Raw genomic sequence first — 286589 nt, forward strand, 5'->3', positions numbered from 1 at the left:
AAGCAATTAAATCAGATTTTAAATCCTTGGAGAACTGGGAAACTCAAGTTGTGGGTATTGATTGATTGATTGACTGATTGTACTGGGGATTGAACCCAGGAGTGCTTAACCATCGAGCCACATCCCAACCCTTTTTAAAATATTTTATGAGACAGGGTTTCACTGAGTTTCTTAGGACTTTGCTAAGTTGCTGAGGCTGTGTGCCAACCATGTGCCCAGTGTACTTACATTCTTATTCATTCAGAATATGTGAGACATTATTTTCCATTTGAATGCTGAAATGCCTTCATAAAGAAGTCCATTTTAAAAACCAATTTATTGGGAGCTGGGGTTGTGGCTCAGTGGTAGAGTGCTTGCCTAGCATGTGTGAGGCTCTGGGTTCAATTATAAAAATAAAGGTCTATCAACATCTAAAAACATATTTTAAAAATATAAAAACCAACATTTTAAAAACCAAGCTTGTTTGGAATAGCAATTTATTACGTTTTACAATTCTGGCAATAGATAACTTCTCCAAAGCTGGAAAACTTTCCCAACACTGAAACAGGTCAACTTGGCACAGGCAGTCTACGATCTGAGATAGGTCAGGACTCCACATGGAAGTTTCCAAAACGAGATTTAGAGTAAGTACTGTTGCTTTTATAAAGTTGGCAGTTAAATCTGTAGAAACATTGGTCAGTTCTGGAAAGAAAAAAGCAATTTTTATTTGAGGTGATATTTATATAAACATGATAATCTAGAGTGGAACAAGAAAATTGGGGAGTTGCTGAGTCTCACTTTCTCTACCAGTAAAGTTTTAAATAGAGAAGTAGCTGATAGATTATCTAGATTATCTATTATATAGGTTATAGCTTAAAGGACATGTAACAACAATTTGGAAGGAAAACATCATATATACTTATATATACATACATACATTATACATCCATTTTACATCTATTCAAGCTCCTCTGTTTATGTGATTTGGAAAAATTACCTAACCTGCCAATATCGAATCTCAAAAAGGCGGTAACAGTGGTGCCTAACTCTTGATTGTTGTGATAAAATGCCCGTAGATAGCTTAGTATCATTGTAGCGTATTATAAACACCCAACAGTTATTATTTTTAATAAATGCTTCATGTGTGTGTGTTGATTAAAAAATAACACAGTTGAGTCACCTGAAGATCAAGAAAAATAGAGCAATCTTTCATAATTGTAGATCCGGGTTTCTCAGCCTCACACCAAGGAGGTTTGGCCAGGTAAGTCTGTGTTGTGGGGTTGCCCTGTGCATTGCTAGGATGTCTGCCAACACCTCCACTCATTAGATGCCAGTGGCACCCCTCCCCACCCCAAGTTTCTGCTTCACTGTGGACTCTCAATAGAAGCCTCAAAGAGTGCTTGCCTAGCATGTTCAGAGCCCTGGGTTTGACTCAAATAACTACAGGGAGAAAAAAAAAAAATGATGACGAGCTGGGGCATCAGTTTCAAGCTAAGCACTCCAAGGGCCTGCCTTTCTGGCATTCCCAGGATCTGGGAAGTCCCATATCTTAGGGACTCCAATGATGGGGAGTACCAAGCAATAAAAGGTGGTCTCTAAATCTGAGAGTAGGAGGCTCAGCAATGCATCTTTTCTTAGGCCAGCAAACCAAACTAGGAAAATCAAGGGCTCAGATCTGGGTGTCACTGAGGCAGAGTGAAGGCAACAGTATTGGTGGCAGGTCTAGCCTTCCAGGTCCTATCCCCCTTGAGCCAGTTGTTCATGGTCAGGTGAATGCCTCCAAATGACACAATTAGAGTAGCCAGATAACACCCTTGATTTTGCTTTGTGGTCCACAAAGTCTAAAATACTTATTATCTTGACCTTTAAAGAAAAAAAAGTCTATGGACCCCAGTTTATATAATTACTAATCTGACCACCAATATACAGAAATGTGTTAGAGCACTTGGTGTTTATTCACATAATGTCATCTCTAGCAAAAAAAAAAGTGTTATGTATAAAAATAAACATCTGAAAGTGTTCTGCAAGATGAATATCCATGGAGCCCACACTTTGGCTAGGAACTGCTGCTAGTACCTAAGAGGTCTCTTTTCAGCTTATAAATTTATGAGTGAGACCTTACCAATTAATCTCTATTACTGGCCTGTTGCCATTACTTTACAGTGTAGGCCACAAGAACTGGAAACTATGAACACAACTGAACCCTGCTTAAAAAGCCTTCAAAGTTTTCCCAAATGCTTACAAGATTAATGGTATTCTCTGGAAAGACGCTTTACCATCTAGCCCCATTTTAACTCCTTAAACTTCAACTTTAGACACTCCATATTCCTTTCTTTCTCTCCAACCTCCAAACCTCACTCACCCTGAACTAGTGTCAGGCTATTCTTTGCAGATGTGTTTCCAACAAGCCATAGACTATTATACCTCTGTGCCTTTTTGCTGGCGCTTTTCCCTTCACAAGGAATGCTCTTGCCCATCTTCATCCACCGAACACCTAACTTCAGGATGCAACTCAGACACTTCCCACCCAGACACTTGTATTCTCAAAGCATTCTATCTGTCTCCCTTGATAGATCGTGAGTGCTTAGAGAACAGGGTCTTCGTATGCAGCTCTGAATCCCCAGGGCCTAATATAATGCCTGGAATGTGCTAGAAATTCAATAAATGCCTAGTCAATGAATAAATTACAAGGGCATTGCTTGGTTCTTTCTGTCAAAAAGATAACTCTTCCATTGGTCTGCTAAGGAGCCTACTCCTCCTCTTTCCTTAGCTATAATTCTCTCTACTTTAGTTACTTCTTTGATTCTGAGAACAAAGAGTACAAAGGTTTCTCAAGGCAAGATCTGCATTCTTTTATCCTTGTTTAGGTTTACGTTGTTCCTGTCACTGAATAAGAGTTCAAGTTTCTAAGACTTGGATGAAGAACTACTTCAATCATATAAATTACCTGAAAGACTAGAGTTTATGGACAGGAAAGTAATCCCTTCCAATAACAAAGTCCTTTCCTTCTGGGATTGGGGTTTGTTACTTTTTTGCTCTTTATCTATTTTTTTTTTTTTTTTTTTTTTTTTGCGATGCTGGGGATTGAACCCAGGGCCTCCCACATGCTAAGCAAGCTCTCTACTACTGACTGCTATCTGTTTTGCCGGGTACGGGGTCTTGCCAAGTTGCCCAGGTTGATGGCAAACTTGGGATCCTCCCAACTCAGTCTCCTGAGCAGTTGGGATTGCAAGTGTGTGGTTTAGTTTTAGCTTTTGCTTTTGTGGTGCTGGGGATTGAGCCCAGGGCTTCACGAATATTAGACAAACATTCCACCACTGAGCTGCAGCCCTAGCTGCCCCCGCCTTTTTTTTTCCTTAGAAATAAACATGGGTCTCTGATTGTATTTCATGTTATAATCCAGGTGTTCAAATTATACAAAACCAAAATAGCCAAAATGCTTTGCCCCTAAAGAACACCTGTAGAATATATATGTATTATATGTACTTTCTCTTAAAGGAGAGTTGGAAAAAATTTTAAGGAAATAAGGAGTTTGACTTCCACCTAATATTCAGTTGTTTTCCTTACTGGAATGAAACCAACGAATATGAACTATAAATGAACATCTTTCTGAATGGTATGTTTAGCATGTTGATCAGTTTAGACAACAAGGAGGACACCTACTGCTCTGCTCTATATTCTACAGCAGTTAACTTGCAACATAATTGGAGACAGAGACCAGGAAACTCATGCAGAGCAATGCATACTATTAAGAAGCATTTAACCCAAAGCCAAGGAAAGTCACCAATTCTAACCTTCACAGGACCTTTCCTACCTTTCTAATTGACAAGGGGTTGGGGAAGTAAGTGGAATTTGACTTCAACAACCTTACCATAAATTCACTAAGCAGTGTAGCGCCAAGGATTTGTAGTTTAGTAGAAAGCTATTGTGATAGTACAAATTGCCAAATGTTTTCCAAACTTCAAAATATTTGAAGTTTCACTTGTACAATTAACTCTTACCTTTAAAATGATTGGTGTAAAATACTTTTTACTTAAATAAATGTATTTCAAAAAGCATCCATTCCTGTTGTAAACAGAAAGCCAGTATCACTTAGATGTTTGTGAATATGTTATTAAATTCTAGCTATGTACAGTTTTTGCCCACTGAAGCATTACAGAGGTGTTAAAGGGCACTACACCCCAACTTAATCTCCCTGATAAAAGCAAAAGGACTGAAAAAACGAATAACTTCCCCACCCTAGGTAGGACTTGATGTCATTTAATATATGCTGTACCACCTTAAAACTTCCTGTTCCAGAAACCTTGCAGAACCCAAATCTCCTACCCATCCCAAAAGAATGTAACTGCTACTCTCTCTAAGCCTAAATAAAAGGAACTGATGTCATTATCTGCTTGAGTGGGCAAAACCTTATCCTTATCCACACAGTGCACTAGTGCTGGCTTCAATCCCCAGTACCCAAAGCGGGGAAAACCTAAAAGAACAATAACGACAACAAAAATACTACCAATATTCAAAATGACTAATCCACAAAGGCCAAAGCCACTTCACTTCCACTAACTTTGTTTTTTCAAGCAAGAGACAACCTGGTCCAAAGGCACTTACTTGGCTGAGGCCTCTGCAGTCAGTCAAACGGCGGAGGTCTGGTCCCTACTAAAGAGGATGAACTTTATTTGCTGCCCACAAAGCTAGAGCGCTGTCAGTGGGGGCAGACTGCTGAGACGCGGAGGCTGGATCTGCCATGTCAGTGGGGACAGACTGCTGGGACCCAGTGGCTGGATCTGCCATGTCAGTGGGGACAGACTGCTGGGACTCGGAGGCTAGATCTACGATGTCAGTGGGGACAGACTGCTGGGACTGGGAGGCTGGATCTGCAGCCTCAGAGACAGGTGTCATGGGGTCGGGGATCTGCTGGGGTGGTTTCTGGATGGGTAATGGCAGACTCTCAAAAACCTGAGCCACTATCTTCTTAGACATCTCCAGGAGATCTGAAGACCGATTTGACGGCTCCTGCAATAAAGAGCTTTTGGAGAACTGCTGGGAGTGATAAACCGTCACGAAGTCCCGGATCTCCGGAGAGGGCTGCAGGCCCACATTCTGAAAAGACTGGGTGGACAGAAGTGGCATTTCAGAAACCTGGGGTGTCAGAATCTGGCTTTCAGAATCCTTAACACTGAAAAGCTGAGAATGAGAAAGATTCTCGCTTTGCGAGGTCACAGATACCAGGGAGTGGTCCCGAGAGAGCACAGGCAGGGAGGGGTGGCTCTGGGCGAGCCCGGGGACTGCAAGCTGGCTCGTCACGGGGAGGGTAACTGGAGGCCGGCCTGCAGAGGGCAAGGAAACAAGGACGTCGCTCCTAGCAGCAGGAAAGGCATCGGGCTTCAGAGCAGAGGGCAATGGAGTCACAGGCTGGCTCTTGGAGAGATGGATGGGTAAAGGCGGCCGCCCTTCCCCGGAGTACTGCGGGAACGCGGGCCACTCCAGATGGGTCCTCGACGCAGTTGCCGGGCCTGGGGCGCCAACTGCCTCCGAACGCCCGTCGTCTGCGGGCGTGGGGCCCGCACGCTCCCGGCAGACGTCCCTGGCGTCCACGCTCTTCCGTCCCCCTTCGGGCACGTCGGGGACCGACAAGCTCCAGGGGGTGGTCTGCGGAGTCAGCCGGGGCGAGCGCCCCCGCAGCCCGCGCCGCCGCACCCGCTGCAGCGCGACGGCGAAGGTCGCGAAGGTCTGGGAGAAGCGGAGGCTGACGCTCCGGCGTATGTTCCTCACCACCGAGTCCGAGGGTCTCCGGGGGCCGCTCGGCAGGGCGTCCTCGGGGAGCAGCTCGATGTTGCCGGTGTACCAGGAGACCCACCAGAGGAGACTGAAGAAGATGATGATGGCGCCCAGGTAGAGCAGCATGTCGTAGAAGAACAGGTCGGCGAAGACGCCGGTGAACAGCACCGCCGCGCCCACGGTGTCGAAGAGGACGCCCAGCCAGAAGAAGTGCCTGCAGCGGCCCAGGCCCGACCGCTTCCCGGTCATCATGCTGGTTTTACTTGGAAACTCCATGGGCTCCCACGGTCGCCGCCTCAACGTCCGCAAAAGGCGATCCGGCCGGCCAGCGGCGCCGCCACAGGCCGGCTTTGACCGCTAGGTTCCCATGGCAACGCAAGAGGCGGGGTGAGAGGGGGAAGTGAGGTCGCCCCTCGCCGGTCCTGAGAACGCGGGGCCCGCCTGGAGATGTGCGCCTGCGCAGTACGCCCCGCCGCCCGCTCTCTGCGCCTGCGCGGCGCTCCGGAGTCAGTCAGCGAGGTTGCGTCCAGGGGCCTTGGCCTCGCATACTCGGGCTCAGCGAACGTTGAAGTTACTTATCCAGACCCTCGACCAGCAGTCGGGGAGGGATCCAGCTACATTCCTCTCCCCCAGGTCCTCACCTTCCTGCGCGAGGGTGAGGTCTTGAACGACGGCAAAGGGACAAGGACGCTCTCCCCACCAGCTGGAGCGCAGCTTAGCCCCAGGCGCAGCCATTATCCGAGGAGTGCCTGTTTTTTCTTTGTTGTGGCGGAGAATTGGCTAAATTAGGGTTTATTGATAGGCAGATCTTAATTTCCCTCTTATCTCTCCGCCTCAAAGCGGTGACTGTTGACATACTTGCACCGGGTAGTGGCAGACCGCCAGATGGGTTCTGCTAGGGGCCACTCCAGTTTCTTCACTTTGGTTGCTGAACCGCGTTTGTTTACCTATTTGCCCAGACCCTCAATATTTGGACTAAAAAAGGGGACTGCTTTTAGGTTAAAAGTGGATTTTAAGACGGGCGTGGAGGCGCATGCCTGTAATCCCAGCGGCTGTGGAGGCTGAGACTGGAGGATCACAAGATAGTGAGGCCCACAGTAACTTAGTGAGACCCTGTCTCAATAAAAAAGGTGAGAGGTGCTGGGGACCTGGCTCAGTGGTTAAGTGCCCCTGGGTTCAATCCCCAGTACCAAAAAAAAAAAAAGAAAAAAAAAAAAAGGGAAAAAAGAATACTTTGCCCATACTCAACCAGTTGAACTAAGAAAATAAATGTGTCAAAAATAGAAAAACTGGGGTTGTAGCTCGTGGTAGAGTGCTTGCCTCGAACCTGTGAGGAACTCAGTTCGATTCTCAGCATCGCATATAAATAAATAAAATAAAAATCCATTCACAACTAAAAATTTTTAAAAATAGAAAAACTAGACAGTAGAATGAATCGGACATAACTTTCCTACGTTCATATATGAATACACGACTAGTGTAACTCCTCATCATGTGCAACTTTGAGAATGGGAAGTTATACTTCATTACGTATAATATGTCAAAATACACTACTGTCATGTATATATAAAAAGAACAAATTTTAATAAAAGAAAAGAAAAACCAACCTGGCCCGGCGCTGTGGCGTATGCCTGTAATCCCAGTGGCAAGAGGATTGCAAGTTCGAAGCCAGTCTCAGCAATTTAGCAAGCCCCCTGTGTTAGAAATATCAGGGTGCTGTGCAAGACAGTTTTACTTCTGTAGAAGGGTGTGCTAACCACTTTGTTGTATATTAGGAAACTCAAACTACAGGTGTAACTTTGCCAGAAAAGAGAACGTTAATCTTACATCTGTCTCAAATAAAGGTTAAAAAGGGCTGGGGAGGTAGCTCTGGGGTAAATTGACCCCCCGGGTTCAATCTCTGGTACCAAAAAGAAAATCTGGGCTAGGGTGTGACTTCAGTTGTAGAGCCCTTGCTTGCGTGGGGGAGGCCCTAGTTCCGTCTCCAGAACCGGAAAAAACATTAATAACAAACTGAATGTAACCTTTAAATTAAATAGATTAAGAATGAGTTCATTTTAAACGTAAGAGAATGAAACACATTTAAGACCTGGTGTTCCTGGGAGGGCATGGTGGTGCACACCTGTAATTCTAACGACGCAGGAGACAGAGGCAGGCTGAGTCAATTTAGCAAACACCCTGTCTCAAAATAAAAAATAGGAAGGCTTGGGTGTGGCTCAGTGCTAGAGTGCTTGCCTGACGTGTGCAGGGCCAGGGAGTTAATCTGTTACTGCAAAGAAAAAGAAAAACTGTTGTCACTAGGATAATTATTTTTTATTTTATTTTTCCTACTGGGGATTGAACCCAAGGTTACTCTACCACTGAGCTACATCCCCAGCCCCTCCCCCCACTTTTTTTTTTTTTTTTTTAAACTCTGAAACAGGGTCTCACTAAATTGCCCAGGCTGGCCTCTAATTTAAGATCTTCCTGGCTCATTCCCCTGAGTTGCTGGAATTGCATGCATTAGAAATCACTCTTGGTCATTCAGGTGATTTTTTTGGGGGGGTGGGGTACTGGGGATTTAATCCAGGGGACACTTAACTACTGAACCCATCCCCAGCCCCATTCAGGTAATGAATATCTATAAGCACCAGTTTTGGGTTCCTCGGTTGCTAAAAGTGGAATTTTGGATCAAATCCAAGGCCCTGAACATGCTAGGCAAGTACCCTACCACTAAGCTGCATCCCCAGCTCCTTGGTAGGTTTTTTAACAAGTTAAGCAAGTATTGTTTTATGAACTTGATTTAATTAATAAAATCATTGTGTGTGTGTGTGTGTGTGTGTGTGTGTGTGTGTGTATACACATACGTGGTGCTGGGAAGGGACTCCAATGCTCCAGGCACTTTACCACTGAGCTACAGTTCCTGGTAAGACTACTTCTAACCCTGGTTTATACTCCTGAACTATTTTCAGGTGTACCTGATGCTACACGATAAAAATATGGTTCATCTTCTCACAACATCAGTTTCCTTGATAGTATTGGAAACATTAATATTATAAAACAAATATAGAATAGGATTTTAGAATAGAATCTAAAATCAGAAAGCAGAAATTTTATACTAAATGCCCCAGGATACAATTTTGTTCCCTTTGGGCAACTCAGGAATAGTGGTTATTGTATAAATCTCAGGGCATTTATTTATTTTTAAAATAGGGAGAATCCCACTAAGATGCTGAGGCTGGCCTCAAACCTGGGATCTTCCTGCCTCAGCCTCCTGAGTAGCTGGGACTAGAGGCTTGAACTACCACACCAGGTCAAAACTTATTCTTAAATAGTTCAACCAAGGGGCTGGGGCTGTGGCTCAGTGGTAGATGCTTGCCTAGCACATGTGAGGCACTGGGTTCGATCCTCAGCACCACATAAAAATAAAGAAATAATAAAGGTATTGTGTCCATCTACAACTAAAAATATATATAAAAATAGTTGAGGGCTGGGGATATAACTCGGTAGAGTGCTTGTCTCACATGCACAAGGTCCTGGGTTCAATCCCCAACACCACAAAAAAAAAAAAAAAGTTCAGCCATTAAAAAGTATATATAGATAATTAGAAAAAGCAAATTGGCAAATATTAATAAGGGAAGACTCTCAATGAAGTGCATATAGGTATTCATTGTTCTGTCCTCTGTTCTGGAAGCTGTTTGTCAAAATCAGAAAGAATTGAAGGGGATTTTTTTTTTTTTTTTGAGGGACCAGGGATTGAGCCCAGGGGTGTTTAACCACTAAGCCACACCCTAGCCCTTTTTCATATTTTATTTAGAGACAGAGTCTCACTTAGGGCCTCCCTAAATTGCTGAGGCCGGCTTTGAACTTGCAATCCTCCTGCCTCAGTCTTCCAACCTACCAGGATTAAGGCACACACTCCCGTGCCCAGCTGGGCTTTTTGTTTTTAACCTTTGTACAATGTTCAGACCTGATTAAAACAGAAACAGAAACAAATGTTCAGAAGACATATATAGAAAGAGTTCACTCAAGAAAAACATAAGTTGTTTTAAGGAATGAAGAAAGAAATGTTAAGTTACTAAAAATTTCCTGATCCCCAGTGCTGGCCAGACTGTGTGGAAGCTCAGTTCATGACAGCATTTCTGGGGATAGTGAAAACCGTCATCATCTTCAGAAAAGCAGCTTGAGGTAGGACAAGCTGCATCCATAAAAAATTGCCATCATAGCACCCGTGGTGGTGCGGGCCTTGGTGGCACACACCTGTAATCCCAGCTACTTGGGAGACCAAGACAGGAAGATGATATCAAGTTCAGTCAGGGAAAATTTGTGAGATCCTGTCCTAAGATAAAAAATAAATAAAAGGGCTAGTGACATAGTGGGGGGGAAAAAAAAAAGGTAAGACATGTCATTACATAAACCCAGTTTTTACTAACCTGTGAAATATGGTGAAGATGAGAATAGAGCTTTATGATAATTGATGCTGCATGGGGATAAGTTTGGGAAATGCGTAAGGAAATGTGTAAGGGAATTAATGTCAACTCAGAATCTGGAAAGCTTTAAATAGATAAGGAAATGACATAGCGACAGCTTTGACCGTGTGTGTGTGTGTGTGTGTGTGTGTGTGTGTGTGTGTGTGTGTGTTGTATTGGGGATTGAACTCGAGCATGTTAGGCAATCACTGTACCACTGAGCTACATCTCCAGCCCTTTTTATTATATTCTGAGACAGTGTCTCGCTAAGTTACCCAGGGTGGTCTTGAACTTATGATCCTTCTGCCTCAGCCTCCCTAGTAACTGAGACTACAGTTGTGTGCTACCACACTTAGCTACTATACTTGAATCAACATACAAAATGCGTTTTACTTATATGGATACACAGTGTAAGGTGGAATTGTGAGGATATCAGACAGGAACATGGACAAATTCTTTAATACCATAGTCAATATTGTAGCTATTTTAGTTAACTTTTGCATTGCTGTGACCAAAATATCCAACAATAACAACTTAGAGAAGAAAGTTTATTTGGGATTCATGGATTCAGAACTCTCAGACCATGGACAGCTGACTCCATTACTCTGGGTTCAAATGAGGCAGTACCAGGGGTGAGGGAAGGAAAACTGCTCAGCTCCTGGCAAGGTCAAGAAGCAGAAAGGAGGAGAGGGGTAAAGGGCTACCTTTCCTGGACATGCCCCAAGCGACCTACCTCCTCCAGCCACACCCTACCTGCCTAGAGTTACCACCCCATCATTTAGACTAGCATGGTTATAGATTAGAGCTCTCACAAGCCAATCACTTCACCTCTGAATATTCCTGCATTAACAGGAGCTGGGGGACACCTCATATCCAAACCGTAACACTTGCCTTATCTAATGGAAGTGAATCTAAATCGTAGAAAAAGAATTTAACAAATTCAAGCATTGTCCCATGCATGCTAACTACTTGCTATACCACTGAGCTGGACCCTCAGCCCCATATTAGTCTTTTTAAATGCATTTCTATTCATAAATATTTATATAGTATCTGACTGCTTTGGAAGGCAGATTATGCAGATTATAGACTGAAAGACTTCACAGTTACCTGTGGCTTGGAGAAGGTGACTGACCAGTGCTATTCATCTCAAGGGTTTATTGATACTCTTCCTTTCCAAGGAAGTTCCTATTTTAAATTTTATTCTGTTCTTAAATTTTGATCCCTCCCCATCCAAGATCAAGGAGCGCCCTTGAGAAACACCTGTTTCTGTGTTGATTTCCAGCGAGGCTGAGCCCTGACCTATGTGCAGTTGGCTGATTTGTATGAATGCACCTGACCCAGGGCTCAGTGGTGTCTTCTTCAAAGGTCAGGGGGCTTTCTTGTCCTGAGGTGTGTTCTGAGGCATCAGGTCAACTTCATGCTTCTGGAAAGAGTGAGACAGTGGAGGAAAGTGTGAAGTGTGCCTGACTCTTCTGCACAGAACATGCAAGTCAGAACTGCCCAACAGTAAACGATTTAATTATTCATGAAATTGACCCATGTTGTGTGATTTAAACTAATGGAGCAGATTTTTTTTTTTTTATTTTTGACACAAAACTAACTCACCAATATACTACTAACAGAAAAGTCAGGCCTTGAAAGAATATACTTAATATTCTCCAATAGGTTTAAAATAACGCATAAAGGAATATGCATGTCAAAACATTATGTTTTCTTCTTGTAGTGCTTTACTGCATCCATGTGTGCACGTTCTGAAGCTCCCTGGCTGACATGCATTGAGTGCTTACTGTGCGTGCCAGGCCATGGACTCCACGCTCAACCTGCACTGGTGTTTCATTTACACCTCCCCACAACCTGAGATGGCACAACTACCCCATTTTACAGAGAGGGAATTGAGACTCAGAGACTCAGAGTGGATTACCCGGGGTTGCAGTCATTAAGAGGCAGAGCTAGCTGAGCACAGTGGCACACGCCTGTAATCCCAGGGACTCGGGAGACTGAGGCAGGAGGATTGAAAGTTTGAGGTCAGCCTCAGCCATTTAGCAAGGCCCTAAGCAACTTAGCAAGACCCTGTCTCAAAATAAAAAGAAAAAGGGCTGGGGATGTGGCTCAGTGGTTCAATCTCCAGTATATAGGGAACAGGGTGGGCAGAGCTATAAGTCACACACGTGTCTGATGATAAATCTCATGCTTCTGTTGTGAGTTGAGGTTGCCTCACTGACAACAGAATGGATGCTCTCCCCAGGTAGGCAGTGGGATGTCACTGCAGATAATATGGCTCCCCAAACTTTGAGGGTTCCTAACCCCACGTCCATTCATCCTGGGACAGAGGTAAAGGAGTAGCCACTGCTTTGATACCCGGCAGACACTGTAAGAGGTGGAAGAGCCGGGGAGCCAATGATTCCAGACTGCCCAGCTGAGACCTGCTTCCTTCCACCCATTTCATGGACAAAGCCAGTCACATGGCTACTTCCAGCTTTAGGGACTTGGGGAAAGGAATCTGCAGTGCTCAGTGTACCCCATTTAGGCCACGATGTGGTTTCATCCTCTATGGAGATTGTGAAGGGGAAAGGAGGGCCATGAGGAATTGGTGAGATACTGCAGCAGATTCAGGATGGATTTGCTTTCTTCTCAACCAGGTGGAGTTTGTCCCAGAGGTGCCCAAAACCATCACTGGCAAGGTTAAACGGTAAAGAATTGGGTGCAGTGGTGCATACCTGTAATCCTAGAGACTGGGGAGGCGGAGGCAAGAGGATCACAAATTCAAGACCAGCCTCATCAATTTAGTGATCCCCCAAGCAACTTAGTGAGACCGTCTCAAAAAATTAAAAAAAAAATTTTTTTTTGAAAGGCTGGCGATGTAGCTCAGTAGTAAATTGTCCTGGGTTAAATTCCCAGTACCAATAAATAAATATATAAGAAGAAGGAGAAGGAGGAAATGATGATTATTAAATGGAAAAAAAAACTTAAGAGAAAGGAGTTTATTGGGATGTAATCAGTGACCTTAGGCAAATCCCAGGGTGCCCCAGTTTCCTCAATATGGTGGGGTTTGGAGGGGGTGTGGAGAGGGTTGATTTGGAGGGGTCTGAGGTCCCAGTGTTTTTGGTTGCTGCCCTTCTCGGAAGTCCTCTGTTCTTTTGGAGGGCCCAGGTGAGCTGCAGCAGCCACGGCACCTGGGTGCGTTTGTTCAGTGAGTCAGTCTGTGCTAACGCCTTCCCTCCGCCATCACCCTCATCCCCAGTCCAGCACGTCCCACGGCCAGATGCTCCCTCTTGGCACCGGCATCTGGGGAAGCTCCCAGCTCCATTCCATAGCCAGGACAGGGCCAGGAAGGAGACTGCCTGCGGGGCTACCCATCTGCCCTGGGAGGCTCCCCACAGACCCTGCCGAAGGGGGAGCCCTCAGGGAGTGTCCAGGGTGGTCAGCCCTGACTTGGTGCCCATCCCTGCTGCCACTCCATCCCTTAATACCACCCTTCAGTGAGGCCTCTGCTTTTTAGCCCCCATGAGGGCTGCTGCTGCTTCTGTGTCCCAGCAACTGTCACTCCATTCAGGACATTAGATACATCCATGGCCCCCAATGGAGTCTTGCTTTTTTTTTTTTTTTTTTTTTTTAACTCCTCCTGTGCTTCTTCCCCTTGCATCCTACCACCCTCCCATGGACCTCTGAGCCACCATTCACGCATTTCATGTCATAGAACCCTCCAGATGGCTATATTGTTTTTCTGGATTCTGTACATCAGTGTGCTCACCTTGAGATGGTTCACCTTGCCCTTCTAGACCATGGCCCTCGCTGCCTTCACCGTCGCTGACTCTACCTTCTTAAAGTACATGGGCACTGCGGCCATGCCCTGCCAGCTGTCATCTATGTCCAATAACAGCACCCTGCCTGGGTCTCTGGCAGTTCACATCATTTTTTGGTTGAGTTAGAGGTTGCTGTAAGCTCAGGTGGGCTCGGTGGCGGGACCAAATGTAAGCTTGGCGGGTCTCGGCGGGCACAGTTAGCGGCCAAATAAAATGGGACAGAAAGTGGTCAAAGCAAGCTTTATTGGAATTTGGCTCTTGGGCAAAATTCCCAGATTCCCAGGGTATAGGGACCCAGAGAAAATCGTAAGTGGCCCTGGCTGCCCAGAGTTTTTATAGACTGGGATGGGAGGGGGTCCTGTTGAGTGACAGGTTGGTGTAAAGGGTCAGTGGAAATTTCCATCCACCTTGCTGCGACTTTCTGGTCACCTTTGGTGGGCTGGTCTTTGTTCTGGCTGCTCAGCTTTGCCCCCTACAGTTGCCTAATTTCTGACCTAACAGTTGCCAGCACAGAGATTTGCCTTTCCCCTTAATCTGCATCTTTGAAATAGTTGACAGGAGTTATACTTTGGAATCATGGAAATGTCCCACAACAAACTTCAGGGCTAAGTCATGTCTTGGAAAGATTTCTCAGGACGACTGCCCAAGTCATGTCACAGACTTTCACTGAGAATCAGGTGGTCCCATGGCAGTCAGCTAGCCAGGATGCCCTGCTCATCCTCCTGAGTTGAGTTGGGATGTAGTCAGCCCGGTGCTGAAATAGGTATTCATCAATCAGCTCAGGCGTCGAGTAGGTGCTATTGTATAACAAATGACTTGTTTCCTGGTGAGCAGAAATACAGAGCTTTTGGGGCTGGGGAGATAGCTCAGTCAGTAGAGTGCTTGCCTTGCAAGCACAAGGCCCTGGGTTCGATCCCCAGCACCCCAAAAAAAAAAAAAAAAAAAAAAAGAAATACAGAGCTTTGAGGAAAGGCTTGAAGGGGCAGAGAACTTTCCAGCAACCTATAGTGACTTGTGTCTTGTGTTTCTCCCCCAAAGGGAGGCTTCCTCTCCTCTGATCTTGCTGTGGGTCTGCATTTATAGGAAAACCGGGAGGGGACCTTCCAGCCATAACCTTATGATTCATGCCTGGTGGGGAGATAATACATTAATTTGCAGGGGCTGCTGGGTTCCCTGTATTTCTTTCCCATCTCATGGAGCTGAAAACGAGGGAACATGAGCAGTGGAATCCCAAAGGCAGCTCTGTCAGAGGCAGAGCAGAAACTGAGGTTGGCTATGGAGGAAACAGGGAGCTATAAGTGAGTGCAGACACTGAACACCAGCCTCGCAGGGAAACCCTGACGCATGTTTTCCTTGAAACCTTCGTGAAGTCTTTAGACCCAATTATGGAAGAAATAGGAACAAAAGTTTGGAAGAAAGATATACAGAGAAAATTCACCCAAGATGAGACAACGTTCGTTATATTTACAAATCTGAAGCTACTCCACATTTCTGGGAGAAGCCACAGTTCACAGACATTTCTGGGAATGGTGCAAACAGAGACCATGATTAGGAAAATCGTTTAGTGGAAGAAGAATCACATGCACGAAGATGAGCGTGCTGTTTTTATATTTTTTATGTATGGATAAAGTGCGTGTCAGTTGTCAGGATAAGGGGACCAGGGGAAGATGCTTTAAAATGGGGTCAAGATGGTGCCGGTTTGATGAAAGCAATTCTAAATCATGGCAGGGGGCAGGGCAGGCGGGAGATGAAGAAATGGAGAATCTGCAGAAGCAAGTCGAGTCCACCTCCAGGTTCCAGGTAACCCTGGTTCTGCTGGCCAAGTATAGCATCCTTTAGAGCCTCACCCAGAGCGTCATGATGTCCCTCAGATTTGCTAAACGTATGGTTTTTGATGTGTTTGCCTTTTACAGATCAGATCTCCATTCTTTTTTTTTTTTTTTTTTTTTTGGTACTGTGGATTGAATCCAGGGGCCTCACATCCCCAGCCCTTTTACAATTTTTGTGTAGACACAGGTCTCAGCTAAGTTGCTTAGGGCCTCAATAAATTGCTAAGGCTGACTTTGAACTTGTGATCCTCCTGCCTCAGCCTCCTGAGCCACTGGGATGATGGGCATGCACCTTCACACTGACAGAATTATCCTCATTTATCAGCACAGATGGTCAACTAGTTTTCCACAAGGGCACCAAGAGGACACAATGGGGAATGGAGAGTGTCTTAAATAAATGCCACTGGGAAACTGGATTTCCACAAGTAAGGAAGGAAAGTGAACCCTTGACTTACAGGATCCACAATAACCAAATCGAAAAGGACAAGAGACTTAGCTGTAAGACCTGAAGCATAACACTCCTAGAGAACACGGGAAGAGGAACTCCTTGACCTTGGCCTTGGTGATGAGTTTTTGGTTTTCACACCAGAAGTTCACGCTACAAAAACTAAATATGTAAATGTGGTATTTTTCCTGTGTGATTAATGTGCAAAAAGCCAAATCTCCCCCAGGAGCCCATAGACTTGTCTGTTCCCAGATCAGAAATGTGACGTGGTTCCTGTCAGGGGACTTGGCCTGCCTGAGTTTCTGAGGTCCAGAGGAGACAAAGAGTGAAGGTGGCTCTAGCTCCACGGTCAGCTGTCTGGGCCTCAGAGTGAGGTGGACTCCAGAAGGGAGTTGAGGCGGATGGCGAGCTGCCCTGCCGGGTGCCCACGGGCACCTCCCAGCATCCTGCACTTACCAGTGACCCTCACATCAGCCACATGCCCGTGCTTTCCCTGGCCCCTGCTGTCCCAGCCCTGACAGCAAGTCTCTGCGGGGCCTCCTCCGGGCCTCAGATTTGTTCTGTGTGAGCTAAGAATCATACTAGTTTCTGAGGACATTATGAGGATGAAGAGACTGACAGATGCATGCCTGGCACACGCTGGGAACTCGCCCTTCTCACTCTAAAACGAAAATACTTCCACACTGATCATCAAAAGATGCTCACTAAGCAGAGCGTGGTGGCATACTCCTATAATCCCAACAACTTGGGAGGCTGAGGCAGGAGGATTGCAAGTTTGAGGACAGCCGCAGCAACTTAGCAAGGCCCTAAGCAATTTAGCAAGACTGTCTCAAAATAAAAAATGAAAAGGGGTGTGGGGTAGTGGCTCAGTGGTAGAGCACTTGCCTGGCATGTGTGAGGCACTGGGTTCAATTCTCAGCACTGCATATAAATAAATGAATAAAATAACCAGTTTTTTCAACAACTAGAAAAAAATTTTTAATTTAAAAATAAATAAATAAAAAGGGCTGGGAATGTGACTCAGTAGTTAAGTGCCCCAGGTTCAATCCCCAGTACCCAAAAACAACAAACAAAAAACAGAGCTGGAGTTATGGCTCAGTGGTGGAGCACTTGCTTAGCACGTGTGAGGCACTGGGTTTGATCCTCAGCACCTCACAAAATAAATACATAAAATGAAGGTCTTGGGTCCAGGTACAACTAAAAAAAAAATAAAAATTAAAAATTAAAAAAATGACTTGTGATCCCCATCTCAAAAGACTCTGTTCTATTAAAATTCAGCCTCCACCAGAAAGAGGAGTTACACAGTTGACTTCTCCTATCTAAATCTGGGATGTGAAGGTGAGTTTGTTTTGTTACGTGTACAGACACACACATACACACAGATGCAAGCACACACCAAAATTCATCAGGGTCCACAGAAAGTCCTAGAACACAAAATGTGCCCAGGAAAGCATGAAATCTCACCAAAATAAACCAAACCCATCACTGTGACATGGGAAGAGGGCCCCCAAAGACAGTCAGCGGGCTGTGGGGGTTGTAAAGGTTGAAAGGGTGGCAGACCTGCATTATGGTCTGAACTTTCTCCCTGCCCAGCTCTCCCCCTCCCCCTCCCCCTCCCCCTCCCTCCACTCCTTTATGTATTTCTTCCACTGATTTCCCTGCTGGATCTTGGTGCCGGGACTGTCCACCAGGTGGAGGCCTACACTGTCTTCCACTGCCCCCCACATCTTCCAGCATTCTAGGAATTTCCACGTGCACTGGGCAGGCAGGTTCCTCAACCTAGCATGCTTTCTCTCCATTTTCCCATCATTTTCCATCCACTCTGGTCTGAGAGTTTTCTTTGACTCCAGTGCCATTGCTAACCTGGCTGGGAGAAGGGCAGGACAATGGCGGTCCTCTGCCCCACATCCTCTCCCTCTCAGCTCAGATTCCAGGCAGGCTCTTGCGAAAAGTCCACGTGGTCCTTGACCAGATCCAGAAACCTCTGACTTCCTGCCCTGCTCCCCTCGGGGCTGCCCTCACTCAATGGGATAAAGGACTGGGGGTGGGTGGCAAGTGCTTCTCTCATTTGACCTTTTGGCAGACAATTAGGATGCAATTTCTAGATGAACCCCTAGAAGATTCTTTTGAGATTAAACTTTAGTGACCTTTAATGTGGTCACCTCTAGAAGCCATCCATGTTCCAGCTTTTACCTCTTCACTTTCCCAGTTACCTCTGCTCCGTGGATACATTTCCAAATGATCCACTGGATCCACTGGTTCGAAATCCTGAGCCCAGGCTCTGCTTTAAGGGGTGTCAGGAGGCACCCAGACTGAGACAAAGAGGCCCATAGCCCTGGGCTGCCCTCTGTCACTGCCTTGGTCACATCTTCTGGTCCCCTGGTGTTTTCGTACCTGTCCCTCCAACCCACAGAGAATTTCTGGAGGTGGGAACTGACCTGATCTCCCTCCCAGCACAGCAAGAGGTCAACCTCGGCTGGGGACTAAGTGAATGAGATTGAGGAAGGGAGGTTTTGGGATTACCTTTCTCTTCTTCATGTTAACTAATTTCTTGTCCTGTCCCCTGCTCTGAGCTGTCTGCTCATCTGTCACATGGGCCTCCCACTCTTCTCTCTTCTCCTGGGGCTTCAGTTTCAAAGCACTACCCTGGGCAGGGGGGGCAAGTGCCCGGGCAAGGGGATCTTGTCATTTCCTGATGATTGTAGCACACTGAGGTTTGTCACTCACATCCTCTCTGACCCCAAGTGCTGGGGCATCTGAAACCCAAATTACATATGGGAAAGCCTTTACTGAGCACCTACTGTGCGCCAGGCAGAGCAGGAATGAGGAATGAGACCTGGACTTCGCCTGAGGAGCTCACGCTCCAGTGGGGAAAGTGTTCCTCCAGAGTGTGGCAGCCTGGGGACCCAAGCCCTGGATTTTCATAGAAGGAGGTTGAAAGGTTTGGCACCTTGTAAAAATGAGGTCAAATCTGGATTCCTTTACTTCATGGCTCTTGGTTTCTCTGATCCTTCGTGTTTTCCTGTGAAAGGGGGACTCTAGGGGGCTGAGGTTGTGTTAGGGTCACCCCTCTGTGCTGGTGGTGTTGAAATAGCGGGAGAGTCAGTTTTCCGTAGTGCATGGTGGTTCCTAGAGTTTGGCCATGGAGATAGAAGGTGGTGCCCAGGGTTCCAATGGCAGTTTACTTATGAGGTGAAAGCAACAGAAATTGGTGAGAAATTAAGTAGTGCTAGCATTAGGGTCAAAAAACAACAGATACTGCACACAATAGTCATTTCTTTTCTGTATCGAGCACCTATTGTGTACACCTTTCTTGGCTCATGTGGCCCCTTGAGGAGGCGACATGACCCTTGGACAGATGAGAAACATGAGGCAGGGGGTGTGGGATGATGTGGTTGTGGTCTTACTGCCCTCCCCCATTCTCGTCCTATCTTTTACCAGAAGTCATTGTGTGACCCTGGGCAAACCTTTGGTCACCTGCTCCTCCACTACGGTGGTGGCCGTCGTGGGAACACTGTAGAGTGTCGGTTCTGAGAGGCAATAGCAGCGCGAAGTTTCCTACATCTTAAGATGGGGAGGGGATTCAGTGCTCTCCCTGCCCAGGCCTCGCGCTCCTTTTGGATGCCAGGTGAGCGGCGCGGAGGCGCTCCAGGTAATCACATCCACCGAGCCCCTGCTAGCTCCTTCAGGGCTTGGTACTCCGGGGCCAGACTCGCCCTCTTGGCCCCAGCGACCCGATTGGCCTCCCGAGCCCATGCGGGGGACCAACACACAGAGGTCGGGACGGAGGCTCCGCACAGCCCCAGGTACCCGCCCCTGCCTGGCTCCGCCCAGCCAGCGGGAAGGTGAGGCCGGGGCGGGGCCAAAGGTAGGGGTCCGCTGGGCTCGGAGATTAAGCTGCCCGCCAGACCGTCCCTCACCTGCCACCCTCCCATGGGTCCGCTACCTCCGTGCCCCCCAGTAATGCTGCCGCTCTTGCTGCTGCTTCTGCTGGGACCTGGTCCCGGACCCAGCGGGGGTAAGTGAAGAACCGGGCTCCTCCAGCCCTCCCTAGGGACCTAGGAGTTCGACATCCCCACCCCTCCACAGGGACTCCCCCAGCACGCCTCCCCAGGTCCCCAGGAGCTCCACAACCCCCAGCCCTCCCTTCTGAGGTCCACCCACTCTCCTTCCCAGAGACCCAGTAACCCTGTCCCCTATTTCTTCCAGGGCCCCCTAAATAACACTCCACCCAGGGACTCAGAATTAACCCTGCCCTTCCCTAAGGGTTCAGAGTCCACCCCTCAAATACCCCATGGAACAACCAGAGCCCCCACCCCCCTGTCCTGGTCTCCATTTTTGTGAGCTGACCATCAGTCTGCCTGTTCCTGGAGTGGAGGTTGGGCACCAGGCAGTCCTCCTGGGGTGGAGAGCAGGGGCAGTGGGGCTGGGCAAAAAACATATTGTCCCCTTCTCATCTCTCCCTGGGGTCACCCTGGGAGAGGTCCCCTTGGTGGCTGCCCATTCTTGGAGTGCACAGATGAGCACGCACAGGAAACATGCAGATACCCTAAGGCAGCCACACCGGAGCAGACTCTGCCTCACCTGGGCACTCGGGTGCAAGACTCCACAGACCCAAGACTCCACAGACCCACACTGCAGATTCGGCAAAGATGCTTGGAGGGGAGCACCTGCCTGCACAACCCAGGGACCCCTGAGACAGCCCCAAGGCAACTCACGTGAATCCTGGACACACACCGAGAAATACAGATGCTCGCAGACCTGGGGCCCGTAGGATACCCTGTCAGCCCAAGCACTCCCAAAGGAGGCTGTCCCTGGGCAGACAGAGCAAACAGACCCCAGCCTGACCTGCCCCACCTATGTTGGCACAAAGGGAGGGTTTTCTTTAGTTTCAAACCCACCCCGTGCCTGAGCCCTTCTTAGGTCTGTTCCTAGACCTGAGATGCCAGAGAGTGGTCAGGTGGTGGTGGTGGTGGTGGGAATTCTGCAGACGGCTTCAAAATATGGTGTTGGGACAGGGACGTCTGGGGTGTCTCGGGTGAGTGTGTTCCACAGAGCTTAGTGGATTCAGAGGTCCAGGGACCTCTCCTGGGAGCCTACCAAGTGCCGAGGCATTCAGAGCTGCCCGTCAGAGATCTGCTCTGTAAGACTGCCCAGGTGGGAGGACCACCCTCATAAGCAGACAGCAGCATAGTCTGTCGAGGGTCCCTGGGGCCACCTGGGGGGTGAGGCAGTTGTGGAGGGAGGTGGTCTGTGAGCTTGGTGGGGATGAGCGAGCGCATTTACAGCAGGGTGAGTGTGTGATGCATGTGACTGGAAAGAGCCCAGGATTCCTGGTGCAGCAGAGGGGACCCTGCAGGTGTGGGAGGGCTTGACCCCCACTGGGCCTTGCGGTGCAGTGGGGCCCTTGAGCTTTATCCAGAGCCTGTGGGAGCCATCGAAGGGGTGAGGCAGACGTGTAGGTTGCTGGGAGAGTTAGAACAGGCCAACCAGAGAGGAAGGCAAACTTCTGAACTCTAAACTCAGTTTTGCCTTTTGTTATTTGACTCAGCTCTGCCCCCAACCACACACTAATGTGCTACTTTTTCCCACTGAGAACAATACAACTGCATTTAGATTTGGCTTGGACCCCTCCAAAGAGCCATTGTGGTGAAACATGTCCTAATCAAGAGAGAGGTGCTGTTCACGTGCTAGGCATCCACCTGCACTGCCCTCAGGCCCTGGCGTGCTGGGAGCAGATGCCTAGGACACAGGCCCGGGCACGAGTTTCTGCTCTGCCGTGCTGTCCCTCAGCCTTGTCACTCTGGCCTTCCTGGGCCAGGAGGGAGGAACACAGGTTCATGGGTCAGAAGCCTGGGTCAGAGCCTCAGCTCAGGAGCTATGGGTTGTGTGAGTGTGGGGACACCATTCCCAGGTAGTCTCTTGTTTCTCACTTGTCAACTGCAGGGGTTCTAGCATAGCTGTTGGGTACTGTTATGTGCCAGGGCTGTGCCAGAATTCAGAGAAATGGCCAGGCTCAGTCAGGGGAGCCTCCCAGACTGGGAGGATGCTGCTCCTGGGCAGTAAAAATAAGGAGATGCAAAGGCCCTGAGCCAGAGTCTGGGGGAGAACTGTCTGTGGGACCCAGGGACTGGGAAGCCCCCAGAAAAGCCCTCCCTGGTGACAGGGATGCTGTTTAGCTATCTCTGATGCCCAGGGCCGAGCACAGGCAGCTGAATGAGCATCTGATGCAGGACTTGCAATGGGACTGTGTTTGAAGTTGACAGGGGCAGGGGTGTGTTCCAGAGAGAGGGACCAGCCAGTGCCAAGGCCCTGTGGTGTGATCTCTCTCATGGTGTGGTCTGCGACTCGTTTTCCTTTCATGGCTGCCTGGAGGATGTTGATTGTAACAGTTAAAGCTAGCATGCCTCGGCTCGTTTTATGCTCCAGGTGGAGGTCACCTTAACCTCCATTTCCCAAATCAGGAAACCAAGGCACGCAGAGGTTCCTAGTTTGTCCAAGGTCACACAGGTAGAAAACGGGATTTGAATCCAGACGGGCTGCAACATCCAGGCCCTTCGCAGTCCCTCCGGAGGGCCAGGGAAGTCCTGACCTGAAACCTCTGACCCTTGTTTACCACTCAGCATCTAAGAGGTCACATGTGCACCGGCGTGGGATCCTGGAACTGGCAGGGACTTTGAATTGTGTCGGCACCCGAACCCCCATGGCCTACATGAACTACGGCTGCTACTGTGGCCTGGGTGGCCATGGCCAGCCCCGGGATGCCATTGACTGGTGAGTGCATACTTGGGCCCAGGCTAGAAGTTCCTCCTGCACCCTGAGGCCCTTGAGAAAGTACCCCAAACTGAAGTTGGGGGTTGGTGCAGAAAGATCCCAGTGTGTGGTGCTGCCTCCTGGGTTATGTGGCCAGTGAGGACACATCTTGGTGCCAGCTGCCCCTTACCCTGGTCATGCGCTAACTATGCTGCCTAAAAGATAATATAACAAGAACCAGGAACAGGCTACTAATGCACCAGGAACTGCTCTGAGCAACCCTTCAGCCCTCACATCAAACCCATTTCATGGACAAGGAGACTGAGGCTCTGGAAGGTTAAGTTACCTGTCTGGGCTGCATAGAGTAAGGCGTGGGACCCGGGATTTGAACTCAGGCAGTCTGACCGCATTCACGCTCCCAACCCCTGCCCTCTGCAACCACGTGAGAAGGGGCTGCTCCTGTAAGGCCGAGCTCTTCCTGTGACTTCCTCATTTCTCTTGGCCCGGCTTGGAGACAGTCATGGTGCTTGTCCCCATTTTACAGAGGAAGGCCCTGAGGCACCAAGAGTTGTAACTACTCGCCCATTTCAGAAAGCTAGAAGGCACGCTGGGCGAGCTCAGCACCTCTTCCCTAGTGGAGGTTGTGGTTGTTCTGGAGAGCTCTTGCCTTACCCTTGAGCCACAGATGCACCTGCCACCGGCAGTGATCTCCGCCACTCAGTCTGGCTGGCTCCTGCATGTCCTTTAGAGGCAGTTGGCGCACCACTGTCTCCAGGGAGCCTTCTCTGGAGCCTCATTGGTCCTGCCATCTCCTCTGGGCTCCCAGAGTGCCTCTGTTTACCCTGCTTCCCAACACTGCTTGCCATTCATGTGTCTGGTGGCTTGTCTGTCTCCCTCCCCAGAGACTGTTGAGGGCTCAGACAAGTGGAGAGAATTCCAGTGAATGCACAAGTGGGTAAATGAATGAGTGACAGGTCTGACGGCATTCGTGGGTGTTCCCAAGGCCACTGTTCAACAGTGAATGTTTATGGAGGCACAGAAGGCCTGGAAGAGAGGTCCTGCCCTCACACAGCTCTGCTTATCCCAGAAGGACAGATGTTACGAGGCTTATAATGAGGGTTTCCTGACAAACCTGCCCGGAGGGGAGGGAACCTGGGTTTTATGAGAGGGTGTAACAGGAGACAGTATAGCTTGGGGAGATAGGAGGAGGCCATGCCTTCTCAGGCAGAGGGTGCGACACAGACAGATTCAGGAGGTGACGGGGCTTGGTTTACTGGAGGGACAGGTAGGAAGCTGGAGTGCAGAGGGTCAGTGAGGCCAGCAGGCCAGGACCCTGCTTGGGCATGGCCAGGGATGGAGCCAGTGGGGTTCTTTCCTAGCACTAAGATTCCTGGCATTGGGATAAAGCTTCCACCGGAGGGCACTGGCTCCTTGGGGGTGCTCACTTACCCACAGCCCCAGCAAGGGAGGATGCAAGAGAGTTCCCTGCCGGCACCCACCTGCCAGCCTGCCTGTCTGACACCTGCAGGTGCTGCTATTACCATGATTGCTGCTACACTCGTGCAGAGGAGGCTGGCTGCAGCCCCAAGATGGAGCGCTACTCCTGGCAGTGTGTCAATCAGCACGTCCTGTGTGGTGAGTTCCAGCACGGTACACGTCAACATCCCCAAGTGTCCCCTGGGCTTCCTGGAAGGGTCAGGTGATTCCTGTGCTCTTCTTGCAAGAACATAGTATTGTTCTTAACTCTCCGCAAACCATCCCTTAGGGTCATCTGATATAAGCGACCTTTTACACTGCACACATGAAACGCACACACACATGCACACAGAAACCGACTTACTTAGTGTCTGGATGAAAAGGAAAAAAAAATAGGTATAAACAACCTAAAAGTCCATCAAAAAGTGTGCTCGGTAAATAAACCCATGATGCTTCCACACTGTGGAATACTCTGCAACCAAAGAAAGGATAAGATAGAAATATATGCTGATCTAGGGAGATGTTAAGTGAAAAACAAACTGCAGAATGACTTTGACAGTACAGAATTATTCGTATTAAAAAAAGAAAGAAAAGTCGGGCATGGTGGCGCACACCTGTAGTCCCAGCAGCTGGGGAGGCTGAGGCAGGAGGATCCTGAGTTCAAAGCCAGCCTCAGCAACTTAGTGAGACCTTAAGCAACTCAGTGAGACCCTGTCTCTAAATAAAATACAAAATAGGGCTGGGGATGTGGCTCAGTGGTTGAGTGCCCCTGAGTTCAATTCCTGGACCCCCCCCCAAAAAAAAAAAATTGCAAAATAGTACCATACTACCTTCCATGGCTTGATGTAGGCATGTAGAAAGCTCAAAAAAGATGTGTAAAGATACACTCCAAACTGAGGATGGCTGTGGCTGTCTCTAGGAACAGGTTGAAGGGCATAGTGGTATAAGGCAACTTCATGTTCTTGGTATGCTTCCATGTTTAACAAAAAGATTATCTTCATGAATTACTTGTGCATTAAAAGTTAAGCTGGGGCTGGGGAGATAGCTCAGTTGGAAAAGTGCTTGCCTTACAAGCACAGGGCCCTGGGTTCTGATCCCCAGCACCAAAAAAAAAAAAAAGTTAAGCTGAGTGTGGTGGCACAAGCCTGTAATCCCAGCAAATCTGGAGACTGAAGAAGGAGGATTGGATGTTCAAAGTCAGCCTCAGCAATTTAGTGAGGTCCAAAGCACCTTAGCAAGACGCTGCCTCAAAATAAAAAATGAAAAGGGCTAGGGATGTGACTCAGTGGTAAAGGGCCCCTAGGTTCACTCTCCAATACCAAAAAAAAAATGTTGAAAGGAATCCATGGCCTGAAGTGTTCAAGGTTAAAGTGCAAGATGTCAGTAACTTATTTGAAATGTGTCAGAACAAAACAAAGCTGGGCGTGGTGGCACATGCCTGTAATCCCAGCAATTTTTATAATCCCAGCAGTTTTGGAGGCTGAGGCAGGAGGATTGTAAATTCGAGGCCAGCCTCAGCAACTTAGTGAGACCCTGTCTCAAAATAAAAAATAAAAAAGTCTGGGGATGTGGCTAAGCTTCCCTGGGTTCAATCTCTGATACCAAAAACATTAAAACAACAACAACAACAACAAAATAAGGATGGGTGGGTGAGTAGAGGGGTAGAGGTGCCATGGGAGAAGAGATTTCTAGAAGAGGGTCCTAGAGAGTTCCCAGGGAACTGGAGGAACTCAACTCAGGACCGGCAGGGTCCTTGACATACGTGATGGAAAAGCATTTTGGCACATCAGTAGAAGCACAGAGATTTATTTAGAACAGCAAGGGATAGATGTTCACAGGAAAACGTGGGCCACCTCGTGAGGGAGAGTGTGTTCAGAGTTCTTGGCTCTTCTTTTAAAGGAAGCTTGGGGAGGAGCCGGTACCGGAAGGTAGGTAGGAATGACATCAGTCTGGTGCTCACAGGGCAGTTTATGGTGGTCCTAGTCATTCTCAGGATCTTCAGGCTGACCTTGTCTCCATGATCTATCTGATCAGTAGATCGCACTGTAAAGTCCCCTAAATTATAGGTTTCTTAAAATGTCATCTCTCTCTGAATCTATTTATTGGTGGGCTAATTAACAGTGCACAGATAGATTTATGGGTTTCCCAGAAATCTGGGAGTGACAGGCATGGGAGAGAGACCGGCTGAGTGACAGGCCTGGAAGAGACTGGCCCAGGGAGGGACGGGCCTGCGAAAGCATGCGGAACTTCTGAATTAAAATTGTATTTCCTTGTCTTTCCTTGATGTCTCTTTGCTACCTGTTTCTTATTTCTTCTGTCCTACCCCAGGGGGATGGATGGGTAATGATGAAGCGAAATGTTAAAAGAAAAAATTCCTGTCTGGTTCATTTCCGGTCATGTGAACTTGGCCAAGCCCTGGTCTCCCAGGTCTGTTTCATCAGTCAACTGGGGGTGGAAATCCAGCCTGTCCTGTGGGATGAAGTGACATGACACTGTGCTTCATGCATAGCAGGGGCCGTCGAATAAGTGATCCAACAGAGAGCCTGCCTTGAGAGTGACCCAGCAACACCCCTCCAAGGGCAGCACTGGGTGAGGGCTCACCCTGGTCCCCAACGAGGAAGCTACGCAGTTCTCTTTTAATCGTGTGGAGGGGAGGAGAATGTCTCCGTTCAGCACTGCTTTAGCTTTCACATCTCTCGAATATTTGCTGATCCTTTTTTGTTTGGTTTGGCTTTTCTGGTACCAGGGATTGAGCCCCAGGGGCACTCTACCTCTGAGCTACATCCCCAGCCCTCTTTTACTTTTTGAGATAAGTTCTTACTAAGTTGCCAGGCTGGTCTCAAACTTGTGATCCTCCTACCTCTGCCTCCTAAATTGCTGTTATCACAGTCTTCTTGACTTACTTAATTGACTGATTGATTCTGAGATACGGGGGCTTGAAGCCCGGGACTTGCACATGCTAAGGCAGTGCTGTACCATTGAGCTCAGCCACAGGGCTTTACTCCTCCTTAAACAGAGAAAACAGCTCTGGCTGATAACCTTATCCAAGAAGAGTTCCACATCGAACTCTGGCTTGGAAAAGAATCTTTTGTACCTGTCTATCTATTAATAGTTTATTAATCTGGGGGCTGGAGTTGTGGCTCAGTGATAGAGCACTAGCCTGGCATGTGTGAGGACCTGGGTTCAATACTCAGCACTGCATATAAATAAATAAGATATAAGAGCCATTCACAGCAAAAAATATATTTTAAAAAAATTTATTAATCTTTTTTTTGTGAATGAAAGTTTTGTTTCCACACTGTATTACTTTGTCTTAAACCACAAGCAACATGAGAATAATTATCATAATGCATCCTAACATTGTAGTGTTCATTGTATATGACCAACCACTTCTAAAGTTAAGAGAAAAAGAAAAACTACAATTAAAAATGTTAGGTGTCTCCAAGGCAACCTTCCTTATTATTTATTTTATTTTTTTCTGGTACTAGGGATGGAACCCAGGGTCTCACTAGGCAAGAGCTCTACCACTGAGTCACACCCCAGCCCAACCTTACTGATTTTTAAATAAAGCAATGAAAAAAAATGAGTGAGTCATTTATTTTTTAAGACTCAGTCAGGCATGGTGGTGTAAGCCTGTAAACCCTGAGACTTGGTAGGCTGAGGCAGGAGGATCGCAAGTTCAAGGACAGCCTGCCTCAAAATGAAAGGGTTGTGGGTGAGGTACAGTGCTAGAGTACCCATGGGTTCAGTCTCCAGTACCAAAGAGAGAGAGAGACAGACAGAGACAGAGAGACAGAGAGACTGACTCAATGTGCTTTCCATTTACAGTTTCCTTCCTTTCAAATAAATGTAAAAGCAGAATAAATTTAAAGTTTAGGCAGTGAGACTCAGACTTGTCTGAAGAGTTAGAAATGAAGCAGAAAACTGCTTCTATCACTTTTTTTCCTTTTGAGAATAAACACAATGTAAAATTCATCATTCTAAAGTGTACAACTCAGCGGTAGTTCTTATACCCGCCTAGCATGCATAAGGTCCTGGGTTCAATCCCCAGCACTGCAACGCGAGCGCGCGCACACACACACACACACACACACACACACACACACACACACATAAACTTATACCTAAACCCAGTCCCCAGTCTCCCACTCTCTCATTTCTCCTTATCACCAGCACCTGATGCAGAAAAAGATAGACTGGATTTCTCAAGAGAAATGAATGCAGGAAACTCCCATGAACCTCTGAAATGCAACGCAAGCCAGCCCAAGTCCCTAGCCTGTGCCCTTGGCCTAGTCCTCGGCCCTAGCCCTTGACCCATACTCTTTCCTGCAAAAGATAACAGGGCAATGCACAAGCCCTGGAAAACCTGGTGCAACATTGAGTAACTCCACACTGGCTCCACCTCTAGCCCAGCCCTCAACTGCCCCTCTATAAATATCAACATCCCACGCCCAGGGGCTGCTCTTTCCCTCTGGAGGTGGCTGGCCTTCTCCGTTTAATGTGTGTCTGCCCTCCTAGATAAATCTGGGTCTCTAATGGCCGTGTGCTCACATTCTTTTCTGTCCTGTGTCAGGGGCCCCGTTTGATCTGAGATGAGGCTCTCCTCTTGGGAACCCCTGGGACCTCCAGGGACAACCTGTTGATTTGGTTTCTACCTCTATGCACCCACCTCGTCTAGATCCTTGGTATCTGTGGAATCGTACAGAATGTGGGCTTCATCCCGGCTTCTTTCTCTTTCTGAAAGTTCATCCAGGGCGTAGAGTGTGTTGGTGCTTCATTCCTTTTACGACCAAATTGTATTCCTGTGTATGGCTCTGTCGCCTTTCATTATGCACGGGTTCCGAGGAGGCCCATTTAGATTGTTTCTGCCTTCTGGCTATTGTGTATAGTGCCACTGTACACATCCACGGAAAAGTGTTTATTTGAGTACCTGTTTTCATTTAGTGAAAGATAGACTATGCTGGGTTATATGGTAACTCTATGTTTTATTTATTTTTGAAGTATTTTTAGTTGCCGTTGGACATAATAACTTTATTTTATTTTTTTATGTGGCACTGAGGATCAGACCCTGTGCCTCACACATGCTAGGCAAGTGCTGTACCACTGAGCCACAACCCCAGCCCCAATTCTATGTTTTATAGTTTTGTCTTTGGTATTAGGAATTGAACCTAGGGGCACTTTACCACTGAGCCACATCCCCAGCCCTTTTTATTTTTTATTTTGAGACAGGATGTTACTAAGACACTGAGGGCTTCACTAAGTTGCTCAGGCTGGCTTTGAACTTACGATCCTCCTGTAAGCTTGGGCGGGCTCGGCGGGCTCAGCGGCGGGAGCAAATGTAAACTCGGCGGGTCTCAGCGGGCACAGTTAGCAGCCAAATAAAATGGGACAGAAAAGTGGTTGAAGCAAGCTTTATTGGAATTTGGCTCTCAGGCGAAATTCCCAGATCTCCGGGGTACAGGGACCCGGAGAAAATCGCACGTGGCCCTGGCTGCCTAGGGTTTTTATAGACTAGGATGGGAGGGGGTCCTGTTGAGTGACAGGTGGGTGTGAAGGGTCAGTGGAACTTTCCATCCACCTTGCTGCGAACTTTCTGGTCACCTTTGGTGGGCTGGTCTTTGTTCTAGCTGCTCAGCTTTGCCCCCTACAGTCGCCTAATTTCCGACCTAACACCTCCTGCCTCAGCCTCTTGAGCTGCTGGGATTAGACATGCGTCACTGTGCCCCATTTTCTTGATAATGTCCGGGATACACCAAAGTTTTTAATTTTTGATGAAATCCAATTCAACTACTTTGTCTATTTTGGCTCATTTTTTTGATTTCTTAAGAATCTGTTGCCAAATTCAAGGTCAGGGAAATTTACCTGTTTTCTCCTAACAGTTTTATTTTATTTTATTTTGTATTGGGAATTGAACCCAGGGGTGCTTTACCACTGAGCTATACCCCAGCCCTTTTTATGTTTTACTTTGTAACAGGGTCTTGCTACATTGCTGAGGCTGTTCTCAAACTTGTGATCCTGCCCGAGTTGCTAGGATTACAGGTACGGCCATCACACCCACCCTAGTTTTATAGTTTTAACTCTTAGATTTATGATTTATTTTGAGTTAATTTTTATACATGGAGTGAGTGGAAAGGGTCGAGTCAGTTTGTTGGCATGATGTTATCCAGTTGTCTCAGCATCATTTATTGAGGGGACTCTTCTTCTCTTTTAAATATTCTTGGTACCTGTGTTGAAAATGGCTTGTCCCTAGAAGGATGAAGGTTTGTGCTAACGATGACCTCTCTGAGCCTCTGTTTGCCTACCTGGGAGTTATGTGTCACAGGATTTGTGACATGATAAGCGGACTGAATGGGAGTTATTCTCTCTGTTCCCTTCTCCTCCTCCTGTCTTCTTGCTGTGTGACTATCCACTAAAACCCTACCTTTTGGAGACTGGTCTGCCCTGGAGGCCCAAAGGTGATCGGGATGGTCACTGGAGGGTGATTTTAGAGATGATGAACTCTTAGCTATATCTCCATAGTATGAGTGAGAAGCTGGCATAAGAACGAAGCTGAGGGTCTGGGTTGTGGCTCAGTGGTGGAGCGCTTGCCTAGCATGGGTGAGGCAGTGGGTTTGATCCTCAGCACCACATATGAATAAATGAATAAAATAAAGGTCTACCAACATCTAAAAAATTTTTTTAAAGTTCATATTGTCTCCATATTAATTCAGCTTTGTTCTTTTTTTAAAAAATATTTTTTTAGATGTTGATAGACCTTTTTTGATTCATTTATTCGTATGTGGTGCTGAGGATCAAACCCAGTGCCTCACCCATGCTAGGCAAGCGCTCCACCACTGAGCCACAACCCCAGCCCACAACAATATCAACTTTTAGGACTGAATATGTCCCAGCACCATCTTATGCAACCCTGCCATTTAAAGTTAGGGAAACTGAGGCCTGGGGGGAAGAGGTGACTTGGCCCTAAACAGCTCCTTCCAGCATGAGCAGGGAGGCTGGATGGTGAGATCTGCTGAAGATCTCCTTTTCTCTTCAATTTGCATGGTCTGCTTGCTCCTACCCATGCAAAAAGGATGTTTATGAAATATTTATTGGAGTGTTTGCTGGTGGAGTCTGTACCCATTTACAGAACTGCCCTCCCTGAACCAAAGTATCTATTATGCATTTTTTGGATAAAAATATTCTTATTCTGTTTGGAGATATTCTGAACATAGTTGTTTATTTAATTATAGGCTTGGCTCATTTTCCATTTATGGGCCTGACAAATATATTAAAAAATTTAAAGCCTACAATAATATTTACTAGCAGTTTTTCATTTTTTTTAAAGGTTTTAAGCTTAACCAGCGGTAGTTATTTTCTCTCACATTTTTATTTTTCTTGAACAGTGTGGTTAACTTGGATTCCTGAGGCTATGGAGTAGTGTGGGCCTACATCTTGCCTTTTTTTTTTTTTGGGTATCAGGGATTGAAGCCAGGAGTGCTTAACCACTGAGCCACATCCCCAGCCTGTTTTTTCCTTTGTTTTTGTTTTTCAGACAGGTTGTCCCTAAGTTGCTTAGGGTCTTGCTAAATTGCTGAGACTGGCCTTGAGTTTGCAACCCTCTGCCTCAGTCTTTGAGTCACTAGGATTACAGGCCACAGTATCTGGCTGTGTCTTGCTTTTGAAAGAAACTTTTTTTGCTCAGGGAGAAGGTGGGAGGTACACCCTCCTGGTCCACCCCTTTCCAGCTCTGTCACCCTGAATGAGTTGCAGACTCCCTCTGAGTCTCCTTTTTCTGCTCTGTAAAATGGGAATAACAAAATAGTTGTTAGCTGGGCATGGTGGCTCATGCCTGTAATCCCAGCAGCCTGGGAGGTTGAGGTAGGAGGATAGCTGGGTGGTGCTCGGAGTGTGAGGATAGTGAGGCTGGAGCATAGTGCCCATGGTAAGAGTAGTAGTGATGGCATTGGAGAATGAGGGGGGTACTGAATGTTTTCCTCTTGGTGGGAGAACAGGGAGGGTTTTTAATGTTTTTATTTTGCTGTGCTGATGACTGAACCTAGGATTGCTGTACCCCGGAACTACATCCCTAACCCTTTGAAAAATTTTTACCTTGAGACTGAATCTCACTGGTCTGGAACTTGCAGTCCTCCTGCCTCAGCCATCTGAGTAGCTGGGCTTACAGGTGTGCACCACCATGCCTGGCTGACTTCATTCCTTTAAAACTAGATACGACTTGTGGCAGGGTTTTTCACCCTTGACACTATTGACATTTTGGGCCACATAATTCTCTGTTGACGGGAGCCTTCCTCTACACCGCGGGATGTTCAGCAGCATCTTCGACTTATTGCCAGATGCCCTGCTGGGGCTCAGCTGCCCGTGGCTGAGAATGGCTGGTTCATATCATCAATACACTTTATTTTGACCACATCCCCATCAACCGCTCCACAAGGTTGCAGAGACCATGGGTGTTTGTAAATATTTGTGCTTTTATGTGAGGGTTTTTGTGGGTAGCAAGTAGAGAATTGCTGGGTCCAATGTTATACTTGGGGGTCCTCTAGAGTGTCTGGGGGGCAATCAGAAGAGACAGGTAGAGGGCTAGGTGCATTTACACGGCAAGGGCATTTAAAGAAAATGTAAATTGTGCTTATTTATATTTGGTGAGGGGGAGAAGTAGGCCTGAATTAACCCTGATTTGATTGTTGCATATAAGTATCAAAGTATCACACTGTGTCTCATAAATATGTGCAACTATTCTATATCAATTACAGTTAAAAAAAAAAAAAAAAAAGCTGGGGAGAAGGAGAGTCATCAAAGCTTCCAGAAGCCACTTTCTTTCTTTTTGGTACCAGGAATTGAACCAAGGGGGCTTAACTACTGAGTCACATCCCCAGTCCTTTTTATTTTGAGACAGGGTCTTGTTAAGTTGCCTTGGCTTCCTGAGTTGCCGGGATGATAGGTGTGCACCACCACACCTGACTCCTAGAAACCACTTTCTTTGGGTGCAGCTACTAAATGACAGGTAGGCATTTTGATCTAACAGATACTGTACATTTGTGCTTGTGTGTGACGCTGAGGATGGAACCAGGGCCTTACATATGCCAGGCAAGCGCTCTACCCCTGAATTGCATCCCCAGCTTTGTACGTTAATCCTTGAAATAGCTACTCTTCAAATCCTGTTAATAAGATGATTTTTTTTTTTTCAGTGATGAAAGCATCATATGGCTCAAAGTAGAAATGTTTGAAATGTCAAGGTATAAAAATAGTGGAGATTAAACTCCTGAAGATGCTACCCATAGACAACTCCTCATTCTGGTGTTTTTCCTATTTTCTTATTTGAATATGTAATTAAAAAAATACAGTAGTATGTTTTGCACCCCTTATTTTTCTCTTACCTATGAGCTGTTTCCCATGCCAGTAAAACTCTACTAAATAATCCTTTTATAACATGGACCTTAAAGGTCCGAGTCAATACTCCATCTCCTCTCTGTGGACAGCTGTGTCACCAGATGAAGGATGCAGGAGGCCTGAGTTGGGCAGAGCTGGGTGGGGGTGCTGGTCCCCCCATGCCTTCCTGGGTTTCTCCTCTGCAAGATGGAGTGGTGATGACTGCCTTTAGAGGACCGTCCTGGTTGGGGACCAGAGACTCCTTCCCTGGGTGCCTGGGTAATTGCTCAGTCAATGCTAGCTCCCATCCTGGCTCCTTTTCTCCCGATTCATTTAGATGATATAACTGAGGCAGTTTGCAGGGTGTTATAAGCACAGGCTTTTGGAGTTGGGGATGCCTGAGTTTTACCTCTCCTATTAGTATTTCTTAGAAGCTTAGCAAATGAATTAAAGTGAGATACCCCCCCCCTTTTTTTTTCAGAAAGAAGAAAAAGAAGGTTTATTGCTTTGCTAGCAAAGGAGAAGCACAGGGGACTCCTGTCCCAGGGGTTGTGATTCTGCCCATCAGGAGGAACAAGGGGCTTTTAAAGAGGTGATTCAAAGGTTACATTCCATGTTCTCCATTGGAGATGTAATTCACTTGTTAATTTGGGAGATAGTCCTCCCTTAGATCTTCTGGTACTGTCCTCAAGTGTGGATCACTTCATTCCTTCACTCAGAGATAGATAACCAACTGTCTAGGATGGGGAAGAAAGGCAATCCTTCTCCCCTTGATATTAGGGAGCGGGAGAGATTAGGGAGGAGCAGGGCAAGAGGAAGAGAAAGAAGCATGTCCATTTAAAACAATAAGTTGCAGTGGCAGAGCAGCAAGTGTTATATTCAAAGCATAATGTGGACCACTGTTACAAAACTTTGTATCCTCCTGCCTCAGCTTCCTGAGTCACTAGGATTACAGGCATGTGTTACCAGGAGATTTTCCCTTCTAATCTTATTTTCCAACCAGACAAGAGCAAGTGTTCTTGTGTTACGTGACAGTCTGACTACCAAATCTCTTATGCTTGCTAATTTCTCTCTCTTTTTTAAAACCCACACACTCCAACTTGGGGACTCACAGCCTACACGCAGGCAGGCATCAGCATCTAACTAGACTAATGCTAGAACTTTATCTCCATAGGTGTTTGTTTTTTTTTTTTTGGGGGGGGGGTACTAGAGATTGAACCCAGGCGTGCTTAACCACTAAGCCACATCCCAGCCCTTTTTTTAAAAACGTATTTTCAGATGTTGATGGGCCTTTTATTTATTTATTTATATGTGGTGCTGAGGATCAAACCCAGTGCCTCACACGTGCCATGCAATTGTTCTACCACTGAGCTACAACCCCAGCTCCCCAGCCCTTTTTGAGACAGGGCCTTGCTTAGTTACTGATGTTGGCCTTGAACTTGAGATCCTCCTGCCTCGGCCTCCAGAGTTGCTGGGATTACAGGCATGCACCACTGCACCTGGCCCAGGTTTGATTTTTCTAGCTTTTCATGCGTGTGTCTAAAGGCACACAGCTTCTAAATCTGTGACCGAGCCAGCCACCTTCCACGCTCATACTTCTTTACTGTGCCTTTTGAAGGAAATTGGGAGGATGTAATTATGTCAAAAATTAAGTGTACATAAAGGCAGTGGCTGTCGAAAGCAGGGCATCTTCTAGATTAATAATATATGACTTTTAGACTACAAAGTCTTCCTAAGCCACCAGTTAGAGGGACTTATCTTTAGGTGTCGGCATTTGCATGTCCTCATGAGGTAGGCCCAGGAGGGAGGGGTGATATGGGTCACATGATTGCTACCTACAATAAGCGACTTTTCTTTTCATGCACAGTTGGGGATCAGATCTTGTGTATGGTAGGCAAGTGGTCTCGACCACTGAGCTGCCTCTCCATCACTGTTGTTTTAAATGAGGACATGGGCTCAGAAAGTTTAGGCAAGTCACACAGCTAGGAGTAGGAGAGTCAAGCCACATCTGGATGGCTACCAGGCCCCTACTGTCTCATCTAAGTGGATCCCCAAGTAAACAGCAAAATGTTGACAAGGAAGAGAAGCCAGAATTGTGCGCACGTCAGACTGTCTGAAGTTTCAAGTTCCTTTTCACGGGTGCCGACTTGCCCTGCTTCCTGGAGGAGCCAAGTAGATGGAGAGCACCTGCCGAGAAGTCCTGTGTCCCACACATACACACCTGCCACACATGGCCTGTCCTGCCTCCAGCTTTGCTGGCTTCCCTGGCATTTACCCTTGAGTTTCTGCAGATCCTGGCTCTAACTCCCATCTTCCCACTCCTTCCAGGACCAGCAGAGGATGAATGCCAAAAGCGCCTGTGTAAGTGTGACCAGGAGATCGCTTACTGCCTGGCCAGGACCAAGTACAACTTTAAGTACCTCTTCTACCCCCCGTTTTTATGTGAGCAGGACTCGCCCAAGTGCGACTGACTGGATATGTTCATTTGCAAAAGAAAATAAAGCCCCTTTCACTAGTGAACAACAGAATTCAATTTCTGCAGGAGGCAATGGAGGTCAAGTGATAAAGCTGTGTAAGCCTTGTTTGCTTTCTCTTTCCATCCGGGAACTCTGGACTGAGTACGGAAAGTCCCATTCCTATTTTATAAAACCATGATTGTGTTGAGCTTGGTATCATTTTTTTGTGGTTGGTGTGACCTTTAAGAAAAGGGGGGCTTTGTCTTCTCACTTGCTGCTGATGGCTGGTGGTCAAACGCATGCCAACACCTGCTAGGCGCCTGGCCATGTCGTAGGCTCTGGATCCGCAATAAACAAGATATCCAGGGGACACACCCCCTTGTGAAGTTCAAGTGTAGTAGCTGTTGGCTTAAGGGAGTATTCCCTATCCCACTCCACCTTTAACAGTTAAAATTTATTTCCTGGAACCTGGGTGTGGTAGCACATACTGGTCATCCCAGTCACTGGGGAAGACAAAACCTAGGAGTTTAAGGTAGCCTGGGAAACATAGTGGGATCCCATTTCTAAAAGAAATAAACATTATTTCCTGGACTAGGGATTTAGTCCAGTTATGGTAGAGTGTTTGCCTAACATGCACAAGGCCCTGGGTTTGATCCCCAGTATCACAAACATACACGACAATAAATTTTAAAAAGTTGTTTACTGATTTCTAAGGTAGGACATGCTCGTTTATTTGGGGCAGGGGAAGAAAAAGAAAGGAAAATACAGAGCAACAGAAAAAAGCCCAAAGCACCCCAATTCCCACATTGAGAATAACACTGTTAGTATTTTAGTGTGCTGTTCACTGGTCTTTTCCATAGTTTTAAAATAAGTAGTTGACACTATGATTTTTTTCATAAGGTTTGTGTCACATCATTAAAACAAAACAAAAAGGCTTTTGGAAACCTCCTCCTGAATAGACACTCAATTTTTTTTCTTTGCAGTACTGGGGATGGAACCCAGGGCCTCCGGCGTGCCAGGCGAGAGCTCTACCACTGAGCACACCCCGGTTCTTTTTATTTTTCATTTTGAGACAGGATTTTGCAAAGTTGCCCAGGCATTTCCAATCCTCCTGCCTCAGGCTCTGGGTGGCTGAGATTACAAGTGTGCGCCATCACACCTGACTAGTTGCCATTGTATAGATCACCAACTTTTGGATGTTGAAGTGGTTCCTGTTTCAGTCAACCACTGAGATGGGGATGCCTGAAAACAAATATTCCTCCCAACCTGTTTTAGTTTTTTCTTGGCCTGGATTTGGAGAAATAGCATTTCCAATCACGGGAAATGATGGACACCCCTTTTGGTCCTCCTAAGCTGCCTTGATTGGTAGCAGGGTTCAAGGGAAGTGAGAGGCAGCCCTGATCTCCCCATGTCTGTCTCCTAGCACTAAGAAGCAAGTGCCTAGCCCACCTGTTTGTTCTAGGTCAAGTCTCCTTTGTCCTCCCTCCCAGAGATCTGGGTATTAACTCATCTTAGAAGTGGGATTTGGGCAGTGTGGGAGGCCGAGGGGTTGGGGGTGCTGGTCTGGGACGTGGCAACCTGTGGTCTAGCCTGGCGTCAGCTGCACCCATGCTAACCAGTCCCCAGTTCGTCACTGGGAAAGGAGAATATCAGTAACCCCATAGGGCTCAAGACCCAGGGAGCCCTCAGTGTCTCGGGCATTCAGAATGTAAAAAGTTAGGCAGTCCTATGGCCTGATGAGCAAACAAGGAAGAACATTCTCCCTCTTTCCACAGAAGACACCTTGGCTCAATGTGGATCTGCTGGGAGCCTGAGACTTAAGTAGGAACAGCAGATTATATTGGGCAATGTGAATTTCTGTTTCCTAAACAATCAGTTTTTTCCCATACAGAGGTTTTATCTGTATAAAAATCTTTTATTTTTTATTTCAAGTAGTTTCTCCAAACTTTAAGATGCAAAGTTTGAGTGAAAACTTCACTCATCAGTAGGAAGGGTTCATGAATGGTTCCTGGAGCCACGCACACATACTTTGGATGCAAGCTGATCTCCCCAGGCAGTCTCACACTTCACACCTGCTGTTTTCACACTAAGGAAAACAAAAGGCCGCCCTTCCTCTCACTCCATGTGCACAATTACGGCACTTGGTATAATTATGCCTGCTGCTTACTACCAGGAGAGGACCATAAAGATTATATATTATACAGTGTGAGGTCAATTTATAAAATGTTTCCTTCAACGCATGAATGCAGAGTCTATCCTGGATATTATAAATTCTCAAAAATAAAACAAAACAAAACCTCAAAGCAATGCCTGTAAGCAGCCTGACGCAGTTCAGCCAGGGAACTCTGCTTCATGAGCTGCCGAACAGCCCACTCAAGCCCCTGCTTGGAGAAAGGGATCCAAACTTTTGGTGATTACAACCCCCAAAACAGAAAATAAACAAACTACAATGACAATAAAACAGTGATGAAAAGCCAGCCTTCATTCTAATCCCAAACTGAATCATTTTAGAGGTTTCCTCTGAAACCTAGCAATTACTGAACAAGACAAAATTGTTGATTGAATTCTGTTTTTTTTTTTTTTTTTTTTTTAATATAATATGTAACTATTTATGCCTATGACAAAACCCTACCCCTGTCTTCCTAAATTTGACGTACAGGACCAGCCTGGCTCAAACAAGCCTGGTCTTGGCCCTGGGTACCTGTCATTAACTGAGGCAAGGGAGGGAGATGCCAATGTGGTAGCCTTCTGACGTCACCCACACTGTGTCCTCTGAGGACTCTGAGTCTTGCCAGTCATGGTGGCCTGAGCCACCCAGGTCCCTGTGAGGGGGCAGCTGCATGATGTGGAGGGAGGGGCTGCTGCTGAGTGGGTGAGACAGTCCTCCGTCCACTGGGGTGTCAGTCTGCTGCCTCGGTGTGCCACAGGCAGAGAAGAGAGGACCTGGTTGAAGCCTTTGTCATACAAAGCAGCACCTTGTTTTACCAGGGGTAGAAATAGGAAGTCTCTTCCTCCCTTACCCTCCGAAGCATCAGCTCAGGCGTCAGGGAGACCTGAGGAGCCTCTCAGAGCCTGGGCAGTGCCAGTCACAACACTTGCGTTTCCAGCCGTCGGACTTCCTTGACCACGAGATCGATGTTAATGATTGGGTTGAAATACAAGGCCCAGTAAAACAAACAGTTGCACACAAACTGGGGAATAAGGGGCCAGAACATGGCCACAAAAAGCCCCTGCGTTGACACTTTCCAAAAATGGCTCCACATCCTCTGAGGCAGTGTCCTGAAAAGAGAAGAGAAATGGTTCAGGGCAGGTCAGGCGCCCAAGGACTCAGACCTCGGCTCACTCTCTCCAGGTGCTTGGCCCACGGAGACCTTGTCTTCTGTCCCCAAGGCCTGAGACACACTTTTGCCTGACCAACCCCTTTTCAGCTCCCAGGACACAGCCCATGGGCGCTTCCTCGGGGCACTGTTGCCTGGTCCTGCACCGCAGGGCATGCCTCCAGCCTCAGCTGCTCCAGCGCCCACGCTTCTACCCACTTCTCTCCATACGTACTTTCCTTGCTAGGCTGTAGCTCTTAGTGTAGGCGTCTCTGTTTTTACCAAAAGATATGCGGGGTATTGCAGAGAGCCAGGGGTAGAGCAGGGTCAAGAATATGCATATTTTCTACATGAATAAACGAGTTTACTGAATAAAAGTCCATGAGGGATTCTTGGCAGGTTCCCAGAGCTATTTATTAGGCTGCTTCTGATCGATGAGGGTGAGAATCCTCCAAGTCACGGATGTCACGTTGAAAGGAAGTGGTAGATGTGTGACTTCTATCTGCCCAGCAGGGGTCCCCTTCTGGAAGCAGCTTCCGAGTTTTGCTTTGGGGATATTGCCCTCCCTTTCTTCCTGTTCCGGGTGGGCATGGGGTGCTGAGATTGCCTCAAGCATGCTAAACACACACTCTACCACTGAGCTACACCCCAGCCCTCCTTCCTCTATTCTTTCCATGTGGAATGGGTCAGGGTGGAACCAGCTACCAGCTGTGGGGTAAATACAAGCTTAAGCCTGGACAAGGAAAGCCCTGGGCTGGGGATTTAATTCAGTTGGTAGAGTGCTTGCCTTGTAAGCACAAGGCCCTGGGTTCAACCTCCAGCACTGCAAAAAAAAAAAAAAAAGAAAGGAAGAAAGAAGGGCTTCCATCCCACCAAAGCTGCTAGGCTACTCAGAATGAAGTCTGGAGCAGCAAAAGGCTCCAAGTGAGATGAGCCACTAGAGGCTAAATGACAGGAAAGAAGAGCATCAGAGGAGGGACAGAGGCAGTCTGAGGATAGCATCTGGGACTCCGGGGGCCAGTCCCACTTGCTGCCCTGAATGGGCATTTCCTTTTCAGTAAAGCCAATTTAGGATGGTTTCTGTCACTTGCAACCAAAAATTGGACTCAGAGACTGTCCAGTCTAATGTCCAGCCTAATTCATTTCTTGATCATCCAGAAGCTATTCTTGTCCTAGTTGGTGACAGAGCATGATCAGAATGCATGCTTACAGAATTCCCTAACAGATCTGTGTTCTACCACACTACTCTTTTTCATAAAGGACCCTCTTCTTCTCATTTACTTATTCCTTAATTAGTAAAATCCTTCACATATACACACCCCATTGGAATTAGAGGTATTTCCATTTGGATCTGGAATAGAAATAAAGATTCACATGTTGAAGGCTTGGTTCTCAATGCAGCAATGTTCAGAGGTGGGGCTTTTGGGAAGTGACTGAATCATGAAGGCTCTGATCTCATCAATGGATTAATTGGTTGATGAATTCATAGCTAAATGAACTATTAGAGGTGGTGGAAACTGTGGGAGATGGGACATGGCTACAGGGTGTGAGTCCTTGGTAGCATGCCCTCGGGGGTTACATCTTCCTGGGCCTCTTGTCCATGTCCTCTACTACTCTGCTTCCTGGCTGCCATAAGGTGAGCAGCTTTTCTCTGCCACACCCTTCCCCTATGATGTTTCTCCCTCACCATAGGCCTGAGAGCAACAGAGCCAGTTGACTAAGGACTGAAACAACAAGCTAAAATAAATCTTCCCTCCTTTAAGTTGTTTTTCTCTCTCAGGTATTTTGTCATCGCCACAGAAAGTTGACTAACACCATGATTTGTTATTATGTGGGAATAAGATATTTGTTATTATGTGGGGAAATACTTTAACAACAAATACAAAGAAACCCCGCCTCATAAACACAAGGTGATTTTCCTATTCACTGAGTAAGCAGTATTTCTCAAACCAGAGTCTGAAGTCTCTGAAGAAAGAATTTTTTCCCTTCTCAAGTATGTGAAATACTTTGAAGATCTTTCCCCCACTTCTTCTTTTTTTTTTTTTTTTTGGTGGTGGTGCTGGGTATTGAACCCAGGGCTTTGTGCATGCTAGGCAAGCACTCTACCAACAGAGCTACATCCCCAGTCCTCTTTCCCCCGCTTCTTATTTCTTTCCCAGCCCTTGTTGCTTCTACCCTCTCCTACACAGAAACACACTCACTTAAGCTCACTTCTTGACCAGATCCTCCAAAAAGAAAATAGCTCCAGAACTGAGAGTAGCATGGCGTTGACAATGAGAAACCGTGATGTCCAGTAGTGGACTTCCAGCCAGTCCCAGGCGAATTCAGCAATCAGCTGGTATGGGAGGAAGGAGTATTTGACCAGGAACTCCCTCCACTGTTTCCAAGTGGGTTCTCTCAGATCCTCAAAAAAAGAACACATCCAAACACAAAAATCATGTGGACTGACTTTGACACAAGATTGATCAGTGAGTTTTACATTTGTTAAAACACACACCTATATATGAACCTAACAATCTAAAATAGAAATTTCAGTCATCAACTTCTTTTATAAGAATGAATCTTAAAAAAAAAAAAAAAAAGCTGGATACTTGTTACATAACTGTGGAAGCTCAGAAGTTAAATCTAAATAAACATGTGTTACGAGCCAGGGTTGAAGTGAATTTAAATTATCCAGCATTTTACTTCTGTGTCACTGCATGGACAGCTCAAACCACTTCCTAAATTCAACATCTTAGCTATGGTAGAATGATGACAGAATGGGGAAATTAAAAACATGCATCTACACACCTTAAGAAAGTAACTTATTGGGTTTGTGTGTGTGTGTTTTGCAATACTGGGGATTAAACTCAGAAATCCTTTACCACAGAGCTATAGCCCCAGCCCCTTTTATTTCGAGAGGGTTTGGTTAAGTTGCTGAGGCTGGCCCCGAATTAATGATCCTCATGCCTTAGCCTCCTGAGTTGCTGGAATTACAGGTGTGTGCTACTGTGTCCAGCTAAGTTTTCAATTATAGACGTTTGCAAATAAAAAAGATAGCTTGCTGATCAAGTAGGGGTTGTTATAACTTGTTAAAAGGAAAACATTTTTCAATTTATGTGCTCTAAGTTTGGGAGGTAACAGCTGGAAACTAGGTATTAGAGGAAATACTGTACAAATTAATTAATCAGGTTTTAAACTACATTTAAGGGTTGGTGGGTAGCTCAGTGGTAGAGTGATTACCTAGCATGCCCTGGGCATGATCCCTAGCACTATAAAAAAACACACAAAACAAAACCTAAAAACTACCTTAAAGGTTGAAGTCACTTAGGTAGGTAGTGTAGTGTTTAAAAAGGTTCTTTGGAAATTTTGAAATTGTTTCAATATTGGAAGAGTGTGGATTATATATGACGATTCCTATATCCGTGGAATTCATACAAACAGATCAGAAGGATTTACCCTAAAGGGAGCAAAGCAAAGTACTACTCTCAAATGACATGGGAAATCACCATAGTGAAAGGAGTTCTCCAACAACTCTGAAGGGTCCTCTGGGCAAAACGAGAAACAATCGCCTGTAGTGGGTGGCCATCCTTGAGGAGCGCCCTGTGGCCAGCTGATGTGATGACTCCCACTGGCCCGCTGGGCGATGGCTTTCGGTTCTGAAGCCATCAGAACAGTTAAGGTACATATGAATCCTGCCTTGTGGAAGGATAGGTAACCACCCTTTTGGGGTCCTGTCAAGAGACAAGAAATGGCTTTTTTTTTTAAAGAAATACTTTAAGTCCAGGGGGTTGCCCTCTGGCTATGCAATGTAAAAAACCAAATGGGCTTCTGGGTGTGGGGAAAGTCTTACTTTACTTTCTTTGGCAGGGGGTTCTCCCTGCAAGTCAATGAAGGCTAGTTATTGGTTGCTCTTCTGTGAAAGCCTATAGCCACAGCTGATCCTACTCCAGGCACTCTGCAGACCTACCAGAAGCTTGGTGACGATGTCCTCCCCGGAGCGGTCTTCCTGCAGAGGGCAGATGGTGTGGATGAAGGGCAGGAAGGTGTCTGTGTAGTCAAACAGGTACAGGTACAGCAGACCGAGTCTTGGGGAGCTCTTGAGGGCATATAGCAGGAACAGGGACCTGCCTGGGTTCACAGCCTGCAGAGGACAAGGCAGGCATAGGGCCATTACAACCACAGTGGCCAACACCCCACCTGAGCTCCTTCTGTGGTCCTGTATCCTTTGCCATCAGCCTTTCTGCATGGTGTACACTAACAATGGGTGAATGAATGGCAGGAAGAGGCCAAATAATCCATTTGTTGGGCTATGTGATAGAAAGATCCAATCTCTATTAGGTGGTACTGAGAAGTTTAGAACACCTTTTGGGAAAGCAGTTTGGCAAAATATGTCAGTCTTAAATGTTTAATTTAACCAATTTATAAGTGGGCACCACTTAAAGAAAATAATCTCAACTAAAGAAGACTTCACATGTTTCATGCTGCATTGTGGGTTAATAGTGAAAAGCACTGAAATCTGAGCCTTAAGCGAAGCACATGAGATATTATGCATGGAATTCAAACATTCATTGAAAAGTGAGTATGAGCCAGGCACAGTGGCACATGCCTGTAATCCCAGTGAGCTGGAATTGGCAGGAGTATTGCAAGTTCAAGGCCAGCCTCAGCAATGCAGCAAAACTCTGTCTCAAAATAAAAAATAAAAAAAGTATGAGGTTCTTTAGATAATGCAAACAAAGTTAGGTGAAAAAAGACTAATGGGGGGCAGGGGCTGTGGATGTGTGAAGCACTGGGTTCGATCCTCGGCACCACATAAAAATAAATAAAATAAAGGTATCACGTCCATTTACAATAAAAAATATTAAAAAAAAAAAAAAAAAAGGTATGTAAGCAAAATGATCTTGCTGGTGTTAGCACCAGGAGAGCAGGACAGCAGGGTCTTACTCAGGACTGTAGTCTCTTGCCAAGGAGCACCTGACTTTCAACACACAGTCAACAGATGTTTGTTGCATGAATAAACAAACAAAGGGCTTTTAAAACTAGTCACAGGATAGACTAGGAGAAAAGAGAACAAACTGCAGTGCTAATTGTGTTTAAATTTCAGATGAGATTATGGTGAGTTTCCTTACTTTGCAAATCTTTCAAAACTTTATTACAATGAATAAACACTTATTTTTCCTGATTATAACACTTTAAAAATGATTCAACTTATTTGATTCTTAGTAGCATCAAATAAAATGGACAGTTCACCAAAGAAGATATAAGGATAGCAAGTAAGAGGTGAAAGATGGTAAACGCCATTTGTTCTTAGAAAAATGCATATTTAAAACAACAGTAGAGACAACTGTACACCTATGAGAATGGACAGCAGTGGGAGGGAGGGCTTTCAAAGGGTCAGGAGGAAACTTTTGGGAGTGATGGACACGTTTACCATTTTGAGTATGGTGATGACTTCACAGCTGTGTACATATATCAAAACTCATCAAATCAAATATACTTTAAATATGTATATGTCAACTCTATCTCAATAAAACTGTTTAAACATATTCAGCTTATTTGATGCTATTAATGGCTTCCTACCAAATTTTTAAGTGATGATGATTACATTTAAAAAAAATTGTTTTATAACTTATTTATTTATTTATTTATTTTTATGTGGTGCTAAGGATCAAACCCAGTGCTAGGCACATGCTAGGCAAGTGCTCTTACCACTGAGCTACAACTCTAGTCCTGATGATTACATTTAAAAAAATTCTCTTGTTGGGTGCAATTCATCTGGAATCCCAGTGACCTAGGTTGCTAAGGCAAGAAGATCACCAGCCTGGGCAATTTAGAGAGACCCTGTCTCTGGGTTCTTGTTCTTCCCAGTACTGAGGTGCGGATGGGGTGGAGAGATTCTCATTAGAAATTCATATTGACGTATTTAGGGATGTAATGATATGTTTGGGTATGCTTAGGTTGGATTTGAGTACATTCTTCCCTCTATTTTTATATATATCTGAAATTTTCTACAGTAAAACTTTTTTTTTGTACTTGATTGAATGCAGGAGCACTTAACCACTTAGACACATCCCCAACAGTTATACATACATATACATACACACATACATATACATACATATATATATACACATATATACATATACATGTATGTATATATATACATATATATATATGTATATGTATGTAGTGGTCAATGGGCCTTTATTTTATTGATTTATATGCAGTGCAGTGGGTCACACAAGCTAGGCAAGTGCTCCACCACTGAGCTACAACCCTAGCCCTCCCAGTCTCTTTTTATTTATTTACTTATTTCAGTACTGGGGATTGAACTCAGGGGCACTTGGTCACTGAGCCACATTCCCAGTCCTATTTTGTATTTTATTTAGAGACAAGGTCTCATTGAGTTGCTTAGTGCCTTGCCATTGCTGAGGCTAGCTTTGAATTCACAATCCTCCTGCTTCAGCCCACTGAGTTGCTGGGATTACAGGTATGAGCCACTGTGCCTGGTAACTGAAAGATTTGAAAAAAAAAAAAAAAAAAAAAAAAAACAAAAAAAAAAACAATTTGTCAAATGGCTGATTCTAGGCCTGGGGCAGAAAAGGTACAAGAATAAATGGAACATCCTGACACATGAGAGGAAAGCACTCAGGGATAATGAGGTCATGTCAAAAGGACTCTGTAACAAGTCCTTTTATTTTAACAAATACCTTTTATTTTATTTTATTGTTGTCATCATTTTTGTGGTGCTGGGGATGGAACCCAGGGCCTACTGCCTGGTAGGCAAGCACTCTACCACTGAGCTACATTCCAGCCTGTAAGACATTGTCTTCTGCCTGCTTGCCCATGAAATGTTAATTCCACAGATAAACTATGTATCTCTATGTACTCTCATGTCATCAATGAGACCTTTTTTTAAATATATTTTTTAGTTGTAGATGGACACAATACTTTTATTTGTTTTTATGTGGTGCTGAGAATCGAAACCAGTGTCTCACATGTGCTAGGCAAGTGCTCTACCACTGAGACTCCATCACTGAGACTTTTTCATATCACATGAAGCAGTTTTTGCCCTCCCATGGGGCAACACTGCCCTTGCTGTGGATGCATGCTCTCAGGGAACACAGGTCCTGGGCATAAAGCCTGACTGTGCACAGCCAGACCACGTAAGTGCAAGAGAAAGGGAGATGCTGCAACCTCTGTTTGCAGCCCTGGTCTGAGTGTGAGTGCTGGACCCAAACAATCCAACTCTTGCCTACTTCCCATCAGATAAAAGATCCACCACCCAGTCAGGTGATATGATTCCAGCACTAGAAATGGGAGCAGACTCATGGCATTTAGGACAAGCTACACAAGAGGGCTAGGAGTAGAGGAATCCTTCTGTTAATTGTTGAATGTCTACCTCAGGGAGGGCCTGGGCAGCATAGAAGAGCCAAAGGAGCTGACTGAAGATAAGATCCTCTTTCTTCCACACCAAGACCAAAATCAAGTTCCCATTTGCTCTGGTTAATATTAAGATCACTTGCATGTATTTTAATTAGATGGTCACTGCATGCTCATATTTAGAGGGTCAGAAATGTTCTGTAAGATATTAAAAGTCACAGTGGGACCAATATTGGCTATATAAAGTCTACAGTTTATATTAGCTGAATTAATAGTTAATGATAAAAGAGAATTAGAGTTTTTAAAATTAAAAACAAATGATACAAGACAAACTTTCCACCTTGGGAATTCTATACCTGTTCTTTAAACTTCCCTTCCCATCTGGTCTTATTTTCCAAATGAAGCCACCTTTAATAGTTTGGGGCTGGGGAAATAGCTCAGTGGTAGATGGCTTGCTTGGCATGCATGAAGTCCCGTATTCCATTCTCAGCATCACAAAAAAGAAAAGCAAAGTTTGTATATCCTTCTAGATTTTTCTATTATATGCAAATGTACATGTAGATATACATACAAGTACTTTTTAATGTGCTTATCTTTTAGTTACTGTTACAACTTGAACATCCTCCCCCACCCCTTTTATTTTTGATTTTGTGAATGGAAACTAGGGTTTCATGCATGCTAAACTCTACTCCTGAGCCACACCCCAGTTCTCCTCATTAGCATAGTCACCTCCTCCTTTTCCAATAGAAGCTTATTTAGCTGTGACTCACTCAACCTATTCCTAATTATGGGGACTTGGGCTATTTTGTAGGTGCTGCTATTATTAATATTGCTGCAATGAACAACTTGTATAGGTCATTTTACTGAGGTAGAAACAGGCATGGAGGGTTGTGCAGGTACTTGCTGGTGTTCCTGCAGTCAGTATGTCCTGGGGGAGCTGATGAGCCTCAGCAGATGGCCCCAGAACCTTGCTCCTGATTGCTGTGCTACATGTTGCCTACACTCTAAATGCAGAGGAGTAAAATGTCAGATCCAGACCAGGTGCAGTTTAAATTGTAATGTTAATGATAAAATCCCCCCAGAGAGACTGCACCAATTCTTGACTATCAGAACACCCAAGTGCTTCTTTCTTCATATGAAATGTTCTCAACCTTGATAATGGCATAAATGAAAAAAAGTCCAAGTCTTCTGACTGCTTTAGTTTGCACTCTGTTACCTATGACTGAGTGTTTCCCCTCTAAGTTCATTAGCTATCAGATACTTTTCTCCAGGATGTCTTTTTTAAGGTATTAATTGGTAAATTCCAGATACACTGTACTGTACTTGCTTTACAGTATAGCACTTACTAAATCCCGTCTGTGAAGGAGAACCAGTTGGTACAGTTATGTTGAAGATCAATTTATCAATGTCTAGTAAGGCTGAAGATGTGCATGACTTGTGACCTAATAAATTCTGCTCCTCAGCATATATCATAAAGAAACTCCTGTACATAAGCCTAAGAACTTCCCAAGAACATCAGAGCAGCATTGCTTCTGGTAGTAAAAATGGAAATGCTTGCAGTGTTCATCAACAGGAAATGCACAAATCACCACACATGTATCCAATGGAAGACCGAACAAAAGAGAAAAAAGAAAGAAGTGGACTCACAGGGATGAAAGCTACTTGGAGAAGGGTCTGCTCAAAATTCATACCTCTTGCATTAAGGTTAAAGCATGTAAAATAAGGCTCCTGCTACTTGTGGACACCACCAGAGTAGACAGAAAGAAAAACAGGCTCTGGAAGGATCCACGGCACCCACTGCAAGAGTACAGTTGCTTTTAGATAGGGAGTGGGTGTTTAGGGACTTCAACTATGTCTATGATGTTTTCTTTCTTAAGTTAAGCATTGGGTATACAGTGATCACTATGTTGTACTCTATACTTTTTCAATTGAAAGAATAAAGAGTTCACCTTATATTCCCAGAGATTTTGGGGGGGCTTCACACCTAGTGTTTTGACACGCTCCAGCTCCATGAGGATGGCTCTTCTGTGGCTGCTATTTTCTATGGTATATGGCGCCCTTGAAAATTCTTCCTCTGTCAGAGTTAAAAGCAACCTGTGGAGGGGTGGGGTAGATTTCTTTTGAGATTACATACTGGAAGCAAATTTCCCACACTGAGTTCCCCTTTATCAATGACAACACTTTAAGCTTAAACAGATGTAGTAGCATTAATAACAGCAAATAACTAACTGAATGACTACTACTTGCTAGTTACTATGTAAAAACACTTTCATAAATCATCACTGATCCAATTTGGGGGGAACAAATTCTTTTAAAAAATATATATTTTTTTAGTGTAGATGGACACAATCTCTTTATTTAATTAATTAATTTATTTTCACATGGTGCTGAGGATCAAACCCAGTGCCTCAAGTATGCTAGGCAAGTGCTCTACCACTGAGCCACAACCCCAGTCCCCCAAAAATTCTTTTTTTTGGTACCAGGGATTGAACCCAGGGGCGCTTAACCACTAAGCCACATCCCCAGCCCTTTTTAATATTTTATTTAGAGACAGGGTCTTGCTAAATTGCTTAGGGCCTTGCTAAGTTGCTGAGGCTGGCTTTGAACTTCTGATCCTCCTTCCTCAGCCTGCCAGCCACTGGGATTACAGGTGTGCAACATCGTGCCTAATGGGAAACAAATTCTTAAAAATCAAATTAAAGTGACTCTGAGAAGAGTCAAGTGTTACAAACTCAGGGATGGGAATGACTGAGGTGGGGAGTGGGGTAATAGGGCAACCTGGTAGCCTGGCAGACAACATGCCTGAAACAGACAGTGGCTGCTACCATCAAAGTGTGGTATTCTATGTAATAACCACAGAGGGATGTATATAAATAAATGAATGAACAAACAAACATAAACACAGGTCTATTTAGTACAACTGTATTTTCAGATTAAGTAAGAAATAATATACATTTATATATTGATTTCTATGTAAACATTGAAAAAAACTCTGAGGGTGAGGGTGGAACTCAGTGGTAGAGTACAATGCTCAGCATGTGCAAAGCTCTGGGTCCAATCCCTATCACCCCTCACACTCCAAAAAAATTATGGTTAGATATCTAACAATACATTAACAGCGATTTTCTGTGAAGAATAGGATTACAAGGATATTTTATTTTCAATATCATATAGTCCTAAATTATTTTTAAAAATGTAAGCTATCTTTATAATCATGAAGTAACAAAGAAATTAAAATGTCACTAACATAAAACAGCACAGCCTCTGTGAAAAATAGCTTTCCTTAAAAAGGTAAAAATAGAGTTATCCTATGACTAGCCATTCCACTCAGGGTATGGAAAATATGTGTCTCCACAAAAACTTGCACATGAATGATCATGGCAGCACTATGCATGCTAGCCCTAAACAGAGTCAACCCAAATGTCCATCAACTGAAGAATGATAAAGAAAATTTGGTCAATCCATACAATAAAGCATTTTTCAGCCATAAAAAGGAATAAAGCACTAATACATGCTACATCAAAGGTGATCCTTGAAAACATCATGCAAGGTGGAAAACCAAAGACAAAAGGTCACAAATTATAAGACTTCATTTACATGAAAAGTTTAAAAAAGGAAAATCCATTTTTGGAGAGAGAAAGTTGAATGGTGTTTGCCAGGGGCTTACAGAGGGAGAAATAAGGATTGTCACTAAAGGGTAGGAGCTTTCTTTTTGGGGTCAGGAAAATATTCTAAAACTATACTGTGGTGAGAGTTACACCTATCTGTAAATATATAAAAAACTATCAACTGTATTATATTCACTTCGAATGCATGAATTTTTTAAAGCATTTTATATATGTATATATATATATATATTTTTTTTTAGTTGTCAATGGATATTTATTTATTTATTTATATATATTTATCTATTTATTTATTTATATATAAATAATAAAAAAATTCAAATAAATAAATGAATATATATATTCACCCACAAATGGGTGAATTTTATGATGTGTATTCTATCTCAATGAGGCTACTCACAAAAATGTCCATGGCATGTCAGAAAGTATGCTCCTCACCTTCCATTCACTCTTTCAGACAAAAACCTGTCTCTGTAGAGAGAGGCCCACGGGCCCAGCTGCTCCAGCCAGAGGACAACTTCTTCTGCTGTCCATTTGGCCACAGCCTTGTGGACCAGGAGGTCATGCTCGGATTCCCTGCTGCTCCAGTGATACACGAGTAGGACCACCTAGGGAAAGAGACAGGGATCTTAGCACAAGGAGAGGTCAGCGAGGCCAGTGTCTGAGTGTATGAGTGCAGGGAAGGGCTGGCAGGAGGGCCTGATGAAATGATGCCAACTCTGTACAGGGAAGTGGAACAACGCCATCACCATGGTGAACTGGAGGGCAAGACTGTCCTTGGACTTATGTCTTTGCTCACTGTGGGGCAGTGAGGGAACAGGGATCAGAAAAGAACTGAGTACAGGGTGCCCAGAAGCAGATGCACCCTTGACCCCATCAGCAAACTGACTTGTGACTTTTCTAGAGGAAAAACATCTAGGTCTTTGCCACACAGAACTTAATAATGAATCGGAATGCTCTTACTGCTGCCTCATCCAGCCAGATGGGGTCTCAAATGCCAGTTCTGCCTTTCTGCCCCATCTCCTCAACTGCTGCAGAGGTTATGGGGAGGACTCAACAGCACAGAGCTAACATTTACTGGGCACTATTATGTAGCCTACTTGAGTAAGCAACATTCCTGAAGAAATCATACGGCCCAGCAGGTTTCAATGTACACAGTGAGTCACACACAGTCACGTCATCAATGGTTTACGTGAGATCAACAGAAATGACTGCAGTGGAAATGGGGTGGGGTGAAGCACAGAGGAACACAGAGACAGACTTACTGCCACTCCAGTTAAAGCCGTGAGCACTCCAGAAAAGAACCCCCCTCCTCTTTGCTGATTCATTCGGCCTGTGTTGGGAGTTAAAGGAATCTGATCATTCCCATATTTTTGAAAGGCTGCGAGACTTTGGACTATGTCACTGTTCTGTTGAATGTCTTCAAATCTCATTCTAATAGCATCAGGAAATAACTTTTCAATGGCATCCCTATGGAGAAGAGAGGAAAATCACAAGATAGGTTCTTGATGAAATTAAATATAAAGTTTAGAGGTTAAAATAAAACTAATAGTCAACATTTAATAATGATCAGGTACCTAGGAGAAGGACAAAAATGTCTGCCATAGGTCTGATGATAAAAGTAAAACATCAGAAACAGTTTCTGTATGGCTGGATGTGGCGGCACATGCCTGTAAGCCCAGGGACTGAGGCAGGAGGATCATCAAGTTCAAGGCCAGCCTGGGCAATTCACTGAGACACTGTCTCAAAAAATTAAAAAAAGGAATGAGAATCTAGCTCGGTGGTAAAGCACAACTGTCTTCAATTCCTAGTACCCTCCAAAAACCAAAGACAGACAAACGAAATGAAACAAAACAATACAAAACAAAAAACAGTGTTGGGTAAAGTGGCACACATCTGTAATCCTAGCTACTTGGAGGCTGATACAGGAGTATTATAAGTTCCAGGAAAGCCTTAGGAATTCAGCAAGACCCGGCCTCAAAATAAAAAGGGCTGGGGATGTAGCTCAGTGGTAGAGTGCCCCTGGATTCAGTTCCTAGTACTGCAAGGTGGAACAAAAACAACAACAACAACAAAAGGAACGGGGAGGGGGGAAGAATTTCTATGTCTACTTTTAGGGAAACAGCTAAATGAACTATGGTATGAATACTATGTAGTTTTACAAATGGCTCTATTGGATCTCTTTTTGTTAAGACAAATATGAGACATACATAACACTGAATGAAAACAGTATATTGAACCACCCAGATAGTATACTGAGTATACTGAGAATACTGAGAAAACATTTGTATTTTCTATTAGCACAAATGTGTTTAAAAGTATTTTAAAATAATACGAAAGAAACCACAACAAAGTCATAACTGACGTTACTCTGGGGAAAAGGAAGGAAGGGTCTAAAATGGGGAGGAAAGGCTGAAGGTAGCTTTGGTTTGATCAGTAATCTTCCAATCTTCTTCTGTTTAAAAGAATGCTGGGGATATAGCTCGGTTGAAGGCCCTGGGTTCAATCCCCAGCACCACAAAAAAATTAAAATTAAATTAAAAAAAGAATGCAAACAATGAATGTATATATGTATTACTTATGTTATTAAAGATTAGTTTATAAGGAGAGAAAAATGCAAAGTGCAGTAGGAAGAGAAAGACTGCCACCAGGTTCTACTGGAGGGCTCTTTTCATTTTTAATTACACAAAATCAGAGACCCCTCCTTCCATTTAAGATTAACCTTCAGGTAAGCGAAAGCTGACACAAGCAAAAAAAAAAAAGAGGCTGTGGGGTTAATGTTTCATGAAACATCCTGTCACTCTGTGGCTATCAGAAGGTTGGACACATTGCTGAGGCAACAGAAGAGGGGACGAGGCTTCAAGCCTTGAAGACCTCACAGGACTTTCTCACTGAACCGAAGCAGGAGGGAACCAGCTTCCTGAGAGGACCTGCCATTGGTCATGCATGCGGAACTCTATTAAGGTGGAAATGGGCACAGAGTTTATTTAAAGATTCTGAAAATCAGCATCAGTTATTCACAACTGTCCAGTGTCACCATTTTGTCTATTGTGTTTTCAGTAAAAACAAATCATTAAGTATTATATGACACAGGACTGTAGGCAATGGTGTCATAACCAGAATTTATTTCATTTCTTCATTTAGAATAAATGATACACCAAGCTAGGCAGGGTGGTGCCTGCTTGTAACTCCAGCGATTCTGGAAGGTACAGGCAAGATAGTAAATTCAAGACCAGTCTGGGCAATTTAGTGAGAACTTGTCTCAAAATTAAAAGATTGATAAATAAATAAGTAAAATGGAGGGGAGCTGGGAATGTGGAATAAATGATAAACCAATTACAGTCAAGCTGTGTGGAAGGGAATCTGAATTTTCAGGTCCCGAGCTCCTTGACTCACAGTTCAGCAGATCCAGGATGACCACCATGGACAGCTCCAAGCCTGCAGGCTTTTCAAACACCAAGAAGCCATACTGCACAAGCTGTGCTACCTGAGCAACTCGGTCGTACCTGAGGAGAATGTTGACTTTGGGGAAGCCTTCCCATTTTTCTCTGCATTCTGGACATTCTGTTTTCTTCGAAGACACCCACCATAAAGCCAGGCAGTGCCGGCAGAAGCTGTGCCCACAGTTCAAGGTGGTGGGGTTCACCAGGATGTCATAACAGCAATGGCAAGAAAATTCACTAACGGAAATCTGAGGGCCTGTGCTTTTGAGAGGGTCCTCCTCCTCCAGGCCCACTGTGATGGGATCATTTTTCTGAGGCTCCTCCATCTTTCAGCAAATTCTGGGACCCACAGACATGGAATACTTCAGACTTCGGAGATGGCAGCAAGGCATCATTAAATCTAGGGGAAAAAAAGCAGTAAAAATATGACAAATAGTAGTTGTTGGAGGTTACTGTCACTGTATTAGAACTCTAATTTTTGCTTTTATTTTACTTATTTTTTGCTCATGATAGACAAGTGATCAATCATTGACCTTTACCTCTAGTCCAAAGTTCTAATTTTTGTACTTTTTGTGTTGCTGGGAATTGAACCCAGGGACACTTTACCACTGAGCCACATCCCAGCCCTTTTTATTTTTTAAGACAGGTTCTCACTAAGTTGCTTAGGCCTTGCTAAATTGCTGAGGCTGACTCCTAACTTGCAATTTTTATTACCCAGGCATGATAGCACAATGCCTGCAATCCTAGCAGTTCAGGAAGCTGAGGCAGGAGGATCAAGAGTTCAAAGTCAGTCTTAGCAACTTAGTGAGACACTAAGCAACTTGGTGAGACCCTGTCTCTAGATAAATAAAATACAAAAAAAGGGCTGGGGATGTGGTTCAGTGGTTAGGCACCTCTGGGTTCAATCCTCTATACAAACAAAACAAAACAAAACAAAACAAAACAAAACAAAACACCCTCGCAATTCTCCTGCCTCAGCCTCCAGAGTCACTGGGATTATAGGTGTGCAGCACTGTGCCAAGCTACTGAACTATTTTAAATGAAAATGTGTGCATTTTATAATAACTGCAAATACCTACACACACATACACACACACACAATTGTAGAAAGAATGTTATATGGCTTTAGGTCAAACACTAATGTGAGATTTCAACTCAGAATGAACACAAATACATTTTAAACTCAGTATTAAAAGTGGGATAGAAGTCTCTCATTCAGCACAAAAAAGATAAGTACTTACACTTTTTTTTTTCTTTAAAGCCTTTACTTTGAGACATGATGGAAAGATCTTACAGATACACATGGAAAAAGACATACACAATCATGATTGAGTGAAGACAATCTAATCAGTTAACTTCAATGCCTGTTAGCTAAGGCTGAAGCTGAAGTTCTGGGAGTACAACATGAGGCAGGGCTAAAAGGAAAAGGCAATTAGTATGCCTCTCCTTCTTCCTCACCCTCTCCTTCAACAGAATCCACACCAACCTCCTCATAATCCTTCTCTAGGGCAGTCACATTCTCATGGGTCTCAGAAAACTCTCCTTCCTCCATCCCCTCACCCAGGTACCAGTGAACAAAGGCACGCTTGACATACATCAGGCCAAACTTGTGATCCAGGTGAGTCCGGGCCTCAGCAATGGCTGTGGTGTTATGCCACATGCACATTGCACACTGTACGTTGGCCAGGTCTCCAACAGACACCACAGTGGGAGGCTGGTAATTAATGCTAACCTTGAAGCCAGTAGGGCACCAATCCACTGGATGGTGTGCTTGGTTTTGATGGTGGCAATGGCAGCACTGACATCTTTGGGGACACCATCACCTCAGTACAACAGGCAACAAACCATGTATTTACCATGACAGGGGTTACATTTCACCATCTGGTTGGCTGGCTCAAAGCAAGCACTGGTGATCTCTGCTATAGAAAGCTGTTCATAGTAGGCTTTCTCAACAGAGATGACAGGGGCATGTGTGGTCAGAAGGAAGTGGACACAGGGATAGGCCAGTCTGGAATTCTGTCAGGTCAACATTCAGGGCTCCATCAGATCTGAGGGAAGCAGTGACAGAAGACACAGTCTGGCTAATAAGGCGGTTAAGGTTAGTGTAGGTTGGGTGCTCAATGTCAAGGTTTCTACAACAGATGACACAGATGGCCTCAATGTCTACCATGAAGGCGCAGAGTGCTCCAGCGTAGTATGGGTGGTGAGGATGGAATTGTAGGGCTCCACTACAGCTGTGGAAAGCTGGGGTGATGGGTAAATGGAGAATTCTAGCTTGGACTTCTTGATGCAATTAAGAGAGATGTTCCATCGGCAGGGAGGTGAACCCAGAACCAGTTCCCCCACCAAGGCTGTGGAAAACCAAGAAGACCTGAAGACCTGTGCAGTGGCCAGCCAACTTATGAATTCAGTCCAAGACAAGGTCAATGATCTCCTTGCCAATGGTGTAGTGGCCTCGGGCATAGTTACTGGCAGTATCTTCCTTGCCTGTGATGAGCTGCTGAGGATGGATGGCAGTAGGTTCCAGTGAGAACTTCATCAATGACCGTGTATTTACCATTTATGTGGGTTCTAGGTTGATAAATAACACCCTGGGCACGTGCTTGCCAGCACCCATCTTACTGAAAAAGGTGTCGAAGGAGTCACTGCTTCCCCCAGTGATCTTGTCACTTGGCATATAGCCATCAGACTGGATGTCATGTTCCAGGCAGTAGAGCTCCCAAGCAGGTTTCTCAATCTGGACACAGCCGGGCCTACCTGTATGGAGATGCACTCACATATGGTGGCTATGGGTTAGGAGACAAAGGCCACAGGAGCAGACACCGGGTCCCAGTAGCTGTCCCCAACAAGCTAAGAGTTGAGGTAAGTGATGCACTGATGGTACTTATAAATTTAAGAAATAAATGCTTTAAAGCAAATTAATAAATTTATTCAGTACATGATGACAGCTAAGAGGGGAACAACCTTCGGTACAGACTCATTAAAAACTGTTCTTTTTGGAAGAGAGTTTTAAACATTTTCAACAAGTTCTAGATTATTATTTACACACAGAAATCAGGTAAATTGCTGCCATTTATAATATACTTACCATATGTCAGACAATCATATTGTCTCATTATTTATATTTAGGAACATTTAAAATTTTTCTAAGTGCTTCCCTTTGGGCAGCCTCTTCAAACTGCTAAGGAAGTGGAAGATCTCATAAAGGTTTTCAAAAAATAGATTATTTTGATAAAGTAGTTCCTTTATTATGTTAATACTGATGAAAGAACTACTACACGGAGAGCATTATCACAGGAGATAATAATCAAGAGAGCACTATTCCTTAGGCTGGGTACTGGGTCAGGTCCTTGAGATACACTCAGGAGCAGGTGTGGATTTGTGTCATAGGGATGGTAGAGACTTCTTGGTGAGGGTTGTGCAAGGGCAGGTCCTGCCTAGGGCACTGATCTCTGTCTTCACGGAAAGGAGGGGCACAGCTGAGCTCCAGGGCTGCTGCAGGGTCTCCTGTGCCAGGTTAACGAGAAGTAGGCAGATGGGAGAGAGACCAGCAAAGCTGCAATTCAGGAGGATAAATCTCATTGAGAAAGAAGAGAGGGTCTGGAAACAATGAGAAAAATTAGGGACAAGTTAGAAATGAGGTGTTAGGGCTTTGGGGAGAAGGCAGAAGGTGCCGAAAAAGAAAACACAAGGGCTGGGGATGTAGCCCATGGGTAGAACACCTGTGTCATATGTGCAAGGCCCTGGTGTCAACAAGAAGGAAAAGAAATCAAAAGAAAAAAGAAAGGGATAAGCCTATTCAAGAAATGCTAAGAAAATAATTCATGGGTTTTAGTGACTAGAGAGAAAGAGTGATCAGAATGAGGGAGGAAAAACTACTTCTGATAGAAATTCAGTTAATATTAACAAATGGTTAATGTTAATGGTCAGTGTTGGAAATATAACTTGAATTGCAGAAAAGTTGAAAGTTTGAGGTAATGATATGACCCTGAGTAGAAATGTCTAGTGAGCAGCTCGAGATACAAAACTCCAACTGGAATGAGAATGAGACTAAATCTATGGATGCAGAGAACTGTAATTAATGCCTCATGAAGTACCCTTTTAAAAACCAGAATATACTAGCGGTTCCTCACCTATCAGATATGCAAGTTCATTTTTCATGGAGGGAAACAAATTCCACACTGACATTGGTATACTTTATAAGTTATACTTTGCAAAGTTGAAGTGGCTATTCCACTGTTTTCCAACTCAAATAAGAAACTACACTGACTTTGATTTCTTCTGAGAAGTTCTGCTAGTTTCATTTTACCATAAACACAAAAACTGAAAGTTAACAAAGAGTACACTCTGTCATCAAATTCAGTTGCTCTTTCCTGCTCCTTCTGTATGGGCGTATTGGAGTTATTTCTACCAATGAAAGAAAGCAGTACTTTCAAAAGGAGGAAAGGGCCTCTTAGTGATAAAATCTAGCTTGGACACTAGAGTTACAAGCTGTCGTGTTCTGACTTGGATAAACACACCCTCGTGCCTTGGCAGTGCTTAAGGGCCTCTTTGAGGAGAAGGTCCGTGCTCCTGCGGATGTTTACAGCTGTTCTTGGCAAATGTGAGCAGCGTGGCAGCAGGCTGTAGCCCCTCTTGAGTTCTTTCACAAGAAGCATGTTTTTTTTTTTTTTTTTTTTTAACCAGGGATTGAACTCAGGGACACATTCCCTGTGATAAAAGGTTCCTAACACATACTCTTTCCTGTCTCTTGAAGTAGTTAGAATGACCAGGTGAGTTTTTCACAGTGATGCAGCACTACTGTCAGGGGCACCCATCCTGTGTGTCCTGACAGTCTCCCACCAGTAGCTACCACCCTCCTGGGATAACGTTCAGTCCATAAGCAGGCTTTCTTTTTTGAAGACAGGGTCTCATTATGGTGCCCATATGGCTTGGATTCAAGTGATTTTCCCACCTCAGCCTCCTGGGACTATAGATGTGTGCCACCATGCCTGGCTCCTTATCTTTTTAATTGACTTGGTGCCAACATTTTAAAAATCTGGTTTCACATGTCAGAAGATGTGACAATGCTGGGGTCTTGTTCTGCATGACAGAATCAGTCAGAGTGGAAGAAACTCTGGTCCCTCCACCCAGGCATGCCAGATGTGGAGGCTCCACTCCTCTTCTACCTGTTTACCTTGATTCTGTCACTTGCCTGACAGAAGTTTTTTCCCCTCTCCATAATATGCTGCCTTTAGAGTCGATGGATGATTGTTTCTGGGCTAACTGGCTTTAGGACAGTCAACTTTTAGAGTTGTCAGTTCATAAATTTTCCTGTCTTGATCTGTTATCGGTTTGTAACTTACATTTGAGACAGTGCCTGCCTATGACGTCTTTCAATCTTTTTCTAAATTACCACTTTGATTCTACTTTGGAGTCAGAGGCCAGAAAATCCTGCTCTGTAGATCACATGTGTGAAAGATGGTGAATGAAACCGGGGGCAGGAACCATGTCTAAAAGGCCTTGATCTGCTTTACTCTCAGCCCCAGAGAACAGTCTCTGATGACTTGGGCCCTTCCAAGCTATCTATCAACATGACCTTTTCTATGTTTTCCCTAAGACATACCTGACAAGGTACAATTACCTGAAAATCTGGGAAAGAAAAGGATAGGACACACATAATCTTTCAGTAACGCTATGCAACCAGGAAACTGGGACCAAGTAGGTTATTCCCCCTTGGAAGGAAACTTGTTTTCCTGGTTTGCTCGAATGCTCATCCATGGGTTTATCTAGAGGGCTCTTATCCTGAAGGAGGTAGTGGCACTGATGCTATTTGCTTCTTTAGTCACCCATTTAGGAAAGTCATTACCATTTTGGAAAGTCAATTAGCACAATAATTCTTATCACTTATCAAAGAAGAATGCATCGGTTCTGAGTTTAAATCAAGATTTTTAAAAATACCTAAACTTATGAAGATCTCATTATGTAACAACTGTTAACTCTAGAAATTGTAATCTGCACACCACTTGGTTTGGCAGTTTATTATGGTTCTATTCCTTTATTGGACATACATTTATTGTGAGCATAGTACACGACTAATATTTAGAAGTAATCCTTTTAAGAGCTAACTTAGTGGAGTTCCTGCCTGAACAATAGAACATTTCTTTACAAGGATGTTCAGTGCATAAATAAAAAGATTTTGCACTGGGGATGTGGCTCAATGGCAGAGCACTTGCTTAGCATGCTCAAGGTCCTGGGTTCAATCCCCAGCACCACACACAAAACAGAACAGAAAAAAACATTTTTTTGGCTTCTGTGGGCCTCTAATTACATACTACTTGACCACCAGAGAATAATGACAATTGTTAATATTTATTGAGCCCCCATAATTTGAAAGGCATAATTCTACAGGGTCAGTATTACTACCATTTCCACTTTTCAGAGATAATGGAAGCCCTAACTAGTAAAGGACAAAGTCAGTTTTAAATCATGGTCTGACTTAAATCCTTCACTAGCCAATGAAGTAATTAATAACAGTTACTAGTTCAAGGGACCCATTTACTCCTTTTTCATCCAGGCCCTATCAGAGAAAAACCAACACAGCTGAGAAAAACCAACTGGAGAAAACAAACTAGGATCTGACAACACTGTGGCTGTTAGGGCCAGCATGCTGTTCCATGCAGAAACATTTACAATAGAAACAGGAGGAGGGGGGGTGGGGGAACTACTATTTCTGGCACTCTAGGTCCATTCCTGGGGACACCATAATAAACAGTGATGGAATACTTCAGAGATTATGAAATATTCAAAGAGTGCCCACCCATTACTAATAACTATGAAATACAGATAAAATAAAGGTGTCCAAATGTAAGTAAAGTAAGGATCAGAAATGGCAATAAGAAGGCCAGGTGTGGTGGTGCACACCTGTGATCCCAGCAACTGGGGAAGCTGAGGCAGGAGGATCATAAGTTTGAGGCTAGCCTCAGCAATTTAGTGAGACCCTCTCTCTAAATAAGATACAAAATAGGGCTGGGGATGTGGCGCAGTGGTCGAGTGCCCCTGAGTCCAATCCCTGGGGGGGAAAAAAAAAAGAAAAAAGAAAAAAAGATAATGTTATTATGTGTATTTCCTGCAGACAGCAAAACTGATTCTTCCATTAATACAAGAGATGCATGAAACTGTGTATGTTTCTAACTCCAAAAAGACACTCTTTCTGGACGGGGTCAGAAATCACTAGGGCAAAGGGAGCTAGCTCCTTTGGATATTGACTTGCTGCCTGAACTTTGAAGCCCTGTGATTTATTGCCTCGAGCAGGGTTGGGCAAGATGAGGGCAGACTGAGAAGGGTATCTTGGCTCTCTCTGTGCCTGTCTTCTTGAGTTTGTTATGTGGCATATATTCAAGGACCTCTCCAGTAACAAAACCCCATAGATGGTCAACAACTCTGAAAGGTCTGAAAAACTACTGCAGCTACCAAGTAACACATACCTTAACTCTAGGTTTAAAAATAAATATTCTGGGGTTGGGGTTGTGGCTCAGCAGTAGAGTGCTTGCCTAGTTCATGTGAGGCACTGGGTTTGATCCCTAGCACCACATAAAAATAAATAAAACAAAGGTATTGTGTCCATCTAAACAAAGAAAAAAAATTCTGTTAGAACTCGCATAAACATCCAACCTTTTCACACTCAGCTCGCTGCTATACTTTTTTAAAAAAATCGTTCTTTTTAGGTATACATGACAGTAGAATGTATTTTATCATATTATACATAAATGGAGTATAACTTATTTTCATTAGGATCCCATTCTTGTGGTTTACACAATGTAAAGTTGTATCAGTACTGCTACCTCTTTACGTAGCATCGTTTCAGCCCTGTCTCCTCAACCAGATCCTGGCTCCCTGAGGCCAGGAACAAAACCACAGAATTCTATCATTATACCTGAGAGCAGCTGGCACAAAGCTGGACTCTAGATACTTGTAGCTGAAAATCAAATCAATGAATATCTGGATGTTGGGGGTGCAGCTCAGTGTTAGATTGCTTGCCTAGCATGTGCCAGGTCATGGGTTTGATTTCCAATACTATTGCATATAAAGAAACAAAAGAGAAGGCCTAGCTCATAGTGGTGCCAATAAACATGTATTAAAAAATAATCCACTCCTTATGAAGGTAGCTCTTAAAATCCCATCAGAACCACCTGGGAATTTTGGTGAACTAAAACCAGGATATCTGGGAGCAAGGTAGAAGAATAGTGAGCAAGGCAAAGGAATGCACAGTTGCGTCTTGCTATGTTAGGGGACTGGTTTTGGGATGCCCACGGATACCAAAATCTGTGGATACTCAAGCCTCTTTTACGAAATGGCATGGTATTTGCATATAACCTATGTATATCCTGCTGCATTCCTTAAATCATCTCTACATTACTTGGAAAACCTAATATTATGTAAATGCTATGCAGACAGTTGTTACACTTTTTTTTTTTTTTTTTTTTTGGGTACTGGGGATTGAACCCAAGGGCCACATCCCTAGTCCTTTTTTACATTTTATTTAGAGACAGGGTCTTGCTAAATTGCTAAGACTGCCTTTGACCTCCTGATCCTCCTTCCTCAGCCTCCCACGCTGCTGGGATTATAGGTATATGCCATTGTTCCTGGCTGTTATACTGTATTCTTTAGGGAAAAACAAAAGTATTTACGTGCTCGGTACAGATACAACGATCATAAGCCTAACTACAAGACAGGAACAAGGTAAGAGACAAACAATGCTTCCAAGGAGCTCTGGAAAAAAACTGCAGATCTGTGAAATGGCAAAGGACTACAGCAAGGTCTGCCTGTACATCGCTTCATTCACATGGACTCAGCACAGTGCTTGGCACACGACAAATTCAAAGTTTACTTTTTGGAACTTTCTGGAATTTTACTTTTCTCAAAATTTTTTAATCCATGGTTGGTTGAATTCGTGGAGGTAGAATCCATGGTTAAGAAGGGCTGTCATTTCATTTCACTGTACTGGGGAATGAATACAGGGCCTTGTATATCAGCACTCTACCACTGAGCTACATCGCAGACCCTCTGTGAACTTTTTTATGAGATAGTATCTTTCTAAGTTGTCCAGGTTGGTCTTTAGCTTGCAACCCTCCTGCCTCACCTGCCCAGGCAGTTGGGATTATAGGCATGCTCTACTTTGACCATACATTATTTAAACAAGTCCTTCAGGAGATTAATATGTGCATTAACGTTTGAAAATTAGAGAGCTGTTTCAAAGAACCACTTATATGCTTAATTATATGTTTCCAACAAAGTATGAACAAAATAAAGCTTGAATAACATTTCCAATGCCTCTCCTTGCCAATCTCTCCTCTCTCTACCATCCTCCCAAAGCAAAATTCTCATGAAGCCCTTCCTGTGCACAAAATATTCCCTACTACAACAAAATAAAACTCATAGTTGTAAGCTGGTTATTGAAGAAACTTTATGGTCAGCTAGCTATTAACATAACTTTTGAAATTTTGGTGCTGGAATTTGAAACCAGGGCCTTGAGCATGTGAAGCATGTACTCTAAACCCACAGAGCCAGTCAATATAACTCTTCAACTGAACAGCATAAACCCTGGAGCCAATAAGACGGAGTTAAAAATCCAAGCTCAAAGAACCCACAGAATGGGAGAAAAAAATCTGTGGTTTAATGGTTAAGCACCCCTGAGTTCAATGCCCAGTACCCCCACACAGAAAACACCCCAAAATCAGAAAATGTGGTATATATAGTATAGATACAGTGGAGATTTATTCACTATAAAAAAAAATAAAATGGCAATTACAGGAAAATGGATGGAAGTAGAAACAACCATATTAAGGGAAATAAGTGAAACTCAGGTTAAGTGTCCAACGTTTTCTCTCATATGCAGAAGCTAGAGAGGAAAAAGGAAAACAAAGGTGGGGGCAGATCTATAAAAATCAAAGGGAGTTCAGTAGAAGAAAAGGACCTAGGGATGGAAGGTGCACCAATAAAAGGCGTGGAAAAAAAATCCCAGCTTAACCAATTATTAGCTGTATGACTGCAGGCAAATCACATCACTCTTTCTATCTCAAGCCTCATCTATAAAATTCGGATAGTAATAGTACCTGCATGAAGGGGTTGTTAAAAGGATTAAAATGATCAATATATGCCCAGCACTCAGAATAGTGCCTGGCTTACAGTAAAAGCCATGGAAGTGTTAGTTATTACTATTACTGTGATTATCCTCTACTACTTCCCTGTTGACACATCACACTGTTGTCCCACCTATTGAATCCTGCTGTTTGGGCATTTTTCTATACTTTCATGTTCTTTCCAGGATCTGTAACACATCTCCACACCATGTCTGGGGTCAAAAGTATCCACTGACAAAACCTGAATGATGTCTTTAATGACTAACTCCCCCAACACCCAAATTAATTTTTTCTGTCTCTGAGCACTAGTGAAAATTTGTGTATGTGTGTGTGTCTTTTCCATCTCCTGGACTATAATTTCCTTAGAGGGGTGGTAAAATCTAAACAATATGCTCTTAGGAGTGAGATCGATCTGCATTACAAATCTGGTCACCATTTATTTTCCCTGAGTCTCATCTCCCATTTATCAAGTTCAAGAGAATATCAGTTTTGAAAGGTCGTTGGGAAGATTAGATGCCAAGTTGTATCCATAGGTATTTAAAGGGGCACAACCATCTTGGATAAGTAATTTTCTTCTAATCAATTTTACTAAAACGCCGAGGGAAACAAAACACATCGGTCAGGGCACAAACAGGCTGGCTCTTTACAAAACAGCAGTGACAAGAACAAACAGAATCTCACTGGCACGTGCAGTCTGCACAGGCTCCGGGGTATGCCTGAGGATGAGAGTAAATCTCCTTCGTATTGGCCTTTCCAGGCGTGACGTTAGGGCCACCCCAAAGGACCCACCAATGGGCTTCGGCGGGCAGGACCCAACGGCGACAGTTGAGGGCATGAGAGCTTCTGAGCTCTCACTTTCTCCTTTTCCATCAAAACTGGGGGCTGCTTCTTAACCCGCCAAAGATTAGACATAAGTTAGACACAATCAAACTCATTTGCACCTCCCTTTCTCCCCGATCCCACTTCTTTTTTATTAAAAAAAAAAAAAAACAAAAAACTCCCTTTTGCACAAGTTCAGATTTCTGAGACGTGAGACTGGGGAATCCGAAGCGCCGGGTTCTAGCCCAGCCCCAGTATGACTCTGGGGTTTCATTTTCCCCCTTCGGCATTACGTTACTCAATTTTAGAAGAGGGAAATAACCTCTCCGCCTCGGGGCAGGAAAGTGCCTGGCAACTAGACCGTAAGCTCGGCCTGGCGCCCGTCAGTGGCCCGCTCGAGTCTAGCGGGCGGTCGCAGGCTGTGGCCCGCGCTCCTGGCGGGCCGGCGTGCAGCTGTCCCCCTTCGAGGGGAGTGGAGGCGTCCCCGCCCTCTCGCCCGCGGAACCCCTGGACAGAGAGGCTCTGACCCCGAACCAGAGGGGACGCAGGCGAGGCCCAGCGACCGCTGAGCCCACCACGGAAGGGACGGCAAGTGGGCCAAGCTGGGTCCGCAGTCCGCTGCCCGGAGAGAGGCTGCCGGGGACCCGGCCTGGGTGAGGAAAGGCCCGCGTGCCTCTTCCGACCCACCAAAGCAGTCGCGGTTCAGCCTCCACACCACGCCCTGAGACCCAGCTCCGAGCCGCCCCCCTAGCCATCTCCGCGCTGCGGCAGCTTACCATTCTATTCGTCCCGGCCATCGCCCCCCGCACGGACCCCCGCGGAAGCAGAGGAGGAGCTGGACGCTTCACTTCCGGAAGTAACCGAGGACAGACAGCGGAGAGTGCCCCCGGCCCGCGACCATAGAGGAGAGGCCGCACTCATTTCCCAGCCCCCTCAACCCCGCGACCTCCCCGCTGCCTAGAGCGGCCGCTCCGGGTGAGAACGTGTACGCATGCGTGCTGCTGCCAACCCCGCCCCTTCCTCTTCACTGACCGACCCAGGGCCAGGTCCGCGTTACACCCCGGGTGGGGACGAGGGTGTGTTCTTGTAATTAACTACTCCTCTAGGGTTGCTGTTTCTGTATTGAGAGGAAATAGCCTTGCCCAGAAATTAGAATAATATTACAGGACCGTTATGTACTTTTCCCAGTAATTTTTGCCTTCACATTTTATGCAGAAAAACCACAGAACGTATTTGGCTCTGTTTATTTATTTATTTATTGGTACCGGGGATCCAACCCAGGAGCACTTTACCACTGAGCTACATCCCAGCTCTTTTCATTTTTTAATTTTGCTGCAGATTCTAAGTTGCTGAGGCTGACCTCTTAATTTTTGATCCTCCTATCTCAGCCTCCTGAGTCGCCCGGATTATGCACAAGGCGTGTGCCACCACACCCAGCAGTTTTGAGAATATTTGGAATTAAAATGACCTGGGTTGGGGATGTAGCCCAGTGGTAGAGTACTTACCTAATATGTGTGAGGCCCTGGGTTTGATCCCCAGTACCGCCAAAAATAATATAAAATTCAACCTTACCATCATGTCGGTTTCCCCTTTCCTCACCCCCCACCCAACGTTTGGGTGTGTTGAGAACTCATGCTGATTGTCTGTTTTAAATCACTCAGATTGTTTCTTTGCTAATTTGAGATGACCCCTCCCCCATCAAATTGGTAAAGACTTAAAAGATCAGTAATGTTATGTACTAGTGCAGGGAATGTGTGAACTCAGTTTCTGGAGGATTATCTGGCACTAGGTATGCAGCAAACAATTTATACAGTACTTCACTATTCACATCCCTATCACCAATGATCCTCAATACAATTTCCCCCGGGGAAATTGAGGTTTAGAAAGGTTGAATGCCTTCCAGGCCTAATAAATAACGCCGTGATAACCTTTGGAAGCAGGTCTAACCAATTTAATAGTAGCCTGGGAGAATTCATTCACTCAAACCACATTTATTGGATAGCATGGCTAGGCTTTGAGGGATCAACAGCAACCTCAAACCAACAAACATTAGGGTAAGCTCCCTTCTCTGGCGCTCGCCATAGTATTCCCCATGGATACAAAGGTCTCTGCTTTTCTCTGATCACCTACGTAAACCACGGTTTCCCGTCCTCGTTATTCTCTATTGCAGTGCCCTGCTTTTTTTCATAGCGATTATTTTAGCTTTTCCAAATGGCAAGTTTGATTTCTGCCTGACTTTCTCCCTCCTACTGCAAGTTTAATGGGGCAGGGACCATACTTTCCTGTTCATCACCGTATTCCCCAGGCCCTTCAGAGTGGCATATAATAGGAACCCAGTAAATATTTGTTGATCAACTGGAATCTAGGATTCGACTCTTGCAAAGCGAATGCCTGCTTGGAGGAGGCCACGCCCCGGGGCTTCGACAGCCACGCCCCCACTCTCTCCCGGAGGACCTCAGCCTTGGCCCCGCCCCCGTCGTGACGCAGACGCTGACGCCCGCGCAGCAGGCGCGCGCTGTTTCCGGAAGTGGCCGCCACGGTGTGTTCTGTTGCTGCTGCGGCTGCCTCGGCTACCGCCGCCGTCTCTGCGGAACTCTGCGAGTAGAACGGCTGAGCCGCGGCCCGGGCGGGGCCAGGGTTCCGGCCACTCTACAGAATGGAGATAATCAGGAGCAGTGCGTGTCCGCTGTGCACTCCCCGCGTGCCCACGCTCACCCTCACCCACCTGCTAGGCCCTGACCGCGGCCAGCCCGTGCGGCGGGGCCCGGGGCTGAGTCAGCCCCTCTGGGCTCTGCCTCGCTTAAGCCTGTGCTCTCTTTGGGGCCTTATGCCTCTGCGGAATGTGCACCTCCTGGCGCCCTTGCCTTGCTCTGTCCCGGCCACCTTCTGGGGCCTTGTCTTTCTCTGCCTCGTGCACCCTTCGAGTCTTTTTTCCCTCAGGCCCAACAACCCCTCGGGGAGTTGACCCCGCGTGGCCCATGCACGCGTGGGGCACTAGATCTTCTCCTGCCCTAGCACACCTCTGGGACTTGTCCCCATCTAGCTCGCGGCCTCAGGCATTCCTGGGCCCTCCTTCCTTTTCCGCTTAGGGGTCTGTGGGCAGGAAGCCAGGCCACCGGGTTCTGATGAGCCTTTTCTCGGTTTCTCCGCAGACTTTAAGAGTAATCTTCAAACAGTGTACCAGGCCATAGAGGAGGCGGACTTCTTTGCCATCGATGGGGAGTTTTCAGGTATCCCTTTCTTGAAAGCTTGGGGCTCAGGGTCCTTCAGCCTTTCCCACCAGCCCCGGGCTCCCTAAATTCTCTTGCCTGCTAGCTAGCTCTGCTCCTGGCTCTTGGTAGCCTTGGGCGGGTTGCAGAAGTCTCAGTGTTGCATCTTAAATGTTTCAGAAGCATTGAACAGTTGCAGGGGTTTTGTAATGGTAGGCAGTGAGGGTTGCTGGCTGGACAGAGATTATGGTTTTGGTGCTGCTTAAAACGCTTTGGTGCGTACATAGTAGAAAGCTTGAAGATTAGGGTCAGGTTTTTTGTATGTGTCCGTGGTAAAATATATAGAAAATAAAATTTACAGTTTTAAATATTTTTAAGTGTTGTACAGTTAAGTGACATCGAGTATGTTCTCATTTCCCTGCAGCCATCACCATCCATCTCTAGAGTGTTTTCATCTTCTCAAACTGACACTGTACACGTTGAACTCTCCTTTTCTCACTTCCTCTGACATTTGAAAACCACCATTTATTTCTATAAATTTGACTAGTTTATACACATAATGTAAGTGGAATCATACATTTGCCTTTTAGTGAATGTCTGGGGTCAGACTTTGTAGACAAAAGGATATTCCTTTATGCCTTAGTGGAAGTGTACATAGCCTATGTATAAATGTGTGTTTGTGTAACACTTCACCAACACTTTTTATGGTTGTAGTGTTGTTTTATTTTGGGGTTGGCAAATAAACATTTTTAAGTTGTTTATGTCAGTCTGAAGAGTTTTCTCCTTTTGGTATGAATACCCACTTTTGCTGCTTGGTTTACATGTTTAAAATCCTATAACTGTTTCTAAAGGAATCCATGAGGAGCTAACTGATCCTTGGCTTTAAGTATACATTTTCTAGTTGGAGTCAGTATACTTAGAAGCTAAAAGTTTTCTCCAGAAATAACTTCATCTTGACCCTGAAAATGCCTTTGTTGTATAGATGTTACTTGGAACTCTGTTGACCAAGACTGGTACTCTGTAGTCTGCTAGCCCTGAATGCTTAAGGTTTGTTGATGTCTGATATTCATTAATCCTTTACAAAGCAGCAAAACTTATTTGAACATAGAGGGTTTTTTTTTTAATGATTACTAGATTTTAAAACCCATTTTAGAACTGCCTATTCTCAAATTGAAACTTTACATCTCTCTCTCTTTTTTTTTTTTTTTTTTTTTTTTGTGATACTGGGTATTGAATGCAGGACCTCCTGCATACTAGGCAAGGACTGCACCACTGAGCTGTATTCCCAGTCTGAAATGTGCATGTTTCTTAAGTTTATTGTTACAGAATTTGGCTTGGGGGACAGTCAAATAAATGCTTTCTTTCTTTCTTTTGGTGCTGGGAATGAAACCTAGGGCCTTGTGCATGTTAAGCAAGAGGTCTTGTCACTGAGCTACACCCCTATCTCCAAATTAATGCTAATTTTGAAAAAGTAAGGTAGAGAGCACTTCCAATTAATCTTAGTTCATAAGAATATGAAATTACAGGGCTGGGACTGTAGCTCAGTGGCAGAGCACTTGCCTAGCATTTGTGAGGCACTGGGCTCGATCCTTAGCACTGCATAAAATAAAGAGATAAAATAAAGGCATACTGTTCATCCACAACTACAAAAGAAATGAATATGAAATTAGAGGAGGCATTGACAGGTCACCTTTTTTTTTTTTTTTTTCTGGGTACTGGGAATCTAAATTGGGTGCTTTATCACTGAGCTATATCCTTAGTTCTCATTTGTTTATTTATTTATTTATTTTTAAATATTTTTTTAGTTGTAGGTTGGCACCTTTATTTTTATTTATTTATTGTTATGTGGTGCTGAGGATTGTACCCAGTGCCTCACATGTGCTAGGTGAGCTCTGTACCTCTGAGCCGTAACCCCAGCCCCTCATTTTTTATTTTGAAATAGGTTCTCAATAAGTTGCTGAGGGTCTTGCTAGGTTACTGAGGCTGGCCTCAAACTTGTGATCCTCCTGCCTCAGCCTCTTGAGTCACTGGGATTACAAGTATGCACCACTGCGCCTGACTTGACTTGACATTTTTTACACTAGCATTTATTAAAATAAAAATTTATTTCTTAAAATCTAGGTATCAGCGATGGACCTTCAGTCACCGCATTAACAAATGGTTTTGATACTCCAGAGGAGAGGTATCAGAAGCTTAAAAAGGCAAGTGGGTTTGCTGGAGAATCTATTTTCTTTGTGAACCGTCTGTCTGTTGAATTATAAAGCAGTATAATCATTAAACTTGCATATTAAAGTTTTCCAGATGTAGCACTTTTTCTCAGCTCCAGCTGCAAAATGATATTTTAATGTTTAAAGCAACAGCAAAAATAATTGTTTGCTGGAAAATATGTTGGGGAAGGGTTAGTATTTGCTAATTTGATTAATAGGAACTATGATGTGGTTATTCTAATACTCTGGAAATAGATCTAATGATACTCTGGATGATGGATGATAAGTGCTTAATTGGGGAAAAATTAAGAAGTGTATATAAACTAACAATGCTTCTGATACATAATTTGTATAATCTGTTCTAATTGGAAGTATTTTGCCAAAGTCAAGTTGTTTGATTCAGAAAGCCACATGATTGAGAGTACTGTTGCTTGCGTTGAATATGCAGCACTATTGTGACTGATGTTTTATTTCCCTTTTCCAGCATTCCATGGATTTTTTGCTGTTTCAGTTTGGCCTTTGCACTTTTAAGTATGACTACACAGACTCAAAGTAGGTTGTTTAAACAAGTGGTGAGAATTCTTTTGTTGTGGCATAGGGTCACCCCCTAAGCCTCATTTTGTCTTATTTTCCCAGGTATGTGACGAAGTCATTTAACTTCTATGTTTTCCCGAAACCCTTCAATAGATCCTCACCGGATGTAAAATTTGTTTGTCAGGTTAGTAGCTTATAAATTTTTCCTTTCATGAGTTGCTTATGTGGCATTGTGGAAAAGTGGAATCAAAATTCTCTTTAAAATTTGATTCTACTGCTAACTTTGGTCTTTGGCAAAATATTTCACCTATCCGACCTTCGGTTTTAGGTTTGTAAATTAATGACACTGTTATCTCCCCATTTACTTCAGAATGAATTAAGGAATAAGATGCATAGACAAGCAGATGGAAATCAGAGGGTGAACTTTGTTATTAATAAAGCTGAATTTGAGATCATAGTCTTGTACTTTGACTACATTGGGGATCTTTACGGTTTTCCCCTTGAATTGAAACTGCATTTCAGGTCTTACGTACTTCTTCCTATCTCACTCTTTGAACCTTCTTTTTCTGGAAGATCAGTGTGTGTAGCCTATCTAAAACCAGAGAGCCCAGAAGAGTCTAAGCTGCTTGTCCTCAGGTTCTCTTCCCAAGCTCACCAGTTAGGAAAGAGAAGGTGGAAAAAGACTCCTGATTCCTCTTGAGAAGGAGAAGATTTATTTTATGGGTGAAAGTAAGGATGTAGGGAGGCACCACCTTGGAGTATTCCCTTGAGAATCGTGGTGGCTGACCTGGAAGACGCTTTGTAAATAACAGTTTCCTGCGTCTGCCTTCTTGATTGTCTGTTATGGATAAGAAGAATGTGAATAAGTGAAATGAGTATATGGATATGTAGTTGAAGTACAACTCTTTTTCCTTGTAATCTTGCTTCTTTTTTTTTTTTTTTAAATTCTTTTCAGATGTTGATAGACCTTTATTTTATTCATTTATTTATATTTGGTGCTGAGAATATAACCCAGTGCCTCACAGATGTTAGGCAAGTGCTCTACCTCTGAGCCATGACCCCAGTCCACTCGCTGCTTTTTTTTTTTTTTTTTTTTTTTTTTTTTGCGGTACTGGGGATTGAACTCAGGGCCTTGTGCTTGTGAGGCAAGTACTCTACCAACCGAGCTATCTCCCCAGCCCTCCACTCGCTTCTTGACTTCTCTGCCAATAGCAACATTAATTCATTTGAGTCTTGATCTTTTCCTTCACTAGCATGGAGTGGTAATGCTTTTGGAAAGGTCTGGAGGGTAGGCTTCTGAGCATATTCTTCCTGAAATAAACTAATGAAATCAAGAGTTGATCATATGCAAAAGAGAAAAAAAAAGTTAAAGTAACTTAGACCTTGTAGCCAGTTTTCTAAAATGGTCAAGTAAATCATAGTTGGTATTTCTTTTCCCCTGCAATCAGTCAACAGCTATTTATTGATCTCCTTGGTATAGAATACTTGATTAAACAGTGTAGATTTTTACTGAGAGAAAATATGTTTAGTTTGGAAATGTGTGTGGATATAGTTTTCTATCATTACCAGGAGCAGAGAATTACTTAAAATACAGTGAGTCCCATGACTTTGGCCAGGGTCTAATCAAACAAAAGTGGAGGGTGGTGGTGAGATACCTTAGGACTGGTGCTTTATACTAACAGCAGCACAATTGCACTTATTCTGTGAAATGTACTGGACACAGGACAGCAGAGCTCTCCCCACTGCACAAACCACGGTGCAGCAATATCTGGAGTGCTTAACAGTTCTAGTTGCCAGATACTCCTTAAGATAGTATTCTCGAAGATAGTCCAGAGACTATATTGAAAATGGACAAAGGAGAAGGGCTGGGATTCTCTAGTCTGCAAAAGCAGAGGAACAGCCTCAGGAAAGGTTTAGACCTTGTGATGTCTCCAGTTGTCCTGCAGTAGCTATACCTGCATCTTGAATCTTGCATAAATTTGTGAATTCTTTTGGTAAGATAAACACGCCTTTGGATTTTCTTTGTCCATAAAGTGTCCCCCGCCCACATTTTAACAAATTGGTGCATTATAGCTGTACAAAAGTGGTTTTTCTTTTGTATAAAATTCCGTGACTGCAGTAGAGTTGGACGTTATAGGAAGTTAGGCTCTGGATTTGGTGAGTAGGTGAGGATCATGTCAGATCATTCGAAGAGCTCTTCTCATCCTTACAGCATAGAGGATTTGAGGGTAAAACAGCTTGTTGTGTTCTTTGAAAAGCAGTGATCTGTACACACACGGTGGCATGAAGAAGGTAGGAGGAGGATCAGCAGCTGCACACCAGGGGAAAACGTGTGGGTACAGTGGCAGGTGGAATGGCACGGCACTGATATGGCTTCTGTCTCCTCTCCTCCATTTTCTTCTCTTCCTCTTTTTCCAACTGAACATCCATAGTTGAATTTGTACAAGATAATACATGAATGGTTGTGTAAAATTGCAATATAACACCTATATAGAGAGAGTAAATTAGTGTCTTTTCGTACATCCTTTTCCCTACATCACGTCTTTCTCATTTTACTCCTTGTTTTCTAGCTTTTATGCACACGTGTACATATACCCACGTGTCTACACACATACCTAATTTAAGTAGAATCCTAATATTTGTGTTTTATATAACTTGCATTTCCTTGGTGGGAATTTAGAGCCTTTCCAGTGTTTATAAACGATACCACAGTCAGCCTATGTGTATAGCACATTTTTTTGTATATGTAAGAATTTTTCTATAGAATAGATTTCCTAAAAGAAGAGTTGTGAAGTTGTAGGACATTTTCATTTAAAATTTGGATAGATACCTCAAGTTGTCCACCAAAATAACTACACTCATCTCTTAAATCTTGAAAAAGGTGCATTTAAGGTAAATCAGGGTTGAGGATATAGCTCAGTTGGTAGAGTGCTTGCCTCGCATGCACAAGGCCCTGGGTTCAATCCCCAGCACCACAAAAAAAAAAAAAAAAAAAAAAAAAGATAAATCAAAGGTAGGGGATAGCAAATCACAATAGGTTTTTTTAAAAAAATTGTGGGAAAATAGACATAACAAAATTTACCATTCTAACCATATTCTCTTTTTTTTGTTGTTTTTTTTCAAATTTATGTAAGGGATGGGATTAATAAAATATGAGTTCATTATAAAACATTAATGCATTCAGGGATAATAGTTCCCCTTAAGAGGCATTTTGGCCTTTCAGCAGACCATGGAGTACCACTGTGGATGGTATCCTGATGGCTTCTCCCTCATGCACCCTTCCCACTGTGAGTGGCAGCCACTTGAAGTTGCATTGGTAGAATTCAGTGGTTCACAAACCTACCTGCACACTAGAATCACCTGGGAACTTTTTTTTTTTTGGTATGAGGGATTGAGGTCCATTCTAACTTTTCTTGGGGGTGTTTAATCTCTGAGTCACATCCCCAGCCATTTTTTTGTTTTTTTGCTTTTTATTTTGCGACAGGGTCTTGCTAAGTTGCTTAGGGCCTTGCCACATTGCCGAGGCTGGCCTTGAACTTGTGATCCTCCTGCCTCAGCTTCCTGAGTCTCTGGGATTATAGGTGTATGCTACTATATCTGCCATACCTGGCAACTTTAAATCCACTCCCCTGTCCCCGACCCCAACAAACCAAACTGTTCTCTCCAGGTATTACTATACCTACTGAATCAGGATCTTTGGAGTGAGTGGTGATTCTAGTGGCAGGGTAGAGAATCATCTGACCATTCTTTTTTTTTTTTTAATTCGTTTTTATTGTAAACAAATGGGATACATCTTGTTTCTCTGTACATGAAGTAGAGACATACCATTTGTGTAATCATACATTTACCTAGGGTAATAGTTTTTGATTCATTTCTGTTATTTTTTTCCCTCCCTCCACCCCTCCCACCCCTCTTATCCCTCTATAGAGTCCCTCCTTCCTCCATTCCTGCCCCCTTCCCACCCCCTATATGTGTCATCATCTGCTTATCAGGGAGATCATTCATCCATTGGTTTTTTGAGATTGGCTTATCTCACTTAGCATGATATTCTCCAACTGCATCCATTTGCCTGCAAATGCCATAATTTTATTATTCTTTATGGCTGAGTAATATTCCATGGTGTGTGTATATATATATACACAAATATAAAAAAATAAAAATAAAAAAATAAAGCAAGAGTAATTTTAAGCCTAAACTTGACCTGATCAATTTGATTTTTTTTTTTTTTTTTTTGAAAGGTGATTTTGGTGTGCTACTGTAGAGAATGGATCTAAATGGGGAGAGGTGAGGGCCAGAAACTGATTAACACTTGAACGCAGTATGTTTAGGGATGAAACTTTGTAGCACTGGGCAGTTATAGGAAATTCTAGATATATATATAGATATATAGATATATATATATATCTCACAGTTTCTTTATCCATTCATCAATTAAGGGGCATCTAGGTTGGTTCCACAATCTGACTATTGTGAATTGAGCAGCTATGAACATTGTTGTGGCTGTATCTCTGTAGTATGCTGATTTTAAGTCCTTTGGGTATAGGCAGAGGAGTGGGATAGCTGGGTCAAATGGTGGGTCCATTCCAAGTTTTCTAAGGAATCTCCACACTGCTTTCCAGAGTGGCTGTACAAATTTGCAGCCCCACTAGCAATGTATGAGTGTACCTTTTTCCCCACATCCTCTCCAACACCTATTGTTGCTTGTATTCTTGATAATTGCCATTCTAATTGGGGTGAGATGGAATTTTAGGGTAGTTTTGATTTGCATTTCTCTTATTACTAAAGATGTTGAACATTTTTTCATAAGTTTGTTGATTGCTTGTAGATCTTATTCTGTGAAGCATCTGTTCATATTCTTAGCCCATTTGTTGATTGGGTTATTTGTATTCTTGTTGTACAGTTTTTTGAGTTCTTTATATATTCTGGAAATTAGTGCTCTATCTGAAGTATGAGCGGCAAAGATTTTCTCCCACTCTGTAGGCTCTCTCTTCCCATTGCTGATAGTTTCCTTTGCTGAGAGAAAGCTTTTTAGTTTGAATCTATCCCAGTTATTGATTCTTGCTTTTATTTCTTGTGCTATGGGAGTCCTGTTAAGGAAGTCTGATCCTAAGCCAACAAATTGAAGATTTGGACCTACTTTTTCTTCTGTAAGATGCAGGGTTTCTGGTCTGATTTCAAGGTCCTTGACCCATTGTGAGTTGATTTTTGTGCATGGTGAGAGATATGGGTTTAGTTTCATTCTGTTGCATATGGATTTCCAGTTTTCCCAGCACCATTTGTTAAAGAGGCTATCTTTTCTCCATTGCATATTTTTGGCCCCTTTGTCTAGTATGAGAAAATTGTATTTATTTGAGTTTGTGTCCGTGTCCTCTATTCTGTACCATTGATCTACCTGTCTATTTTGGTGCCATTACCGTGCCGTTTTTGTTACTATTGCTTTCCATCTGACCATTCTTGAGAGGATTCTCACCTACCTTCCACAATGCTTGGCTCAAAGATGAACCTAGCCTGAGGCCTGAGCCAGTCAACATATTGGTGGAATGACAGGGGGGCCATGTTGGTAACAAAAAAGGAAAGAAGCAAAAACACAGAAGTGTGCAATGCACTGTGTGTTGAAATAGTAAGATGTTTCAAAAGCCAGAAACAGGTATGTTAGGGAAGGTGGCAGATGATGAAACTGGAAGATAGGCTTAAGAGTTTATAACTAAGAATTCTAACTGGCACAGCATATGACTTATCTTTTAGGGGAAAAATAAAGCAAGAGTAATTTTAAGCCTAAACTTGACCTGATCAATTTGATTTTTTTTTTTTTTTTTTTTGAAAGGTGATTTTGGTGTGCTACTGTAGAGAATGGATCTAAATGGGGAGAGGTGAGGGCCAGAAACTGATTAACACTTGAACGCAGTATGTTTAGGGATGAAACTTTGTAGCACTGGGCAGTTATAGGAAATTCTAGAAACTTAAAGGACTGCCATGTCAATTAGACAAATGTGGTCTTCTTAGTTTAGTCTTTTCGTAGTAGCTGGTAACATTGATTTCAGAGGTCTCAATCTATAACTCTGGGCCCAGGATGAGACAGAACGTCATGGTGGAAGGGCATGGCAGAGGAAAGCAACTTAGAACATGACAGTCAGGATGTCCATTCTAACTTTTTTCAAGTATCTAGTTCATTGGTCTTAAGTACCATCCACATTGTTGTGCAACCCCAAGTGTGAGGTTTTTTTTTTTTTTTTTTGGTATTGGGGATTGAAATCAGCATTTTATCGCTGGGCTCCATCCCTAGCTCTTGTTATTTTGGTTTTTATTTTGACACAGGATCCTGTTAAGTTGCTCAGGGTTTTGCCAAGTTGCCCAGGATAGCCTCAAACTTGAGATCCTCCTGCTTCAGACTTCCTAGTTGCTGGGATTACAGGCATGGGCCTCTGTGCCTGGTTTCAAAATGTGTTGTTTTGATTGGAAAAGAAATAGCTTCAAAAAAGGAATAGATGAATCCTCAACTCTGAATTTAGTGAAATAAAGGAAAGCAGGACTTTTGGAGTCTAGTACCATCAGGACAGAAATGCCTCTCCATAGTCATCCTTTGGTACCTTTGTCAGAGATGGAATTTTTAGGTGGGCAGAATTATGAGAACACTTAGGCATGGCAAACAGAAAGGAGGTTAGTGGGCCAAGCCATGTCTTGGTTCACTCAGGGGAAAAAGTAAGTGGGGGTGTGGAGAATGTCGCTGTTGTATGCTTAGCAGATGACATGATGGAAAATGATCACCTGTGTGCCCAGGTGTGTGTGTGTGTGCGTGTGTGTGTCTGTGATAAGATTATCCTTTTATATCCTGCCATGTTTTTAAAAGGATTTGTGTTGGCTAATAAAGGTACATGTGGTATTTGTGTTTTATCATAAGATTTCTTTTTAAAAGTAAATGAAAAATTGAAAGAAAAAATGGGTTACTAGGATATAATTAGAATGTAGAATTTGTGCCAAGAGAGACCGGTTTATCTCTGTGCTTCCTAATGGCTATGAAGAGAAGGAAACTCACACTTCAGTTCTTTTGTCCATAGAATCAAAACAGTTTAGGACTTGGCGAAGTAAAGCTTTTCCCAGAACATCTACCCCTGAATTTTCATAAATAAATGATTAATGTTGAAAACCTTGGCACATCTCTAAAGTGATGTGCTCAGTGGGTTGTTTGGTACAATGTCCTTCAGTCCATCGAGACTGTGGGTATAATATCCACGTCTGGTTCAGTAAAGGTAATTCTACAAGGGAGCAGATTAAAACGATTCAGGTTTGCAGCCTGCTGATGTTCTGACTTAACAGGAGAATAAAATTTGAGTAGCTACAATGTTGTTTTCCTCTTTTCAGTCAGTTTGAGTAAGAACTTAATGATTTTGCCAAACTTGTGTACCATCTGTAGTATTATTAATATTTTTATGTAAATTTACTCACATTGTTCAGCTCCATTCTAGATTTAAAATATGTTTTCTTGTTAAGGGATTTTGCCAGGAGCTTTTCTGTCTTTGATCTTGAACATTAAGACATCCAGTTAAGATTTCAGGTTTTCAATATCTGATTTGGGGTGGGTGTTGTTATCTTATAACATGCACATTTGAGCTTCCTTAAACTTCTTTCTAGGGTGAGGTTGTATAAATGCATTTTATTTCTATTTATAGTCTCCCAGTCAGTACAGTAATCAAGAGGTCAGGAGCTTTCTGCCCATTGGGAGAATATCTGTTCACTCAGTATATTTTTTTAAAAAATCTGTAAAAAAAAAAAAAAGAGTGTTTGTTTTATAAACTATAAAGAAGAACCCCAGTATGTGAAGTAAATGAACGGATCACTTGGCTGCCATGGATGAGAAATCCGTTGTCATCTGACCTTTAACTTGCTGCTTCCTTGCCTTTGCTGACCTGCCTGAGCTATTTCCCTGCTTTTGTTTGCATACCTGCTTCTAACATCACCAATGTGTGTTCTTATGTTTCAGAGCTCCAGCATTGACTTTCTGGCAAGTCAAGGATTTGATTTTAATAAAGTTTTTCGCAATGGTAAGATTGTGACTTACCTTTTTTTATTTTTATTTTTGTAGTTATAGATGGACAGCATGCCTTTATTTTATTTGTTTATTTTTATGTGGTGCTGAGGATTGAATCCAGTGCCTCATATGTGGGAGGCAAGTGCTCTGCCACTGAGCTATAGCCCCAACCCAGTGACTTATCTTTAGAGTTTATAAATGTCCTCAGAAAGTAAATCTGGATTTGGTTGAGAATTACCATTTTGTGCTTTCTGTGTGAGACAAAAATCTCAAGAGTTCCAGTTCACCATTTATAGCCTTAAATTATTTTTCAACTCTACTGTTATGATTTTATTTTTTAAACTTAGTTAAAGGTGAACTGAGCAGGAGAGTAGATGCTATGTCATGGAGTGGTAGTGAGGTCTCTCAAGATTTGATTTTATTGAGGGTCATTTATTCTACCACCATGTGACTTGGTGGCCTAAGTGACCACTTTTTGGGAACGTTTCCTCATTTCCTTCCAGTGTGACAAGTGGTATAGTACTTGAAAAAGCAGCTCTACTGCCGGCCATAGTGTGCCCTTCTGAAATTGCAGTGACTTGGGAGGCTGAGGCAGGAGGATGGAAAGTTTGAGGCCAGCCTCAGCCATTTAATGAGACCCTGTCCAAAAATAAAAATTAAAAAGGTAGAATTTGACTCTGTCGATTCCTCTCTCTTGCCCCTAGCACTGTCCTCCTGGCCTCAGTACTCTTTATATTCTTCTGGTTTTTCTCCTGCTCACTCTTGGCTCCTCAGTGTCCCTATTAGCTCCTTCTTGTCTCACCAGCTTCTGAGTAATACTTGTAGTTGGTCTTGTATGTTCCATGGCCTCATGATTTCATTTTTAAAATTGATACATTTTATGCACCTAGGTATGTGTGGTGGTAGGGATCCAATCCAGAGCCCGGCACATGCTAGGCTAGAGCTCTCCCACTGAGCCACACCCCCAACTTTCTAGTCTTTTTAATTTTTCCACTACTGGGAATTGAACCCAGGGCTCTCTACCGCTGAGCTACATCCCCAGCCCTTTTTATTTTATTTTGTTTTGAGACAGGGTCTTGCTAAATTGCCCAGGCTGGCCTTGAACTTGGGATCCTTCCGCCTCAGCCTCCTGAGTCACTGGGATTAAGGGACGAGCTACAGCACCCGGTGGGTTCTCTCCACTCTTAAAATCCAGAACCACCTCTCTTGGTTTTGTCTTGTAATACTTTCACAATTTTTAATATTGGTGGTTACTTATTTTGTAGCATGTCCATCTATTTGAACTTGTCTGACGTTTTCTTAAACCTGTCTAAATGCATTAATTCATTTTTGGTAGGAATACTACATTACATGTGTCCTCAGCACACTGTTATCAGGAGGCACCTGATGTCACTTCGTTCCATTCTTGGTGATGTTAATTTGGGTCACTTTTCTTGCCAGTTAGTTTTACCATCCATCAGTGATTCTTGCTTCAGACGATTATTTTTGACAGGTGGTGTTTTTCTAATTCCATCATCCTTTCTACAGAATTTGTTAGTGTCTCATATCCTTTTTTCTTCCTCTGCATACTGGGGATTGAATCCAGGCCTAGCATATGCTAGGCAAGTGCTCTACCAATAAGCTACACCCTAGCCCTTTTTTTTTTTTTTTTTTTTAATTTTGAGACAGAGTCTTGCTGGCCTTGAACTTGTGATCCTCCTGCCTCGTCTCTAAGTAGCTGGGATTATAGGTGTGGGGTACTGCACCTGGCAGTACTACCTATATCCTGATGGTAATTAAGTTTATGTCACAACATCTTTCTCTTGAGCTATAGGCTTTTATATCTGCAACTCTTAATTTATATACCCTTAGATGATTTTGTGTGTCCAGAAGGTAGTTTTTGATTTCTGTCTCTTGGGCTCTAAAACCCATGTTTTCCCTGCTTCTTTCCAGTTGCTTAACCAGATAGCTAGGTGACAGTCTCAGTTTTACCTTTCAGTTTATCCTTTACCTGTGAGCACATCAGCAAGTTCTTTTTTTTACCATCTTGAAAAATTGCTGTCTCCATCTTCATGCTGTCTCCATGGTCTAAGCCAGGTCACAGATGATGGCCTGCCACTGGCTGCCTGTTTTGTAAATAACATTTTATTGGAACAGTGTGCTCTCAGGTGTACATGTTGTGTTGGCTGCTTCTGTGCCTCAATGGCAGGATTGAGGATTGCAACAGAGACACCCCGCTGAGGCTTACAGCCTGAAACATGTCATGTCTGTCCCTTTAAGGTGAAATTTGCTGATCTCAGATCTGAGCTGTCATCTCTTGCCTGGACAGTTGCTCCTAACTGGTTTCCCTGTTTCCACACTCAGAGTAGTTCACGTGCTCTTTTAAACATGAAGCAGACAGTATCTTTGTCTTGCTTAAACTTGCCGATGGTGTCTCTTTGTTCTTAGAATAAAAATTTCTTATCAGGGTCTATAAGACCTACATAATTTTGCTCCATCCCATCTTCAACCTGATGTCATACTCTTCCCCTTTTGCTCACTATGTCCTGGCCATACCCACTTTCTTGGTGTTTCTAGAAAAGTCCACACCATTTGCATCCTCTGGACATTTAGGCTCATTTCCTCTGCCTGAAATACTCTTCCCCTGGCTCTTTGCATATCTGCCTCATTCTCATCCTTTGGGTTTTCCCTCACAGTGACGTTTTTTGATAATCTGGTCAGAAGTAGTTCCTTTTACTACAGAGCAGGGTGTATCTGCTTGTTCACTGTTAGTTTCTCAGTGTTACAATGCTTGACACAGCATAAGTGCCAAATTAATATTTGTTAAAAGAAGAATGAATAAATGAAAGAATGAACATTTCAAAATCACTTGCCTTCTCTGTTTTCTGAGATATAGTTAAATATGATATGTTTTTCCTGAGTAGTGTAAACTCTGTTAAAAAAACTTATGTGAAATAATTACCTGTGCTAATCCATTCTTTTAAAAATTATGTTTAGGAATTCCATATTTAAATCAGGAAGAAGAAAGACAGTTGAGAGAGCAGTTTGATGAAAAACGCTCTCAAGCCAATGGTGCTGGAGCTTTGGCATATGCATCTCCTAATGCCTCAAAATGTCCTGTGACGATTCCCGAGGATCAAAAGAAGTTTATTGACCAAGTGGTGTAAGTTCCTGAACCATGTGTGCACTAGGGCCGTCTGTGTTACACTTGTGTCAGAGTACACATGCAGGTGTGAGGTTGTGCATGGTAGGATCTAATTGTGGCACATCTGAATTTGCGCAACAATAGCAGATTGCTAGTAGAGTCCTGTGTATCATGCTTACGCTATCTCCTTGTCATTCGGCAAGAGTCCTCAGCAGGTGGGCAGACCTGCACAGACCAAGGCCTGACAGGCCTTCCCTGAAGGCAGAGGAGTGGATCAGGCCCTCTGGGCTGTAGCACGTATGTTTTTCCTGTGACAGTGAGATTTCTGACAAACAGTTGTGCCACTGGATGAGAGTCTGGTCTTGCTTAGTTTAGATATCAGTATAACTGCTTTACTAGAGAAGTCAAAGTTTAAATCACTGGTGTTGACAAAATGTTGAGAAGTCGTCACTAATTCATCAATGAAAATACACCTGCCCAAAGAATATGCCAAAATAAAGCATTTTCTTTAGTCTTTGAACTAACAAGTCATTACATAATTTGATACTCTGTTCTGCATGTTCAAATGTAAGAACTATATGCACAAGAAATATATGTTCTTATGTTTAGATTGCGTTTGAGTATGATTATTCTATTGGTCAGTGAGTTCATTTCAAGGTACTGATAATCATGGTCTTATTCTAATTCCTCAGAGAGAAAATAGAAGATTTATTACAAAGTGAAGAAAACAAGAACTTGGATTTAGAACCATGTACTGGGTTAGTTGTCCTGCACAGTTTCACATGTTCTTTTTATGGAAAAGTAGATGATTTCTGACATTTGGTGCATTTGATCTTCTTAAAACATCTTTATAAATAGTCTTCCTGTAATAGGTATGTTCCTAAGATTTAACAAATTTTAGCATTTACATAGCAGGGACAGTTGTATGTGGGGACACTGAATGAATGCTTTGTCCTGACCCAGGAGGGGAGAAAACCATTGTGCAGTTTGACTTGAACTATGCCCCCAGGTGGCCTGATTGCTTTGGCCTGGAGGAGGGCTGAGCACTTGAAGGCTGCAGCAGAGAATTCCCTCTCAGACTGCTTCTTTCTTTTTAACTTTCCTCTGCAGTGGGAAATGTGAGCATTTCAAGGACTATAGCTTGAACTTTTTTTCCTTTTACTTCAAGACAAACTTTACCAGTGTTTTAATGTAGCTGTCTGCTTTAAACTCTCTTCATGCAGCTGCAGGAGGTACTATTTTGACTAGATGAGCACTTTTACCTCTTTACCAAAAGCAGTATAATAATATTAAAAAAAATGTCAGTTAAGACAAGTGAGGAGGAATGCTCCCGCCTCAAAGCTCCCGCCTGTGTTTGTTTATTGCCTGTCTGTTCTGGTGAAGACTCTTCAAAATTAGGTCTTTCCCAACCAGTGCCTGATCAGTTAGGCTTTACTTTTAGTGGACCCCAACCAATACTGTTTCTTTTCTTTTTATAGGTTTCAAAGAAAACTAATTTATCAGACTTTGAGCTGGAAGTAAGTGTTTGTATTGAATGTGAGAGCTTTGTAAAGGACCCAGAATTTAAAAGCTAAATATAATCCTGTTACTCTTATTTCCACTTTGAAATTCTACAGTTCTGATAATTTGACCATACTGAGTTCCCCCTTCTTTCTGAAGTGAATATCCACTTAATTAAGCTTCTGTGTTATCACTTTGGATGCTTTAAGACCTTTTTTCTTTTTGGCTTCATCCATTAAGCTTTGGACATCTATAATATATTTCTGTAGTGCTTTGTTTTGTTTCTTGAAGGTGTGTGATATGAATTTGGTTTTAAACCTGTTTTTCTGAGGATGTTTCCCTTGGTTTCATTTGATTCCCTAACTCTAAAACTGAGCATTGGCATTAGACAGATCGACATTTGCATTTGATTTTGGAGTCCTTGATCTTCTGTTAGACTCTGCCAGTGACATTATACTGGGAATACATTTTGAACAAAATGGGAGATTTCCCGCCACGTTATCGTTGCATCTTACTTGTTTTGTGTTCTATATCCTTCTCCTTGGCTGATGCAAACTGCCATGCCAAACCATGGCAGAACTGGCCATCCCAAACCTTCCTTTTGCTGCTGTGCAATCTTCACATTTTCATTTAGGAAATAGGCATTATTGTATTTGGAAGCAAGATTTGACTGTGTGATAATTGACTGTATTGGGATGTAAGACATTTAGAAATGCATGTCCCTCCAAATCAATTTGAAATCCATACTTTCCTGTGCCAGCATTTAAGAGCAGGGACAGGGAAATATTAAGTAGCTGAGATGTTATGGAATAGGTTTATTATAAAGTCTTCATTGTAATGATAATTATTCCATATTAATAAAACTTGTTTTACTTACTATATAGCTATATAGTGGCTTTTAAAATACTTTGGATTTCAACTGTCATTGATTCATCTACTGATATCCTGTTTTCCTTTTTTTTTTTTGTTGTTCTTTAGGTACCCCAAAGGCATTCATGTTGAGACTTTAGAAACTGAAAAGGTAACCCCAAGAGTTATTCAGGGCTAATATGAGACATACCTAGTCATTCTTCGATGTGTTGAGAGTCAGGGTTTATGCTTGGGTTCTGCCCATTTCTGAGCTGGTGACTTGGGCAAGTTTTTGTACTTGTCTGAGCCTCATTTTCCTCATTTGCACATTTGGCTGAGCATGATAGTGATGATCTTTGGTAACTTCTAATGGTAGCAGAATTCTGACTTTTGGGTCAAGTTACTTCCAGAAAGTTGTATATCTGTTTTGTCTTTTAGAAGGAGCGATACATAGTTATCAGCAAAGTAGATGAAGAAGAGCGGAAAAGAAGAGAGCAGCAAAAACATGCTAAAGAACAGGTAATTCCTTGGGTGGGAAACAGCATCATAGATATTGACTTTTTTTTTTGTGTGAATAGTAAAATTTAGTGAATAGTTTTCTACTGCAGAAGAATTGGATTGGTAGAAACACCTGGACTAGAAAATAAGTCAAATTTAAACATGAGACATGGTTGACAAAGTGAGTCTGATATGGTGGCTGGCCCGTCTCCACTTAGGTGGAGCAGTCTTGTGGGTGTAGTTCAGTGAAAAGCACTTGTCTAGCATGCGTGGGGCCCAGGCTTTGATCTGTGGCACGGTGGTGTGGTTGGGGAAGAAAGGAAGCATTCTTGATTTTCAGGTTGTACGTTATTGAGCTTCATGGCCCACTAACTAATGTTGTCATGTTACTAGTTTTCCCAGTTGAGAACAGTTTTCACAGTTGAGAACCTGTGATCTGCCCAATTAGGATAATGTGGTCTTATTTGCCTTGTGCATTCATCACTCTAGTTGCTTTGTGAAGAATGGATTTGAGTGAGGAAGACTGGAGGCAAGGAGGCCAGTTAAGTTGTGGAGAAACCTAGCTAAGAGATGTTGGTGACCAAGAACAAGAGAGTTAGTATTAGTGTAGATGGGCTTTGGAGATACTTGGAAGGTATTATCGGTGGATTTTATGATTGAATGTGGCTGGTGAAAGAAGAAGATAGAAGGAAGATGCTCTAGCCAAAAATCTGAGCAACTGGATGGATTGTAGTCCGTTCATTTAGATGGAGTGGGCTAGAGTGGTGTTGGTGGGGGTTATAGGTAGAAGAGGCCAGAAATGATTTTGGGTGTGGTGGATATCAAGTGCATACATGTTTGAGACATGTTACGATATCAGTAAAGAGAGAGAGATCCACTTTCACAATTATACCTGTAAGACACATGAAGTTTAACAGAAGGTGCCAGCTGTCTGTGTCCTTGTCCTCCATACCAAAAAGAACAACCCCAAAATGAAAGAGGCCAGGTGACTGGTGTGGGTTGTGGGACACTCCATTGCTGACGAACTGGTTCTAGACTGTAGCTCAGTGCTTTGGTTTTCTGCAGCTCTGTCCTGAGGAGCTGGGCAGAAAGCCCCATACCTGCTGGGTGGCAAGGAACAAGTCCCAGCTTCTTAGGAGGCTGAGGCAGAAAGATTGTGAATTCTAGGCCAGCCTGGGCAACATAGTGAGGCCCCATTGAAACAAATCAACAAACAAAAAGAAAATCTTGCCAGACGTGATGGTGCACGCCTGAAATCCCAGGGGCTTAGGAGGCTGAGGCAGGAGGATCGCAAGTTCATGGCCAACCTCAGCAATTTAGCGAGGCCCTGAGCAACGTAGCAAGATCCTGTCTTAGAATAAAAAAATAAAGGTTTGGGGTTGTAGCAAGGAAGGGTGCTTGCCTTGGATGTGTGAGGCACTGGGTTCGATCCTCAACACCACATAAAATAAAGGTATTGTGTCCTTTATTTATTTATTTATTACAACTAAAAATATTTAAAAGAAAAGAAAAAAGGGTTAAGAATGTGGCTCAAGCACTGTACTACTGAGCTACATCCCCAGCCCCTGTTGTTAAGATATTTTTAAAATTATTTATTCATTATTATTTGGTTCTAGGGATTGAACCTAGGGCCTTGCACATGCTAGGCAAGTTCTATGTCCCTAACCCCCAATTTTTAATTTTTAATCATGGTAAAATATATACAACACAGAATTTCCTGTCTTAACTGTTTTCAAATGTACAACTAGCTCAGTGGAGTTAAGTACATCCACATTATTGTGCAACATCACCACCAGCCATCTTCAGGTATATTTTCACAATGCAAAACTGAAACCCTGTACCTATTAGACAATTCTCCACGCCCTTCCTCCCCCTGCCTCAGCAAACCACCACCCTACTTTCTGTTTCTGTGAATTTGATCTTTCTAAGTACCTCATGTAATGCAGTCTTGTAGTATTTGTCCATTTGTGACATGCTTATTTCTCTTAGTCTAATGGCCTCGCAGCTTTATGCATGTTACAGTATGGTCTAAATTTTCTTCCTTTTTAAGACTGAGATTCTGTTTTATAGATATGCCACATTTTCTGTATCTGTTCATTTGGATACTTGGGTTGCTTTGGCCTTTGTAATTGATGCTGCTTTGAATATGGGTGTGCAAATATTTGTGTTTTTTTTTTAAAGAACTTTTCCCATAGCAGTAGTGCTATTTTATGTTCCCACCAATAGTACACAGGGTTCCATTTTCTCTACATCCTTGGAAACACTTGTTAACCTAAGTCATTTTAAGGTGGTGAGCAGTTTTGTGAGGTTGAAACCAGTGAGTGGAGTACGGGGAGCATCTGGGAGTTAAACTGGAACTGAGCGGGGAACTGGAGTTGTGGCTCAGTGGTGGAGCGTTTGCCTGGCATATGTGAACCCTGGGTTCGAATCTCAGCACCACATACAAATAAATAAATAAAGTGAAAAAGATCCATTGACAACTAAAGAGTATTTAAAAGAAAATGGAACTGAGTGGAGAGGTCGCTTAATAGGTTAGCTGTGATGAGACAGAAGGGCAATTGTTAAGGACTGGTGTCAAGGTAGGAGCGACAGTGAGCTTCTGTAAACACTGCAGGGAAGAAGATTGGAGAGAAGAAAGTGAGGGTGGGGACAGGTCTCAAGGTTGCACTCCAAAAGTTTTGTTAAAAATGACATTTATCAAGGGAAAAAATCAGGAATTCTGAATCAGTTTACTGGACAGGTTTCCTCAGAAAGTAATGTATTATTGAATTTAGCCAGCAGGTGGCTCACTTTTTAAAGTCCCCCCCCCCCCCCCCCCCCCAAGACACTTGATTGCCTTGGAGATTTCAACAAATTATGTGAAGTAATGAGTAGACTCTAGGCATTCTAACTAGTGAATAATTTGCCACTTGCTTTTTCTGACTTCTAAAACAGAAGAAAGATATATACATAGATCTTTTAGATGTAGTTATTTGGAATAATGACACTAAAGATATTTAACTTGATACGGTTTCTTTTTTTTTTTTTGACTAGAGTTTTAAGCTCATTCAAATAAGAAATATAGTTCACATCAATATATATGTATTTTTTTTAATTAGGAGGAATTGAATGATGCTGTGGGATTTTCAAGAGTCATTCATGCCATTGCTAATTCGGTAAGCAAACCAGACTTTTTTTCCTTCTGGCTAGACTACTGAACATAATATTTGTGGGGAAGTGCCTAATTACCACTTCAAATTAGTCATTTGGTCATTTAGAATGTTTACCTGGCATGGAGAAAGAAGTTAGATTGACAAAAGGATGGACTGTTACATGATGTGCTTGATGAGATTATAACTGCTGATTCACATCCAAACCATTTTTCAGAAGGTCTTCCTTGTAAGGATGCATAGGATCATACTGTGATGATGTTTTATGACTGCTTGAAACTGTGGTTTTTTAATTCTCAAAACCATAAGAAGTAGTATAAGAAAGCAAGGAATAAAGGAAGAAACATTCAGATGTTTGATTGAAGATGTTTAATTCCTGAAGTGGAAGAATTTAGAGGATAAAAATAATTATGTCTGTGCCAAGGTCTCTTGCTTAACTATAATTGATTCTTACATTTGATAGCCTTAACAATATTTGATAAATTTAAAAAAAGCATTGACTGTTGGAGTAAATGTGCTAGAGGAGTCTATGGGAGATATTTTTCCTTATTTCCTTTTTGAAAAGAAATATTGATAGTTTGCACAGGTAAATGAGGTTATTGTGCTGGTTGTTCTAGTCAGCCTGCTTGCTTGGATGCTAAATTGTCTGGAATCTAAGACTTCTTTTCCTTGAGCAGTTGGCTTTTGGAGAAAGAATCACCTCGTCCCTTGGATGCTGAGCTTTGCCTCAGGAATGCTCCAAGGTCACTGAAACCCTCTCAGTTCCACAGCTATCTCACTGTCAGAGGTGTAGGCCTGTAAACACAGGGCCATTGGGGGTGGGAGGGAACCACACCCCTGGTCTTATTTGGGGATAAACACAAATAATAGGACCTTGTAAAAGAACCAGGTTGACCCACTAGGGACTCTCTTGCTAAAGTCCGTGAGCTAAGGAAAGAAGTGAGTAAGTGAGCCTGCAGAGAAGCAGAGGTGTGGATGTCTTCTGCAGTGAGAGGTCGTAGGTGTCCAGAGAAGCAGCAGTGAGGTTCCGATCACATTTGCTCTCTTCGTACACATTTGGCCAGCTTACTTCAGATTTGTGGTTGGTTTGACTGTGGCTGGCTCTAAGGTACAGAGCTTGGGACATCAGTTGCTTTTGAGCTCTTATATAGTTCTCATGATATTTGGTTAACTTTTCCAAAATTGAATCATTTGTTCACCTTGTCCACATTCAAATACCTTAATTTGCTCTGTTTGCTCTTCTCAGACATCTTTCTTCTATGGAATAATTCATAATATATTACTGATGGTTGGTAGCATCAAAGTATGCAATGAGAAGAAGCCCTATTTACTGGTGATCCAGTGTTTAATGTTTATAAGCTATACACCTTAAAAATATTAACATAATTGTTTTATAAACCCAATAAACAGCAAACATTTATATCACCAAATTATTTTCTAGTCACTATTAGTAAATCTGTTTTCTATAGTTTTCAAAAAGTTCTAATTTTGCAATATAAGTTGCAAAGATTGTGTAGAAATTCTGTATCCCTTGCACAGTTTTCCCTAGTGCTAACATCTGTCATTTGTTGTGCAGTGTCTGAACCAGGAAAATAACATTAGTACAATGACATGAGCCAAACTAAAGCCCTTATTTGAGTGTCCTCAGTTTGTTCACTAAGTCCTTTTTCTCTTCAGGATTCTGTGTAGGATCCTGCATTGTGTTTACTTGTAATTTCTCCTTAGTTTTCTGCAGACTTTGGTAGCCTTTTCTGCCTTTCATAACCATGATGCTTTTGATGAGTATTGACCATTTTGATCCAGTGTCCCTCATTTGGGATTTGTTTTTTTTTTTTTTTTTTGATTGGATTGAGGGTATTTGGTTTCGACAAGAACAGCACAGAAACAGAGTTCATGATGTTGACCTTGGTCACCAGGTTAAGGTAGTGTCTACTGGATTTTTTTTTTTTCTGTGAAGTTACTGTTTTTCCTCTGAGGTTAATACTTTGGGGGAGATACTTTGGGACTATGAAAATTCTCAAATCTTTACCCACTCTTGTTAGCTTTTGTCAGTGGGTCTTAACCTGCAGCAGTTACTGCTGTGGAGGTTTAAGGCCAGTTTATATTTCCCTCTTTCTTTGTACATTTGTTTTTAGAATTATTCTACAAGGAAAAACTGTTCATTCCATGTTATTTAATCATTTTTATGTGTATGATTATGGACTCGGATATATATTTTATTCAACAGAATGTAACCTGATTTTTTTGTTGTTTATTTTGTTGCTCACATTGTTCTGCCTTTGGCCATGGGATCCTCTTCAGCTTGGCTCCTGTGTCCATTGAACACACCCCCTCCTTTTGAGCACTTACTTTCTTTTGGTGTCCCAGTAGGTTCCAGGCTCATCTTGTTTTTTTCCCCCCTGGCTCAGCTCAGGAATCCATGACTTCTCCCAGGAGCTATGGTTCCTTCGACCAGAGAGTAGTCTTTTGCAAGCATGATCTGGACCTAGGTTACTGCTGGCTGATGAGTAGTTCTAGGCCCTGTCTCTGGACAGAGCTAACAACATGTCTGCATATCCATGCATAGCTGTTTCTTTGTGTATTACAGATGTGTGTGTGTGTGTGTGTGTGTGTGTACGCTTGACTTTCCATATCTGTGGATTCTACATCTGCAGATTCAACCAACTACAGACTAAAAATATTCGAGAAACAAATTGTGTCCTTATTAAACATAAACAGACTTCTTTTTGTCATTATTCCCTAAACAGTATAATACAACAACTATTTACATGACATTCACATTGTTCAAGGTATTTTAAGTAATTTAGAGATGATTTAAGAACGTGGGACCATGTGCATAGGTTATATGCAAGTAATGTGCCATTTTATGTAAGGGACTTAAGCATTTTGGTGTCGATGGGAGTTCCTGGACCTTATCTGCAATGCTCACTGTATATTTCGTGTGTGTACACAGTTATGTTTTGGTCAGTGATGGACTGCATATACTAGGATGGCCCTCTAAGATTATAATGGAGCTGAAAAATTCATGTCACTTAGTATTTTCACTGTACCTTTTCTGTGTGTAGATGCACAAATACCACAGTGTTAAAATCGTCTATAGTATTCAGTACAGTATGTGCCATATAGGCTTATAGCCTGGAATAGGAGCAATAGGCTAGACCACATAGCCTAAGTGTGTAGTAGGCTGTACCATCTGGGTTTGTGTAAATATCATCTGTGATTTCACCCAGTGGTGAAGTTGCCTAATGATGCATTTTTCAGGACATATCCCTGTTACCTTGTGCATGAGTGTGACTGTGTGTACATATGTGCACAACCACACATATACACCCACAAATGTGGATCTACCTACCCATTCCTTTATACTGATACCTGCGATTCCAGTCTAGTACCACAGGGCTCATTTTTAGCCTACTCTCTTTTCATACTTGAAACTTCTTTTGCTAACAGTGAGAAATCTAGTCCTTACTTGGTTATGTATATTTGTGTCAACCTGGGACACAAATAAAGTAGTACCAGACTGCTAACTCATACCTGTGAGAAGTATAGTATTGACCAGATGGCATCATTCACGTGCAGTTCTTCCTGTCTTTGCCTCAGTGTCTGGTCGAGATGCTGTTTTCCATGTTCTTCTCTTCCCAACCTCCTCATTGATCAGTGTTTATGTTGCATGTGGGAGTTCCTGCATACCACTTCTATCCTTGTATCAATACTGGGTATTTTAGCATTGTATAGGGACTCCAGATGTGCCCAGATAATGAGCCATAGCTTGACTTGTTAGAGTTGGAAGATTTTGTGTAAGGTGATTTACTTCAAAGAATTATGTGTAGCCCTGTGAATTCAGCAGTGTTATACAGAAGGCCCATTGGGACTTACTAAGGAGCTCCACTGTAGTGCAGTTTTGTTTAAAATGATGTCACCAGGCTAACAAAATCTAAGTGGACATTCCATTTTGGTGGTTCATTTTTTACCAAAATGGAGTAATTTTATTTTACATATATTTCAGTTAATTGAAAAAGGAATGAAATGTTATTGAAATGTACTTCAGAATATGCTCTGTGAATTTTGATGTAGATGATGTAGGAAATGAAAATTTATTGTGTTTAGTATAATTAGAAATTATCTATTTTAACCTTTTACATTGTTATGAACTTATCTTTTAAAATAATTGGGTTTCTTTAAGGAGTATAATTTTAAAATATATGTATAGACACAAGCATATACATGTGTTTTTGGAATTTTGTTCACAAATTATTTGATATTCAAGAGACTCAAGGTTTTCCTATTTTACCTTTAAAAAGGGTAAAAGAGCTTCGGTTAAAATTTTACCATTTCCTGCTGGTGTTGCACCTTATGTCTGTAGTCCCAGCTACTTGGGCAACTGAGGCAGGATTATTCTCACTTTAGCCCAGGAGTTCAGGGCCAGCCTGGGCAACATAGAACCTGGTGTTTTTTTTTTTTTTTTAAAGCCTTTTTAAAAATGACTTCTGATTCTTAAGGGTGACAAGGTTAATAAAAATCAGAGAAAAAGATCAATGAAATCAAAATCATTTGAAATTTTTATTTGCATCCTGGATTTAATACTCTACAATTGCGGAGAAATGAAACTGGTTTATATTTATGTATTTGTATATAATCATACCTTTTTTAAAATATGGAAAATGTAAGTTTAGTAAAAAATACTCATGGAATCTGAAGCATACATTTTATTCTCAAACCCTAGTTAATTTTGAACCTAGAAGTCTGTTTTCCTAACCTTGATTTTCCTTAGGGAAAACTTGTTATTGGACACAATATGCTCTTGGATGTCATGCACACAGTTCATCAGTTCTACAGCCCTCTGCCTGCGGTAAGTGACTCATCTGCCTGTCCTCCCCAGGCACCATGCAGTGTTCTTTGCTTACTGTCCTTTTCTCACATGCAGCATGTTCCCAGAGAGACAGTCTTATGCACTTAGCTGTGTATTTTTGATGAGATGTACATATTGGCTGTTTTAAGGGATCTCCAGTCATCTGCCATTGTCAGAGCAAGGTTCAGTATTTGTTTTGTTCTTCATCCTTGTAGTTTGTTCATTTAGCACTGGGCAGGGGTCCTGGGCCACAGGCATGTGTTGCTAGTTTGGTAGCAGGGCCACTGAAGGTAAGTGAATCAATGGAACTGGATCAGCTTATACAAAATTATGTTTTCTCCATATTTTAAAATTTGTGCCTTGTAGTTGTATGTAATGTTTGGATTTGTTGTTACATTTTGTACATGCACACAATGTAACATAATTTAGCCAATATCATTCCCAAGTATTTCCTCTTTCCCTGTCCTCCTCCTATCCCCTGATCCCTTTATTCTACTTTACTGATCTTCCTTTGGTTTTCATGACATACCCCCAACTTTTCTTTTCCTTTGCTCTCTAGCTTTCACATATGTGAAAAAATGAATGACTTTTGACTTTCTGAGTTTATTTTGCTTAACACAGTGGTCTCAAATTCCATCCATTTTCCTGCAAATGACATAATACCATTCTTTATGACTGATTAAAGCTCCGTTGTGTATATATACCCCATTTTCTTTCTCTATTCATCCATTGATGGATACCTAGCCTGGTCACATAGTTTGGCTATTGTGAATTGTACTGCTATAATGTGCCAACTTTAATTCTTTAATAAATACTGAAGACTGGTATAGCTAGGTCATGTTTGTTCTCTTCCTAGTCTTTTGAAGAACCACCATACTGATTTCCATCATGGTTGTACTGATTTACAATCCCACCAACAGTGTTAAAGTGTTCCTTTTTCTCCACATTCTCTCAAGTGCTTATTATTGTGGGTGTTCTTGATATGGCTGCAGTTCTAACTAGAGTGAGATGAAATGTAGTTTGATTTTCATTTCCCTTAATTGCTAACAATGTTGAACACTTTTTCATGTTAGTTATCCATTTGTATTTCTTCTTTTGAAAAGTGCCTGTGGGCTGGGGATATAGCTCAGTTGGTAGAGTACTTGCCTTGTAAGCACAAGGTCCTGAGTTCAATCCCCAGCATGGCAAAAAAAAAAAAAAAAAAAAAAAAAAAAGGGCCTGTTTAGTTCACTTGTACATTTACTAATTGGGTTATTTGTGTTTTGAGTTCTTTATATTTTCTGGATATCAATCCTCTGTCAGAAGAGTAGCTAGCGAGCAAAAACTTTCTCCCATTCTGTAGGTTCTCTCTTCACATTTTAATTGTTTGCTTTACTGTATAGAAGTTTTTAATTTGATATCATCCTAATTATTAATCTTTGGCATTATTTCTTGAACTTTAGGGGTCTTATTGACAAAGTTGTCTGAGCCTACATGTTGGAGTATTGACCCTACATTTTATTCTAGGTGTTGCCTAGTTTCTGGTCCAATTACTAGGTCTTTGATTCATTTCGAGTTGATTTTTGTGCCGGGTGAGAGATAAGGATTAAGTCTCATTCTACTACATATGAATGACCAGTTTTCCCAGAACCATTTGTTTAAAAGACTGTCTTTTCTCTAGGTATGTTTTTGGCACCTTTGTCAAAGATCAGATGACTATATAAGTGTAGGTTTTTCTCTCTGTCTTTTATTCTGTTCCATCGGCCTGTGTGTCTGTTTTTGCCAGTACCGTGCAGTTTTTGTTACCATAGCTCTGTAGTATAATTTGAAGTCAGGTATTGTGATGCCTCCAGCATGACTTTTTTGGCTTAAAATTGCTTTGGCTATTTTGGGTCTTTTATTCTTCCAAATGAATTTTAGGACTTTTTTTTTTTTTTCTTTTTCTTTTTCTAGTTTTGTGATGACTGTCATTGGTATTTTGATGGGGATTGCACTGAATCTGTATATTGCTTTTAGTATCTTGTCCATTGTTAGAGTTTGGATGTGAGGTATCCCCCAAAAACTCACATGTGAGACAAGACAAGAAGGTTCAGAGGATAAATGATTGGGTAATTAAAGTCTTAACCTAATCCGTGAATTAATCCCATTTGGGATTAACTGGTAACTGAAGTTGTAGGGTGTGGCTGGAGAAGGTGGGAATTAGGGTATATATTTGTATCTGGCAAGTGGAGTCTCTCTCTGCTTTCTGATCATGATGTGAGCTGCTTCCCTCCGCCACTCTGTCCTGCCATGGTGTTTGACTTCACTTTGAGCCTGAGGAATGGAGCCAGCCTTCTATGGACTAAGACCTCTGAAACCGTGAGCTCTCAAATAAACTTTTCCTCTTCTACAGTTGTTCTAATTGGGCCATTTAGTCACAGCAGTGAAAAAAGCTGACTAAAACATCCATTTTAGTAGTATTAATTCTGCCTATCCATGAACATGGGAAGTGTTTCATCATCTTGTGTCTTCAGTTTTTCTTAAGTGTTCTATAATTTTCATTATGGAGGTCTTTCATTTCCTTGTTTAGATTTATTCATAGGTATTTATTTATTTATTTGAGGATTTTGTGAATGGGTCCCCCCCACCCCGATTTCTCTGGCTAGAATTTTTAGTCTGTATTGAATAAGAGTGGTATAGTGAACATCCTTGTCTTTTTCCAGATTTTAAAGAAAACACTTTCAGTTTTAGGCTTGTTAGACTTGCTGGGCTTTGCGCTTGTTGAATATAGCCTTTATGATTTTGAGGTAGGTTCCTTTTCTCCCTAGCTCTTCAGTTTTGTTTTTTTTTTTTGTTGTTGTTGTTTTTTTAATTATAAATGGGTGCTGGATTTTGTTGAAAGCTTTCTCTGCATCTGTTGAGATGACTGTGTGATTTTTGTCCTTGATTTTGTTCATGTGGTGAATTAAATCTATTGATTTGCATGTGAACCATCCTTGCAACCCTGGGATAAAACCAACTTGGTCATGATGTACAGTCATCTTAATGTGTTGTTGAATATGATTTGCTAATATTTTACTTAGGATTTTTGCCTGAATATCAGGGATATTGGTCTATTTTTGCCTGAATATCAGGGATATTGGTCTGTAACTTTCTTTCTTTGATGTATCCTAATCTGGTTTTGGTCTGAGAGTGATACTGGGTTCATAGAATGTATTTGGAAGTATTCCATCCCTTTCTATTCCCTGGAAAAATTTGAGGAGCTTTGGCATTAGTTCTTCTTTAGAGGTCTGTTAGAATTCAGCTGAGAATTCATCTAGTCTTGAATTTTTCTTTGTTGTAAGACTTTTTATTACTGTTTCATTGCTAATATTGATCTGTTTAGGCTTCCTCCGTTTTCTTGATTCAGTTTTGGCAGTTTGTATGTGTCTAAAAATGTATGCATTTCTTTTAGATTTTCCAAATTACTGAGTATAAAATTTCAAAGTTGTCCCTAATGATCCTCTGGATTTTTGTGATGTCTGTGGTGATTTCTCTTTTTCTCCTCTGATTTTATTAATTTGGATCTTCTCCTTTTCTTTTGGTTATTTTGGCTTAATGCTTATCAATCTTGTTTGTCTTTTCAAAAAACTAACTCTTCATTTTGTTTATCCTTTTTTTTTTAAATTCATTTTCAATCTTATTCATTTTAGTTCTGATCTTAATTATTTCTTCCTTCTACCAGTTTTGCAATTGGTTTATCCTTGTTTTTGAAGGGCCTTGAGATGCATCATTAGGTGGTTTATTTGGGATCTTTCTGATTTTCTTATGTAGGCACTCATGGCTTTAAACTTTCCTCTTAGAACTGCCTTCATAGTGTCCTAGAGGTTCCGTATGTTGTATCATTATTCTCATTGGCATCTAAGAAGTTTTCAATTTTCCCCCTGATTTCTTTTGTCATCCAGTCATCATTCAAAAGTGTATTGTTCAGTCTCCATGTGTTTATGTGATTTCTATAGAGTTTAGGGGAAGTTTTATTGCTAATTTCATTCCATTATGACCAGATAAAATGGAAGGAATTATATCAGTTTTTTGATGCCAAGAGTTGTTTTGTGGACTCTAATATGGTCTGTTTTGGAGACTGTTCCCTGAGCTTCTTAGAAGAAAGTATATTCCTCTTTTTTTTGGTACTTGGCATTGAATCCAGAGGTGCTCAACCTCTGCGCCATATCCCTAGTCCTTTTTATATTATATTTAGGCAGGGTCTCGCCAAGTTGGTGAGGCTGACTTTGAACTTGGGATCCTGAGCAACTGGAATTATAGGTGTGCATCACCATGCCTGGCAGAATGCATATTCTGATTTTGTTGGATGAAATATTCTGTAGATGTCTGTTAAGTCCATTTGATATATAATATTTTCTAGGCCCTAAGAGTTTTTGCTGAGTTTGTGTCTAGATGACCTATCTATTGGTGAGATGTGTTGAAATCACACAGTATTATTGTATGGGGTCTATCAGAGTTTTTAATTCAAATAGTATCTGTTTTATATAATTAGATGCATCAGTGATTGGGACATAAATATTTACTATTGTTATATCTTCTTGTTGAATTGTTTCCTTTACTGGTATAAAGTGACCTTTGTCTCTTCTGATTAATTTTGGCTTGAAGTCTGTTTTGTTGGATGTGAAAGGAGCTTTTGCTTTTTTTTGGGTTCCTTTCACATGGAATGTCAGTTTCCATCCTTTCACCTTTGGTCTGTGGCTGTCTTTGCCTGTTAGGTGAGTCTCTTTGCCAGCCTACATTGTTTAATTGTAGAGTTGAGAGCATTTACATTCCATGTTATTATAGAGAGATGTTTATTAATTCCTTCCAGTTTGATTTATTTGTAATGTTTATAATTTCTTGTTTGCTTAGCTATTCTTCAAATGAGATGTGAGCTTGGATTGGTTTTTGGTTTCTTCTGTGTGAAGTATTTAAGTATTTTCTGTAGTGCAGACTTAGTAGTCATGAATTCTGCTAGTTTCTATTTATCTTGGAAGGGTTTTATCTCTGCTGCAATTCTGAAGTATAGATTTGCTGAATATAGCAGTCTTTGTTGACAGTTATTTTCTTTCAGGACTTGGAACACATCATTCCAAGCCCTCCTGGATTTTAGAGTCCATGCTGAGAAGTTGGAAGTAATTCTGATTGACTTGCCTCTAAATGTGACCTGATGATTTTCTTTTCTTTTCTTTTTTTTTTTTTTTTTTTTTAGCGGTGCTGGGGATTGAACCCAGGGCCTTGTGCTTGCAAGGCAAGCACTCTACCAACTGAGCTATCTCCCCAGCCCTGATGATTTTCTCTTGAGGCTTTTAAAATTCTATCCTTGGTCTTTGTGTTAGGCATTTTAAATATAATATATCAAGGAGAAGCGCTTTTTTGATCATGTCTATTTGAAGTTCTGAATGCATCCTGTATCTGGATGTTTATCTCATTTGCAACATTTGTAAATTTTTCTGTTATTTCCCTGAAGATATTCTCCATGACATTAGCCTGTCTTTCACAACCCTTCTTGATTCCAGTAATTCTTTTTTTTTTTTTTTAAATTGACTATTGACTATTTTTATTTTGGTTTATTTATTCCTCTGTGGTGCTGAGGATCAAACCCAGTGCGTCACACATGCTAGGCAAGCGCTCTGCCACTGAGCTGCAGCCCCTCCAATGATTCGTAGACTTGTGTCTTAACCTTGTTCCAGAGTTCTTGTATATTCTGATCATGAATGCTTACTTTATTTTAATACTCTCTGAATGTTCAAGGCTGACCACTTTGTCTTCCAGCTCTGAGATTTAGTCTTCAACATGGTCTATTCTATAGACTTTCCTCCGAACATTTTATTTGATTTATTGTATCTTCCATTTCTAAGATTTCTTTTGTTTTTTCTTCAATATCTCTATATACTTATTGAATTTCTCATTCATTTCCTGTACTGACTTCCTTAATTTATTCAGTTGTTTTTCTGTATTCTCTTGGAATCCATTGATCATTATTATAATCATTCTTTTAAATTCTTTATCTGGTATTTCATCCACTTTAATATTTTTTGCAGTCAGTTGCTGTTGAATTATGAACTTCAGGAGTCTTCGTGTGACCTTGCTTTTTCATATTTCTTGTAGTCCTGTGCTGGATTTTGGTATGGTGCTCTCTTGCACTCATGAGTAGGCCTTTTCCAGGCATACTCTTCTCGCCAGTGTGTCCTCCAGTGGTCTAGGAGGAGGCCTCCTTGTATGTGTGATATCTACAGCTTTTGTGTTAATTCTTTCTGATTTTGCTGTAGGCATGAATGGCCATCAGTGGGACCTGAGGGCCATTCCCCAGCCTTTCCTGGATAGAATCTGGTCGTTAGTTGGGGGTTTTTGTCTCTTTTGTTCTTTTTATTGAAGTGTCACTGAGGCTTGAGTGTGGTTAATTTGTGTGTGGAGCCAGTGTACTGTTTCTTGGCTGGGTTTAGTTCAGCAGCCAAGTCTCTTTCCTGTGAACTTGTAGTGCCCTAGTAGGTTCCCAGCACCTCACAGGAAAGGGGGAAACAAATAATAGCAACAGCTAAGGCAGACGATACACAGCAGTACCATGAGCCCTGGCGCCTACTGTGACAGCTGCAGTGCTAATTACCACAAAAACAGGAGTGGTGGGGCCAGCACTTGCCAACAGCAAAAGCAGTAAATAACTATGAACTGTTAAAGTAAACAGCAGGTGTCAACTGTGGCATCCACTGCAACAACATGAACGGTGGGGCAGAAGTTACGTAAACCAAATAGTTCTGAAAAATGGAAGAAATAGAGTTCATTAAGAGAAAAGAAAACGTGATAGGATAAAAGAAAGTTTAGGAAGTTCAAAATGTAAACAATGCAGAAGAGGTGTAGCAAGTGACAGCTATGAGGGGAGGAGGAGAGACAGTGGAAAAATAAAGGGAGAGAAAGAACAAGAAAATTTGTTAGCAGAAGAAAGGAGAGAGAAACGAGTAAAAACAAAGCAAAACCAAAATAAACAAAACCCCTAACTCTCAAAAGATAAGGAAATAACTTTCATAAAAATATGCTATCATGAGAAAAAAAGAAAGTTGTCTATGTCTGTGTCCACAAACCAATCTGCACAGCAAGAGTGCACGCACACACGGAAGAAAGACTTGTAATGAAACTTGAAAGAACTGAAGAACTGTCTCCACTGAGGTGGTCAAAATTGTTGATGAGGATGGATGGTCACTGCCTGTGCATGACTGTCCTTTTTGTTTCTTCCTGGGCTGTGTACAGAGTAGAGAGTGACTGGAGAGAGGACTGGGTTGTCCGCCTCTTCCTCTTTTTGTGTTGCTCACTGGGCTGCCAGTTGGAGTGACTTGAAACTGATGCTGTTGAAATAGCCCTCAGCTTCCCTTCCAGCCCGTAGGAGGAAGCGTGGAATGGGAAGTACCGTCAGTCGCAGTGTTTGTCTGGACAGACCACCTTGATGGACCAGGATAGGACTGCTGCAGAGTCCGGAGAGGGGAGTTCTGGGAGACCAGGGCTTAAGTCTGATCAGCCTTAGGGACTCTGTTGGGTGACATCTGCCCTGCAGAGATTTGGTCAGCACACTCCTTGGGCCAGCAGATGCCATTCTCTCTGGGAGTCTGGATCTCAGGAGCCCCCTAGGAACTCTACTCACGTGGTGGGAGAACCAACCCTCCGCAGGTCTTGCTGCCAGCCTTGTCCCTGAGTGTGTTCACACCTGCATGTTCAGTTTCCCCACCCTTTGCAGCTGGTCCCACGAGTCACATGACTTACAGGGAAAGCAAGTCGCACTCCCTCCTGTATCTCTGGTTGAATCTCCCTGGGTAAAATCTTCTCTGTCTGTTTCAGTCACTTTCTGAAAAAGTACACCTGGGTACGCCCTAGGCCACAGGGTAGGTGCTTGCCAGGACAGTATGCAGTGTTTGCTGGTCTCCTGGGCTTCTGGCAGCAGCAAGCTGCAGTGTGGCCTCCTCAGGCCTCCATTCTTTCTTGTTCTTTGTTCAGTACACCCAAATTTCTGAGACCTTAAGAGACTCTGACTGTCCAGTGTTGAATTTCAACGTACTCCCTCTTTCCCCACCTTGCTGAGAAGTAGGAGTCCTGGTGTTCGTTCGAATCCTAAACCACAGCACAACTGGAAATGCAGCCTTCCTTTAACTCAGCACCTCTAATCTCTGATTCTGTGAAATTCTTGACTGCCTCCTGCTAAATTGCTTCCCTCTGGTCCTCTGCCACCCTCACTTTGAGCCCAGGTAAGCACACAGGCAGGAGCATCTTTGGATCCCCTGTGGGCTCTTGTACTCCTGCTCCCTGGCTGCACGTGGCGTCCTCCTTGCCCCCACCAATCTGTCCTCCACGCTTCTTTATTTTCTCTCCATGTTCCCCGTTCTTTAGTGATATTGTCCACTTTTTGTTGTTGACCTTTTTAGATATACATAACGGTAGAGTTTATTTTGACATAGTATACATGCATGGTGTATAACTTATTCTAAGTAGGGCCCCATTCTTGTGTTTGTGTATGATGTGGAGTTTCACTGTGGTGTATTCATATGTGTATATTGGAAAGTTCTCTCCAATTTATTCCACTCTTTCCTATTCCTATCCCCTCTCCCTTGTCTTTATTCCTCTTTGTCTAATCCACTGAACTTCTTTTCTTCCTTCCCCTGCTTATTTTGTGTTAGCATCTGCATATCAAAGAGAACATTCAACCTTTTGTTTTGGGGAATTGGCTTATTTCATTTAGCATGATAGTGTCCAGATGCATCTGTTTACTGACAAAAGTCATAAAATCATTCTTTTTTTATGGCTGAGTAATATTCCATTATTTATATATACCACATATGCTTTATTCACTCATCTGTTGAAGGGCATCTAGGTTGGTTCCACAGCTTAGCTATTGTGAATTGAACTGCTATAAACATTAATGTGGCTGTGTCACTGTAGTATGCTGATTTTAAGTCCTTTGGGTATATACCAAAGAGTGGTATAACCAGGTCAAATGGTGGTTCTATTCCAAGTTTTCTAAGGAATCTCCATAGCTTTACAGAGTAGTTGCACCAATTTACAGTCCCAAATATTGCCCTTTTTTTAACTCAGCTGCAGACACCAACACTTATCTCTAGCTGTGCTCTCAGATCTGGGCATGCATTTCATGCTGTGCTGTAGGTCTCTCTCCCTGGCTTCCTTTCAGAAGGGTTGTTTAGGAGTCATATGTTACATGAGATATTTAACTATCACGACCTTTCTTTCCTTATACTGTCTCTGAACCATTTTTCTCTTGATTCCATTACTATAGATGATTCTGAGTATCCAGTCCTGGTTTTGGTACCAGTTTTGACTCTTCCTCTGTCCCCAGATCTGTTCCATTACAAAATCTTGATGATCCATCTCCGTGCTATTTCTCATGTCTGAGGTCTTTTCATTTTTGCTGCACATAACCTTATTTCTTAGCTGCAGTTCAGCAAACTTCTGACTGAATTTCTTTACTCCTTCAATATTCAACCCATCCTTGAAATCAGAGGTTGACAACCTTTTTTCTGTAAAGGGCCAGATAATGGAATATTTTGGGGTTTCCAGCCTGTACAGTCATTCTGACAACTCTCTGTCATTTTGTAGCTCCCAACCTGTCTTGAGTGTATAAACAAATGAGTGTGGCTGTGTTGCAATAAAATTTTATTTAAAAAAATCAGTGGTGGACCAGATTTGACCTGCAGACTGTGGTTTGCCAGCCCTGCTTTAAAATGCCACCTTGGGATAAGTGTTTTTTAGTTCTGCATTGAAAAACCCTGGGGTGTCCGGTCTCATTTACTATCTGTTTCTTATGTCACCTTGCCCCCACCATGAGCCCCAGCCCCCCATCAGCATCTTGCTCACTCTTCAGAACAGTGCAAACCAGCCTGCTGGGTGTGGGGGCCTGTTTCTCCCCTTGTCATTGTTCTGAGCTTTAAGGTTGCCACCACTGTTCATGACGACCGTATCACCCTCTGGGGTGCAGAAGCTCCGTGGTTGTGGCTCTCCAGTGTGATGGGAATGGATTTGCACTTTACCTTTAAAGAGCCCAAGTTTGTTTTAGATCAGCCACTTCTTACCACCACATAGAGCAAAGTAGCAGCTCCTCTCCTGACTTGTTGGCCTTTAAAGCAATGAAGCTATCAGTACGGCAAGAGGGAAGTGTATTTAATACTGTGCCAAGTGTTTTGAATACCAAACAGAGCTTGTCACATAGGAGGCATTAAATATTGATTTAACAAAAGAGTGTATTTTGACTGTGCCAGTGTTGTGAATCTTCTGATGTGTGACTCTGCCTGCATCACTGACCCTGCTTAACAATTCCAAACACTCTCGCGTTCTGTTTTTCTAGATAGTTGACTCTGGCCAGGCGTATCAGACCATCTCTGATCCAGCCCAACTTTGCTGGGTAGTCTAAGCACTCGTTACTCTCCTTACTCCCAGCCGAACTGGCTCAGATCTTCTTTAAGAAGTGCTTTGAGTCTTTCCATACCTGTGGTCCTGGTAGGATTTCTGCCGACTTGAATTTTCCCTAGGTTTCCTCGGGGTTTGTAGTCCACAATTTCACCTTCTCTTCCCGGGGCCCAGCTTCTGCCTCCTGCGTGAACTCTCCCCTGCCTGCTGCCTTCATGCCCACAAAGTGATAGTGTCCTTCTCAGCTCTTCCATAGAACTTGGCACCTCTCTGGTACACAAATTCTGTGTTGTACAGTGTAACCCACTTCTTCTTGGCGATTATCTCCTGGACAAGGAGTAACCTTGTCATTGTCTAAGTGCCTGGCAGAGCACTTTGTACGTGAGAGTTAACAGTGTTAACTTGAACCTAGTTCTAGTAGAATGCAGGTGATTTGATGTGCCGTAGGAGGTGGGATAGGATAAGCTGTTCTGTCCTTTTCTTTATTACTAAGGAAGTCTTGATAATTTACTTATTTATGTTCTGGCATTGTCAAAGGGAGAAAATGTTTCTCCATTTACCCTTGGAAGAAGTGATGACAATAAATGAGAAAACCTATTTGAAATGGTAGGACTCTTACAGGGACTAACACCAAAGTTTGCATTTAAAATATACTAAAGAATTCATATTTTGGAGCTTTTAGGTGGAGAGTTTCTTCTTAGGAGACTTCTTGGTACTTTAGTGTGATCTTTTAGCAGGTGTCAGTCTTGAACTCTGCTGTATGTTATTCCTGGAGGTAGCCATCCTTTTACTTTTCTCTTGCTTGTAAAATTGCAGTAGTACTGAGAGATAACAGGCAGTGACAGACATTATGGACATTTTGTTTGCCTTAGCATTGAAACCACTTGTTCATGTATTGTTCGTTAATTTAACAATAGCCATTGAAAAGCTGGTAAATATTTCAGGCTAGCTAAATACAGTCTGTACTTACAGGCTTGAAAAGCTAATTGGAAATGGCAGTTTCCTGTGAAGCATGAATAACTTTGAAGAGAGGTGTTGTTTACAAAGGGTCAGTCAGCAGTGTGACTACCCAGTCTAGCATGGCAATTATGTATGTAAATGAGTTAATTCAAAATGAGAGCACTCTCAGGTCTGCTTCAGACTTCTGGTCAAAATAAACTTGGGAAATGAATTTTCTGATTTAGGCACTTGCTATTAGTGACACTTTGGCAGTTTCTGAGTACTTAAAAAAGGAATCATTTAGGGGCTGGGGAGATAGCTCAGTTGGTAGAGTGCTCGCCTTGCAAGCACAAGGCCCTGGGTTCAATTCCCAGCTCCGCAAAAAAAAAAAAAAAAGGAATCATTTATATTGAAAAATCTTTATTTTAATTGTCATTTTAACTCACATTCAAAGATTGTCTCGGTAGAGGTGCAAGCTGGTTTATATATATCCATTTTCTATATAAACCACTTAATGAAAATGACACTGCTCGTCTGCTGTCATGATGGATCTGTGTGATGGAGTGCAGCCGGTTGGCTGTTTCTGGACCTTCCCCAGAGGTTTAAGGCCTCTCGGATCTGCAGCTTCCTGCGTGGAGGAGAACCCTCCGCTACCTTTTCTTCTAGTCATCCAGTCCTTATATTTGACTGTTAGGGATATGCCAAGGTTAGTCACCAGATCATGTTTCCCTGATCAATGAGGAAATTGGAAGACTTTTAAGATGTGATTATTACCTAGAGATGGGTTTTCCAGTTTAGCTTAAAGCCTGGGCAAGGTGTGATGGTTTGTTCCAGGGGACAGCTATGCACCTGAGCTGCTTAAGTCTAGTTTTAATACCCTGGGTATACTTGGAAAAATGTAACAAGGCATTCTCTGTATTTTTTAGGACTTAAATGAGTTTAAGGAGCTGACAACATGTGTTTTCCCCAGGTAGGCTTTCTTTAAAGCTTGTCTTTTATTGAAATAGTCATTGTTGGGGGGAATCGTGAACTGAAATCAAATTCCATGCGTGTATGAGTTTGTTATACTGCCATGTGTAACTATAAAACTTAAACAAAAAATAGTCATATTGATATTGTGATAAAAAATGAATTAGTCATTGTTATATATATAATGCAAACATACATTCTAATTTATGAAAACCAGTGGTTCAGTTCATATAAGCTGGGAAATGATTTAGTATCTGACTTTGAGGGAGTTGACTGTTTTCAATTTATGATTGGTTTTGTTATCCTGTTAAATCAGAATCTGAGCTGAGTGTGAAGGCAGACTGTGGCTCCTTTTTTTGTCACCCCACACCTTGCCCTCTGAAGGGCTGGTGGGGCTTTCCTGAAGTGGCTGTGGTCCCTCGTGTCCCTGGGATGTACCTTGGCCGTTGAAGTGCTCCATTGGTAATCTGCTCTGTTTAATGGGAACTGGCAAGAGATTTTTTTCTCCACTTTTAAGTCAGTGCCTTTGCCTGTTGGTGTTCTCCACAGTTGATAATTGCATCCTGGTTCTGATATGTCACATGTCTGATAGATGACACGCCTGCCTATCGAGCAAGGGTCTGTGTCTTAGGACCTGTTTGAAGAGGGACTATTTCTGTCTTAGTATCTAGTGTTGACATTTATGTGAAAAGAGATAGAAAAATACAACTTTCATATTGGCCATAGTCTCTCTTTTTCTCTGTTTAGTACTTTTGACTTTTGAAACAGAATAGTAAGAAATAATAATAGCATGAAATTACTGAATGCAGAGTTGGGCTCCCTAAGAATTTATTTTATACCCACCTGGTTGGTAGCAGTAGATGGTAACAATTTAGGAAGGTTAGACCTACACCTATATTTGAATCATGTGGGAACATAGAGGGTGTTCGAATTGCCCTTGAGGTTGATGTAGACCAAATGCAGGGTTCAAGCAAACCTGGAACTGGTTCTGTTAGTGTGTTGGAGCAGGGACTGTCCTGCAGCTGTGAGATGAAGTCCCTGGTGATAGGACTTGACACCAGGTTAATATAGCCGTGATGTCACTGCTAGCTTTAAAAAGGCCACCCTGCTTGGTTCCTCTGTCTACCTATAAGTGTATTATGTGTTAAGTATATTTTAAGTATTTCAAGTATTAAGTATATGTTGAGCATGTACTTAATAATTTCATACATTAAATATGAAATTAGTTTATGAAATTATTTTAAATATTTGAGTAAATATGTTTTGAACATTGATGTACATTGTGATTAACTTATTAAAAATTCTTTTGTTTTTAGACTCTTGGATACTAAATTGATGGCCAGCACACAGCCCTTTAAGGTAGTATTTAAATTTGAACTACCACTGATGAGCTGTACTCTGAAATTTTTTGAATTGCTACTATTAGCTTTGGAATTCTGGTCTATCTAAATGTCATTCCAAATATGTAAAAGAGGCTAGGGTTGTGGCTCAGTGGTAGCACACTCGCCTAGCATGCGTGAGACCCTGGGTTCGATCCTCAGCACCACATAAAAATAAAGTAAAATAAGGTATTGTGTCCGCCAACAACTAAAAAAAAAAAAAATATATATATGTACATATATATATACACAAACAAATATATATATTTACATAAACAAATATATATATAAACATATATATATATATATACATAAACAAATATATATATATATATAAACAAATACATAAAAGAAAAAAATGTAGAAGGAATAAAGAGAGAAAGGGGAAAAAAAAATGGAAAAAGAACCCAAATAGGTCAAAATGTGAACAGAGGTTGACTTTGACTAGTGGGATTGTGGGTTTTTTTCTTCTTTCTTCAAATAGAATTTTTAATATTGAATTGTATAATTTACTTTTGAGTGTGTTGCACATGTGCATAGTTTGTCTTTTCTTCATTTCCTTTTTCTTATTTTGCATATTTGGGACAAATTTTCTAATCAAAGAAATTTAGCTCATGGTATGATCATTTGCTACTTTTTGAAGAACTATTTTATATAATTGATATGAACACCAGAGCAACACAGCTTTTGGAAAGAAGGTCTGTAGGTGTTTAATGCATCTGTAAAACCTTCTTTCATTTGGTTATACTTTTTTTCCTGGTACTGGGGATTGAACCTGGGCCCTCGCACGTGCTAGGTGAATGCTCTACCTCTGAGCCACATTCTCAGCCCTTCTTATTTCATTTTGAGGCAGAGTCTCACCAGGTCCCCACGCTGGCCTCTAACTTGAGATCCCCTAGTTGCTGGGATTACAGACGTGCACCACCGAACCCTACTGTTTATACTTTTCACGGAATGAAATTAAACTTGCTTCTCTTTTGCATTAAATGAAAGATGACTTGCTCTCTAAAGAACACCAGGGGGCAGCACCAGATGCCTTTTGTATGTGTGCCCCAACAGTGGATCTCTTTATTGTATGTTGCCCAGTGCTGGAGCGCTGTGATTCTCTGCTTCCTCATTTGCAGGATATCATTAACAACACATCCCTTGCAGAACTGGAAAAACGGGTAAAAGAGACACCTTTCAACCCTCCTAAAGTTGGTAAGAATATCAAACATACCTGAAAACCCTCCAACTCTTTGTGGTAGCATGACGTGTACTGTAGAATAGAAGAAAGGTGAATGGCACTAGAACTAACTGTGCTGCACATGTAGATTTTGGCCAAGTTAGCTGTGTGCCCTGTGTTGAATCACTGTTTTCTGAATAAGAATGGTCTTTAATTTTACATGTGTCTTATGTTAATAGAGTTGGGTAGGCGTTCATTGAGAAGTTTGGCAATTAAAGCTTCAAGGCTTTTATTTCCTAGTGCTTGGAATTCTCCCAAAACTTGATGTGACCTTTTATATGGTGCATTGTTTAAGCAGAGGCAAAGAGTTGGTGGTTAGTTGCCAGGACTAGAATGAAAATATATTTTTTTGTCTAAGAAAGAAAAGCCCAAGAACTGAGTTTACTGATGAGATTAAAAGAGAGCTCCTGTGTCCTTTTGAGCCAAGTTAGGAAGTGGAAATAGCATTGAGGGAAATCAGAAGTCAGGGGGAATGTTCCTTGTGAGATGGAGGTGTTCAGCTATGTCCAGCCACTACCAAGGTATTTGGTGATTCTTCTGGGTGCTACTTACTTGGTCCTTTTAGCCTAATTATGCTGCAAACACTGCAATTCGCATTCCATTAGCTGTAGCCGGAGAACTTCTCAAGACATTGATAATAGGACTAATGCTTCAAAAATGATAATGGCAGGTAGTAAAGCAGCCAAAATTTGCTTCCCCTTCTGGGTGATCGTCCAAGAAAGAAATTAAGAACAGGGTGGAGTAGAGGGAAGAAAACCCAGACCTTATCTGCAATAATGTAATGGAAGTAATTGATTTGGGAAATAATGTATTTCAGCTCATGGTAGTGTTGAGGATATTAGGTGGCTACCATGTTAAAAGCCTTTTTTAACTTTAAGCCTCATATTTAATACTTATGGAGGTTAAAGAACTCTTGCTTAAACAGCATCATGTTGACATAAAGACAGTTGCATTCTTTTCATTTTCCATTCATATTTTTGATTCTGCCTCTTCGACTCTGATTTCCAGAATGATTCTAGGAAATAATTATTTACGAGTGATAGTCTTATCCTGTTATTTCCTCATAAATCTGGTATTGGGTAGAGAATTTAGTCTAACGCAGGCTTCTCTTCTCAAACTTTATCCTCGCAGCTTCTGTGTCTATCAGTGTGACAAAAGAATCACGTTATAAAATGATCTCTGCTGTGAAGTGGCCAGTGATCTAAGGGCCGTGTTACAGCAAGTTCCTATCTATTTTTGGAGTTGGTCGTGCTGTCATCTTTAGATCTTCAAGCTTGGAAACATACGAGAGGACATTATTGACTTGAGTTGCCAATTCTGAACTGGGTCTTACGTTTTTTGGGGAGAGGGCTAGCTGGGGTGCTTAAAGAGAGTGTTCACTGAGCATTTACCACGCGTGCGCCAAGCTCTGGGTGAGAACTTCCTTCCCATCGTGTTGAGGAGGTTTGGTTGTCATCTCCAGTTTACAACACTGGAGCTCAGGGGTGATGGACTTGCCTAGGGTCACACAGCAAGTGGTGGAGCAGAGATTCAGACTGAGACAATGTTACTCCTGAGTCCTGCTGTTAATCTTTGTTGTGTCCTGCTGTTATGATCTTGTGGAGGGAAGAAATTCCTTTTCCTGACCTTAGAAAGTAATCAATAGAGGAATATTTGTCATTGGGTGCGTTATACACAGTTGTGAGCAGCTCCCACCTTTGGAAATGTGCCTGAGGCATTTCTGTAGTCTGGACCAAGGCCTCATTTTCAGTCCCTCAGTTTTCTGTGTGTGTGTTAAGGTCTAATGTGGAGAGAATTAAGACAGTTTTTTTTCCTGTTTGTTGAGAGCGTTTTGCAGCACATGCTAATGCAGTATGGATTTGGTTGGGCTTTATGTTTAAACTAGTCTTCAGATGTTTCGTGATGACCTGGGGAAAACTATTTTTTCCCTTTTTCTCTTCAGAAAGTGCAGAAGGTTTTCCAAGTTACGACACAGCTTCTGAACAGCTCCACGAGGCAGGCTATGATGCTTACATCACAGGACTGTGCTTCATCTCCATGGCGAATTACCTAGGTACTCGCCGTATGTGTCTCTGTCAAACACGGGGATCTCAAGTGGATCAGCTCAGGCTCCTGTGACAAACTACCACAAACCGGGGGTTTAAGCAACACACCTTTGTTTCTTATGATTCTAGAGTCTGGGAAGCCCAAGATCCAGTGTTAGTGAGAGCCCACTTCCTGGTTTGCAGAGGGCTGTCTGCTCAGACCTTCCCACAGTAGAGAGAGGAGGAAGCTCTTGTGTCTCTTCTTATAAAGTAACCAGTTCCCTTAATTACTTCTAAATACCATATTGCTGTGGATAAAGCTTCCACATGTGAATTTGGGGAAAACAAACATTCAGTTGGTAACACTACCATTTCTAGAGGATCCACTCACCCAGTTAGAAATGGGAGGGTCTGAGGTAGGAGTTGGAGGAGGTGGCAGGGGAGAGTAGGCAGGGGGAACTGCTGGCAGGTACCTGTTGTCAGGTGCCTGACCAGTGGGAGTACCTTTTACCCTTGCGGAACCATACTGTTGATTTAAATGTGTGTTTTTTTCTGGGTTTTCAGTTTGTCCACATGACTGTGTATAATGCCCTGCTTCTTTTCTTCCTTAGGTTCTTTTCTCAGTCCTCCAAAAATCCATGTGTCCGCCAGATCAAAACTCATTGAACCTTTTTTTAACAAGTAAGTAATCAGAGGGACTCAATCCCTTAGTTCTCTCACGATGTGTGAGCCTAGCATCTTGGGATGACTGGAAACAGTAGTATATTTTAAGTCAATTATTTCTCATCTCAAGTAACTCATATGTTTTTGAAAAATAGAAATTGACCTTTTGGAAGACAATTAGATAAATATAGAGGCTAAAACAGAAAGAGAAAAGAAAGAAAACATTGGAAACCTTGCCAAAGGTAGTATGTCTCTTTCAAGTAAAAGAACTCATGGTTTTGGCATTTAAATTTTCAATAAGGGAGATGTGCATTTAGTTGGACCTAACCCCTAGCAAACTTTGCATGTGAAATATTATTTATGCTTGCATGGTTATCTGCTCATATAATATTCTTTCTAAGATGATGTTAGTTAGGCAAATGACTTGAGTGATCATCTGTGACATTTTGATTGCCACTGCATCCTGATTTCTCATCTGAGTAGGCCCAGTGAGTAAAGGTTTGCTCATACATCTTCATTGTTATAAGAAGTTAGTGTGATTTAGGGAGCAGTCTTGTGTTTGGAGCATTTTGAAGAATCTCAAGATTGTTATTTGAAGGTGTACTTTGTGCTTGTTTGGCAAAGCTAAGACTGAAGTTATGGGTGTGCTTCTCAGGCAGGCTGCAGTGTGGCTCTGTGTCAGACCCCTGAACCTTTGTCTTTGCCTCAGCAATCTTGCAGTGCTGGTGTTAGATTCTGTGTGAGCTGGGCAGAGAAGGCAGCCCACTCCCTCAACACCACTGGAAGAAATAGCTGTTTCCATTTTGGGTTGGTTATATCCTTTCCTTGAAGGAGATGGGAGGGGAGAAGTCAGGGAGGAGCCACAGACACCTGTTGTCAGGTGCCTGGTGTATATTGGAAGTTAATTGGTTGTGCTAACCCTTGCTCTCTTTTCTCAGCTCTTAACTATTATTTTGGGGGCAGTATTTGTCTTTGTAAACTTCTGGAAGTGTAGCTTATGCCATAGACCATGGAAGCCACAGGTGACATTAAATGGTTCAGGTCATGGCCATTTCTTATGTGTTTATGAACATGATATTAAATTTATTGTTCTACAGCGTTTTTCAAATGGCAGATGTTGACTCGTAAATATTTGAAACAACAAGGGTGCTTCTCCATTAAATTCAAATCCTTATAAAATCAGGTGATAGATACAAACTGGGTGAGATGCAGGCTAACATCTGATTTATCAGTTATGTGACCATCTTACACAGCAAATCAAAGTAAATGTTGATTAAAAGGCTTAGTTATGACTTTATATATGTTTATTGATCAATCTGATATTGCTAATACTGTGCAGGGCTATTTTTCAAAAGAATTGGACAGTAAATTCATTTTGTCATTTCACTTTTCAGATACTTTTGTCTTTTTTTGGGTGTTTTGAGATGAACCAGGGCTTCTTATGTACAAAGCTAGCACTCTACCACTGAGTTACACCCTCAGCCCTATATAGAAAACTTTATTTTAAAGTGGAGCATCTGTCCATTCAGATTTTTTTTTTTTTAAATCTAGATATATATCCAAAATTGTTGAATAGAGGATAGGATTCAGGAGTTGTCCTGTGATTTTGCACTAAAAGTTCCTGCCAAACTTAATTTTTTTTAAAGTTTATTTTTCTTTATAAAAAAATAATATTTTCTTTATCTTTGAAGGGAAAAAAATTCCAATAGGATTTGAAATGTAAAATAATTTTACTATTCTGTCTTGGAATAACTTGGTAAAATATAGTTATCTATTCTTAATACACTTAGAAAGTGGAGAAAGCTGTTGCTTCTTTCGACATCTTTATTTGCTTGGTGTTGACGTCATTTTTACTTATTTGCAGGTATGATTTATGATGTTGAACTTGGATTTTTTACCTTTTTTCAAGAGTCCCTCTATATAAAAACATTCAGCATTTGCCCCCAACATTATCTCAGGCTGGTAATTTCAGGGGAAAAAAATGCAATTTTTTTTTTCAGAAGATTAATGTGTTTTGGCACTAGGCTTTTCTAAATGTAAAATTAGAAAAAAAAAAATTACCAAAATATGCATAATCCTAACATAAATTTAGATGACTGTCAAATGTCTGTGCATGTATTTTGTTTTGTTCTCATCGGATTTATGTTTTAAAAGTAAACCATGAGGGGAAATAAACTCTATTTCTGTGGGGTTTTTTTGTTTTTTTTTTGTTTTTTTCAGGGGGTGGGATATGCTGGGGATTAAACCCAGGGCCTTGCACATGCTAAGCATGTGCTCTGCCATTAAGCTACACTCCCAGCCCATAATGATGTTTTGTTTTGTTTTTTTGAGATGAAGTCACTGTGTTGCTCAGGCTGGCCTCAAACAAGAGATCCTCCTGCTTCAGCCTCCCAAGTAGCTGGGACTACAGAAATGTTCCACTCTGCCTACCTCTACATTATTTAAAATTAGCATTTAGTGGCATCAGTTAAGCCTTTTAGGGAAGCTTTATTGAGTCAGATATTGAGAAAATCCCAAGACAGCTGTATGCAGTATGCAAAGATCAAATGTAACATAAAGTGTTGTTTTGTGGTGCTGGAAATGGAACCCAAGGCTTTATGTGCTATTGGCAAGTCCCGACCCAATATAAGGTGTTTTCTAAGCCACACTTGCTGGAAGAATGTCCCACAAGGATTTTGCATGGTGCCATTGTGTCCTTTTGTGGCCTAATTACCTCCCACGTGCCTCCTTGCTTTGTTGGCATCAGGATGAGAGTTGTAGGAGAGCTGCACCCTGGCAAGCAGGACCCGCCCACTGCTAATGACCATCCTTGTCGAGTGCCCTCTGAGTTTATATTGCAGTCTCTCTGATTGGGAAATAAGTTGCCTTCTTTTATAACCTTGGTCGGTTTCAATCGATGCATGGAAAACCAACTTTAGAGAAGAGCCTTTGGTCAAATCCTTTTAGGCTGAAAAGTTAAAAATATTCTCTGCTTTTCTTTTTGTTGTACCACAAAAAGCACAAAGTCCAACTTTTGCCTTATGTTTTATTAATAGTCATCTGTCTCTACAAGACACCTTGAACTCCCTTGTAGATAACCTTTTATGAAGGTTTTTGGGAAGACTGCTTTCCATTTACCTCAGTTCTTAGTAAGAGAAAGGAAATGAGCACATCTTTTTATTTTGGCTGTTTGCTGGGAGTGAGGGAATTTTAAAGGGAAAGGTGCATGCCTGCAGTTTCCTGTAGAGGTTCTGCCGGTTCTAGATGCAGGGTTCCATGTGGGGCGCAGGCCTCTCTGGGATGACACTGCTTTCTGTTCTTTGCTGCTGTGGAGGAGACATAACAAGCAGTGGCATTCTCTTAAATTGTTTCTTCCTGTGTAAGGAAGATAAAACTATTCACCTTCCATGGAGGCTGCAGGATTGCATGAGATATGAAAGGACCGGGTAGTTGTAGAACTCACAGATGTCTGGTGTGCTTTCTTTTCTGAAAAGATGGGAGGTGAGGTGGGCAGGGAGGACTGGGAAGATTTGGTCAAAGGATACAGAATTTAGTAAGAGTAAGTTTAAGAGATCTGTTGCACATCAGTGTGACTGCAGTTAGTAGCAGTGTATTGTCCACTTGAAAACTGTGAAAGAGTAGATTTTAAGTGTTCTCACCACAAGAAAAATGTATGTAAAATAATGTGTGTGTAATTAGCTTGCGCTGACTTTTCCACAGTGTAAGCATATTTCAGAACATCATGTTGTACATCATAAACATATGCCATTTTTATGTGTTAGTTAAAAAATAATGACAAATAGAAGAGGCTCTAACATGGTGGGGATTGAATAAAAGTAGATGTGCTCTGGGCTGGAGTGTAGCACATGGTAGGCCACCTGCCTAGCATGTGTGAGGCCTGGGCTTGATTCTCAGCACTGAAAAAGAAGTGTATGTGATATGGGCATTGTTATGTTCTTAGTTTAATGATATAGAAGAGGTTGTAACCATGTAGTCATAAACTTGGAGCACAGCAGCAACAAATACAGAGTGCCTACTCTTGCTTATTCCTGCTCTTAAATGTTTGCTTATGAAATGCAGATGAAGTTTGGGTCGGATTGATACATAATGACAGCAAGAGTGCTTTGATTTGGAGCATTCAGAAAAGTTCCCTTATTCCAGTGACTCTAATGCATGCATAGGCTTGTGGGAGGTTGTAGAGGTGCGTACAGGGGGAGGGGAGAGAGCACCGGTGGTGCCTGAAGTAAAGCCTGCTGCTGTTTTCTCTCCCTCTGTGCAGAACTGTCAAAGCTGGCAGCAAATTGGGTTTTTGTTTTGTTTTGTTGGTACTGAGGAGCACTTAACCACTGATCCATATCCCCAGCCATTTTTATATTTTATTTTGGGACAGAGTCTTATTGAGTTGCTCAAGACCTCTCTAAGTTGCTGAGGCTGGCTTTGAACTCTTGATCCTCCTGCCTCAACCTCCCAAGTTATTGGGATTATGGGCGTGTGCCACCACCCCTGGCAGAAGAAAGCATATTCTGATTTTGTTGGATGAAATTCTCTGTAGATGTCTGTTAAGTCCATGGTGAACTTCAGGATGATAGTGTGAGTCTAGTTTTTCCCTGTATTATGGGCGGTGTGGAAAACCAGGTGGGTGGTATGTACTTAGTGGAGTGTCCTCAGAGGGCAGTCCCTCCACGTGGACAGGAGCAAGTGATGCCAGTATACAGTGCCAACGAAGTGCTTTTCATAAAGAACGGCAACTTAGAAGTTCTCTAAAATAGTTCATAATTATCTTCGTAGCTTGTTTTTTTTGTTGTTGCTTATATTTTTGGTGCTGGCGTTGAACCCAGGGCCTCGCTCATGCTAAGCATGCACCTCCAGCTCCCTAATTTATGTTAATTTAAAAGGTTTTGTTGCAGAGTTGGGCTGTGAACTAGAGGGAAACACCTGCCCTGTGTGCCAGGTGCACTCACAGGGGTCGAGGCTGCCGGCGAGGCCGCAGGAGTTGGTAGGCTGCAGAGTGAAGCAGGAGACCTCCATCGTCTGTGCCGTTCCCATCCCGTCCCAGGAGCCCCTGGTGCTGCCAGAACCCCGGCCAGGGCAGGCAGGACAGGCAGATTAATAGCAGTGGTAATCACAGGGTCCTTCTTCCTACTGGTGAATGTTTTTATATAGAGGCCACCTTTCAGCTCACTGTAGGCACATTAGTGGTGAAGTTGGCATTCTTAGGCATCCTAACCTTGCATTGGTCCTGACTGGGAGAAGTTGGGCATGGTGTTTTCAAGACTGTTTAGCATTTAATTTGTAATGTTCAAGCATCAGCGATGTGCTCTAAGAAATTTAGTAGCTTAGCCATTGATCACCTTCCACTATGCAGAATCTGTCACCTGTAGGTAATTTCTGTAGGTAATTTCTGACACAGTCCTCACAGGCAGGTGATGCTGTCTGGCATTTCAAAGCAGAGGCACCTTCCTAGTGCTCCAGGAGTGGCAGAGTCAGGGGTAACCAGGTCCATCCTCGCTGAGACTGTTCTTCTGCCACAGCACACAGGCTCTGGAAGAAGCATTGCTGCCGTTGATTGTGTATTTTCTTACAAGACAGTGTTAGTCTCTTTGGAAGATTCCTTTTCTGTCTTTGGTCTGGGTGGCTATTCTGAAAGATGTTGAATTTGACCATCTGGTTGTGTGGGGCTAGACTCCTCTGTCTGATATTTAACAGCCTGTGGTTTACAGGCCCTGTAGATGTTACCTTTATATAATGCTTCATTTAACATTTTTATTTGATGTAATTTGATATGGTTCATTTGATGGAGACTGTTCCAATGAGCTGCTGGTTTTCTTTTCTTTTTTTTTTTCCCCTACCCTCGTTCCTAGTGTTGGTTCTGTTTAAGAAAGGATGCAAGCTGGCTTCAGGACAAATGTTGGGTAACGCTCTATTTGTCAAAACAGCAAGTGACTGGATTGAAAATTGTATCCCCCCACCTGAGTGAAATTAAAATAAGTGATGCCACAGTGACTCTCTTCTGGCCAGTGGTTATCCTTACTCTACACAGCAGTTCCAGTGAGCAAAATAAATGAGCTTATTTTGTGAGAGATGTTTGCATGCTTCCTACCCTGAAGATAAAATTAGTTTTTTATAGCACATAAATATGTATAATGATGAGTCCTTGCATAGGAGGTTCTTATGAAGTGCTTTTACTGCTGTGCCCTGGAGGAAACACCAAGACCATTTGCAAGTACAGTAGAGCCAGTAGCCGGGAAGGGTTTCAGTTCTCTATAGGAAGGCTTGGGACTTGGGGTGAGCTGCATATTAATTCATTGCTCAAATTGTGTTGGGATTAGATTGCATTACTGTTTCTATATCCCAGCCTTCAGTGGTATAAGAGGTTGCAGTTTTACTTGGATACCTCTTTTTTTTTTTTTTTCCCCCCCAGATAAAACAGGAGTGTAGTCTTTTTATTGGAGGCGGGGACCAGGGATTAAACTCAGGGGAACTCTGCCACTGAGCCATATCCCCAGTCCTATTTTGTATTTTATTTAGAGACAGGGTCTCTCTGAGTTGCTTAGCGCCTTGTTTTTGCTGAGGCTGGCTTTGAACTGACTTTGATCCTCCTGTCTGTCTCTGAGCCACTGGGAACACAGGTGTGTGCCACTATACCCAGCAAGAGTGTAGTCTGGATAGAAGTAGAAAGTGGCACTCAAAATTGAACCCAAGGCCTCATGCATTCTAGGTAAGCGTTTTACCACTGAGCTATATTGCCAATTCTTTACAATTTCTTTCTTTCTTTCTTTCTTTCTTTCTTTTCTTTCTTTTCTTTCTTTCTTTCTCTTTCAGTTTGGAAAGAGGGTCTTGCCAAGTTGCATAGACTGGGCTCAAATTTGTGATCTTCCTGCTTCAGACTCCGACACATAGCTGGGATCACAAGTGTCTGTCACTATACCTGATGACAACAGCAAATTTTTACTTGGGGAGTGAAATACTGTTTTTAGGAGGAAGAATAAAGAGATTGGGAACTTAAGGGTTTTACTTTTGGTATGGAGAAAGACCAGAGTAAACACTGTGCTTTATTAAGACATGTCATGACTTTAGAAGTGTTTCTGGATCATTCAGGCCTGTGATCATGTGTGCACATCTGGTGTTACATTAAATAAGACTGTGTGTCCAAATACCCCTGGGCACCCCTGAGCAGCACTGATTCCCTGGTTTTCCTGATGGTGGCCCTGGCGTGTGGGCAGATGTGACTGGGAATCCCAGAGCCCAGGTAGCATCTCTTTTGCACAGCACAGACAACAGGGTTGTCCTTGGATCCGTGACCACATGGCTCAGTGCACTGCCTGTTTTTCCCATTGCCTTGGTTTCACTGTCCCCAAAGCCCTTCCCCGGACAGCAGCCTTCTTTCTTCTGTCTGGGCTCATGTACCATCACGTGAAGCTGTACTTCAGTGAGCCCTTAGAGTATTACAAAAGAATGTTTCTGAGATCTTCACTCGTATCCTGAGCTCTTGCTTCACTTGTGCACCCTAGGAGTGTGGGAGGCTATCCTTGTCCCGGCCCCTCCTGCTGGACTCAGGGCTCGCCATTTACCTGAAGACTTCAGAAAACATTTTGGGTTAAAAGACAGAGGCATGAGGGTTCCCAGCAGAGAGAAGGGAGGGCGCACTTGCCTAGGGCTAGGGTGGGAACTGGGATCTGTGTCCTACTCACCCTACCCCCTGGCCTGGTGGCCAAGGGCAGGCCACTGAACATGGAAAAACCTGCCCCTGCATTCCTCCTGTAAAGGGACCCCTGCTTTCCTGCCTGTCCTCCAGACTACAGAGGGTCACATGAGGCTGAACAGGCAGTGGTAAATAGTGTCATTTTTAGTCATGAAGTTGGTACTTAAAAAAAAATTATTTTCTAAATTTAAACACAAAAAGTTGACTCGATTCCTCAGCAATAAAGGGAAAAAAATGCTGTTATTTTAGTGTATTTCCTACTATTTTCTGTGTCTATTTCATTTGCTAATTGATACCAGTGTTCCTCATTTGCCTTATTTTTCATTTATTTCAAAATGGTCTTTTGCTGTTTTGCCTGGGCTGGTCTCAGATGCATGATCTCAAGTGATCCTCCTGCCTCAGCCTCCTGAGTAACTGGGACTCTAACTGTGGGCCACCAAGCCTGGCTAGTGTTCCTCATTTACCGATTAATACTATACTAGTTATGTAAATTTGTAACTTAAAAATATATAATGAGGAGTTCAGAGGACAATACAACTAGTGGTCAGTGTCATGTGGACAGCCATCTCCGCCCTGTCAGGTGGATCTGCCATGGTTTCTTCACACCCGTCCCTTGCCAGTGGGCCTCTTCTTAGTTTGCCCCTCCACACATGGCATTCTCTCCAGGGCATGGCAGGACCAGTTTTTGTTTTTGAAGAGGTAGGGCCTTGCTGTGTTCCCCTGACTGGCTTTGAACTCCTGGGCTCAAGCAGATCCTTCTGCCTCAACCTCCCAAGTAGCTGGGACCACGTATGGGTGGTCGCCACTGCACCAACTTGTGAACTGCTTTTTAATGTGACCATCAGCTCACCTCTTTCATTCATTTTCTTCCTCTGCCTTCAGTTGCTGTACTGGAAAACCTGCTGCTATAAGAGGAAATTAAATATTTTCCTTCATTTCTGAATAAAACCAGTGATTTAGTCTGTAGATTGGTAATGCAGCATTTTGAAGAACTACAGTGCTCTTCAGCTTCCAGAGATTTAATTCTCCATGCAGAGTGTTTGTGAGTAACCTTCAGGACATGCATTTTTGATTATCACATTTGCAATTTTGTTTTTTTGAGCACGGCTGCTAAAATGGGTTAATACTGGCATTATTTTGCAATTTTTTTTGGTATTCACTGAACAACTAGGGAATGGTTCAAATAAGCCATAGTCCAAGGCAAGGTCTTGTGTCATCAGAGAATAACCTTTGATCTGAGTATGTTCCTTAGAGCAGCCTAGTGTGTTGTACGGTTGCCAGTGTGTTGAAGCTTGTTGGTAAGGTTGGAGAATTATAATAAAGGTCCCAAGTGTTTGATTCTTTGTATTATGTGTTTGGGTTTGCCAGTCTTCAGTGCTGCATTGGTGGCTAAATCTTAATTTGTAGCCAATTCACAGGAAAAGGTTCTAATTTTGCTAATGGGATGTCAAGAGTCATTTGAGTTATCTTTTTTTTTTTTGATTCTTCAAAATGAGAATGACAGCTGTCAGCAATAATTTTCCCTAGATTATCTCTTGCAGAGAATCTAATTGCTTGTCACAGTGTGACCTCCTGGTTTCAGGGAGTGGTAAAGCTTTGTGTTATTGCTTCCTGGATTTTGAGGTTGTCCTTGTTATTTGTTTTAATAGTTTTGTGCTTTTCTAAGTCAAAATCATTTAATATAAATAAACCATTAAGACAAATTATTTTGAAGAAGTCAGTATAAGTTATTAAGCAACTGACTGGGGAATCATCTCCAATGGTAATTAACAGCAGTGTTGAACACAGATTTCCTGTTAAATAGTGGTTCTCAGCCCAGAGTTTGAGTCAGTAACTCAAATTTGAGTCAGATGACAAATTTGAGTCAGATCATGGTGAATACCTATTATCTCAGTGATTTGGGAGGCTGAGGCAGGAAGAGCACTAGTTTGAGGCCAACCTGGACAACGCAGCAAGACCACGTCAAAAAATAAAAACGGCTGGGACTGTAACTCAGTGGTAGAGTGCCTGCCTAGCATGCTCAAGGTCAGGGTTTACTCACAGTACTGCAGAGGAAACCTGACAAATACCACAGCATTTGCTTTGTGGCATCTAGATTGTGAACTTTGTTGCACAGTTTCTTAGGACAGAATTCTGGTATAAAATTGGCCTCTGTATGGGAATTTTAATTTTAGTCTTCAGTAGAGTCAAATAACCTTTAGAGGTCAGGTAGGAAAATGGTATTTCATCAGAAAGCTTTCAAGAATGTAGCAGTACTCCCTCACAGTCGTGATTGAGTGTCATGACTATATTATAGCCATCTCGAATCTTCAGGAAAATAGAAATAGTGTTTCATGCACACGTTGATTTGAGGATCTTTTTGATGCCTGCAGATGAATGGCCTTCTGGGAGAGTGTTCTTAGTACAGTTCCCGGTGAAGGAGCACCCTGCTGTGTGCTGTCAGCCTTTCTGCTTGCCCAGTGCATCTCCGCTTTCGTTAAGATGAAACTGTCAAGTTCCCAAACCATATTTGATAAAATACAAGTATCAAATCATTCCAGAGAGTCAGCGCAGGCTCTCTGACAGCCAGTTTGGATGAGGGATGCGTGCATTGGAATGCTTTGATTTTCCTTCCAAAGGGCAGCAGGGGCACCACAGCAAAGGCTTGCTTACAGCATGGCAGGAGGAGGCAGGAGGGTTTGGGAAGGTTTACTTTGGTTCAATTCCGCAGACGCTTAGCTACAGTTTTAGAGTCAGTTTCACAATCGCATGGCTCTTTGCAGAGCTGCAGTGTGCCAAGTCACACTCAGAGTTGGTTTCAGTGTTCTTCCTGGGGTTGGGGCTGTGCATTTCTCCCTGAAGCCCAGACGGGAAGGTGGAGGCTTGGGGAAGACTGAGAAGTGCTATTAATAATTTATTGGAAAGGGTTTCTGTCTAAAAAGTATTGAGAAAACAAACACCATAGGGTAGGATTAACCAAACTTTTTGAAAAGGTATTTTGGATATGTTACCGGAGAGTGAATTTTTATTTAAATTAGAGATACCACTTAAAATTTGTATGAACTATTATAGGACAAATAGCCTACGTGTATATTGCTTGACAAAAGACATTTCTCAGAAAAAAATTTTAAACACTTACATGGTGAGAGAAATTAGAGAAACCCCCTTTTCTTTTTAAGGTTAATCCATATTTGTATTTGTAGGACAGTAGGTTTTTTAAACTCATTATTGAGCTCCCATGAACTTTATAAGTAAAACAAAAAAGCCAGGCGTGGCAACGCATACCTGTGATCCCAGTGACTTGGGAGGCTAAGGCAAGAGGATCTCAATTCGAGGCCAGCCTCAGTAATTTAGCAAAATAATAAATATTTTAGTAAAAATCAGGACAGGGGATGTAGCTCAGTGGTAAAGAACCCCTGCTTGCAATTGCTAGTACCAAAAAAAAAGAAAAAAAAATTGCATACTATCCTACCCTAAAACACAAGACTAATTCAAATGGCATTTTCAGTAGGCTTTTTCTAAGAATATCTGTAGCAACTTCCCCCTGGTCTCTCTGTTCTGATAGCCTTAATTTTCTTTTTTATGTTTAAAAAACCAGTAGTAGCAATAAGGTTGGCCACTGGTGCACTCCTGTAATCCCCACTATTCAGGAGGCTGGGGCAGGAGGGTTGCAGGGTCAAGGCCAGCCTGGTCAAGGTAGCAAGACCCTGTCTCAAAAAATAAAAAGAGCTGGTGAGGTAGCCCAGTCATAGATTGCCACTGAGTTCAATCCCAGTACTGTAAAGAAAAAAGAAAGAAAAAAGTAGTAAATGAAATTTTGTGCGTGCGTGTGGTTTTCTTTTTCTTTCTTCCTTTTAGTTTTGTGCTTTTTTAAAACTTAAAATTATACCCTGAGTTATTCGTGTGTTGAGGTTTTCATAGGGTTTTTTTTTTTTTTTCTTGATAGTTTTTTGATGGTTTATTATGGTGAAATCTTGAACTGTAACTTATTGACCTTGCATACTATTGAAGTTGATTTTGATTACTGGTGCATTGAATAGTGTAAGAATGACTATCTTGTTGGTTAAACATTTATTTTTCCCTTAAAACTTAGGGTGAATTTTTTAAATTATTTTTATGGTGCTTGATCTGTTTCATTAACTTCGTGTGTGTTTGTGTGGTGCTGGGGACCAGCCCAGGCCCTCACACATACTAGGGAAGTGCCCTCCCACTGAGCCCTTCGTTATATTAAGTTTAAAATAATTTTTTTTAATTTATTTTTTTATTCTGTGTCTAAATTTGCTAATTGAAGAATTGGAAATAATTTGAAGCATAACATTATTGAGCCTCCTACCCTTAGGCATGACTTCCCAGGTCTTTGCTAGGCTATGATAATGATAGCTGCCTTTCTTACTGAGAACCTTCTCTGCTAGGTGCTTCAGGTATTTTACTGTTTTCTGGCATTGTAAATAGTATTGATTAAATTGGACAAATCAGCTTACAAAAGCAGAATAGTACACATAACTTAAATTAGTGAACTAAAATAAATTTGGTTTCTTGGCCATGGAATTTGGTTTATTAAATTATAGGCCGTACAAGCTTTCAAACCACAAACTACCATAACAAGTTTTTTCTGACATTAAGAGAACAGTGTTGTTCATGCTGCTGGTTCCATTTGTAAACTAGATGATACCCTGCTTGGCTTTTGAATACCTGGTAATATTGTGCCTTAATTGTAGGGCAGTGAAGCCAAACTAATTGCTGTTGGGTACTTAGGTTGCTTTTTTAATTTGCTGTATAATGTAGTCTCTACCAGAAACACACAATGTACAGTTATCCAAGTAAAACTTATGAAAATCATCTTACACACAACAAAATGCCTGATATTTTGTCCGTAATCTTGCAAATGGAGAAAATTGAATGACATTATAGAAAGTTGTAATTAACAAGTATTCTTTAAGTGCCTTTGTATCCATTTTGGAGATATACATAAAATGACTGCTATAGTTTGTATTACTAAGATAGGTTTTTTAACAACGATTTTTAAAAAAAAATTTTTAGTTGTATTTGACACAATACCTTTACTTTATTTTATGTGGTACTGAGGATTGAACCCAGTGAACCCAGTGCCTTACACACACTAGGCAAGCGCTCTACCACTGAGCCACAACTCCAGCTCTTAAGATTGTTTTGCTTTGAACTTTTATTATGTTTTAAATGATGATAATGATATGGGTTTTTGAGACACTCACTCTCTTGAGACCATGTGGTTTACCCAAGAGATTAGCGTCTGTCCCGTGCCTTTGCATTTCATTAAAACAGAAAAGAAACTGACACTGTCATTCTGTCCTCTGCTCACAAACACCATTCTTGAGGGTGCCTTTTTAATTAGTAGGAGCAGGTATTCATGAGTTGGTAAGATGTTTTGTATTTGTTTTCTTACCATTTCTCTGAAGTAACAAGGCAGCTCTGCACAGAACTTTCAGCCTTTTGATGACTGATTTCACTCATTTAAGCTGATACTTATTGAGCAACAACTGAGGGGCAGAAACTGTTGTAGGTTCGGGATACTGCAGTTCATTGGAGTTTTTCCTATTTATTTATTTTTGGCACTGGCAATTGAACCTGGGGGTGCTTTACCACTGAGCTGCATCCCCAACCCTTTTTATTTTTTACTTTAGACCGGGTCTCGCTAAGAGACTGCCCTTCAACTTGAGATCTCCCTGCCTCAGCCTCTCAAGTCCCTGGGATTACAGGAGTGTGCCATGCACGTGGCTTGTTTGTCCTGTTTATGATAAATGTTTAGCCCAAGAGAAGAATCTCTGAATTGAATTTTAAGATCTCTAAAAATTATTTTAGAAATAGACCAGTATAATGAAAGGGCTTCTTAAGACATTTAATAGATACCTCTGTGCTTTTTCTTAAGAAATTAGTCCATTACCTGTTTTTCTCATCTTTTTATAGGTTATTTCTTATGAGGGTCATGGATATCCCCTATCTAAACCTGGAAGGACCGGATTGTGAGTTAATTTTTATTTTCTCATTGTATCTGTGCACTTAAGTGTGTGGTCTGAAGGACTAACAGAAAATATATTATTGAAGGAAATCTATTACTTAAACATGGGCAGTGATTTTTGTGGTTGATATGAATAGTATGCTTAAGTTAATGGGACCCTGGGGCCTTCATTAGTCATCTCTTTACTTACATTTTCCAGTTTATGCATGAGTTGATTTTTAAAAAGTCTTTGCTTCATTATTTCATTTTCCCTCAGAATTCTAATTTCATCACTTCTTATAAATATTTATAATAGATTTTAAGTTATGCTATCTATGTCAGTTACTTTTAAAATTTCTGTTTTCCAATTACTTGAGTAGGTATATATTTAATTTTAGTGGGTTAACGGGGTAGGTGGCCCTGTTAAAAACTGTAAAAGACTTGAGGGTGTAGCTTAGTGTGCATGAGACCCTACATTCCATCCCCTTCACCAAAAAGAAAGAAGAAAAACAAAACCTCAGAAGTCCAGTCTGTTTGGGGGATAATTGCTGCTACTTTTCTTATGTTTACTTTTCCATTCCATTTGCCTTTTTTTAAAACCAGGGATTGAACCTAGGAGCATTTTACCACCAAGTTGCACCTCCAGTCCTTTTTAACTCTTGAGACAGGGTCTCTGTAAGCTGCTGAGTGTCTTGTTAAATTCTTGAGTCTGGCTTTTAATTTGAACTTGAGATTCTCCTGCCTCAGCCTCCAAAGCATTGGGATTACAGGTGCATGCCACTGTACCAGCCCCTGGCTTTTCTCCTGAGAGTCTCAGTTTATTTGCCTTAATTCATGGGTGAACTGTAGTTGGTGATAATAGTATTGGGATGATATTTCATTGCCATGCTGGTGTGCCGAACTCCACATCAGTCTACCAGTCTCACAGCAGTTCTGTCAGCTAAATATCACCATTCCCAATTCATAGCCAAGAGTGGCCAGAATTGCATGGTGAAGCGGTGGTCTGGGATTAGAACCCAGTGTTGTGAGTCAAGACTGCCTCTGCTTAAAAGCTATCAGTTCATTTAGTTTGGCCAGTGCATTATTATTTTAAAAAAAACAAAACATGTGGACAGCTAGATTAAAAGGAGGAGGTTAAATGTTTAGGGAAACTTCTAGAACAGAGTAGCCTTTCCCCCCTTTGCAATATCTGTACAGGAGCCTTTTGAAAAGAGGAGATGATTCTGCATAGAGTTAGTTATGAAATTGTAGTGGACTGTATAGGTCTAGCTTGTGATGCAGAGTTTGGCCAATGCTAAGAATACTCTAGGGGTTGTTTGGAAATCATGAGGCATTCATAGCAATTCCACTAGCTACTGTGAGGTAGTTTCATCAAAGAATCCCTGGTTTACTTGATTGCTTTTCAACTGTCGACCTTTAATCATGTATTTGTCTTGTAGTACAACCTAAACGTGATCATGTTCTCCATGTGACGTTCCCCAAAGAATGGAAAACCAGCGACCTTTACCAGCTTTTCAGTGCCTTTGGTAAGTGAACAGTGCAGATGCACATCTTAGGGTTTGGCTATTCTTTTGATATAGGTGGTTGTGGGTGGATAGACAGTTTTAGCTTGGGCATGAAAGAATGTAAATTCACAACAAGGTTTTAATTTCATTCATGGAATTTTTTTTGTGCTAATATGATCTGAGGAGCTAATATGTGTTAATATGATCTGATATGATCTGAGAGGTTAATATGTGCTTAATATGATCTGTGGATTAATAGGATTCACTTTCCAGTAGGATCCTATTAATCTATAAAAAGCAAGACACCATTACTGTGACTAGGGAACATAAACTCAGACTGAGAGTAAATAATCTTAGAATAAATTCAGAGAGAATGTCTGTTTCATAAGGGCAGGCAGTCTCTGCTTGACATTATAATTAAAGCAACCAACACAATTGTCTGAGCTGACCAAGATATGAGATATTTATGAAGGAGAGTAGTTCTTTCCTTTTTACCAGGTCATGTGATTCTATTAATTTGACCAGACTTCTGGTTAGGATTTGTAGACTGTTCTGATTGCAAGCCTGCACCAATACCGCTTCCTTTTTAAAATTTTTTTAAGATGTTGATAGACCTTTTATTCATTTATTTATATGTGGTGCTGAGAACTGAACCCAGTGCCTCACACACACTAGGCAAGTGTTCTACCATTGAGCCACAACCCGAGCCCACATCAACACCTCTTTATCTTAAGATATTAAGTTATTTAAGCTATCTCCTCTTTGGAAATTCTTAGATAAAATGAATGCTGCAAAAAGCTAAGTAAGACTGGTAACTGTTTATGCATTTCCTCAAGGGATAGTATGCAGACATTTGAAAAGTATTTTATTAGTATTAATGATGTTAAGTTGTTTACATTTTAATCCTTAGAGTAAAAAGTAGGTACAAAATAGGATTCCTTATAGCTAATACTATTTTATAAAACTGTATATAGAAATCTGACTGATAGTACCATGCTGTCAGCACATGAATGCTTTATTTTTCCTTTGTGCTTTTTTGTATTTTCTAAAGTAAGCATATATTACCTCTTATAAGTAAAAACAAATTTAAAAACTTAAAAACTTCACATACTTTATTTTTAGAAAAATATGTGAAAGGCATTTTCTGGAAAATTATCCTGCTCTTTGCAGATAGTCTAGATGTTCTCTGAAATCCTAGTTGCTTTTTAATTTAAATACAGATAAAGAAATGCAGTTGAATTTCAAGGCTCATTTCTTTTGGAAGCTTTCGTTGATTCACACCAAATTCTTATTTCTGTGTTGTCAAACTTTAATTGACTAAATTAAGTAAAATGCTCCAAGTAGAATTTTTTCAGTTTAATTAAAAAAAAAAAAAATCAGCTGTGTGACTTTGGGCAAGTATTCTTTGTTTCCTCATTGGAGAAAATGATAATGATGGTGATGATGATGCTGATAATAATAATATTAATAATACCTTTTCATTGATATGCCACTTAAGATCAAATGAGCTGATCATTAGAAAAGTGTGTGACATAATAGTAACTACTTGTGTCAGTCAGGCAATTAGGAAAGTGTGTGACATAATAGTAACTACTTGTGTCAGTCAGCTTTGCATCACTGTGACCAAAATACCCAACAGAGAACACTGGAGAAGTAGAAGAGTTTAATTGGGGCTCATGGATTCAGAGATCTCAGTCCATGGAAGGCTGACTCCATTGCTCTGGGTGCAAGGTGAGGCAGCACATCAGCGGGCAAGGGCCCAGTGCAGGAAAGCTGCTGAGCTCGGGGTGGAGTCAGGAAGCAGAGAGGAGGGGGAGGGGGCACAGGGAAGAGTAACCCTTCCAGGGCACACCACCAGCGACCCAGCTCCTCCAGCTGTGTCTAGCCTGCCCAGTCAGTCCATTGAGACTAGGGTGGACTCGTTAGGTTGCAGCTGCCACAGTCCAGTCACTTTACCTCCGAACATTTCCTGCATTAACACGGGAACTTGGGGGCAACGCCTCACATCCAAACCATAGTACTACTCAGTAGAAGTTAGCTATTGTTACCTGTCTAAAGGTAACTCATACCCAGGGCAGAGAGTAACCAAGTAACAGCACCTGATTTTTCTAACTGTGTAAGTCAGTGTTGTGCCTTACTCAGCTAAAAGTAAAGATTTTTGTTTTTTCCTTTGATAGTTAAAACAAAACACTTTTCAAAAATTCCTAGCTTTCAGAAATTTTAGTAGAAATGAAAACATTTTTTTCATTGCTAGAGTCTGGTGATGTTTTCCTATTTTGTAAAGTCCAGTCCTCTGTATTTTTTCAAGGGCACTGTTATGGATCCGACAGGTCTCTGCTCTTCCCTTCTGTTTTCTCCAGCCGCCTGGGCCCCTGCTCTTCTCCTAGCTTTTCCCCCTCCATTCTGTCCTATTTGTGTTTAGTCTTTTGTATTTGCCTCTCAGTCTGTATATGTCATTGGTTTTAAGGTAGCTCTTTGCTTCTGTTTGTCCCCGTTACTGATCTGACTTGGTTTTTTCTCTTTGGCTCCTTCGTTTTCTTGTCCTCCATTCTGCCTCTTATTCTCTTCAACATTGATTTTTTCCTTATTACTGTGATGTGTTTTGACTCATTTTTGTTTCCTGTTCTTCAGTTTCAAAGTTTGTGTCTATATTAGTCCATTTTCTGTTTGCCAGTAACATAAGAGACAGGTGAGTTTTGGTCAGGGTGTTGGAGGTACAAGATCAAGGGCCCACACATCTGGTGATGGCCTTCTTACTGACAGAATTCTCAAGTACTGTAGGGCATCACAGGCAAGAGACCGGGGAGGTGTGAATTTGTCTGGATGTCTCTCCCTCTTTTCATGAAGCCACTTTAATGGTTTCATCTAATACTAATCATTTCTGAAAGCCTCCCATGTAAACAACAAAGTCAGATTACATCCCCCCACCTCTTTTTGTGGTGCTAGTGATATAACCCTGGACCTCATGCATACTAGGCAAATGCTAGGCAAGCAATCTACTAATGAACTACAGTACCCACCCCCAGCCAATTTTTATTTTGAGAGAGTTTCACAAAATTGCCCATATTGGCCTCAAACTATTGATCCTCCTGTCTCAGCCTCCCAAACAGCTGGGATTACAAATTTCCACCCTCTTAATAGTGGGGCTTAAATTTGAGCATGAGTTTGGGGAGTAGGGCAACCACTGTGTTCAAACCGTAGCAATCTCGAAAAAGAAACAGAAGTGCTTTTGAACATAGATGATCTGAGTTCTGTTAGTGGTCTTGAGAGGGAAAAAGTTCTCTAGCCCTGGACTAAATGATGATGTGTTCCAGGATTCAGTCCAATTGGAGCTTTCTTTTCCTTTTAAAACAAATTTCTACAAGCTGCTTATTTCTCTTGAAATTTTAACAGAAAAACTACTATAGTGAATTTAAGTTTTAAGCAGGCTGACCTGTAGTGCTGAGATTTTTGAATCAGTTTTTTTTTTTTTTTTCCTGCTTTTAACCAGCATCTCTATAAACATCAGATCTATAAAGTAAATCTGAGAGTTCTCTGAATGGTGAAGTGCTCACTTTACTTTCAATTTAATGTTAACAGGTAGCATTCAGATATCCTGGATTGATGACACATCGGCTTTCGTCTCTCTCAGTCAGCCTGAACAAGTACCCATTGGTGAGTGTTTGGGGCATCTGTTTTGTGTGTAGAGTAGGGTGTGAGCTCACTCTCAATTGAAAAGCTATTGAGTAGAGTATTAAAAAAATGTGTCATTCAGCTACATATTCAAATAGATTTCAAGCTTCATAATTTAAAAGGTGTGAAAAATTTAAATGATATTTATTTCTTTATTTAACGAAGTATTTAATAATCTAAAAGGTGAGAAAATTTTAAGTGAGATGCCTGTTTCTTTTAACAAAGAGTAGCACATTAAGATTATATAATTCTGATAATGTAACTCTCAAGTAATTATGTATGAACACTTCTGTGAACATACAAATTTGTATCAGAATATTTTTGTTTAGTTATCTGACCATCTCATGAACACAGGCTGTGTTGTAGAGGTTAGAAGCATAGGCTCTGGAATCATACTGCTTCACCACTGGTAATCGTGTGACCTTGGGCATGTTATTTAACCTTGATAAACTTGTGCTTATCTCTGTGAACTAAGGATAATAGTATAATCTTGTTAGGGTTATTGTGAGGATTACATGAGATTATGTGTATAAAGCTTGGCATAGTTTTGAACTTTTCTTATAGTTATTTAATAGCAGATTTCACTGTGAAGTTTATTTCAGGAACATATGACACCTGAAGATAGTGTTGGATGCAGGGTGTGAATAGTGTTGCTTATTAAGTGTTTTGATTTTTGCTTAGATACGTTTCTGTGATTTGTTCCTCCACAATCTTTAGAAAGGTGGTTTAAAGAGAACCCAATCCAAAGAGATCAACTTATTAGAAAGCTAAAGATACCTTCAAACAATGGGCAGGCACCAAGGTGCGGCTTCAGTGTGGTTGGAAGAGAACTTAGCTGGAACTCCTGACCTGCAGCCTGTTCCTATCTCTCTCCGCTCAGTGTCTTTGCTCCAGCTGCCTTGCTGGTCACACTCTAGTGACACAGAAGCCTTGCAGTGGGGAGGGAAGGAGATGTGTAGGCTTCGGGATCTGACCTGGGGACCCACTGCAGCTCCACTGCTTGTCTGCATGTGTCCTTGTGAAAGTTACGGGGACCTCTAAGCCTTAGGTTCTGTGTCTGTAAGAGGTGGGTGGCAGAGTTCCTTTGCAGGGTAGGTGCAAGGGTGCAATGAGATCATGATGTTAAGTTCCCAGCAAAAAGCCTGGTACTCCACCTCAGTGTTTGACAAATGGCGGGTGATTATTAAAATAACCTGCTTGACTTCCCTTCTGTGAACAGAAAGAATGAGACTGTAAAAATACTTTGAAATCTGTAGATACTAGTTAGTGGTATTTATTTGAAAATACAAGGATGAGTCCTTATTTAGGTGTTGGAATGTCAGGGTTCCTTTTAATGTTCCTGCTGAATAATGATTGCCTCCTTACTTATTATTGGAAAAATCTTCCAACAGTAGCTTTTAATCTAAGTATTTTATTCAGTGATAACTGACGTCTGGGAGCTACATGTCAGATTCAGCGGGCCGTGGGGCACTCTGTTGTGTTTGACTACTTGGTTGTGTTGCCTCCCTGTGGACAGCGCTGGGTCCATCTTACTCTGTGGCATGAGTAACAAATGTGTGTGTTTAAACGGGCAGTGTTGAGAATAGGCCACAACTTTTTCCTTTTTCATTCCTAGATTAAGAAGTGAATGACTGTTACCTTGTGCCATATACAGATGTGGCTATCAGAGTTTAATTTTCTACTAGGTCTCTTTTCCTGCACAAAAGACAACTCTTAACAAAGTACCTGGCAATTTGCACCTGCTGTGCCTTTGACCATAGTTTCCTTTGACAGAGACATCTTTTACTAAGCCCTGGCTTCCTACAGAACAGGGCTGTGCCCTGCTTTCCTCTCATCTCAAGTTAAACATCATTTCTTCTGGATGTTTTCTCTGGCTGCCTTTGTAGGGGTCAGACCCCATTCCCTCTGCTTGCATAGCATTCTTTTTACCTTATTTCATCATTTTAACAGATCCGTAAAGAACTCACTATTGTTTTGCAGTGCTGAAAGCAGTCATGTCTGGCATCAGTAAGTAAATATGCAATATTTATTGATACAAATAAGTGATATTTGTGGTATTATGACTTAGAAATGCCTTTTTTGCACTCAACTGGTCTTTTGCTGTGATTTCTGAAACTTTGCATATATTTAATTGAAAGACAATGTGAAATTTGTTTTTCATAGTGATAATTCTAATGATGAGAGGGACCCGGGGTACCTAATGTGCTGCAGATCCTATTAATGTTATCTTAAACAAATTACTTACTCATTTCAGCGGAAACAGAGGCCTGTTAGATCAATAATATAACATTGAAAAAATCATTAAGTGCCTATTTATATAACAGTTCATAATGGCTTCTTTGGCTCTGATACAAACTGTTTTTGATTTGTATTCAAGGAGTTCCTTTGTAACTGACACCTGTCTTTTTTTCTTGGCATTACCAATTCTAATCAAGACTTCCAAAGCCATTTTCCAACTTCTTGAATATGAAAGTTCTCTTCTTAATAGGAAACCTTAGTATGTCGATTGTTAAAACCCTTCTGTTGAACACCATTTGGTTTGATTCCTGTTGCTTTTTGTTTGCTGTAGCTGTGGAGATAAAGATTCCTGGCTTTGGAGTGAAGATAAGTGATACCCCATGCAAGTCTTGTGCTAAGCTTTCTTCCCCTCTAGCTGATCAGATGCCACAGTGTATGTCCAGTGTGGGACTCAGTGCATGGAGTTCACTGATCCCCTCACTATTTGAGAATTGTTCTCAAAGTCATTAAGAAATCACCCATAATGGTCAAATCTGAAATCTTATTCATAATTAGAATTTTTATATTTCTAATACAGTTTTGTTCAATGAGAGAAGAGCTCAGTGGTATTTCAAATGTCATACTATTTGAACTCAGTATTTGGACATTGTTTTGAGTGCATTTGAGGACATTATTTCCCTCTATTTTATTTTATTTTTTTTTTTGCGGTACTGGGGATCAAACTCAGGGCCTTGTGCTTGCGAGGCAAGCACTCTACTAGCTGAGCTATCTCCCCAGCCCTCCCTTTATAAATTTTATAGGAATGGTTTGAGAAAAATAAGGTTTTTTTGTTCATTTTGAAAACTGGAGATTGGAGCACAGTGAATACTACAAGAAATTAAAAAAAAGAAAAAAAAAAACAAACAAACAGATAAAGGCACTTTAGAAGAGGTAGAAATCCAACAGTTATTTTGTGAAGCATGCCCACATTGAGATAGTTGTGTAAATTCCCAGTGCACTGACTTAGGAATGCTTTGAAGATGATTTGTTGTGGTGGGGGAAGATCTGGGCTTCACATCAGTCCTAAGTTTTGAGTGCACTTATATTAAAGCATACTTTTAAAAGCACAGCTTTTGATTGTGCCAAACAGATAACTATTAGAGTTGTGGATACAACTCTTTGAAGGTGATCCTTTAGCACTGAATTTGCTAAAAGACTGCTTATAACCTCAAACTTTACCTGTGTGTTTTCTTATTCTTTGTTGTTTGCACAATCTTCAGTCATAAATAATTTTCATTTGTGATATTAATAATTTGTGTTCTTGTTTTTCCTTGATTATTCTAGCTAGGGACCAATTTTGTTCATCTTTTCAAAGAGCCAGCTTTTGGCTTAGTTCATTTTACTCTATTGTTTGCTTTGGGCTATTTTGTTGGTTCTGCTTTTTTGAAGATTTCTTTCTTTTTACTTCCTTTGGGTTTACATGGCTCTCTTTTTCCAATTTCTTTAGGTAGACCCTTATGTAACTGTTTTTTTGTTGTTGTTGTTTTGTTTTTCTTTTGAAATATTTTAAGCCTGGTCTCCTGCAGGTTATCCCTAGGTCAGAATAGTTCAGTGGTTAGCTAGTAATTTCTCAGGAGTTATGCTTAAACACTGAGAGAGTAAGGCTTTCTCCATCTGCCAGGTGGGTAAGGAAACACATGAGATGGGCAAGCAGTTCACAGGGTTAGCCCATTTTTACTTTCAGCTGCACCTCATCTCCACTGGGTGCACAAGGCCTCAATCTCAGCTGGCAGTGAGCACATAGCTGAGACTCTTGTCATTGACTTGACCTTTTTTTTTTTTTTTTTTTTAAGATTTTTTTAGTTGTCAATAAATCTTTATTTTACTTATTTATATGCAGTGCTGAGAATCAAACCAGTGCCTCACACATGCTAGGCAAACACTCTACAACTGAACTACAACCCCAGCCCAACTTGACCTTTTTTTCCCCTAATGAAAACATGTAAAGCTATAAATTGTCCTCTGAGCACTGCTTTTTCTGTATCCTGCAAATTATATTTGCATTTTCATTATCATTAGATTAAAAAAAGTTTCCTAATTTTTCTTTTGACTTTGATTATTTAGAAAGGTATGGTTTCATTTCTAAATGGTTAGGATATCCTTGATCTCTTATTGCTACTAATGTATAATTTAATCCTGTTTGATTAGAGATTGCAGTGATTTCAGCTCTTTTGTGTTTTGTGGTCAAGTGTAGCCAAGTTTAAGGTCTATCTTGCTGAATATACTAGGTGTACCTAGAAAGATCAAATTTTCTAGTACGTGGTTTGATCCCTACACATCTGTTAGCGTTGTTCGTGTATTCTATGTCCTTACTAATGTTTTTTCTATTGAGTAGCTCTATCAAGTTTGGAGATGAAGTGTTAAAATCTCCTGTGATTTCAGAATTCTCTATTTTCCTGTTTAATTATTTCCAATTTCATACCATATATTTTGAAGCTATTATTAAGTACCTTTATACTTTTGGTTGTTTTATCTTGGTGATGAATTGACCCTTTTATTATTATGAAATATTTCTCTTTGTCTTTGGTAATGCTACTGATTTTAAGTCTTCCTTATCAGATATTAATATAATCATTCCATTTTTTTTTAACACTTTTTGTGTTTGTTCAGTGTACCCTTTCCTCCACTTACTCTCTTCCTGTGTGTATTATATACATAAGTTTATTGTAGACAGTATATAGTTTAGTCTTCCTTTTTTATCCTTTCTGATAAATCTGACTTGTAGTTGCAGTGTTTATTCTGATTAAATGTCATAATTGATCTGGTTAAGGCTGTTACTTTAAAATGTGTTTTTTGTTTATTCCCTGTTTGTTTTGTTCCTTTGTTTATCCCTTTTCTATTTCTTTTGTATTATATGAATTGTTAAACAATCATTCTTTTTAAATTTTCCATTGACTTTGTAGTTTTATCTCTTTGCATTAATTTAGTGGTGATTGCTTTTAAGAATTTCAGTCTCTATAGCTTTTCACTGTCCATTAATAGTTCATATTTCACCTCATCTCATAGACTACACCCAGGGCCTGGAGTGTGCTCTGCATGTGCTTCACCCTTAGCTTCTCCTCTGTGACTATTCCCTTGGGATTATCAGAGCTTCTTGAATCCATGGATTCATGTCTTTTATCAGATTTGGAACTTTCTCGACTTTCAGAAATTTTTTTTCTGTTCTATATTCTCTTGCCTCTCCTTTGGGAATTCCAACCACCTGTATGTAATTATTCTAGTTTATTGTTATTCTAGTAGTTCCTGATGCTCTCCTCACTTTTTTTTCCTACCTTCTTTCTGTTATTCAAATTAGATAATTTCGGTCTCCAAACTCACATACTTTTTACTCTGTCATCCTTATTCTGTTTGCTATTAAGCCTATGCAGTGAACTTCTTTGTACTGTTTCGTTTTTTCCATGTTGTTAATTAATTTAAAATTAAGTTTAAATGGTGTTGAGGATGGAACCCAATGCCTCACATATGCTAGGCAAGTGCTCTACCACCGAGCCACAACCCTAGTCCCCAGGGAATTTTTTATATCATATACAGATTGTCCTTGACTTAAAGTGGGATTGTATCCTGATCAGCACATTGTAAATTGAAAATATCATTAAGTTGAAGATGTGTTTAATATAACTAAACTAAAAACATCATAGCTCAGCCTGTCCTACCTTAAACATGCTCAGAACACTTACATTAGTCTATGATTGGGCAAAATCATCTCACAGGAAAGCCTATGTTATAATAAAGTATTGAATATCTCATATGATTTATTGGATACTGTACTTAAAGGCAGAATGTTATATGGGTATGCTTTTGTACCCAGAAAGTAAAAAAATTGTCAGGTTGAACTATTGAGTCAGGGACCATCCATGTTGAGTTTTTCAGTGCCTTATTTCCATTCAGTTTATTTTTATTCTTTCCTTTTATTCTGAACCCTGTGTTCCTTCACCTCCTTGAACATAGAACAGGCTGTTTGAAGTCCTTGTCTAATCATCACCACCTGGGTGTTGGCACCTGTTGACAGCTTTGCCCTGAGAGTACTCTGTATTTTCCTGGCCTTTGTATGGTAGGGATTTGACATTGTTTCCTGGATGTGGTGAATATTCTCTTGTTGAGACGCTGGATTTGGTTATATGCCTCAGAAGGGTATTGACGCTTTTCTTTTAGTTTTATCCATTAACCTATTTAGTCTCAGACTGTAAGCTCTTTCATACTTGTGTGTGTGGCAGCAGGTGGGGCAGCTTGAATCCTAGCTCAGATTGCTTTCAGTCTGCTGCATCCAAAAGGAACAGTCAGCCAGAGACTATCTGAGGCTACACACCAAATCTGGGGTTCCCCTCCTCTGGTTTCCTTTTTTCTAGAATTACTTTTTCATCCTCTATTGCCTCCAGCTGCCCTATGCTTCTTCCTTGGGTTAGAAAGAAGGGACTTCCTGTCAGAGTCTTAAGTGCCCAGGCCCCTTTAACCAGTCATCCTCTGGGCGGTCACACGCACAACCCAGGAAATCCACTCTGAGCCAGTTTGCTTCTTCCAATTTTTTGATTCCCCTCCAAAATCTATTAGTTTTTATTCATGTTCCCAGGTGCCCAGATGAATCATTCTGGCATTTTCCTGGAGCTTAGAGTCGTTACCTGTGGGAGGCGGCACTCCCTTACCTGGGCTTTTAAACTGCTGCCCTTCCATCATCTGCTTTTAGCTTCACATCTTCCTGCTATAGAGCTATACCATGCTTACACTACTTCTTTCTCTTTGTTTAATAGTATTTTAAGAAAATCATTTGTTATGGAAGTATTTTAATATTTTATTTATTCATTGTACACAAATGGAGCACAACTTTTCATTTCTCCGGTTGCAAACGATGTAGAGTCACACCATTCATGTAATCATACACAGACACAGGGTAATGATGTTTGCCTCATTCCACCATCTAGAAAATCTTTTATTTATTTATTTTTTTAATTTAGCTTTTAATTTTTTACAGACTGCATTTTGATTCATTGTACACAAATGAGGTACATCATTTCATTTCTGTGGTTGTACACAATGTAGATTCATACCATTCGTGTAATCATACATGTACATAGGGTCATGATGTCTGTCTCATTCCACCATTTTTCAAACCCCTCTCCCTCTTATTTCCTTCTACATATCCTAAAGTTCCTCCATTATTCTCTCATTCCCCACCCCCCAGAAAATCTTAAAGCAGAAAAAAAATGTAACTTATCTCCTTTGACTGATTTAAAGTGACTTTAGTTCATTTGATTTCACATGCACATCATACACAGTGTTAAAGTAGTTGATGTCTTTGCTTCTATTTGTGGGTCTTTTAGTTGACTAGCATGTCAATTGTATTTTTTCTGTCAAAGAGGAAATACATAAAATATTCAAGAAAGAACCAAACAGTGGTGTTTTTCCTTGCACATTTATTTTCCCGGTCCTAAGTTGCTTGTGGAATTGACTTACAACAAGCACCTTGAATTATTAATGTAGCAAATAGATAAATGATTGTGAGTTTGGCATGGCATTTTAAAGTAAGATTTTTATTAAATAAGTTTATTTTAAGCCGTTTTGGTGGTGCACGTCTGTAATCCCAGTGGCTTGGGAGGCTGAGGCAGGAGGATGATGAGCGAGTTCAAAGCCAGCCTCAGCAAAAGCAAGGTGCTAAGCAACTCAGTGAGACCCTGTCTCTGAATAAAATACAAAATAGGGCTGGGGACGTGGCTCAGTGGTTGAGTGCTCAGAGTTTAATCCCCAATACTGGGGGAGTGGGGAAGCTTATTTTAGAGGAACGGGACTGATAATTTACTTTGTGGATTTTAATGACATAGGATTTTTTCCCTCTAAGCACTGGATCCTGGAAACAAATGTATTTCTTTCTATACAGGCAAGATTTTTACTGGTGGCTTATAGAGGACTAAAATTGGCTAAAGGAAAAGTATTAGGAAGATGAGGGTGAACATGCTCTGTTAACTATCTTCTACACTTTTTTTTTTTTTTCTTCTTCTCATTTTTGGTACTGGGATTGAACTCAGGGACACTTAATCACTGAGCCACATCCCCAGCCCTTCTTATTTTTTATTTTGAGACAAGGCATCACAAAGTTGCTGAGGTTGGCCTCAAACTTGTGATCCTCCTGCCTCAGCCTCCTGAGTTGCTGGGATTACAGGCGTGCACCACCATGCCTGGTTGTATAGCAGTCTTCTATTTGAATACTTGGAAGAACAACTGACTGAATTTTTTTTCTCTAAATCATTTAATCCATCAAAACCACTATGGAAAATTTGATAACATTTATTAAGAACTTTTGTTTTCCTATTCCCTTTGTGTGTTTAATCTTGAGAATTTGCAATTTTATCTCTGCTGTGAAATCTGCATCAGGCAGAGTTAAGAGTGTGACAATAATTTGGATTCTGCCTAAACTAACATTCTTTAGGGCATTTTCTGGTATGAGAATAGAACTGAAAACTTCCTCACTGCCAGAGAAGGATCCATAAGTCCTTGATACAATTAGTGTTAGGGTGGATGTATTGTTGGCTCACCTGAAATCCCAGCTACATGGGAAGCTGAGGCAGGAAGATTGCAAATTTTAAGTCCAGCCCAGGCAATTCAGCAAAACCCCATCTCAGGAAAAAAGTAAAATCACCAGCATTCAAGTGGCAGTGCGCTCGGTGTCAGGTACAGCAAGCTGTGCTCCAGAGCCCTGGCTTTCCACATGCTGACACCTTGTTTCTTACCCGTACCACTGGCTTGTGATGTTTGTTTTAGGGCCTGTTGTCTGAATCTAAGAATGTTTACTTTTTGATATACTATCAGAATATTTGGTAAATCTGTCAAGTTGCACTGTCACTTGTAAAAAAAAATGCTTTTGTTTTGCCCTCTTGGTTCCAATTTTAGAAGTAAATCAAATTCATTGTTGACAATGTGAAAAATATTTGAAAGCAAAAGGGAGAAAACAGTTCAGCCATGTTCTCACAACCCAGAAGTGAATGCTAGTAATATCTTGGTTAGTTTTTCCTTTTAGATGTTTGGTTTTTTAGGTCAGTATTTGTATCACATTTTCTTTATATATATATATATATATATATATATATATATATTTTTTTTTTTTTTTTAGTTGTAAATGGACACGATATCTTTATTTTATTTATTTAATTTTATGTGGTGCTGAGAATCAAATCCAGTGCCTCATGTGCTAGGCAAGTGCTCTACCACTGAGCCCCAGCCCAGCCCACTGTACCTCATTTTCAACGGCGCATTCTCTTTTATTATATAGATAGGCATGACTTACTTAGCTGAATCTCTGTTTTGGATGTCTAAGTTACATCCACATTTTTACTTTAAATGAACACTTAATGAGCATCGGTTCTTCAGTTCTTATCTATATCTCTGATTATTAAATTCTGAAGAAGTGAAATCATTAGGTCTATGATGATATTCTTAAACAACTTAAAGCAACTAATTTTTCCACACTGTTGATTATTTTGCAGTTATGGGAATGGAACCTAGGGCCTTTCACATGCCGGGCATGTTCTGTACCACTGAGAAGCACTCCCACTTCCCCCTCTTTATTAATAAACAAATGATAATTTATTTTTGTTCATAGAAAAAGAAACACCAAAGGGAAATATCTTGCTTTTAAAACTCTTGGTATGGCCGGCAGGTAGTCCTTTATTGTGATTGGCTGAAATTATTTTATGGCATCTTTTTTCTCATCGTGAAATTTGTATGATTAGTTTCTCTGAATTTTCCTCCAGTTTCTTTGGTTTAAACCTATATTCTGAAAAGGTAGATATTGAACATTTTTGATTTGTGATGTTCACTGAGAGTATTTCCACTGTTGAGTGTTTTTACAACCTGTCTTTTCTTAGGAAACGTGTATTTGTTTATCTTGGAAAGGAGACCAAACATCACTTAGGTCGCAGGGTGAATGTCACTTCATCATGTGTGGCAGAAGTGCCAGCTAATGCTAGGTCAGTGCCATGCTGTCACTGATGGCAGTGGCAACCTGAGCTCGGGAGCCCGTTTCACCTGCATTAGTGCCTCTGGGTGCTGGTGAGTGTTTCTCAGGTGGTTTGATCGTAAAAGCAACCATGACCTGGAAAACTTCTGAGTAACAAAGGTTTGCATTCCATCCTCCTGCTGGCGGGGATGTCCCTTACCCTTCCTGCAGGTGAGTTGAAGTGATGGAGCTTCGGAGAGACCCTTTGCAGATTGTATCAGAGGCCAGGGAGCCAGCTACTTCAGTATTGGGAAAAGGAACGGAGGACACTGGTGTGTTAATATGAAACTTTGAATTTTCCCCCCACAAATTCCTTCTTGTTATTATGTAATTAAAATTGGGAGAAAGAAAACAGATTTTCATAGCATATTATACAGTTTAAAAATGAGCTTGTTGTAGAATATCACTAATTTTAATTATCTATTAACCTCCAAAATAAGTTTTAATCACTTCCTATTGTGAGCAGGGTCACATTTAGGCATGCATTTTTGTAATTGTATTTTCACATGGAGTGTAAATCCTTTGTTCCTCATGTTTCATCATTGAGTATTGCTAAATACCTTATGGTTTTTATGCTCAGTGTTCTTTACAGTGACAACAGAGAAGAGATTAATTAAGAAGGTGTTTTTTAAAGGTTTTTGAAGGATGGCTTTCACTTGAAACCTGCGGGGTTACTCTTTGCATAAGTCTTTGCCTCCTCTTGAAGGACTGCGGGGCTGGCTTTAGGTGGGGAAAGGAGATGCAGGCCCTTCTTCAGATAACCAATCAGATGACTAGTGCACCCCCGGTGCTGAGTGCAGTGAGGAGAGCGGGAGGGCCAGCACAGGCTGCGTGGAGGTGCAGAAGAGGGTCAGCAGGGAAAGCTGCCTGGAGCCAGTGGAGCCTGTGCTCATCCTCCAGCAGTGAGCTGGAGATGGCCTTGGTGAGGGGCTGGACCAGCTCACCTGTTGGTGTAGCAGAGGATAGGTGTGAGGGGGTGACAGGAGAGAGAGTCAGAAAATGGAAGCACAGTGTTTGTGTGTTAAAAATAGAAGGTTGAGCTGGTCTTGTGGGGCACACCTGTAATCCCAGCTCCAGAGGAGGCCGAGGCAGGAGAATGGCAAGTTCAAGGTCAACCTCAGCAACTTTGAAGACCCTGTATCAAAATAAAAATAACAAATGAACTAGGGATGAAGCTCAATGTAGAGCACTTGCCAAGCATGAAAGAAGTCCTGGGTTTAGTCCCCAGTGCTTCGAGGAAAAAAAAGAAAGACAACTCCAGGAAGGGTTTCTGGGTATCTAGTACCAAACTGTTCAAACAGGGAGCTGCCCTCAGAGAGCTCAGTCACTGTCAGAGGTGGCATCCTGATGGCACTCTTCCATGTGTGTAGGTTGCACTGTAACAGAGTAAAAAATAACTGCACTAGGTGGACATATTCAAACTGGTCCTATTTATTTTTAAATGTCTGAAAGGTTGGTCTTTGTGTTTACTCGGTTCATAGCCTCCTCTAAGAGACTGAGGCCAAATTGAATTTAACTGGGAACCTGCCACATCTATAAATGCTACATAGAGTAATAAATGGGCCATGGCTTCCAAGAATTGGTGACAGTGCACTTCAGTTCCTAATTTAGAGTTCATGAAAACTATGACAAACAAGATTGCAAAAAAAGAAACCCTGCTCGATGGAGTCATCTTTGACAAACATTTAAATGCTGTTTATGCAGATGGTGCTGGAGCACGTGAAGGTAGGGGATGAATGGCCCAGTAGTAAGTGGAAGAGTACAGGTAGTGATGCTCCTGGGTCTGCAGAAGGGGACGCCTGAGCTAAAGCATATCAACTAGTGTTAACATGTCCCACCAGAGTTGCTGCCACTTGAAGTGGGGTCCATGTCTCAAACTTTATTCACATCCTTGGTATGTGGGACAGTGCTGGGCACAGAGTTGTGGAAGGCTTTGAGGAGAAGCCTTAATGTGCTGTTGGTGAAAGGGTAAGTCCTGGATTAGCAGAGAGAAAACAGGAGGGGATGCCACCACAGCAGAGCTGGGCATGACAGTGGATGTTTATGATCGTGCTTTTCAAACTGTGCATCATACTTTCTTAATTGGTTGTGAAATCATCTGAGTGAGTGGTGACCAGCATTTAAAAAAAGGAAGAAGTTACAAGAAAATGTCAGTGTCCCAGGTAACAAAGGTAGGTTTTTTTTTTTTTTTTTTTTTTTTTTTTTTTTTTTTTTGTGCTGCTGGGGATTGAACCCAGGGCCTTGTGCATGTGAGGCAAGCAAGCACTCTACCAACTGAACTATATTCCCAGCCCTGGTTTTTAAATGTAACATTTTTTTCAGTGTTAAATCTATACATACAGATACACATGTGTACTGGGTTATAATAAAAACCCACTGGTTGTGGGTCATGGTTAAAAATGTTTGAATTCTAATGGTTTAGGAGACAACTGAAGACTTCACTTAATGAAGAACTTTTCCATGTGTGCAAGACACGGTGGCAGGTGTTAGTGGTCAGGAGAGGAAGCGAAAGTCACTGGCACAGCACTCACTCCTTGGTGCTTCTTAGCTCTAGACCTGTCAGGATCCATGCAGTCACATCTCGGGCAATTGCTCATTCCGTTCACCCCTTCACCGCCATGCACAGGAGCAGATGTCTGTGCTTCTCACCAAGAGGAACCTTGCCTTAGATGAATCTGGCCCTCTCTAACCCCCTTGCTTGGTGCTCCCCAAGGGAGGAGGATACATGACTCAACTGATGGGCACAGTCCAGGAGAGTGTCACACTCAAGGGCCTTTTGATCAGTGGGTGGGGCTGCTACTGCATTGAAGAGGGAAGACCTGGAGACCAGCTGCTGGGGTCTCTGGTAGAGTTTAGAGACTCCTTGCAGCTGCAGCTCTCACTGATGGGTCTCATGGTGTAGGTTCCTGCAGTGGGTGGCAGGAGCCCCACTGGGACCTTAGGCTGGAATATTTCATCACCACCATCTACCATGGAGTCTTGTACTTTGGAGGAATAATAATGCTGCTAAGCACTCAGGAGCTGATCCATGTGTTCCTTAGCTCGCTAGAGCCATAAGAAAGGAAGATGTAGTTCAGTTGTGGTGGCCCAACTACAATATCATCTTATGACTCTAGCAACTACCAGCAACTTGGGAGACTGAAGCAAAGGATTGATTGCAAGTTGAAGGCCAGCCTTGGCAACTAAAGCCTGTCTCAAAATTTTAAAAAATTTGAAAAGGGCTGGAAGTGTGACTCAGTGGTAAAAGTGCCCCTGGGTTCAATCCCTGGTATCAAAAACTAATAAAATAAAATAATTAAAATGAAATTTCATATACATTAAAGAGAGAGAGAACACAGGAGTGCAAGCAAGCACAATGCTCCTGGGTGCTGACCAGTCCTGGGGGATTGAGTTGAAAGGGCAGGATTCCAGTTTGGGATTGCTACCTGCCTCAAATTTGAACTTTGTATGTGAGCAGCAAAGAACCTTTTTGCATGCCCAGGGGTTGGCATGTTAAGGAGTTCTCTTCACAGGATGAAGAGCACAGGATGGCTGAGAGGTGGGGAGTGGCCACTGTGGAGTGGGTGTTTTGGGAGTAGTCTGTGAGGATGTTTTATTGCTGCTGCCATTGTTTGGATTTTATGGAAACGATTTTTTTTTTCCCGGTAGTACCGGGATTGAATGCAGGTGTGCTCTACCATTCAGTTACACCCCCAGCCCTTTTTTTATTTTGAGACAGGGTTAAGCTAAGTTGCTGAAACTGGCCTCAAACTTGTGATCCTCCTGCCTCAGCCTCCTGAGTTGCTGGGATTACAGCACTGTGCTTGTCTGAAACAACTTTTTAATTTGCTTCTCCCTTCTGGTTTACAAAACCTGAAAGGCTTTTTAACTCCAGATGTGACTTTGTATGTCGTAATTGCATTTCACCAACCAGAAGATGGTGCTGTTGTTCAGACAACCAATCCACTTTTCCAAGTTCAAGTAAAACTTGTCCCTTAAACGCTTATTCATGCTCAGTAATGTGGTCTGATTAGCATCAGCTTCCACGGCACAGTCTGCAGACAGGAGCATAGCACAGAGGATGGAACTTTGGAGTCTGGAGCCAGAGAAGCCTGGCCTGGGGGCCTTAGTTTGATTTTCCCCCAGGACCACCTTTGCACTGGGGTAAAGTGACAGAAGTACCTTTTGACCAAAGGGTCGAAAAACTACTGCCAAGAGGATTTTTAGTTGTTTTTCCTATGACTTCCTGCAGCTGGATTGTCACTCTAACTAATCTCTTATCAATGCAGCAAGGAGTCTCTTCTTGGAGCCTCTCAGGTCCCAGTTCCTAGGTGAGCAGAGCAGCTTTCTGTTGTAGAGCTTCTCTTTGGAGTGAGTTCAGAAATAATACAAGGATGCCACAGACAGAAATGTTTGCTGTAAGCTAAGGTTGGATAGGGATTTCTTCTGAGGCTCAGTCAGGGAAGCTAGTTGGGTCCTGGTATGAAGAGCACAGTCAACCCTCATTATTCACAGATTCTGTCCTCGTGGATTTGCTCTCTTGCTAAGCTTTCTTTGTAACTTCAAACACAGTGCTCAGAGTGCTTTCATGGTCCTTCTCAGACAGGCAGAGCGGAGACTTGAGCTGCCCAAGGCGCTCCTTCCCAGCTGAGGCCGAACCAGTCGATGCGCTGCCTCTGAGTTTCAGCTCTCAGACTGTGAGCAAGTGTCCTTTCCCTGTCTAATTAGTGCCATGTTTTTTGAATTTTATGCTTCTTGGTGAGTTTGCTATAAAAGATGGTCCCAAAACATAGCGTTGACGTACAAGAAGGCTGTGACCTGCCTCATGGTGAAAATGCACTAGATGAGCCACTCTCCGGGGGAGCTCATGCTGTTGGCTGAGAGTGCAGGGTTAGTGAGCCAGCATTAGGTGTCACACGAGGTGTCCTTAGACAGGGGCAACGGGAAACAAGGTTCATATTGAGCAGTTGGCAGAAAGGTGACCAGAGGCTCATCGGAAGCTAACCGCATTTCCCCAGGAGCAGTGGCTCCCTGAGCACAGTGCAGTGCTCAGGGAGACTCGAAAGAACGTGACTCTAAAAGACTTGACTGTTGGTTGTTTTCTGCCTTCATTTCTCCTCCAGGATGTGCAGCCTGAAGCCCTAGGGAAAAGGGATCTGGACTGCCTGCTTCCTATTTTTTTTTTTTTTCTTTTTTTCCCCTTTTTTTCTATTTTCAGTGCTGGGGATTGAACCCAGGACCTTGTGCTTGCGAGGCAGACATTCTACCAACTGAGCTGTGTCCCCAGCCCCTACTGTCTGTTTTTAAAGAAGAGGTACCTCTGGCAGGACTTCAGGAGTCATTCTTGTTCTTGACCCATAGGAACAATGCTACAAAAATGGATTCCCCACAGCCTCTCCTGGCCCAGCAGGCAGCTTAACCCTGGCATAGACCATGGTTCCAAGTGCTGGGTCATTAGGAGAATGGAGACTTTGGGTGCAAGTGTTGAGTTTGACTTTAATTGAAAATGATACTTTCTTTTCTTTTCTTTCTAATAGTGCTGGGAATTGAACCCAGGACCTCAGGCTTGCTAGGCAAGTGTTCTACGCCTGAGCCATACCCCCAACCCTATTTCTTCTTTTTCTTGGCACCTTGTTCTGCAGTTGCATCCTCTTGTGGAATTCTGCCTTCACTTTTGCTTTGGGTGATGAGCCTTGAGAAACTCTGAATGTGTGGTTACTTTATCAGCCTTCTCATTTCAGCTGCATTCTATCTTTATACCTTGGCCCTTTTAGAAAGGAAGTGACCTGAGATGGGAGAAGAATGAAAAGCAGTGGACGATTTGTTTAATTCTTTAGACAGCACTAGGAAAAAGTTACATGTAGCAAATTTGGTTGAAATCAAAGTGAGAACATTGGGATGTCCTTATGTAGTCTTCCTTTTAACCTCTGTACATGTCACACACAGTACCATCTTTTCCTGGTAGAGCCTATAATTAAGCAAAGTGTTGCTTTGAGGTCTGCTGAACTGATCTGGGCCTTGGGTTCAGTGAGTGGTTCTGCCCTGACATCAGCAGGTGGGGGCCCTTTGCAGGTGGGTGATCTGAAGAGACAGTGACAGGAACACCTCTTGTGCCCCATCAGAGCACACAGCTGCATGCCACTGCCTTCACTCATCTGTCTGGCGGCTGCTTCTGCATTCACCTTTAGTTTGTTGCACTGGCTTTGTTTTGAGTGGCATTTGTGCACCCTACCTCGGTCTGAAAACCCTTGGTACCCCACCTTCCATCTCAGGGGATTTGCCCCTGTTTTGATTGTTTCATCAGTGGAACCATGTTAGTATTTAATGCTGGAGACTGACAAATCTTGAACAGCTTCAGACCTGGCCTGAGTTTTCCAGACATATCCTTATCTTTCAGGCGGGTAGGGGCATCTTTCATTTCATGGTGCCTCTTTATCCGTTGGTGCACTTACTTCCTCATCTGTGGAGGTTACATTTAGTGAGACTGGCTCAAGATGCTCTCTGGAGGTTTCTCGCCGAAATCTTCACATAGAAATTCTGCTGTGAGATGATCTGTAAGTGTTCTGGATAACTTCAGATGAGTGGCAACAAATGCTTCATTGAACACCCACCTTCATGTTTTTATTAGCACAGTAGTTTCTATCATAGGCTTTAATAACTGGTTGATATTTGAATACTCTCCTTTCTCATGAAATTAGATCCCCTTCTTCCCTATTGTGCCTTGTTGGGCTATAGTGCTTAAAGGAGAACTACGTTTTGATGTACAGATGAAGAAAGAGTTTTATGTGTAGGATGATACCATGGTGTCTGATAATAGAAAAATTTAACAGATCACGATGAGGAAAGATACACATAAAAACCACAGCAGAATCTAAGTGGTACCAGGGGCTGATTTTTTGTTGTAACCCCTTCAAGAAATTTTTAGGAGCAGTTAGATAACTTAGTTTTTAATACTGCTTCAGAACCATTTTAACCAAATGGTGTTTGGGAAATGATATATATAAGTTGAGGTACAATATAGTCAGTACAGTATTTTAAGTAAATTTAAAGAGTTTTCCCCTAAAATTTTGTTGGATTCCTCATTTTAGTTAAGGGAATTTTTCCCTCTTGTCCTTCCCCCGTTCAGTGCTTGCAAGCATTTTGAAAAGTGATTCTGCTGAGCTTGATCTTTGTGTTCTTATCTTGATAAATCAAATAATTGTAATGTTGCAGTTTAGCAGCAGCAGTGAACAGCTGCCCCTCGGAGTGAAGATCTTTTTCATAATTCATGTTTGGACAGGAAAGTGTACCTGGTAATGAATCTTGATTATCTAAACTGCCAGTGATGGACCAAGGGTGTGATAACGAGCTGGTTCGGCCTCAGGCCTCTGCTCTTTGAGAGTATACTGATAAGGAAGAGCAAAACATTCATAACTAGGTGGTTGCCCTGGGAAAGCAAGAGTTCATGTAGTGTTTTAAGTATCTTAGCCTAAGAAGAATGAAAATTTTAATTCTACTTACAGTTATAATCGATGACGTGTTGTTTCAAGACCTCCCTGCATCCCCAGCGATTGCATCCTTTGTCTACCTAGTCTTTGTAAGGAGGCTCAGGGACAAGCTGGTTGTTTCCTCATGCAGTTGCCTGTGCTATATTTGCTTTTAAACGTCCTGTCTTTCCACGTTCTGTATAAATATGTAGCCCTCCCTGCATCAGATCTCTCCATACGTGCAGTATTAATTTTAGGTCAGTGGGAGGATGGGCTTCTCTGACTGTGCAGAGAAATGGGGCAGAAAGTGAAGATTGTTCTCATTCGTATGCAGTCCCCACCCTCGGTTCTGATGCTGCTGCACTGGGTTAGAGAATGTGGTTAAGGTAGTTGGTGGTGTTTGTTGAGTCTTGCTTTATGACTTAGTTTTTGTAAAAATTCCAAGAGTGCTTGAAAGTGTTATTTTCTAGTTGGTAAGAATAGAGTTCTGTACTTCCATCAGCTCAGACTTACTAATGCAGTTTAAGTTTTCTATATATTTACTAATTATCTTTGTTTGCTTGATCTGTAAGTTTGTAATCCAGATATATATTTTTAACTCTTACTGTAGTTGAGAAATCATTGATTTTTCCTTGTACTTCTATTTTTGTTTTGCATAATTTAATGCTGTTCTAATTAGTGATTTGTTCTACATGCACGTGCATATATATATTTATTTTATTTTATTTTTGTCTGATCTAATGTAATCACATCAGCATGTCCTATTTTGGTTAGTGTCTGTCCTGTGCATCTTTTTCTATCCTTTACTTCCCTTCTTTCTGAGTTGCTGGGCATGTGCCTTTTGTGAATAGCAAATGGGGGTAAATTTGCTTTTCTTAAATCTGAATGAGAAAGTCTTTAAAATAGTGCATTTGGTCATTTTCTCTTTGCCATTCCTCTTGTCCTTGATTTGTTTCTTCTTGTTAACACCCATTTGCAGAGCAGGTTTGGGGTGGGATTTTTCTCTTAACAGCCCTAGCCCACTGCTGCTTTTCAGTCCTGGCTTTAAGCTCTTTCTTATTTTGAACACTTGAGATCTGGCAAGCAGACATTTCTAGAGGGTGGAACCTTTGTCCCCCTCTCCACCTCCACCAGGGTTCTGTTTGGTTCCCGGTGTGGTGCACATCAGATCTGTGGCTGGAGATCTTCCTGTAATGTTGGCGTTTGGGCTTTTCTTGTTTTTTCTGGCTGGATTATTTTTATCTTAGACTTAGCTCCTTTGTAATATTTAACAAATATTCTCAGTAGAAAGCAGAAACATTTCTTTGTTGTGAACTGGTGTTTATCAGTCCTCTGTTTATTTACTGACGTGTGACTGTTCAGGTCTTACCATGTGTCACATATTTGCCAGATTGGAGGACTGGATGGTGTGGGAACCTGCAGTGCATAACGGTTTTTTTGGACAACCCTGGTTTGCTTCACTAAACAGCTGCCAGAACTTGGGTTTGGGGATATGTTTGCTCTGCCGTAGTTGAGCCCCTAATCCTGAATGCGGGAGTTCCTCAGGAGCCAAATTCTGGATACTGTGTCTTAGCCAAAGGTTAGGCACTATTACAGGAGTCCCAGGTCGGAAACTTGGCTTTTGGGATCTACATCAGACCAAGTATTGCCACTTGCCCCAAAGACCAAACAAAGGAAAAGCAGTGGTGAGATAGGAAAGGAATTTATTCAGTTTGGCCTTACTGGGAAGGAATAGGAGGAACAGGGTGCTAAGTCCTGTCTTTAGGGTACTGACAAGAACTTTGGGGTTATATAGAGAAGGGACCGAAGCAAAAAGGTCAGGGTCTTGCGTAGGTGGCGATCTTGGTCTGGCCGTGGTCTGGTTGATCATTATCTCAGGACTGCTCATGTGGAGCCCTGTCAGCAATTAGAGAGTTGCTGCTGCTTGGGGTTAGTTTTGACTCTTGTCACAAGATGTTTATTGATCAGATCTGTTATTCCTGGAATCCAGAGTGACTGCATGAGAGGCTGATTCAGAGAAAGAGTAAGTCAGAGAGGCAGAATGGAGCTCGTTAGGTCAACAGTGGACCTTCCTTCCATTTTAGGCATGGCTCTGGTGGTCTGGAACAGGATGTTGCAAAAGCTGACAGTTCACAATCTGTTGATTATGATGTTCCTGAAAAATCTTGAAAATAACTTACTCTTATCTTGGTGTCTTCAGCCTTGAAGCGGGAGGGTTACCAGACACTCCTTAAACGATTCACATGTCTGTGTGGAGAGTCGAGCAGGAATCTGACCCAAAGTTTAAGGTAGCACAAGGAGACAGATGCAGTTTGAAAGCAGAGATGCCAAGCTTTTATCCTGCTTTTTAGTTACCCATCAGGCATCTGCAGGCCCAAGTGAAGAGTCAGTGCTTTTAGCAAAAGCAGCCTCTGAGTCCCTCTTACAGCCTTGTCTTAATTAATCTTGAGGGGAGCGAAAGGGACTTACTCTATTGTCTGTCAAGTACTCTGTTTTACTTAGTTTTTCATATGAAAAAGAAAAGGAAGTGTTTAGGTTTGCCAAAGTGTACATTATAGCAGCTCTTGATAGCACTGAAAGCAGCGAAAGCGGCGTGGTGTTCTAACACATCTTTACTTTAGTTAAGCCATCTGGGGAACTCTGCTGGAACATCAAAGGATGGAGCATTGTGTGTCACCAAAGGGAGGGCCATGTGATGGCCAGTCTTCTGGCTTTGGGAGGGACGTGGGTGGGGGCAGAGGAGGGCTGCTGCAGCAAGGTTGATGGTTTGGTTGAACTTTTTATTGTGGAAAAAAAAATTAAAGATACAGTTAAGAAAGAAGAAATTATGACTCCTGTGTATTCTCCTTTCCCCTCGAACCACTATGGGGGATGGTCCTGTGCCATCTCTCTAAATACCCCTCCCTTTTGTTTAAAGCATATTCCAGAGCCATATCATATTCATGGTAACATTCAGTGTGTATCTCTAGAAAGCACTTCTTTTTAAAACATAGGTATGATAGTGTTATTGCTTCTGAAATTAAATCTTTAATATCTCAATACCATAGAAGAGTTAAGATTTAAAATGTTTGATTCCCTCGCTCGGGCCATGAATGGGTCCTGCTCCTCTCACGTGCCCTCTGCATTCTCACCTTTTTCTGATAATTACCCCTCATCTGCATCATCAGAGCAAATGGCTGTTGTGTGCTGCACGCGCTCCCTCTGACCACCGTGTATCAGCCTTGCAGTAAATAGCCTGGAATACCTGCAGTCAGTCCTTGTGATGTGTCTTCAGTGACTTTGGTGGCCTGAAGTGTCTTCTCCAATTGCTTTTGTAGGAAGGGTCATGGGGACAGTGCTTTCCGAGTTCTTGAGTTTTAGTTTGATTCCAGACTTTAGACTTGAAAAGCACTTTAGCTATGTACAGAATTTTAGATAAAAACATTTGATTCAAATGGTCTCTTGTTGAGTATCTTAAATATGTGATTCCAGTTTCTTTTGCCTTGAAGTACTTCCCTTAAAGCATATTGGCAATTTGATTATTCCCCCTCGCATGTAACTTGTTCTCTCTGGATGCCCCAAACACGTTTTTCTTTAAAGTTCATAGTTTTACTGAGCTTTGTCTTCAGGCTAGTTGTTTTAGATTCATTTTCTCACATCTATGGTGTCCTTTCAGTATTATTTCTTTTTTTGGTTATTTCAGCAAAGTTGTTTTGAATTATAATTTTCAGCACTGTTCTGTCCTGTTACTTTCGTTTTTGTCCCTGAGAACCTCTGTTATACCTACTTGGATCTTTTTTTCCTATATTCTGTATGTGTCACTTTCAGATCTTTTTAAAAAATTCTAAGGATGAACCCAGGACCTGGCACATGCTAGGCCTTCATTTCTTTTTGGTTTTAAAATTTACCTTCTTTCATCATCTCTTTCTCTTAGGGCATGTTTATCCATTCTTATATACTTTCTAATTTAGTCTTCATTTATAAAATGATTTATTTCTTAGTCGGTTGCAGAGTCTCTGTAATCCCAGAGACTTAGGAGCCTGAGGCAGGAGGATCACAAGTTCAAGACCAGCCTCAGCAAATTAATGAGACCATATCTCAAAAAAGGGGGTGCTGGGGTATGGCTTAGTGGTAGAGTGCCCGTGGGATCTCCAGTACTGCAAAAAAATATGTGTGTGTATCTAATTATTATTATTATTTAGTTCTAATGTTTTCCTGAGTACTATCATTTGAGTTTTTCTGATTTGTCTTCTTTCATAAGTTCTTACTCTTAAATTCCTTGTTTATTTTGACACATTGGGTGTGGTCTTCATCTCTTTTGGAAGCTTGTCTTTCTGTTACAGATTTTCATTGGCCCTGGGCATAATTTTCCTGTTTTCTCTTTATAATAAATTCCTATAGGATTTGAGCACAAACCTTTTTTATTTATCCCTTTGGTTGTTTTTAATTTTCTTTTTCTTTTCTTTCTTTCTTTCTTTCTTTTTTTTTTTTTTTTTGGTGGTACTGGAGATTGAACCCAGGGCCTTGTGCATGCGAGGCCAGCACTCTACCAACTGAGCTATCTCCCCAGCACTGTATTTCATTTTCTTTTTACTATTAAAATTCCTTCAGTGATTCTTGACAATAAACTATTTTTATGTACGCATATTTGAGCTCAGTTCTTAGGCCAATTGTTCACCTGTAGTGAAACACACCTTAGGATTTGCTTGGAGTGGGGGGTTCAAGCCACTTCACGTGTACACTGGGAATGTCTTTTAAAATAAGGAAGTCGGCACCTCCTGGTTACAGGTCCAAGTTATGTAGAAGCACTGCAGCTGAATGTGTGTGGCAGGCCAAGAAGTGAACAACCAGCACAGCGGCAGGGGCAGTTTTGGTTGGGGGACAGTGAGGAACAGGTAAGTTGATCTGTTGAGGTGTTTGTGCAGTGGGCCACATGGCTCGTTATTGCCCCCAGAAATTGCATGATGGAAACTTAGCTCCACCTTGCCATCCGTGGTGACTGATACAGCTTTCTCTACCCACTCTTGCGACAGCAGGTCATTATTGACAGCCTGCTGTGTGCCTGCTTCTTTCAGGCATACTCCTGCTGCAGGCCTTTTCACCCACTGTTTCCTGCACTCAGAAGCATCTTTGTTGGGATATTTAGTGGTTCACACTCCCTCACCTCATCTCTGTCAACCTCACCTCTGTCAAATGGTTGTTCAAAATTTCTTTATGATGCTTTGCCTTACTGTTTTATTTAAGAGTAACGCTAACATTCCCTACACAGTCTCTGATGCATATGAGGTCTCAGAAGTCTGTTGAATGAGTGTGTGAGTGCTAGGCATGAGCTAGGTGCTCAGGCCTAAAGGGGAGCATGCAGGTGCTCTGCCCTCATGGAGTTTGTAGTGGAAGAGCCACATCAGCCCAGGGCAGCCTTGAGAGTGCATGTGAGCCAGGTGGATGTCCCACACCTGTAATCCCAGCGACTGGGAAGGCTGAGACAGGAGGAAGCCTTGACAACTTGGTGAGATCCTATCTCAAAATAAAAAATAAAAAGGGTCGGGAATGTAACTCAGTGATTCCATCACTGGGTTCCATCTCTGTTACCACGAAACAAAGAAAGAAAGTGCATGTGAAAGGACAGAACAGCAGGATCCTCTGGAAGGAGTTTTGTACCAACGTGAGAGAATGGTCAGAATGAGCTTTGTGACAGAGGTGGGGAGTGCTCCAGGAAGAGGAAGTATCTTTCTCAGAGACTCAGAGGCAGGAAGCAGCAGGTTAGACATGTTCAAGGAAGTGACAGCCAGTGCTAGGAGGGGCAGGGACTGAGGGGCAGGAAGAGCTGGAGGGATGGGCAGGGCCATGGCCAGCAGAGTTGGAGATTTTTCTTTTAGTGAATTACCTAAAAAGTAGCACTGGTTCACATCTACCTAGGTAACATGTTGAGTCATAAGTCAGAAATCATGGTGTTTCCTAGTATGTATAATAAATACAGGATTGTACAGGACACCCAGCCTGGAACCATAATGACCGATGGTGGAATCCACTGGAGATGGCCTCCATTGCTTCCCTTGTGCAGGTGTGACAGGTCAAGCCTCGCTGAGGTAAAAGGACATATGTCTGGTAAACAGTTTGTATTATATTATATATAATATAATAAAACATGTTACATATATTATTTGTATTATAATTTAGCAGGTTATTGTACTATAATGGTTTTTCATTTTAATAATATACTTTATTTACCAAAGTTTTAAAAGTATTTTTGTAAAATTAAAAAATAAAACCCTTAAAACCCTACAAGATGAGTGCTTTGTGTGTGTGTTGGTGCACTGCAGGCGCACGTGTGTGCTCGGGAGGGAACCCAGGGCATTACCGTCCTAGCACTCTGCCCCTGAGCTCCACCCCAGTCCAAGTTGAGCTTTAGGACTGGATCACCTGGAAGGTCAAGTTCGTAGAAGAGTGTGGATAAAGAAAGGCAGTAATGCCAAATGGGCAGAGCTGGCGTCTTCGGGGTCCCTTGGGTCTCCCTGTGAGTCCTGAGCGGAGGTTTCTTCCGGAGTAAAAGAAAGCTGAACCAGTGTTTTGCGTGTGCAGAGGTGGTGAGCCCCTCTCAGAGGCCCCCTTGCACTGGCACTCAGAACTCATGTTCCTGTCTCTACTGGAAGAGAAATTCTTTGTCTTACAGATTTTTGCACACAATTAAGGGCATTTTCACTTATTATGTCCAGAAAAAGAAGAGGAATCACTTATTTTTAGATCCTAAAGACTTTTCAGAATTACTTATGGTTTTTAACAGAATTTAACCTTTTATGTACACGGATCTCTACTCGAATCTGCTAAGCCTCATAATTCAGTAGGCAAAAGAGAGCCAAAGATATTTTGAGCTCATATTTTTGGCTCTTTTTTATCTCATATTTTTGTCATGACTTCAGCTCGTTGACTCAAGCTTACATTATGTGTGATGTGTTGTTTATTAGCTGTCCTCTCTGATTAGTATAGGAATGTTGAATGTGTTCTGCCTGAACACTTCCCACGTATTCTCTCTTCTTTTTGCAGTGCTGGGGATCAAACCCAGGGCCTCATGCAAAGAAGGCAAGTGCTCTACCATTGATCTACGTTCCAGTTTTTTTTAAACATAACCATCGCATAGAATGTGCTGCTCAGGAGTGGGAATAGGTTTACGTTGATCTGTCTAGCTGCTCCTCTTTCCCTGTTTTTGTGGATAGCACCATTTATTTCTGAGCAGACTGTTAAGGGTGCAGAGTATAAACTGTCCATAGAGCAGGGCAGGCTGCTTCATCCTTGACCTTTAAATGACAGTGGGACCTTGGACTTATCACTATGTCAGCCCTCAGAGATAAAGCAACCGAGTGCGTTGGAGTTGGAGCTAGCAGTGAATTTTTAATTAAAGGAAGACTAATGTACACCTTAAAGGAAATACATAGATTGAAGATAATATAAGAATAGGGACTTAATGATCTGATTTTTGGTGTTCATGGGACTCTTTAAAAGAGGAAATCAAGGAAGTAACCTTTATTGAGCAGTTCTTATGGTTGGGTGGCATTCAGTACTTTTGACATGGGTGAATTCCACCCATGGCTTAGTTCTTTTATGAAAAGAAAATATGGCACAGAAACTTTTTTTTTCCTTCTGTTTTTTTCATTCTGCTTTCCTCTCTTTTGGGGTAGCATAACAGAAGAGTAAGCTTGGCCACACGATAGACATCGTCTGCATGGCATTGTCATAGAGGTGGTGGTGGCTGACTGGCCTGCTGTTCTGTGCTCCTTCCATTGGCTTTGCTGGGGTATGGAGCAGCTTAAGCACAGTGCCCTGGGGTGGGCTTTGGAGGAGCAGAGTGATGGGTTTAGAAAGTAAGTGCAGGTGCTGGGGTTGCGGCTCAGTGGTAGAGCGCTTGCCTAGCACATGTGAGGCACTGCGTTCAATCCTCAGCACCACATTAAAAAAATAATAAAATAAAGGTAGTATGTCCATTTGCAACTAAAAAAATATTAAAAAAAAAAAAAAAAGAAACTAAGTGCAGCTAAAGGTTTGGGTTTCCTTATTTGTCATTTAATTAATTAATTAATTGTTCTCTTTCTTTTGTAGTCTGTGATTTCTTTTTCTTTTTTCTAAAAATCTTGCAGGGAAGTTGCTGGGGATTGAGACCAGAGCCTCGTACATGCTAAACATGTGCTCTACCACTGAACTATACTCCCAGACCCAAGATAGTCTCTCTTCTTTATTTGTGGCTTAAAAAAATATAAATTTGTATATAGCTCTGTATAATTTGTGGTTCTGTGTAGGCACTTAAATTAGCCCTAAGTAGATAGCTTTCCTGGCCTTCATCTTTTTTTCTTTCTAGAATTTGTGAAAATGATAGAAAACTACAGTTCTGGGTAAATTGTGTATGTGCTGATGGAAAGCTACCTTGGATAGCAGTTTACAGTGTAGGAAATTATGCAGCTCCACTTCGTTTGTCTATGGTTTTCATTGCAGTTTGTTGAAACTCATTGCAGATGCTTTGGGAATGACCCGACCCTTTTTGTTTTCTTCACATGAAGGGATCTCCAGCCAGTGCTGTTTGTTCTGTGGTTGGAGAGGAGGCTGGCTGCAGAGATCTTTGAAATGCCATGGCAGCAGATTCATTTAGTCATTGCTGGGTGTGCAGGGAATATTCTAAATGGGAACATGTCCACCAGTTGTTTTTGCCATTTTTTGTTGGGTTGTGTTTGTTTGTTTGTTTGCTTTGGGTGAGGTGAGGATTTAGAACTCTCCCCTGAAAGAAAACTCATGACTCTGTGAGCATAAGTGGACCTCAATGCCAACATATTTATTCCTTCCAGAATAGGAAAACATACACAAACCCACAGGTTGGGACATATGCTTATTTATATGAAGCAGGTTTTTACTCAAAACAGTAGCTCCTGCTACAAAACTTTGCGTAATTTGTTTTAATATAGTTTGCCCTAATACTTGTGTATTACAACTGACATTACAAGTAAAATATTTTTCAGGTGCTCTTGAATATTGACGGTATTTGACCAGTATTGGAATTGTTATTTGTTTTTTGTTTTTTTGTTGTTGTTGGCTTACTTGTTTGTTTTTAAGGATCTTGTGTGTTGCCTGAGCTGGCCTGCAACTCATAGGCTTAAGCAAGCCTCTTGCTTCAGCCTATTCAGTAACTGGGACTACAGGCACATACTGCCTTGCCTGGCTCTTTCTGTGTTTTAAATAATAATTATAATGATGTCAAGTTATCCTCTTACTTTATATTTCATTTGTTATCTGTCTTAATTGATGGGTAGATAAACCATAAATGGGTCTAAAATTCACACCCCCTAGTTACTTTTCACATGAAAATGGATTGGTGATTAGATTGTGTACCATTTGCAGCATTTTGAAATAATCAAAAAATTTTAAAATAATTAATTTACAGCCAAAGAAACAGTTTTTAAATGATCATGCATTAAGTTACGTTTATTGAGTAAAGCCATTTGTCCCCCCTCCTCTTCTTGCTGCATGCCAATTTCAGTAACTTTTTTTTTTTTTTTTTTGGTACTAGGAATTGAATTCAGGAATACTCAGCCACTAAGCCACATATATACTCAGCCCTTTTTTGTATTTTATTTAGAGACAGGGTCTCACTGAGTTGCTTAGTGCCTCCCTTTTGCTGAGGCTGGCTTTGAACTTTTGATCCTTCTGCCTCAGCCTCCCAAGCTGCTGGGATTACAGGTATGTGCCCACCATGCCCGGCTTCAGTAACTTTTATTTGTGGTGGTGGGTATCCAGGCCTGGCGTCTGCTAGGCATGTGCTGTGCCTCTGAGCCACACCCCTAACCCCTCATTGGTACACTCTCAAGTGCACTGTTTTTCTGTGTGTAACGATGTACCCAGGTGCAGACTGAAAGTCATACTGCCTATCCATTGATGGCGTCCTGATGCCACAGGGGCAGCTCATCTGTAGGGTCTTACAAATGGATATGTTGTTTATATCTTTTCCTTAGACTCTCTCAAACAAGCTATTTACCTTGAGCCAAAAGCATGTTCCTTACCGCAACCTATGGGAAAGATTCCTTACTCATTGGGTGGGGTTGTCAGTCTAAGTGGTCAAAGTCCCCAAATTTGTTTATTTCTCAGAATAATTTTTCTTAATTATTTCTGAGTAATTTTATTTAACTTCTTTGAAATTTGCCTTTAGATTTTTTAAAATTTATTTTTATTGTAATCAAATGGGATACATGTTGTTTCTGTTTGTACATGGAATAACAGCATACCGTTTGCATATTCATACATTTACATAGAGTAATGATGTTTGATTCATTCCGTTATTTTTTTCCTCCCCCCCACCCCTCCCACCTCTCTTTTCCCTCTATATAGTCCCTCCTTCCACCATTCTTGCCCCCCTCCCACCCCCCATTATGTGGCATCATCCGCTTATCAGTGAGATCATTCGTCTTTTGGATTTTTGAGATTGGCTTATCTCACTTAATATGATATTCTCCAATTTCATCCATTTGCCTGCAAATGCCATAAGTTTATTATTCTTTATAGCTGAGTAATATTCCATTGTATATATATACCAGTTTCTTTATCCATTCATTAGATTTTTTTTAACCACCTGGATTCTGTCAGTTGTTAGAAGTTGTCAGTTTAAGATGTTGGCTTGTATACATGTAAGAAGTGATACAGGAATTTTGATTCAATTTGTGATAACTGTTAACCCTTTTGCATGTGGTTATATATGAATGAATTGTGGAATTATGGTTCAGCCTATTTATTAAAAAGTAAAATAAGACTGTTTAACTCAGTGGTAGAGCATACGTAAGGTCCTGGATTCCCCAACACGAAAAAAAATTTTTAAATAAAACAAATTCAGAAAACACATGCACACAACAAAAAATTTTGGAGACACACACACACACACACACACACACACACACACACACTAAAAAAACATAATCACCAAGAAATAATCATGACAACATTCTGATATTTTTTTCTTTCAATATCTTTCTTCATCACTTTATATAGGTGTAATCATCTATAGATAAAACTTTGAATTTTCTTTTTTTCAATAATAGTTATGAGAAATTTTCTCAAGTTGTTTAAACTTTGTGAAAACATTTCGAGTGGCTGTGTTAGATAAGTCATCAAGTTGCCGTGTAAGAATTTACTCAGTAGTATCTTTATTATAGGATTTTTAGGTTATTTTTCATTTTATAAATAGTACCTTTAAAACTCTTCAGTATCAAAAATTTTTGGTACCAAATGGGAAATTACAAGTCTTTGAAATTTCACTTGACATTTGTTTATAACATAATGGTCATAAAATTAATTTTTTAGCAAAAGATTGAAAACCAGAATTTCTGCCAGATTAAAATTTGTCATTGTCATATCAATAAATGGGTCATATCCCTTACAATCTACCCAACATTAGGTACGTGTCTTTTTCAACCCATTGTTTGAAATCTTTGATTTTTACTGAGAGTATATTTTCTTCGCTTTTTTTTCTTGGTGATTAAACTTTATGTATTTCATTTTTTATTACTCTTTTCTTCTTTTTACTTTGAAAATTTTCAAACTTGTAGATAAATGGGCAACATTCTGTCATATTTGCTTTATCTCCCTCTCCCCTACACACATGTGCGTGTGCATACACACACACACACACTCACTCCCTGTAGGATTTTATGAACATTAAGCATGTTTTTTTAATTGCTAAACCATGTGAGAATCGGTTATAGATATAACAGTTCATTCATAAATAATACTTCAGTGTACTTCTTTCTAAAATAAGGGCATTCTTTTTTATGACCCTGGTATTTTTTATCATGCTCAGAAAATTTAACATTGATCTGATCTAAGCACATGCTTTACAAGTGAGCTACACCCCAGCCTGGGAGTGGCGTTGTCCTGAGGAGTCCAGGTTGGCCGTTTTGTGCGTTCATCCTTTTGGATTTGTCGATAAGCATGGTGGCAGGAGCAGAGCACTGCACACCCCGAGGGACCTAGCATCAGTTGGTTCTGTCATTGCTGATTTTATTTAATGTGATTATTTAGTTAAAGGCGGCCTCGGTTTTCTCCATTGTAGCTTTCCCCCTTTGTACTAAATAAGTTCTGTACAGGAAATACTTAAAGACTGTGAAAACCCTGTTCCTGGGCCATGTTTCATTCAGTAGCATTTGCATCCACTGATGACTTTTTAAAAATGTGTTCCATTTGCATTCACATGGATTCCTTGTACAAGGATGCCATTCGGATTTTAGTGCTAGTGGACACTAGAATTATTTTCAAAAGTTTAATTGATGGTTGTTATTTTGTGAATTGTATTTCTTATTGATTCTTAAGTGCCCCTAAATTATGATTATTACTCACTTCTAACATTTGTTGAGCCATTAGTTATTAGATACTAGTCACTCTTCTAAAATCCTGTTCTAACAGCCATGGGAATTGTATATACCCCCCCACCCCCATCCTCATTTTGTGAAAAAAAATTAAAGCGTAGGTTAATCTTGGTTTTAAAATTTTTTCAAATATTTCTCTCAGTTTTTTGTGTACTTCTTAATATAGTTTGTTTTCTTAGTTGTTGATGGACCTTTATTTTATTTTTTTATATGCAGTGCTGAGACTCAAATCCAGTGCCTCATACATGCTAGGCAAGTGCCCTGACACTGAGCTACAACCCCACCCCTGTAGTCTGTTTTACTGTACAGAAACTTTACATTTCTCTGTAGTAACAACAGTCAGTTCTTTTGTAGAGTCTGGTTTTGGTGTCTTGTTGAGAAACACGCATTAATGCATCGAGGACAAGTTTTGTTCAGATGCCTATTTATCAGTAAGTAGTCTTGCCAGATTTCACGTAAAGTAACTGTGTCCCACATATCATATGGATATACTTATTCTAAAAAAATTATTTACCTGAAATTCAGCTTTAACTGTATTAAAACTGTATTAACTTGGTAACTTTATCAATAAGGCTTTCCTTGACCACTTTATTTAAAATTACAAACTTCACCTCAGTACTTCCTGCCTTTTATTTTTCTCTGTAGCACTGTATTTGTGCTGTGTATTAGACTTTTTTTAGTACCTGTATTCTACCATTGAAATGTACACTTCATCAAATCAGGCTTTTTTCATTTTTGAATATATATATGTCTGTCTGTCCTTGTCTGTCTTTCATGTATCTATCTACTTTCTAATACTGGGGATTGAACCCAGAGGCCCTCTGCCACTGGGCTACATTCCCAGTCTTGTTAATAAGTTGCTGAGGCCAACCTTGAACTTGTAGTCCTCCTGCTTCAGCCTTCTGAGTAGCTTCTGAGTATTTGATGTCGTCTCAGGAAATGAGAGCTGTAGCCCTTTGTCTCCTGCCGCTCAATTTTCCCCATTTTGGAAGATGAGCTGATGGAAGCAAGAGAACTTCTTGACCAAAGTACTCGTCAAGTGAATGAGGGCTAGGATGTGAGTTTACAGTCCAGGGTTCCTCCTGCCTGCGGGTACTCAGGGAAAGGGGTGGCATTATAATCCCTTTCAAACAGGAGGCATAAGGAAGAAAGAGGCCCTGTCTGCCCTTATCTTTCTTTGTTACACATGGTACAGCCAGTTCTGTCCCCTCTGCTGAGGAATACTGCAGTACCCAGTTCTCATGCCAGTCTGTGCTTTCCAGGATTGCTTCTGATTACAGAGGCCTCCTCACAGCTCCGGGAGAGTCACTCCTGAATCAGGAGGACAGGCCGACTTTTGTAGACGTCTCCACGTGGACTTACCTGCTCCACTTGGCTGCCAGGAAGGGAAGGTGGAGGTCTCTTCTCCCTATGTTCCACTCCACCAGAAAGGAGAATTGGTCATTCATCCAGCTAACATTTATTGAGTTGCTCTGTGGGAGGATGTCATTTTCAAACTGTTACTAAGTACCCCTGACACTGGAGGAGAGCAGATAACACCACTGAAGGGCATGGAGGCAGAGGAGGAGGGGGCAGAATTAGAATTTCTCTGCGGTCTCTTGTTTTATTTAAACCATTCTCATAAATTTTAAAAATTCTACTTTATAGTGTATCCCTTTTACTTTAATGCTAAAATGTTTTAAATTACCTAATTATTCAACTGTTCTTCCCTGATTTCCAGTAAAATCCATACCTCAGGAAGGTAAGGTTTGGTATTCAGTAGCTAGTAATAACTGCAGGCAGAGAACTGTACGGAAGCAGAGGCGCTGTCCTGGTGACATGGAATGATCAGGCTTGTTCCTTGTGATCAGAGGACCATCTTGGGTATGTGTGTTCAGAGGATAGGCACAAAGACGTGGGTTGTGTGTTCACTAGGAATCAAATGAAATTGCATCATAAAATTTAAAAACTTGTGTGAATGGAAATTTACTTTGAATGATTATCATGAGATAGTGAAAATGGTTTTGTCACTTCCCTCAGCTGAAAGCATGTATCTGAGTGAGTTGGAGATGAGATGGGAGATGTGGATCTGTTTCCCACATAGACATCCATTCTTACACTCCTTGTCGCATGTGTCCTGCTAATGCTAAACTGTGTGCACACACGTATTCATGTGTGTTTAATAACATACTCACATGCAAGCCATCTTCTCCCTCACTGTGTGAGGGAAGAGTGTGTTCCAGCTCTGTTGGACTGAGGAATGCATACTGTTCTCCAGTGAGGCACCTCCTTAAAGAATTTTCAGTGTTAATTTTGTCCAAAGTCTATTTTCAACTTGAATCTCCCTACCTCGCTACCTTACAGATGTGTATACCACAGCACCAGAACCAACCATGGAAAGGGCCTTGGTTCAAAGATAAGGGAGTACTTGCCCAGAGAGGGAAGGCGGGAGATCAGTAACAGAACTGGCTGCCCCAGCTTGTGTGCTCACTCCACTATGCCATTCTGCTCAGAGGATGTGTTAAGTCTTTTAAATCCTGAGACAAACTTAAAAAAAAAAATAATAATCCAAATAGCATGGTAGTTAAATCTGGAGAGCCAAGCACAGGGTCTGCCTGTGTTCTTTTTGGAAACAGCAGTGAATTGGAGCTGCATTCTGGCTTGAATCGGTGACAGAACACACCCTGCCATGTAACTTCTGTGCCTCATTTGGGCTTTCAGGATGCATTTAGGTAGCACGTCCTAATGCAGGCATTCCCCTGAGAGTGCTGGAGATGTGCACGGAGGAGGCCGACCGTGAGTGCAGGACGGATGACAGCAGAGTCCAGCAAACCGCCCACGCACAAGTCTCCCCAGCATTGTCTGCTAAAATGGTGGGATGTGGCCTGACAATCTGAGAGTTGCAGGTTTTCTGTCCCTTTCTTGAAAAGCCCTCTGTCCGCTGTTGGCTGGCCACATCAGGGTGGGGTGGGACATAAACTTGGCTTTGCAAGCTGACTTTCCCTCTTTTTCATGCTTCTCCCTGCACTTGGACATGTGCTATCTCTTCTGTTCTCACTTATGTATTATTTAGAGGTGGGGAAGCTAGATAGTTGACTTTCATATCAGATCCATGAGTCAAAATTATTTCATTTGTAATTCAGATCTGTGGACTATTCCATTGGGTATATTATAGCAAGAGAATACTAGCCATGTACCTTCTTGTCTCAGCTTTGGTTTTGACTCTGGTTGTAGCCTTAGAAGCAAGCCCAGGGATATTCTTTTCCTATTGGTGAAGTTCCCTAACTGCTGGAGATCGCTGGAAAAAGTTTGTGTAGCTTTATGCTTGGCCCCATAGAAGTTGCTATCACATAGCTTTTATTTTTCATTAAAATCACAACATAATACCATGCAAAGGCAGTGTAAATAAATTCATCCTTAAGCATGGCTCAAGATGAGACTTTTATATTAGAGGGCTTAGCTGTGGAGCTTCAAAATTAGAATTTAAAGGATACCTCTATTTTTCTACAGAAAATGAAAAATAGAGTACTTTTTAAAAGTGCTCCATTATCAGTCAGAAAGTATTCTGTGTTCTACTTTGCATATACATGACTTTCAGAAGTTATTTTTCATTTTCCTAATTTGTGTTAAGTATTTTGACATTGTAGGAAGCCCTTGGGTCATTGGGAATTTTAAGATATGATGTTAAGATTTTTTCAAAAATATTTTTAAGCATAGCAGTATCACATTGTGTTAATTTTTTACATGTAAATATTAGGCTTGGAGCTGGCAGTATGGTTCAGTGGCAGAGTGCTTGCCTAGCATGCGCGAGACCGAGTTAAATTCCCAGTATTACCAAAATAAGTAAATAAATATGTATGTATGAGTAGACTCTTTTTTACCTAACCAGTTGATTTTACATTGGGTATCCAAATAGACAAAAAGATCTACATTAATTTCTCCCTAGGTTGTAGAAAACGAAATGAATATTAGAACAATTTAGAGATGCTGGCAAGAAGCCGATGGTGACAGTAGCAGCGTGTGCAGGGTATGTGGTGCTGGGGATGGAACCCTGGCCCTCTTGCTTGCCAAGCACAAGCTTTGCCTTTAAGCTGTGCCCCAGTCCCCAGTGTCACTTTAAAAAAAAAAAAAACTTATTCTGCTGCCTGCAAAGAATTTCACAGATCCTTTCAATGTGTAGGAGTGGCGAGAACTTGTTACTTCTCTGGATTTGGGGAGTTGCTCCCTTCTGGCAGCACTGATCCAGGGGGAAGCTGGCTCTTGCCGACTGTCTGTCGACTGTCCCTCTCCCTGCCTCTGCCCCTCCCTCCTCTCTCTTCTTTCTTTCCTTCTCCTGCTCTCTGTATAGATATGCGTGTGACTCTCAAGAAATGTCACTCGATGGCTTACGTCATTATGGCAGCTTAAAGTGCCCCAGTCCAGACCTGAGTGCTGCCCATGGATCTATGGGGGCAGCAACAGCACCCAGCACAGGGAACCTACTTAAGGAAGAAGAAAACTAAGAGGTAGATTTGTCTTCCTAAATTAAGAAGGTACTTGAGAAAGTGATTTCGTAGTTGAAAAGGGAAAAAAAATTTTTTTAAATGATACATGTATATATATGTAGAACCATTGTGTTAAGTGCCAAGATACATTGGGACCTTAACAATGAAATAATTCTTAACCTGTTTCTTTCCACTTTTGGGGGACATTTGGTCATCCTTAGGGTTTTAGTGTGTAGTATACAGACAGAATCTTCCAGTGAAGCAGATTAGTAGTCTGGCTTATCATCTCATTAAAAGGCAATGAATAAAATTAATATAGAAAATAAAACCACCTTCCTCAGTCTTTTTTTTTTTTTTTTTTTTTTTTTTTTTTTCTTCTTCCTCTTTTGGAGCAGTATGACTGTAGCCTTCTAAAAGTCAGAGAGTGCCATTTGTAACAAGTCTATGTCACAGTCCCAGGGCAACCTGCAGTCTGAAGAAAAGATGTCATTCCCCTTTTTACCACACAATTCTGCATCTGCAGCTGGATTGCAGGGGTGGGGAGCAGGGAAGAGAGAGGCAGGCCTAAGGAGAGGGCTCTTGTTCCTAGAGGGCCTGGGGCCAGTCAGAGAGCATGGAGTGGAAGGGAGGGGACCTCAGAGCTGGCCCATTTGCAGTTTCTATGGAATTTCTAGGACTCCTTCTTTAATAGGTTGGGAGGTGCTACTTGTGGTGGGTGCTGCCTTTCTTCCTGGGGTAGTGACTCACCTTGTAGGTAAACTTGCTCAGCCCTGCTGGCTGACCTGTCATTCCCTTTCTTTCTCCAGTTCCGGTTCTTCCTCCTGGGTATCACTTGGTTAATGACTAAGCCGAGTCATGACGTATAGGTAAATTCTTTTAGCAAATGATACCCACTTCAAAACATCCACAGAGAGGTATTTAATGTGTCTCTGTTAGCTTATAAACAGGCAGGCTTCCAGCTCTTCAGCTTCTGAAACCTTTAAACCATAAACATGTGCTGCTCAGGCAGGCATTTGCACACATGATTATGGGAAGTGGAGAAAGATGGTCCTCTTAAGCTTTATCATGATGTCACTAATACTGTGGTGGGGGAAATGCTTCATAAGCAGCTCAACAAGTTACCACAGTTAAGTGGTCCAGAAGTGCAGTCTGATTGCATGTGGGGAATACTTACCTTGGTGTATGCTTCTACCTGGCATCTCAAACAGAAGCATCGTTGGCAAGAACTTGTCTGACAAAAGACCCTGTTGAATCTGTCTGTGGCCCCAGTCACAGCCTGCAGTCAGCAGTTCAGCTACATGCCGGCTCTGAATAGGTTGTGTCCTAAAATTTCTTTTGTTGATTAACCTTCTAGAACACAAAGTGCATTGTGGCATAGAATGGTGGGTGTCAGTGCCATGCTTGGCATGTTTCAAACTCCAGGTCAGGGCCCATTAGTGGGTCAGGACACCAGTACTGGCTACTCCAGCCTTTAAAAAAGGAGGGAGGAGCAGCAGAATAGAAAACATCGGTTTTCTATTTCATGCAGTTTAAAACCCATTGCATGCTCTGCTCTGTAGATAAAACCAGAGAGACTGTGTCAGCCTTTGGTTAAATGCCAGCCATTTACCATACAGTTGCACTGTGGCATCAAGCAAGTTGCTTAACCTGTCTGAGGCTCTGTTCTGTCATTCAAAATAGGGCTGTCTTGTTGAGGTAGGATTGGAGATGAAAGAATATATTAAGATCAATATAATAGACTATTATGGGATGATACATTAGAATTGGAGCTGCTGTGGCACCTGGCACATAGTAACCTCCCTATGATCAATACCTGGTTTTATTCTCTCATGGTATGTATGTAAGCAGACCTTAAAGTTATTTCTTCAAAATAGTATAACTAAAACATGCACTAGTTAGTCTTCCCAGGAGTGGAATTTATTCAGTGTTCTTGACGTTTAGAGTGTGTCATTTCGCATGATCTAGGGGATCTTTGATTTTACCCTAAATTATTCTTGTGTAGTTGAGACATCAATCTTAATTTCCCCCCATGAAGTGTGAAAAACGTTGTAAATTGCTTAGGTCTCTCAGCTGTCTGTCAAGTCCCTCAAGGCTGTTGAATGTGGAATTGCTTCCCAACTCCTATTTTAAGTTGTGTGTTTTGTTGTAAAAAAAAAAAAAAAAAAAAAAAAAAAAAAAAGGTTTTTTTTTTCCTCTTTTTAAAGTAATAGTTCTAAACTTTTCCCTGAACTTCGACTGCTCCTATGTGACTCCGAATCAAGCTTCCTTCTTACCATCTGCGTGTCACTGTCCCACCTTGCAAGGAGCTGTGCCAGCAGCTGTGAAACTCTTTCTGCTTGACTGCATCTTAGAGCAGCTGCTGCATTCACTGCCTTGAGGGTACATTAGAGTTGTCATCAAAAGCAGGGTCAAAACTCAACCCCAGCCCTACCAAAGCCCTAGCTAGTGAGGCTTTGGGCAGGTTATTCAACCTCTCTGGGCCTCTATCTTCTCATCTGTGAAAATATACTTGTGACCTTGTGGTGACTGTTTTGAGGAGAAAAAGCAGCGGGCAGGTTGCTTGCTCTGAACAGAAGGTCGTGTCTCTGCCCTAAGCAGTTACTAGCTCCACGGCCTTCTCCGCTCCTCTTGTCCTCCCAGGCTTCAGCCCTGTGCTCTCGGGAAGACCTAGCCCCTCCACCCAGGGACAGCCAGCTTCGGTTGCAGCATCCTGTTCCTGCCGCCACACACGGATGCTTCCTTCAGCTCCGTCCCTCATGTGAGCTGGGTCCATCCTCCTCCAGAGGTCAGCGCTGGGCCTCTTCCTGTGCTTAGGCTTTGACTTCTTGCAGCCAGCCTGACAGTTTACTAACGCTTCCCCTCCTTTCAGAAGACCTCCCACCTTCCCAGCTCACCCCCTCTCCTGAGGCTTCTTCATAGTCACCACCCTCTCTACACTGTGTCCTAGCTGTGGTCTCCCCAGCCCCTGAGCAGGTTCCTCCCCAGGTCTCCAAAGGCCTCCTGCACACAGCCTTCCCATCTCACCCGTTGACTTGCTCCACTGACCTTCTTAAAGCAGGGCTTTCTTGGCTTCCATTACACCTGCTCCCTCATTTTATGACGCCTCTTTCAAACCACACTTCCCAGGCCCCCTGCGTGCTCCTCCCATCAACGTGGTGGTTAGATGTTGGGGACTTCAGAGTTTAGTCTGAAGGCTTCTTGTTCTGTACTTTCTCCATGAGTAGTTCTGCCTTTTCTCAGGGCTCAAACTACCTTCACACATCATTGATTCCCAAATTGATCCTCTCTATCCACCCCATGTTTCTTCTGGATGTTTCCCAGTACCTCAGAGCCACTATCCACCTACCCCATTCCTAATGTACCCCACTTTCTGGTCTCCAGGCCCTAAATGGTATAACCCAGACTGGGACTCCAAGGACCGTCCTTGCATTCTGTCTTTTTCGGTCTTCCCACCTCTTACATCTGACAGGAGCCATCACCCTTTCTCAGCTTATTTATTGCACTGGCTTCCTGCTATCCATCCAGGTTGTGGTCAGGAGGTTGTCTGATTGTGAATGCCTCCTGGAGTCCTTGGGAGATGGGCACTGTGCTTGGCATGGTGCATTGTGCCCGTCTCTCCAGCCACACCTCTGGCTCTTCTGCTTCCTCTCTGGGTTTGACCACCATGGTCGTTCGGTTCCTCGGTCCAGGCTGCGAGGTCTCCCTCCTGCTGCTCACTTCATATTCCTCGGGCCTAGAACACAACTCTCTACCTCCAGTATTTTCTACCCTGCTGTTCGCCCAACTCTCAAGTCCTAGCAAAACCCGAGTGTCTTTCTCTGGGGAAGCTGTCCTTGTGTCTTGGCTTGATCAGCTCCCCAGGAGACCCTCCAGCACGCAGCTGCTTCCCCTCAGCACCATGTGCTGGTCTGTGCACCTTCCCTCCCTCCCCAGTGAGCATAGGACTGAGCCCCAGTTGTATAGGGTTAGAAGATGGTTGGTTTGTTAATGAGTGAGTGGATAGATGGAAAAGTGAACAAGCGAGAACTGAATATATGTATTTGTAAAGCATTTAGCGTAGTTCTTAATATACAGTAAGTACTTAATATTAGTGGCTTTATTTATTTTTAATTGTCTTCAGCTTGTAACCGTTCATGAAACAAAAAAGGAAAACACCAGGCTGGTTAATGGAAACAGTGCTCCTTCACATCATTCATTAAATGCTGAGGGGTTGGCGTGGGCCAGCTCCCTGTCAGCCTTTCACTATTTATTGGTTCTCTCCTCCTGCCCTGCTCCTGTCAGAATCACACTTCTTGCCCCGATTCTTGCCCAGCAGTGTTCCCCCACAACCCTGCCTTTCCTCCACGCCTCCTCCATAGACACAGTGGGCTTCTTAAAGGCAGGGGATAGATAACTCTTCCCTTCTGCCACCCCCCAGGACCCAGCACGGAACCCAGAGCCAGTGTTTGTTGAATGGATGAGAAGAATGTTTCAAAAGCAGACAGCAGTGGTGTCAGGAGAGTTCGTGCAAATCAAATGGCTCTTTTGGTCTCAGTAAAAGTTTTTAAAATTATACTTCATTTTTCATTTTATACTTGTCCGGACTTCTAGATTACATTCAAATTCTAAATGGTAGGGGTTCTTCCATGAGTGGGGCAGGCCCAGGTACGTCAGGCACCCTCACTTCTGTCGCTTGGCGGTGTGACGCAATCAGTAGTCTGTTGAATGTCTGACCTTGGCTCAGGCACAGTTCTGTTGTATACACATGATGCTCGTGGTTTAAGAGCAGTCCCATCATTAATTAAGCACCTATTTTGTCCCAAGCCCTGTACTAAAAGCTTTGCATGATACTCCCCGCTCTTCCCAACAGATTGGTAAAGGAGGTAGAGATCCCCCTTTAGTACAGTAAAAACAGAGGGCCAGGCAGACTCGCCAGACAAAAAGGTGGGACAGGGTTGGAACCCTGGCCAGTGTGACCTCAGCACCTGCGGATCCCCATTTGACTTTGTGGCCTCCCATTGGTAGGATCTGAGTAATTACATTTCTCCGTTATCCTTGTGCCAGCCTCTGTCCACCGTGTAGGGACTGTTTTCTCTGCCTCATCCTTGGCCTTCGTCAGAGGCTTGTAAGGTAAGGTGAGACGAGGGAACAGTGGCCTGTTGTTTAGTTGAGGGGGACGATGTGGTGAGTGCAGAGGAGGGCGTGACTTGTCATAGGTGGCAGAACCAGGTCACACCTTGCCCCTGCCCTGTTGACTGCCAGTGCGCCTTCTCTCAGCTCTTCCCTGAAGCAGCTATGGCAGTGGGAGGGCCAGGGAGTGGCATGTGCGTGGCTGGTGCTGTGAGCGCTGTTCCCGGCTCTTGCTCTGGGGTGCCTCCCCTTGCACCTCCCAGCCTGCTGCCTGCCCTTCATTCTTTCCTTCAGGGAGACCTCCTGTCTTTTGGGCACCGTGTGGCACCTGAAGCAGAGTAAAGGAGTAAGTCTGGTCCCTTCGCTGCCGCCTTTGTGTCCCCTCAAGGAGCTTGGGTTGCTTTCATTGCCTTAGTTTTCACTCTTTCAGCCTCAGTACTTTAAAAAGAAAAAAAAAAAAGGTCTTGTTGGAGAAACACCCACAATATGAAAAATATGAAAGGAAGAACAAGGAACAGGGAATCACAAGCCCTAAGTCCAAACCGCAAGGCCGAGGCCAGTGCAGCCTCGCTGAGCCTGTGCTGCCTGGGAACGGCAATGGCCCGTCTCCTCCCCAGCGTTGCCATGCTGCTCAGGTGTGGTGATGCCCTCCGAGGCAGTAGCGCCGGGGAAGCGACTCTCAAGAGCCAGCGCCTCTTGTTCCAGTCCAGTCTCTGTGCACGCACCCGGCTTCAAATGAAATATGTGCAGATATTTGTTCCAGTCCCACAACAGACATCAAGATGGTGCTTCTTCCCTGCCCTCCTCCCATAGCCATATGTTGAGTTCCTGCAAGAGCAGCAGGGTAGACCCCGTGTGCTGCAGCAGGAGCAAGGCCTGACCTTCCCTCCCAACAGCTGGCCCTGCTGCAGAGACAGACAGGCTGACCTGGGAGGACAGAACGGAGGTGCACGAGATCGTCAAGAAGGCCCTGTGCAGTGGGCCAGGGCTAGCACGTCACCTGGAACGCTCTTGCAGGTGTCACCGAGGAGGATGCCTCCTAGCAGCAGAGGGTTAGACAGAAGGCTGCACTTTTTTGGGTGACCTGTCCTTCTTGACCTATTTGGATACCTTGGAAATATCTGTACCATGTGTCTGGTAGATGTGACTTCTGCATGCACTTAGTATCTGCCTAGATCTTGGATGGGTCGACTGGGATAACATCCCTCTGAAGGAAGGAACATACTCATTGTGGCCAATAGCATTGGGTATTTTCACATTGCCTTGTTTTTAACTCCTTTCTTCAAAAATATTAAAGTTGTGAAAACGATTTTTACACTTTCACTCCAGCAGGATTTAGTAAAGCCCTCTATTCTCTTATATGGTAAAGGTGGAGAGGCAGCCAACCTATTGTGAACCCTGACCAATCAGTAGCGTGCAGGACAAGAGGACACTTTTGTATCTAATATATTTGAATAAGCAAACACACAAAATAGTACTGGGTGTCATCCAAGCATGAGGTACAAACCCAGAATAGCAGCCAGAGGTCGTGTGACCCAGACAGGTGGCTTTGGGAGAGTGAGAGGCCATGGCACAGGCAGCAGGAGCTGGCCCTGTCACCCTTGCCAAACTCTGGCAAATGGTAGAGGGCTTGGTTCTGCACGTGTCGCCCGGGGGTGGTCAGCACACACTCCTTCTAGTGTTTACAGGTAACTTGCATGGAGAGATGGACAGACTCTCTGGTGCTCCTGCAGACAGATGTATGCCTGTGTTGCCTCCCAGTGCTCCCAGGTTGTGTGGTGCCTTGAAGAGGATGTAGGATTTGGCCTGGATCCCAGCCTAAATACTTGTAATCCTTTTTGGGGAGAAGGGGGGTAGGTACTGGGGATTGAATGCAGGGGGCCCCTATCTCTGAGCTACATCTCCAGCCCTTTTTATTTTATTTTTGGGACAGAGTGTCCCTAAGTTGCCAAGTCTGATCTTGAACTTGTGGTTCTCCTACCTCACTCTCCTGAATACCTGGGATTATGGATGTGTACCACTGCACCTGGCTGAACACCTGTAATCATTGGGATCTTGGGGTAGGCACTTCTGAACCTCGGTTTCCTATCTGTAAAGTCAGGATAATGCTTATTGGATTTTTTGTGTGTTGTCAGAGTAAGCATCTAATAAATATCTCTTTCTTGAAACCACTGTATTAATAAGAATGTAGGCTGTTCCCTTAGGCAGAACTTGATGTTGGCTGAATTTAACCCATTGCAACAAAATCAGGACTAACAGTGAATAACTGCCTCTGGTTTCCTAGTGCATCCCCCACCCACCCCAGCAATGCACCGACTCCGGCAGTCTGAGGATGAGACTGCAGCATTGCCCTTAGCAGCCAAGGAGGATTGAGAAGTCTGGCATCTCCACAGCTGCACTCACTTACGCCCATGTGCCATTCAGGGGCTATGCTTGTGGATTCCTGGGGTCATTGAAATAGGAGTAACTTGGCTGGTCTTAAAGAGACCTTCTAACTTAGTCTGAATTGGAAATGGTTCTTAGTGGCTGGACCTGGTAGGCAGTGGCAAACCTAGACATGCTGTTTGCTTATAATGTAATGGACATCTGTGAAACTACCCCTCAACCAAAAACTGAAGCCTTGCTAATAAATTGTATCTGCTTATCTTCATGTCCCATTCTGCTCCTGCCAGGGGCAGCCCCACTTCTAAAATTTGTGCCCATCATTCATATTTGCTGTCCCCACCCTACTTCCTCCAATATGTAGTGTGTACATGAATTTATTTGTTTTTGACTTGATTTTTTTAAAAAGGAACTCCTGGGATTTGCATTTCTCATCTACCTCTACATCACCAAGTTCCATGCATTTTATTGTATGGAGCTCTCATTTGTATTTTCTCTTAGATGGTACTCCATTGTGTGAACTGTCTGCAGCTTATCTGTTCCCCTGTCGAGGAGGATCTGTGTTGCGTCCTCCCTCTCTCCTTTCCTCACTTTTGGCTGTGATAAACAGTGCTATTTTGAAAACTCCTATATTTCTCTCATGCTCTCATACGTTGATATGTATCTCAACTTGGACCTGCTGGGTCATGGGTAGAGTGTGCAATGTTCAACTTCAGATGAGAACACTAGATTGTTTTCCACATCTCAGTGGATGGTATTATCAGACTTCTAAAGTTTTGCCAATGTAGTAGGAATATAATGATAGCTTATTGTGCTCCTAATTTGCTAGTGCCTGAGGTTGAGTATCTTGCCATTTCTTGGCCTTTCATGCTTCCTCTGTGAAGATGCATGCTTTGCATGTCTTTTACCCATTCTTCTGTTGTTTTCTTACTAATTTGTAGGCATTTTTATGTATTCTGCTGCTGATCCTCTGTCAGATGAATGTCATGGTAATATCTTCTCCCAGTTTGTAAATTCACTCTCTTTAAAATGTCTTCTGATGAACAGGCGTTTTAATATTAATATAACCAAACTTCCTGATTTTTCTTTTATGCTTAACCTTTTTGTGTCTTCATAAATTGTTCCCAACTTCAAACTCAGAAAGATATTCACTTATGTTTTCTTTTTAAGTTTCAAAGTTTGCTTTTGACATTTAAGTTCTAAATCCATCTGGAGTGGATTTTTCGGCCTGGTATGACTAAGAATCCAATTTCATTTTTTTTTTCCCTATGGATAAACAAATTTTCCAGCTCTTCGTTTTTCTAGTCAAAAATCAAAGTTTCACAGATGCATAATTCAATTTCTAGGCTCTTATTTCAATGCCGTTGGCCAGTTGGCTTATCTTTGCCCTCTTACTACACTGTCTTAACAGCTTCACAGTAAGCTGTCTGATTTGGTAAGGCAGGTTCCCTTTCTGTTCTCCAGAAATTTCTTGACTATTTTTGGCCCTTTTGTTCTTCCATTTAAATTTTAGAACCCATCTCTCAGGTTCCTCAGAATAGTTGAGTTATAATTTGCATGTAATAAAATAACTGTCTTTGTATAGTTCAGTGTTTCAGCAAATATGTACAGCCATGTAACCACCACTACGGTCCAGAGGTAAATTCTTCTCCCCAAATTCCCTCATCGAATTTGAGGTCAACTTCCTTTCCCTATCCTAATTTTAGTTCCTTACAATTACTGCTCTTTCCTATGAGATTTTTTTAATCTTAATTTTTAGTTTTAATTTCTGCAAAAATGGCATTTTTTTTTTTTTTACTGGAGTTGCACTAAGTCTGTAGATACATTGCAGAAGAAATCTGCATCCTAATTAGTTAAGTCTTCCTGTCCATTAACATAATGTAACTGTCAGCCTCGCTGGAAAGACTTTGATAAAGGAAAGTTCTTAAAAAAAAAATCTGAACATTTAAAGTAACCCTTTAAAATTCCTAATATTTTATATGACAGTTGTGAATCTAAATAAACAAAATACTTTTAAATACCCAGCAGACAGATACATGGGAGTGGTATGATGTTTAAAATACCCATGTCTGTATCTGCATTTACGTATTTCTCACATGTTGGCACTAAACCAGTTTTGCTGCTTACCTGCAAGGCCTCAGCCAGCTGTTTGTCTTCTCTGATGCTCAGTCTCTTTTCTGCGTGGCCACTGGGGCGTTCTTCCTGTGAGGTTGGGTTGTCCTGAAGATTGAATGCCGAGCTGTGTTCAGGTTGTCAAGAGAGAGTGGCCCAGTGAGTGGAGCTGGAGCCAAGAGGGCTGTTATGTGAGAGGAGCTGCCTTGCTCGTCCACAGGGAAACAGGGTGAACTCCCAGCGTGTTTGGTTCCCCAGTGGCTTTGACAAAGTGACCCAGAGATGGCCTTGAATCATTTCCCTGACAAATTTGGAAAAGGTTAGAGTTACCGAGCAGCCTGCTCCAGGCTGCTTCTAACAGGCAAGCTGGACTCGCTGGAGGACACAGTTGACGGCCAATTCATTTTGCTGATTCATCCATTACAGGCATGGCTTCGAGCCAGAGCTTGGCTTCTAGATTAAAGGCCATGAGCTGCAAAGCTGCTGGGACTTGAAGGAATGCTGGTAAATTATTGCCATGTGAAGGCCAGCAGTGAAAAGTGGATTGTTATTTGTTTCCCCTTTTAAGTGATCCTTTTTCCAAATGTGCTCAGATAAATTCCCTCACCACGTTAGTGAGTTGTTTGTAGGGTTTGTCTGTGGGACTGGGAGCAGAGTGATTGGAAACAGTCGGACACCGTGGAAGAGATCATCATGGCTCCTTTCCGGCCTGTCGTCACCTTGGCTGTCCTGGGGAATGTTGACCCAAGCCCCTCTTTTACTTGGTAATCCAAATGAAACTTGAGAGACAGATTATTATGAGTGCCATCCTTTTGGGGTATGCTTCAGAATAATCCTTTCAGCTCTGAGAAGGCATTTGAGAGCAAGATGCAGGAGACTCATTTGCCAGCAGTTGGTGCAAAGTGTCAGAATGATGGGGGGTCCTGAAGGGACCCGAGGGTCTCTCTGTGTCAGGGAGTTGCTCGCTTCTAGCTCTGGCTGCCTTCACGTTTCATCCCTCGTGTGGAAGAGCGTGCCATTCTGAGCATAAGCTCGGTCTCTCTCTCTCTCTGCTGTGGGAGACTCTGCATAATGTGAGCGCTCCCTAATACTTTGAGGGGTTTCCCCCTTTTTTCTTTAACTGTAATGCTGTTACAGGGCAGCACTAGTGCTGGCCAGGGAGAATCCAGGCAGCACTACAGGCTGCTTCACAGATCTGAGTCTAATTGGTAGGAATATAGGTTTTATTCAAAGTCAGATTTGGATGAAGCTAGAAGAAATTTTTTGTTTCAAAAATTCCATGTTTGGGAAGCTCTGGGGCAAGGAAGACTTAAAATAAAGGAGAAGAGGTACAAAGTGAGACAAAAGGCAAGAAGATTTGGTTAGCCCGTGCTAGACAGGCCTGGGCGGGGGACAGCCTCCCTCTCAGCTGCTGTGGTACGGCAGGCCAGGGGGTTGCAGCCCTGTTAGACTTTACTCTCAACACAAGGAAGTTGCCTTCAATTTTAGAGGAGCCCTTCATTTTACTCTCCTTCAGAACAGATATTTGAAAGTATAGCAGACTTCTTAGTGAAAATCTGTTTTAAAGAAGTAGAGTGTCCCCTGCCTTTTTTTTTGTTTAGGTGGCTAAGTATTTAGGGCATGGCAGTTTGTAAACCACTATTGTGCTAGGACATTTTAGTCATATCTGGTCCACTTGAAGATGAAAAAGTATCAGGTGCTGGGCATGTTCAGCATCTGTCCTCTCATACAGCTGTCCTTCCCTTGAATTTAAAGTCCCCAGTGCACTGGAGTCCCTTCTCCAGTTCTGGTTGGCTCACAGGCTGCCTGCTATCTGCATACATTCAGGTAACATTCATGGAGAACCACTCTGCACCAAGATGCTGGTATGCGGACTCTGTGGCGTCATGGTGCTGGTGCAGCTTCCCAGCTGTCCAGACTGCTGCCGACATGGCAGGCCCTTAGCGTCTCAGTAAGCGTGAGGAATACAGTGATAGCGGACCAGGAGAGCACCTGCCCAAAATGCACCAGCCAGAGCCAGTGCCAGCACACAGACACGATTCCTGGCCACCAAAGGGCCTGCCACCAGTTCTCACTCCAGCGCTACCTCATGAGGGGTCAACATGGGATTAGAACACACTGACCTGGCCTGGGCTGGGGTGCAACCCAGGGTAGAGCACTTGCCTAACATGTGCAAAGCCTTGGGTTCCTCCTAGAGCGCTGCAAAAAAACAAAAAACAAAACACATCTGAAGCATTCGCATTCAGAGGGGCATAAGCTCTGGCTTGCAAGCTCTCCTGCCAGCCAGAGGCACAGTGCGGAGAGGGAGTGAACTTTAACAGCAGATGGAGAAGAGGCATGTCTCAAGCACTGTGGCGGTATCTGGAATCTGCAGAGTCCAAAGTGAGATGCAGAGCAGCAAGAAGGTCCCACAGCAACAGGACTGGAGTAGCTCGACTTTGCTTCCTGGCACTGCCATTTCCCCAGAGGGTGGCCTGCAGCAAATCTCTGACGTCTTTGCCCCTGCTTTCTGATCAGTGTGATTGATTCCTCCCTGACAAGAGTCCACAAGATATGCTTGGGAGACTGTATTTGACACAGTGGTCATCACCGTTGCCACGTAGCTTTTTCATCATTTCTGTTTTTAACAAAATAGTGAGGGCTTACAGTTTTCACCCAGTGGTTGTGATTTTTTTTTTACTTTTTTAACTCTGAAAATGAGCAATTCCAGGTAGTCATGCTAGCTGCAGATATTTGGAAAGTTAGTGTTCTACTTATGTCATTCCAGGCCTTTGCAGTGTATGAGTCACCCTCACACTGTGAGGGAGCTTGGGGAATAAGGACTCTCCCTTTTCTCCAGACGAGGAAGCTCAGATTAGAAGGGTTTACAGGACATACCCAAGGTCACATGTCTTCTGAGTGACGGAGCCAAGGTCAGAGTTCAGACATGAGCCCAGGGCTCCTTTGGTCACTTCAGGACACCTTTCCTATGTGACAGCCTCATCTTATAAGGATTTCTTTTTCTTGTAGCTGTCAATACCAGCAAATATGCAGAAAGCTATCGGATCCAGACCTATGCTGAATATGTGGGGAAAAAACAGGATGAGAAGCAGATCAAGAGAAAGTGGACGGAGGACAGTTGGAAGGAGGTGGAGAGAAAGCGGCTGAACACTCAGGGTTTGTCCCACCCGCTGCAGAACCACTGTTACCACACCAACAGGTGAGCGTGCTGGCCAGCTGCACAGCGCTCTTCTGTGCTTTCTTTAGGCTTATAAATAAGAAATCTGAGAGTGTTGTTTTTTGTTTTTTGTTTTTTCCCTACTTATCACAACGTATCAGAAGTGACTACTAGGGCTGGAGTTGTGGCTTAGTGGCAGAGCGCTTGCCTAGCATGTGTGAGGCACTGGGTTCAATTCTCAGCACCACATAGAAATAAATAAACAAAATAAAGGTTTTTACTTTAAAAAAAAAAAAAAAAAAAAAAGAAGTGACTACTATTTAATTCCTTAGATTTGCGAGAACAACTTGTAGATCTTGGCCATTATGGCTGACCCTCATAAAACCTCCTTGTGGCAGGCAGCATGTGTCTTTTTCCCACTTTAGGGTGAGGAAATGGGGGCTCTGTGACTTTCCTGCCAGTAAAGTGAGAGACTAGGATTAGAGCTGAGCTCTTTGCATCCAGTCTCTTCCTCTTCCCAGGATACCGTGTTGCCTCTCTGCCTGTCCTTCTGAACTCTTTCCAGATCCACCTACACGTCTGACACTCACTACTTAATCACCATGATCCTACCCTCAGAGGGGAAATGCTGGCCACCTTTGCTGACGTCATGAAAGGGTGAAAAATAGATATAGAAAACAGGAAGAATATATATATTAATTGTAGAAAGCTGTTAAGTTGTAAGCCATAGTCCCAAGGCCCAGAAGCAATCACTGTTAATATTTTAGATTGCCGTCTATACTTTTAAAATATTTTTTTAGGAATTTATAAAATTCGAGTATATTGAAGATACAATAAAATACACAGGTCTTGAATGTTCAGAGTTGGTAGTTGTGTGCATCCATGAACTGCCACCAAAACAAGCCAGAGCATTTCCATCTCCGTCAGAAGTTTCTTTGTGCCTGTTTTCACACAACTCCAAATCACCCCTATCCTAAGCAACCATTTTTAATTCCTACCACTATAGATTATTTTTACTTGTTCCTGAATTTTAAAAAATAGAATCACATGATGTTTGGCTTTTTAAATTTGTTTTCAAATTCATCCTTGCTCTTGCATATATTGATAGTTTATTATTTTTTCAAATTGGTAGTATTCTGTTGTATGAATAGACAGCATTTATTTTCTGGGTTCTCTTGTGGACATTTAGATGGTTTTTAGCTTGGGGCCGTTACAAATAAGGTTCCTGAATACTTCTGTAAAAAAAAAAGATCTCTTTTTTGTTGTTGTTGTTCAGTATGTTTTCATTTCTCCTGAGTAAATACCTGGGAGTACAATTGTTGATTTTTAGGATGTTTCATATTTAGTTGCTCGTTAAACTTTGTAAGAACAAAGTGTATTTTATAGTCCCCCAGTGTTGTTAGAGTTCCAGTTACTCTGCATCCTTGCCAGCATTTAGTGCTGTCAGCCTTTCTATTTGAGCCATTCTAGAGGAAATGAGATGGAGTTGCAATATGGTTTTAGTTTGTATTACTCTCTTGCTAATGATGTTGACCATCTTTTTTTTATGGTGCTGAGACTCCAACCCAGGACCTTGCACACGCTAGGCATGTGCTCTACCACTGAGCTACACCCCAGCCCTGACCATCTTTTTAAGTGCTTCTTGCCCATTCAGGTATCTTATCTTAGAGATGGTTTAAATCTCTTGTCCCTTTTTAAATTGGGTTGGTTGTCTTTTTACTTTTAATTTGTAGCTCTTTTTCGTATTCTGCATATATAGCTTTTATCAGATATATGTCTTGCACTTATTTGGAAACTGCTTTGCTTATCTGCTTTCTTAATAATGTCTTTTAATGAGCAGATATTAATTTTGATAAACTTCTGTATATGCATTTTTTTATATTTTAATTTTTTTTCCTAATAAAACTTTGCCCATCCTAATGCAGCAATGATTTTTCTCATGTTTCAGGTTTTACATTTGGGTTATGGTCCATTTCAAATTAATTCTGTGTATGGAATGAGATGGGGTAGGTTTAGGCTTTTGCCCTATGGCTGTCTGGTTGTTCCAGCAATATTTGTTAAAAAAAGACTTTTTTTCCTTACCATTTTCATCAAAAATAAATTGTGTATATCTTGGTCTTTTTCTGGAACCTTCTGTTCCACTCATTTTTGTCTTTTCTCATGTTCAGACCATACTGTCCTCTCACTGTGGCTTAATAGTTAGTCTTGAAATCAACTGGCATACACCCTCTAACTTTGTTTTTCTTTTTCAGATTGCCTCAGCTATTCTAGATCTTTAACATTCCAAATAAATTTTAGAATAATCTTGTCTATTTCTTCAATAAGCTTGTTTTTTAGTTTTTATAATAGAGATCTTTTGTATCTTACATTACTTTTCTTCCTAAGTATTTTATATTTTTAATACTATTATAAATGGAATTGTTTTTTTTAGATGAAAATAATTCAATTTTATTCTTAATCAAAGAAATAGAAATAAAGAATATTAATATAGTGAAACAAAATATTAACATTAACATTTATAGTGAAATCCTAATGTAACTGTATATAGTTCAGAACATTTTAAATTGGTGAAAATTAGGAAAAATATTTTAAAATCCAATGTGTGCAGACCCCTTCATGTACATCAATCCTGCTTCTAGGAAAACAGGTCAAGCAAATTACTCAAAATGCGTGAAAACTTATGTATCTTATATTTATTACAACATTGTTTTTAAAACTATATTTACTCCAATAAGAGGGAGTTGCTTAAATACATTTACTTGATAAAAATGCCCGATTCTCTTACAACGTAAAAATATGGAACACTTCACGAATTTGCGTGTCATCCTTGCGCAGGGGCCATGCTAATCTTCTCTGTATGGTTCCAATTTTAGTATATGTGCTGCCGAAGCGAGCACTGGAATTGTTTCTTAAATGTCATTTTGAAATTGTTTCTGCTTGTGTGTAGAAGTATGATTCATTGTTCCAGTGCTGGAGGCAGCACAATACCTGCCTTCAGGTTATACTACAGAGCTGAAGTAACCAAAGCTGCTTGATGCTAGCATCAAAACAGACACAGATGCAGCCATTTGATCTTTGACAGAGGTGCCAAAAACATACCCTGGAGAAAGATAGCCTTTTTAACAAACAGTCCTGAGAACTGGCCATACATATGTAGAAGAATGAGACTAGATCCCTGTCTCTCTCCCTGCACAAAAGTCAACTCAAAATGGATCACAGACTTAAGAATTAGACCAGAAACTATGCAACTCCTAGAAGGAAACATAGGATCAACACTCCCAACATATAGATGCAGGCAAAAACTTTTTTAGTAGGACCCCTGACACTTGAAATAATAACCAAGAATTAATTAATGGAATGGCATCAAGTTGAAAAGCTTCTGCACAGCAAAGGAAACAATTAAGAATGTGATGAGAGGACATACAGATTGAGAGAAAATCTTTGCTAGCTACTCTTCTGACAGAGGATTAATATCCAAAATATATAAAGAGCTGAAAATAAAAACAACAAAAACCCCAAATAACCACATTACTAAATACCAAATGAACTAAACAGACATTTCTCAAAAGAAGAAGTACAAATGGCCAACAAATATATGAAAAAATGTTCAGCATCATTAATAATTAGGGAAATATAAATCAAAACTATGGAGTAAGACTTCATCTTACTCCAGTTGGAATGGCACATCAAGAACACAAACAGTAATGAATGCTGGAGAGGGTGTGGGGGAATTGTAAATTAGTACAAACACTATGGTAATCAGTTCAAAGGCTCTTCAGCATTTTTTAGTACACTTATTCTTATTTGATAGTTTTTTAAAAATATTCTTACAGTTTTCTGTCTGCGTATTATGGTATGTCTGGAGTCTATCTAATATAGTCCCCAATAGTTCTTAATAGCTTCTTTGATTTCTGGTAATAACAAGATATTCTAGGCCCTCCTGTACACTTTCTACCTTCTGTTTGAAATCAGTCATCTCTCCAGGGAGCACTGTTCCTCATAATGGGAAATGCTGTTTAGAGACCACAATTTGAGGTCTAGGGGCACTTGCAGATATTGCATTGGTTGTTTATTTTAATGTTTTTGAATGAAAAGAGTTAGCAAGGAAGTCTTGTCTTCCTTCCTTGTTTTCTTTTTAAGATAAATATGTACTGATATTTCTAATTTTAGTTAGACTCCAGAACATTTACTTAATTTATTTTTATTCAGTTTCCCTTGCCCCTTGGCTTAGAAAATTTGGTTCTTAATCAAAGCACTTATTTACTTTATCCTACAATGTATATAAAAATCTCAGACTAACTGTGAACATCATGACTACTGATGCAATTATTGAAGAAGACTGCAGTTGTTTCTGTTCTTTGAGTACCCCAGGGAGGATGAATGGTCAGATCGCTGTTGGAACTTGCAGGTTGCTCCGTGGTAGTGGGCTTGCCCGTCATTTACAAGGTCCCCAGCACTGCCAAGAAAAAAAATAAAATAAATTTATGTTTTAAAGTCACTTGAAATAATTCCTCTCTTTGTGTTTGGACTACAAACTTAATAAACATTTCGTTTTATTTTTACTTTCAGGGATTACTCTTGAGAATTTAAATTTGCTTTGTAGTTATGTAAAACCATTATTTAGTTCCAGGGGCAAGTCTTCCAAACAAGACACCTGGCTTCTCACCTTGCCCTCTGTCTTGATTTCTGCATCCGCTGTGGGGATGTGACCACACGTGCACACACACATTGCTAGACACCTGAGAATGCACCACACACGCTTTCTCCACGCTCTTTTCCTTCAGCCACGTCCCTGGGAAATCTCTCTGATTCCACTTCTATGAAAATGTGATTCTCTCTACTCTGAGGGGCTTTAGCGTTCCTCAGTCTCTTCAGTAAAACATCCTCAACAGCTACATCTGGTTGTTTGAATTCTGTGCATTTTTAACCCAATAGCAAGTCAAATGCTTTGTGAAAAATTTACTTATGACTAGTGCTATAGTTCAGATGAATCATAATTTTTCACCTCTACTCATCTTCTTATCTTGTTCATTTATTTCATTTCACGTCACATGTTCCTACGTGGACATAGCAGAGTTTGGTAGATTTCTTATCTCACGTCTTGTCAGTATGAAGCTCATTGATGCACAGCATGCTTTCCAGAATATCTAGAGGCCGTCTTGAAAAGCAAGGGAAACTCATGTTTATTAAGCTGATTCTTCTTTCCAGGCTCTGTGCTAGGTATTTTTCACTATTTTATCTTATTTACATAACAGTTCAGTGAAACCCATGCTGATATAATATTCCTGATTTGTATGAGATAGTGGAGTCCTAGTGAAGCTAAGCACTTAGCTCCAGCTACCCAGGATTCTAACTCAGAGGCATTTTGGATCCATAACACACTGTGTTCAGGTACCTCTTAGATTCTGGCATGTTCACACCTGCCTGTGGAGGCTTGGGAGACCTCTCATTTTAATAAATTATGTGCTCTTTTATAAAAATTCAAACCAACAAAAAATTGTGGTAAAGAAGCCCTAAGAAAGCCTCCAAATTTCATTCTTTGGGAGAGGATTTAGATGTCCTGTACCACAGATCACCTACGTAAAGTTGTCTGGTTTAAAACTCTTGGAAAGGGAGAACCAGGCCTGGGGTGCCCAAGCCAGCACCAGTCGTTCTGAACAACCCTCCTTCGGCACGCCTGCCACTGGCGTCCTCGGTGGAACCCAGTCTTGGTATTTGGTGGACGGGCTGATTGATTTTCAGTGGAGGAAGAGGGTGTTGAGGCTGGGCAGCCTGGGAGGGCAGTGGCAGAGGACTGGAGGGAAAGCGCAGTAGCAACTGCCTGTGGGATTCAGAAAAAACACTGGGAGAGGGGAGAGGCTCTATGTCCTCTCCAGGGACCAAGAAGGAACCCGGAGGGGGCTCAAGAGCATCCTTAGCCCTTTTCACCTGACATGCAAACATGAAGGCTCGCTCCAGCCACGGTCCAGGTGCCTTGGACACAGCTCTTCCTGCTGCCTTCCGCTCCTCCTCACTGACTCGGGCTAGGTCTGGTGAGCTTTCAAAGGGCTGAGCTGGCTTCAGACTGCAGGAGCGGGAGAACCTTCCAGGCCTGTTGGAATGACTTCTTGTTTATAAGAAGTAAGGAAGAGTAACAGTGGCCCTCCACTCAACCTTCCTCTTATTCATCCACTTCCTCCTTATCAGCTAAAGGATCAGTCAGAGCTGAAGGGAGTATTTTAAGAAATTCAAATAATAGCATAAAACTAGAGTCTGGTTAACATAAAATGAAAAATTTTAACATGTACAGTTACTAATTAAATTGAATGATTAAACAAGAAAATTGATCTTACTATGGAATATATCTAAGATCTAAAACCTGATTTTCAGTCAAGATATAGTACAACTAACAAGTACCCTTCTGCCCCATTTACCTGGCCTCCACAATATCTGTGGAGGAAAAATGAACTGATACTGACTTTTCTTTACATTTCCCAGACTAGCAGATCAGGGCACATTGCTGCCCTTCATAGGGGATATTTGAACAGGATTCCCGAGAATAATCTAACACATAAGAGATGCAGACAATTTGGATAACCAAAACATGGTATATACACAGTGGAATATTATGCACTCTTAAAAATGAAGGCTATCTGACAGACTACAACATGGGTACACCTTGAGGGCATTATGCCAAGTGAGATGAGCCAGTCACAGTAAGACAAGTGGTGTGTGATACCACATAAATGAGGTGGCTAACCTGAGTAAGGATTGCTGAGACAGAAAGTAGAATGCTGACTGCCTTGGGTGGGGGAGAGGAGCATATGGAGAGTTGTTGTGTATCTTACAGAATGAAAGAGGTCCCTGAGATTGATTGTGCAGCAGTGTGAATGTACCTGACCTGGTGCTGCTCCCCTGTAATCTCAGCAACTCAGAGGCTGAGGCAGGAGGATCACAAGTTGGAGGCCAGCCATGGCAGTGTAGCAAGGCCTTAAAGAGTAAATTAGTGAGACCCCATCTCAAAATAAAAAATAAAAAGGACTCAGGATGTGACTCAAATCCTGCCCCCCCCCCAAAAAAAGTGGGAGATTCAGGCAAGTTGGAATATAATTTTTTAAAAAATTTTTAGTTCATTTTATTTATTTATTTATTTATTTATTTATTTATTTATTTACATGTGGTGCTGAGGATGTAACCCAGTGCCTCACATATGCTAGGCAAGCACTCTATTGCTGAGCCATAACGCCAGCCCTAAGATAGAATTTTTTTTACAGTTAGTTTGACTTGCATCCTTTCTCATGATGGTGAGAATGAAAAGAAAGTTGACAAAAGTTCTAGAATAAGAATTTCAACAGAATTACAAATTATTACCCAGAAAAGTTGTTGATGAATTCATGATTTTCAGTTTCTGCTTATCTAGTTTACGTTTCCTCTGTTAAAATGCTTTTTTGTCTCTGCGGTGTTGAGGATGGAACCCAGGGCCTTGTGCATGCCACTTAGCTACATCCTGAGCCCTTAAAGTACTTCTAGATCTGTTCTTTCTTTCTCATCTGTGTTGTAGACCGTAGCACATCTGGCAACCAGAGAAATTGATTTTTAGATGAAGGCCTACTTTAATCCAGCTGGATTATACAGTGTCAACTGTATAGACGTTGACAGAGCACAGCTGTGAAAGCACAACAATTATCTTTATTAAAAATTATGTGAATCGTTAGGATCTATTTGTTCATAAGCTTATTTTTTGTGTAGTCCTGGAGGTGGAACTCAGGGCCTTCCGTGCTGGGCAGGCACTCTACCACTGAGCTGCACACCCTGGCCTGTGTATTTTTAGAGTTCAATCTCTATAGTTTATCTGGTTGATTTTTAAAAGTCTGTAGTTATTTTATTAAAATTTAGAAGATTTTAGCAATAATCTAGCTGTTTTAAACTTGAAAGGAAAAAAATGTTTGCACTCTCCAGTATAAGTCAGCATTTGCATTTAAAAGCTCCTGTAGCAGAAACTTGTGATTTGGCACTGAGAGATTGCTCTCACCTCACACTTGAACGCTGTGTGTCATCTCAGGGTTTTATTTAAATAACATGAAGCTAAGTTTAACATCTTACACTTACATGACTTTTGATGTGTTGGAGTGCTTTCATGTTTCGTAATGGCAGTAACACTTGGAAATTAATGTTTTCTTTCCATAGCTTCATGTTATTTACTTGATTAACCATAATTAAAGTCATTGTCATCTGTGTTTTTAACAGTGTGTTACATTGCTGTACCCATCTTCATGCAATAGTGTAATTTTTTTATAATGGTCTAATGGTGCTGGCAGTTGACAAAAATGGCCCTCAGCATGCAAAGACGATAGGCAAGGGAAATGCAGTTCTTTCCATGTCTGGAAACTAAACACAAAACAAATTTCCAGCTTGAATTACCCAAATCGCGTGCATTTAAGCTGACTTCTGTATTATTTGTAATAGTGTTAGCTAAAATAAAGTATGAAATGTGTAAATTCTGTATTTTAATTGCCAGATGTAGGAATCCTGAACATTTTTCTGGCAGTTCTTTTTTTTGACACTTCATGCTTAGTAGAATTCCCCTAGTACCTTTAAAGGCAGCAGGAACTGCAGTAGGTTTGTGTTTATTTGGGGGAGGTCGGATGTGAAGATGCAGACTGAGCACTGTGCCCAACCCCAGTCTGTCACTGCCTGCTAGCGCTTCCAAGTCTAGGTGTCTGCAGACTTGCAGTCCTGCTCTGTCCATTCAGGAGTCCCTGAAGCAGCGTTTTCATTTCCTTCATTGCATGCTGGTACTGCAGAAGCCAAATGTTTGCCAGATGGGAATAGTCTAGATACTCCCATTTGTGTCTTCTGTTCCCAAATGTGAAAGATCTAAAATCTGTGGTGGATAAGTGGATGTTTATTGTACAGTTTTTAAACTGTTCTGTACATTTGAAGTTTTCAGAATGAAGTGTTAGGAAAAAGTGGAGCAGCGCCTTCCAGAACCCTCATGTACATTTCTAGTGGAGTAGGGGAGTTGGTTGGTTCTCGGTGACTGTGGGTTCTGGACACTGAGCTCCCACATGACCGTTCTGCAGATGGCTCACCCCCAGGAGCCTGAACTACTTCCTTCTCACCACTCGGCCATCAGACTCTTCCTAGGCAAACTTCTCTCTGCTGTCCCAGCCTCTTCTCTTCCTTCTCCACTCTTTGTCCCCCTGCTTTTCAAAGATTTGAACCACTGTGTCTTAGGACCCCATCAGCCTCATCTCTCCAGACACAGACCTCCACCTTTCTCACCTAGAATAAGGGGCAGCAGAGAAGGAACTCGTTCTTCAGGAGTCTGCCAGTGCCAGGCACCACAGCACGCGCTGGCCTGTTTCATTTTCTTATTTAGTCCTTGTAATCATCCATTTTGTAATTGAGAAACTTGGTCGTAATCATACAACCAGTAAAAGACAGAACTCTGTTCAAACCCTCCCCTCTCGTCTCCCAGGTCCCATGCGTGCACTTGAAATTCTGCTTCCCCCTCACATAATCACTTGTGATCCTTCCTGGCCACTGAGATGCCTTCTGAGAAGCCTTCCAGGTCACCTGGTGTCTTTGAGAGTTTTTTGCCTGGGGGACCCTTGTGGGATGTACAAAGACAAAAGCTGGGCATTGTTGCTTATTCATAATAACTTCCCAGCACCCAGCACATGATGCTGTGTCCCTCAGAAAATATTTAACTGAATGAACAGGAGAACTGGTAATGCTTGGAACACGTCTTCCTACCCTTATTGAAGGTCTTGAGGACTGCCTTTTTTTCTTTTGAACATTCTAAAGTCGTGCTACGAGTGCTTTCAGTTGCTTTGCTAAAGGTAAGATGCAGAGAAATGACATCCTTTCCATAATTAAACCAGTGTTTGCCTCTTTTTATTGCCTTACCTGTTGCTTAGACTAAAAGAGCCATTTGAAGGTGGGAGTGGCCCTCTGTGGATGCCTTGGAATATCTCAAGTTTGAAGACCATTCATGAGTGCCTTGTCACATTTTTTTAAGGGACAAGGATTTTAACGGAAATCAGTCCCATGTGACACTGCAGGTGTCAGTATTCAAACCACAGCTTTGTAAACATTGCATCAAGTGTCCTGTTTGATATAGAAACTTGGAGAAATCTTGTGGATGATCATAAAGTGCATTAGTTCATCACCTTAATGATTTTAAAATTTTTGGAAGGGATTGGTTTCTAGTGTGTTGTAGTTACGGATTTAACCCCAGAAGAGTCTTCACAAAGATGAAAGAAGTACGAGGTTTCTTGGTGTCAGATCATCTTTGGTTGGGTTTTCTCTATTCTGAGGGAGCCAAAATGACATTCTTCATGCTCCAAGGAGACTCTCAGGTGCAGGCACCTTGTTCCTCTTTCTTAGGGAGGAGCCTTCACATGCTGTTGAGTCTTCAAATCAAATTGATAGTGCCAGCAATGCCATCTCATTTGGAATTTGCCTACGTATGTCACGAGAATGTTCACTTAGGATGGCTAAGTTGATTCATAATGAAACCTTTAGAATTTAGAGTAGAATTCTCCTCCATATAGTTCCTAGACTTCATTTTTCTTTTTGTTCTTGTTTTTGTGGTGCTGGGGGTTGAACCCAGTGGTGTTCTACCACTGGGCTATATTCACAGCCCTTTTAATTTTGTTTTTTATTTTAAAATTGCTGAAGCTAGTCTTGAATTTGCAATCCTTCTGTGTCAGCCTCCCAAGTAGCTGGGATTACAGGTGTGCACCCAGCTGATAGTCTCCATTTCATCCTCTTCTTCCATCCCAAGTTTCTATTATCCCTGACCATTTGGCTGCAAAGGGTGTCAGATAAAGGTAAATGCCCTGGCAGAGGAATAGTCCTCCTAAGAACCTGTCTCCTTCCTCTGTCACTACTTGTGAAGCACTAGTTCACCTCCAGACTTGACCCTGCTCAGTTGACATCGTGGGGTTTTCTTTCCTTCTCAGGTTGGAGTTAGAGGGTTTATAAGACAAGCAGAAGGAAGATGACAGTTTCCAAAGCGATGCAGTGTCTTCAAAAACTTTACCCAGGAGTAAGATACTGATGCTGTAAATTTCTTTGAGCTTTAAACTTTGAGTTTTTCCTTCCGTTATTTCTGTTTGTAAGTGTTAATTGTGAAATTCTCTAATACCACAATACTCCAGATGAATGAAGGTGTAGTGCAAAGGCCAGATTGCAGGGCACCTTGGAAGAACTGTGGATCCATTCTTTTCAGGAATGGGGAGCATCTGTGCCTGTGTGAACCAGAGTGAAACCTGCTAAAGCCATGTACTTGTGGAGCTGCAGGGGACTTGGCCACGACCTTGTCCATCCTCTGTCACGTTACAGAAGAGAATTGGAGGCTCAGAGAAGCTGTCTTTTGCAGGGTCACAAAGCTGATGTGCCACAGAGCTGAGTATACATATTTAAAGACAAGTTCTGATTGATGGTTGGTATAGTGGTTTTTCATATATTAAGTGAATCTTAGTATTAGTCCTTGACATTTTTTCCCCTTTAAAATATTTTCAGTGAAATATAGGAACATTGTTTTTGAAAGCCAAATAATTTTATTAAATTTTGTAATAAAAGTAGCAGTCCCCTGCTAGTCCTGTCTTGTTCCTCAGATGCAGCCACTTTCAGTTAGTTATTTTGCATATTTAGCTTATTTTCCAAGTAATATACTTACTGCTGCTTCTTGATTTTTCTCTTTATCTGGTAACTTGTAAATACAATAGACAGGCTTTAGTTCTATCACACCCACCCGCTCCAGGCCACCTTCGCCAACTTCCTGCCGTTTGTCTTTCCTGCCCCCTCTCCAGCCCCCAGAATTGCCTGGCTGTCCTAGAGCCTTGCGTTTTCCTGGGAACTTTGTACTCAGCTTGCCAGTTTATACAAGAGAGCTTGTCTGGATTTTGATTGGAATTGGTTTGTGGCGTGTAGTATGCACATTTAACCTGTGTAGTCCTCTTCAGTGGGTTCACACCCTTTCCCAGATAGCGTAAGAACTTCACAAATCTATTTCTCACCCCTGGCCTTTATGCCCTCTTGTGTGTGTCGAGGCGGGTCCTGTCTATGGTCTTTACACAGAGTGATGAGGTGCGAAGCTGGCTTTGAAATGACATCTTTTCTCTGTGGGTTATTCCGTTGACCGCGTACCCTTGGACCCTCTAAATCCACTTGCTATTTCTACTATCTTTTTGTAAATGACTCACGTGAGGCCCCCGCCCTCATCCCTTCCTGCTTCCGGCACATGACTGACACCCCCCTGATGTGCCCGCTCCTGTTCTTCACCTCAACAGGTGTGATCCTCTCTCCACAGATACGGAGGTTGTACTCAGTTGGTCATGTTGAAAATTGCGTGTTGTTTTGTTTTTTGTGGCAACGTGCCCAGCAAGTGCTCTATCGCTGAGCTACACCCCAGCCCAGCATTTTAAAAAAGAAGTTTATTTTCTGAAATGTTTGACTTCTGGTATTGGGGAGAGGACTTGTCTTGTTTTTCTTCCTATAGCCTTGATTACATTACTGATTTGATGACTCAAGTCCTTTTATTGAGGTCAAAGGTAAATTTTTATTGGAAAAATAAATTTCATTCTTCTGTCTGAAAATTTCATGTCTTCTAAATTCAACTCCAACTCATTGTGTATTGAGAGTATGTTCTTAATTTAGAAATTAGTATTAGTATTAAAGTAATGTCTTTCATGTTCACCATCAATCAGTTTTTTCTAAGTTAAAGCTAGTTAACAAGGAGATTGTTTAAAATATTCAAACCAAGTGCTTATGAAAAGTATTTGTAATTGAATGCCATCAATTCTTTTCAGCACTGAAACACTTTTTCTTTTGCTTAGGCCAAGCTCATGTTCCCAGCGTGCTTTATGTATAGGACAGGGCATGTGCTCACCTGACACGTTCTTGTGTTCTCTCTCTCTCTCCCCCTCTCATACCTATACAGATAATGTATTCCCCTTCCACAGATGTCCTTTGTTACTGGCAGCTATCTCAAAGACATATTTAACCTTGCTTTTCAAACAAATTCTTTATTAGAAATAAAAATCATAGTTTATGGCAGTCTCTCGAGGGGTTGGTGTCTGGATCAGGCCTCAGTTATCCCCCCTTCCATCTAGATCATGCTGTAAAACAGACACAGACATGTGCATGGCTTTTGAATTCAGTGTGTGAGTGTGTGACTACAATAGGAAAGCATGTCCTAGTTGCCACCTACCCACAGTTTTCCTGTTCCTTCTGCTGGGTGAGGTGGTTTGCACAGTGGGGCATTCCTGCGTTCCCTCAGCTACATCTAGTAGAGAATGTATTTTTATCGAGCCTGGCTAGGAGGAAGTGAGTTGCCTTTATAATGGAATGTAAACCATGTTCATATATGTAATTCAGGTCAAATTAAGCAATTGGGTATTTGTCACTTGCCTTGTTGTTTTGGGAAGAGTATGTACTTACTTCATTTACTTCATCCATCCAGCAAACCTTGGCAGAGGACTGACTGCCAGGCCCTGTGCCAGGTACTGAGAGTGCCAGGGGGACAAGATCCTGCTCTCTCAGAACTTATGTTATAGAGGTAGAGAGAGGAATTAAGCAAGTGAGAAAGTAAACAAGCAGCACAGGCACAGGAGAGCAGGAGAAGACAGGCAGGCAGTGTGGAGGTGAGAGCTGCAGGCTCCGCCAGGGGTCCCTGTTCAGTTGAGACCTGCACAGCCCTGGCAAGACGGCAAACGGGGAGGCCGTAAATCAGCCTCCAGAGCCCTGGACTTGGACTGCAGTCTCAGAGCTGCCCCACCAGCTTCCCAACCTGGGAGAAGTCACCTGTTGTGTGGGTGAGGTCTCTTGTCTGCAAAGGCAATGTAAATAAATGCTTTTTCAGCTTAAAATGGTCACAGGCAAGTAGAAATGAGAGGATTATATAAACTGAGCAGTCCCTGAAGTGAAATGTGGCTGTTATTTTATCCAGTAGCATGAACCTCCCAGCCAGAGAAAGGACTCCCTCTGCCTGTCCTTAAGACTCACTGTAAATCTGCAGTGATAAAGATAGTATTAAAGTAATGTGGTGCTGGCCTAAGGACAGACAGATTGACAGCGGCACAGAGGGTCAGGAGGTAGAACCACACACTGATCAGCTGGTGTCCAGTGGTGTTTCCATGCAGGAGTTCCTGCCTGGTGTTTCTAGGGGCATGTGTTTGTTATTCCAAATCATGAGGAAAGTCAGTCAAGAAATCAAGAAAAGGGAAGTTTTCCAAGAATTAAAGTTTTGACGGTCAGCATGGACATTCCTAGTTCAGAGGAATTCACTGGCAACAAGTTAAAAGCAAAAGCACAGCCAGTGGTGCATGGGGTCACAGGTGAGCTTCTCCAGACCAGGACAGGATCAGGTGGGACAGAAGGGGTCATGGTTCAAGCAGCCTGTCTTGCTCGTCACTGGTGCTGTGCCCTGTGGCAAGCGTGTGCTCATCACCCTGACTGCTACTAACAGTGAAGTGTTCTTCCCAATAAAAATACATGTATACATATAGGCACAAATTATAAAAATCCTGAGAATCTCTTTTCAAGAAGTAACAAATTTTGGAAGCAGTTTGGCAATTTTGAAACATGGTTCTGGGAGTGCTGTTAACCTTGCTAGTACATCCAAATGTCATGACATAGAACCAGTAAGGTTCACTGTGGTTTCCAGTGTTTGAATATTTGATGGAGGCTACAGTTCTTTGTATTTAAGATTTTTACAGAAGAAATGCAAAGAGAAATTGTGTATCATTGTGGAATACTGCACCATGAAATCAGCTGATATAAAATCTGAATCAGCAAAAGCTGCATCAACTTTAACAACAAAATCAAGGCAAGTAGATGAAGATTCTCGTGACTAGAAAGGAAAACCAGCTCATATGAAGCCATATGTGGTCTAACACCCAATTCAGTTTGCTTTGGACATGCTGAACAATTTGACTAACATCAACATAACATGAAGAAGCTTCTCTATTTGGAATATTTGTCATAGAATAAATGTTAACAATTAGTGCTTGTGTGTTTTAAAAAATATCATTAAAGAATATCTTTTAAATATGAAATATTTGTGGCATTTGTGGTACCTTTCAATTGTTTATTTATTTCATTGTACTAGGGATCAAAACCAGTGTCTCATGCATGCTACGCAAGTGCTCTACCACTGAGCTACACCCTAACCCTTTTAGTGTCACTAAATTGCCAAATGGCCTTGAACTTACAATCTTCCTGCCTCGGATCCTAAGTAGCTGGGGTTATGGGTGTGTGCCACTGTGCCCTACTTCAATTGTTAAATTGTTTTCTTTTGGCATTCATTCAGTGCTAATGTTTTCTTCTTTTTATGTTTTCTGTTACCAAATGTACATAGCAGATTGAGGTTATTTTGGCATGTTATTGTTCATGCATTTATTATTATGTCTTACTTTATAGAACTGACCCTGGAAACTTTTAATATAACCCTATCACAGAAAAGTGATTCACCTTTTGTGATTATTTTCTCATTATTCAAAAAAGATAGTGAAATGCTATGCAAATTGCAGAGTTATTTATGATTTGGGAATTTTGTTTTCTCATTCTTGAATCTTAAAGTTAATTACTGTCAAGAATTTGGAAAAACTAGGGCCTGGGGTTGTGGTTCAGTGGTAGAGTACTTGCCTAGCACATGTGAGGCACTGGGATGCTCCTCAGCACCACATATAAATAAATAAATAAATAAATAAATAAATAAATAGATGTATTGTGCCCATATACAACGAAAAAAAAATTAATAAATGAATTGGAAAAACTAGCCAGGGACAGTGGTGCATGCCTGTAACCCCAGCGACTTGGGAGGCTAAGGCTGGAGTATTACAAATTCAAAGCCAGTGTTGGCAACTTAGTGAGACCCTGCCTCAAGATAAAAAATAAAAGAAAGAACTGGGGATAATGCTCAGTGGTTAAGCACCTTTGAACTCAATTCCTGGTACAAAAAATAAATAAATAAAATATTCTGGAAAAACTACAAATTCCTGAGAAAAATAGGGTAATCCAATAGGGAATGAATAGTTCTATCAACAGATAGTGCTGAAACAACTGGATTAATGATATAAAAAAATAATATCACACTATATGCAGAATAAATTTGAGAGTACCATATGGCTCAATGTAAAAATTAAAACTATGATAATGCTAGAAGATAAGATGACAGAAAGTCTCAGTACCTGGGGTTAGGTAAAGATTTGCTTAAATAGGATGACAAAGTTTGAGCTGTAAAAGAAAACTATTGATAACTTGGACTTAATCATAATTAAGTATTCTTCAAGAGTCCATGGTCGCTCTCCTTACTTGCGGGTTCCGCATCCATGAATTCAACTAACCTCTGGTCAAAGCATTCTTTAAAAAATCGTACCTATACTGAATATGTACAGAATTTTTTATCTGTCATTATTCCCTAAAAATATAGCATAACAACTATTTATAAAGCATTTACATTGTATAGCTGTTATCAGTAATCTAGAGATACTTAAGGAATAGAGGAGGACGTGGTAGGGAATGTGCAAATAAGATGCCATTTTATGTAACAGATCTGAGTAACCAGGAACTTTGGTACCCTCGGAGGTCACAGAACCAATCCCTTGCAGAGAATGAGGACAACTTTACTTTTAAAAGATCTGTAAATAGAAGCCACAGTCTAAGGAAAATAGTTGTAAAATGTATATCTAATAAATTAATTGCATCCAGAAAGTATAAAGAACTCTTACATTTCAATAATAAGAACATGACCCAAAAAAAGAAAAACAAAGATTTCCAAATAGTCTCAATAAATAGAATGGCAATTTCCTGTAAAGTGAAACATGCCTTGTAAATTTATCTTTCCAGATCATGCAGAAGTCCTACTTCTAGGTATTTATCCTGGAGAAAGAAAAAAGTATGTTCACAGAAAAGCTTTTACACACATATTCATAGCAGCATTATTTACAATAAAAAATTGAAATCAGCCCAAGTGTCCATCAACTGATAAAGGAATAAACACATCGTGATACAGCCAGACTGAAACAATAAAAGGGATGCAGTGCAGGTACTTGCAGCAGTGTGTCTGCTCTCAGAGTACTAAGCTCAGTGGGAAGAGTCAGGACACAAAGAATGAAGTCCTGTGTGACTGTGTTCACATGAACTTCTAGAACAGGCAAAGCCATAGGACTGCAAGCTAGTGTGGTTAATGTCTGTCAGGTGTGCACTGAGTGCAAAGCAGCTCGAGGAATCTTTTTAGGGAAATCTTGATTGTCATAGTGTTTACATAGTTATATACAATTTCCAAAGATGACTGAACTGTAAACTTAAAATGAGTGAATTTCAGTGCATGTAAGTGAGACCAAAATTTCATGCGGCAGCCAGGTATTTTTGGTGTTTTATGGACAAAGAGATTTGTAGGAGCTGTGGGTATGACCTGTCTATAATCAAACGTTTTTTTTCCTATTAAAAGGAAGCAGTGGGCTGGGGAGATAGCTCAGTCGGTAGAGTGCTTGCCTTGTAAGCACAAGGCCCTGGGTTCGATCCCCAGCACCCAAAAAAAAAAGAAAGAAAGCAGTTAGTGGAGATGATCACCCTTACAAAATTGGATTGGTGGTTATCAGTCATTTAACTTAGCAAAAATACAAAGCAAGGATTAAATATTTAATTTTGATATACCAAGTTTTCTGTAGCATTTTTTCATCATTCACTACTTTTTACAGTGAATTTAAATACACACTTCATGTTCCTATAAACTAACTCAGTCTGTGCATTATAATTTGCATGCAGAATGAGCTCATACTAATGGGAGTCTGTTTTGCTTTTCTCTTGTTTTAACTTGGCATTTAAAATCAGTCTATACACACACAGAGCAGTACCTTAAAAATGTGTAAAGAATCGCATTAGTAAAGTTAGTATTATATACCTGGTTTCCAATGTATAATAAAAAACTTTTTATTGAAAACTGCTTAAGGGGGCTGGGGAGATAGCTCAGTCGGTAGAGTGCTTGCCTTGCAAGCACAAAGCCCTGGGTTCGATCCCCAGCACCCAAAAAAAAAAAAAAGAAAGAAAAAGAAAACTGCTTAAGTTTTATGGGATGCAGTCACAGCATTTATTTTTCTTAGAGAATGATTGTTGAGCAGATTTTGTTGGTATGAGCATAATAAACATACACAAACATGTGAAATGCACTAATGAGACACACATCTGAGGACTTTCTCAGGGAGGATACCTCAGAACCAGTAGCCTTTCCCAAGAAGCAAAGAATTCTTATTTGAGAGCAGAAACTTAGATTAGAAACTAAGACATAAGTTGTAAATTAACTGAAAAAGTGTTATAATAAGTGCTATATGAACTTAAAAGTTAAATAAAAATAAAAACTTCCCAAAGGCACATCTATCATAGTGCCAAGGAGACACTCAGATATTTGTGGAGAGGGACCTTACAGGTGCTTGGGCCTTATTAGCCCAAATACCACAATAACCTGTGGTGGTTAATGCCTGCAAAGCAATGATTTGCAATTCTGAAATTCAAGCCATCAACCCCCACATCTATAAGATACCTACCTAATTTGTTTTGGTTTGGGGTTTTTTTGGTGGTACTGGGAATTGAACTCAAGGCCTCATGCTTTCTAGACAAGTGCTCTACCACTGGACCACACTCACTCCCAGCCCTCCAGCTATTGTTGAGTGGTGATTTGGTCAAAAGCACACTCTTGTAATGACACAGAGCATTCACATCATGCCAGAAAGTTCTGTCATGTTCCACCAGTCCAAACCTGCCTACCCTCCCACCCCCACCATTCTTTTGAAATTTTTTTCTCCATAGATTAGTTTAGACTTTTCTGGAATTTTGAATAAATGGAATTATGCAATACCCACTCTTTTCTGTGAAGGCTTCATTCACTTAGCAGAATATTTTTGCATTTCATCTGTATGGTTGGATGTATCAGTAATTCCTTATTTTATTTTTTTATTGCTGAATTATATTTCACTGTATGAATATGCTCTAGTTTGTTTATCCATTCTCCTGTTGAGGGACATCTGTGCTGTTCCCAGTTTCTGTTATAAACAAAAAGGATGAGTGACTTGAAGTCCCTTAGGACAAACAAGCAGAGCATTATGGGAAGCGTAGAAGGAAAGGAATATTAGACAGGGATTGGGGAACATTCTTAGAGGATATGGCGTTTGGGCAGGCAGGCAGGGTGTAGGGTCTTAGCAAAACAGTAACAATGAAACAGGAAGTGTAGGGTGCATTTGGGCTGATGAACCCTCGTGGAATTCACTTAGGTTAGCCTGTATTTGTGTCTAGTGGAAGAGGAGGCTAGAAAAGCAGATTGGGACCCAGCTGATGAGGATCCTGGCTGCTGTGCCAAGCAGTGTAAATTTAGGTTCATAGCAGAGAGCCGTAGAAGCCTTAGAGCTGGGAATATCTTGATCCAACCTCAAGAACTTCAGCAATGTTAGAAGAAATGAATGGGAAGGAGAGAGAGACTGGAGAGAGGAGGAAAGGGAAGACTGGCTGCTTGGGACCCTGTTGCAAGAGTCCTGGGGTGAGGTAGTATAGGCCCACAGGGACAGTGGGTGAGGAAAGCTGGATCTGGGGCAGGTAGGTGTGGAAGGGATAGGAGGTCAGGTGTCTGGAAGTGGCCCCCAGGAGGCTCTCACCGTGTTGGTAGAATGTTAGTTAAGTGAGGAGGGTGGACCACGGGAGGAGCAAGGACTCAGGCTTGGAGGAATGAAGGCTGCACCCACTTCCAGGGCTGGGGGCCTGGGCAGCTGGAGAGGTGAAGTTCCATCAAGAGAGACGTTTTAATAGACTGATAGACGGGTCAGGACCCCTTCTGCCTTGTTTTAATAGACTGATAGTGTATTTATTAGCCGTGTGTGGGTACACACCAGCACACTGTCCTCCTGCTCTCTCCGCTTCTTTTTCTCCCTTCCTCTCCCCTCCTCTCCCCTCCCCTCTCTCTCTCCCTTCTTTCCATCTTTCCTTCCATATGTATTGATGTGGATACATGGGCTCCCTTTTGTTTCAGTGGTTCAGAATTTGTTATCGCGCTTTAATTGTTCTGGTGCTCAAACTATCCAAGATGTGGTCTTTAGCCTCGTTCCGTGGACTCGGACTGCCCCACCATTTCTTGAAGGGTTTCTTTCTGGTATTATGAGATATTTCCAGCTCATTTTATAGCTTCTCTAGCCTGGAATGGACCACTTCTTAGGACCCTGGTCCCATTTTAGTGGGAATGGAAATAGAAACTAACATGGGACACTAGGTACACCTGTTGCTACTGGGTTCTCACTTCTCAGTCCTCTTGGTGGACAGAGCTGCAAACTGTGTGCATGGCTATATACCTGTAGTTACGTGTGTGCACAGTCATGTATGTGTACAGGTATAAATATGAACATATCAACCCATACTTAGAGAAATCACAAGCTCAAACCTGTCTCCAGTTCCATCCATCCCACAGGGGGGATGGCCTGCTTCATGCCAGCTGTGCTAGCACGTTTACTGATTGGCTCAGTATCATAATGTGAGTGGGCATTCGTTTGTTTCTTTGTGATTCTCTGCCACCCCCACCCAAGACTGGAAACACCAAGTTTCCACATTGCTCTTTTGTACTTTGCTTTTGCGGTTTTTTATTGGAAATCACTCCATTGTCACTCTCACTCTTTTAAGGTCTTCATTCTTATTTGTAACTGCTTTACATGTCATTGAGGTACCTACCAGAGTATAGCCACCCAGGTTCCTATGCATAGACGTTTAGTCACTTTGAAATATTTTGCGGTTATAAGTTATGCTGTAAAAAATAACATGTGTGTATGTACTTTTGCATTTTGTGTTTCTGCATTATTGGAGATGGATCTTTGAAATTCCTAGAAGCAGGGCTGCCGAAGCATATGCAGATGTGGTCTGTTGGGTATCGCCACATTCCCCTCAATCGGTAAATGGTGCCATTTGCATTCTCACCAGCAAAGTGTGAAAATGCCCTGTCCCCAGTCTCACTAGCAGTAAATCAGCAAGACTGGACACTCTTGCTAATCTAGTGGGTTAGAAGCCGTGTTTCAGTCACTTTATTTTGCATAATGAATGGAGTTGAACATCTTTTCACAGGTTTAAGGAGTGTTTGTGTGTGCGTGTATGTACGTGTAAGTGTGTAGTGAGTTGTTTGTTCATAGCTTTCTCATTTTTCTATGGGGCTTTTAGTCTCTTCAGTTTTGAGTTACATATATATTAGAGACATCAGCTCTTTATCTGTGACATATGTTGCCATTTTCTTCACCTGCTTTGTCATTTGTCTTTTTTACTTTGCTCATTACTGCCATGGAAAAGATTGTTACATTTATGAATTATGTGTCACAGTATTAAAACTTTTTCTAGGGCTGAGAGGTTAGCTCAGTGGTAGGACACTTGCCTAGCATGCATGAGGCCCAGAGGCTTGATCCCTAGCACCATTTTTTTAAAAAAGAGAGAAAGAAAGCAAGAAAAGAAAAAAACTCTTCTAAACTTGATTGGAGGAATTAACCACAAGTTTCCTCTAGTACTTATATAGTTACACCTTTTCATGTCTAGATAGCCGATCCACTGGGCACTTACTCTTCTGCATGATGTGAAGAATGGGTCTGATTGTATCTTTTCTACTTGTCCTACCATCATTTATTAAAAATCCATCTTTGCCCCAATAATTCAAGATACCACCTTTATCATACATAGATTCCTGCATGCACTTAGGGCTATTTCTAGACTTTGTGTTTCATGAACTATTTTTAATACTGATGGTTCTGAGTTTTCATTAAATATATATGTCCCAGCAGGCTGCGCATGGTGGTATGCATCTGTAATCCCAGCATCTTGGGAGGCTGAAGCAGGATCACAAGTTCAAGACCAGCCACAGCAACTTAGTGAGGCCCCCAAGCAACTGAACAAGATCCTGTCTTAAAATAAAAAATAAAGGGCTGGGGATGAGGCTCAGTGATTAAGCACCCCTGGGTTCAATCCCTGGTACCAAAAATAAATATATATGTTCCAGCAGCCAGTAGGTTCCAGAACTTACAATCCAGAGGAATTTGTAGGCCTCTTCCCCTTTGCAGTAGAAGAATGAGTCCTTATTGTTACTTACCCTTTTTGAGCTTCCTACATTTTCTGAAATCAGCTAAACTTTGTCTGATCTTTAGATAATGCCTCTTTGAAGGCATTATCAGTTTTTCAGCAGTAAACTTTAACTTGAATTTTCAACAGTCCCTTCATTCTCCACAGATACTGCCATTGAGATCCCCCTATTTTCTTCATAGCCCACCAAAATGGATGTGAAGCAGGGACACATGAAGCCTGGCTAGCCTTCGGAGGCTGTGTGCCTCAACCTCTCTTCTGCTTCCTGTAGCTTAGAAGAAGCACCAGGGAAGTGCTTTTCTCCACTTCTTCATATAGGTGAACTGTCAAGTGCAGAGAGGTCGCCAGTGCAGGAGTACTCTGGAGGAACTGGAATAATTGGACAGTGGAGTTGTCATGTGGAACGGTTTTAAGGACTCACTTCCTAGGGAACCTAATAAGAGTGTGTTCATCTTCTCCCTTTCATCCTGTGCCCCTTTCTCTGGTCAAATGGAATGCCTGGCTCTTAAAAAAAAAGCTTTTTACAATAGAAAACATCTATTTACAAAACCCATAAAGAGACAGGACTCCCTGGCCATGTAGACTGTTTTATCAGGTTATATTTCAGGGAACATATTTTCTTAAGGAAAATCAGAACACAAAATCTGATTTAATTTTCTAAGTCAGATCCAAAGCCTTCAAAATGACACCAGGTTTAATTACAAGTTTAACAAGCCAACTTTTGGGGAGAGAAGAGAGTTGCGAGAAGGTGGGGTGTGTTTTGTGACTGTTGAGGTTCAAGCAGTGGAGAGCAGATGGAGGGAGAGTTCTTGGTCCTGCTCCGTGTCCTCCCGCTTGTCCTGAAGGTAAAACTGCCGCCTGCTGGTTTCAGGGAAGCAAAACTGTTGTTCTGCTGTGGTGGCTCTCCTCTCCTGCTCTGCTCTTGTGCTGTGGTAGCTTTACCGTTAAGAAGAGCTTAGATTTGTGTGTATCTGTGCACAGCGAGTGTCGTGTAGAACTTGCTTCTGAATGATCTTTACCTCAGTTCATGAGCTTTTCCCACGCAGGCAGCAGTTGCTGTGCTGATGGCCGGTTCGTTGTGCAAGAATTAAAAGTGCTGAGGTGTTTTCCCAGGCTGTTCTTCCTGCTCATCTTAACACCTTTTGTGTTGTTCCACATTTTGCATTTCAGCTTTTCAGCCACCAGCAGAGTCGGAAAGAGAAATCTGAGTCCTAGTCCAGGAGAAGCCGTCTTAGAGGACAGAGTATCAGGGGAGATTTCTGACTCTGAGCTTGAGCAGACAGATTCCTGTGCAGAATCCCTCTCAGAGGGAAGAAAAAAGGCCAAGAAATTAAAAAGAATGAAGAAAGACCTTTCTCCAGCAGGTATGTGCTGGATCTTGCTGAATCCCGGGGTTGTGTACTCCTTAACTGCTCTAGAAATCTGAGTTGTGAGGAGAAGGGATAGCAAAGCTACACTTGACAGCAAAGCCCATGTTGCCTTCCACTGGATCAGGTATTTTTAGGGACATGTATTTTAATAGGAGGAACCCAAAAAAACCCTGTTGAGGTCTCCTCATTAAAGAACATTTTGAGGACTGGGGTTGTAGCTCAGTGGTAGAGTACATGCCGAGCATACATGAGGCACTGGTTTCAATTCTCAGCACCACATACAAGCAAATAAAATAAAGGTCCATCAACAACTAAAAAATTATTAAAAAAAAAAAAAAAAAAAAGACCATTTTGATAACCTCTCTTCCCCCATGGTTTAGAGTTTTGCTGATGTGTTTAGAGCAGCCTCATTGTTTAAAATGTGCCTTGGATTTGCACAGAACCTGCTCCCACATGTGTTCTTCACCAGCAGAGTTTACACTCTCCCCAGCAGCACTGCAGGCAACCTGGATTTCTCTCATAAGCACAGTTATATAAGAGGCCAGGAAACAGGAAGTCAGCACGTGCTCTGCACCAGACACTGTAGCAGGTGCCTTCTCTCCTCTCTTGATTTTCACCACACTGAGGTGGGGACTCATCATCCCGGTTTTAGTGATGCAGACGCCTGCCTGGGTCCAGGTGGTTAAGAAGGTCTCAGAAACTGTAGCTGCAAGAAGCAGAGCCCAGGGAGAACCCAGGCTGCCAGAACACCACTGCATGTCCTCCCCACCCCACATCCTAACACCCTGGGGCACAGACCCTGCACAGGCCTAAGGAAGGGTCTGGAGCAACTTCTTGTCAGCCATTCCCTGCTACTAAGGGACTTGGTCAGGCAGCACAGTGGCAGTAACCATAGCCACTGCTTCCTCATTGCCTGACTGACATTCTTCCTTTAAAACCTGTGAGGTAGTCACTATCCGTGTTACAGTTAAGAAAACGTGAGGCCCAGAAGGTTATGTGACTTGCCCAAAGTCACAGAGCCCTTAAGCCTGTCCTGCAAGGACCATGTTGTATATTCAGGATAAGAGAGATGCTGGCCTAGGGCTGGGGATATAGCTCAGTCAGTAGAGTGCTTGCCTTGCAAGCACAAGACCCTGGGTTCGATCCCCAGCACTGCAAAAAAAAAAAAGGATGCTGGCCTAGATGCAATTATCATTCTCCTTCGTCTCATGGTTGACAGTTGCCCTGGTTAGCAGAGCTAACAGTCAAATCAAAGGCAGGCAGAGTCAGGCAGTGGAACTTGACGCATACTCACACTAAGAATCCCCTTTGTTTTAATTAATGCCTTTTTTGCATATGGCCTGATCTGACTGCAGTGAGCTTTCTGAATCTCATTGATATTAATGAAATCACAGAAGCAGCAGAAGTATTGCTTGTTTTTTTACATTAGGCTGAAGCTTAATTTTAACTGAAAAAGTTGTTGGAGGCTTCAGTTGTATATTTTAGCAGTTCCCTTGAACCTGGGCATCTCCCTTTACTTGCCTCCCCTCCTTTCCCTTAAATAAGTTTGTTGTTGTTGTTGTTGTTGTTGTTGTTGTTGTTGTTATAGATGGACACTTGCCTTTATTTATTTATTTCTATGTGGTACTGAGGATTGAACCTAGTGCCTCACACGTGCTAGGCAAGTGCTCTGCCACTGAGCCACAGCCCCAGTCCTCAAATAAGTTTTGAGAAGCTTTTAATCTGTAGCCTCTGTAATCTTCAAATTTGGTACCTCATTACTATTGTTGTGCTGTATCCAAAAAAGTCACACAGTAGATATTAACCTGGCCTTTATAGAGACCACACTGAGCAAGTCCTCCCTTTGTTCACTGTCCTTGACAGCTCAATTTCTCTTCAATTGTTCAGTTTCTCTTTTCTTAGTCATAAGCCTTTTGGTTTTTCTCTTTCTATACCACCGTAATTTTAAAAATATTAAAATATCTAATAATAGACTGAATTAATAGATTAGTATCTCTTATAGTTTTCATCATTTTAAGGGAAAACTTTCTATAAGTTATTTAGGGTTTTGAACTTATAATACTGTAATAAAATAGGTTTTTTTTCCCCTTCCCATTGACAGTAAAGCTGTCACTCCCAAAAGATTTGAGCTTAAAAAAAAATTGTAGACTTTGTACATCTTTGTCAGTACTACTAAAAAGAAAAGAACAAGGGAGACTTCTCGAAAGCTTTTGATTGAATAAAAACTTAGGAGGACTGGGCTTCCTTCCAGAGCTCCATCCGTCCAGAGTGGGCTTTGGACAGTGCAAGTGTAAGTTTGGTGGGTCCTCTGATTTGTTTTAAGCATTTCTGCAGGACACAGGTGGAAACACCAGGTGCTGGGCCTGTGAATCAACCAGGTCTGCTCACTCAGTTCTTGGACTGGAAGGCCCTGTGAGTGGGCACACCCTTGTCCTGGTGAGGTCTTTATTATTTTTTTTTAACACAATACCTTTATTTTTATGTGGTGCTGAGGATTGAACCCAGTGCCTCACACATGCTAGGCAAGCGCTACCACTGAGCGCTACCCAGTCCCCAGTGAGATCTTTGTTGAACCCACAGAGGTGTCTAGAGTGTACCAGGGGTGGGAGGCCGTGGCTCAGGAGCTGCACAGGAGTGTCTAATGAAAGTGTTCTGAACCTCGGCTGTGAGCTCCAGTACTCGGGAAACAAGCTGATGGCCTCAGATGGCTCACCATGGCATTGGGTGTGGAGGACACGAGAGGAAAAACCAGACAGGGCTCACCTTTGGGGATTTTTTTGTTTTCTTTTTTTTTTTTTTTTTTTTTTTTTTTTTTTTTTTTTTTTTTTGCGGTGCTGGGGATTGAACTCAGGGCCTTGTGCTAGCGAGAGCTAGCACTCTACCAACTGAGCTATCTCCCCAGCCCGATTTTTTTGTTTTCTAAGGAATAAGCAAAGGCAAGACCGTGGAATGTGGTGTGCTATAGCAACCCAGAGGCAGTTGAGCTCAGAAAATGTCACACAAAAGTGTCATTTTCTTAGACCTTTTGATATGTAAACTACACAGGATTAGTTACTAGACCCCTTCACAGATAACAAAATGACCTAAGAAATGACCACTTACTGGGTTTATGTTATGTACTAGATAATGTGGTAGAAACATCCTTTATTATCTTGGATAGTCCTTATAAACATGCAGCAAGGCATAGATAGAAGTCATTATTGCCCAGTTACAGAGAGGAAACTGAAGTCATAGAGTTACAACTTGCAGCTTGCAAAGTCAACGTCAAGTTCACATGTGCAGGGCTGTCTGGCTCCAGAGCTCACACACTGTGCCTCTCTGCAGTGGGTGAGAGTTATCCAAACTGGAAAGGAGGCCAAAACTCTTCACGGGGTGAGTACTCCTTGCAGCTCTTCTGGATCACAGACCAACCAGCCTGGACTTCCACATGACAAAGTTGCTTGATAAAAATCTACGTGACCAATCCCTTTTGGGGGCTTCTATTGTATTTACTTACTATGTGCTTAGCAAGTACTTTTCTCTCAAACGTGGTTGTTTCGATTGTGTTCTCTTAAAGCAGACGTGAAGTGCAGGTCTCGCCCTCATGCATATCATGATGGGTGGTGATCGGCAGTGCCGCCACTGCCCCTCTGAGCAGCATTAGATATGTTCTCTCTTGGTACGTGAGAGTAGTGACTGTGTGCCATTTATACTGGAGTGAACTGTCTTTGGGAAATGTGGTTGTTTTCCCAAGTCAAGTTAAATGTGGATTTCCATAACACAATTGTTCTGCTTTGTATGGTGTTGCTGAGCCCTGGAGAAACCTTCACCTCAGCTCCCCCTTTACCTCTCCAGGAAGTCATGGCTACCGTGGTGGGCAGATGCTACCTGAGCTGACCATTCTCAAAACACTACAGGGCAGTCCACTAGCAGGAGGTTCCAGCAGCACTAGTTACAGTGTCTACAGAGGTGGCCCATAGGAAGGCCCAGTGACAAACATGGTCATTCCTTATTCTGCACATAGACGCTGAGTCAGGTCTTTCCTGCACACCCCCACCCCCTTAAAACACAGCACATCAGGCCTTTACATGTTTGCCAAGAACCATGAGTTTTTTTTGGAGTCTTGACTAATCCTCTGAACTTTTCAAGCTTAAACCCTTAAGGTTAGTGTAAAAATTGAAAATCTACTTAGAGCCGCAATCTTCTCATGCTATTACAGATCTCATTAAAGTCAAGAAATGAGATCTACAGTTGTAGCTGACAAGTCACCTGAGAGGCCAGGCTGCAGACATCCGGCCACCTCCAAGAAGCCTTTTAATAACGATATTAAAATGTGGTTTCATCCAGGTGCAGTGGTGCACACCTATAACCCCAGATACTGGGAAGCTAAGGCAGGAGGATCTCAAGTTAAAGGCCAGCCTGGGCAACTTAGCAAGATCCTATCTCAGAAATAAAACACTGAAAGGGTGGGGGAACGGCTCAGTGACAGAGTGTTTGCCCAGCGTGTGTGAGGCCCTGGGCTCCATCCCTAGCACTGCAAAAAAGAAAGAAAGTTTTCAGCTTAATCGTGGCACAAGAGATGGGTGCTGGGCTCACAAGTCCGCGTGCCACTGCAGGTCTGTCCCCCTGTTCCTCCTGGCCGCTCTTGGAGGTGTCCTATCGCCACCTGGCTTCTCGGTATGGAAAGCCCACCCCGACCCTCCCTTTTGAGCATCTCCTTTTTGAAGCTGTGTGGCTCCCCAGGGGGTCCTCTGTAACGAGATCCACCTGTGGCACTGCTGCACAGTTAGTGTCCTGTTCTTCGTGCAGCATGTACCCCATTTTTCCTTGTTAAAAACTCTTGGTCAAATAATCTTAACTTCAGCATAATACTTCATATTAAGATTTTGTCAATTTTCTGACAGGATCTGACTACAATGCACAGGCTGGTCTCTACCTTGTGGGCTCTAGTGCCTCCCAGGTAGCCTCCCAAGAATCCCTGCTGGATTCTCTTAATCATCATTCCTAATGTCTTTAGCAGGGTCTGCTTTATTAAGATAGTTTACATCCAGTAAGTCATCACTTTTAAGGACTGCGGTTGTGGCTCAGTGGGAAACACTTAAACTAGCATGTTTGAGGCCCGAGAGTCCATCTCCAGCACTGCAAAAAGTCATCATTGCAGTTTGATGAGTTTGCACAGATGTGTACAGTCATGTGACCACTTCAGTGCTCGAGATCTAGAGCAGAGCTGTCATTCCAAGATTTCCCGTATGCCCCTGTCGCCAGCCCTTACCTAGACCCCTGACCTGGCCACCACAATCAGCTGGCTGCTGCTGTGGTTCTGCCTCCTGTGGACTCCTACAGTAGGCAGTCTTTTCATCTCGTGTTCAGCTTCTTTCATTTAGCGGGGGCACCTGAGATTTGTGCCGTGGCGTGCACCATTACTTCATTCCTGAGCCTTACTCCATTTGAAGGATGTATTGCTGCTCGTTACCCTTCCCCAGTTGAAGGACATTTATGTCCTTGCCAGTTTTGGGGCAACTAAGAATCAAGTTCCTCTACTCATTTGCCTACAGGCTTTTATATGAACTAAGCTTTCATTTCTTTTGGCTAAATACCTAAAGGTGGAATTGCTGGATCACTTGATAAGTGTGTATTAACTATAAGAAACTGACTCTCAATTTTCCAAGTGGCTGCACCATTTTACTTTTCCACCTGCGGGGTCCTAGGGTTCAGCCTCTGGTCCTCAGCACTGCCCTTTTTTGCTTGTTTTTATAGGCATTCTGACAGGCGTGTGGTGGTCCCCAGTGTGGCTTTGGTATGTCCTTCCCTAATGACTTACTTTGACATCTTCTTCCATGATTATTTGCCATCCACATCAGTTCTTTGTGAAATGTCTGTTCAGATCTTTTATCCATCTTTCCACCGGGTTGTTTGTTTTCTTCTAACTTTTGAGATTTCTTTATAGGTTCTGGATACCAGTCTTCTTGAGTGTTTTGCAAATATTTTCTTCCAGACTTCTCATTCTTTAACAGTGTCTTTTAAAAAGTAGAATTTTAAGTTTTATTTGTCAGGATTTTTTCTTAGATTATCCTTTCTGGTGTCAGATCTTTATTGTCCTGAGTAGTCCTCATGAACACACAGTAGGCATTGTAATATGCAGAGGTCAGTATTCCCCATTTACAGGGAGGGAACTGAGGCTCTTAGACTTACAGCTTGTGAAGTCACACCATCAAGTGCACATGTGCAGAGCTGTCTGGCTCCAAAGTTCATTAAATTTCTGCACGACTCTCAGTTGCAAAGATGTTTCCAGTGTTTCCTCACAGTAGTTTTATAGTTTCAGGCTTTACATTTAAATGTATGGCCTGCGTTAATTTTGTGTATAATGTGAGGTGTGGAGTAAGGCCCACCAATAATGGGAGGCAGATGCTCTTCAGTATGTGTCTTAAAAAAAAGAGATCCTTTGCTCTCTAGTAAAACAGGACTGTGAAAATGTGTTTTCTGGAAAGCTATCGCACCTTTGCACTAGCTCTGAGATGAATCCCTTGTCAGTCTATGGCCCTCCTTTTCCAGAAGGTGCTGGGAAAAAATATACAGTAACCTTCAGCTCTCCTCTGGTCTGGGTCTTCTTTAGGCAAAGAAAACTAGCCTGTTTTTGATTGCTGGCTGTCACTTTCCTGGGACACAGCCATGTTCAATGTTGGGCCACCTTCTCCACAAGGGGAAGGGACTTGATGTTCACTAAAAACCTGCCTTTGCTGTATGGAAGTCCTGAGCGACAGGTGCACGGGGTCCTTGATAGACGAGGTGAGGTGATTTGTTCAGAACTGCCCAGCTAGTACATGGTCAGGCCCTTGGCCTCGCTCCAAAGCATTTGCTCCTTCCGTCCTTCTGACTAGCTCTTCACAGAGTCCCTCCTGCGGGTGTGATGGCTCACAGCCATACTCTCACACCACAGCTAACGGCAGGTGCAAATTGGGAGGATTACAGTGCAGTTGCTTTTAGCAGTTTGTCTTCTTTCTCCTTCTCGCTGGTTTTAATTTACTTCGGGTCCCCACTTTTGGCTCTGTGGCGCTTACCTTTGAATGGCCACTCAGCTATTGCAAAATTTCTTCACTACATGAATTTTTAAAATGTGCTTATTGATGTGTCCACAGGTACCTGTGGTGTGTTTAATTGTTCTGAGGAGAAGGGTGTGTTTTAAAAATCATCTTTATTCCTTTCCTGTCTTGTGTAGTCTTCACAGGGGTTCCTTCTCTGCTCATCTCCACTTCCAGGGGTGGTCCTGTTGGCTGTGTTGGGAGCCCCAGGACGTGCGTGTTCAACAGCAGTGAGACCCAAGGCAGGAGACTTGCAGGTCTCCTTCCCTGCTCTCCTCATCCAGACTCTCTGGATCCTGCTGCAGTAACGATGGGCAGGGGTTCTTATGGAGCGGGTTCTCTTCCTGTTCTTGCCTGTGCTTAGACCTCATCATCTTCAGGCTTCTCCGTTGTGAACAGTAGCCCCCCTCAGCTTGAGTGATTTCCTGCTTCTTAGGACACGGGGTCTAATAGTCTCTCCCCATTTGAGGCTCCCTCAAAGACTTCTGTTCCTTGGGGAGCATTAATAGCCAGGAGAGAGGCTGTGCTGGTGTTCTCCACCGCCCTGTTGAACGGCTGGGCTCAGAGCCTGCATGGTCCAGGCCCAGCCCGACTGTACGGTGGCCACTCTGCCCCCACTGCTGTTGCAGAAGGTGGCATGTTGGAAAGGAGGCTTGACTCAGGGTGAGACCTGGTAACTGCGGAGCTCTCTTCAGCTCTGGAGGAGGACCCCAGCAGTGCTGCCGACCTTGGAGAAGGCTGCCCTTGCTCCTGCCATCTCGGGATCTCTGGACCCCACTGAAGAGCTTCCCTCCACCCTGAGGTGTCTCCCTCAAGTGCCAGCTCCACCACCACACTGAGAGACTCGGCTCCTGGGGCGGCAGGGATCTTGGTGCTGAGAAGGGCCACACCTCCTCTCAGCCGCTTTTCAGCTGTCCCTCACCCCTCTGAATCTGTTCTGGCAACTGTAGCAAGTGGATATTTGTAGCACCCTGGTGGGCTTTTGTGCAGATGACATGAAGTAAGTGCCCAGCGTGATGCTGGCAAAGAATACAGTGCGTGTGTAGGAGGAGAGGGGCGCCGTGTGCACCCACCCCCTTAACCCTCCTGGAAAAGGAGTAAACAGACAGCCACCCTGAGAGAGCAGAGGGGCTTCCCTAGTCCCTCCTGTGACTGTGACGCTGCCGTGGCTTTGCCTTTGTTGCTGGGCACTGGGCTCCACAGCCAGGACCCACCTGCACACTTGCCTGCCACGGGCACCGTGCAGCCGCCCTCCCTGCCCATCCGAGGCTGCCTGCAGGGCACAGGGCGCTGCCTCCGCACTGGCCGTGGCTCATGCTGTTTTCTGCTCCCCTACCAGGGCACACTGAGGACTGTCCCGCCAAGCTCTTTGAAGTTCCTGACACGTGGTAACCAGGACCTGAGCGACCCAAACTGCTGGTGCTGTCGCTGAGGAAGAGCGGCGGCTCCCTGAAGCCATGCTGTACTCACCTTAATAAAATGTGCCGTGGGAGGGCCGAAGCCCCACGTCTCCTCAAAGACCAGCTGGTATCTTTGTGGCCGTGTTTCTCCTTTTTCCCTTTTAATCTAAACTAACTGCTGACAACGTCACAGTTGTAGGCTGTCATGGATGTGTACATCTTTAGCCGGCTGATCACCCCGTACTCACGTGAAACCTTTCCTGGCACGAACTCCACCAGGTGTCCAGGACTCCACCTGGGGGGGTCGGTGTGAGTCAGCCGATGTCGATCCTCTGGTCCTGGTCTGGCTCAGCACTCCTGCGTGGAGAGGCGTTGCCCAGGTGGTGGGGCCTTGCAGGTGGTGGTCCGCTGCTTCCCCACAGCTGCCTGAACACAGAGGCACGCGGGCCTCTTCCAAGCAGGAAGGTGCCTACCAGCGTCAGCCCATGAAGGAGCGTGGGACTACCCAACTGTTGTTTTTCCAACCATCTGAGCTTCTTATGGGGGGTGTCCGAGTAAAAGGTCGTTTCTGTTCTTGCACATAGTGCCGTGTGCGCCTTGAGGTGTCCTCGCCCGTCTTTCCGCTGTGTGTCTGTGTTTGGGGTGTGGTGGCGTGTGTGTGGACGCGCGCGTGAGTGAAATCATGGCTAATCGACAACACATATCAGCCTGTCATGCGGACAGGTCACAGCAGCAGCAAAACACCCTGGATCTCTCCGTGAATCTGCTTCCAATAGATCATTGTTAGATATTTAACATTTTTGTATTGTGGAAATAAAGATTAAAAATGTATTTCCAAAAGATAAAATTAAAGAAATTTTCATAGAACCCTGGTTCTCTCTTCCTCCTTGTAATAAGTGAACACCATATTCACTCTGGGTGTAGATGTGTTCCTTACCTCTGGAAAGAGCTGGCCACTGACCCAGGTGTTTGGGGATCATTTTTTTCTTTTTATACCTCTAACCCCCGTACCGGCCTCTGTGTGTCAGATGGCCTGTGCTGGACCTGAGCCGTGGTGGCCACTGGCCATGGCATAGGAGGGTGGGAAGAATCGAGCCCTCATGGTGCACTTGGAAGTCCGTGGCCTTGTGCGGCTTCAGGGGTGTAAGACACTTTCCCTGGTGGAGACCCTCACCTTCCCACGCCGCTCCCCTCCCCCGGAGCTCTGTAGCCAGAGTTATGAGCCAGACTTGCCAGGAACCAGCAGGCGCCCACCCTTCTCCTGAGCAGCTGCTGCCGCTCACAGGTCAGAGGAGAAGGCGGTAAGTGGAGGAATCTGGGAGGGGCTTCTGGGGCCACTGAGTGCTTCAGACTCACAGGTAGGAACAGGTAGTGCCCGACACTTCTCTTTAAAAAGAAAAAGAAGGGGAACTGTCCAAAGGCTGTGGGTGGCACTTGTGTGGAGAGCACACAACCCGAGGAGCACGCCTGTGTGGTGCCCCTCGTGCGCTGTAGGTCTCACGTGGGAGGGGACGGAAACCCCTTGCCCTCAGGTAAGGAAAGTGGGTCACACCCAAGCCCACTGAGGGGCGTGCACCATGTTTCCCAGTCCCTCCAACCCCCAGAGCAACCAACCATGGATGTGAATTTTTTCCCCCACAGATTGACCTTTTCTAGAACTACATGAAAACAGAACCAGAGTCCATACTCAAGACAGTGGAAACTGGGGCTGGGTGCAGCTCCACGGGACAGCTCAGTGTGGCTGGCATGCACGTGCCCTGGTTTGAGCCCTCGTGCCCACGCTCACACAGTCCGAGGTGCCAGCCTCGATCCACTGTGGCGTGCAAGAGTCGAGTTCCTCTTCGTTTTTGCATGTCCATGTGCCACGATTTGTTCATCCCTTCTCCAGGTGACCAGAGCCTGGGCTGTTACTTCCTCAGGGGTGCTATAAACATTCTTATACAAGTCTTTTTAAATTTTTTTTTGAGAACAAATCTTTTAATTTGGGGGAGTAAATATCAAGGACCATGTACATGCCAAGGAGCATCTTGGGATAGGAATGTCTCACTTTGAGAAACCCTCAGATCTTTTCCCAGAGTGGAGGTGAGAGAGCTCCCGAGGTTCCTTTCCTTGGCAGCGTTGGTAACTTGGCCATCCTCATGGGTTGTGGTGTGTGGCGTGGCTGTTCAGCTCGTGGGTGACTGATGATGACTTGCTTGTGGCCACGGGTGTATCTTCCTTTGTGAAGTATCTGGTTTCCTTGCCCATGTTTTATCAGGCTGTTCACCTCTCTACCATTAACTTATAGCCATTCGTTACATATTGTGGACATCAGTCCTTGGCCACTGTAGCTGTTTTGCAAATGTTTAGTCCCAGTCTGCAGCTTGCTTGTTAAGAGTCCCCTTTTCTGGATACAAGTTTTCAAGTTTGATGAAGTCTGTTTTACCAACTTTTCCTTCCTGTGTCCTAAGAAACCCCCAAGTGGTAAAGATATTCTTCCATGTTTCCTTCTAGAAGTTTTCTAGCTCTAGCATTTAAGTCTGTGACTCATCCAGAGTTAACTTTTTTGTATATTGTGTGAGATGAGTCGAGATTCCTTCATTCTACACGAATGCCTAGTCATGCCAGCTCCAGCTTGGAGGACTTTCCTACCAAATAGCTTTGGTGCTGTAGTAAAAATACCTGTTGACCTAAAAAGTGTGTTTCTAATAAGTGTGTGCACTTCTATAATCTCATAGACTCTGGAGGTTGAAGCAGGAAGATCTCAAATTCAAGGCCTGCCTGGGCAATTCAGCGAGATCCTATCTCAAAAAATAAGAAGGGCTGGGGATGTAGCTCAGTGGTAGAGGATCCCTGGGTTCAGTCCTCAGTACTGTAAAAAAAAAAAAAATAGTGCTGAACAGCAGCAAGAGGGGCCTCATTCCTGTGCTTGGACAGTTCGAAGCGCCTCTCCTGACCTTCAAAGGAAAACACTCCAACACTGGTTGTTGCCAAGGCCAAGCCACCCTCTCCTGGCCCAGGAAACCAGTGAGTATTAAAAATAGTTCAATATTTTTGGAGAACTCTCTTTTTAATCTCATGACTTAAGTTTCATTACTTCACCTGAAATCCTTCCCCCCTGCCCCTTGGTTCACGGAGTAAACCGGTGCATCTGATTTTGTCGAGGAGGGGAAATCGAATACCTGGAGGCCAGTTCATGTTTCTGCTGGTGGTGAGCCACCCGCTGCTCCAGGTTATCTGGTCCCTGGTAACAGCGGTTCAATTTGTCTTCAGCCACTTGTCCATTTCTGTCTCAGCTTCTTGCTTTTTCTAGTTAAGCCACTGAACTTGAATTTGAGAAAGTTCTTCATGCCGACTAGGCCTGGAGAAAATGCTGTAGGTTCACCTGCTGAGAGGGTCATTTTAAATGGGTGTGTTTTAGACAAGATAACTTGACAAAAAAGAGAAGACAACACAAAAAGAAGAACCCTTTGTTATTTTTTATTTGCGGGGAGAGTTGGGGGTGAGGAACACTTTGATAAGATGCGTAGATCCTCATGCTGATCCTCAAGTGAGAACCTAGGGAAATACCAGACCGCAGAGCTTGAGGCCGAGGAGACCTGCCCGTCTGCAAGCGTGGGCCCGTGCGGAGGCTGCGTGGAGGGAGGCCTGCGCATCTGTGCCAGCCCCATGCCAGGCCCGTGCCACTTTCCCCTGGAACGTCTTGCCATAGCTCCAGTACCAGCCAGAGAGCAGTTGCCGGCCGCTGGGCACTTGCCTCTTCCTGCAGAAGGGGGCAGAGAGGACTGTCCACCCAGTCGCCCCTGCAGGTGCTTTCAGCCTGGGTGGTGGGCTGTCACTGGCAGGGCTTCGGCAGGCAGTGGTCAGCCTGCCAACGATTCTTGGACTGACGCGGTCCCTGCCGGTGGTCCCTGCCAGTGGTCCCTGCCAGTCTGGCTGGTGAGGCGGGGAGGCGGGTCTTTACCCAGCTCCTGGTGTGCCGCACTCTCCCTTGATCCATGGTGGTGTCTGGGGAGGCTGGGCCTGAGTGGGCAGTGTGCTAGGAGTCTCTGATGTCTCCCTTTCGTGGTTCTACATTGACCTTATCTCGCCCGGGTGTGTGACCAGCAAGTCCTCGGGTCCTAGTGCCACAGGAGTCCCACCTTGCAGAGCCTCAGAGCCTCATTCTCTCCTTTTTCCACTGGCTCATTCCTCTTGGGCCCCATGGCCAGTAGCATCCTGAAAGAGTTTCCATGAATAACGAGTCCCGAGGAAACCACACTTCAGAGGCAGCGCCTGCCTGCGCTGGGCAGCAGCTGGACTCGCGGCTGCGCAGATTGGGCTGGGGCCTGATGCGCTGTGTGAGCCTGAGGACTCTGCCTGGCCCCAGTTTCCTCACCCGGGCCAGGCCAGCCCCACCCCGGGAGGGAGCAGGAAGCCCCCACAGGGCTCCAGTGCTGGAGCTCTGAGATCCAGAGCCTGGGTCTCTTCAGTGGGAGCACCGAGTGCTTCCTCTGCCTTGAAAACCAGCCTCGCTGCTCTCCAGAACTTTCCATGGTAAAACAAACCCACCCTCTGGGATATGAACCTTGCTTTCTGAGCGTGTTCTTCTCTACTCCTCTGTGCTTTTTCGGTAGCAGGGAACACGTCCTCGGGTTACTCTCGTCTAAGGGCTTTATACTTTTTTCACTCTGATTCCCACTTGAAGATACAACTGAAGCTTGGATGGACTCAGTAACTTCCCCTGGAGGTCATGGTCAGTGGCAGAGCTGGAATTGAAACCCCAGGATGTGCAAGAACAATGCCAGGGGCCTGACGACTGGATGCTGTCCTCATGTACAGGACGTCACAGGCAGAGGGACAGTGACACGGGAGGAGGAAGTGCCGAGCCAGTCCTGCATGCCTCAGAGTCAGGGCTCTGGGCTGGCACCAGACTCCCCGTCTCACTCCCTCCTGCAGCTCTAGGAACCAAGTCTCACACCTGCCTGCAGGCTACCCCCCCGTCCTTACCTGAGGCGGGGTCTTACAGGGTGGCTCCCTAGAAGCACCGGGGGGCTGAGACTTTGTACAGGCTCCTCATCTCTGTTGCCAGGTTGCTTTCTAATTCAGGCACCTGTTGGAGGACCAGAGTTCCTGAGAAGCACTCTCCAAATGCCCACCTCAAAGCCAGCCAGTGAGCTCAGTTAAGAGAAGTCCAGTGTCCGACCGTAGAGAGCAGGGGAACTGCAGTTCACATCAATTTATTATATACCACGTAATGAGCTACGAGAGAAGAGTTCGAAGCTCCCAACAGAAAGAAATGATAAATGTTTATGGAGATGGAAATGATAATTACCCTGATTCAATCATTGCATACATTTCTCAAATTATCACACTGTTCTTCATACACGAGCAATTAAAATTGATTTAAAAAATTTTAAAAAACAATTACAATGAAAACAATGAAGGCCCAGAGCTGTGCAGTGACAGAGCCCAAGACCTCCACTCTAGGAAGAGGCAGACACAGGATCTGGACCCTCATCTCAAAGTGCAGCCCTGGGCCAGTGGCATCGCACCACCTGAGCACTAGTCAGAAATGACATCCCTGGGCCCCTCTCCAGTGCGACTGAGCCAGAAGCTCCAGGACAGGGGCCCAGTGGTCTGAGAATAGCCTCCAGGGGATCCTGGTGCAGCCAAACTTTGGGATCTGCTGGTGGAAGGACAGCGACAAGAACTGAAAGGGGAAACGTACTGCACTCGTTATGGTCAAATCTGTGAGGGCTGGGAGCAAACCCCAGGGAAATGTCATTTCCATCTCTCATTAAGGGTTGCCTCCTCTGAAATCAGTAACGTCTTCAGTTTAGGTAATTTGGAACAGGAAATGTCGCTTTTCCATGTTAAGGGGCTAGCTCTTGCAATTACTTGTTATTCGCTCTGAGAATGTGTTATGTGCCAGGCCCATTATTATCCCTTTTGTTCCCTGAAGAGAGGAAACAAAAACTTGGAGCAGTTTGGACACATCCTAGGGTCTGAAACGCACACCCAGCCAGGCAAAGCCTGGGCAGAGCCTGGGTACCTCGCAGCCACACTGCCTGAGAGGAGTCGAGTCACCTGCACTAGGTGGAAGCTTTGCAAATGATTGGATTTGGTGTTATTCTAGAATCTTCTGAAGCTCCACGTGCCTCCAAAAATGACTTTCCCCTGCATCTTCCGACCTTGCACCCTGACCAACCAAAGCCAGTCTTGGCCACATGTGGCTCTTGGCAGGTTGACAGTCTCTAGCAAACTAGTAAAGTGGTCTTTAGTTTTTCCTCCATCTGTTTTAACTCAACTCTGGATTTTTTTCTAGACCATTCAGACTCCAGGCATCCCTTGAGGTGTCTCACTTGTATGTCACCTTGCCCATGACAAGGTGTGATGAACTCCCAAATCCTGTGTCAAGTGACAGGTGGGAGCCCGAGGCACTTGGACCAGCTGGGGGCATAAGGGGTGGGGACTCTGATGGGGGCTTCTGGTGCTTATCCCTTCTGCTGTTTCACTTGGGGATGAGTCTGTAGTTCAGTCTGGCACTCTGGCTACCCCTGGTGCCCCGGGCTCAGCTTCCTGGGAGTGGTGGAGGGGTGTACCAGGGCCAGGGCCCATGGCTATGGTGAAGCTGCTGCTGCCCGGAAGGGATCCCCCAGAGAGCCTCGAGAGGTGCCGGCAACAGCAATGAAACAGAAGAGACTCCAAATATTTCCTTTTGGGGATTGGGAAGGGAAGCCAAATGAAATGTGAAGAGGTGTCTGAAAGCCCAGAGGAAACCAGCAGGCCCTTCCAGAAGTTCTATTTGCGGTAAGAAACCTTGGCATGGGGCAGCCAGCTCTACTGCAAAAATAGACCCATGTGCGGAGAAACAACTCAATTCTGGAAGCAAATGTCCCTCTGTGGGGGATGAGTGCTTCAGTTGAGACTCCAGAAGGTTCTGTCCCTCTCCTCTGCTTCCCTCCAGACCTAGCACCAAAAGGGAGAAAAACAGATAAACATTTTCAGAAAGAACTGTCAGGCACCGCCATGACTTCACAGCGAGGACACGGGGCAAAGGGAAGATTTTCACATCAGGGCCTGGACATGGTGGCCCACAGTCCATCCCTGCACCTGCCCGGAGGTGACATGCAGTATTGAGGACCAGCTTCCCTTCCCTGTGTTCACCTGCTTTGCCTCCATGTGGGTGAGGTGACTAAGAAAATAGGGCACAATGTGCAGCAGAGGAGAGATCGGCTGGATGGTAAACAGCAGCCTCCATGTGGTCATCTCAGACAGGACCCCCACCAAGGTGGTCTGTTGACAGGCTTTGGGGGATGAGATACTGCTGGGCAAGATGACAGGACATGGACTCCTGAGGCCATCCTGTTCTGGAATGGGATACCATTGCCTCCAGATGTTGGGGAGGCCCCTGTGACTCTTCTCTTGGGCACGGGCTTGTCCTCCCTTGGGAGCAGGGCCTGATCCCTCTGCAGCAGTGGGAACAGCAGTCAGTAGCTATAGGTATTGGTCAGCTTCTGAGCATCACGGTGGTGCCAAGCCTGGGAGTTCTCAGGTTGGCCATTGGGTCACCCCACTATGACTTCCTGGCCTGGCCTCCTTGCCTCCTGAAGGTCATTGTGGGCAGACACAACGCATCCTCACTACCAGCGTGACTGAGTCCTTTGAGGAAAGGCACTTGGCTTTATGTTCCAAACAGCTGGGGGGAATCACAAGAAAGAGAAGATGGTTGAGAGGGAAGCAGTTAGATGGGAGGAGTAACTTCTGATGCTTTATAGCACCGTAGAGTAACTGTGGTTAATAGCAATTAATTATGCATTTCAAGAGAGCTACTAGGCAGGATTTTGAAAGTTCCCAACATAAAGAAATGATAAATTTTTGAGGCAATGGATATGCCAATTACCTGATTTGATCAATACATGTTGAATATATGTATTACAATGTCACATTGGACCCCATAAATATGTGCAATTATATGTCCTTTAAAAATAGAATATATAGGGACTGGGGACATAGCTCAATTGGTGGAGTGCTTACCTTGTATGTACAAGGACCTGGATTCAATCCCCAGCACCACACACACACAAAAATTGAATAAATATTTAAAAAATCACAAGGAGCTTCAGCCAGGCACTGGCCTGTAATCCCAGCTGCTTGGGAGGCTGAGGCACGAGGATCATAAATTTGAGGCCAGCCTCAGCAACTTAGTGAGATCCTGTCTCAAAATAAAAAATAAAAATAAAACAATTTAAGGGACTGGGGATGTATTTCAGTGGTAAAGCGCCCCTGTGTTCCATTCCCAGTACAAGGAGAAAAAGAAGGGAAAGGAAGAGAGAAAGGGAGGGAGGGAGGGAGGAGCTTCCAAGGGCTGTGGCTCAGTGGTAGGGCATGCATAAGGGTTCTATCCAGTATCCACCCCCCATACACAAAATCATAAGGAGTTTATGCCCCCTGTCTCTCATCCAGAGCTGGGAGATGTCCAGCAGGCCGTGTCCACTTGCCCCTTCCGGGCACAGAAGATGAATGGGGTCTGCACTTCCCCCCTCTCTTTTCCTCTTGGCAGCCAAGAGCTGTCCATGTCCAGCTGTGATTTTTACACTCAGCTGCCACTCAGCCTGCCAGGGTTGAAAGGCCAAATGTCATCTGGAATTAGCAGCCTGGCTTACCAGCAGCTCTTCTGCCTTCAGTGTGGCAGGGCAGCTGTCAGAGGGCTTAGGCAGTAGCCATGCATTGGGATCCATCTGGAACCTGGATTCTGTGGGCGCTTGGTTTTGCAAACATGCACAGAAAAACCTTTATCTACATGCATGCAATGTTGGACTGACGTGGAAATGGTTGCTTTTTTCTCTTCTTTGAGCTGAACTTTTCCAGTCACGTGATTTTGCTGGGGCCTGCTATTTCACACCTCCCTACCTTCCTAACCACAGGAGGTGGGCACATGTCCCAGGTCCAGCCAATCACAGTGCCCTTTGCACTGGGATGGACAGGTGACCCTAACAGGTCAGTCTCTCCCTAGGAAGTGGCAGGGCAGAGTCCCTTGCCTGTTAGAGGACTGTGCTGGAAATGGGACAGGATCTGTTTCCAGTCCACGCTAAGAACCCATTTACAGAGGGCGGACAACCCAGTTTGAGGGAGCATATCCCTACTGGATCCCTGTGTACCCAGTGCTAGGTCCACCCGGCCTTTCCAGTGACATAAATCAATGCACCTACCTCCTTTTACCTTCTTAGTTGGAGTTATGTTTCTGACCCTGGCTACCAGAGGAGTCCAGACTAACGGAAGGGACTATTTGGATGCAGGAAGAGCCCTGCAGTCTGCAAAAAGGGTTTGCTGGAGCGTAGTAGCTGCAAACCAGGATGCACATTTAACCGGAAGTGTGAAGTTTAACTTGTGAAAGTCTTTTCGCACCTTGGGAAGTGCTCGTGGACCTAGGGCAACCTGATAAGCTGGTAACGAATCCTCCATTCTCCCAGGTGGGTTTGTGAACCAGGTTAAGGTCCGTGCAAGGTCCTGCCGCAGGTCAGCATGAGTGAGAGGGAGCAGAGGCGGGTCCTGCACAGGAGCAGGCCGCGTGGAGGTTGAGCTGAGGGGCATCCCTCCCCTATGACCGAGGGCAGGGTCGTCTGCTAGGTCCCGGGTTTGAACTGGAGTTCCCTGGGGAGGGATGCCCTGTCTCAGCAGGAACCTTCTGTCCTGTTCCAGGGGGATCTGGTTAGGATCTTCTGCAGGAGGTGGCCTTGGGCCTGTCTGTCCCTCCTCTGAGAGGGCAGCCTGTCCCCAGCCCCAACAGCACTGCCCGCCTTCCAACTCAGGCCGGCTCTCTCCCAGACCATCTGTTACTCAGACTTTTGCTCTTTCACTGAAGCCTTCCCTCTTGTTTGTTCTGAAATCGGGAATGTTTCCCACACCATCGATTTCCAGTCCACAGTGTTCCTTGCTGGGCATCCCCCAGGAGAGGAAGTGATGAGGAAAACCAGCCATCTTTGCTTCCAGCCCTCCTGACAGGTTCACTCAGCTGGCCAGGCTGCTGTCACGGTGCACTCCGGTCTCCTGTTCAGCCTTCTCTAAAAGATGGGGCGGGAGTTCCAGGCGACCCCTCCGGGCCCCCAACCCAAGGCCTCTCTCCATAAGCATTGGAAGAAAGATGGTTTGTAAAGAAACAAACTGGAAACAAGCCCGGCCTATACCACTTGCTTGTTTTGACCTTGGGTAAGTTCTATGTACCTATGAACCTCAGTTTTCTTCTCTGTACAATAGGATCAAGTTTATGGGACATAAGGCACTTCTTGAATGAACAAATGCCACATTCCCTTCTGGTTTTTGGAGGCCCCTCCTCTCATCTCTCTGGCTCAACAGTGAGAAAAGTCCCTGTAATCATCCCCCAGGACTCTGTCCCTCATGGAGGATCTGGGAGAAAAGTCCAGAGAGTGTGCCCCTGGGTCCCATAGTCACGTGTGCAGCTGACTCAGGTCGGGATTGAGTCCATATTATACCCTTTCCCCCAGGATGCAGGACTTACACCAGCCTGGAAGAATGTGGACTCAGGAATCATTTCACACACAGTGAAATCCCACTGTTTCAAGCTATTCAAAACTAACTAAATAAATAAATAAATAAAATTAGTCAACATTATTGAACTGAGGGTATATAGCTCAGTGCCAGAGCACTTGCCTGGAATGCACAAGCTCTGGGTTTGATCTCTAGTATTGAAAAAAAAAGAAAGAAAGAAAATACTAGGTCTTCACTTTACCTCTAGGCTTAACCTAGGTTATCAATCTATAATATTTCTACATTAATATTTGGTGTTTCTACCAGCATTAAGGTATCAAGTATAAAATAATAAAAAAAAAAAAAAGACTAGCTTGAAACCAAGAACTTTCAGAGAAAATAAATGTTCTGGGGAGTTAAATAAATGGATAAATCTCAAAATTGGAAGAGGCTAGGGGTATAGCTCAGTGGTAAAGTGTGAGCTTAGCATGTACCAGGGCCAAGGTTCAATCCCCAGCACCAAATGTGTGTGTGTGTGTGTGTGTGTGTGTGTGTGTGTGAACAATGTGCTAACATTCCTGCTCCCTATTTAAATCAGTAAACTAGTGGGGACTTAATAAAATATTCGCAGAAGGCTCCACTGCATTATTAAAAGTCTTTATTAGTCTTTTGAATTTTGTAAAAGCAGCAATTTCATTAAAATCAGAGATTAGGGGGAAATGGGTATATATGCTGGATTTATCTCTTATTGAATGCTGTGCTAACATATTTTTGTAGGCTTTAAAAATTGACATTAATAAGTGCTCAGCATGAAGTTGCAGAGGCTCATTAGGGTCCTGCTTGCAAAATGCAGGGAGCCCTGGCCACGTGGAAGCTGCATGAGTCCCTGGTCGCTACCGTCCCTGGGAGCAGTGAACTTAAAAAGTCCTCGGTGGACGGGAGAGGTGCCGAGACTGCGCACCGAGTTTAGAAGATGGTGCAAGAAAATGATGCACCAAGAGTCTGCACACCTCTCCTGGGACAGCGGAGCAGAGCGCTGTGTGTGTGATCGTGCACGTGAGTGTCTGCGAACGCGTCCACGCGCGTGCGTGTGCGTGCAGAGGTTTGGTGGGTGAAGAGGGAAAGGGGCCACGAATGCGTCTGTTCTGATACCCAGCAGCTGGGAGCTGGCACGTGTCAGTTTGGTTTTCACCACATCGGGTGACCATGGGGCTTACGACAGAGTTACGGAAGTGGTCCTCAGGGATTATTTTCTTAACACTGAGTTCTGCCGTTGTGTGCCCTCTTAGGAATCTGAGATGCTGGAACCACATAATGGTTGGCTGTTTGCTCACGACTGGCTCCTTGCAGGTAGTGTCTGCCACAGGAAGTCTTAACGCTGGGTTTTGTGACCCTAGCCTGGCATTTACCCAGCAGCAAACCTCCCCCGGCACTCACCTTCTCAGACCTCACGGGGTGGCCACGTAACCCCAGAGCACAAAGGTGCTCTGTCCAAGAGTGCCAGCGGGGCCCCCACACGCTCCACCCGTCACGGCCCCCCCCACCCAGCCCCGCCCCACCCCACTCTCTGCACGTGACTGGCTCTCACAGGTTGCCATGAGGTCACTCTCAACTGGACAGTGACCAGGGGCACACACCTGTTTCACCCTGGATGGGGCAATCCAGGCACAGGAGGACATGGTGGACTGGGGCCCATTTGTGGGGAGGGTCACAGGAAGCCGTGGCTCTGTAGAGAGACCCTGGGTCTCCAAAGAGATTCCCTAAGACCCCAGCTTCAGGACTGCAGGAAATGAGGGGCATTGGATGTGGCCACTGGCTGGTGTGCGGGAAGTGGCTCATGACAAGAGCAGACTGGACATAAAGTCAGTGGCCCAGAGAGAGAGCGGTCAGCCATGTGGCTGACCCACGCGGACATCTCACCTGAAGCTCGTGAAGTGCTACGTGGAGAGATGACTGCGGCAGCAAGAGCGGGCATCCCTGCTCCCCAGGGACATGGTGAGCGTGCAGCCAGGGTGGAGAGAGGCCCCAGGACAGCTGAGGACAGAGCCGCGGGTGGCCCCCGAGGCTGCTCGGCTCCGGAGCAGGGATCAGGTGGACAGGTTCCACACACAGCTTGGGGGTGTGAAGTGTCGCCATCCATCTCCCTGAATCAAATGGGAAGTGCGGGGCGCCGCCCTCTGCCCTGAGCCGGGAGCACACGGGTGGGATATGTGTGGGAAGGCCTCTGTCTCCAGGCCACACCGGCCTGCTCTGTGCTCCAAATCCAAGCCCCAAGGGCCCTCGCAGGTGGGAGCTCAGGACTAAGCTCGGGGCCTTCGCCCTGTTCTTAGAACTGAGGGCTCTCTCTCCGGGGCCCCTCTCAGGGACGCTGCCGGGCCCAGGCCCCTTCCCAGTCCCGGGCACTGGCCCCACGCCTCCTTCAGCACATCTGCTCCCATGTCTGCATCCCAACTCACGCCCCCTTCCCTCGCTACCCAGCCATCAGTCTTGCCTTCAAGGGAACACTTAGAAGCTGACATGCTCAAAATGGGCTTGCCCCTGATGCTTCCTTATGTCCATTAACCTGGGAGCCCAGTGCCTGCAACCAAGTCGGAATGGTGACCTCGGGGAGGACGGCCCACGCACACCGAACCTCAGTTTCCATATTGGTTTCCCTGCGTCCACGTGCACTTCCACCCCACAGGCCAGTTCTCTTCCTGTCTTCCCTGACAGAAAGCCATCTCGAGCTTGCTTCAGCAAAGAGAGTCCCTGTTGGCTGACGCAACTAAGATGCAGGCACGGAGGTGGCTGCAGGAATACTGGATCCGGGCACCCAAACGTGGCTCCAGGAACCCCCTCCTGGCTGTGGTCTCTAGTTTTCTCTGCAGTGGCTTCATTCAGGCACAAGTCCCTCCTCATGGTGGCAAGATGGCTGCCTGTGACACCAGGTTACGGTCAAGCTCTCAGCTTCCCAAGGATAAGTGCCTCTGAAGCCCCAGTTGAGTCTTGTGGGTGCTGAGCTGACGGAGTCATCTGTCCACTGTGTCCAGTGGGATGTACTGTTTGATTGTCCAGGCTGGAGAGACATGGCCATCCCTGAGCTAGGGATGATGCCACCTGCACCCCAACCCGAACCCTGAGAGGAGGGAGGAGCAAATGTTCGAGGGAAAACCCGCTGGAGGAGGAGGAACGGGGGCTGGGCAGCTCCTGCCCTGGCCGGGGCACTGCGGCCAGTTCTGCCTCGCCCTCCTGGCTGTGGTCAACCAACATTCACTGACTGTCCTGGGTGTCCGAGTGTGAGCGTCGGGTGCCGGGGGGAATGTGGTGGAAGAAAGGCGACAGTCTTTGTCCCCGTGGCATTTACAGTCTAGGAGGGTGGCGGGGGCTGGATGGCGACCCTATAAGAGATATGTCCAGGTTCCAACCTTGGGCAGCGGCCAACGGGACATTATTTGGAAAAAGAGTATTTGCAGATGTCATTAAGGAGCTTAGGATGAGATCATCCTGGATTTAGGGTAGGCCCTAAATCCAATAACGAAGTGTCCTCACAAGAGAAATAAGGGAAGGTCTGAGACACAGGACAGGTCATGTGACAGAGGCAGAGAAGGAGGTGACCACCAGTAGGGAAGCTCCAAGGACTGCCAGCAGCCACAGTGAACGAGGAGACATGAACGGTCCCCCGCCGAGGAACCTGCAGGGGACAACCTGCCAACACCTTGAATTTGGACATCCGCCCTCCTGAACTGGGAGACAATACTTCCTATTGTCTTAAGGGACCAAGTTTACGGTAATTTGTGGGGTGCCCCTAGGAAACCAGTGCAGGTGTAAACAGACTGATCGGTCCAGCAAACATGTGAGATTGTACTGTGGTGAGGGAGGGGCACGGTGCAAAGACTTTCCTGAAACTTGAAGTTAAAGGAGCTAACTAATGGGGTGGGGGTTCTAGGCAGCTGGGAAGGCACAGGCAAAGGTCCTGGGGTGGGCAGCTCCCTCTGTAAAACCAACACGTCTTTGGGCCACGTGGTATTCTCCCAGGCGTTGTCTTGGCCACAGAGGGCTTTAAAAAAGCCGTGAAACTGGACAGGTGTCCCTGCTCATGGCAGGAGCGGCAATTTGGCGCCTGTGGTTTCAACTCCACCCGTTTCTGATGTTTATGTTACCAGACTGGCCCCTGTAGGGAATCTGCTTGCCAGGCCCTGACCTGCCGGGCGCTCGGTGCTCCTAGCAGCCTTCGCCAGCATCCTCTGACCTCCGCCCCGTCCTGTCTGGTGGAGCCGGTGCCTGTTTGCCCAGGCGGGCTGAGCCGGGGTGTTTGCTGTTTCCAGCAAACAAAGCACAGAATTTACTGCTGCCTTTCATCGCCTTGTGAGAGCTCCGAGAGGCCTTGCTGGAGGTGTGGCTGGCATGAAGGGTCCCAGACCCGCTGTTTGGAGGAGTACTCTCCCTGCAGGAGCCTGGGATGCAGCCAGTTCTGTGGCTCTTGGTCCTGGGCCCAGGCCTGGGGCGGGGCCTCGTAGGGGCGGAGCCTTGGACTGTAGGGGGCGGGGCTTGGGGCGGGGCTTCTGGCGGTTGGAAGAGGGGGCGGCCCTTTGCTTGGGGGCGGGGCCTCAGGCTGCTCAGGAGGATCCGCCTGATTTTGCCTCCTTCAGAAGACTAGCCGCAGGGCCTGGGACAGGCCAGCTCTTAAATGCTTGTTTTCCCATCAGTAAATCCAGAGAAATTACTCTCCTCAGCTCCTCCTCTGTGGAACAGCGTCTATGACTACACCCCCTTGGTAAGCAGTTGTGAGAATTAAGTGAGAGGATTTGCTTTCCTTCAGCAAGTATTTGTTGAGCAGCTACTAGGCGCTAGGCCCTGTTCCAGTTGCAAGGAATGTTACAGCAAACAAAATAAGACAGACTCATGCTCCTGTGGAACTGATGCTCTAGAATGGGGTCTGCAAACCGGGACTAGCAGGCCAGATCTGGTTGACTGTCTGATTTTGCATGGATTGTGAAATAAGAACGGTTTTCAATTTTAATTTTATGTATTTATTCATTTATTTATTTATTGCAGTACTGGGATTGAACCCAGGGGTGCTCTGCCACTGAACTGCATCCGCAGCTCCTTTATTTATTTATTTAAATTTTGAGACAGTGTCTCACTAAGTTGCCAGGCTGGCCTCAAACTTGCAATCCTCCTGCTTCAGCCTCCCAAGTAGCTGGGATTACAGGCTAGTGCCACTGCACCCAGCTTTATTTTGCTTTGAAGAAATTTTTTAGTTTATGCTTTGGAGTGATCACCAAACACCCCCCTCCAACCCTGCCCCAGTTTTTTTGTATGGTGCTAAAGGCTGTACCCAGGGCCTCATTCATGCTAGACAAGTGCTCTACCACTAAACTACTCTGCAGTCCTTTTTTTGTATTTTTAAATAGTTAAAAATAGTCAAGAGTAACAGGATTTCTCTGGCACATGTAAACTCTAGGAAATTCAAATTTCAATGTCATAAATAAACTTTTATAGTAACATAGCCATGCCTATTCATTTGGCTAACTGGTTTTCTTTCTTTCTTTTTTTTTTTTTTTTTTTTGGTACTGAGGATTGAACCCAGGAGCACTTAACCACTGAGCACATCCCCAGCCCTTTTTATATTTTATTTAGAGACAGACCTTGATAAGTTGCTGAGGCGGGCTTTGAACTTGCAATCCTCCTGCCTCTGCCTCCCAAACCGCTGAGATTACAGGCACATACCACCACGCCCGGCTTAGGTGACTGCTTTTGGGCCTCAGCAGAGTTGAGTGGTTGAAGCAGAGACTACCTGTAGGACTACAAGGCTGAAAATATTTGCTATCAGGCCCTTTGCAGAAAGTTTGTTGACCTCAGTTCCAGGTTCTTGCAGCTCCAAATGTGGTCTTTGGACGAGCAGTATTGATGTCACCTGGGCACATGTTAGAAAGCCAGGCCTCTTGAGCCAGGCCTGTGGCTTAACAAGCTGCCCAGGTGATGTGGGTGCAGCTATGCAGAGAGATACGCAGCTCTGACATGACGTGCGGATGCTTGTCCATGACCATTGTGGGAGGCAGGGTAAAGGCCCTTGGAGAGGGCCCGGCCTCAATCCTCAGAACCTGTGCATATGTCCACCTAGGTGGTACAAGGGACTTTGCAAGTATGATCAAGTATCTTGAGATAAGGAGAGTCACCTGGATAAGCCAGGTGGGCACAACAATCTAATCACAAGGGTCCTTTCAAAAGGACACAAGGTGCAGGAAGAGGAGGCCAGAGGCTGGGTCCTGAGTTCAACTGTGTGGGCCTCTCTGGAGTCTGGAAAGGACGGGGAAAGGCGTCCTCCCTGGGAGCCCCCAGAGGACATGCAGCCCTGCCGACACCTTGATCAGAGTTGGGAAGACTTCATCTCGTTTTAAGTCTCTACCACGTTTTGGCACAGTGGCAACAGGAAACGGGCACGGCCGCCATTTCTGCTTGGACTGGGTCGTTGGCGACTGCTGAGTGCGGTTCTGCCGTCCACCCATTCGGCAGTTTCAGGCAAGTGACCGATTCTGAACCTTGGTCTCCTGCTGTGTAAGAGGGCGAGGTGACCTCGTCTCCGGTTTTTGCGAGGTTGACAGGAGACCATGTGTGTAAAGTGGCTTTGCAGAATGTCAGCTGCCCCAATTGTCGATCGCGTTGTTTTCAGGAGGCCGTGGCCAAGGTCCAGCTCTGCGTGACCTCGGTCAAGTTATTCGACCTCTCTGAACTTGAGTTTCTCCACCTACAAAATGGGGACCTGACAGTGCCAACATCCCAAGGCTGCCTGAGGCTGCAGCAGACCCTGAGCCTAACTCCCGGCCCAGGCTATGCTGGGGGAGCTGCGCTCACGGCCGGCGCGGAGCGCGTGGCTCGGCTCTCTGAACTGGGCAGAGGCCGTCTCCTCTCTTCCTAGCTGCTCTGGTTGCATCTCCCAGGGGCGTAGATGGTGCCCGTTCCTTGTGCCCTTGCTAGAGACTGCTGCAGACTCTCCGTGTGGCCGCTACCCTCAGGGGGCTGGGAGCACAGGCCAGCTGGCCCGGGAGGGGAAGGGGCTGCTGAGTGGTAGGACATCGCTGAGCCAGCAGGGAGTGGCGCTCGGAGGCCTGGCCAGGGGACCTGCCTTCCGTCGGGCTGGGCTTTGCTGGCCGCAGCTGTGGGCCTGGGCTGGGCTGGGCTGGCTCCGAGTCTGTTCCACTGGGCTGGAACCATCTGTCTCCAGGGGCTGCTCCGTAAAGGCAGCTTTCCTGCCATCGTCCCCCGTGCCCAGCACAGGTTTGGCACGTGGGAAACACTTGCTGGATTCCCGAATGAATGACCACAGACTGAAAGTCCCCAGCACAGTCGAGTAGGGAGTTCGAGTTACGGAGCCTCTCCGAGGCCCCAGGAGGCGTTGACTGACCAGGATCTGGGTGTCAGGGAAGTGGCTTAAAATCTGAAGACAGGAGACGGCATCTGCCCAGAGCCCTCTGTGTGCCAGGTACGAGGCCAGCGCTAAGCCGAGCACTCATCTCTGCCTCATCCTTCCCAGTGAGGGCCTCTTGGTTTCTCCTTCCACAGAGACCTAAGGCTCAGAGAGGTTAAACAACATGCCCAGGGCTGCACAGCGGGGAAGTGAGTGTGGGGTGAGGCAGGGGCTGGTTTGGTGGATGCCCCTGAGGACCCCTTGGGTGCTCAGGGGTGCTCTCCTGAGCATTCTGCAGGAAAGGGGGTCGCCGAGGATGCCGGATCTTTCTGCCTTCTTGGTTTTGTGCTTTTTCCCCAGCATGATTGAGGGTCTTTAGGAAATTTTGCTCTAGACTATTGGAGTTCAAAGAGCCTGTTGCAGATGATCAGAGAGGGAAGATAATCGGGGAATTGGGAACTTTCTGGATACTCGTCCATCTCACCATTCAGTCATCTGCCAGGATGATGGAGGGTCCCAATTTGCCCAGTGGTGTCTTATTCTAGCATGAAATTCTCACATGCCAGAAAATCCCTCAGTCCCCAGCATGCAGGGATGGCAGGTCACCCAGTGACTTCATGCTGGCCCTGAACTTGGACTGTGGATTAAGGTAAGGGCATTGGCCTCCAGTGGGAGCCAGGGACCCCCCTTTTGCTACAGAGGACCCAGGGGGGCCCAGGTGTGTCTGCCCAGGGCTGGACTCCCCTGGCTCTCCACCCAGGGCCTCTCCTCCCCTGCTTGCCTCCCTGGGCTTCACCACCCACCTGCCTCTGCCTGGCCAGAGAGTGGGGTGTGGGGAGGCGGGCAGCTTGGCTTCTTGTCACTTGCCCTGCATGCTTTCTGCAGCCTCCTTACCTCCCCCTGTCCCTCGGCCCCTCCCTGTGGTGCCCCTTCACATCACTTGGGGACACAGATGCTCAGATACACACAAGTAGGGTCCCGAGAGCCGGGGCAGGGCAGGCTTCTGCTGGAGGGGCCTCTTGCCTCATGGGTCAGCCCCGGTCCAGAAGCACGGTGGTGGGTGGACGCTGGAGGGCCCTTCTTTGACCTGTCCCTCCCTTTGTCCGAGGGAAGTCTGCTGCCACACTGCGCTTCCTCTGTGTCAGGCTCCTGGAGATAAGGCAGGAGGCCTGGGGTGAATTTTCTGTCTCTACCCGAGACACAAGGCCCCAGTCGGCAGGCTGGGCAGCTCGGGAACCAGGGTCCAAGCAGGTCGGTGGGGGGGTCCGGGCTGCAGGCAGCTCGAGGCTTGGGGGCTGCAGGTGGGTGTCCTGTCCCTGGACAGCTTTAGGAGCAGGGCTGCCGGGCCCCTCCTCTGTCCCCTCCTGCTTGTCGCAGGGCCAACTTTCCCAACTGCGGGAGGAACACACGATGTCTCCAGGCCCCTTCCTGAGCCCACCCCCTACCCCAGCTCATGTTCAGTCTTGGCCACTGGACACCCCCAGTGGCTGGCGCCCCCATCGCCCCCAGGCGTCCCCTGTACTCCGGGCTCCCTTCCCAGCCTCCCACGTGCCACCCCAGCTCTCCCGCCTGGGGCCTCGGCGTGTGGCACCTGTCCCAGCTCACACCGAGTCCTCTGCCCTTCCCCGAGGGCCTGCCCCGTCGCTGGCTGCCCAAGCCCCTGCTCCCTCCCTTCCTAGGACGGTCCTGACCAGTCCCGACGGATTCATTTTCTTTGGGGGCAGGGCTGGTCTGTCTGCTCCCCTGCTCCACCCTCTGCTGCAAGCAGCGGGTGACCATCAATGCTTGCGAGTGAGCACGTGGCTGAGGGGACGTGTCTGGCCTCTGTTCCCCTGCTGCTGCCCACCCCATGTCACATCTCAACATTTCTGAGGTGCAGAGGGCACCTTGGGTGCCAGGTGCTGTGCTGAGCCTTCTGTGGAACAGAGTCTGAGGGAGGCACCTGCAGTTCCTGCACTTCACAGATGTGGCAGCCGAGACTCAGAGAGGTGAGGCAACAGGCCTGGGGTCACACAGCACCCTGCGGGGAAGCCAGGATCCTACTGAAGTTGCTCCAACTTGAAACCCATTTGAGTCTCCACATAAACCTCCTGAGGTCTCAAGGTGGCTCCCCCATCCTGACCCCTGCCCTCTTCAGAAGCAGGACTTAGAGAATTCTGGGGGTCCCCAGATGCCCCAGCTGGTCACCTGACTCGGGCCGACTGCCTCCCAGGCCTGGGATGTGCTCCACTGTGCTCACCTTCCCCAGGTGAGCGCCACGTGCGGCCCGGCCTGTGCTTTCCCTGGCCTTCTGTGCTTTCCCTGAGCTGCCCTAGAGCTTGGCCCTGGGAACCCTGGCTTGTGGCCTCAGGTTCCTGATTTCCTTGGATGGCTTCAAACAATTTCACAGGCAAAGAAAAGCCCAGCTGGGAGGCAGTGGGCGAATCACTCTTCCCCTGAACCAGGTTGGGAAGGGGCAGTGGAGGCCCAGGGCCTGCTGGGCCCATTGCTCCAGCCTCTTGTTCTGATTTCACCCTGGCAACCACCTTGCTGGGTGGACTTTACCATCTCCACTTCACAGCTGGGGAGCCTAGAGCTCAGAGAGGTTGGTGGATCTTCCCAGAGCCACACAGCAAATAAGCACAGGGCAGAATCTGCATCTGAGACTGCTGGCCACCACACCCAGCCTCTTCCTCCCAGGTTCCTTCCCATTCCAGGCTACAGGCAGGACCTGGCCCTGGGGACCCAGAGAGGCAAAAACTCAGAGGTTGCCCATAAAGAGCTCCAAGACACACAGAGACCAGATGGAGTGCCATTGGGGATCACAGCCGCACCCGCCCACATGAGATGATCTATATTTTTAGATGGCGAGTGAGTCAGTCCTTGATGATTCACAGGCCTGGCTGGGCTTGCAGGGCAGCCCCAGGCCACAGAGGGCAGGGCAGGAGATCAGCCACACAGGGCACAGGAAGACTCAGAGGGCTGGGGGGCTGGCCAGCCGGGCCACCTTCCCACTTTCCAACGTTCTGTCAAGGGTTGGAGCTGGGGCCACACGCTTTTCTCACTCGTTTGGAAGATGCGTTTTGAATAACTGCTGGCAGCTAGCTCGTGTTCACAGAAATAGAAAATGATACAAGCAAAACCTCACTTTACAAGCATCTACTCTGGCCTGGGTGCTGTGCTAGGTGCTGGGGGACGGATGGCAGAGAACTACCCACAAAGCCCAACCCCGTGCCAGCGATTTTCTAGAACAAATGTCGGTGTGCTTCCTCCACGGAGGGCCAGATAGTAAATAGTGCAGGCTTTATAGTCCCCAGGGTCTCCACTGCGGGGCTCCACAGGAAAGCAGCCACCGGCAGGAAGTGAGTAGCGGCTGTGTTCTAATAAAACTTTATTTACAAAAGCGTGGGTTCGAGGCGCCATCACCCACACTCTGCCTTCTCTGGTTTGCTCTCCGCTGAGCGTCCTCCAAGGCCCAGGTGTGAGCAGGGGAGACGGCCTCCGAGGTCTGGCGTCAGCTGGCCCCCCGTCACAGGTCTGTAAGGCCTGGTTCTGGTTGGATGTGACCCTTTGAGGCAGCAGCATCTGTGCCTGGTTCTCGTGTCCAGCTTAATGCTCGGCCGTTGTAGGGGACAGACAGACACTTGCAGAACGAACACGCCAGCCACGCCCTAGCTAGCTTCGCTGTCCTTTGAAACTGGCCCCAAAAAGAAACTGCCACAGTCTGGTTTCTGGCAGAGGAGGGCCACCTCTGTCCCCACCCTGTGTCCCCATGAGCGTCCCGGAGTGAGTGAAGGGCGGGGAGGGCTCTGGGGAGCCTGGGCCTGGCTTCCTTGGGGCTCGAGCTGCAGCTCCCCCTGCAGGGGGCCGGGGTGAAGCCCACGTCCACCACGGAGACTTCCAGGGCCCGGCAGTCAGGTGCCAGCTCAGCCTCTGAGACTCGAGAGTGGTCGGGGTGCCTCTACGGTCGGGGCGGCGTTGGCATCCTTCTACAGAGAAGTTAAAAGGGACTGGGGCCTGGGGGACTTGCTTGAGTCACCACTAGTAAGGGCAGGATGGCTTTCAGAACCCGCCTCCTTGACCCTGGGCCACCGTCTGTGAGCTAGTGACGTGGTGACAGGCCACCACGCTTCCCCAGCAGGCAGGCAGACTTATCATCTCTCAGCCTTCCTACCCGTCCCCAGAAGCAGGGACCCGGCTCCTCACCACCTGGGCCTCGGGGAGCGGGCAGGCGGCATGGCCGAGCCCTGGACGGCTCCCGAGACCCGGGAGACCCGGGGTTCAAACCCCGTGCAGAGGACGGCGCTGGACCGCGGGACGGGCGGCCCTCCTCCGAGCCTCTTCTGCATGTGGCGTGGGAACGGGAGTCTTCTTGTCGCAGTAGCTGGGTCTGTAAGGTCTCGGCGGACAGTGAAGCGGCACCGCTGGGGGAAATCGAGTCCCCGCGCAGGACCTCGTGACTGCCGAGTCATCCACTTCGGGATGGTGTGACGCCACGGGCCCCCGCGGAGGATCCTGCACTGGGAACTTCGGGGCTGCGTCTTCTCCCCATGTGGGTGCATCCTCTCCGTGAGGCTGGGCTGCGCCGCTGGCTCCCCGTCAGCCGTGTCGCCGCGAGGGGTCTGGGTGGCGCCGTGTGCTGGGCGGCCGTGTCGTCTGGCAGGCCGGGCGCGGGAGGGCGCTTTCCACTCCGCCGATCTCGGCTGACGTACCCCCGACTGGCAGCTGAACGCACTCCTGGCTCTCGGCCACCAGAGGTGGAGGGCTGCCCAGTGGGGAGCTGACCAGGACAGAGTGGGACCCCAGAGTCTCTGGCTCCCTGTTCAGAATCTGCTCCATCCACCGTTCCCAAAGCCTGGGCCCTGGGGCTGCTGAACGCTGCTCCTCAGCCTCGTGTCCCGTGTGCGACTGTGGCTACCACCAAGAGGGCACCCGGCCCTGGCAGGCGGCACCTTATGCTGGGTTCCCAGCTGACCTCTTTGTCACCCTCCCAGGGATGCTGCGAGCTCTCCTTCCAGTTCCCTCCCATCTGTTACACCTACCGTAAACTTGGAGACTTCACATCTCTACCATCAGTGAAAAGCCAGTGTCAGTAAAGTGAGGCCCCGGTTCCATTTTCTCCTCTTGGATGGGGATGACTAGGTGGCTCCACAGTGTAGAGTAGGGAAAACGCAATGCATAGATATACTAAGTGCTCAATAAACGCTGGTCTTCGTAGCTGTTACTCCTGGATAAAAATGTCACTGAAAACCAAACTACAAATATCTACAACTATGGCTTCACTATAGGTGTGTGGACATGGGAAGTACAGGGTGCCTATTTACATATCTTAACCTGGATAAAGAAATGATCAGCCTGATAAGGCAACAGCGTGGGAACCACAGGAAACCCTCACTGCCCACACCCCGGGGCTATGCTCCGCCCCACGGGGACCCCCAAGCGAAGAGCGTGGCTGAGAGTTCATGCTGGGCCTCAGGATGGGACTGAGCAGGGTTGGCATTGTGGCTCTGTCTTCTGGCCTCAGGACAGGGGGTGGCCGCTCAGGTTCCCTGTCAAGACAGGGAAGCCTAACAATGTCAGGAATGCTCCGCCCCCTGCCTGGGGACGAGGGACCTTCAGCAGTGGCTGTTCTGCTTCTCTTCTGCCTTCCTTCCACCCGGCCCTGCACAGGGGGGCAGACGTGCCCTCCCGGCTCCTGCACTGCCGGCTGCTCCCCTCCCCCACACCTCCCCAGTCCCTCTCTGTGCCCTGGTGGCCCCCAGACCTGCCCTGGGTGCGTGCTGTCCTTCCTTTCCCTCCTGTGCTCACCTTCCCTCCCTTCACCGAGTCCTTCTAGTCAAGACTCTTGGTTGGTGACCTGGTCCCTGCCAGGCCCGGGCTCTGGGGCCACAGAGATGAGCCAGGAGGGCCCTGGCCCCATGAGGCCACAGGCAGCCAGGGGGAGAGAGCCAGAGAGCCTCCCAGGCCCGCGTCCTGTCTCCACCGCCCGCTGCCGGCCACTTACCCAGGCCTGACCTTCTGCCGACTTCTGCTGGGTTCTGCGGTGCCCTCTCTGCTGCCTCCAGCAAGACCCAGGCTCCAAGCGAAGACCGTCTGCCTCCTTAGTGCTCCCTAGTGCTCCCGCCTCTTCTCATCCTTGACCATGACCTTGACTGACGGGGCCCTGCCCCTGGGATGTGCTGGGGGGCTGGGTAACTCTAGTCCCCAGGGAAGCACCTGGGAGTGTGGGGGGGACTGCCCTTCCCCGCAGTGCTCCTCAGTGACTGGGCTTCAGGACCCTCCCCAGACTGGGGACTGGGGGAGGGTAAGTGCAGAGAAGACTGTCCCCCAGGTGTCCGAGTGTCTCTGGGGGGTCGTCATGGAGGCTGGCTGCCAGAAGCGCTGGACTTGGGGAGAAGGCCCGGTGTTGCATTGGTTATGGATGGACCTCACAGAGGGCCCGGGTTAGAGTCACTGGCCCTGTGACTTGCTGTCCTATGCCCCACTGTCCCTCAACATGCGAGAGCAGTGCAGAAACCCCCACTCCCACCCTGGCGGCTCAGGGAGTCAGTGTTTCGCCCCACCTGGTCCCTCTCTGGGCTGTGACCCCCCGCTCTGCGGCCTTGTCTGGGTGGGCCCCTTTCCTCCTCGGAGCCCCCTTCCTCTCAAGATGATAGCATTCTGTGACGTGCCTGGTACACGGTCCACCTTCCGTACAGTCTTGGGAAGTCACACCTTCCCTCCTGCCCCTTTTTCTTGGCAAAGATGAAGGACGCTGGGCTTTTTAGAAGGACCGGTGAGGGCCAGGACATCTCCTTAGCTGTCCTCAGCTCTGCACAGGGTCAACCCATCTCACACCCACCTACTCCTGTCCTTTGGGCTGTCAGGCAACAAGAGGGACCCCAGACACCTCTTTCCCTCCCAGCTTAGCTTCTCATCTCAGGGACTGAGCTGGACCCATTGACCTTGAAGGTCCAATTTCCAAAGTCAGTGGACTCATACAGCATGTGACCTTCAGTATCTGGCTGCGTCCACGAGAGTCAGACCCAATTCCTTTGACGGCCCAGTAGCGCTGCATCGTATGGTAGACCCCAGTTTGTCGATACCGTCTGTGGACAGGGGGTGTTTCCATTTTTGACTATTTTCAATCATGCTGCTTTGATCATTTGTGTCCCATCATTCTGGGGTGACATATGTGTTAAATTCTCTCGGGGACGTGTCTGGGAGTGGACTCCATGGGTCCCAGGGGAACTCTACCTTGAATTACTGTTATTTTTTGTGGTCCTTGAACCCAGGCCTTGCACATGCTAGGCCAGCCCTCATTTAAATACCAGAGGTGCTACCACACTGCCTTCTGAGGCCACACCACCTGACATGAGGGCCACTTTGCATTCTCTAGACTCTCCTCCCTGTTAGGGTTCCCAGGGCTTAAAAATAAAAAGCAGCAAAACATGGCTCCCTGTTTTGCCAGAAGCCGACTGGATCTTTTAGCCCTGCCTGTCCCTTCCCGCCCTCCAGTTCCATCTTCTGGGCTCTGCAGTGGCCATTGCCTTCATGAGATCGGTGAGATGATAAGAATTCCAGAACATTCCACACTTATTGCTTTAATCCTTGCTATAGGCTGCCAAGTAGGCACTATCACCATCGTGGCCTTTTTTGAATAAGAACTTTGGCTCAGAGAGGTTACAGTTCTTGCTGGTTGTTGAACAGCCACAGAGAGGTCCAGCTGGGATTTGAACCCATGAAGCCTGACTCCCAAGTTCATGCTCATACCACCAGCCCACCTTGCCAGTGTCCCTTGTCCCTGAGCTGGTGGGGGCTGAGGTGAGAGGGACCCTCTCTGCCCTCTGGCACATGGTGGGTGGAGGGACCTGATCTGTTTGGATAGACTGAGGGTGCAGGTCACTGCCGATGGCAAAAGGCCTCCTGCCCTGATCCCGGGGACAAAAGGCGCAGGAGGACCGTGCTGCCACAACCCCTCGCTGGCTGGTGCCCCTCGCCTCAGCTGGCACCGCTGTCAGTTTGTGTTGTCCAAGCCAGCTGGCCGATTAGCCAGGCTGCCACCAGGGAGCCTCTTACAGCATCAGGAAGAGCTGATTACCCACACGCAGCACCCCTTCCCTCCTTGGCTCCCCTGCCCGCTGCCCCTGGGGAAGTGTCCTCAGCTAGAGGGCCTGGCAGGGGGAGGGGCCGCAGGCACATCCTCTGTGGCTGCCCCAAGAGGGAGGTGTCCTCATCTTGCCTTAGGACTAGGAAGCCCAGGAAGCCTGCCCGCTGGGTCACCAGCCCACACGGGGTCTGCCTGGGGATCTTTAGCCACCTCGCTGGGCCCTGGGAGGCAGACTTCTTTGAAACAGCTTTATTGAGATTTATTTTACTGCTGTGATTTAGATATGAGGTGTCCCCCAAAAGCTCATCCGTGAGACAATGCAAGAAAGTTTAGAGGTGAAATGATTGGGTTGAGAACCTTAACTTAATCAGTGGATTAATCCACTGATGTGGATTAACTGTGGTAACTATAGGCAGGTAGGGTGTGGCTAGAGGAGGGGTCCCTGAGAGCATGCCTTCGGGGTCTCCGTGTCATCCCTGGTGAGCAGAGCTCTCTCTGCTTCCTGGTTGGCATGTCCTGAGCTGCTTTCCTCTTCTACCACCCTTCCGCCATGATGTTCTGCCACACCTGGGGCTCAGAGCAATGGAGTCAGCCATCCGTGGACTAAGATCTCTGAAACCGTGAGCGCCAAATAAACTTTCCTCTTCTAAAATTGTTCTTGTCGCATCTTTTGGTCACAGCAGCAAAAAGCTGACTAAAACATTTACCCACCATAAAATTCACTCATTGAAAGCACACAATTCTACGAATTTTAGTAAATTTATAGAATTATGCAACCATCACCACTATCTAATTTTACAGTCATCTCCTCTCCATCCATGTAGGATATGGCCCCAGACCAATAGATGCCTGAAACAAATAGTGCCAAACCCTATCTGGATGTGCTGTGTTTTCCTGTATATACAGACCTACTGTAAAGTTTAATTTATAAATTAGGCATAATAAGAGACTAATAATAATAATAAAATAGAATAATTTTAGCCAAATATATTTTAATAGAAGTTAAGGGGATGTGGGCTCAATCCCTCATCCCCCACTCCCTCTCTCAAAATATCTTATTGTCCTTCTACCTTCTCACTTACAGGAAGCAAGTGTCTCTTTGGCATACCCAAAATTGCTAGCATTGCTACTCTTGCACTTTGAGACCATTATTAAGTAAAATAAGGGTTTCTCAAACACAAGCACTTCCGCACTGAACTGAGGTGGCTACTAAGTGACTAATGAATGGGTAGCATATACAGTGTGAATACTCTGAACAAAGATGATTCATATCCTAGGCATGAGGGAGTGGGACAGCACAAGATTCCTTCATACCATGCAGAACAGTGGAAATTTTAAATGTATAAATTGTTTATTTCTGGAATTTTCCATTTAATATTTTTGGGACTCAGGTTTTAAACACAGGTAATGGAGACCTCAGGAAGTAAAACCGTGGGTGATGCGGGGATTCCTGTGTAACATTTCCATTACTCTAAAAATCAAACCGTTTTTCCATTCCTACCCCTAGATCCAGGCAGCCACGAGTCTCCTTTCTATTCCTCTAGATTGTTTTTCTGGACATTTTATATAGATGGAATCATATGATACGTGGTCTTTTGTGATGGGCTTCTCTAACTTAGCATGTTTTCGAGATTCGTCCCTGATTCACACGTGTCAATACTTTGTTCTTTTTTGTGGCTAATAATATTCCACTGTGTGGATAGAACACAACTTGTTTATCCGTTCGACTCTTGATGGACATCTGGGCTGTTTCCCCTTGGGGACTATAACAAATAATGCTGCTGTCAACGTTTAGGTACAAGTCCCTGTGTGGGTGTATGTTTTCATATCTCTTAGGTATAGAGGTGGGCACAGAATTGCTGGGTCTTAGGATCACTATAGGTTTAATTTTCAACTGTTTTCCAGGATGGCTGCTCTGTTTTCCCGGAGGGTTCCTGTTCCTCCCACATCCTCACCACCATTTTTGATGTCTATGTTTTTGGCTTTCAACCTTCCTGATGGGTGGGAAGGGGCATCTCACTGTGGCTTTGACTTGTGTGGCTCCAGTGGCTAATAATGTTGAGCATCTTCTTCTGAGCCTGTTGGCCATGTGCCTCTTTTATGGGCAAATGAGTATTTCTACATTTGGGTCATCTTGTATTGGGTTATTAATCGTCTGATTGTGAGAGCTCTCTGTGTTTGCTGGAGGCAGCTCAGGCCCAGGCTTGGGTGCCTCTGCCTGGGCCCCTAAGCCAGCACCTGCCAGGGTCAGAGGCCAGGGCTAGCTTGGCTGGGGAGGACTCGAATGAGCACTTCAGGGCTCCCAGGTGCCTCCTTGGGGTTACAGTCAGAGTGGAGGTGGGGAGGGAGACAACTCGGGCTGTCTGTATGCTTCTAAGACCTGCCTGGGGGTGGGGGTCCTCACCTTGACCCTGGGCTCTCCATTTTAGCAAGTACATCCCTGGAACTCTGTGCCTCTCTCTCTCTCAGAGCCTTCAAGCCTGACCCTGACCCTGGCTCTCCCCAGATAACCTCCAAATGGCCTTTGGGGTCATGTCCCACTCCAGAGCCCCAGATAGGAGTCACTGGCTCTAGGGCGTCCTTCCCTCCGCTGCCCCCTCTGCCTAACACCAAGCACCAAGAGCTGCTGGATAAAGATCTCAGGGTGCCCAGAGGCAGCCAGCCCCCAGCACAGACTCTGGGCGAAGGCTGGTGTCTGCCTCCGTGGCTGTGCTCCACCCTTCCTCCAGGAGCCTGGGTGCTGCAGACACGTGTCCTTCTCTGGAGAAAATTCCACAGGCAAAGGGGGTTTTCTAGCCGGGCACGGTGTCGCACACCTGTAATCCCAGCAGCTCTGGAGGCTGAGGCAGGAGGATCGCAAGTTCAAAACCAGCCTCAGCAACTCAGTGAGGCCCTAAGCACGCGGGGGATGGAGGTGAAGCCCTGTGCTGTGCGCAGGGAACTCGGCTCCTAACCCCAGCACTCAGGGCCGCTCTCCTGTGAGGCCGGGCCCCAAGGCGAAGGTGTGAGATGATGTGTGCATCCAGGAAGTGGAGTCCTGGAGGGCAAAGGCAAGGGCGAGGGGCCTGCGAAGTGGCCAGGGGCCTGGCCACCAGGACTCTGCTTCATCTAAGGCCAAGGGACAAGGCCGACCACAGCTGGACTCATGGCCTGCCCAGTGCTCAGGTGTCTTCCCCTTCCTCCCACCGTCCTTCACAGTGACTAAAAACCAGGGTAAAAAAAGTCCATATCACGGACTCGCTTGCACAGTGTGCAGCTCTGGCGGCCCTGCCCCATGTGCCCAGAGGATGAGAGCCTGTTAGAGCCGCCGCCGCCCCTGCGGCTCGCGGTCCCCACCCGCCCCGTGTGCCCTGCCAGCCCTTCCTCTCCTGTGTGTGCAGTTCCTGCTGGCAGCGACGGGGCCACCCCAGAGTGGACAGAGGGCAGCAGCATCAGGATGGACCCTGGAGGCTGGGCGGGGCCTTGAGGGACCAGGTGCGCCAGGACAGCGGAGGCTCAGCAGGGGCGTGGGTCCAACCTTGAGCGCAGCATCCTATCCCGCATGCCTGGAGATGTCCCTCCCCGAGCTTCTTGCTCACCCTCACTCACCGGCCTTTTGTTCTCACAGGGTGTGACCTCTGTCCTTCCTTGCAAGGAAGACACTCCAGGAAGGAAGGGAAGTCAGGGGCGGCGGGGGCCGCCTGGGGGGCAGATCTGAGCAGCCCCATTGTGCGAGTTGCAGAGATGAGCCAGTGGGCGTGGCTTCTGGGGTTGGCAGCCAGGAGCTGGGGCTGTGGCCTGGGCTGGGGGCTCCAGACTGGCCCATCCCTGACCCCCTCCCTGCTCCCCACCCTCCACGTGCCTGCTGGCCTTCTGGTGGGAGTGGCTGTCCTTGGTCTGGGCCTGCGGGACCCTCCAGTTCCCAGCTTTCCCCCAGGGACAAACTGGCTGCAAGTCTTCACCTAGGAACAGTTTCTACCCTGTACTTTGCTCAAGCTATGAAATTGCTTTCTACTTTAGTGTTATTACTATTATTATTTTAAAGGCCTCAAACTCAGTGCTGTCTCTGTAGTTTGGAATGGTACCTCCTCAACTTTGATGCCTGTGTGACCTCAGGCAAATGTCTCAACCCTTCCGTTTCTTAGTTGCTTGTCTGGCAAATGGAAGTGGTAACAGTGCCAGGTACCAAAAAATCATCATTGACCCCTTAGTGCAGGGCTGGGCCCTGAGTCAACTGGACACACCTGTAGCCACCTGACCTTTGAGGCAGCCCTGTGACATTCATATTATCATTGGACACATTTTTCTTCCTTCCTTCCCCTCCCCTCCCAACCCCTCCCTCCCTCCCTCCCTCCTTCCTTCCTTTCTTTTTTTGAGGGCACTTAACCACTGAGTCATATCCCCAGACTTTTTTTTTTATTGTTTGAGACAGTGTCTTGCTAAGTTCCTGAGGCTGGCCTTGAATTTGTGATCCTCCTGCCTCAGCCTCCCAAGCTTCTGGGATTACAGGGGTGGGCCATCATGCTGGGCTGGACCCATTTTTTTTTTAGTTGAGAAAACTAAACCCCTGATCAGATCCACGACTTTTCTCAAGATCAAGCCATGATTTTAAAATTCTGACATAATGACACGGAAGGGTTCAGACGAGGTGAACTCGCCCCCCACCTTCCACCAGGCACACAGAACTCTGAGGCCAGGGATGAAACTGGGTCCCTGGACCCTCCCCATTAGGAGCCATCTCAGCCCCCCACCCCTAGTTTCAGGGTGTTCAAAACCACCCTGGACCCCTGTTGCTACGCCCTGCAGGTGGCGTGGCTGGATTCCACACCGGTATTTAAGCGTCATTTATTTCCTTGACTGCACACGACACGCACAGCCGTCTGCAGGAATTCCTGGGCTCGGAGCAGCAGCGTGAGTCAGCGGCCTGGGCGCACGCCTGCGCAGTGGCGTCTGGCTGTACGTGAACCCACTCACGCACATGGGCTTCCTAAGTTTCACATCCCGATTATGTGGAAATTTGAAAAATGCGTGGAAGAGAGAACCTGCCGGCGATTCCGGCATCCCCACCCTTCTGCTCAGCAGCAGAGCTTATTCTATCACGCACGGGCTCCCAGGCGGATTGCCAGCACCGTCCCTTGCCTATCAATTCCTAAAACTCTTAATTTTGGAATCATCACAGATCCACAGGGAATCAGGAAGACGGTCAAGTGGTCCTGATAGCCCAAGCCCACTGTCCACGAACGGTCACCTCTTGCATCATCTGCAGTATCACAGCTCATAAGCTACAGGAGCCAAACTCAGAAATTGGGTTTGGTAGAATGGGTGCGTATAGTTCTGCGCATCTTGTCACCGTGACCATCACGGAGGACACCAGAGCAGTTCTGTCCCCACCAAGATCCCTTACGATCAAACCCACCCTCCTGCCCCCCGGCAACCACCAGTCTGGTCCCATTTCTGTGTTTTTGTCGTCCAATGGCACTGTCACCGCGCAGTGGTATTCTGTGGCAGGGACTTGCCACCATTTGCTGAATGCCCGCCTGCTGAGGGGCATCAGGACTCTTGCCAGTCTGGGGCTATTAGGCGTAAGCCTGCTCCTGCGGGGACGTCAGTTTTCCTTTCTCTGGGATAAATGCCCAGGAGTGCGATTATATAAACGTCTAAGTTTATGTTCAGTTTTTAGGAAACAGACGAGCTCTTTTCCAGAGTGACTGTAGAGGCACATCATTGTAGGAGAAGCATCTATTGCCAAGAGCCCCGGGGCTGGCCGGGGACCCTGAGCAGCTGCGCGGGGCTCACACCGGTGGAGCCCTGGGTACCAGGCAGCGTGCGAGGCTCTCCGCACTCCAGAAGAGCGGACTCCGGTTGGGTGGCAGGAATCGGTGCCCAACGCTTTTTGGGGGGCACTGAGCAGACTCGGAGCGTTGGAGTGAAGGAAGGAGACCTGGCAAAGCACAGAGCCTGCTGAAGGGAGGAGGAGGGGCCTGTGGCGCGTGGCTCCGCCCCTCTCCTGGCCAGGCTGACCTTTGCCCCAGCCCCTCCCCTCTCCATCACACTGGGCACTGCTGCTCTACTGGCAGCTGGGTCCTCTTGGCCTGGATGAGTGGACCCCCACCTGCCCCTATCTGCACCCCAGAAGCCTCAGTCCTGTCCCCCTCAGCTTGAGAAGCCGAGGGGGATGCAGCTGTTCTTTGCTCTTATCCTTCCCTGCAGCAAGCCCTGAGCCTCCACCCTCTGCTGGGCTTTGAGGTAGCCGCAGGGTGGGGACACCTACCAGCACTGGGTGCTGTGCTGGTGCCTCTGTATGTGGGCCCAGGTGCTCAGCATGACCACTCTGCAGCAGGTGTCACTCTGTGTCTTTATGAGCCACCAAGAATCCCAGTAGGTGAGACTCTCTCAGGGCACAAGTGGTGGAACTGGGACTCAACACTGACACCCAAACCTGAATGCTTCCCTGCCAGACCAGTCGGGATGGCCCCTTGCCAATCCCACTGAAGAGGGTTTGTCCTCATGCCCAGGACAGGGTAACCTGGGACTCCGCTCTAGGCTCAGGTGCAGCTGCCTACCAAGCCCTGCTGAAGGTCCTCAGTTGTCCCAGTGCCCCCCAGGGGACTCCTGCTCAGAGTCACAGGAGGGGACCAGCATAAACCGCATGGTCCTGCTTCATCCACTGCTCAGGAGTGAAGTCCCTGCCCAGGGCTGAGGTCCCCGACCTGTCTTCTCTCACTCATTACCTTCCTAAGTTGCGTGAGTGACTTGAAGTCACTGGAGCAGGTGACTTGGGCTCCGAGCCTCCTGTCCGTTCCACATGGGGAATCGGCCTTCCCCTCCCTACCCTAATCCTGGCCCTGGTCCCTACTCACAGCGTGCCCCTGAGCCAGTCTCTCTGGCTCTGGACCTCTGTTTCCTCTCAGCCAAAATGGCTGTGACGATCGGATTTGCTGAGCTGACTCATGAGACGGCTCTTTGTGAACTCTGAGGCACTACACAAATATGGAGCTTTTCCAGTCTACCAAACCAGAAGCCTGCGGCTCTGTATTTTCAAATTTCTGAGCTCGCTTCTCTTCTGTGGATTCAGTTTTGTGTTTTTTAAAGTCCAGATGGACACGTGTATTTCTGATCAAGTCACAGGATCTGTACAGCTGCAGGAGCAGGGACAGGGCTCACTCCTGTGTGTGCCTGGTTTGATTTGGCAGCATTTCTCACCGTCCCTGGTGAGCCTGCGCAGTGCTGGGGGGGCCCATTGGGCACTCAATGGTGATGTGGGGCCGTGTGCACAGCAATGGAAGGACATAGCAGGAGGGTCCCTGACGGCCCAGTTAGGTGAAGGAAGATGAACTGGAAAGGAGGGGCTTCCTTAAGATGCAGAAGCCCAGCATGAGCTGTGAGTGACTGAATGGGACTTGGACAAGCAGAAGAGTGGAGAAGGATGATCCAGGCCAAAGGAAAAGTCTTCAGGTGCTGAGATGCATCCCTCCCCACCCCACAGTCCAGCTGTGTGTACTGCCCTCTTGCCCTCCCCAGGGGTCTTCTTGCTGGGTGCTCAGTTTTGCTTCATGGCTGGGCTGCTTCTAGCATGCCCAGCATGCACCTTGGGACCAAAAGGAGTCCTCCCCTATGTTTACTGTTTTCCAACACCATCCATCCATCAATCCATTCTTCTGTCCATCCATCATCTGTTCACCCATCTATTCATTTATATGTCCTTCTATTGTCCATTTATTTGTCTATTCATCATCTGTCCATCCATCATCTTTCTACTTATCCATCTGTGAATACATACATCCACTCACCTGACCATTTATTCACTCCTCTATCCATGCATCCACCCATTTTTCTATCCACATGTCCATTTGTGCATCTGTCCATTGGTAACATCCATCCAACAAACATTTATTGCATGGGGCTAATGCGCCAGCCCTGCTGGGCCCAGCCCTCCCTTGGGATGAGCAGATGTGGGCTGGGGCCCTGCCCGAGATGGGCACAGACTTGCTCCTGGAGTCGTTCCCACTCCTGGGCTGCCTGGTCTTGTTAGGAGGGAGGCGGCCCTCACTTCCCAGCTTGGGAAAATGTCCCTCTTCACATTCTGCACTTGAACACGTCACCTCCCCAGACAGAGGATGAAGAAATCAACCCAGACTCCAGACAGCGGCTCTCTCTCTGGGACGAGGCCCTCCTGCCTGGTGCTTCTGGGAACACCACCCCTGTCTGCCTTTCTAGGGATGAATGTGACCCTGGGCATGCGTAGTCACTGCTGAGGGTCTGTTCCGCCTTTCCTCCCCACCCACTCAGACGTTGTGCTTCCAAAGCACCAGTGTTCGTGCCTCCCATTGAGTGCCTTGATAACAGCTGGCCCCAGAGTCTCAAGGTGGCCTTTTCAGTGGTGTCTTACAGCAAGTCCCTACCGGTCATTCTTGGGCAACCAAAGTTATAACTAACCTCATTGTCAATTCCTTGTGGTGTCCTGAACCTACAAGTCCATGACCCATAGCTTCTCAAGCTCACGGGGTGGAGGCCAGGGCTTCCAGGGTGCAGATGAGGCTGGTGGGGATCTACCCTTGAAGAGATGAGGTGCAAGGAAAGGTGGGCCAAGGGGGCCACCGTGATGGAGAGGGGACAGGCTGGGGCAAAGGTCGGAAGGCAGGATCTGGGTCAGCCTGCCGGGGTCAGGAGGAGCCATGGCCCACAGAGGCCCCTGTCCCACCCCTGTCATCGGGGTCCATGTGTCCCCTGCCAGGGTGTCCCTTGCCCCATGGCTGGAAGCAGGTGTGGTAAAGCCATCATCCCTCATCTGAGTGTTTCCAGTGGTCTTGGGGTTGCAGGAAGAGACGTTCCTAGATCAATCCTGAGCTGCTACGTGTGTCCAGGTGAGAGGTGAACCTGGACGTCCTTCATAACAAGAAAAGGCTCTGAATTACCTGCATTACATGTATCAGTTTCCTAGGGCAGCCATGACCAACCACAAACAGGGTGGCAATAAAATGACAGAAATTGATTCTCTCAGACCTCTGGTGGCCCCAAGTCCAAAATCAAGGTGTGAGCAGGGCCCTTGGGTAGATTCGAATGTGCCTGGTATTCAAATGTCAGTGTACCTTTTGGGGGAACATAGCACTATGGGATCCTGATTTTGTTTTTTAAAAAAAGTATGTATAATCAAGCTTCTTGATCTGGATGCTCCTTACATGAGAGTTTTTGCTCTGAAAATTTATCGAGCTATATGTTTATGATCCATTCACTTTTCTGCACATCTGTTCTATTTCAATTAGCAAATTATAAAATATACAGACACTCTGAAGACGGACAGGCAATCAACACCCGGTAACTGAGGCCTTCCCAGGTGGTGAGTTCATAGATTAATTCCATTTTCTCCCCCATATGTTCCAAGTTTTCTATAATAAGCCTGCATTAACTTGGTCAAATAATAAATATAGGCGCATAATGAAAGGAGAACTTCCAGAACCTTCCCTGTCCCCAAAGCTATTTTAACAGGAGGTGGGACTCTGAATGGGAATTTGGCTGCCCCTAGAATTCTTTCCAAGTAAATATTTTTAGCACCATTACCCATCCTGTTCAAATGTCCTGCTAATGTCTGAACTGCCTTTCTGCAGTCGGTGGCTCGGGCCGTTAGCTCGCCCATGTCCTCTTTCGGAGCAGAAGGGTAATAATAGAACTGAGCTCAGAGGTTGCTGGAGGCTCGACTGGGATAATAATGCGCATGGAACTGTGCGCAGGGCTTTGGCACAGGGCACAGGTGGCCACGAATACCCTCCGGATGAGAAAATGCCTGGAGTGTGGGGCAGCCTGGGCGGTGTCCTTGTGGGCTGAGGATCCAGGGAATGATACCCACCGGGTTCCGCGTGGTCATCCTGGGGGGACCGACAGGGGTGCACGGGCTTAGTTTCCCCGGTGAGTCTTCAGCAAACCTTGGGGTCTTTCCCTGCCTCTTTCCTCACTTTGTACCTTTTCTCCTTGTGTTTGTGCCCTCGTGATGGCTCAGAAGCACAGAGATTTAGGAGGAAGCTAGGGGCGGGGAGATGGAGGCAGGACTGGAAGAGACAGGAGAGTCAGCTTTGCGGTTCCCTTGGGCTCATCCAGGTCCCGCCCTCGGGCTCCGCCTTCGTGACCACGCCCTCAGGGGCGGGGCTTTGGCTCAGTCTCCCCTACCCGCCCGGCTGCCCCAGGGCCTTGGGATCTGGGCTGTGCTGTGCTCCAAACCAGGTCTCCTTTGGCTGAATCTGCCCAGACGAGGAATGCAGAAACTATGCCCCAGCTGGTCTGCTGCCCGGCAGTAATCCCATAGATAAACTGGAGCTTGTGAGACCTTATTTATGTACAAGGTTATTGTTTGCAACATTGTTTGTGAGAGCAAAGACAACCTAAACCCCCATCGGGAGGGCGCTGGTTAAATAAATGCCGTGCTGCACATAATGGAATCTACACTACCGAACAGTGAGGAACCACCTCTAAGCTTTATTGGGTGAGACAAGGAGGATTCAAATCAGCATGCAGTATATACCCTTTTTTGTTTAAAAAAAAAAAAAAAAAAAAGGCCACCCACTGATTGACTAATGGGATCTTGTGGTGAGGATCATCCCTGTTTCCACTTACGGCCTTTCCAGTAACCACCCCCCATCCTCCCATTCCCTCTTCCCCTTGCTGCTCCCTGTTGCTTCCAGCACTTTCCTGGCCAAATTGGGATGCCTCCCTCAATTCCCTGAAGCCCCTAAGGGCTAGGGCAGGTTTGGCAAACTTCCTGTACTGTGCCAGGTAGTAAATATCTTAAGCTGTGTTGGCTATATGATCTCTGTCGAGATGACTCAGCCCATGAAGGTCAGAAGCAGCCATAGACATTCATACCAAATGGGTATGTCCCGATAAAACTTTATTTACAAAAAACAGTCCAACAAAGGGAACAGTCAACAGAATGAAAAGTACAACCTCCAGAATGGGAGAAAACATTTGCAAACCATACATCTAATAAAGAGTCAGTGTCCAAAATCTGTAAGGAAGGCCTGTAACTTAACAGTAAAACAAATCACCCTCATCCCCTGCAAAGGGTAAAGGACCTACCTGATAGATGTTTCTCCAAGGAGAACGTACAAATAATAACAGGTACATGAAAAGGCATTCCACATAGCTAATCATTGAGGAAATGCAAATCAAAAGCACAATGAGATATCATTTTTATCTGTCAACTACTTTTAAAAGGAAAGTGTCAGCAAGGTTGTGGAGAAAGGGAAACTTTATACACTGTTGGTGGAAGTGTGAAGGTCTAGCCGTGATGAAAAATAGTATGGCATTTTCTCCTAAAATTAAAGGTAGAACCACTATATGATCCAGCAATCTCAGATCCAGATATGACCACCCCACCACACTAAAGTTAGAAGAGAAATTTGAGCTACTGCGTTCACTGTGGCATTATTTACAAGAGCCAAGATACGTAATCATCCCAAATGTCCATCAGCGAGCAAATGGATCAAGGTGCTCTACCCACCGCGGAGTATCAGTCAGGCTTGAAGGAGGGACCCTGCCACGTGCCAACGGCAGGCATGAACTTGGAAGGAACAATGCTAAGCAGGACAAGCCAGGTACAGAGGACACATACAGTAGGATTCTGCTTCTAGAAGTTTCTAATATAATCAAACTCCTGAAAATAAGAGGGTAGAGGTTGCTGGGGGCGGGGGGGAGGGGGAAGTGGAGAGTCGGGCTTCAATGCAGTTTTGCAAAACGAAGTGTTCTAGAAATCTCGACGAGGTAGTGCTGGTAGTTCACATATACCCAGCACTTGCAATTCTGGTAAGAGAGAAGGTCTCATGTTAACTATTCTCACCAGCATTGGAAAAAAAAAAAAAAAAAAAGCCAGAGGCCTGAGTTTGGCTCTGGGGCTCTGGCCTGCTGATCCTCACTCAGAGTTTTAGAAGCAAAAAGCCACAGAAAGTTCTGTGGCAGCCCTTCCCCAAGCGTGTTCTAGCCCTGGCGGCAGCCAGCAGGGCAGGCTCTAGGCTTAGAAAGAAGGGAAAGGGGAAAATGGCCAGAGGACCGAAAGGAAAACCGGATTTCCATCCTTGAATGTGGGCTCGTTGGTGAATATTTTGTAAGTCAAATGTCACTCCCTGATTTACCTGTTGAGAGAGGATGCATTTTCCTATGTCGATTTGGCTGAAGTGACCTGGGCTGGAGGCTCCTGGGGTCATCAGATTCCTTTTCCTGAGCATCCTGAATTTCTCTACCTCCCAGTTGCCCCGTGGCCAAGGCCCTTCATTCCGGGGTCCAGATGATCTGGGCTGGCCTCAAGTTCCCACCACTCTGCCTGTGTGACCTTAGGTGAGATACTTCACCTCTCTGAACCTTGGTTATGACCAGAGAAAACACACACCACGTGTGCAGAGGGTGTGTCACAGGCTCAAAAGAGACCATATAAGACGCTCTCACAGGCCTGGCAGAGGTGGGTTTTCACTGAATGTGAGCCGACCACCTAGTGTCGCGCTCCAGTCACCTCGAGGAGAGACTTGATTAGAGAGAGAGGAGGTAGCAGGGCCAGGAGTTGGCAGTGGAGTTCCTCAGGTGCCGCTGACGTCCATGTGGCCCTGGGCAGGCACTGTAGGTTCTCTGAGCCTCTGTTTCCTCATCTGTGAAATGGGAATAATAAACAGGACCAATTTTGTGAGGGTGTCAATGAAAAGGTGTGCAATTCCTGGTATACAATAGGTGCTTAGCGAATGGGGAGCTGTTCAGCGATTACCTCCGCAGATGATTCATCTAGGTTCCCCACCCGCTGACCCCGGAGGACGGGAGCCAGTATGGATGGCGAGTTCTGTGTCTTGGGAGACGGTCTCACTCGGGAGTCTCGTGCCCAGAGCGTCTCCTGGGACCTGAGGTGAGGTCTCGTCTTCCTTGTCTCAGTTCCTTTCGACTCAAGGCCGGGATACAGGTTTTCCAGCAGGAGAGCATGTGATGAATCTTTTAAGAATGGTTTTTGATGAGAAAAAGAAAAGTTTGTTCATGGAAAAATTAAGCAGAGAAAGCACAGGCGGAGAGGTCCTGACCCCGTTGGGGAGTCGGGGTGGCACGCAGAATGAGCCCTGGAAGGAGCAGCGAGTGCGCTCGGGGCGTCGGGGACAGTGAGACAGATAGGAACCAGGTATTTTTCTGTAGGAGGGGGTGGTACCGGGGGTTGAACCCGGGGGCCCTCGACCACTGAGCCACCTCCCCAGCCCTATTTTGTATTTTATTTAGAGACAGGGTCTCACTGAGTTGCTTAGTGTCTCGCTTTTGCTGAGGCTGGCTTTGAACTCGCCATCCTCCTGCCTCAGCCTCCCCAGCCACTGAGATTACAAGCGTGCGCCACTGCGCCCGACTGGAACCCGGTATTTTTGAAGCGATGCTTAGGCACCCTGTAGTTTCTTGACGTCTCTGGGTCTCAGCTGCTCTATGAAACAGGGTAGGGGGCGGTGGTGAGGATCCAGAGGGCTTATCAGCAGAGGAGCTGGTCAACCTGGGGTCCGCAATGTGGCGACACCCCCACCCCCACCCGGGGTTAACTTTTAGGTGGGAGGAGGACTCAGTGGCACATGGCCCAGTGGATCAGGTTCTGGAACAGGAAAAGTGCATCCGCAGGAAATGGGGGAAATTGGGGTGAAGCAGTGAGGGTGGGAAGTTGCAAGGCCCAGTGCCTCCCGGGAGGCAGAGCTGGGGAAGGGGCCCAGGAACACTCTGGATGGTATTGGTGACTCTTCTGTAATCAAAATTTATTCTCCAATAAAATGGTTTTTTTAAAACTTTCAAAGGGACAGCAGTGAAGTGCTGACCAGGGAAGGGAGGTTCAGAGGCCAGCTGAGGGAGGTAATGAAGGCTTTGAGGGGGAGGGAGGAGAAGAGAGAAGGTTCACTCCTTCCGGAGGGAGGGCTCTGCTGTCTCCACGAGGGAACCCAGGGCAAGCCCTCCCTGCCACGTCCCATTCACCTGGCACAAAGCAAGTGTCACCCCCATCCCAACCACACGGGGTTCCATTGATTGCCACACGCTTTTTAAAAACTGTGTTCTAATTAGTTATACGTGACCATAGAATGCACTTTGACACACCATAACATAAATGGAGCATAACTTCCCATTCTTCTGGTTGTATATGATGTAGAGTTATACTGGTCACGTAATCATAAATAAACATAGGTAATAACGTCCGGTTCATTCTATTAGCCTTCCTATCCTCTCGCCCACTCCCCTTTGTCTAATCCAAAGTACCTCTATTCTTCCCTTCCTTATTGTGAATTAGCATCCACATATCAGAGAAAACATTTGACCTTTGGTTTTTTGGGGATTGGCTTATTTCACTTGGCATGATATTCTCCAGCTCCACCCATTTACCGGCAAATGTCATCATTTCATTCTTCTTTAAGGCTGAGTAATATTCCATTGTATATATATACCACATTTTCTTTATCCATTCATCTGTCGAAGGGCACCAAGGTGGGTTCCACAGCTTAGCTATCGTGAATTGAGCTGCTATAAACATTGATGACTGCCACACACTTTCTGGGGCCCCTGTGCTCTCACTGCTTTCCCTGATTACACCTTATAATCAACTTGTCCTTGGTGGGATTTGGAGATGGCTTGGTGGGTGTGCAACCTGTGCAGCCATATGTGGCTGTATTCAGTAAGTCCTGCCCTTGGCAGAAAGACTGTTGCTGTTTCAAAATTCTTAACTTTTGAACAAGAGGGCCTGCATTTTTATATGCGCGGGGCTGCCTAGTAAGTTTTATAACCGATCCTGGCAGGATCTGTGGGTTACCCCCTTCTGCTAGAAACTTACATGAATTTCCTAAGGCTGCTGCCACAGATTTGCAGTAAATTAGCAGTTTAAAGCAATGGCTGACATATTTACTATCTCATAGTTCTGGGGGTCGGAAATCTAAACTAGGTCCGCAAGGCTGCCTTCCTCCTGCCACCTCTGGGTAGGTCTCTGCCTCTCCGGCGCCTGCGTTCCTTGCTTCCACTTTCTAAACCAGCAGCGTACTATCCACTCTTTTCTCTGGCCTCTGCTTCCATCCTCATCTTTCCTTTTTCCGACCCTCCGTCTTCCCTCCCTCCTAGGACCCTCGTGAGCACATTGGACCCTCTTAGAAAATCCAGTGCAGTCTTATCTCAAAATCCCTAACTCACTCACATCTGCAAAGGTTCCTTTGCTGCATAAGGAATGGGGTTCACAGGTTCCTGGGATTAGGGTGCGGGCATCTTTGGGGTGCCATGAGACCTGGGAGAGCGGGGCCTCATCTGCTCTCCTCACAACTCGCGACTTGGCACAGTGCCTGGCATATAGTAGGTGCTCAGTACGTAGGTTGCTGGAGAAGGAATTTCAGGAGGCTTATGTATGGCTGGTGCACCCCACACGGAGACCAGGGAAAGCAGGAGACTGACTCGGCAGAGCCTGGGCAGTCTTTTTCCTGGGCTGGAGCTCTACCTTGGGGTGGTGGGTAGCAGTCATCTCCAAGAAGTTGGCCTGAAGTGACAGAATCCAGGGGAAGGTGACATTCCTGGGGGCCAGCTTTGGTGTTCCTGGGTCTTTCTTGGTGTGCCCGGCTGGGCTTGGGTGGCCTGGGCTGCCTGGTGGAAGCACATGTGAATGTCCCCCAAGCTGCTGCCTCCTCTTCCCCAGGGTCACCGCCTTGCCGGTGGAGAGGGCAGGAGCAGAAGCACCCAGAGGTTGCAAGACGCCCCTCTGAGACGTGCACAAAGAGAGTTGTGTCCCTGCTGTGGAGATGCAGTGCCTGGTGACCTGGAGGTCCCACTGCATACCAGACATGTGCCGAGTGTAGGGACTGAGCAGAGACTTGGCACTCTTGAAGCGGAGTCTCCTGGCCGGGTTGGGAGCGGCACGCAGCCTGTGACTTGGAGGAGCCAGGTGAGGTCATTGCAGAGGGCAGAGTGCGGAGGAGAAGCTGCTAGTGACATTGCTGGGGGAGGGACGTCCCTGGGGGAGGAGCCCCAGCCTGTCCATGGGGTCCCCTGTGAGTCCTGCATGTAGCACTGGGAACTCAAGGAGCAGAGCTGGGGCAGAGGACCAGGTGGGAGGCTGAGCCTTTGCAGGCCTGGAGGAGCCCGGTTCCAAGGGAGAGGGGCGGAGTCGCCATCTTTGTAAAGGATGGTTCTGACCTAGGCCGTGTCTTTAGATGGCCTGAGTTGGGGTGGGAGGGTTGCCAGCAGGCTGGGCGGGGGAGGAACCTGGGACCACGAGACCTGGGCTTGTGTGGAAGATGCTCTGGAGGTCAGTCCACCAGGAGGCTTGGAATGAGAGTCCCTCCCACGAAGTGCCCCGTCCAGTCGGGCCCTCCAGCCAGGCCCATCCCAGCCCCAGGCCTGTGGGCATCGTGCCTGGCTCCACCCCCAGGGGAGCTCACAGGAGGAGATATCAGCTGTTCCTTGGCAGGGGCGCCTCCCCAGCCTGGGCGGAGGACCGGGCCCCTCCAGCCCTTTCCTGCCTCCTTCCAGTACTACCTGTCCCTTAGATGGATCCATCAGGGACGTCAGTAGCCACAGGCTCCAGGGAAGGGCCTTCACACCTCACTGGGGGTGGACAGGAAGTACAGGCCTCCCTGCAGGGTCACCTCCTGTGGCGACTCCTGGGGCGGCATCCCCTCTGGAGGACCTGGTGTCCCGGAACCTCAGCTGTTCCTGCTCTTCACCGCGGTAGGCACGGCTGACCCCGTCGGGAGGCCAGGGAGCCGGCTCAGAGGACACTTCCGAGCTCTGCCCGGGGAGGAAGCCCTGGCCTGGGAGCCAGAGGGGGCAGGCCTGGGTGTCCACAGGCCCCCGCTCACCAGCGTGCTGCGGCCCCCGCTGTGGAGACAGCCCTGGCTGGCCCCTCATCTGGCTGTCTCCCGCCATGTTGTTCCCATCAACGAGTAGCCACCGCTGGGGCCTCCCTGGGTTCCCTATCATTCCAGACCCTCCGGCCCATCTTGCGACTCGATGCCGAAGAGCGGCTGCTCCGCAGGACCGCAGTGAGCCTCAGGCTGATGGGTGTCTGACTGTCAAGGCCCCATGTTTCCATGTCACCTGGCGCCCATCCCCCTCCTGACTGACTGAGGCCTGGACGGTCCACCGGGCCTGGCCCCCAGCCGTCCCGGCTTCCAGGGCAGCTCAGGGTGGACTTTCCCTCCAGCACCTCGTGTGTTTAGAAGGAATCGGGAGTGGAGTGGTGGAGCGTGGGCACCTACCCTAGGTGGGGTCCTTACCGACTCGCCTGGACTCTCCAGGAAGCCCTCGAGGACCTCCCCTCCCTAAGGGGCTTCCCTCCTCCAGATCCCTGCAGGCCCGCAAGCCTCGTGTTGTGACGGGGTTATGGTTTATTAGTGGCAGCAGCCCAAACTCCTGCTCGCTTGTTCATTTATTCAGCCCTCCAACACGTATTTACTGTGGCTCTGCTGTGCGCCAGCCGGGCGTGGGGGGCCGAGGACCTGGCAGGGAGCAAGGGGGGCTTAGAGAGCTGGGGTGCGGCTGTTGGCAAAGGCAGGCTTGGGATGGGGGTGGGATGGAGTCACGGGCAGTGGGAAGGACTAGGGCATGACCCTGGGCGTGGGCTGCCAAGATGGGGTGGAGGGCGGCATGTTAGAACCAGGAAACCCCAGGGCCCCCCCTGGATGGCCAACCAGGAAGATGGCGGGTGGAGGTGAGAGAGCCGGTGGGCGGGAGCTGTGGGCACCGTTGCAGCCCGTCTGGGGCACAGAGCTTCCCAGCCACTTCCTCTTCTTCAGCTTAATCCTCAGAGCTGATCTTAGTGGTGGGGACCCCTGGTATCCTCATTCTAACCATGTGGACGCTGAGAGGCCCAGGCCTCCCTCAAGGTCGCCATGCCCCTGAGTTTCTCACTTTGAAAAGTGAGGCCTGAGGCCTGTCTCACACCAGCGAGCCAGGGCCCCTCACGCCTGTCCCCCTTACACCACCCACCCCGGACCTCCCTGGACCACCTCTGGGACCACAGCACAGGGACTTTTGCCCCGGGCCTCCTTTGGCCTCCTGGAGGTAGGCAGCCCCATGTGCAATCTCCTAGTGTCACCTGTGCCGCTGGGACCATACCTGTCCCGCTGGGACCACACCTGTCCCTCTGGGACATTGGCAAGGGACAAGGGTGACACTTGGAGCCAGCCGTGGGACCAGCCTGGTGTCAGGCAGTGAGGGCCCTGTGGAGACCCAGATCCCAGGCCAGCCCGGGACCCCCACACTGCTGTGTTGTCTTCTCTGGGTTTTCCTGAGCCCCAGGCATGGGGTTCTGGCTGCTGTCTTCCCTCCTGGTGGGTCCTGTGTCCTGCCTGCGGTCAAGGCCACTGGGAGCCCGATGGAGATGGCGGAAAATGCTGGGCCTCCAGGATCCGTCGGTCACTCAACACACGCTCACCTGGCAGCGCATTTTTATTGAAAATACAAGATGCGCTCTCTGACCCAGTAGCCACGCTCTGGGGACCGTCTCCTGGAGAAAGGGGGAGACAGGGCAGGGGGCCCTGCTGGTTGAGAGAGGCCTGGAGGCAGCCCACTGTCCATCGGCCGGGGATGCGTCCTGGGTCCCGGCCAGTGGGGAGTATTGCGCTCGGTGCACTGTGGTAACCAGGGAGGTTGCACGTGGGATTGGCCCGTTTCTGTAGGACGTGAGGCCACGCGTGTGCAGAGGGCAGAGTGTGGAAGGAGGCAGGCCTCCTCCGGCCTCCTCCGGCCTCCTCCAGGGCAGTGGGGGGCAGGGAAGGGCCAGGGAGGCTGCGAGGTCACCGGAGGGTGGGGGCCGCGTTGCCTCTGCTCACCTCCCAGCTGGTTGACTTGATTTAGGGACATATATTCCTTCTGTAGCTCAAAAGGAAAAATCCAATAAAACTTATTTTTAGAAATTTACCGAGCCAAGGAAGTGGCCGCCTTCATCGAGCGCGTCCTCTGTGCCCAGAGCTGCTCGCAGCCCGTGGGACCCTCTGTGAGTACATGGGGGTGTGCTGGTCTCATCACTGGGACTTCCACCTGAGGAGACCAAGGCTCAGAGAGGTTGAGTGACTTGCTGGGTGGAAGGAGGCACAGCTTGCCAGCATCACAGCTGGCATCTGGGGACAGAGAGAGGCCGGGTGGGGTCTTATGCCACATGAGTGTCACCATGCAGGGTGTGCGGTGCACTGGGTCCAGTTTGGAGGAGCAGGCTGGGCTATCTCGAGGGGGCTCCTAGTCTGCAACATCAGCTGAGCAGCCAGGCCGCCCCAGGCCCTGGAGCTAAGGGAACGGCCCACTGTTCATGTCTGACGGAGGCTTACGTTTCCCAGACTTAGCACTCGGCTTAGCCTCTCGGTGCAAATCAGTGTTGACGAGGCCAGAAGGAGAAAGACCGCGCGAAGCACCCACCACCATTGCCGCCTCTCCTCCAGAGAGCAGCTTCCAGATGTGGGTCTTGGTCTGAAACCAAGAGCTGGAGGGCTGTGCTTCCCTCTCCCCGCTCCCCAGTGTGGCCTCAGGGTCCCGGAGCCCAAGATGGCCAAGGAGAGTTGTGCCAACTGAAGGCATCTCTGGGAAGGGCAGTGAGCTGGCGCAGCTCTGGGGACATGTGCCAGGTTCCGTTTCTCTCCGGAGTCTCAGCAAATGGTCTTGGTGTTTATGGCGCTGAGGGGCTGGGGGCTTGCTCGGGGCGAGCGTAGAGAGTGGCTGGAAATACCTACCCGTGGCTCAGAGTCCTGTGGGGGATGCAGTGTTTGTCCCCACTACCATAATTCATTCACCAAATGCTTCCTGGGTGCCTGCTGCACCCCAGGCACGTTACAGACCCTGCCTATGGGGTGTGATGGTGAGGGAGGAGAGCCCCTGCCTCATGGATTGTCCGTTTGGGGAAGAGGAGGCCAAAATCATCATGTGAACCAACGAAGGAGGAAGTTGGCATTTGAGTTGAGCCATAATGATGAGAAGAATCAACCTGGCAAAGTTCTGGGGGGAACCATGTTCCTTGGCATGCAAAGGCCCTGGGGCAGGAAGGAACTGAATGAGTGCTGGCAACAGACTGGGTGCCGTGTGGGGAGCAGAGTGAGCCACGGAGAATTGACAGGGGCTGAGGTTGGAGATAGGGGCAGGGTCATGCGGGCTGGTAGGCCAGGGTAAGAGGTTAGATTTTACTATAATCATGATGGGGGCCGTCATGGGTGGTAAGCAGAGTGATGTGGTCTAGTTTTCCATAAAAGATCACTTTGGCTTCTGAACCAAGAAGGCTATCTTAGTCAGTTTTCTGTTGCTGTAACAGAATACCTGAGAGTGGGAGGTGTGTCATAGAAAGGAGTTCATTTCGACTCACAGTTCTAAAGGCAGGGACATCCAAGTGCATGGTCCTGGACAAGGCCTCTGGCTTCTTTAACTCACGGCAGAAAGCAGGAGAGCCCCCGAGCACTTGTAAAAGGGGAAACGCGTGAGGGGTGGTCTTGCTTATCAACCTGCTGTCTAGGTGACGAGCCCAGGCTCAAGAGAGTAAGGTTCACCCCCACGAGAAAGGCGTTCATCCTTCCTAGTCACCCGATCAGGCCACACCTCCCGACGCCCAAAGGCAGTTGAACCTCAACATGAGTTTGGTGAGGACAAGCCACGTCCAAGCCAGAGCAGAGGTGAGGGTGGAGTCAGGGTGGGGGAGTAAGAAGCTGTGGCAGTTGTCCAGGTGAGAGGTGGTGGGGGACTCGGGGAGAGGGACGTGGTTGCATTCAGAACACTTTAGAGGTTGAGTCCGTGGGCTTGAACACTGGGGCGTGAGAAGGAGCCTCATGGAAGACTCTGGGGCTTTGGGGCTGTGTAGTTGGGTGGACAGTGGAGTCACTGACTCAGGAAAGCAGGTTTGGGGGTGGGTGTCAGAAACGAGGCAGTCCAAAGGTTGGGTAACAGCAGGGCTCTGATGGAGGGAGAAGGTCGCTGGAGGCGGGAATAGGCGAAACCCTAGGTCAGATTCGAGGACTCCGTGAAGCTAGAGCTTCTACTTGCTCAAGCCAGGGACACGCAACCATTGCTGGTAGTGGCAGCTGCTGGTGGTGACCTAGAGGCATCCCATCTCCTGTCCTGCGTCGAGTGTCCTTGGCCTGGCTTCCAGCAGCGGCACCTGCCTTTCTGTGCCCACCAATGCTCCCCGGCTCCTGGAGCCAGGTTGGCCCTGTCCCGTGGAGAGTGAGGGCACTGAGACGCGAGCCGTCTGGGAGCAGCCTTGACCGATGTCTGGGAGATGCCATTTGAATACCCAGCCCTCCGGCCTCCCCGCGGGGAGCATTCTCTGTTCAACATGGTCTCTGTTCAACAATCCCCCATGGGACTGAGCACCAGTTGCCCTCAGAGTGACTTGCTCTGTAACAGTCCCTCTTGATTCCTTTCTTGTCTCTCTTCCCCCAGGCTCCCCGGGGGTCCTGTCCTACCCCCATGATGCTCCCCACTCCGTCCTGCTTGCGGTTCCCTCTGGAGCAGATGGAGCTACTACTCTGACGATTGTCTACACCCCCCGAATCCAGTCCCTAAGTTCTAGCAACTCTTGCTCCAAAACATCTCCAGTCCCTGCATTTCCCAACCATCCACTGCCCTGGTCCCTGCCACCCGCGTCTCTGCCCCAGCTGCAGTGACATCGTCATGAATGTCCCTCCTTCCATTCTTACCTCCCTTTAATTTGTCCTCCACATGAAAGAGGCAGCTATTAAATTTAAATAAAGCCATGCCCCTCTCCTGGCTGACACTCACCACTGCTTTTCCAGCAGGGCAGGAGAAACATCCAAATGACAGGATCACCTCCAAGGCCAGCGTCGTCTGCCCAGCCCAGCCTCGTCCATCTTTGTCTGTAACCACTTCCTCCTCACTCCCTCGGCTCCAGCCGTACCGAGAAATCCATCTCTGAGCTTCCCCAGGGCCTGTCCCCACCTGGGTCCTTCCACCTGGGTTATTTTTCTGCGACACTGTCCGTCTGTTTCTCGTGGACCCAACTTAGCCCTTGCCTTCCTGGAGTGACCCGCCCGGATCTCGTGGCCCACAGTTACTCCACCCACTCTCTCCTTGGTCTTGCTGGTTTCTTGCACAGTGCTCCTCACCATTTGGGTTTGCTTGGTTTTGGTCTGTGTTTCTCTATCTGCTAAGTTTCAGGCTTCATGAGATCAGAGATGACGCCTGGTGTAGTGACTGACAGGTGGTAGGTGGATTTCAGTTGTCACTCTAAATGGAAACACTTAGATCAGAGTCCCGGGAGCCCAGCCTGAGACACACCTTTCTGTATTTGGGTGACCCAGCAGTTACTTGGCGTTCATGGATATCTCTTTCCCTGGAGAGGAAAGGGGCTGTGTCCTCTTCAGCTCTGTGGCTACAGTCTCTGCCTCTGAGAGGCCCAGATTCTAGAAATGGATGACCTGGGTTAGAATCCCAGCCTGGCCTCAAATGTATCTGTCAGCCTTTGCTGCCTAACAAGCAATCACCAAAAGGTAGTGACTTACAACAGTGGATTATGATTTTTCACGATTCTGCGGGTGAGCTGGATGGCTCCTCGGCTGACCGTACCTGGCCTCACTCACAGCTCATGGTCAGCTGGAGGACCAGCTGAGCTGGAGGGTCCACAATGGCTTTCTTCACTGTTTTGGTGTGACCTCTAGCACCAGTTATTGGCTGGGTGGCCTCAGTTCTTCTTTACCTGGCCTCCCATCTTTCAGTACTATATATAGGGCCAACTTCTTACAAAGCAGCATTGGGGGAGTATTCCAAGTCACCAAGATAGAAGCTTCTGGAACATTTTTATAGTCAAAATAAGTCCAAAGGACAGCTTGGCTGTAGGGAGCAGGGAAACTTCACCTCCATGTGAGTGGAGCAAAGGGTTTTCCCAGCCATACTTAATCTGCCTTCGTAGCCTGTGAAGTCTGGGGCTGTAACTTCGCCTCTGTGCCTTGCTGTCCCCCTCTGTGAACTGGGTCTTGTGGCACCTGTTTCCTAGAACCCCGTGGAAATTAAACCTACCATGCATCCGAAGTCCTTGGCATGCTTCCTGTCCCTTAGAAATTACCCCACGAGCAGGATCCACTGTTATTATTACAGGAATTATGGCAGGAGCTTGGTCGACATCAGGCGGATGGCGAGTGGATGGCTCTTGATGTTCAAACAACATATTGTCCCCTGGATTGATCTGTGAGGGATAAGCCATCTCATTTCATGGGATTTAGAATAAACAGCAGCTCTTTTCTGTGGAGTTCAAACACTTTGATTTCTAAAGAGACCTGACCTGTTGCTCAATGACTTTTTCATCATCGGTATTTGTCTGGGAAGAGGGTGGGAGGGTGAGGGCCGGGTGGTTCTGCAGACTTCGCGAATGAGAAGTTATACGTAGAAGTGCGTGCTCTCTCCTCTCTCTCTCTCCTCTCTCTCTCTCCTCTCTCTCTCTCTCTCTCTCTCTCTCTCACACACACACACACACACACACCCCTGCCCCTCTGCAGCCTTGGTTTAAAGGGACAAATGCTATCATGATGACAACCACAGCCCAGGTCTCCCCTGGAGAGGTGAGCAGCAGACGCCCGTGGTTGGAGCACAAGGGAGTGGCCCCTGCTGGTCCCTCCTGGGGTCACCTCCTCCCAGGTCCTGCTTCATGCCCCCTGGAGTCAGAGCTGTCCCCATGGCTGCCATGGCGGGAGGGGAGGTGATCTTCCTGGCAAAGATGGCTTTGGAGAGCGCTCTGCTCTGGGTTGGCCAGGGGAGCTGTGAGGGGTGGGGCTGTTGCCACTGGCTAGTTTTCCTGCACCAGCCCAACTGTGGGCGTGGGATGGGGACAGAGGGGGACAAAACAGAAAGGTGCACTAGTTTCCCAGGGTTGCTGCAACAAGCGGCCGCACAGCTGGGGTGGAACACAGCAGAAACACATAACCCGTCGCCGTTCCAGAGGCCAGACGCTCAGGCGTGGGCAGAAGGCTCTGGGCAGGACTCTCCCAACCAAGCCTCTCCTGGCTTCCAGCAGACCTTGGTGTTCTCTGGCTGGCGGCTGCACAGTTCCCACCTCTGCCCATGAGCTACACTCTACCCACTAGCTACATCCCCGGCCCTGGTCACCTTCTTTGAGTTTGTCTCTGTGGGTCCTCTCCTCTTCTTAGAAGGACACGAGTCATTAGAGTTAGAGCCCACCCTAATCCAGTATGACCTCATCTGAACTTGATGACATGTGCAAAGATCTTACTCCTGTAAGGTCACATTCTGAGGTCCCGAGTAGACATGAATTTTATGGGACACTATTTAGCCCCGTCCAGGAGGTAAGGCAGAGGCAGGTGGTGGGGACAGCGGAAACCAAGGGTAGGATAGCGAAGATTCTATAATATAAATCAGAAGGCCACAGGTGTGCTGCCTTCAGACTAGGGCAAGGAAGGCCCACGTCTTGGAGGGGTTCCCGCTGGTCCTCACCAGCCAGGTCCCCCACACAGGACGAGGAGCTGTGGAGCCAGAGGGATGAGCCCACTTGGCGCCCACACGCTTCCCACTTCTGGAGTGTGTCCAAGTATCCAGGGCCCTGGAACTCCTGTCCCAGCCTCACGGAGCACGTTCATGCCTAGTCAGGTGTCCTCACTCAATCTACCCTGTGCCAGGTAGACTGTCCCTCAGCAGATGCACCCTGAGCCTAAGGGCAGCTGTCTTAATCTGTTTTCTATTGCTGTAACAGAATACCTGAGGCTGGGCGATTAGGAAGAATAGAAGTTTATTTAGCTCTTGCTTCTAGAAGCTGAGAAGCCCAAGAGCATGGTGCTTGAATTTGCTTGGCTTCTGATGAGCTTCTCATGCTGCATCAAACACAGCAGAGGATCTTGGTGAGACGGTGCCAAACTGGCATTTTGAACAGATGCACTTCCAGGTAACCCATTAATTCACCAATGGATTAACCCCTTCATGAGGGTAGAGTGCTCGTGCCCTAATCAGCTCTTAAAGGCTCCCCGCTTGATACCTCACAATGGAGATGAAATGTCAACCCGAGTATTTGTGGGGACACTCAAGCCATAGCACGTAGGCAGCAGGCAGCTGTTTGTGGGGCTCAGGACGGTACTTGGACTTAGGGGCTGGGTCACCTACATATGTACACAACACTGAAGTGCTAGGTGGCAAAGAGATGGAGGGAAGGGGTGTTCTGTGGAACTCCAAGAGGCCGGGGAGAATTTCAAATTCAGACGTGGTCTTCTGTGTTGCAGTGAAGGTGTTTGTCAGAGAGGGAGCACGTGTGTTAGTCGGTTGGTCGCTTTTAAGTACATAGACCCGTGTATGTGAGCCTCGTCTGCGTCCTTGGTCTGCACCCGTTAGAGGATCTGAGTCAGGTTGGAGGCCTCTGGAATCCTCAGGACTCACAGTCAAGCGTCCCCCTGGGTCCTGCCGCTCTCTGCATTATGGTGTGTGTGTGTGTGTGTGTGTGTGTGTGTGACTTATTTGTTGTTGGTCTCCCTCACTAGAGTATAAGCCTTATGAGAATAGGGGCCTCTTTCTTTCCGTCTTTACAATGGGCTGATAGCCATCTCCCTAGGGTGGCTGATGGGTGAGGCTCCCAGCAAGCCCACCATGAGCCTTGTTACTCCTAGTCATCCCTGTAGCCTCAGCTCAGGGAAGAGTGCCCGGGAGACACCGGCAAATATTTGTGGAATAAGTGACAGAATGGCTGAGGGTGGGGAGCTGTGTCCTTCCCAGCTCTCCATCCCGATGACTGTGCCTGAAAGTTAGGTAGGACCAAAGTTTGTCTCATCCTCCTGACATCTCCTGATGTAAATGTGTCATGATGTCCTAAGACCCAAATGCCCCCAGCAAGGCAGTGTGACCGGCTTGGTATTTTGAGACAGTTCCTCTCTGGATGCTGAGGAAGCTGGGTTGGGGGAGAGGGGCAGGTGTGGACTAGGAGGACCACCATGGAGGCAAGATTCGAAGGCCAAGGAGAAGAAAGGGTGGTGTGGAGGGAAAGAAATGAACGGCCTCCGGGGCTGCCGGGGGGACGCTGGCAGGCTCAGTGAGGCTGGATGTGGAGAGAGGGACGGGGATGGCACCTGGTTTCTAGTTAGCACCACTGGACTGACAGGTGGGGACGCCAGAGGGAAGCCAGGTTGTGGGGGAGACTCTTGAACTCAGGTTTGGACAAGCTGAATTTGAGGAGCCACCCAAATAGCCCAGGTTTGAATCTCTGAGCACACAGTGACAATTTTACCAGGACGAGTCTTCCTTACCCCTCTGGGCCTCAGTTTCTCCATCTGTAAAAGGGAATACCACACCAGGTGATCATCAGAACCCTGTGGGTGAATATATGCAGACTGCCCACCCCAGAGCCGGCACTCCCTGTGGGGAAAGTATGTGTCCCTACTTCTTAGCACTTTGTCAGAAGCAACAAACACACTGACAAACTGGCTTAAGCAGAAAAAGAATTTACTGTTTCCATCACGTACAATCCAGGGAGTATATCTGGCTTCCCCTTCAGCTGTAGTAGGGGCTCAAGCATCACCCAGCCACTCCATGTCTTTGAGGGCTTCACATCCTTCATGTCTTCTGAAGCACCTTCTCCATGTTCCCAGTGGCCAACAGCTTAGTACATACAACCCTCTGGGATCTTTTTCTATAGTTTTGGCAGAAAAGTCTCAAGGAAAATTCTGATTGGCCCAGCTGGGTCACGTGCTCATTCAAGAACCAATCACTGTGACCAGGTCTGGTTCATATGACTTCCTTCTTCCTGAAAGATGGAAGCAGCTATGCAGCGTGGTCCCCATCTGTCCCATGGGGGTTTCAGGATGGGAAGCCTGTGACTATTCCTACTGGTACACAGTAGGAATTCAGTTTATGGTGGTGTTTTTTTATTGAAATTCTGAGGTGAAACACCTGAGTTGTCCTCCATCCACATTTTAAAGTCCTTTAGAGCCAGGTACAGTGGTGCATGCCTACAGTCCCTTCTTGGGAGGACAATGGCATGAGCCCAGGAGCTCCAGGGTCCTTTATAAATGTGGCCCTCACCATAACAATCCCAAGTTCAGTGGCATGCAGTTTTCTTTCTCCTTAGACAGGTGCTTGGGAAGTGGACAGGAGAGGTCAGTTCTGAGGAGATTGAGGCATCCCTCCAGCCCAGGTGGGAGTTCACACTGTCATCAACAGTCAGCTACAAACAGGTCCTGATGGTCCCTGTCAAGACCTGGAGACTCCACCTTCCCTGGGGAATTTCAGGACCTGTGGCATCTCTCATCAGCTCACTCAAGAAAACAGGTTCTGCAGAGTTAGACAAAGACTTTTGTGGTTCATGACATCAGTCAGAAAATTCTGAAACCCCCGGGTAAGTGGCGGTGTGGACACTCCTTCCTGCAGCCTGGTTCTGATTGGAGCTGCCCAGGAACTGTCTGCCAATCAGCAGCCACACTTCGAAGCCTGGAACTTTATAGCTTAGCAACGAGAAATCTGGAAGAACTCTGGAATTAATTTAAGGAAAGGGGAAGAAAAACACCAAGAAGGGAATTAGCAGCCAAGTAATCAGGCTGTGAGTTTTTATTATTACCTTTGTGGCCAAGACAAGGAATGAACATTTTCAACGTTAATTACCAGCAGAGCAGGAACCAGCGAGCTCTCTAGACTTGAACTCTGGGGCTAATATTTTTGCCTGGATTTTTTCCTAAGCTAGTGCCAGGTTAGGGATGTGAACAGAGCTAAGGAGTAGACAGAAAAGGTCCACTAATTAACGACAACAAAACCCTGATCCAAGCTGCCACCTCCACATCCCAGAGTCGCACTTCCAGTCATTTGGGAGGATGATCTTCCGTCCCGTGACAGCATGGAGACCTGCCTGAAATTGGGAATAGGAGGTCTCAGGGGCTAAAGTGGGTTTCTGTGATTGCAGGTAGAGGTCTGGCCAAAAGAGGAGAGTAGATATTAACAGTTGATCAGATAAATCAATATGTGATTACAATTAGGCTGGTATCCTGGAAGAAAAGAGGTAGGGGGTGGGGGGAGTCCTAGGGAGAGGGACCATGGGAAAAAGGGTATAGCGAATGGGTCCTAGGTTATCCTGGCCCTGCCTGGGATCCTATAGGGGCAGGGTTGGTTCCAGAGGGAGGCTGGGACAGGTGGTCAGGGACAAGCCCACCCAGGGGCTCCTGCACCTGCCAAGTCTCCAGTTTGTCCCAAAGCAATAGGGAAATCTCAAGGGGAAGCCACCAAGGTTTGTGATCAGATTGCAGTGTAGAAAGAGCGCTCTGGCTTTTGCAGACAGGACAGATGGGAGGGACATAAGAAAGGATGCTGGGCCACAGGCCACTTCAGAAACCTCTCTTGATGTGGGTAGTCGGCCTCCAGGGCACCTGCAGTGTGGAGCCCCCAAAGCTCCACACGGGCTACCTGGCTCTCCTTAGCCGGCTCCATCCCAGATCCTTATTTTTTGGCCCGGCTGCTTTTAGATGCCTCCCCCTCTGGAATGTGTGTGAGTCAAGCCACTGCATCCCACAGGCAGGGCGGTGGCCCAGGACCTTCCCGATTTAGTCCCCAGTCCAGTCCCAAGAAGCTCATCTGTCTCAGGCAAACTGGCTGGTCACCCTACTCTGACAGGGTCAAATGGAGCAATGAGAGTCGGCTGCCCGCATGGTGTGGGACTTCCTGCACTTCTCCCCAGTGAGCCGGGCATGGGCTTGGCTGCTTATTCACAATGTGGCCTCAGACTTGTGACTTGGCCTCTCTGGGCTACTTTGTTCCTTTGCAAAGTGAAGCGGGTTCTGGGGAGACTTTTGGCTTCCTAGCAGCACTGGTTTTCTGCTGTTATTGAATTTCAAAGTGCAATCAGGACACAGACCACAGAGCACAGGAGACAGGGGCCGTGCACCAACGGCGCGGCCGGGTGCAGGAGACGGCTCTTCTCCAAGCCCGCTGCTCCCTCGGGAGGGCAACGGCAGTCCTGCCTGGTGGAAGAGGAAGCGCCAAGCAGGGGCTTCCGTGTGTCCGCCATGACGAGGTGCCTAGTAGCTGGAGGGACGCTGATTTGGTTCATGGAAAGTGGGATCAGAAGTCAGGCTCTCTAATAGTGACAGGCAGTTTTTTTCAAAAATTGGGATCTGACCTTTGTTAGGGTGACCCTTGCCTCTCAGTTTGATCACAGTTCTTATGCAGTAAGATCCCCCTTCACCCTGAGGGTCTGCTTCCACCAGGTAGAGACTAGATTCCTTTTTTTTTCTTTGCCACTGTCCCTCCTTTACAAAGATTTGCTGAGTTAGTCGAGGGACCATTATACCCATTTTAAAATTGTGGAAACTGAGGCTCTGGGAGGCTAAAGGTCCTGCTGGTTAAGGGTAAGAGTCAGCATTTGAACCTGGATCTGATTCAGGGTCTGTTCTCCCCACTAATTGTCCTCTCCTCCTTCAGGGGCTGCAGAGAGAGGGCAAGAGTATGGGGGATGGGTGCGGAGAGGGGGCTCTGGTGGGGGTGTCCCTGTGAAGACCCATCTAGGGGACTTTCCAAGGGGAGCAGCTGCATGTGCCCCGTGTGACCCTGTCAGCCTAGCCTGACCCTCTTGTGGGTGGGAGGCTTCTGGATGCTGCTTCCCCTCCTTGCTGGTTGCCATGGAGATGGGGGCGGGCTGCTTAAAGATGTATACTGAGCTCGCTACCCAGGCTGGTCCCAGAGACGCCTGCAGAGGGGTGGCCAGACCAACCTGATCCCTTTGAGAGAAGGGCAAGAAAAGGCTAGTTTTTACTTCATTTTTTTTCCCTTTATTATAAAGAGCTTCATGTGCACACAGGAAGGGATAGAGTGTGTGCGACAATGAGCCCAGCTATGGCGATGTCCATGTCTCAGCTGTGGACACCTCCTTCCCCTCCTTCCCTCCTCCCAGACTATTTTGAAACAAATTCCTGACATTGGTTATGTCTTTTGCAAATATTTCTATATATGACTCCCAAGAAAAAAATTTCTTTTTACCTCCTTCACCCTTATTACCAGTAAATCTTTTATTTTTTTAATTTTTTAATTTTTTAAATTTTTGGTGACACTGAGGATTAAACCCAGGGCCTTGTGCACACTAGACAAGTGCTCTGCCCCGGTAACATCCCCAGTTCAATGGTGATTTTTTTTTTAATACTAGGAATTGAACACAGGGGTGCTTAACCACTGAGCCACATCCCCAGCCCTTTTTTATATTTTATTTTGAGACAGGGTCTCGCTAAGTTGCTTAGGGCCTTAGCTAAGTTACTGAGGCTGGCTTTGAACTCATGCTTCTGCCTCAGCCTCCCGAGCTGCTGGGATTATAGGTGTGCGCCACTGCACCCAGACAACATATCGGCAAATATCTGTTCAGCATTACAATTTCTCTGGTTGTCTCATCCACGTTTTCTGTACAGCTGGATAACCTCAGGATCCAAATGAAGCTCAGAGATTGCCATTGGCTGGTGTGTCTCCTTCATTTCTATTCATCTTTAGACTCTTTCCCTTTCCATTTCTTCCCTTGCAATTAATTTGCCGAAGAAAGGGGGTTGTTCATTTTGTGAAGCTTCCTACAGTCTGGATTTGGCTCATTGCCGCTCCTGAAGGGTCTTAAACGTGTTCTTCTCTGTCCTGTCCTCCTTATAAAGTGGTAGAGCTGGAAGCTCACTTAGGTTCGTGTTTGATTTCTCTTTGACTATTTGCTAGTGGCTATTTTGTATTCCATTCATTCAGAGACACAGATCTGGTTATCTTTCTTCATGACGTTAGCAGTTAGGGATGATTATTGTCTAGACCACTGCTTTTTCAGAGATTGCAAAGCAGAGGCACGCCAATCTTGTTCTGTTAGCCGGAATACTCCTATAAAGAGTAGCAACTTCTGCAGTGTGGTTACCATGGGGTATTGTTGATACCCAATAAAGGATAAACGCTAGATTCTTCTGTGTTTCCAAAATAAAGACTTGGTTTCTCAATATCCTCCAAAGGTGACCAATGAGCGTACGTTTCTCTTTTCCCCGTTAAGCGTCATTGTGAACTCATCACTTGGACATTAAGAAATGTTTAAATACATCCTCGCGGTTCTTATTTTGTGGTGCTGGGGATGGAACCCAGAGCCTGGCACTGCGAGGTAAGTGCTCAGTCACTGGGTACGCCCCCGGCACGGCACCACATTGCAGTTGTTGCTCTTGTTGATGTTCAAGCTGTCCTTTCTGGCCAAGTCTCTTCACATCGTCTCCTGTGTTCTTTTGGATTTGACTCCAGTAGTCAACGACAGCTGTCTTGCTTCCTGATGACAAAATGTTCCCAGGTCACCTGCAGCATCTCGCCTCAGATCCGGGAATCAGCCACTTCTCCACGGAGCCCTGAATTCTAACCGACACTGGTGTTTAGAGACCATAACCCGGGCGACGGGGTGCTCACTGCGATGGAGTGAGTGGTTATTTCTCACTTCTCCTCGGGTGCAGCTAGCAAACGCATGCTCCTGTTTATGGCACACTTGAGCGGTTCATACCGAAGCTTCCGGTTCAAGCCACAGGGTTTCACCTCTGTCTGTGAGCTCACACATGCCTCTTCTTTCTTTCATGACATGAGACCAAGTCTAAAAGCAAAGCACCCCACTGTGTCTCCCATCAAGCTGGAAGCACGCGAGGAAGCCCTTAAGTCTCCGTGGACGTGAACCTGGGTTCTCTCATGAGGCTGCTCTAGGAGAAGGCTACTTCCAGGTCCCCAAGAGACCACACAGTCCCTTCCATCATCCTGAGTGTGGATCCTCCCATCCAGCTGTTTTCCATCCTGGATGCACACTGGAGTCTCCTGGGGAATTATAAAGACTTCTGATGCCCGTCCCTGTTCACAAGACAGAACCTCTGGGGCTGGGACCCTATAATTAAAAAAAAATTTTTTAAATGAACTTCAGGTAATTCTAACATGCAGCTGGGCTGAAGGTCACTGTTGTGGTCCTTGCTTCAAAGACAGCTCTGCTGTGGGTGTATGAGCTTCAGTTTGAATTCTGGCACTGCCTGTTTCAGGCTATGAGATCCCTGCACCAGCACTGAGCAGCGGAAGTCCCACAGTCACTAAAATGATCTACATATGCACTGTTCGGCATGGTGGCCTCTGGCCACAGGACTGTCAGGCACTTGAACGTGTTGCCCGCCGCCCAGCGAATTTTTAAATGTATTTAATTTTATCTAATTTATATGAGTGGCTAGCAGCTACTGACTTGGACCACATCCCTCTCGAACATCACCTCATGTCCCAGGGCTCCCTACTGTGAAACGGAATAACGAGGGCCATTTCCCTGGGAAATTGTGGGGATTAGAGATGATGTATATAAAGTGCCTGGTGCGCACAAGGCACTCAATAAAACACTGCTTATTTTCTTTATTAACATCAGCCTGCCAGTCTTAAAAAAAAAATAAAGTATGCCTGGAGAAACGAGAACTCAGAGGCACCCCATACAGAGGCTAAAGATTCCGAGCTGCTCCAGAAAAACTCTTGGAAAACATCCCCGGGTTGCAGAAGTCCGTTTGCAGCAGGAGGCGATCAGTTACAAGGGCTCTATTTCATTGCAGACCTCGCCGCAGCTCAATAAATTAAGCAATCACTCCAAATAACATGTTGCTTTAATCCCCTCTCTTGGACCAGGTTCAAGTTGCTTGGGGTTGACATCAGCACAGCCCTGAAAGGCGACTCACAGTGTCCTTGTTTCTTTCTTTCCCTTGGTTCATCAGCGGGCTCTGGAGATGTCTTTGCCGTCTCCTGACTGGCAGGAGCGAGGTGCCGAGCCAAGCAGGTCTCCTTTTATCAGAACTGGAACCTCTTCCCTCCGCTGGCCTTGACACCCCGCACGGTTCGCTTGACGAGACTGCTGGCAGGTTGATCTGCCCCCGAGACAGCGACGCCTCTCAGCGGCGTGGTTCTGGGCGTGGAGAGCCAACGCTCTGTGGCTTTTCCATTCTCCTCCTCTCTCTAGTGGTTTATAATCTCACAGCAGAATTTCGTTTCCCCTAGAAACTTGGCATCGAAGGTGTCAGCCTGGGAACATATTTGTTTGTGTAAATTAAAAAGAAGAATATGTTTTGACCATATTTAACTTCTAACCGTGCTGAAGAAATAAATACTGGCTCCCACAATGCTTCTTGCTGCACAGTTCTGGCTCACCTCCCCAAACCCTGTCTTTGTTTATACAACCCAAACTACCAAAAGCTCTCAATGACTTGTCTCTTTGGAAAGCTCCAGGGACCATCTCGGAGGCCATGTCCACCCCCAACCTCAGCCCATGTAGAAAGTTCACTTACCTGACTGGGATTTTTTTTTTTTTTTTAACTTCCTGCCACACTGCATCCTTGATGGGGTAGGAAAGGATGTCAGAAACAGGCACCCCCACACACGACTTGTTCAGGGGCTTGAGGATGCTACAGTGTGTTTGAAGGGCACTGGGCAATAGCTGTAGCGATTTAAAAAGCACATATTCTCTGAGTGAGAAATCGCACTTCTAGGAATTTATCCTATGTGTCTAAAGTCCTGGAGCTGGTAGGGGACAGGTCAAGTGTGGTGGGATCTGAGATGTCATTAGAAGGATGAGGTGGGACTGAGCGCTGTGCAGTCCACAGGATGTATTGTAATGCCCTTGATCTTTTTTTTTTTTTTTTTTTTTTTTTTTTTTTTTGGGTACTGGGGATTGAGCCCAGGGGCGCCTAACCACTGAGCCACATCCCCAGCCCTTTTAAAAATGGTTTTAGTTTGAGACAGGATCTCCCCAAGTTGCTTAAAGTCTTGCTAAGTTGCTGAGGCTGGCCTCTAACTTGTGATCCTCCTGCCTCAGCCTCCCCAGTTGCTGGGATTGCAGGTGTGTGCCACCACACCAACTGGACCTTCTTAACATTATGAGCAAAAAAAAAAAAAAAAAAAAAAAGATATCTGACCATCTTGACAAAATGTACGGAGATTGTACAAAATGTACGGAGATTGTACACAGTGCTACTTCTGAGCGAGGTCAGAGTTAGAGAAAAATTGCAAAGGGGTCTGTTCATTTCCTATGTTGTTCTCTTTTGTACTATCAAAAAACAAACGGTGTGACTTTTAAATTGGGGGATAACTGAACACCATGAAATGGTGCATTTTTAGAACCACTCGGAATGTAGACTCTTGAGTTGGAGAAAAGAATACAGGCTGCTTCTTCCTATTACACTCCTGTCAGGAGAATGGACTGGGGGTGGGACGGGGACGGTGTCTCTCTCGTGGATTATGACGGAGCTCGGGCCGGTCCCCCGGGTCTGTGCACGGGAGCAAACGGGTGTGGAGCTGGGAAGGAGCATCCTGCAGGAACGGGCAGAAGCCCGAGTCCGACTTGGCGCCTAGATGACGGCTGTCTTCCTCCCCCGCGCCCGTACTGACGCGGCTGTCGGTGCCATGCTCCTGGGTGTCCCCTCGACACACAGGGGGGCGCTGAATCTCTGGGTGTGGCATCGAGGACGTCATGAATCCTCGGGCTGAAGTCCAGGTGGGCACAGGAAGTGAGGCTCACGGGCTGGTGGAGGCTGTCCCACGAGGAGGATAACGGGCTCTGTCTCAGCTGGCGGGACTGGCGGCCCTGAGGGGCTGCCAGCAGCCACCATGGCCACCTGCTTCTGTCTGGCATCCTGGTCCCCTCTGGACTGTGCGCTGCTCAGCAGGCCTCTGTTGTGAGGTCTGCAGCCCCGTCATCTGCTGGGGTGTCAGGACTCGACTCCAGGGTGGAATGGGGGCGCCTAATGAAACTCCCGTGAGCTCTTAGGGAAGAAGGCTCACGACAAATGGCTTGGTGGCGGGTTTTTTAAAAGTGCTTATAACCCACATGTCATCTGGGGTCATCTTATTTTTGGAGAATCAAATGAAATGGGCTTAGACCTTGTCCCACACGCCATTGGGGACCCAACAGCCCTTGCAAGCCTTCCTGGGATCAGGGGTGAGAGGTGTTTACGTCTCCAGGCACCGAGGTCCTCGATCCCTGCCTCTGCCGAATCGTGCTGCTTGGGCCTTTGGCTGGCCCTGGGCAGGCTGGCTGCGCGGGCGCGGACCCACGCGGTCTCGGGCTGTGCCCGGCTTCTTGCTCTTCCACCACCACCTTGACTTCCTTAATTTTTGAACCCGAGCTCTGCGTATTCATTTCACCCTGGAGTCCCCCAGACACATACCTGGTCCTGCCTGGTCCGGGTGGTTCCTGTCCCACCCTACACCCACCCACTCTAGATTCTGCCCCTTTCTTCCCAAATCCCATCCACACAAGAATGTGGGAACAGGAGACTTTGAAGGTTTGGGACAAAAGACAACATTCACCCCTTGGCCAAGAGACCACGCAAGGTGCAATGTTGGAACTGGCTTCAAGATACTCAGTGGAGACAGGGAGTGGAGGGAAGGCAACCAGGAAACCAGGCAAAAGGCCAACCGCCATCTACCCCGGGTGATGGGCACCTGACGCTCCAGACGTTTTCTCTACTTTTAGATATGGTGGCAGAGTTCCATAATGCAGTGGAAAAGACCTGGTCCCGGAAGTTCCACGAAATGTTGAACACAGGGCTGCCCTATGACACAGCAAGTCCACTCCTAGCTCCAAGCCCGAGAAATGAAGGCTGTGACCACACAACACACATGACCGTTCAGAGGTATATCATTCATCATCACCCAGTGTGGAAACAACCCTGATGTCTACCGGTCGACGAATGGATGAACTATGGTATATCCATGCCACGAAAAGGAATGAAGTTCCGATATGCGCTGAACCTGGAGAACATCGTGGCACGAGAAAAGAGCCCGACCCAAAGGACCAGGTGCCATATGATTCCATTTATAGGAAATGTCCAGAAAAGGCAAATCCATAGAGATGGAAAGTAGATCAGTGATGTGCAGGGTTGTGGGGTGCTGGAGGGTGTGGGGGGCAGGATGCCTGCTATAGGTACGGGGTTTCTTTGTGAGGTGATGATAATGCTCTCAAATTCGTTGTGATGATGGTTGTGTGACTGAACGTGCCTGAAGCCATCAAACCGTACACCCCAAATGTGAGTGGACGTTACAGGAATCACATCTCAATAAAGCTAGTAACAAGGTACTCCCCACTCCCTGACTTTCCTGTTAGCCATCCTTCGCTGCAGCCTCAGGCCCTGGAACCCACCTTCCCTCTCCCTGCGTGCACGTACCCTCGACTTCCCCCAGCCTGGAGACCTTTCTGTACCTGAAAACATTTTTCTTTCTCTTTTTCCATTTTTGCTTAGAGAAGGACGTTCCACGGTGGAAGTGCCCACTGTGGTTTTATTCTAAGCTACAACACTTTCTTTCCTCTTTAAGTGACTCGGGGGACTGGAGTAAGTTCCCCAGGGTGTTCTAGGAGAGCAGTCACTACTAAGTCCTAATAGGTGCAACGTCTAAGAACTTAGAATTTCCACAACGAGCTACAGTCTCTCCAGAGACAGTAGCCATCTGCTCAGAAATGTGACTCTGAGTCACCTCACAGGTGAGGAGAGAACACTGCAGTGCCAAGTCATGTTGGTCTCACTGAAAGGCAAGTTTTTAGTGTGGAACAGGGATAGGCCAACTTCGGCGTGTGGGCCACATTTGGCCCACTCCTTGTTTTTATAAATAAAGTTTTATTGGAACACTGAGCCACAGCCATTTATTTCTGTACCTTCTGTGGCTCTGGGTTACAGTTGGCAGAGTTGAGCAGCTGTAGAAGCCTGCAGAGCCTCCAATAGTTACTAGCTGGCCCTTTACAGAAAGTGTCATTGACACTTGAGATGGAAGATCCGGACTGGCACCCCAGCCCACCACACACCAGGTGTGAACTTAGACAAGTCTGTTCATCTCTCCAAGCCCATTTTCTTATCAGGAAGCTGGGGCCAGTCTTAGTACTCCCATCTTGGTTAGTTGTGCAACTAAAATGACTTCATATGCGTCAAGTGCTTAGTACATGCACAGGGTTCGACTTATGTTAGTGGTTATGATGTTATTTAGAAAATGAAGAGTAACACTTACTTCATAGGTTGTCATCTGAAATGATGGATCACGCCTGTGAGAACGACTAGCAAAGAACCATCTAGAGGTTTGTTATTGTTATAAATGTCTGAAAGGTTTTTGAGATGATTCTTTGCTTCTTGGTAATATTTATACTTTGGAGTTTTGAGAGTATGGATGAATTTTAATTTCAGAGGGAAAGGGTCCTTACCTTAAACCCTCTCGTTTGACAGTCCAGGAAACCGTGACCCCTGACCTCCAGCTGGGTCTTGAACCTGCTCAGAAGGGAGACCTGAGGATCGTCTGCTGGGCACCCAGCCTCCTCCCCAGTCATGAGCTTCAGGGACACCGGCTGTATGCTCTGAGACACTTGTGTGGTCTTCAGGAGCCCCAGCACCTGGAACAGTCACCACTGTAAGGTGCTGGGGCAGGCTTGGGGCAGGGAGGACCTGAACAGACGGGAGGGCTGTCCAGGAGCCAGGGGAGGTGGCCAGAACTGAGACAGCAATAGAGACCTGCTTCCTAAGACGGAGTGGGTGGAGAAGATTTGGTTTGGGAGTTGCGGCAACCTCCAATTCACTGGCTTTGGCTCACAACTATTAACTGAGCACCTAATACAGGCTAGGACCTGAAGACAGAGCCACAAGGAAGATATGGCCTCCACTCTCAGCAGCCGCTCCCGCCTGCCTTCTCATGGGGACAAGAAGTCGACAAATGAGCGGCACAGACTGTAACAGCCTTTGTGTTCTCCTGGGAATTTCAACTCTACTACAGACGCTATGGATGGACCCAGCTGGGTGACATACTGGCAGTGGCAGTAAACAGTGACAGCTTCTGAGTACGTACATATGCCGGGGCAGTACATACGCCAGGGCGGGACCCACCAGGGTGGGACCCACCCTGTAACCTGCAGATGAAATCGTGGGCCCTTTGTTCCAAAATGGCTAACAGTTCTCGGATGGTGACGCAGAGTGCAGAAGCCGGTGTGGACCCCACACTTGGGAAGACGGCCAAACCTCGGGTCAAACCTCTTGCCTGCTGTGCAGCCCCCAGCCCAGCTCCTCCGAGGCCAGAGCCTCAGCTCTCTCAGCCTCCGGAGCTGATGGTGCCCCACGGAGGGCTGGCGGCGGCTCAGCTCCAGGCAGGCTTGGCAATGTCCTCAGCCTGTGTGGCTGAGCTCCCTTCATGGTCACAGCTCAGGCTGGTTCCCGTGGAACCCCGCAGACACAGCACAGGGGCACCGCAGGCACCCGTCTTAGTTATTTAAGATGTTCGTTTATTTGTCCTCACTGCGGCCCTGTGTGGTGCACCATTATTCCAGAACTTACAGGCAGAGAAACTGAGGCACAAAGAGATGCCCCACACCAGAGGCCACACAGCTGGGATCAGCAGCAGATTCAGACACGGGACAGCTGGCTCCCGGGGCTACGTTCCTGACCAGTCCTCGTCCCAGGAGTTGACCCCTTACTGAGACCCACGCACACGCGTGGCCTCCGCCCCAGGCGCCTGACAGCAGGTGGGATTTCCCCGTGAGGTGGGACTGTCCAGTGTGTGGGTGTTCTCGTGCCACCGCCCCGACTTCAGTGACAGCCCAGCGAGGCAGGGCTACGGCTGGCTCCTGCCGCTCTCAGCACCTGGCCCTGTCCTGGCACACAGCAGCCTTTGACACTTCTGTGCTGTGCAGGAAGGCAGGAGGCGGGGTCTGGCCAAGGGTCAGATCTGGAATCGACAGCCACGGAATCTGCATTTCAAGCCTGTCTAGGCTAAAGACTCGTTTGGGGCCCCCACCAGCTCCAGGGACCGCCCTGCCCGGTCCTGGCTTTTCTCAACTGGGGTTCTCTCCACAGTGCGGGTAGAGAGGCATTTAAGGGGCGCTGGGGCCCAGCCCTCACCCTGAGCCTGCAGGGTAGGGGTGGGGGTGCCAGCAGCTGGGCCAGCAGCTGTCCACAGGCCTCTGCACCCGCCCCAGCTGGCCAGCCAGGCCCCTCTGCCACCCCCCACCCCATGACACAGCAGAAAGTGAAACCAGCGTCGCCCTGCTGGCTGGGACTAAGTGCCCACTGGCTGCTTCCCTGCAAACCAGGGGAGCTGGTGCCCAAGCCCTGCACCAGACAGCCTGCGGGACCAGTGTCCCTGTGGCCACCGGTGCTGTGCTGCCCCCACCCACCCCAGGGCCCCTTGCTTCCCAGTCAAGCCTCCCTAACTGGTTGGTCGCCACGCTGGCCTGCCAGAGACCTTGCTCTCTCCATTTCTCCCCTGGGGAAACTGAGGCGCAGAGAGGGGCTGGCCAGGAAGGAGGGTGCTGGGTCACCCGATCCCAAGAGGGACAATCAGAGCTATGGGTGGGTGTGGGGCAAGAGGGGTCTCTGGTGCTGGTGAGCAGGGGCCACCCAGGTTAGTGACAGCTGGAGCAGCCCGCCCCTCGCCTGGCCCCTGCCAGCTACAGGGTGCAGGAAATCCCTAGAGAAATAATAATTCCTTAAAAAGTGGAGCTTTACAAACCCCCATCTGGATTTCTGTCCCATCTTCAGGCCACCTGTATTAGATTTGTGTCATATTTTTCTTAAAAAGAAAACTTCTTTTTTATTTACATAAATTGATGTGAAAAAGTCCTGTCTCCCCACCCTAGATGGAAAACGAGTTGACTGTCATAAATAGAAATTAGTCGTACAAAGAAATACCTATTAGAATAACTTCTTTAGGGGCTGGGGCTGTAGCTCAGTGGCAGAGCACTTGCCTAGCATGTGTCAAGCACTGGGTTCGAACCTTAGCACCACATAAAAAGAAACAAATAAAATAAAGGCATGCTGTCCATCTACAACTACAAAAAAATTAAAAAAAAAAAACCACTTAAAAATCATTGCATATGCCTAAGAGACTTGAGAAATTTCTGATTCAAGCTGTGGGTTTCATGCATGAGGAACTGGAGGCCCAGAGAGGTTGAGTCACTTCCCTGGGGTGACACAGTAGGAGAGTCACAGAACTTGGGCTGGAATGCAGGCGTGGCTGCTTCCAGAAATTCGTACTTAACTGCCGGGCTTTTTCTCCCTCCTGTCTGAGTTGCCTCCGTGTGTTAGTGGGTGTTAATATTAATCCCATCCAGGTTTCATGCACTAACTTCCCCATTTTTAAAATTTTCAAACCTTCAGAACTTGTATGTCACTTGAGTGCAAAGATAACGCTGGTGACGTCCAAAAACTCCTGGCGGCTAGAGAGGGAGGTGCTCCCCTCCCTTGGCAGATGGGGAAACTGAGGCAGAGAGTGGCAAAGCGCCCTGTCTGAGGCTGGCAGGCGAGATGGGACTGAAGGGCCCCCTGCCAAGGCGAGGCTCCCAGAGTCCCTGCGGGAAGACCAGGCCTTGTCAAACAGGTAGCGCTTGTTTCGTTTTATTTTTCCTGCACTCTCCCCACCTCCCCGTGCCCCCAGCCCCCAGCAAAGGACTCCAGCCACAGTGGCCTCTTCCCATCTCCAGCGTTCTGCTCCTGGAGGGCAGAGAGCGCATTTAGCAGCCAGTGTTTGTGGATGGTGTCTTTTTGTTTCTCGTCTGAGCCCAGTGAGGGGAGGTCTACAGGGAAGCAGAGGAGCTAAGGCACAGGGTTCGGGGAACATCCTTCTCTCTTCTTTGAGCTGCTGGAGGAACTCAGAACGGCATCTTTCCGGCCCAGGGACCCCGAGGAATACTGCAAGAGCAATAAGGATTTTTAGGGGCATTATGATAGTGGAATGGAAACACATCTGCCCCCAAAAGTCCCTCATTTTCCCTGCGGTAACCAACCAGCTGGCAGGAAACCCTGGTTCTTAGAGCACCTAGAGCCAAGACTAAAAAGGAGAGAAGGCACAAAGTTAGAGTGAGCCCCAAACCAGTGGGCGCTTCCCGGGTGTGCGTGACTGCACACGCTCCGGCAGGGGCGCATGTCCTGTTGCAATCGTGGGCTACACGTGTCTCCATGAGGCAGCTTCAGTACAGAGGCACCCCCTCCACGCCCAGAGGACCCCACAGCAGGTTCCGGAAACGGTCACACAGGTTATTCCCTAAAGTCAGGCGACCTGTAGGAGCCTGCAGTGTTGCCCCCAGATCCCAAATGATCCTTCCAAACCTTCACTGATGATCCAAGTGAACAACCAAAGCCATTGATGGGAAGTCACCTGTGGGAAGTCACTCAGCCTGGCCACCCAAGTGAACATATCTGGAAGGTGAGCGGCTTATTTCCATAGGCAGAAGGCTTGGGTAGGGGAGCCTGGTGGTTATTGCCAAAATGGCAGTCACTGCTGAGGTCAAGGTGCCCCTCTTGGGGTGGCCACTAAGGTCTGAGGACTCAGGGATTTGGGGCAGATGATCTCAGAGGTCTCTGCAGGGAAGTGCCCCGTGGCCGGCCAGCGCCTGAGGGCCCTGAAAGGGTTAACCCCTCCGGGCAGCTGACACCAGAGAGGAGGAGGCTGCTCGCAGGCAGGCTGGCAAGCTGGCATATCGCACCAGGGCATCTCAGAAGAGAGGGGCTCCAACAGCCTCCCTCAGTTCTGTGAATGGATGTGGCCTTATCACCGTCAGAATGAAAACGGGGTGAAAAGCCATCCCGGCACATTCCTGGGGTGCTCGCTGGCTCCCTGGAACCCGCCGCGTGGCCCTGAGGCTCTGGCAGAGTCTCCGGGCGTCTGGGCCAGGCCTGGGAGGGAGCGATCCTACCCCTGCCATGTGACAGCAGGCAGCCGGGCCCAGATCTCCCCTTTCAGCAGCACCTAAAATATTCTCTGGGTGAACCTGAGACTAAATATGGCACGGCCCACGAGGGCCTGGTGGGGACCTTCTAATGCCGTCCTAAGATACAATCAGGAACCCACGAGGCCTTTTGGTGGCCTGGAGTCCAGTTACCGGGGCCAAATGGGAGTCCCAGGGCTTTGGCTGACTCAGGGCCGGGCCCAGCTTCCCAGAGCGGGCACGTTCAATGCCAAGGCACGGCAGGCTGCAAAGCTTTCCCCTGTAGATTTTAGCCCAGAAGGCTCACTCTGTCCTCGCCCTCGGCCGACCCTAAGGTGGCTCAGATGTTGGCCCCTTTCTCTGCCCATCTGGCCTTCCTTCCAGGTCCTCCGGTTGCCCTCCAAGGCCTTCTCCCCACTTCCAGGCTGCAGCCCTGCCCTTGCTGGCTGGGATCCGCCTGCTAGCCTGATGAAAGAAGAGGGCTCAGCTCCCAGGCCCAGGGTGGGTGGGAGGCTCCCGAGGCCCAAGAAGAGACAGCACACAACTGCGCAGCAGCTTAGATGTGCTCCAGGGAGCTGCGCCCCTCTGCCCAGCCCAGAGTGGAGGATCGCAGCCCTAGACAGAGGCTGCAAAAGCCCTGAGTGCTCATGGAGCAGAGCGGCTCCCAGCCTGTGGGACGGCCTCACGCTTCTAAGCATCTGGGAACCTGTGATGAGCAGAGTGGGGTTCTGCACTCGCATTGCCAGAGCCCATGTGAGCACCATGCCGCTGAACCCGCAGTCTCTGGGGAGGCAGCCTGGGGAGTCAAACAGCCCACCTCCTGGCTCAAGCGCTGCCATCTTGGTGCTAGGAGGGGGGAACTTAGGCACCTGACTGGGATGTGTCTGGGCTTCTGGGCTCCAGTAGTGGCTCCGAGGCCATGTCTGGGCCTGGGCTGGCAGCAGTCCAGGCTGTGTTGGGTGCAGGATGCCAACAGGCCCTAGCACTGAGCTCACGTAGGAGTCTAGCATAGAGCCCGGCTCGCTGCACGTCTCTGGGGAAACTTTCATGCTGCACTGCGCAGCTACCCAGGCTCACACCAGCCACTGCCTCCTCTCCCCGCCTCGGTCAAGTCCTCCAGGAAAGCCTCCATGTGCCACGGCTCCCAACTACCCAAAGCATTTTAAAATGGCCTTCGGTGACACCTTGGCATCTTCTAGGATGTCCCTCATGCAGTGGTGTACCCAGTCAGGGCCACTTGCTGAGGCCAAGTTTGCTTTGGTTCCAAAAACTCAGATGTCTTCTATAAGGAAGAGGATATAAAATCAGAACCTATATTTTCAAACTTTGTAAATATTTGTTTGCATCCTATACAACTGAGAACATTGAGAAGGCAGCACCTCAATACTGACTGCTTTGAAAAGAGACCATGAGGGCAACCGGGGGCTCGGCCTGGCAGGCGCTGAGAGAGGGACTCCAAAGTCGACTCCTTGGAAACCACCTCTCTGCCTGAAGAGGCCCAAAGCCTTGGGCTGTTTACATCACACTGTGGGTATCAGCGTTGTTGCCTGCGGTTTATTTTCACCTGAGGTTTATTTTCACCTCGTTCCAGATCTAACAAGCAAAAAGAAGTTTACATTTTCCTGTGTTTGGGACGGTGGGCAAGAAAGAAAATTCCAGCATAAAGTAACTCTGATCCACAAAGTTTTGTTTGGGCATACTCGTATCTTCTGGCAAGTGAAGAGTTTGCCTTAACTTTTCACTAAACTAATTTTTATCCCCAGGCCTAAAATAGCTGTATTTACGCTACAGTCCAAATTAAGGGAGGGTGATCTATCCACCTTGGAAGCTCTAAGTTCATGGGGCTCAGAATTTCTTGTTCTGCATGTTAGGGTTGGGGTGGGGGGAGCAAGAGCTACAGGGAGTCCCTTGCAGGACTTTCTTGTAACTTCCACTGGTTCCTGCCATCAATGCAAGCTTTATTTTGAAGGAAGTATCAATTTTTATTGCCGCCTTGCCTTTCTTTTATCCCCAACCTTACAAAATATTTTTTTCCTGTATTGCTTGTGTATTGCTAAGAACTAAATCCAAAGTTACTATTTTTTTTTCCTACATCCACACTTCTTTGGGGGAAAATAGCAACTGCTTAATGAAATTTCACACACACAGGCAACAGGAGAAACGTTAAAATGTATTCGGTGTATTCAACAGTTGCAAATTGGGTATTTGTTTTTTTCTTATTATTTGGGGAGGGTGGTGGTAAAAATGTGAAAAGCAGGGAGGGTCCTTTGCTGAATTAATGATGGCCCCTCCCTGCAAAGTACTGATTTATAATCTCTTCTCCATATTCCTTTTCCTGTTTGAAAACTTGGAGGGGGAAAAAGTTTGCTAAATGTATTCATAATTACATGCACCGTTTCAGAGGGCTGAATATAGGCAATGCCTGTGCTTTGGGAATGCTCACCATTAAAGCAGAAATCATTTCACATTTAGCACTAAATTCCATCTGATTTTCCACACTTAACAATTCAGTAATTTTAACATTCGGCTTCATCGCCTCAATTATAGCTCAGTATCTTGGCGCAACGTTCAGTGTTCCGGCCTCGTTAATTCACGTAAAACACCCTATTTGTAGATGTATCATTAAAGGCTAATTTGGTGAGATATCCTTATTTAGCAAAGCAAATAGGATTTGACAGTCAGCTCGGGGTGGCGATTCAGCAAAGCACAAACACAATTCACAATGTGACAATTTCCCATGGACAAGCCACGCTGGAATTGTGGACTCCTGAAAATTGTGCTGTTTCATCGTGTCCCATAATAAAGAGAAAGAACTCTGCAAGTAAAGAACTTTTTGCCAGGGCAGCACAAACCTCCTGTGTGTCCATGTGCCACGTCTGTCAAATCACTACATCTTCCACCCAGGACTCTGCTGTTCCAGAAAAGTTTTTCAGGTACAGCTCCATTTTCTAATTTCACAGCTGCCTGCTGTGAGCACTTCATTTACATAACTTAGGCTTCGGGGATGCCTAGAACGGGTGCAACTGGAGATCAGGTGTGGGAGAATTACTACAACTTCCTAAGGTCCGAGTCCTGGGAGGGGCATCTGTACCCCCCACCAGCCTTGCCTTAGAGACTCCCCCGGAACATATTGTCCACACTTTATAAAATGCCTTCAACAAAGAGGCTGCAAAGAATTGCAAGAACCTGCAATTCCAGGTGGAAGCAAGAAGCAGCCTTGACAAATGTACAGAGAAATCTAGTGTCATTGCGATTTCTGAGCTCATGCTATTTTATTTGGGGGTTTCAGACACTTTAATTCAGCCGGCCAATGGGTCGCTCATTCCCCGCGATCCTGTCCACTAAAACATCTCATTAAGCCACAGTGGGGGTGGATTGAGGAGGGGAGACCTTGTACTTTTCACCTTCTGGTATCTTTTTGGCCTCCCGGAGAAGGAGAGGCCCTCGAAATCACAGCGGGTTCAGCAAACAGAAGACACACGCAGATAAGAACACCCCCGCCCACCGGCCTTTCACTTTTGTGAGGGTGACAAGCCTCCTCCCGCCGCGCCACACGCGCAGCCCCGGGGGTGTCGCTCTCGGCCCCCACCCTCCAGGGGCTACCGGGGGCCTGAACCGCTCGCCGCAGAGTATGACCCCAAAAGCGGGACTTTGTGGGCCAGTTGGATAAAACATAAACACATCTCGCCCTCAAAACCCCGATTCTGGGTCCACCGCCTCCGGAACCTTCCCCCCGAAGTGAGTCCCCGTCACAGCTCGCCGCGGGGCGGGCTGCCTGACAGGCAGGATTTGGGAGAATCCTGGATCATGAAAGGAATCATTGCTGGCTCTCCCTCAGGAAGGCAGTTCATCTCTCTGAAAACCAGGGAGTCGCTGTGGGAGGGAGGGCGTACGTGTCCACTCCATGGAGCGTCCTGTCCCTCCTGGGGCAGACACCGATTGCCCCCGCCAAACACTCAGGCCTGAAAGCGTCCCCCCAATACCAGGGGGTCCCCCAAAGTCCCTTAGCAACGCATAAAACCAGAGTCTGAGGTGCTGCTTACAGCCCCCCGCCCCCCGCTAAATAAAGTTTAGTTATTTATGTCCTTAATTGTCACTCGTTAAAGTCAAATTTGCTGCTCGTCCAGATTGGGAGAAATTATTTCCACCTTAATAGCCCAATTAGCCTTCAGGTTCCGGAAAGGCCGCCCTCTCGTGCACACCTTTTCTCCCCATTTAACCCCCCTCCCTTTTTCACAACTTCTCCTAAAAATAAATTATAAATATGGATGTGTCCTCAGAGGATCCGAGCGGCACATTCCAACGCTCCCCTCGGCGGGGACTGGGAGCAGGAGAAAGCAGAAAGGCCACCCCCCTCCCAAATCAAAACGCCTTTTCTTTTTTCCTCCAACTTTCTTCTTTTAAATTCTAACTTGGCGTCAGCCCGGGCCCAGGCACCCCGATCCGCACCCCGGAACCGAGTTCTTTATTTAACTCCTGTCCAGCAAGGCTAAGGCCAACGTGCGATGGCCGCCTGCTCCCAGGGGGAGGGGGCGCCTAACTTTATTCGGGGGAGGACGGTAACTCTCTGGGGACTGTCCTCCCGGCATTCCGGAGTCCCCGGGGCCGGTCCCCCGAGGCGCGCGCGGCCCGGTCGCCCGTGCCAGTCCGGCCCCGGGCGCACGTGGAGTGGGGCGCGGCGGGCGGGCGGCCTGCTCTCCGCACCGCATTGATATCGGGGTCACGCAGCGAGTCAGTTTCCCAAACGGGCTTTCCGGGGTGGGGGCGGGGTGGCCGGCTGGCCACCGCCACGCTCGTCTCCAAGCCCAGCACAGGGAGGTGGGGGCTGCCTCGCCCCCGCCCCACCTCCCGGCCTCACACGCCCCTCTGGGGACAGGGCCGGGGTGCGGGAGCCCGGCCCCGCCGCCGGGGTGGTGGCAGCGACCGCGATCGCAGCCCAGACAAGCGTCTCGCGCCGGGTCCCGGGAGAGCCGCGCGCTACCCGCGCCGCCACCTTCCTGCTCCGGCTCCCACCCCCCACCCCGGGCGTCCGCCCCGCACCCTGCCGCGACCCGTGCCCGAGCTCGGGGAAGGGTGCCACGCGGGAGAAACCGGGAAGACTCACCGCCGCCGCCTCCTCCGGGGTGCGGGGAGCCCCCCGGGCTGCGCCTCCAGGGCTCCGGGCAGGCGTGCGCGGGGCGGGGTGCGCCCCGCGGCCCCGCAGCCTCCGCCGCGATCCGAGCCCAGCCCCGTAACCCTCGCCGTGGCGGGGCGGGGGACACTTCCAGAAAAACCCGCCCCTCCCCGGACAAGATCCAAGTGATGGGCAGGGGGCGCGGAGGATCCTTTTCCGCAGAGCGCGGAGCCGACGGGGCTGCACCGGGCCTCCGCGGTCCGCGGCCGCCACAAAGCCGCGCCCCCGCCCGCCGGCCCCCGCCCTGCTCCCCGCCCCCCAGCGCCCTATGGTCCGCCCGGGGCGGGGGCTGGGCCGGCCGGGCTGGCCGCGCTGGGGAGGCGGCGGCGGCCCAGGCGGCGGGGCGGCTCCTCCCCGGCCCGGAGAGGGCGAGAGCGCGGAGGCCAGCGCGCCGCCCGGGGGGCGGGGAGGCGGCGGGGGCGGGGGGCCTTCCTAGAAACCCTCGCCAAATATAGTCTGCGGATGGGGGCATTCCTAGAAATGCGGCGGCGACGTCAGCCCGGCCCGTGGGGGCAGACCCGGGGTGCTCCGAACTGGGGGGACAGAGGAAGAGGGAGACCCCCACTTCCAGGGCCCCCATTGCCGGGAGAGAGAGCCGAGGCTGGGCTTCCCTCCTGGCGGGGGTAAGATTCCCCCCAACGCACTGGAGGGACTCCGGAGCGGGGGTCGCGGGGGTGCCCGAAATGGGGACGCATTCACTTAAGATTCAGGCCCGCCCCCGGATCTGCCCCCTTCTTTCGGGAACACCCACAGACGGTACCATAGGCGCTTTTAGCCCTTCCCCCGATTTCAGCACCCCTAACCCCCGGTACAAACAGAAGCAGGAGCAGCATCCGGACCGGCGGGCCCCCACCTCTTCCACCCACTCCTCGGCAGTCCCTAACCTTCTGGGATTCTGCAGCCCTCTGGAAACCCGGGTCCGAAATCGCAGGGACACTGTTGTCAAGAACTCCCCAAAATTCCAACCCACCTTAAGGTCAAAAAAATAAAGTTACGCTTCCTCCTCTTCCATCCAATGTCACTTTGTTAGGGCTTCACAGCCCCTGGCTTTGAGGGATGTGCTGGGAATTGGTTGGGGGTGGGGCCTGAGGGTACACTTTCCACCTGGCAGGGATCTGGCCTCTGGCGCGTACGCCCCCACCCCCATAAGGTCCTCTGGCTTCTGCAGTTGGGGACTGCCTCTCCAGCTCAGCCTCCTCCTGAAGTCTGCCCCACCCACACCCCTGCCCAGGGACCCCCAGATCCATTGCAGAAGCCGTTGCTGGTCCAAAGCGGATCCAAATAACTGAGACATGACTTGTCCCTCTCCACCGCCCAGCCTCTCTGCGCGAAAACGTGACTGGACTGAGCCTCCCAGGATCATAAAAAATGTATTTGCTGTCCTCTGTTGGCCAACGGGTGTCACACTCAGAAAACACGTCGCCAGCCCAGCTGGTGTTCTAATGACACGAGGAGGTTCCAGAGACCCCCACCAGAGGGAGCGAGCCAGACAGCCCCTCCTGTCCCTCGCCCTGGCTGCACCACTGCCTGCTCTGCTCCTCCAGGTTCCTGCCGTTGCCGTCCAGGCACAGGACTTGGAGCCCTGTGGCTCATGTCCCCGGGCCTCCAGGAGCCCTTCCTTCACTAGCAACCTGGAGAGGGAACTTGACAAAAGGGGGGCTAGGTCAGACCCCTCCTAAGGCAGAGGGCAGGTCACTGATAATAACTGGCCCCCTCTCCTCCTGAAGACCTACTATGTGCCACACATGTGAACTGTGCTGAGAAGACCAAGGCTTAGAGATCAGTTGTTGATTGGACAATTTGTTCTCTCCGCTAGGCACAAGTGATGCAGGGGCCATGGTGACAGCGGGACATGTCCCTGAATCAAGAATCTGTCAACTAGAGGAGAGACCTGGGTCAACAGGTGACTATTACTTGTCACTGTGGTCCAAGGCACTCACTCTGGAGCCTGCTGGTCTTGGGTCAGGGCACCATGAGAAATTGAAGCTGGGCTGGGAATTGACATCAGATCTGCCATTCTGTCCCCGCCGCACACACCATTTTACGACCTAGGTGGTCAGCCATTGGTCCAATTGTTATTAGCCTGCAAAATTCCGCTGCGCAAGAATAGCTCCCCCGCCATTTTCTCTCTCTCTCTCTCTCTCTCTCTCTCTTTCACCCTTGAGGGCAGACACTCTGCTCGTCCCCTTAACTCCCTTGTGCCAGATTCCGGTGTGTGGCCTGGTGCTTGAACTCTCTCCAGACGTCCCGCGGATCCTTTCACTGGGGACGTCCCCACTGTGGGCACTCTTCACGGATGCTGCAGCAGCCTTGCCAGCCCCTCTTGCGAGAACTGTTGCGGGATCCCCTCTGCTGTCTCTCACCAGCTTGGGAGACCCCGGCACTGTTTCCTCATTGGTAATAGAAGTTCTGAGGCCTGCCTTAGAGGACTCTGAGGGGGCTGAATGAGGTGACATCCTGGGGAGTCTTTGGTCACAATGGTTGCTCACATTTAGTCTTAATACCTGGAGAACCGATGTCTGAGCTGAAGCCACAAAGAGGGAAAACACTGGGCGAGTGGGAGTGGAGTCCGGGCGACAGATATGGCAGGCACAGAGGCCCTTTGGGCAACTGAAATAACTCCTTCTTGCTGTGGCAGTTCTGGATCAGGGTCCTGGGGGGCTGACCTCTGGCCACCCCACATCTGTGCACTGAGCCACAGGAGTTGGAAGCTCATCACACTCCCCCGCCCCCGGTTCAGCCCAGACCCTGGGGGGGTTGGCTGGATACTGCAGGAGGCAATGTCAGCTTGGAGGTCCACGCAGGGCCTGTGGGCAGGCCCGACTGAAGGCTGGCCCTTGCCAGTCCTGCTTCAGCCACCCGTGACTCAAGCTGGTGACCAGCCTGCAATTGTTAGGCCCTGGAAGTACTACACACCCCCAAACAATAGCTTTTTTGGCCTGAAGCCCGAGGCCCATGCTGCCTTTTCCCAGAAAGGAGCCCCACTCACACCCAGGCGATGTCAGGTCCCCAGCCGGAGGGTGGAGAGGCCACACCAGGCAACGGGATCCCTGGAGGACCTAGCCTGAGCCTCCGGAAAGTCCTGGACTCCCGCTCCTGGCCTCGAGAAAGGGGACTGAGGCCACCTCTCTGTGGTCTGGGGAAGGGGTCAGGAAGCTGTCCAGTCTTCCAAGACTCCCATTATATAAAAAAAATCTAAAAACTTCCAAAGCAGACATACAAAATTATTGTACAATAGGTTTTAAATGTTTACATTGAACGAATGTAAAAAACATAAAAAACAGACAAGTGTTTTGCAATGTGGGTGCACCAGACTTGGGATGGACAAGATGCACAGAAAATGGACTCTTACGCACCTCCATTGGGATCTTGGGACACAGTGTGAGGTGGCATGATGGTCCCTGCCTCCCTCAACCCCTTCGGGAGGTTATAAACACCTTTGTGATCTCTTTGGGAAGAATCTACTCTAAAATCCTTCTGAATACAAGGTCTTAGGCCAAGCGGCTTGCACTCCATTAGTTCTGAAGTGCCCTGGGAACCAGGGGTGTTGCCTGCCCCAGGCCGGAGCCCCTGCAGGAGCAGGGGAGGGCCTTTCCCTGTGGCCTTGCCCACCTGCTTGTGATGCTTGTGTTCCCCACCCCACCCCCTCGCAAGGACCACTGGAATCCAGGTCAAGGGCAGCAGAGGGGAAGTACACGCTCTGCCCTCAGTCTGTGATGACAGGTGGGCAGAGCCTTTCAACCTTGCATTTCTTTGTGAGATTTAAACAAAACAAAACAAAAAAACAAGAAACAAAAAAACGCAGAGCAGGCCAGGTGCGGTGGTGCAGGCCTGTAATCCCTGCCACGTGGGAGGCTGAGGCAGGAGGATGGAAAGTAAAAGTCAGCCTCAGCACCTGAGGAGTCCCTAAGACTCTTAGCAAGACTCTGTCTCAAAATTAAAATAAGAACTGGGGCTGTGGCGCAGTGGTAAAGTGCCCTTGGGTTCAATCCCTAGTACAAAACCAAAAGCAAAACACCCGGGTTCCCTCTGCCCTACTTGAGTGGCATCTGGGCGGACCCTATGGTACTAATGAGCTTTCATGGAGCAATGCTGTGGGCTCAGCCTTCCACACCCTTGAGACTGTTGCATCATCGGATCAACCCCACGACTCCAGAACTGTCCCTTTTGCCCGACTGACAGATGAGGAGACTGACATCCTGGCACTGAGGTCACTTGCTCAAGGTCCCTCAGTCAGGAAACTGCTAGGGAGGCTGTGGGAGGCTGGGAGAGGTGCTGGCGCCCGCGGGCTCAGCCTGTGTGTGGCGTTTCTCGGGAGGGCCTTCGGCAGAAGGCTGTCCACTCTGCTCCAGGTCTTCCATTCCTTTCCGGAAGCTCGGTGGTGGTGGCATATCATAGCAGCTTCCAGAGGTGGAGAGGCAGATGGGGTTGCTGTCCCTTGGCAGAGAGAGGAAGTGGCATATCTAAAGCCCCTCTGGATTCCATGCCTCTGGTCAGACCCCTGCTCTGATCTGCCTGGGGCACCTTCTCTGCCCACCTCCCACGAGGCCAGCTCTTCCTCACCCTCCAAACTCAGTCACATGCTCTGCTTGGGCGAGTCCTCCCTGCTCATTGGGTGCTTCTGCCCCTTTCTCAGACACTGTGTCTGTTTATCAACCCCTTCGCCATTTGTTGGTGAGCCATTGGGGTTGGCTGTGGGTTTTGTCGTGATCTGTAGCCTGTCTAGCTCACAGCAGGGCTCAGGGAAGGTTGTATGTAGAAAGGGAGCAAAGGACTGGGGTGTGGCTCAGTGGTAGAGCACTTGCCTGGCATGTGTGAGGTCTTGGGTTTGAGCCTCAGCACTGCACATAAATAAATGAAAAAGATAAAGACCCATGGACAACTAAAAAAAATTAACAGAAGGAAACGTGGGTCACAGTGGAAGAAGACCCTGGGAGAGAGGGACCCGGACTGGGTTCTAGGTCTTGGTGTCTTCCCCTTTGTGGAAGGGTCGGTCACAAGGTTCCCAGGAGAACTCCAGGCCCCTTGTGACAGAAAGACACACCACCTTTTGATGAGACACGGGGCCCATGGATCCTGGTGGGCTGGGACCAAGCTCCTCACCTGCTAAGGGGTAAGGACACAGCATGCAAGAAGCTGGTGAAGAGCCCGACTGTGCAAGGAGAAGCCGGAAATCCGGCTGTGATCTGGGACAAATTCTGAGTCCCTCCTGAGTTTCAGTTCCCTTGTGGCGATAAGGGGGAAGTTAAGAGGATGAAGCTGCATGCTACCCAGGAAGTGCTTGTATAGGTCTGGTGCATACTAAGTGCTCCATAAATCGCAGCAGTTGTCACTGGCAATTGTATGGGAAGATGATCAGTTTATGCTGTGGGTGGACTTACAGGTGCAAAGACTTCTCCC

General features: G+C 45.4%; 5 protein-coding genes, 1 non-coding gene and 1 pseudogene across 13 annotated transcripts; 2 read left to right on the top strand and 5 right to left on the bottom strand.

Annotated features, from left to right (window-relative positions):
- Nucleotides 1–465: 465 nt before the first annotated feature.
- On the bottom strand, nt 466–6193 carry LOC124970815 (uncharacterized). Of its 2 annotated transcripts, XR_007106195.1 has the most exons (3): nt 4585–6193; nt 3981–4044; nt 466–681 (listed from the first exon to the last, which is right to left on the bottom strand). XR_007106195.1 is itself a non-coding variant. In XM_047534427.1 (2 exons), exon 1 carries the CDS (start codon nt 6028–6030, stop codon nt 4633–4635), a length of 1398 nt encoding a protein of 465 aa, XP_047390383.1. In that variant the 5' UTR covers nt 6031–6192; the 3' UTR covers nt 466–681; nt 4585–4632. The 2 variants fall into 2 exon arrangements, 1 of the variants encoding a protein (XP_047390383.1); XM_047534427.1 differs by lacking the exon at nt 3981–4044 and having other exon boundaries at nt 4585–6192.
- Nucleotides 6194–20212: 14019 nt separating this feature from the next.
- On the top strand, nt 20213–36412 carry LOC124969812 (group 10 secretory phospholipase A2-like). The gene is made up of 4 exons (XM_047532754.1): nt 20213–20297; nt 22903–23053; nt 24561–24667; nt 36200–36412. Exons 1-4 carry the CDS (start codon nt 20213–20215, stop codon nt 36340–36342), a joined length of 486 nt encoding a protein of 161 aa, XP_047388710.1. The 3' UTR covers nt 36343–36412.
- Nucleotides 36413–38896: 2484 nt separating this feature from the next.
- Nucleotides 38897–65814, bottom strand: Bfar (bifunctional apoptosis regulator). Its single transcript, XM_047532753.1, has 8 exons — nt 65792–65814; nt 54139–54475; nt 51898–52102; nt 51071–51240; nt 48956–49100; nt 43594–43767; nt 41846–42048; nt 38897–39606 (listed from the first exon to the last, which is right to left on the bottom strand). Exons 2-8 carry the CDS (start codon nt 54399–54401, stop codon nt 39414–39416), a joined length of 1353 nt encoding a protein of 450 aa, XP_047388709.1. The 5' UTR covers nt 54402–54475; nt 65792–65814; the 3' UTR covers nt 38897–39413.
- Nucleotides 55508–56850, bottom strand: LOC124969811 (tubulin alpha-1B chain-like; annotated as a pseudogene).
- Nucleotides 65814–209422, top strand: Parn (poly(A)-specific ribonuclease). 7 transcript variants are annotated; one of them, XM_047532749.1, is made up of 24 exons: nt 65814–65990; nt 68168–68245; nt 70346–70425; nt 70916–70983; nt 71068–71149; nt 78944–79004; nt 81968–82133; nt 82808–82873; nt 83594–83632; nt 84594–84636; nt 84903–84983; nt 88061–88117; nt 92883–92960; nt 105206–105249; nt 106565–106607; nt 107752–107827; nt 109795–109905; nt 110488–110557; nt 124143–124198; nt 125613–125699; nt 129258–129332; nt 176500–176689; nt 199898–200091; nt 208495–209422. In XM_047532749.1, the coding sequence occupies exons 4-24, from the start codon at nt 70922–70924 to the stop codon at nt 208545–208547; spliced, it is 1734 nt and encodes a 577-aa protein (XP_047388705.1). In that variant the 5' UTR covers nt 65814–65990; nt 68168–68245; nt 70346–70425; nt 70916–70921; the 3' UTR covers nt 208548–209422. The 7 variants fall into 7 exon arrangements, with proteins under 7 accessions (XP_047388705.1, XP_047388707.1, XP_047388702.1 ...); XM_047532746.1 differs by lacking the exon at nt 65814–65990 and adding an exon at nt 67541–67690; XM_047532747.1 differs by lacking the exon at nt 65814–65990 and adding an exon at nt 67541–67690 and having other exon boundaries at nt 84906–84983.
- LOC124970841 (U6 spliceosomal RNA) lies at nt 179438–179544 on the bottom strand. The gene has a single exon (XR_007106214.1). It is a non-coding gene; the product is annotated as a U6 spliceosomal RNA (small nuclear RNA).
- Nucleotides 209423–260808: 51386 nt separating the features above from the next.
- Nucleotides 260809–281769, bottom strand: LOC124969950 (formin-like protein 20). The gene is made up of 4 exons (XM_047532952.1): nt 281755–281769; nt 281121–281621; nt 271532–271717; nt 260809–261839 (listed from the first exon to the last, which is right to left on the bottom strand). Exons 1-4 carry the CDS (start codon nt 281767–281769, stop codon nt 261807–261809), a joined length of 735 nt encoding a protein of 244 aa, XP_047388908.1. The 3' UTR covers nt 260809–261806.
- Nucleotides 281770–286589: the final 4820 nt, after the last annotated feature.

This window comes from Sciurus carolinensis, chromosome 18 (assembly GCF_902686445.1).
Source record: "Sciurus carolinensis chromosome 18, mSciCar1.2, whole genome shotgun sequence".
NCBI lineage: Eukaryota > Metazoa > Chordata > Mammalia > Rodentia > Sciuridae > Sciurus > Sciurus carolinensis.

Excerpts from the sequence above, each read along its gene's own strand:
- LOC124970815 (XM_047534427.1), bottom strand. The coding sequence starts at position 6,030 with ATGGAGTTTCCAAGTAAAACCAGCATGATGACCGGGAAGCGGTCGGGC.
- LOC124969812 (XM_047532754.1), top strand. The coding sequence starts at position 20,213 with ATGGGTCCGCTACCTCCGTGCCCCCCAGTAATGCTGCCGCTCTTGCTG. Across the intron at positions 20,298-22,902 it reads TGGTCCCGGACCCAGCGGGG|CATCTAAGAGGTCACATGTG; the intron begins GTAAGTGAAGAA and ends TTTACCACTCAG. Across the intron at positions 23,054-24,560 it reads CCCCGGGATGCCATTGACTG|GTGCTGCTATTACCATGATT; the intron begins GTGAGTGCATAC and ends TGACACCTGCAG.
- Bfar (XM_047532753.1), bottom strand. The coding sequence starts at position 54,401 with ATGGAGGAGCCTCAGAAAAATGATCCCATCACAGTGGGCCTGGAGGAG. Across the intron at positions 52,103-54,138 it reads AAAGTCAACATTCTCCTCAG|GGATGCCATTGAAAAGTTAT; the intron begins GTACGACCGAGT and ends TCTTCTCCATAG. Across the intron at positions 51,241-51,897 it reads CGGCTTTAACTGGAGTGGCA|GTGGTCCTACTCGTGTATCA; the intron begins GTAAGTCTGTCT and ends CTCTTTCCCTAG.
- Parn (XM_047532746.1), top strand. Across the intron at positions 79,005-81,967 it reads TAATAAAGTTTTTCGCAATG|GAATTCCATATTTAAATCAG; the intron begins GTAAGATTGTGA and ends AATTATGTTTAG. Across the intron at positions 200,092-208,494 it reads GAAAGACCTTTCTCCAGCAG|GGCACACTGAGGACTGTCCC; the intron begins GTATGTGCTGGA and ends CTCCCCTACCAG.
- LOC124969950 (XM_047532952.1), bottom strand. Across the intron at positions 271,718-281,120 it reads CCCCGGAGGAGGCGGCGGCG|GTGCTGGGGCTCCTGAAGAC; the intron begins GTGAGTCTTCCC and ends TGACTGTTCCAG. Across the intron at positions 261,840-271,531 it reads GTCAAACGAGAGGGTTTAAG|AGTTCTTCCAGATTTCTCGT; the intron begins GTAAGGACCCTT and ends AATTAATTCCAG.